The following is a 274,796-nucleotide window of genomic DNA, read 5'->3' as shown; positions in this document are numbered from 1 at the left end:
AAAATAATTTATCAATTTTTTCCGTTTCAGCCTTGTTTGTCAAAGCATGGAGTGGACTATCAATGAAGCAAATACTAGGAGAGAGTTACAGTGGTTTTAATTTAAGTGGAATACCAAAATTAAAAGAAATAAATAGTGCTTTCTGTGCCACAAATAATGGGTAGAGAATAATGGGATCGATCTTGGCGTGATCCTAAGCAAAAATAAAAAACAAACAAACAAAATATTGAAATATTAATTATAGCTCACTTTGGTCCGTGTAAACGACGTGTGAACTTCGCCTTCTGCTGCTGCTGGGCCTTGCCTTCGGCTTTGGCGCTGGTGCCTTCGTCCTAAGTGTTTAATTACATTATAATGCGATAGCAAATTTTGAAACACTGGCAAATATTTATTGACAAGTTTTGAAATGCTTTTTGTAATGAAAATTATTCAATGAATGAATGTACCTCTTGCGGTGGTGGTTCCGATGTTTTGTGGGACCTGGTCTGAAATTTGGATAATATGAATAACAATATAATAAAGAATTATTGCTTTTTTTTGCATCAGATGATCAGATATTAAAAGGCACCTGGTGGGAAAGATTGTCTTCAAAATGCAAAAGCATAAAATGTTCTTGAACATGTGAAAATTTTGAGTTCTAAGTTTTAATGGAAAAAAGGTCACTTATGATTGGATCGAGCAAAAGAATGCGAATATGTAGTGCAATTATAGACGGTTCCAAGATTCTGAACAAAACTGGCAAAACTATAAAGTAATTTTTGGATGGTAAAATGCTAACGCCTGCAAGACGATACATAATAAAGGTTATGCAACCTGTGCGTCAAGTATGTCACGCGAGTGGTGGGAAATTATATTTTAGTTAGATCCAAGACATCCAAGTGCGCGTATTGACGACCACAAATATGACGAAGTGACTCAAATTAAATAATTGCTAGAATATTTCTTAATCCGTACATGTGCGATTATTCTATCTGCTCTACTTTTGTTTCATAACGCTAAATTTACTTGAAAGAAAAAGTGTTTAATTCTTTGTCAGCAAAGAGTGTCGAATAGAGGTGACCAAATTGGAACGTTAATTAGAGATTTACAAGAAAATAACGCTCTTATTGTGAGTAATTTTAATTAAATTATAATTACTAGTGCACACCTGTGTATCAAATAAACACAAGCAAATTACAAAAAATTTTAAACAGAACAATTAAAACGATTTGCTTACAACTCGCGGGTGTTTAATGGCAGTTTTGTCGCAACGTTTAATCAGCTTGGATTTAATTTAAAGACTGCATGATTTCATTTTTGAAACTTTTTATTAAAACAAAGTCCGGTGTGAATCCCTCGGGGAAATTTTTTTTAATATTTCCAATAATTTTTGTGTGAACGTTGTTTTTTTGAACCAATGTAATTAAAAACAGGGATATCAATTCCGATGGTGTAATTTCAAGTATTTAAATTATTTCATTTTAAATATATATGAAATTCATACATTGATTAGAACAAATTATATAAAATATGACAAATGCATGCCAAAAAACGAGAAAGTGAAATTCAGTAATGAACACTGTACGTGTCAGAAGTGCACACCCGCAGCGAGCGCCCAACAAAGATAGCATCCTAAAGACTTCTTGTTAGTCGCACCATAATGTGAACCCCTCCCCCCCCCCTTCAAAGGAAAACTTATTTGCTTATTTTAAAATTAGGGTGTTTTATTTTTTGGTCAATGTGGACTTTTGAAATTTAAGGCGGACGTCGTCCAGACGATCTGATTCAATTAGCAAATTTCAGTAAGTTTGTACATATATGGCAATTCTTATAACCGAATGAATTCGGTGAACCTAGGCTAGTCATTCGGAGACGAACTTATTCCATCTGAGCAAATTGTACCATTCACTTTTCAACAACACAAACAAATAGTTCATATAATTCGAGAACATTTTCCTTAATCAAAGACTCATTTTTTGCACAGTTTCAATCACAGTAATATTTATACAATCAGATCTCTATTGTGTGGAATTAGGCCATCAGAATGGAATTATTGCTGACTTTCTCTTCTCAAAAAGAAAAACAAGTCACTTTCTCAATGATATAATTCAATAAAACAATTAATTAAATTTCATACTTTTTGAGACACCACTCAAATAGGCCACGCTATTTTTGCAGTCTGATTTTAATACTTAAAATATTAAACCACTTCTTATCATTATATTGTTTGTATTAATCTTTTCAAGAGGAATTTCAACAACTCAGGAACGCAATAATCGCAACATATCATTATTTAGAACTGTTAATAAGGATCTTAAAGGATCATCATTTTGATAACCAGAAGTTTTCTAAATTTAACTAAAACCCACCCTCTCACGGGGTTCATATTCACCATCCTGACGTAAAAAATGACGAGAAACAAGAATCAGAGATAAAAAACTTTTGCATCCCCTAAATATCCAATTTCTCATTTTGAGGTGTGGTTTACGTCAAAACCACCCTCTCATTAACAAGTTATGTGGCTTAAAATGTTCCTCTTTGACCTTTTTATCAGTTTTTGTTAAAACAAACATTTGCATCCTCATACTGGAATACTGAAATTAATTTTAAATACATTTAAATTGAAACTAATTATTGTATTGAGGTAGAACTTCATTACTGAGGGTTGGTTCGTGGTGAATTTAAAGAATTCGCTTTCCCTTGATAGTTTTGGTGATCACCGAGTTATTTATTGTTTTAGAAAAATACACATATTCTGCTTTACGTGTTTCGGCTGCTGGCTGCTGCTATAATTCATGAGCTGTGAAATTATTTTGAATAAAATTAAGTACTACACAAATTAATTATTTCATCAGTATAGTTATTTTTTGTAATCACTTTGTTATCCACTTTTTATGATAAAATAATTTTGAAGCTCATGAATTATGGTTGCAGCCGCACCATAAACATTAAAATTAAAGTTATATTATTTTTTTCTAACATTATGCAACTCGAAAAACACCATTCCGATTTAAATTCAAATTATTTATCCACCTTCACAATTTTTGCTCGAGGAAACAACAATCAAACCCGTTTCTCCTCAAAGATTTTTGAATTTTATATCAGGCCTCAACCCCAAATGATATTATTATAATAATATTAATTAATAATTTCCACATGATTTTTTTTCTCAAATTTTTGGGTAAGAATAATGAAAAAAAGAAATTATGATTTTCTTATTTAACGGAAAAATTAATTCCACCAATTTCAAACCACAACGCTCCATTATTTTTATAATTTTCAATGAAAATTCAAAATGAGAATTGCAACCCAATTTCTTCTTTTTTTTTATTCATTATTGAAATCAACGCACAAATCTTTTAGCCAAATTTCTACATTTTTTCTACGAAAAATCTGTTGCCTGGCCCCATTTATGATTCCTTTTTTTTTATTAATATTTAGCAATCTCTACAAGTCTACAGGAAGAAATTTGTTTTAAATATTTAAAGAACTGTAGAATGTACTCAAAGGTGAGATCGTCAATGGAATTTATGAATGATATAAATTTCTTCAGGTTAAGAGCGAATAATTTTGCCTTTGCGATAGATCAATAAACACAATTTGCAACTAATTTTATATGTACACACGTATAAAGTTTTTCTTGAACAGTTTCAGTAAAATCTTGTTGAAAAAAATATTAAATAATTATTTATTTTGGTTTTTTAACAGCCGATTTTTGAAAATAGATTAGTAAAAAGAAAAAATTAATGCACGAACGAGGCCGAATTAAAAAAAAGAATGCTATTTTAAGCAATAACAATAATTTACAGATTGATACAATAATTTCAGGTGTGGGGATGCAATAGATATTCCCTACAGAAACTGAAAGAAAGGTCAAACTGTAACATTTTGAGTCTGATTTTGGTTGCCGCAGAGGGTGGGTTCTTGACGAAACCACCATAAAAAGAATTTTTAAATAAGGAGCTGAAGAGGTGAGATGAAATCATTTTTTAGCTCGGATTCTTCTTTCTCTTTATTTATTTTTTTTTCTACGACAAACTTGTGAATGCAATTTCTATAAGTGGATGGGCTTCACTAAAAATTTGATTTAATTCAAGGGAGAAAATCTTTAAATTTTTATTATATTCAGTTAGAGGGATGCATTTGTTGTTCCCCAAGAAAAATGATAAAAGGGTCAAAGAGAAACATTTTGAGTCGTAGTTTTGGTGCCTGAGAGGGTGGGTTCTTGCCGAACCCCCTAAATAATAAAAAATTGGGAATTAGAGGTAAAAGGGGTAAGATACAATCGTTTTTTAATTCAGATTCCTCTATCTCATCATTTTTTAGGTCAGACAGTAGAATACGAACTCTCTGGAAGGGTGGGTTTTACTAAAATTTAGAAAACTTTCATTTTTAAAGCACAACGTGCAGGGTAAATTTTTTTTATTTAATTCCAATCTTGCTATGAAAATGTTTATTGCAACGGAAACTGATAAAAGGGTCATGAAGGAACATTTTATTTTAAGCCATAACTTGTTACTGCGAGGGTGGGTTTTTAAAGAAACCACCCCTCAAAATGAAACATTTTAAAATTAGGGGATGAAGGAGTGACATGCAAAAAATTTAAGCTCGGATTCATGTTTCCCGTTATTTTTTTACGACAAATTGTATCATATGAACCACATGAGAGGGTGGGTTTTAGTTAAATTTATAAAACATTGATTTTTCACGGACAAAGTGTCGGGTGAAAATCTTTTATTTTTTAATTTAATTCTGGTATGGGGATGCAAATGTTTTTTACATTGGAAACTGATAACAGGGTCAAAGAGGAACATTTTAAGCCACATAACTTGTTACTGAGAGGGTGGGTTTTGACGTAAACCACCCCTAATATGATAACTTGCTCTGCCCAGCATCGCATGGCTATAAAATTAAAAGTAGATTTTTCTCTTCGGAGTAAAATTGATTTTAGAAAACAAATCAGGCAGAAAGTTCGAGAGAAATAAATAAGCTGACCGCGGCTATTGTGAAGAGAGAAGGGTGCGAGCAGCAGCGGCGGGCGAGAGCCGCGAGATGCGTAAACAATTAAACGTAAATAAAAATGTAGCAGACACATTTCTGAATGCTGTTGCCAATTATACATATCAGAAGCGCAGCCAGTATTTCTAAAGAAAAATGATTATTTTATGCATGAGTGAGCAGCCGAACACGAAAGGTCCCCCTTGAGCTGGACGGCCGAGTGAAATTTAACTTGTTTTCCACCCCCTGCGCGCGCAAGAACACCTGAGAAAGGTGCCCGCGTCCTTTCTCACGGACTCATTTTTTCGAGTGGAAATTAGAAACTTTGCCCCAGAGAACTAATTGTCTTTGCATGTTTAATTTGAATCTTGTAATTAAAGGAGAAGTTTAATGAATGTAAATAATTTCGCGTGAAAATAACTGCTGGCTAATTTAGAGCAAAAAAAGGGAGAAAATTGAATTTAAACAGGGAAATTTAGCCAGCAGAAATCCGCCGAGCGGGCCTTTTGCTTGTGGGCCAGCAAGAACACGGCCGCGACACACACACACACACACACACACGGTGTGTGCCGGTGTGTCTCTTTCTATTGGCAGCCTGATAAAATGCTCACGCTCTTCTTGTAATTATTTAAAAAAGGGTGATTGGACTTTTAGAGCTAGAAAAATGGAATGAAGATTGCAATAATAAATGTGTTTATTTCAGATGCAAAAAAAAAATCGGCAATTCTCTCACGCAACCAAATGTTTTTTTATTCCCAACAAAGTTAAATTTAATTGAATTGTTCATAAGTTGTAAATTTCAAGAGCATTCGAATGAAATTAAAATTGGAAAGGAGAGTACGACGTAAAGTAAAGAATTCATAAGTGCAATGAATTAAATTGGTGGTGGTGCCGTTTTGTCCAACAATTTCTTTTTTCCAGATAAACGTTTTCAACAATCTGTATGTAAACAATGTGATGTAACAATTTGGACAAATAAACAACAATAATAATTTGAAAAAAATTTAATTTCACTGCACGCCGATCGTACACTTCTCGATTTCTCTTCTGCCGGCGCGCTGCCTAGAGACTTAAAACAGCCAACGCATTTCTTGGAAAGGAACAGAGTGGGGTGCTCGATTTTTGTATAAAAAGGCCCGCTCTTGCCATGAAAACTCACTCAGATCAACACTCTTTGAGTCTCCAGACCTGGACTGGTTAAGCGTGTGGGCAAGTTAAAGGAGCAGTTCTCGAGCCTTCTCGTGTTTGAAGGCTCGACCAACACTCCTCGAAATTAACTTGAAAATGTTAGGTGAAGCTACTCTCTCGTCTTTCTCTCTCGAAAGTTAGAGTTGCTTCTCAATCATTCCAGTTAGAATATTTCGCGTGAGAGAAATGCACAGAAAATATTACTCAAATTTTGAGTCTCCTGCTAACAGCAGAGCCGAGTGGCTATTTTGATTACGAGGCGCGGAGAAAGAGTCGGCTGCGGCGGCTCATCCATCTCATGATTTCTCAAAGTAGAATGACTCGTTGCCCTCAAAATTCAAGCTTGATATTACGGTTCGAGCTGTGTGATCTATGCTCGATGAGCCCCCCGTCGAAAGACAAAATGGGCAAGGTTAGCTGCCAACGACAGGACGCTTATTAGTGCGCGGCGCGAGGCCATAAATTGCGACTACCAAATAAATTTGTGTAATTTGCAGTAATCAAGAATAAACAAACTGTGTTAAATTAAAAAAAAATCTGCTACACGATTTGAGTTTCCACGTGCAATTTAATTAAAAGGGAAGTGAAAAGTAAAGGGAAGAGGCGCGTTGGGGGTTGAATCCGTCAATCAAAAATAATTGAAAAGCAACAGACCCGAATTTGAATAAGAAAAATTTTTGCAATGAGACAGTAAATTAATATATTAAATTAAGAGAAAAGTAAGAAAAGTTAGAAAATGGAAAAACCAAAGTCACGACGACCGAGCGGACGGCGCTCGGCAGAGCTGCGGGCCTAAACCGCTCGCCGCCACGACGACACGAGACTGGCGCGCAGGACGACGTCGACGACGACCTGCAGGTGGCAAGAACCGGGCACCCCTGTGCTGCCCAAACGCTCCCTGTCTTCGTAAACGTGTTGGGCCACCTCGAGTCGCAGGGTTGAACGGGAGGACCCTCGGCTCGGCGCACCAGACCTGCCCAGCTGTTAGTTAGGTCGCTTCTTTCCTCCGGACCAGCGAGGAAGGGGGTGATTTAATTGAGCCGCACTATTATTGATTTTTTTATTGAATAAAATTGAAGTCAAGAAACATACTAAATTTTAATTTTTTTTTTACATCTTTCAGAAATCTGAGGATTGGAAAATTTGATTGCTTGAGAGCTCAAGTGAAAGTGGAAAGCCCAAAGAGGAGCAAATTCAATACCTATTAGCACGCAGCGTCAGCACCGTTTCCTTTGAATTAGTTATTTTTGCACACTGTTCTATATTTTATTATTCCTCTTTTCGTGAACTTTGTAGCAGTTTTAAATTCAATTCCTCATTTAAGATCGACTGTTGTCTATAATTCTTATCGCACCAGTGACATCTTAAAAATGAACCATCAAAAATTATTTATCCTCCACAATTTTGAAGTAAATTTAAAACCTAGCTTATTATATTGTAAATTGCAACCAAATAGAAAAAGAACTGTTATTAAATACAACACTAAATTTATTATTTTGTAATCTGTGAATTAATTTTCTAGTCAATGCTTATTTAACTTTTATAAACAGTCAGAAAATGGTGAGAAAATTTTTAGATTATTATTATTATAAAACATGACGATCAAAATTTATTGAATCCAATAAATGCAAAGTAAAATAACATGCTTTGATCTTCTAGAGAGAATCACACGTGGCTCGCCGCTCGCCGTGGCTTCCAAAAATTTTTGATAATGAGTTGGATATTCCTAAATGGCACTCAGCGACTGGAAACACTCCACACAACGTCAGAGTGCCGCGGCAGTGTTAAAAGCCACGGTGAGACACAATTTTTGTTCTAACAAAGGCGCGGTTTTATACAATCATCCGTAAATTTGCACCCGCTAATCGCCACCTTTTGGACCTGTTATATGTAAATAAGTTAAAGTTTTGCTTTGCTATTTTATTTAGTGCTAATAGATTTTATTTTTTATTAATATTAATTTCTGACTATTTGTACAATCGTTACATCATATTTTTAAACTGATAGAATTCTCTAAAAATTTTAGTTCATAAAGTGTGATATTATGTTATTTGTTTTGTTAGTAAAAATGATCTTGAAATATTATTTGCTGCTTATTCATTGCATTGCAACCTGAATAATTTTGGCATCAATGACGTCACTGAATTATAACGTCATTTCAGCGTTTTTAAATGTTAACTAAGCACAGTTTTAAGTGCATCAAGGTAAGGTTAAGGAGGTCAGTAAGCGCAAATCAAGTGGTCTAACCATGTTGCTGTGAAGGAGCGCTTAAAGGGCTTTTAAAATACGCATCAATTACTTGTACTTTTAACTTTATTTGTTGCCTTCAAGCGCAATTGAAGCGTAGTTTCATCCTATCTCTTGCACGTACAATTGAAAAGTAGTTTAAAAGTATTTTACAACTATAATTTAAGGATAATAAATTTCCTGTGAGATTTCATTTTTAGTCTAAAAGTAATAAAGGGGGCTCACGCTTTACGTTTATTTAAATTATAATGGTTTACATATTGACATGAAACAAATTACAATTTCCCATGATAAATTTAATTTTTTATTTCTTATTAGGCACCTGATTTCATTGTTTAATTTTTAATTTCAAAATATAATTAATCGGTCCACTAAAATAGAAATTTTTTTTGGCCCAGTTTTTTAAAGGTAATCGAATTTAATAAAAAAAAAACTTTTGATCTTGATTTCTGATCAAGTGATCAGATTGAAAAAAGTTTCAATTTTCTTTATTTATTTCATTTTATTTTATTTATTTCGGTGCCCTTCAAAGAAATCAAAACATCTTTATTTACATTATCTGCGACAAAACGGAAGAAATCGAGTTTTTTGACTCACGGCTTCTATTTTTGAATGTAACAGCAATTTTTTCATGTGGCTGCACTTGCACTTTGGCCACTGAATTTTAAGTCTGCGCTCGTTTTCAACAGCACATTTTTTTTAAATCATCAACTTTGGATAGAATGCATCAAAAATCATCAGGAGGGACAAAAATATTCAGAAAATATCCCTAATATTAAAGTTTTAGGTTAATTTTGCTCGGAAACAAGCACGTGCAAAAAAACCAGCACGTTTTTGGACCTAATTTAACGTTTCTAAAAAATGTCTGGTTATCAAATGATCCATAAGGCCTTAACTATCTTTCTAGCGTTAATATTGCTCCAATGTGGCCGCAGCCGCACAAGTCGTCAGCACCTGACCCGGCGCTTTTGAGGCGTGCGCCAAACGTACGTGCAGAAACAAAGCATTTTTCATTTGCGGGTGACTTGATAAAATATGATAATCTGCTCGTTTATCCCTACCCCAGCTGCGTGTGTCGGCTTCGCTGTCTTCGTCGCGCCAGCGAATTATAATTTTCTCCGCTCTAATTTATATTTAACATTTTTCAAGCGACGAATTTAATTACGGAAACAATTAAAATTTAGTTTTTTAAAAGAATATTTTATATATACCATCGAAATAAATGCTTAAATTATTCCAGTGAAGTAAAATACTACAAAATAATGATGGACTTTCACTTCACCTTAATCAATATATTATTGAAAATTGCTGGTATACTGGAATTGTAATAGAAAAAAATGTGAGAGCGTAATTTGAGTCAGATCTTTAGAAACGGCTTCCTCCATCAGGTAGTCAACTTTTTGTCTGATACTCTGAGCTAAGGTTTCCACCTAATTCGCATTAAAAGCAGGTCTCGCTGATTTATGGTCAAATTTTTATTTCAAATTTTGGAGCTCCAGTCTTCTCAGACTCACGAGTAACCACCAATCCCAATTCGCCAGGTACAAATTTGACGTTTTTCAGTTGAAAAAAATTTATTTTGCTTTCCATTAATGAAAACGTCCGTGTCATTTCGTTCATCATCGAAGGAGAAATGATTATTTTAAAAACAACGACGGCTAGTCAGTCTAATAGCAGCCAAAAATTTCGTGCGAAATAAAATTATCCTACCTTGGCTGGAGTGGCATTTGAGGGCTGATACCTGTTGCAGTGCTTGGACGCTCTCCCTCCAGCGGAGCCCGCATCACGACTAGCGACGTCTTGGGCTCTCTGCTTTTGCTTCTTGCCATGCTGGAAATTAACAAGGCTTCGATTAGCAATTAAATCATGGCGTTTTGATTGGTTTACTTGATTGGAGAAAATAAGAAGTATTCACATTCGTCATTCCCTTTTTACGTGTGTAATTCAGTCCGATTATGCAGCAGAACTTATCAAATAAAATCTTATATAATTCCAAAACAATTAATTGCGAGAAAAATTTATAATACTATATTATTTCGAAAAGAGTGATTCTTAATTAATAATGTGAATTTGTGCGGTAGCCGGTATAAAAGGTATTTCATACAGTGCCGGACTGGCGCTAAAAATTTTACCAGGCCGCGATTACATAATGGGGGCGGGCCGGCCACGCCAACAAAACGGGCCAATTTTGCGCGCCGGCTTCGCCCTTTGTCGGGCCCCGGACTGCCGGCGATAATGGAACCGTTGGTGGCGCATTTCACGCTATTTTTAAACAAATTTAATTTTTATAAGCACGCAAAACAAAATATTAATCATCTGAAAATTGAAATATAATTAAATATTTGAGTAAAACTTAAAAACACAATCCGCTCTATAGCGAAGCGAAGTGGAAAAATATTAAGAACTGAATTAAGATTAATCTTTATATTTCTAGATTCAGCGATATATCACCATTTACCATGAATATTAATAGACGGCTAGACGCATAGTTTATTTAAATTACGGTTTTCAGTTTAAATTATAGATTCGTGAGTGGTTATTGCTTATTGCAATTAAATATTAAAACTAATTTAAAATCTTCGTGTATCAAGTGTATTTATTTTATCAACAGAAATATTTGGTTTGCATATTTTTTAAAGCAATCAACAAAATTATATATTAACATAAGAATTCGTATATTTCTGCCAAATATATTTTATAACTCGTGTGTCCGCAGCATAATATGTATTTGACGTGTAAGCGCAAAAATGCAGAGGCGGAATAGCCACGCAGAAAAATGTGTGGTTGAACTACATAGCTCGGTGTGTTGAGAATTGTCTACTAAAATGCAAAGAATCCGCCAAATCGCAGCGTCCGGCATTGGCAACAAATATGTATGCTTATTTTTGTAAAAAGAGTGAAAACTTCAGTCGAATCGCACAGCAGTGCACGACACAGCTGATGGGACACAATAAACCAACGATTTTAATGCACGCGGCTCATTCTAAGCGAGCTTCTTCTTAAATTTAAAAATTAATCAGTGCTTTTAAAATAAATATTATCACATTTTTTCGGCAAATAATTTTAATTGGAGAATAAACTTACCTCGGCATTTTCGTTCGTCTCTGCATGCTTTTCCATCGCACAAAATAACTAAAATCGATTAAAATTATAAAAGCTTGATAAAATCACGCACACATTAAAAACAGCAATGAGAAAGAAAATTTTGTGGTGATATGGACAAAGGTTTGGAGGCGATGCGGCGTCAATGCCAAGGCGCAAAGAGTCCCCAATTCATACCAACCTAGCTGCTGACTCTTGAATTTAGGAAAATACCAAATACATTTTTAGCAAAATCCTAAAAATATAAATTTTATTATGTTGGCTATAAACGAAAAAACTGCAAGGAAACAGGCATGAATGATAGGCTGAAAACAACATTGAGGATTCCCAGTATGTATTTTTTTTTTAATTCGTCATTATCAATCTTTCTTGCAAATGAGCAATTAATTCAGATTTTATACAAATTTTTATTATTATACTGATCAATAATATATTGTTTAAAGAATTCCAGATCTAAAAATTTAATTAAAAAATTTACTGATTAAGTAAATTGAATTTTAAATTACCTTTTTTTTATTTTAGTTGAATGAATATCAAATAAAAATTTAGATAAAAATAAATAATAGAGTTAATAATCAATAATCATATATTTGAAAAAAATAATCAATGTATTAAAAGAAGATATTATGTAAGCATCAAAATTAAAAAAAAATAGTTAATATAAAAAAAGTTATAAAAAAAAATTATTAAAAAAATTGGAAATAAATTCTATTATATTAATTAATAAAAAAATTTCATCTTGGAAATAAATAAAAAAGATGAAAATTTTGGGGTTCCTAATTCTTTATTAAATTCATACATTATACTCTGCCCTACAGTGAAGATATCAATATGAGATTCAATATACTTAATCGACTTCGTTTTTTTTTTTTTAGCAAGATGTACGTAAATTTTTTTCTCAAAAATATATGACATTAAATTATTATAATCTTATCTGAAAGTTTCTTGCAAATTGCGAAGAAGAGGAATCTTGAATGGTTTTGTACGATTTTACACATTATGGTGCTGGAGTGGGTTATCGCACAGCGCCATCTATCGCACAAATTAGGAAAAAACGGTGCTTTTGGGGGATATTTCGTACTGTATTTAGTCCGGTAAGCTCCTGACATCTTCTGTTCATTGATCAAACTCGATGGATGCCAATCTGCAATCAAGTCATCAAGTGCAATTGCAGAAATATCATGTCAAGACCTGTCAGCGGTTGCTGTTGTTAAGCTTCAAGTATGGGACACGAGTTTAAAATTAGGTTTTAAGAGCGTTATTCCTGATGAAATCATAAAATGGACACAACGTCGAGTAAGTATTAACCCTGAGATTCATCTATTTTTTTTCTCGAGATTTTTTGATTTCACTGAAAAATTCGATTTTGTGCGTTGTGCGCTGATAGCGGCTGCTACCTCCACGTGTTTTGCATTTTCGCACAACGTTAAGAAGCAGTAAATCACAGACGTTTCTTTATGATATCTAGTTATTAATCACTGCAATTATGAAAGTTCATAAAGGATGCTCGTAAAGGGGTAGTTCTTTGATAAATATTCAGGTGTTTTACAAAAAATATTAATTAAATAAAATTTTTCATGAACATGGGTTGTTAAAATTTATCGCCATTTATTTTATAATTATGCATTAAACTGCAAAAAATCATAAACTTTTATTCTTTAAAGATTTCAAAATAATTATTTATGTATTTTATTGAAAGGTTAGGTAATATTCTGGTTTAAAGACTTTTTTGAATACTAAAAGAAAGGTCAAATTTCTAAACGTAAAAATGATTTGCATAAATATTTATGTATATATACATATATGTGTTATTTTAACGTTATATAATATGCGTTAAAGTTATAAATTAATTTTAGATATTCCATGCAAAAGGCTTAGACGACAGTACAAGCCAAGAGGATTTAGAAGCTGCAATCGAAGCACTCCGCACCGGCGAGCGGAAATCACTACGAGACGCTGGTGAAGCATTTGGTGTGCCCTTTAGCACAATTAGAGACAAGTTAAATGGTATATTTAAAAAAATTAATGAAATTTATTTTTTGGCTGCTATGGTTAGTGTTTCTAAAACCTCCTATTTTTTTTAATCGCAGGATATACTCCATTAAGATGTCAAATTGGGCCTGAACCTATTTTAGAAAGAGTAGCAAGATAGGCCGGTAGCGGACTTCAATTGGAGAAGATCTTGCACGATTATTTAATAGATCAGGCAAGGAGGGGATTCGCCCTGAAGAAATACAACCTGATTGCCCTTGTACAGAAATTTCTTGAAACCGAGAGACTAGAAAATCCGTTTCACAATGGAATACCAGGGAAGTCTTGGTGGTACGGATTTCTGAAACGAAATCCTGATATCTCCGAGAAAGGTGCCGAGCACCACTCCCTTGCAAGGGCTGCAGTTACTGAACCTGCTATTAGAGGATGGTTCAGATTGGTTGAGGACTAGCTGACATCCAAGGGTCTCTTGCATCTCTTAAGAGATCCTCGAAGGGTTGTCAATGGTGACGAAACTCCAGTGACAATTTCTGAGATTTTAGGTTTTATTTTATTTAAGTAAAAATTTTATTTTTTATTATAAAGATTTGATTTAGGAAAATTTCTCGGCATCAGAGGCGAGTCCTTACAATACTTAGATTCTAATGAGAACGAAAAGGAAACATACTCTCTAATGGTAACCGCTTCAGCTGATGGAGCACCCCTGGTTCCATTTTTGATCTTCAAATACCAACGTATTCCAAGCAGAGTATGATTATTTTTGTAATATTTTTTTTTAGTAAAATGAAACTGAAAAGGCTTAAAATAATATATATTCAAAATGAAGATGGAATTCAAAGTTATTTATGTTTTCCAATGCTCGCATTAGGTACAAGATACGTGCCCGAATGGATGGTATTATGCTAAATCCGAGTCGGGATGGATGACTGGTGTGACAATGCTAGAGTACGGTAAAATTTTGCATCAAACGCTCGTTACCCTCGGAATTTTGGATGAAGAAGGAGATGAGCAGAAAGTTTTGCTATTTCTTGATGGATATACAGCACATCTTGATGTAGAATTTTCCAAATTCTGTGAGAACCATGGGATTGTTGTTATTTGCTTCCTGGCAAACGCAAAACTCATATTTTGCAACCTGTGGATGTTGGTATAAATGCACCGCTGAAACATCACTGGGCCAAGGAACTTGAAGAACACAAGTTGTCCGCTGGAGAGCTGATCAACAAACAAAACATTGGTCCCAAATTAGCATTAGTAACAAGGCATTCAGCAAAATCACAGAGACAACTGTTGTAAATTCATTCAGGTAATATATAATTTATAAATGACACAAAACATTTATTTTGAAAATTTCTCATAAAAGGCGCTGCGGATTATTTCCTTTCTCTGCTGATGCCGTTGATTAAAAGTTGATTTCCATCCACGTCCAGCAGTCGGCCAGCTCTAATGCCTATCTGCTACCTGACTCATCTCCTGATGGAAAGTCTGCTTGTGAGGTGGCTTTAAAAGCTATTGAATCATTGATTCCTGAGAATATTCTAAAACAAATGAAATCAACTTGGAAGGCTAATGGTTATATTGAGATGGAGATGACAGGCTCTTGTATGAAGTTTGGGAATATTTGAAAAAGAATGAGCTCGAAAATTGTCTTCAGGAAGGTATTAAAAATATTTCTATTAAATTTCATAGTTTTATTAAAAGAAAATATTTCTAGTGGCTGTTGAGGATAATCTATTCCATTCTGAGGAAAGTCTCCAACCCAAACACCAGAATGAAGGCAGACTTGAAAGAGAGCTCAGTAACGAGTATGGTGCAGAAGACAGTGAACACATTGAGTATGCAGAAATGTTGGTGAATTTATTGGAAGACAATGCTGAGGTTGAGAAAAATCAGAGCATCCGGTTCAAGGAAGACGCCTCTTTGGATTCTCAAGAGAATCATGGGCCAATTCAGCGCCCACTCTCGTCAATCGCTGCTGCTCACACTGCTCTCACTCGTCGCCCTATCTCTCGTAAGAATTTTTAGTTTTTAAAAAAAGATGATATAGCAGTCTAATTATTTAATCTTATTCTATTTTGTTTAGCCACTACCTCCAAATCAATCTGGGACAAGGAAGACGCCTCTTTGGATTCCCAAGACCAAGAGACTCGTGAGCCAATTCGGCGCCCATTCTCAGATGTCACCAATTTACAATCAATTAATTCAACTTTCTGAACAGGCAAGTTTTTGTATTACTTTTTGTTGTATTTGTTAGCGCCTCATATTATAAATTTACATCATTATAATTTTATTAGCTGATGTTGTACATCCCTTCAATAGGTCTGTCTCCTGAACATACTTGTCAAGAGCGCACAAATCGCTCCGCGCTCACGGCCTGAGCGCAGAGCGCGAGCGAAAAATTTTTGAGTGCATGAGCGCGAGCGCAGAGCGCAAATGGCGTGAGCGCGGCGCTCAATTGCGCTCAACGATTTATTATAAATTAACAAATTTTGATGTAAAATTTAAGACATTTTCACTAAAAATGTCTAAATTTAACAAAATTATTATTTTTTCTCAAAAAGCGTTTTTCAAACTAATTTATGTTTATTTTTCTACTCCCAAACAAAAAAATTATTAGGTATTATTCACCGTAAAAAAATAACAATGAGCGCGAGCGCAGAGCGTGAGCGCAAAATTTTGGCTTGAGCGCGAGCGCACTATTTTTGAAAACTTGAGCGTGAGCGCTGAGCGCAGAATCTAGTTGAGCGCGAGCGCAAAAAATAACTGAGCGCAGACAAGTATGCTCCTGAAAGTGTGATTTTTCTACAGCCTGGTAATCCGAAGACGGCAAAAAGACCAAATAAGCAAAGGAAAAATGTGTACGTAATTTCAAGTGAGGAGCACCGTCTGCTTAAACAGCCAAAACAGAGTGTCCCAAAGAATAAAATCGAAACTAATGTGACCTGCTGTATGGAAGAAGACACTAATTGTAAAATTTGCAGTGTTTCCATGGGAGAAGATTTGCTGATGTACAAAAGCGTCGTGTTTTGTGGGTCACCTGCGCAAAATGTTCTGTGTGGATGCATGAGAAGTGTATTCCAAAAGTACTTAAAATGAAGTTCCCACGCTTGGCAACTAGAATCATTTCAGACTTAAGTTTGGAGTTCTATTGTTGCTAAGCTTTAGTCTTGATTATGAATGATAGTATTTAATTTTTTTTTTTAATTTTTGGCTTCAAAATAAAATTGAAAGGAAAGTGTGATATTAAATTATTTTATTTAATCCATAATATTCATTTATTTGAAATAAAGAAAGGAAGTACAATTTTAAAAAAGAATCAGGCTAAATAAAAGAATTAAATCCGATATTATATAACAAAATTTCAAATTAGTATCTTCCAAATTTTAAAATAATATCTGCAGCTGGTATCGAGGGCAAAAGCCAAAAGCCACCTTCGCAGGCATGTTTTTTCTGCTCATCTAGGTTAATGAGAATAGAATTCTTAATAGAGATTTAATTGAAAAAAGGGGTGCCAACTTACTTGTTGTGCCATCTGGCCATGTGCGATTTTAGCTTGGCTTTTGTATACATTTTCATGTGGCACTCTGGGCAAACTAAAGGTTCCTGAAATTAATCAGTGCATAAATTCAGTTACCAAAATAAAGTCATTAAAGTCAATTTGCATACCATTTCTGTGTTTGGCCCAGCTTTTGACGCGCCAAACCTGATGACGGAGCGAACAGTGCTTCCAGTGCTCGGGGTGCTTGACGAGGCGGTGCTGGCGGTGCTCGGGGTGTTCAAAAATTGGCCACTCTGAAAAAGCTCGTTACAGCTGGCTGAGCTGGCAGAACTCAGCAGCTGCGAAGAGTTGCCCGTGGTGCTGTTCGAGGTAAAGCGCGAAGAACTCGAAAACAATGGCGCTGCCGGGGCAGCGCGTTGCGGATGCTGGCGAAGCTGCTGTCCTGCTCCGCTCATGCTGCCCTGATTACCAAGGCTGCCAAGGCTCGAATCATCTGAATGGATATTTTAAAAATTAGTTCAGTTTCAATAAAGAAAACTTTTATTTTTCTATTATCACTTAGCCCTTTGGCAAGTTTTCTCTTTTCATTTACAGGCGTGCTTCTTGTATTTTCAAAATAATAAATACAATTAGATTTGAAATCTCTCATAAAAATAACTCGGGTGTGTTAAAGCGGCAGTTTAGTTAGTAATTGGCTTTAAAAGCAGAAACTTGGAAAATTGAAACATAACTTGGAAGAAACAAGCCGATGAGCTTTTCAGTTTCTGCGCACTGTGTTTCTTCCAAGTGTTTTGGCACGCAGTTAATTATGAAGTTAATTAAGCCTTACTGTTATCCGGCTCAGAGCTTGTTGACGATTCGCCTGGTGACGACTGGGCCATGTGTTCAGACACCTATAGCAACAGAAAAGAAATAAACCATCTTAATAAAATAATCCTATGTATATAATATTGCAGACAATTAATTATAGCTTTAGTTAGACGGTAAATATTTAAATTATATATTTTCAAAAGCATAGAGTGATTTTTTTTCATCAACAATGTACATTTATAATGTATTATAAACATAAAAACTCGTATATTTCTGCACAAAAATTTATAACTCGTGTGTCCGCAGCATAATTTTGTATGTGAAAGCGCAAAAATGCAGAGGCAGAATGGTCTCGCAGGTAAATATGTGTGGTTAAAAAGAGTGAAAACGTGTTAGTCGAATTAGCACGACACAGCTGATGGGATTATACTAAACACAATAAACAAATGATTTTAATGCACGCGCGGCTCATTCTAAACAAGCTCCTTTAATTGTAGAAAAATCTTACCTCAGCAACTTTGTTCTCTGCACGCTTTTTCATCGCACACAAAAATAAAGTTTTAAATTAATAAGAAAATTAAGCTGCGTAATAGACGAAAATTGTGTTGATGAGGGGCAAAGGACTTGCAGACGCGGACAGAGCAGAAACCTTTGGGAGCGATAAGATTACGGATTAAATTTTTTTTATAAAATTGGTTTGCGGTAAAAAAAAAAAATGCTTTTAACAAAAAACTAATTTTCTGCTAGCTTGCTTCCTGTGAATTTCGTTTAATTAGCACTTATTTTAAGAACATTGTGCAGGTTTATTATTTCATGGTTTGCAAACCTGGTGGCGGTGGCGAGACCAAATTTGCTCATTCTCGACATGTTCATGCCGTCGTTGATAGTGCCGACCGCATTCTTACTTTTCAGAACAAGCGCACATTGTTAACATGATAGGCTGGGTATGAGTTGCGGAAAGCCGGTTTCAATGCGCGCTTCTATTATTTCTGGCTTCAGAGGCCGAGAGGCAGTGCCGAATTAATCAACGTCGGATGACTTTTGCGTGTTACTCTCGGCGTGAAACGTTTTGTTTCACATTCCAGTAAGAATTTCTAATAAAAACAAGCATTTTCTCATTCAATGCTGAGAAGAAAGGACTATTAATTTAAGCAATTACATTTCGCTCTCCAAAAGTCGATGACGGCGCGAATTCGTTACGAATGGGAAATCAAAAGTCATTTAAATGCAAATCACTAATTACTGTTGGCCTAATTCTAAATTTTTCCATGCTACTTGACTGGGGTGCTTTGTTTTCTTTTGAAGATAATGCAAATTCCAGGCTGACTGGCAGCAAAATGATTAAAACTTTTTATTTGACGGACACCGCAGCTTTTAGACCAGATGAGCCGTCGCTTGTAGCGCATATAATAGCCGCCGACTCCTTAAAGGAGTTTAATGTCAAATCACATGTGAATTTGAGCAAAAATTCATACCGACTATATTTTTTTAGGCAGCCTATTTTTTGGAAAGGCCGTCCGTGCGTGGGACTAAAATATGATAATTGGCCACAGAGGAAGCTGCATTAATTGTCTTTGTGACAAATGCAATTAAAATTTCCCGAAAAGGTTTGCCAAGCGCAAAATGCGTTTCTTTCTCAATTATCCATTCCCGTGTCGCTTGATAACAATATGTACAGCATCTCTCGCTCTGGCGTGTTGGAGGCTTTCTCGGAAGATCCACGTCCGTCTCCACTGTGAACGCGGCGGTGTTGGCTGCTCTCGTGCTAAAGACATTGAAGTTGTGTTAATAATTTCTTAAATTATTTATAATGAAAAATATCATAGCAAATGCAAATTAATTACATTTTCTCTATATCTTTGAATTTTTTTATACTTATTTTTAATTCAATTGTTTCTTTTGTAAAATTAGATGAAATTATTTGAAAAAAAAAAAAAATTATCGTCATTATGCGTTATTTTTAATGTGAAACATAATAAATAATAGAGTTTTTCTTCTGTTATCATTACTTTTTAGTGTTGTTCCGACATTTCACAATCAGAGTTCCCATAAAATAGTATAACTTACCTTTATTATAATTTTTCCATTTTCCGAAGTTTACAAATAGAGAAGAATATAAAATAATATAACTTAAATAGATACATTGATTTCTGAGAGGAAATCGTCGTGTTTGGGTTGGCAACAGTGTGGGCCAGGAAGGGAGAGGTGGCCAACCTGTTTGTGGTTCACGTCGGTCACGTGACGTCACCAACGCCTGCTCTTCTCATTTAATCACGAGGTAAACAAAGTTTCGTGTCTTCGACATTTGAAAGCATGGGCAAGAAGAAGAGTGTGGACGCCGGGAACGGCGACGTCAGCATGGCCGAGGAGGAAGTTCCGTACGCGGACAAGCTCAAGTTCGTCAACAAAATCGCCAAGCCGATGGCGGGCAAAAAGCTCAACAAGAAACTCCTGAAATTGGCCAAGAAAGGTTCGAAACAAGCCCACGTGGTTTGGCATGTTTTTCGTTTTGACAATTTTCTTTTTTGCCCCTGTAGCGTCCAAAGACAAGAAGAACAACATGGTGTTTGGACTGAAGGCCGTCCAAAGAGCCCTTCGCAAGGGTGAAAAAGGGTAAAAATAAAAAAAAATTAAATAAATAAAAAAAACAATGATTTTGACGACAATTTTTTTTTCTTGCAGAATTGTGATTTTGGCCGGCGACGTGAACCCGATCGACATCATGAGCCACATTCCGGGCGTGTGCGAGCAACTCGCCCTGCCCTACGTGTACATCCCTTCGAGGCAAGACCTGGGCCAGAGCATCGGCACCCTCAGGTCGATCCTCCTCATGCTCATCAAGCCCAGACCGGACTACCAGTGAGTGCAAAAATTGAGTGGGTCCGAAGGCGAGAGAATCGATTCTCGTAGCGCAAGGATTCTCGAGGAACGTTTCTGCCATTGAAAAACCACCACACTTGAGAATCCATACGCGAGATTCAATTATCGGGAATCGCATGTTCGGACCCACCCATTGTAATTTTCGGATGGCGTTTTTATCAAGATGACTTTGCAGGGAACTTTACAGCGAGTGTCAGGATTCGATCACGACGATGCCCGAACCCGTTTGGAGGGACGACCACTTGCAGACGGTGCTTGTCAAGCACGAGATCAAATCCGAGCCAGAGTTTTAAATTTTGTAAAATTATTCCCAATGAATATAATATTATTTCTCAACCAGGAAAATGCGTCGATTAATTAAAAAGACAATTTTATTGATTCTCTACGAGGTACACGATAAAACTTAACAAATGACTGGTTACAATTGTGATATATTCCATATAATAATAATAATAATTAGCATTTGAATGTTTTTATACAATAATCTGGATTTAATAGTAGGAGCAGAGATCTTGTTTGTACACGTACGATGACTAAATGGTGCCGGCTATTGGTGCAGAGGGAAGGGGTGGAAAAATAGCTCGTCATTTATCACATCGGGACCGTCTTTATTCGGCGCACACTCGGTGCACATTAATGTTGACTTCCAGAAAGTCCGAGCCCACTTTGGTCGCCGCCGCTTTGCACACGTCCTGGAAATGGACAAATTTTTTTAAAAAGTCGGGCCAAATAATAACAGATTCGGCAGGCGAGAGTCGTGGATTTCTTCAGTAAAATCGGCTGAATATTTGAGTTTTGGCACACAAAGTTAACTTTCCTGGAAAAATGCAACTGAAGCTTTATCTTAAAAATTGAATACCTCAGGTTCTTTTTGAGGTACAGAAATGCGGCTGGAACAAAAATTTTCCTTTTTACCTCCTCTTCAACCCTGAGAGGTCGAATGATTCAGTGGTGAAAATACAAAAAAAATCTAGCAAAATATGCCACCTTTGATTAGGCTAAATTTTTTCTAAGATTCTTCTTTCAAGGAGGAACAATAAATTAAGAATATCTCCTTTAGGTTTTTTATAAATAATCTTTGATGTAAAAAAAAAAAACAAATGAATGTTTCCATTTTGCTTCAGTTCAAAATTAAGAAAAACTGCAAATTGTTTGTTCTTTTCTCATAATATTTTTTTTAAATCCACGACCAGCGCTTTTTGGCTTGAAAGCAAGGTTCACTCACGTATTGCAGGGAGGTGAGAGGCACCCTGAAGCGGAAGTGCGCCGAGACGGAGCGCGAAACGTCGAGCGTGAAGTGCTGAGGGGACACGGTGGGGCCGGGCGCCTCGGCCTGCACGCCCGGACACGGCGCCGCCTCCACCAGAGGCTCGCACTCCTCCACCGGCTCCTGCAGCGACGCCGGAAGCCTGTAAAAAAATTGATTTGGAACAAAAATTTTTGCATTTTGTTAAATTGATCACGTGAAGGAGAGGGCGAGGTGCGCGTGCGGGAGGTGCGCGCTCAGGGGCACCACCAGACTTGTGTTGGCCGCCACCCCCTGCAGACACTTGTCCACCTCCGAGGAATCGTGGTCGCAGAACGACGGCCCCAGAGACACGTTCAAGTGGCGTCCGGACAACTGGATTCCAAGCACTCCCAGTTCTACAATTGCAATTCAATTAGATTTTTACCAAAAGTTGAATGGATTTATTTAAATTATTAATTTACTTAATTAGTTTCCATCAAGTTAAGTATTGACCCGGAGCAAATTCAATTAGAATGCTGATTTTTTTTATTTGCCAGACAGAGAAAGAAAAGCTGAAAATCATTGTCTCAGAATCTCAATTTGAAATTTTTGGAAATTTAAAACAATTTCTTGTAAAACCCTACGCCAAAAATTCATATTAATAAAACAAAATTTAATAATTATTCCGAATTATCAATATTCTTTTAACCAAAACAATGTCTTACTATTCCCAACTTGTCTTTCAAAAACCAAGAAGAAAACGTGTCTCAGTCAATGAGAACCAAAGTTATTGGACTATTTCAGGTTAATTCAAAAATTAAAATCTCTATACAAAAACTCAAATAGAGATTCTGTCAGAAACAATTGAAGGAAATGATTTTCGCCTTCTGGTGGCAAAGTTTGTTTCAAAGGTTGAAAATTAGTCATATTTAAATTTCACAAAGGAAAAAGTTCTGGATAGCTTCCAATTCAAATAAATTCAGAATAAAAAAAAAATGCACAAATTTATTTTGATTTTGATCAAACAATGATATTTAAACTTTTTTCATTGGAAATGATTGTCATAATTAAAATCCAGAATGATCTGAATAACTTTTGATCCAATTTAGGAGAAAATTGTCAAATTTTATATTTCATACCAGAGAAAGAGAGTCCGTTTGTGTCATGGCTTGTTTCTCTGCGCCTTCTGCGAACCAAAACTTCATTGCTCGAACTTCGGAGCCGCTGAAATGAGGATTTTATAAAACTTGTCTTCTTTTCATAAAATTCGATACCTCTTTGACGGGAGGAGGGCTGCTGGTGCCCTTGGAGTACTCAGAGTCGAGTTTGTTGCTGCCGGGGGTGACGTCAAACAGTGTCCGAACGTCGTCCAGGTTCTCGTTGGCGCCCCCGAGGCAACAATAGACCTGCAAGAATAACAATTTTTTACGTATTAAATAATCAAATCAATTATCTCGGAATTACTGACCGGACAGGTTTTGTCAAGGCAGTCGGGCGGTTCGCCGAGTGGTTGGTGGACGGCGTCGATTTCGGCGTCCACCACGTTCTTGGTGGTGGGGGTGGGCGTCGCCTTCGAGGTGAACCAAACCATTGTTGGCGCCGACGCCACGCTCGTCAGTCGGGTCGGCCTGCTCGTCGGCCGCCGCGTCGCAGACAAAATCTTTTGGCTGCAAAAATTTCAATCAAAATCTAATCTTTTCTTAGGTATGTTTGTACCTGTACGAGTGCCTGAAGAGGTCGACGTCGCTCCGCTTCTGGTACTCGAGGAAGTAGAGAGTCGCCATGGCAACCAGGCTTTTAGATTTAAAATTAGTTTAATTTCATTACACATTTAATTAAATGAAAACTCACCAAAAGGCCATAATAAACATTAGCAGCATTAGGGTCACCTGGATCAGCCTGTTGGAGCACCAAAGCGACTCGTCAGGCGCCCTTCTTCGTTTTTGCGTCACTAAGCAACCAATTTTAATTTAATTAACGTGCCAAAGCCATTGAAGAATGGAGAGAAAAATTAACAGATATTTTTAATATCAATTTATTCTACCAGAATGTAAATCAATTTCATTATTTGCATTTTTAATTAACAAATACACGAAATTTCAATTTATATAATGTTGATTTTTCACCGTTATTGTTCTCATAATTTCATAATGAATTTAAAGGGGATAAATTTTATTGAAATTTAAGATTATCATAAACCTTACAAAAAAAAAGGAAACATTATCTTCCCAAATCAGAATCAGTGTAATTGACAATTAAATACATACCAGATCCGGCGCTGCTGAGCGAGTCTACCCGTTTGGCGCGCATTTTCTCGAGCTGACCGATTCTGGACTCGAGGTTGTCGGTGACCTTGCAGAGTTCCTTGACGGCGCCGAGGTTCTCCATGAAGATGCGGTCCTTGTTGACAACGAGGAAGTCGTCGATGCGGCGCCCGCTCGGCAGCACCACGGCCCCCGCCGAGCTCACCGCCTCGGGCAACACGCGTTGCACCTGCGTTCAAATCGCCAAAGTCAAAATTAACTTCGGTTTGCAGACAAGACAGATAGAAAATGACCGGGGCCGCAAAGAAATGCAAACTTTATAAACTTAAAATAATTTTATATTTATTATTAATTTACACATGCATACAAGACAAATAAATCACAACATTTAAAATTATAATCAAATTTTAAATAATTTAAAGAAACGTTAAAAATTATGAGCAGAAAAACATCATTTTTTTAACCTTTCCGCTATTACAACTTTTTTCGCTTTGGATTTAGAAGAAAATGTTAAATGCAAAAATTGTGCAAAATTAAATTTTCTACAAGTTTTGTTTGAAACATTTCTCCCTAAAATGATTTCCAAAACAGCTAGAGCTAAACCACCAATACAAAAATGATAAAATATTGACATTTGATCAAGCAATTGAAATTTTTGGCGCCAAAAATTTACTGATTTAAGTAAACTTGGTCAGATTTTGAAAGCTAATAAAATTTCCTATCGAGTGGCGTTGGTCTCATTTTTGTACAAGTTGTAGAAAAATTACTACAAAAATTCAAAAACTCGCCACCTTTCCAAGGTATGTTTCCCCTACATAGGGGAAAATATAAAAGGGGGAGGGAGAAAAGTACGATACCTCCTGGGCGATGACGCCCGTGTCCGCGGGCTGTCCGTGGACGCCGGCGTGGGCGCAGTAGTCTTGGGCGTAGCGGAAGTTGACGAGGCGCAGGAGCTGGACGTTGCGCAGCTGTTGGCGCGTGTCCGTCTCCACGATGGCCTCCTTGGCGCGCACGTCGCTCGGCTGCACCAGGTGGCCGGTCAGCTTGAGGTTGCCGTGCACGACCAGGGCCTCGTCCGGCCGGTCCGTGTTGACGCCGACGCGGCCAGCGTGGAACACCGAGTCCGCCGTCTGGCCCTTTTGCCACCCCAGCTCAACGTCGCTCTCAAACTGGCCGGGGTTTGACGCCTTCACGTTCGAGAAAAACTTTCAATTCAGTTCCAACCATTTTTGTTTTCATTAAAAAAAAAAAAATAAATAAAAAAATCTTCAGTCCTTTGATAAACTTTGGAAAAGTCAAAATTGCACCATAATCAAATTGATCGCTTGAAAAGTTAGCCGGTTTTTTTTTATCTAACCTCATTAGTTATTATATCCTTTTCTGAGGTCACAGGGGTTGATGAGCTTCGGTAACTTGTAAAGAAACATTAAAAACCGTGAAAAATAGGAATGAATTTTAATAAGAACAGCGATAACTCAGTTTCTGCTTCAGTTACGACAAAATGTCTATTACAAAAAGTGATTCTCTTGACTTTTTTTTATCGAACAAGGTATTGTTCATCCAGATCAAGTTAATAAGGTAATTGACCCCCATAGACCTCAGACCTTTAAAAAGGGAGCAACAATAATATTTTTGAGCCAACTTTGAAAGAAATTTGATAATGATGTATTAATCTATGATTATTTGTTGATATACCATTTAATAAGGTCCTAGGTCACGGGGGTCAATGACCTTCAGTGACCTGACCTGGATGATCAATACATATTTCGATAGTTAAAGTCACGAGGCTAACTTTTTTGTCATTAGAAATTTCATTGTAACTCTAAAAGAAATTAAGTTATCACCGTTTGCGGAAAAGTAATTTTACAAGTTTTTAAACTTTCATTGATATTGGATACTTTCAGTGACCGCCTTAAAATAAACTTTGATATTGAAATTATCTTTAATATCTTTTAGTTTATGTTTTTCTGCTAATCCCCGTTGAAACAATGTTACAAAAACTGTAGAATTTTGACCTTCGAAAAGTTGTCACGCCCCCTTTAAGGTTCGATTCCAATCAGAATCACACCTGTGGGGGTGCGCAGGACCAGGTCAGAGGGATAGGGGAGAGACTCACCCTGACGATGATGCGTTCCGAGGCCTGCGCCACGATGGGGTAGTCGCAGTCGCCGGCGCAGTGGGCGTGCAGGCCGACCACCAGGTAGAAGTAGCGCTGGTCAGGGTTCGGCTTGCCCTTCTTGCGCATGTTGTTGGACGTGGTCTCGCTGAAGTGCAGCCGGCCCACCGTGACCTTGGTCAGCTGCTCGGGGTGCAGGTCAACCCTGGAGCAAACACTTGGCGCTTTATTATTTCTGCGTTTCAAATTTCAAAAGAGGGAAAAAGTCGTAAAATAAAATTAGGAAAAAAATTGGTGCTCACAGGACGGGGTGGAAGGGTTTCTTGCTGCGGTCGCTCTGGCTCTGCTCGACCTTGATGGTCTGCGTGGGCGACTCGACCTTGACCCCGTAGAAGTGCAGGTGGAAACTGGTGATCTTCTTGAGGCCCTCGGCCGTCTTCACAAAGTGCGCCTCCCCCTGCAGCTGCACGTGACACGTGATCTGAACAAAAAACAAAAAAATTCAATAAAAATCGATCAAACTGGCCAGGGCGGTTGCCTAGCAACCCCCGTTTATTTGATGTTCGCCAACCGACCTGAAAGTGGTTTTTCTTCTGGCACACGAACGCGTCGTCGGCGTTTGAGAAGTTGAAGCCTTTGTCCGCGTCCACCCTGTAGTGCGGAACAGGACTGCAAAAATTTATTCAAAAATCATAATTAAATTAATGTTTATTTCAAAAATCGATTTTCTGATTTAAAGTCAAATTGTTGATATTATTTCATTCTTTAAAGCCACAGATTCATAAAAACATCATAAAAATTAAACCCTGAACACTTTGCAACACAATTAGTTAGAAAAAAAGACAATTACAACAATTGGATACTTAAATTAAATTTAGTTTAATTTAATTTGAATAAAAAGGAGACTCACAGTTCTTTCAACTCGTGGTCGCAGAGGGTGTGCCAGGAGGTCTGCTGGAAGGGTTGGAACCTGATGCACTGGTAGGCGCCGTCCAGGTAGCTGGCGTCGCTGCTCGCCATGTCAAAACTGTAGTCGTCCTGCGAGTCGAGCACGGTTGCGGTCACGCCCGTGTGGTTCGAACTCGAGTCCGGTGACAACTCCGGGGAGCATTTGACTGAAAACGTTCAAAAACAAACATTTTAAATTCCTAATTTAACCTTAACTCTAGCGAATTTTACCAAATTACTAAGATTCATTTTTAAGAGCACTCATTTTTTGTGTGATCGAAGTGAACAAACTTTTATGGCCTACGTTGAAATAGGCAATTTAAAAATAAGTTATTAATATTCTGAATGATCGTAAAATTTTAAGCATAATAAATCTTGTAAAAACACGATGTTACATTTACGAATGAAGAAAAATGATCTTTTTGTCCTAAACACTTCTGGTTTTGTACGTTGGTGGCGCTGCGAACTTTGAAAAATCAGCGATCGCAGCGCCACCAACGACCAAAAGCTGAAGCTGTTTGGAGAAAAGAGACAAAAATATTTTCCCGATTTGGAAATACCACATTATACGTTTCCACGAAATATAATCTGAATTTGGGAAACATGCAAAAAGAAGATAAGGGTTGATTTATCAATTCTCGACAAAATAATTTTTTTTTCTTTTTAAATCTTACCTGGTTCCTGCTTGACCTGGACGTTGTTGGCGCCGTCGGACAACTTCCTCTTCTTGGCCTGCTGCGATGGCTGCAGGGTGGTGTAGACGGGGTTGCTGAGCTGCTGGGGTACCTGGACGAGGGGGCTGGCGGCCGGCAGGGGGGCGGCCGGCGGCGGGAACAGCGAGGCGGCCAACTTGTACGAGTCGTGGATCAGCATGTCGGGCAACGCCATCGCCGTCTTGTTTTGCTCTTTTCCGACAAATCACAAATCAGTACATGTGGAGGAAAAATGAGAATAAGAAAAAAGAAGGGAAACTCACGTGGCGAGTGCGCCCCTTGCTCTTGGGGCGAGTACGGCGGCTCCGAACCAGAGTCGGGAGGGCTCTCGGGCAAGTTGTGTCTGAAGAAATTCATTCAGTTTCCCAAATAAAATATTTACAACAAGCAGATTTTTAAAAGATTATAATTAATTTGGAAAAATTGCAAACTTTCATGGTTTTAAATTTTTCATAAAAATGAAAAAAATTGATAAATTATTCTTGTAAAAAAAGTTAAATTGAATAACAATAAGAAATAGCATTTTCCCAAAGGAATAAATGTGAAAATAAATTTAGTAGAAATTTAGAACTCACGGGTGTGGAACAAAGGGTGCGTCGTGGTGAGGTTTGTAGACCGGGGGCGGCGGAGGCGGCGGGGGCACCAGCATTCGAGGCGCCACCACTTTCTCGTTGTTGGCCAGCGTGTCGGCAAAGTAGCTGAGCAAAATTCGTTAAGAAAAAAACTTAATGTGAGGTTAAAAGGGAGTACTTGTTGGAGGGGTCATTGTCCCCGTTGATGAAGTCCTCCAGCTGGCTGAAGTCCAAGGCCTCGTTGTCGATGCCGCCCACAAAATCAGCGCGAGCTACGACAAATGAAAAAAAAATCAGCAAAAATTGTCGAAAATCAAATTTGAGTGAAAAACGCTCATTTCGTCCAGGAATCATAACATTTTTGCCCTATTTCTAAAATATTTACATGCCAGACCAAAATTATGATTTCTTTTTATATTTCCTTCTTTCTTAGGTAAAAAAAATTACCTTCCAAAGTTACCATATTTTTATTTTTTAAATAGTTTGAGCTAAAACCTCATTTTTCAACATTTCCGTATTAACAACTTCCGATGATTTGCAATTAGAAGAAAATGTTTAATTCAAAATGTATGCAAAATTAAAATATCTTTAAGTTTTGTTTGAAGCATTTTTATCCAAAATAATTTTCACAGAATCTACAGCTAAAAAACCATATAAAAATGAAAAATAAATTGACCTGTGATCAAACGATTGAACTTTTTGGCGCCAAAAATTGTCCGATTTAAGTGAATTGATCATGTTTTCAAAGCTAAATAAATTTCCTAACCATTAATTTTGATCTCAACATGAGACTCTCAATGTTTGTACAAGAAATAGAAAAATTACTACAAAAATTCTAAAGGTAATTTTAGAAAATGTGTATTTATTTTGAATATTAAAATTTGGAACTGGCATGACTTTTTTTCTTTCCTTGACTAATTTTTATCAGAAGAAAAAAACATCAAAAAGGAAAAGTTCGTCGTAATTTTGATTATAAAATTGATTTCCCCATTAAAAAAATCTAAAATTGCACAACAAACTTGAATTGATTTTGATTGCTCAGCAATTTAGTCGCCGTGTAGGTTTTGAAAGTCTCAAGAGAGAAATAAAATTAATGCGCGGGGGGCGATCGAGGTGGGCGCACGCACGAGTTGCCCCTGGAGACGAATTTGCGCACCACCCGCGGCGGCCGCGTGTCCGCGCGCAAAACAAACATGCAGCAGCGGGGGTTGCAGCTTGATAGGGGTGGTCACCCTCCATTGGTCAGCCAATGGACGCGCCCCGCACCCGCGGCCTTCCTTCCGATCGACCCGCGCCACAGCCCCCTCGGCTGACCTCCATCTTTGCTGGTCACCCCTGCCGTAATCGATTGACCCCTGCCCTGCCCTGCCCTGCCTGCATGGAAATTCTCACATCTTTTGCGCCGCAATTTGCAGCCATTTCTATCACACCAGCAGCCAACTTTTCTGCTTCGATACAATATTTCCTTTTGAATTGGAAAAGAACAAGTCAAGGACTTGCTAAAGCAGGAACAACAATTATTTTGAGAACAATTTTTAGTAAAAACTCAATTTTTTGTTTTAATGAATTTAAAGCTTCTATGTTTTTAAAAATCTTCTAATTGTTAAAAGTTTGTTGAATTCACTTATCAATTTTATATAATCAATCACATTTCTTTTTAGCTACATTTTCTTGCAGTTTATACCAATTTTGCAAAAAATTTAACTTGGAGATTTGAAAAAGGAAAAGGCGGAAAAGGATTATTAAAAAACTTCTGAAGTTTCGGTTCTTCTCTAGAAATGGAGAGTTTAACTTTAGCTCAAAACACATAAACACTTAAATTTTAGATTTTGTAAATAAAGTTTCTCATTCATTTGTTTTAAATCATATTATTTACTTTCAAAGAAAACTTACTTTGCTGGTGGATAATTTTTAGATTATATTAAATTACTTAAGTTAATGAATGCTTATTATTTTAAGAAACGTTCCTCACTATTATCTACTCAAATTATAATTTAGTGCTTGACAAAAAGGGAAAGATTTGCAAAATTTCAAAACCTTTTTACTACCGAAACTGGAAATATTAATTTTATTTTATTATGAATTTGAAAGTTTTTGCTAAAAATTTCATTTCCAAACCTGATCCCATAGCAACGGTTTTGATTGAATTTTTTTCCCAGTAAAACTCGTTGCAAAACAAGCATTATTAAGTTATTTCGCTTGATGCAAAAAATCGCAAGTGAATGTTGGGTAAACATTATAATATTTTGTTGTGAGATTAAAGATGGAGAGCGTGGATCGAATTGACAAAAGAATGGACCCGCGATCTGCAGCAATTCGGAAGGCAAAGTTCACAAAGTTCTGAGGAGGAAAGCAAGTGAAATTGCAGGCGAAAAAAGCTAGGGAGGAGGTGCATTAGCGTGGGAGAGAAAGCCCATCTCCGCGCGCGGTCTTTAATCGCCGCCGCTTTGTCACGCGCTATTTAGATCTGCCGATTCGATCCGTTTGTCCTCGGCGATCGCCCTCAATTCATTTCATCTATTCACAGCACAGACGAAACAAAACGCGCGGAATTAATACAAAAAACCGGGAGCTCACGATAAACGTTGCAAACAGAACAATTTAGATCGGATTTGGAACCTTCGAGAATCTTGAAAATCAAAAAAGAAACTTGAATTGTGGACTGAAACTTTTTAAAAATCAATTTGAATTAATCTGCGGATTAAACTTGTAAAATTATCCATTTTTTTACAAATTCATTTAAATTCTCATTTGTATTATTTTCTAAATTTTGATCCTTTTATTAAGAAATTCTGATCACCATTTTTATTTAAAATTAAAATTATTGTCAAATTCAACAAATAAAATTGAAACTGCAGACATTTTAGAAAAAGGAAAATTAAAAAGATTAACATTTTTACAAATTAATCTAAATTCATAAAAATATAATCCAATAACACTTTTGATTCTTTATATTGAAATTATTATTCAAAATAGGGGGTAAAGAAAAAGTATTGATTTTTATTTGTGTAAAGAAAGTAAAGAGAGCTCGTTTTTCGTTTGAAACAAAAAAAGTAAGAGCACTTTTGTGAGCAAAAGTGAGCGCGTTTGTGAACTCGATGAGACGCGAGACACTCGAATTTGCAGCGAATATAATAAGAAAGAAAAGAGGTGAAAAACGAGTGACACTGTTTTGCTTGATTTCACGCTGAAAAATCAATCCGCGCTCGCAGCTTGAGAGGGAAATGGGCCAGGGCATCGCAAAGAAGAGCGTTTTTAGCGTCAACGCGAAACGGAGCGTGGAGATTTCAACGACCGAATGCAAAAAGGAAAAAAGTCGGAAAGAAGGAAACATGCACTCTTTTAATTGGTTAATGTTAATTAAACTCAATTTGTTTTGGTGCAAAAATATGACCAAAAGTTTTATGCAAATTTTTTCAATTTCTACATTTTTATAAGTTTTGTTTTATCTTGAAGTTGAAACTTTTTAAATAAAATTCGGATTTGCGTCTTCCTGATCTCGGAAAACTTTACTTTTAGAGCAAAAATTTAAATATTTTCCCCCTTTAAGACCAGAAAGTTATTATTTTTAGATATATCAAATGCTTTTTAAATGCAAAAAAAAAGAATTTCATAATAAATTGGAAAGTTAAATACTCCAATTAATCATTCCCTTAAAAAACTAGATTAAAATCAATATTTCAAAGGAAAATTTCATTCAAGCATTATTTACCAATTTTAAAGAAACATTTGGATTTTGTAGTTTTTTTTGAAGGACATTTGATCCAGTAATTTTATTTCAATCGAGTGTTTTAAGCCGATTTTTACTTGAAATTAAAATTAATTTTAATTCGCTAGTTTGAAATTTCACTTTAGTCACTTTTTTGGTCTTTTAAAGAAATTCAATTGAAATATTTCTCTGCAGACCTGTTCGGGGGTTGCGAGGGTTGTGTTCGGGGGCGCGTCGCTGCTTGTCGTCGTCGGGGGCGGCGGGGGCGGCGGGCAGCTCGTCGAGGCTCCACACGTGGTACTCCATGGCGGTGCGCCTCGCGACTGATCCTTCGCCGGAGGCCGCGGGGGCGACGCCGCCGCCGCCGCCGCCGCCCCACCACCGCACTCGCCCCTCCCTTTATTATTTATTCCCTTTTTTTGGCTTGTTGAGCTTTCGACGCGCATTTGCATTTAAGTGCGGCTGCTCGTTGCTTATTATGCCCTAATTGTTCTTGTAGATTTCAGTCCCGAAATGACACACGCGAGGGCAATTTGCCATTTTCTTGCTTTTATATTAATTCATTTTTTTTTGCTCTTTTTCGCGCGCCGTCGGCAGCAAAGAGCGCGTTTTTCGGCTCGGCTGAATACAAAACAAAAGGAACAAAAATGCGCGCAGCCATCCAATCAATCAAATTCCTTTCCTCCGACGTCTTTAAATAAATGACACAGAAAATTCATCAAGATCAACATTTCTATTGAAATAAGAGAGGGAAGAAATTGGCCAGTTAATAATGAAGAACAAACTAAACTTGCTTAAAATTATTTTAATTGATTGAAAACTTTTGGAATTGCTTCTTCGAAATTTCTGTTTATATTCTTCGGGCTCTGTTTTCCGGGTTTTATTGAAGTTTTTGATCAATTATTAAAAACAAAAGATGAGTTTTATGACTCTTGAAAAATTAATTTCTGAATTAAGAGTAAAAAATATGTTGTTATGTATTTCATTCTTGAAAGCCAATATTTTCATTTACAGTTTCAGTAAAAAGCACGTAAAAATATCTCCAAAATTCTGTTCTTTCTTTTATCTTTTAAAATATTTCAAACTTCAATTGTAAATCTTCAATTCTTTTGGAAAATTCGTTGATGCAAAAAACCGTTTTCAAATACAGTTTCCATTATTAATCATACATTTTTTGGAGTTTTTGCAATCTTTGAATAGAACATTTAAAAATGAAACATTATTTTCAGTTCTGAAATTATTATTTTATAAATTTGCCTCAATTTACATTATTTTATTTGAATACTTGGAATATTTCTCCATCGAATCTATCAACATTCATTTCTTCCGTCAATTTTGTGGTAAAGATTATATTGTAGGAAATTCTCATAAGAATCATAATGTTAATTTTTTCAAAAATTAAATTCTTTCAGGTTCTTTATTGAATTCAATTATTCTGTTGCTCCCTCCTTGGAATTGAAATCATTTTCTAATCAATGCTATGTAATGAAGAAAAAAAATAGCAAAAAAAATCACTTATAGTTCATTGTTTTGAAATTATAAAAATTAGATTTTTTTTAACTATTTAAGTACATTTTCTTTAATAACATTTTTGAAAAGTTTTGTGTTGAAATTAATAACAAAGACCTTAAATTCAATTAACAAAAAAAATGATATTTTCCAGAACTATGTTTCTCACCCTGACAAAATGATTAAAATTTAAAAATAAATGCGTCCTCATTGCACATATTTCAACGGTGCAATGCAGGTGGCGGAGTAGTTTTTGAAACGCGCATTGCAGCTTTTTTCCTCCGCAGCCGGCCGACGAATAAAGAAGGGCAATAAAAATTCGGAAATTGCAGCCATGACGGTCAGCAAATCAGCGAGAGAAACACAACAAAAGTCGCGCGCCGCGGCCGATTATTCAAAACGCGCGCGGCGTGTTTACGACGCGTTTAAAGGAAGGAAAAAAAAACAAAAACTCGCTCAGTTGACTCGGCAATTTGGCCCCGCGGGTAATGGAGAAGCAAAGGGAGGCAAATTGGCCGGAGCACGCACCCTGCAGGTTCACGCACTCACACCTGCCCACCCTCGCCGCCGTTCCCAAACCAAAAAGAGAGGAAAAGTAAACGATGAAATTTTCCATTCCCTCGGGAGAAGAGAAAGACCAATTTATTCGGCTCGCACGCAAATAAAAATACTTCTTTGTACAAACTTTTGAATCTGAATAAAAGTTTAAGCAAACTTTCACAACTTTTTCAAATTAAGACAAAAATTTGAAGGCAAATTGCAAAACTAACTGATTCATTTATTAATTTAAAACAAAATGAAAAATAATAAATTTATATGGAAATGTATATTTGACATTTTGTGGGGAAAATTTACCATACCAATAATTTTGTATTTGTTTGGATTGAATTTCTCTTGAAATTTAAGTTTTATGCGTTTTCTAAAAACAATCACGCTAAATTTGAAGAAAGGCTAATTCTTAGAAATTGTTTAGTCTTTCTTTTGTTTCCTGCACTTTGTATTCGTTAATTTTGGAGCGGCTTCTCGAATGATCGGCGAAAAAGAAAGAAAAGAAAGTCGACGACTGCGATTTGACAGAAAAGGACGTCGCATCATTAAGCACAACATTATTATTTTCTTTCAAAAAGTGCCAAAGATAGGAATCTGACATTTAATTTCTGCACCCCTTCGATCGCATCACGCAAGAGCTAAAAGCATCCACCTTACTTAGAAAAAAACTAATTTATATCTTTCTTATACTTTTTGTCCTCGATTATTATATTTTTCGTGCTCTCTCATTAGAAATTCAAATTGGTTTTGTGCTGGCGAAACAAATTGGAGAGACCGTTGCAGGCCGCAGGTGCTGCGCGAGGGGGTGGGTCAGCTGGGGGCGGCCGGGGGCGGCCACGCGTGACATCGAGTGCGGCGCTAATTGTCTGGATAATGCAACGATCAAATCGCGCACAAACAACAAAAAGGTTAAACACGCGTGCTTATCTTAAACGACGTATCCGTGTTTGTTTTCTCGCTCCAATCTTTCGCAGATCGTTATCTTTGTTTTAATTGCGATTGTCAACAGGTCGAACAAAACATTTTTAATTCATGGTATAAAAGTGAAAGTTTGAGTAGTTTTTTTACTGTATTTCTTTCATCAATCAATCATTACGGAATTATGTAAATCTTTATAACTTTAATTGAATTTATTACACATTAGCAATTTAAATAAAATGTTTATTCCTCTAATTATTTATTTGCTGTTCAATTTTGAATACCTTAATTTTGAAACCCTTAATTATCTCCAGTCATACTGGAATTTTAAAAATATGCAGATTTTTCATTACTTGGATAATTTAAGAACCAAAATCATGAACTATTCTGATACTTATTAGTAGAAATCAATTAAACTTAAAGAGCTCAAAAATTAGCTTCATTTTCTCGGGAAAAAAAATATTGCAAAAACCCACATTCTTCAACCTTAAATATTTCAAAAATTTACGCCAATTTTCTGTTTACCATCTTTAAGAGTTTTTGTGGCGGATTTTGCTGCCCTGAGGTGGTTCCGTCCTCTTTAATCAAAAACTTTAATACCTGAACTTTTTGCAATTGTCATGATTGTTTCCGTATTAAATTAATTTATTTTTTGAATCAATCAAATGTATTTGAAAGATTGTTTCCGTGCAAAGACAAATTGCCGCGGCTGTCGGCGTGATGCTCATTAATAACAGAATTTGATTTTGACACCCTGGGAGAGAATCGAGACGAAATCGTTCCGAGGTGATGAATTAATTTCGCTCCGCGAGAGAAAGCTTTTCTTTTGCCTTTTAATTGGAGCAAAGAAGGGAAACAATGTTTTCCGGGTCGTGCATCGGTCGAAGGGAATAAAAAAAAAACACGTGTGAATAAATAAACAAGAACAAAATGCGTGACCCGCACTTGTCGATTGCAACGAGAAATAAAAGACGTGCACTTGCGCTGGGCGTTTTTCAACTGCGCTGAATCAAGATTTATAAATCGCGCAGCTTTGATTCCATCTCGTGCGATGTTTTAGGGCTGAACGGTAGTTTCGAATAATCGCTCGTAATTCAATTGAATATGCATCTCGTGATTTCCATATTTTACATTAAATTATTGTATTATATTGCTGCAGTTTCTATTAAGCACACGAGAATCTAAATCATTCCGGAACAACAAGAGAAAAGTCGACTCAAAAAACGCGATCATGTGAACAGAAATTGTGGAAAAGAATTTGTTAGAAATTTCAATAATATTTGCAAATGAAAAAAATGAATCTGCTAAAATTTTAATTAAAATCTGATATTTCTGCTTTGAAATTTTCCCAATTATATTTGGGCCAGCAAAGTAATTTCCATTGGCCTGAAAGTAAATTTTATTAAATTAATAAAAAATTGATTAATCAAAAATAATTTTTTAAACAAAAAAAGACCTAGTAAATGATGTAATTGAAAAGTTTCAAAAATTTTTAAGGCTAAAACTATCCTCTGGAGAAGATCTTTCAAACTATGTATCACACTCATGGTTCAGGTCATTTAAGGTCAAGGGTCGCACTGACCTCTGACCCAAGGTCACCTAAGGTCAATAATATGCACGACATTCAATTGGTCTGGTCAAGACGGACATGTTTTGTCATTACCAACATTTGTCTAAAACCAACGTTAATCAAGTTATCAACGATTTTATAAAATCCACGCTGGGGCAAAAATCCGCGTTTTTTAATCTTTGAATTTTTTGATAAATTTGAATAAAAATGATCATAATGTAATATTGACATATTTATGTTACGTAAAATTTCACGAGGAATCGAATTGGTAAGTTAAATTTGACTTTTAGTCTAATACACGTACTGAAATATGATTAAAGATTTTGATTTTGAAATGAATGAACTTGAACTTCAACCTTTGACCTTGATATTAATTTCCAATTGTAGAGATCGACGAGACAAATTCAGTCGCATCCAGATTTTTATTCTAGGACCAACGGGAGCCGAAATAATTAATTTTATTGAAGTTTTTTTTTTTAAATCTCCTGTAATGTTGAAAATTTTATAAATAGAAAAAATTCTGATGTTTTCTTTCAAATTTGAGCCTAGCAGAATTTACAAAAAAATTAAATAGAACGAAAAGATTGAACAAAATTATTGCAACAATAAAAATTTCAAAGAAATTCCCGATTGTCACATTTGCAGTGAAATTGACGCATTGTTGGCTGAAATTTTCAAATCGCCGCCGAGAACTTTGTCTGCAGATGGACATTTCTGAGGTAAGAAGTTATTATCCGCGGCCATTAGCGATTAATCAGCGTGTGTGGGTCGAGATTTTCTTTCCCACGGCCACCTTTTTTCCACTCTTGATACTTTCGCTCGCGCCTTGGTCGTGGCTGACGCGAGCCTCACGCTCGCCAAACAGATTCGAATTTGAAATTCCTTCTTGTGCGACGACAGCATTTCCATATGAATCGTGAATGAAACGGGCAAAAATGTTCCATGTCGGTTGGAATAAAAACGGAAATCGAAGTCGTCGGAAAAAACTACCCGAGTTATACATTTTTTTTTGTTCGTTAAATGCTTCCGTGATTTATTTTATTTCCCATATCGCCACAGCGCCATGGAGACGTTTTTTATCGTTTCCATCGCTTTATACATTCCATTTTTTCTGCCCTTGGTCGATATTCTTTTCCACCAACTCCATTTTTTTATGCTAAACAATGAATTTTAGCAAATTCAATCAAAATAAAGAAATAAAAATGTTGAAATTTTTAAAGGAAATTTGATTGATTTGTTCTTTTTTTACTATAAAAAATTCAAGAAGCGACCGTTATTGGGGTTGCTGCGTGTATAATTGAGTTTTTGAATTCCAACAGCGGCAATAATGGAGGGGGCGGTCGTTGGTGAACAAAACAATAATTTGCATGATGAGCGATTTCATTATTATTATTATGGGGACGCGCGCTGAGAAGTCGCATGTCGTTTTATTTACGGCCTGTCTCGAATCCGAATCGCGTGCCCAGATTAACAATTAAAAATTAAATGCGCGCCGGCAAAATAAATTTTACCAAAATGTATAATATGAATTCTTTCCCCCAACCCCTTCGCTCGGACGAAATTTCGTTAATTTTTTCTCGTCCCCCAGCTAAACAAAACTTGTCGCCATTAGTTACATGAAGAATGAATAACTTTTCGGTGTTAATTTTATTGTTATAATACAACCCATTTTCATGTTTATTGTGTTATCTGAAAAAACGCGACGAAAAATTTTGCTGAAAACTCAAAACAATTTAATTATTCTTCTAATCAAAGAATTTTCATGAAACTCCAGTCTCTTTGAAAGAAAATAATCTAATTATATCGAAAGAAAGAAAGCTAAATGTTTTTTTTTTTATTATATAAATTTAATGTTTTTCTTTTTAATAACACAAAATATTAAAATTCAATTTTTTTGTAATTTTTCATATCTAATGAACTGTAGAGTTAAATTTGATAAACCTTTTAGAAAGAAACAATCCTCAAGATAAACATTTTTTTGCACAAATTTGCTCCAATTTTTAATTAAAAAAAGCCTTGTTATTTCCAATGTTTCTTTTAACAAATATATTAGCTTAAAAATATAAAATTTTTCAGCTTATCTCTTTCATTAAATACAAATTGAAGATATATCGGTTCGAAATAAAATAAAAATTCCTATTTCAAACCATAAAGATTTTTCTCATTTGAACATAAAAAAACCGTTTTAAATTTGGGATCAATTTTTAAATGAATTTGTAGAAAGCTTGATTTGCCTTGAGAATGAATTGTTTGTAAGAAATCGTTGGGTTTTTGGGGCTAAAATGATGTTTATTTTTAGATTAATTAATTAAATGGCTTGTCGCGTGTTGAAATCTCCCTGATGAAAGGGGTGGCCTGCGCGCGCGAGTGAATGACACAATCATCCCCCTGCAGATATAATTAAATTGACCGCCCTTTTATATACGAAAACGCGCAACACACAAATTATCACACGAGTTTCTTGTTTTCGACAAATTAATCATCGTTGTTGACGAAAGTCGCGGAAAACAAAGCGGATTTTTCACAATGGAATTCGACAAAAGAACTAGAAAAGCTATTGTTGGGCTTTTTGAAAGGACTTTCGTTTCCATTAGGGAGACACGCAACAATGCGAGAGAAAGAGCCAAAATCGATCGCCAACAATCAATCTTTGACAAAGTTGAAAAGAAATTTTGTTGAGCGCCGCTTTAAGTTGGCATCTGGATATTGTATGCATTGTCAAGAGATATGGCCAGATCGGATAATTACGAGAGCAACTCACAAGGTCGCGCAGGCCTCACTTTTTAAACACTCAGTCGATTGCAAATGAATCTTTCTTCTTAGAAATTAAAAAATAGAAAAAAGTACTAAATTTAAATTTTCGTCCTTTGATATTTTAGATCAAAATTTTATTTTATTTAAATCAAAATTATTCATTAATGCTCTTCAACCTTTCCTTAGTCCCATAAATTACCCCTATTCTAATTTTATCAATTAAAATACTTAATTGTTTTTTCTTTAATTTCTTTTTTAAACTCCACAATTTTTACTGCTTCATCCTTCATGGCAGGCGGAACAAAATTGGCAAAATTGCACGCAGAACGAAATTATGTAATTAACTTTTTAGTATTTTGGACCTTTCGGGAAACAGTGCCTTCCCCCTCCACCGAAGCGTGCCCCTGAAGAAGGGTCGACCCCTGAAAACAACCCCAGCATTCAAATCTTTTCCGCATATCGCTTTCTTGTTTCGCCCTTTTTCCAGGAGGTTTGAGGACGATGAGCGAGAAAGGTTACCGCCGATCGTGCATGAGCACCGCGCACGCCTCTCGTTTCGGCCGCCCCCACCGCCCCCGGCGCCACCCCCGACACTCACCGATGGCCTCCTGCAGGGCGGCGTCGGCGCTCAGCTCCATTTCGGCATCTCTCGTCCGATCGTGTCGCGCGGCCGAATTCGATTTCGTTCTTTTAGGCAGGGTCCGCCTCCAATTAGCGGTTGCGCCGCTCGCCGCCAGAGGCGCCACCTCGGCGATCCTTCCGAAGGTCTCCATTCGAATTTTAAGCGCCAACCACGCGTGCCACTTGACCAAATCATGCAGAATTGTTTGCTGCATCCGATTAAAAACGTTTGAAACTTCCGAAATTTCATCAATTGATCTCAGTAAGAAAACTCTTCAGCAAAATACTTCAAAATATAATATAGTGAAAAATTCAGGAAATTACAGGGGCTGAATTATTCCACTTTCATTCTGTTTTTACTAAAAACATTTTAGCAAATAATTTTCATAAAACCAATTATTTTCAACAAAATGATTCATTTTCAAAAATATGATTAATCAATTATTGCTATTTATGATTATTTTTTTACCGTAAATATATTTTCCTTTTTAAACAATATAATTTAATATTATAAAAATGAATTTCTTTAATCAAAACAAAACTGAATGTTTGTCTTTATTGCATCAAAATTAAAAATCTGATGACTTTATATGGACCAAATTTGAATTATAATTGGCATTTGTCGCGCTATCTGATGAAGGAAATGTAAAAAAATATTCATTTATAAATTAAAAATTTGAACAATTGAATGCTGCTTCTTGCGTTGAAAATTTGAGACTTTCATGTTAAAAAAGTGCCTCGTATTTACTGAATCTTTTCAACATAATTTTGTTGCGACGCTCCTCTGAATTAACTACTTCTGAATAGTTCTCGCCTTATTCACCACGAATTTCTCCATATTTCACAAGAAAATATATAAAATATACAAATTTAGAGTTAATATTGAAGGCCGAAGCGTTTTATTCTTATATTTAGGTCTCTCTAGTCGCTGGCTATGCAAAGTCTCTGTTCAAATTTCACGGCGATGTTACCATGACTACTCTTGAGCCAAACACGGAGCGAACGCGCGGTGATCAATAGGGGGTGCGAATGTGGGATTACCAGTTTGCCAGGGACAACCCGATCTACTTCTCTCATCTTTTTGTCGCCTATTTGAAGGTTGGTTCACATTTTTCAAAAGGTACACTCGAGGCACTTTAAAAACGCAACAAAAAATTTCCTACAATATCATTGAAAATAGTTCAACTGCGAACATTTTTCTTACGAGATCAATATTTATTTATACCTATTGATTTTGTCAATTAGATTTTGGTAAAATTTTCATCAAATTTTGAGGAAAAACTTAATTTGGAAATTTCCCACAAGTATAAATTTGAACTTTCAATTCTTCCCTCACGTGTACTTAATTAAAACGAATGTTGGCGGAAATTTTACAGGGAATGGTGCTGTCCGAGGAAGAGGCTGGGGGCAGGGGGGTGCAGCGCGTCTTCCCGCGGCTGAAGACGCAGGAGGAGGAGGAGCGGTTGGCGTCGCAGCGGCTGGCGGTGCCGCCGCCGCTGCCGCGCATCCTCAAGGAGTTCACCAAGGCGGCCATCCGCACGCAGCCCTACGACCTGCTGCGCTGGGCCGCCGCCTACTTCGGCGCGCTGGCCGTCGGCCTCGAGCCGCCCGTCAAGGAGCGCCTCGAGTTCCCGCCGCTCGACGCCCCCGGCGGCCTCACCCCCGGCTACCTCAAGGTCGTCCACCGCCAGCAGGCCGGACGCCCCGACGTCCAGCGCCGAGACCTCGAGCGCCGCTGGCAGGGCCTCTGCCTCGGCGCCGACGCCCTGGACGCCGTCTGGGCCCTCGCCGCCCCCGACCCCCACCACAGGGAGGCCCCCTGGCTCCACGTCGTCGCCGCCGCCAGTGGAATCATCTCACAGGTGCAAACACTAATTCCAAATTTGAGAGATCATATTTCCAAAGGTTATTTTCACTGCTTTACCCTTCCGAGAGGTAAAAATTCACCTTTTTTTGTAAGGTTTGATTTTTTGTATTAATTTTTCTATTCCTTGCACAACATGAGACCAACGTCAATCGATAGGAAATTTGATTAGCTTTCAAATCTTGATCAAGTTTATTTAAATCAGACAATATTTGGCGCCCAAAAATTTTAATGTTTTAAGAAAGGTTGAAATTTCGTCCTTTTTTTAAGGTTTTTTCGCTCTAGCTCTTACGGAAATCATTTGAGAGAGAAATGTTTCAGACAAAATTTGTAGAAAATTTAATGTTCCACACTTTTTGTAATTAAAATTTTCTTCCAAATCCTAAGCAAGCAAAGATATAACAAAGGGAAAGCTAAAAAATGACGTTTTCTTATGTTCTGGCGCCAAAAATTATCCAATAATCTTTGAGAGGTTTTTAAAGCTAATTAAATTTCCTATTAATTGGACTTCATGTTTTGTGCAAGAATCAGAAAAATTACAACAAAAATAAAATTTCACCACCTTTCGAAGGTTTAAAGATTTATGGCCTTAGGTCTCAGAAAATGTATGGATGATGGAAAATTCAAAATTTTCTTAATTAATTTTTTCAACTTTTGCTTGCAGTCGCCGCTGCAGACGATGGTGCTGGTGTGCGAGACGCTGACCTCCGAGCCAGAGGGCGCGTCCGCCTGCATCCCGATGGCCACCTTCGAGCCGCTCTACCTGTTTGTGGCGCGCCTGCACCACCCGGAGCTGCCCGGCATCGGGTCTGCCCTCGGCGCAGAGGTGACCACGCCCCTTTTGGAGCACCTGAGGGCCGTGGCCGCCGAGCAGGGCGGAAACGTCACTCCGAGGAATCTGGCTCACTTCAACTGCCCCAAGCTTTATTGAATTACCAACACAAAAATAGATATATTTTGAGAGTCTGAGACCGACTTTGTTTAGATTATTTTTTGCTTCCTTCTTACCGACTTAATCAGATTTTCTGAGTTTGGTTTTTCTACACAGGGGAGGCGTTTTTACTCTGCACATATTTTATACACTTATCAGTTAGTTTGGCCTAAGTACAAAACAAAGGAGGTAGAAAAATAAAAAGAGACAACACGGGCTGCTGAGATCCAGGCACTGTGGGGCCTTGAGTAATTGACGTACTGTGTGTGTGTGTGTGTTGATTAATTGGTTGGTGTTTTCTAAGCGTCCTCCGGGGGCAGCGAACGCTCAAACAGCGCCAGCGCCCGGTGGATGAATTCGTACTGTTCTCCCGTCTGCACCATGCCGCCTCTGTAAGAAAATTTCAAAATTAATCCAAAATCTTTTCAATTTTCAAATTTCGTGAAATAAAAAGAGGCAAGTGATTCTGGATGAATTTGAAATCATCTTGAAAAACCATGTATTCTATTTCTTAAATACGGTGATTTTAATATTCATTCATCATTAAGAAAGATCGCTAAATTTTGAGCAAATTAAGATAAGAAAATTCCAAAACGTTACCTCAGAATCGCAAGAAAACAAATTGATTGATTCGCGCTTTTTCCGTCAATTTGGTCCAAAATCTGAAGTATTTTGACCAAATTGGGGAAAAAAACAATAAAGTTCTCTTATTTTTCTTCGCGTGAATTTTTCAAATCACGTTTTCTTCTGACGTGAGAGCGACATTTTTTGGAATATTCACAAGGTATCCTCAAAATTAGGCGATCTTTCTAGATACAAAGCAAAAGTTCACCGGAGTTAGTTTTTAAGAGTTGATATTCGCTTTTCCCGCCAAAATCTCTTATCATGACCGAGTTTGGTAAAATTTAACTAGTGAAAAATGACCTGTCCTGGCGCATGGAGCAGACAATGGCAAGGACGTCGACCGAGTGCTCGACGCGGAGTTGCTGCATGCCGAGGGCGACGGCGATGAAGCAGCCGGTGCGGCCGATGCCGGCGCTGCAGTGGACGACGACGGGGCCGCGGCCGCGCATGCGCACCTCCTCCACGTGCTCGGCCATGGCCACCAGCGGCGCCGCGTCCTCGGGCGCCTTGTGGTCGGGCCAGTCGGTGAACCAGAAGTGCGGCAGACGCAGACGCTGCGCGCCGCGACGCACCTCCAGCTGCGTCACCAGGAAGCCCCGTTGGTGCTCACACCCCAGCCACCGCACCTGCAGACAAAATAAATATACTCATTGTCAGTTTTCCCGCACACAATTTACACTGTTTGTGTGAAGAGAATAGAAAATTTTAATTTTCAATTGTATCTTGTAAAACGTTAATTTCCATTTTTTGTTAATTTGGTTCATTTTGAACCTTAGTTCGCATCCTTCACTTTGATGGAGATGATTTCAGATTTAAAGTGGATGTCAACACAATTAAGGTATTATTTGGTCGTTCATTCAGATTCTGACCAAAAAAGCATTTAATAATAGGTGGAATTAGGATTATAAGCCAAATTTATTGGCGAAAGCAGTAATTTTCTAATTAAATTGAAGATAATTATTAACTACGGTGGTATATAATGTAAATAATGGACCGTTAAAAAGTTGAGGCCACAAAAAGGAATGGATTGGTGACCAAAAAGGTCGAGGTCACTGCCAGATTAGCGCAGAAAATTACGAATTTATAATTTAAGCGATCTGATTGGCTGGAAAATTTTCCCCAATACTTAATTCCTATTAGATTTTTCTTTAAAATACTCTGTGTGACACGTTGTTAGAAAGGTCAGGTCATGAGGAATTGATTGGTGACCAAAGAAGTCAGGTTCACTGTGAGATTTCGGCAAAAACGGCGTTTTTATGAATGAAGCGATCTGATTGGCCAAAGATCACCCCCCACCACCAAATTCAAATTTGTTTTAAAACATCAAGTGTGACACATCGTTGGAAAGGTCAGCTCAGGAGGAATTGATTTGTGACCAAATCATATTTTTTTTAAATACCTGAATGTCACCAACGTCGATGCGGGGCTGGTGGTGGTCGGGGAGGTACCGCTCGCACTTGGGGCGGCCCTTTTCCCGCAGCTTGGTGATCATGACGAGGGCGGCGGCGGCCTCTTGCAGCACCATGGTCCAGAAGTCGTGCAGGGTGTGCGGCAGCGGGCCCTGCGTGGCGACGAAGGCGCGCGCCTCGCCCGCGTTGCCGCGCACGTAGTTGGCGTTGATGTAGGCGGCGAGGGGGTCCTGCTCGTGCAGCAGCCGCACGCGCGAGTGCTCGTTCGGCAGCACGCACCGGTACCGGTTCTTGGGGCCGCTCCCGCTCAGGCCCGGCCGCTCCGGGATGTTGGACGGGATCTCCCAGAACTGCGCGTGCAGCGCCCGGGCGTCGCCCAGGCACCCCCGAAGTCGCGCCCGGCTCAACCGACAAGACGCCGACGCCAAAAGTGCGCTGCAAAAAAAAAAAAATTAAAAAAAAATCAATTTCTAATAAATTTGTATTATTTTGCTATTTATCCATATTTTATGACTAAAATTGAATTGGAATTAAACTTAATTGTAAGAAACTTTTGAGATAGTAAATTTTCAATTCAAACATTCAAAAATCTCACTGACTTCATCAAATTATTTCATTTTCTTTGAATTTTATTATTGTTATTATTTTTTTTAAATTGTTATTTATAAACAAAAGTAAGGTTATTTGATAAATTTCTGTAATAAATTTGATGAATTTTGGCAGAATTAAAAAAAAAATAGCGCTAGATTGGATGTTGACCTTTGAGGAGGAGGGGCAGCAGCCTGGGCAGGGTGCAGGTCGATGGTGAGGCTGGCGCTGGAGCCCCTCCTCTCGAGGAGGCCGCGGGCCCTCGAGGGCCGCGGGGCGGGCGCCAGGGGCGAGTCGGGGCAAGAAGAGGGCCGCTCCCTAGAGGGCAGCATTTCGGGCGGCCACGCCAGCCGCCGCCTCGTCACCACGGCGCTGCCGGCCATGGCGGCCGCGGCCCACCCGACGACCTTCTGCGAGAATCAAAAAATTAATTCAAATTTTTGAAAGAAAAAAAAATTATACAAACCGCTGAATGGTGACGAGGGCGGGACGCGTCGGACAAAAGCAAACCGGAGCAAGAGTTTGGCCGAGGAGAAAAACGGTCCGCGCAACTCACATCTGCAAAAAAAGAAGAAAAAACAGACACGTTATCAAAATGATTGCGGCCGTCAAACTCCACCCTCCGCTTATCAAATTGCTTCTTATCAAAGCGAGCGAGGCACCTTTTGCTGCTTTTGCAAGCCCAAGCAAAATCTTTTTTCAGAGAAAAAAAAACACTTCATAAAAAAACTAAAATTTATAGTGTGAAACAAACTGGGGTTCAGCAGAAATGAATTAATTTGTCCACTTAGATTTTGTGATGATCCTCAAACCGAATGTGAAAAGAGGAAACGTGTCAAAACAAACAAACAAGCAATAAAATCAAGGAAATCCGCTCCAAAAACGAGTGAAAACAAAGGAAAACCGCGATCGAAGACGCGTTTGGCGACGGAAAGTCCGAAAGTGACGTTGGCGCCGAACGGACACTCACCATCTCCTCCTGACAGAGGCCCCAAATTTGGAAAATTTCGGCCGAAAGTCGAGCTCGGAAAAACCCATCTAGTGTTTTATTTTGTTTTGCTGCAAATTATACCGGTTTTCATAAATCACAAGGTACCGGTTTCATTTCTTATGCTTTTACACACGACGGTTTTAAATTGGAAAGATTTTCGGTTTATACCGTGAAACGTTCTTACCGGTTTTTACGTGAATTTTAAAGAAACCGGTTTATTAACCCAGTTTTCCAAAAGCGTTCGTTTTTGAATGGGAATGAGAACAATTTAAACCGCGATGACTCGCGGTTAACGGTTATTTTCAATTTAAAAAACCGTCTTGCAAAATTGATTGAAAGAGTTGAAGTTTCATTAAAATTAAATACTGAGTTCAAAAATTAGATTGTTAACAAGTTTGATTTAAATATTTACTTTTTTTAAATCTGCATGTGCTATTGATTTAAAAAAATAAGCCAAAAATGTATAAAAAAAATTTAAATTTATATAATTGCTATAAAGAAAACAATATATAACATTTATTGATATTTATAATGTAAATTTTTTTCTGAGATGCCAAATTTTTATTTCAAGTAAAATGTAAAATTTTTGTGAAAATTATTGGGAAATAAATTGATTCACGTCTGGAATGTGCGGATCTTGAATGAAATTGAAAATAAATCAGAGAGGTAAATTTGAATAAAATAGGGGTAGGTGAAATGCCCCCTGCGTGGGCCCCCTGAATTCCTCCCCAATTAAAATACGCACCCCGGAAAGCTGAATATTGTGCGTTTTCTTCAGCAGATCGAGGATTTAGGGCGCGCGGAGGCTGCCCCTAGAAAAGCAGGGTGGTGCGGAGTTTTATTGCAGGGTCGTGTGTTGGCGCCGCAGGGTCAGGGTGGAACACACGTACCTGAGGGTGCGAGATCTGGCGAGGGGCGAAGCGAGAGCTGAAGCGAGCGAGCGAGCGAGGGTGGCTGGGAACTTTTTGCTCGGCGGCGCGGGTCCTGCGCACTTTCATTCATCTTTTCCACCCCCGCCCCCTCCACCCCCCACACAATCGAACGGGGTGCAGTCCATTGAGGGGCGACCCCTCCCAGCGAAAGCGCCCGCGGCCACCCCTGCCAGTCCAAAATCCACCCGGCCAAATCTAGCAAAATGCAATTTTTATAAAAACTTTTATTTCATTTAAATTTAACATTAAAAATTAATTCTGCTTAAATACGTGCAAAAAATTAACATTTTTAGTGAGCAAAACTTTTTATTTTAATTTAATTTTCATAATTCTGAATCGCATGCTCAAAATAAGAAGATACATCGATGACATCGATCTCTTTCCAAATTTACAAACTGTTTTTCTAATTAAAACAATTCAATTATTTCTGTGTTGATAAAGATTCCAATTTTTTTTCTTTTAAATGAAGAAATACAAAATTAAGAATTAATTTATTTTAAAATAACAAATTGGTTTCTACTAGCTCATGGTGAGATTCAATGAGAATCAATCATTGCTAAGCAAAGGAGGATTATGTTTTTATTTTTATGTTTTTTTTAACTAAAAAATAAGTCTTAAACAAGACACGAGGAAACCGTATTTCTATGTAATAAAAATTTCCATTTCAATCAAATTATAGAACTTTTCAATAGAATTATAATTTAATTGTTTGCATTTGGTTTTATTCAGTTCCAATATCATCAAGCTTTGTTTTCGAATGGAATAAAAATTAGAAAAAAACAACCCTTATAATCTCTAGGGGTAGAAATACATGGGAATGTGGATTAGCAGCAGCTTTTTTGTGCACTTCATGTCGGAGGGGGTGGGGGAGCGACACGGGGTGGTTTTATGAATGTGCAGCCCTTTGCACCGCTCTGATGAATCGACTCGGGGGTGGGTGAGTCAGCGCGGCGGGGTTGCTTTCATTGATTGCGGCGAGGGCCGCGCCGCGACGGTGGTGCCACCTGCAGTGCGCGTTCGTTTTCCGCCCCTGCGCGCATCTAGCCCACCCTGGCCCTCGCGAGGTCCGCGCGCGCGACGGCAATTCGGCGCCCCGGCTGCAGGTGGCGGGGGTGGGGCGGCGCCACCACCGATAGCCTCGCGCCGGCGCCGCCAGGTGGACCCGCAGCGCCGCCAGCATCGATCTCTGCCCCAGGTTGCAGAAGTGCCAGGCGCCGAGCCGGTGGTAAGTGTCAATTTCGGGCCCGCACCCGGCCCAATTCCCCACTTCAGACGCCCTTTTTTCGGAGTTGAGTCCTTTTCATGTTCGGCCGAAATCGAAGCGAATCCAAATTCCGCCTCGCTCGCCTTCAGAAAACGGGTCCAGCGAGATCTTTGCAGATTTTTTCTCTTATCGATACACACGTTTTATTTTTTCAGAATTAATTCAATTCACGAAATCAAATAAACTCGGCCTTCTTTGCACTTATTATTGGCGCGGGTGAATCATTCAAAAATTATCTCCCACCGGAATTGGAGAAAACCTTGGTCTGGTGCAAATATATCGTTATTCAACTCCATCCGGCTTTTTAAAATAAAGCCAAAAAGTTGAAGAAATGAATTTCAAACTAAATTATGAGCAAGTTTTTGTACTTTTATGGAAACTTAATTTAAAGTTCTTGTTTAAAATTTTGAAAATTGCATTATTTTCGCTTTTAAATTTGTAATTAATTATTAAATTATGGTTCATTTCAACTCTTTCATGCCAATATTGAAATTATATTAATTTTATTATAACAAAAAAAAAATGACTTGGTAGAATTGAAATTAAATTCTTTTGGATTTTCAATTATAATGTAGGATCTTTTCTTTTAAAAAAGGTAAAACAAAATTAATATTTATTTACTTTGAAATTAGAATAAAATATAAAAATTTAACATTTATTTTATAACTAAATAATAATTCGATATTAAGAGTTTTTGGTAATTTCGAACATAAAAATAACGCTTCTTAAAAGTTAAATAATTTCACGGATTGAAAACAGTTTTGGAGAGAAATTGAGATTTAAATTTCCAACATTTAAATTAAAAACTGGAAAACAACACACATAATAATAACAATTAAAATTTTAAATTGAAAAGAAACCAAAGATCACTGCAAAGTGCGCGAGTTTTTATTTGGTCCAGAGAGTTAGTTGGTCGCTTCTTAACAAGACAATGACGCATTTCCTCTGCTCTGTGCGCGGAGACAAAAATTAAACTCGGCCGCCGCGGTTCGGAAAAAGACTCTCTTGTGTCGAGAGACGCTCATGAGATGTGCTCGATTTTGCTTTCATCTTTGCAAGCAAGGTGAGTCGCAAGCGCTTGACATTGACCAAACAATTGTTTCCCCTGAACGCGAATAGGAGGTTTTTTTTCAGCCCACGTACGTAATAATAAAATGCAAAATGTCATCACTCGCGCGGCTGGAGAACTTTCTGCACTCGGCGTAATTAAAAAATGAGCACCAAGGATGTTAATCTCGATTCCAAGCAAAGGCGTTTTATGATGGATGACGGCAGAGGTGATTATTGCTGCGCGGGTTCGCAGCATCAGGCCGGTCGGTCGACGCATGACTTTATTAATCGCAAAGATCACCTTCACCATTAAATTACTCCCCGTTTCTTGACTCCCCTTAGCGTATGCAAAAAAATCCAAGGTCAAATTTTCCGCTAAGAAGTTAAAATTAGTCATGAAAATTCACCTTTCATTCGTTATCCAGTGGCGCTTATTTAAAAAAATGCATGATTAAAAATGACATTTTTTTAATGATTGTGAGGTTAAAAAAAAAATAAAAAAATCAATTAATCTTTGTTCTAATTTCCACAGAAACTAAAATTTCCAAAATTGCCCTCTTAATATTTTTTACCAATATCGATTCTAAATTAATCAAGCTAAATTTTCCTCAATGGCTCAAAAAATCCTAGGGTTTTCATTTTCAAAATTTGAGTCAGAGACAAAATTTATTGCCAAAAGTATGACCTTGAACGTGTTCCAACACGTTTGGTCAGTATCGAAGAGGGCAGGTAAAAATGGAGCTCAGGAGGATTCTTGTGAGATTATTATTTTGCATAGCAACATGACGAAAGAGAAATATTTGAAAAGAAAAAAATGCTCACCTACTAAAATATTCTAATTTAATTTAGATCAAAAGAAAAATAACCTTTCATTATCACCGCACACCGATTTTAAATTAAGGGCTACAGTTTGTTTTCCTACACGTCCAAAAAATCTAAGACTTATTATTTTGAAAATTTGATTTCAATTCAAAATTTAGCTGCAAGCGACCTTGAACGTGTTCTTACAAGTTATTTGGCCACTGTTGAAGAGTTTTCGGGCGTCACAAAATTGGACTAGACAAGTTGTTTCCAAATTTATATCGCCAAGTCACCAACAGGAAACTTAAAAAGTAGATATTTTAATTATTCGAAGAAAAAAATTGCAATTTTGAATATAATTTTGAGAATATTTTGAATATCATAGGGGGGTGACCTATAAATAGGTCGTCATCATTGGAAAAATATCATCCCATGTTGTATTTCAATATCTTTTCACGCGTCCCTTTATATAAAGTTCATTTAAGAAAAAAAAGTAATAAAAATATACAATTAACTAAATTTTTCATTGTTGAGTTTCTTGAAAAGCATGAAATTTATGGAAATAATTAAATAAAAATAATTCCAATATACATATATTAAGAAATGAATGAAAAAAACGCGTGCGTTTGTTTTGGTGCGCGTCGGATTTGTTTTGAGCCGAGCTGCTGGGAAATGCAAAAGCGTTGAGGAAATAATGAAGCGCGCGCGACTTTCACCTCAATTGTAAATTTCCCTGCTCACAGAAAAAATTTAGATCCGCATCGTGTTTACTTTTGCGATACTTCAGCTATACTTTTGCTATTCACTTGCTTTACTTTTTAAAAACTGTATACCTGTTTAACACGGGCCTTATGAGGGAGGGTTTTTATACCTGCTCGTCAAACTATTGTGTTTTGTAAAGAAAGGAGGGGGAGGGATGCAAACGCATGTATTTTAGAGCGCGGCCGGCAAGGGTCGCGCAGCAGGCGAGCTGTCAAAAGTAAACCTAGAGTATTGCAAATGTATGCGTGCGGGACCGAAAAATAAGCGTTTTAGACCGCGAGACGTGATGAATACTAAAAGTATACTAGAAGTATCGCAATTGTAAACACGATGGGTACCTAACCGATTTCTGTGAGTGGCTTATACACATATATTGTCGTCAATTAGTAGCCGCGACTCGGATCCAGTTCTTACCTCACGCCACCTCTCTTGCATAACATATTCTCGCGGGCTGCAGAGTCGCCGTAATAAAATTGTGTGTGTACCAAATACACAGAAGAAGTAAAAGCTGCTGCTGTGCGCGCCAAACTGCGCACGCACTTTTCGCTCAAAACCCGCGTCTTTTGTTTCAAAATGAAAAACATTTAAAATTATTTAATCTGTAATATTGGATTAAAATTATATTTAATTGTATTTACTATAAATTTTCTAAAATGATTCTTTTCTCAAAATTGTCCGGTCGAAGATTAGAAAAAAATTTCACCAAATTACATTTTCATATTCTTCAAACATCAAAATCTGATCTGATGAGAAAAGGTTCAGCTCCTCATTAATTAAACTAAGATTAAATTATAATTATTGAGTCCAACTAACTGATTGAAATTTACCGAATTCGGTAACATAAATTTGTGAATTTCTTCAGCTCTTGATCTTCAAAGTGGCACCTTTTGAAATTTTTATTTATTTAAGGTCGCCTTTGCAGTTTTTGCCACCAAAATAATTGAACTTTCTTCGCGCCAAGGTTGTGAGAGAGAGGGTTATTAATTAATGTGTGTGACCAAAAAATCCTCATTTTTTTCGCAAATGTTCTGAATTTCGGAGACTCGTCGTGTTGAGAGGTCGCGGGGCTGGACGCGCCGACGAGAATCGAATCCTTTCCTGCTTGAGCAAGAATAAGAAAAGTAGTTTTCTCTTTATATTGGCAATCGATGATATAAATACCGACCTTGACACGCTCTTGATTTGCTGGGCCAAAAACCTGCAAAATCTTTGAAAATTGAAGCTTTTTTCCACATTGTCAAGAAAATTCGCAGCACATCCTGCTTTTTTTCTCGAGTCCCATCTTTAATCATTTTAATTAACGTGTCTTTGAAAATATTGGCAACTCACGAGCAATGATGGTGCCGTTTTAAATTCAAAGTCATACTTTCTTTTGAAGTCTCCAAAGCTGCAGCAGCGATCGATAGATTTCTGTCCAAGACAAAGGACATTTTATAAGGATGTAATTTCATGAACGTCATTCAAATTAAAGAGAATAATAAAAAAAAAATCCTTACAAAAATGTACGTCATTCAAAATGAATAAAAAATTAATTTGCCATTTTTTTTCAGTTAGTATGGGATTTTTATTTAAGGATTTAATTATATGTGAACGCCAGAAAAAGTGAGTTAAGGAGGAAAAGATACGTCATAGCTGAAAAAATGCAGAGTGCCTAATTGGAATAGCAAAGGTGCGCATATGTTGATGACTCTCAATTCTTTTCTTGATAAAAGAATTCGCTATTTTATGGTCGCCAAACTTATACAACCTTGAAAATTATCCAAACCAATCAGGTTTTTGAAATTTCAATGATAAAATGAATCAGTTGAAAGTGGAAAACTTTTCACACACAAATAATATCGGCCAAGGGGAGCAGCAAATCTCGCTTTTGATTCTAGAAGATTGAAAATTTTCTCTGATTTAAATATAATTATTCTGAAAATCAGTGCAAACAATTTGCAGGAATTTTTTCCACCGAACATACTCCGAGTTAATACAAGCGAGGGACTTAATTGAAAGGAGCAAAAAGACGTGACGGAGCAAAAAGGTGGCAAAAAGGAGGAGCCAAGTTTGCAGGCGCACCACGTTTTGGTTGCGGGCCTGAGAATCGAATAAGGCAGAAGCTGTTTGCACTTGGGCTTGACGAGTTCGAAACTGCGGCCCTTCGCTCTCCCCTTATCCAAACCATCGCCAAAAGGTACATATAACTCATTATTTTGCCCTCTGTTTCATTTCAATGTTTATTAAGATTGGAGTAGGCTTTCTTGGTAGGGTTTCTAAAGCTTTTAAAGTTAGACAATTTTTAGGATTCAGTCACTTTTTGTAAGCTCAATTTTACCAGATTTTAACAAATACTTGATCATTTGAAATAAATTTTATTTTTAACATGATTTTTTATAAATAACCATTCAAAGATCCTTATTCATATCCTTCATGATTCCAGAAGTAAATTAAATTGATTGATATAATAATTGAAACAATTTAAATAACCTTTAAATAAATATAAAGATAAAAACTGTATTTCAAACAGAAAGCAATTATAAAACGCTTTGCAAAAACTGTTATATAAATTTTTTCAAATTCTTCGTGGTTTCCCTTCTTATTAATCTTGTTAAAATATTTTTTTTACCTCTAGAAGTCTAGAATTGTTTTAATTAAATTTTAGCAAATGCACTCTATGTAATTAATATGGCACTAAAAAGAAGGCCAAGAAGGGGAAATACTTATTTTTTCCAACTCCAAATTACAAAATTCAGAGACTATATAAAATTTGAAACATTAAAATTATCACATCGACGTTAGAAAGAAGAGTTAAATTAAATTTGTTTCTTATTCTAAATTAAAAATATAATAGAAGGATAAATTAAATATTTAATAAACCACTTTTAATCTTTTTGATTGATTTCATTAATTGATTAAAATTGAAATTAAATCATAAATTTGCTAAACAACTTATCTATTGGACCAGCCAAATTATTACGTTAGGTTGAGATTCGGCGGCACGCGCGCCGCTATTGATTGAGCGCGCACATGTTATAGCATCTTGCAGATTTATTGACTAATCTCTGTTGTGTGTATAAATAAGGAGGGCCATTAACTTTGGAAAACGAGCGGAAAGAAAGTTCTCTTCTCGGAAGTCATTTTTCGCGTATTCGATTGCGGAATTTCGTCTCAAGGAAATTCATAAACCAAAGAAAAATTCACGATCTCATTGAGTTGTTCAATGGTTCTTCTTTTCAAACCTAAATTAAGAAAAAAAAAAAAATAAGAAAATCAGTTCAATCAGGCGATAGGAGAATTGCAAAAACTCCTAAAATTGGCCGCCTTTTGATTCTTTCAACGCCAGTATATTTTTTATTTTGAATTCAAGGTGATTGAATAAAAGATTTCATTATTGAATTACAGAACTCATGGCAAACAATTACCAAACTTTTGCTTGAACCTAAAAAAATTAGCCATTTGTTATTCTCACTTTGCACCTTTGGCGATCGGCACACATTTTTCAATTATAATTCTTTGCGACCGCAATGAGCGCATTTTTTCCTCTTGCTCTCGGTAATGAACGAGTAATGTAGGCACGAGTACGAGATTGACTTTCGGTCTCGCTTGTCCTCAAAACCTCGTGTCCCACAATTCACAGATGGGGAAATTATTGCTCCGACTGAAAATTCAAAATATAATAAACACGAAAAGGCGAAATTTAGAAGAAAAATATATCATCTCGGAGTAATTTTATCCAAAATAATTGTTCAAATTTTTTCTTAAAATTATACTAAACTGAATGAATTGAAAAGTGAGCGATTATTTTGTTTGGTCAACGACGACCTTGGCGTGCGTGCGAGAAAATTGGAGGAGAGGGGTTGGGGGCGGGTGCAGCGTCCGCGGTCCACGTCATTATAGCGGTGTAGGCAAAAGGTCCGCGCCGCTCCCTCCACCTGCCGAAGCCGCCGAAGCCGCCGCCGCCGCCGCCGATGTAGGTTACTGAGTACGGTATTCCTGTGAGACTCTGGGTCAATAGTGAGTGAGCCGCGCCAGGCCAAGCATCTCTCCGAGACCGACCCTAGCTCCGTGCGTGCGTCCGACACCACCTCAACCCACCCAATCTGTGAGCCTCGAATTTCGTTTTTCACGTCCACCGCAATTCAAAAATTTATATCCGAACAGGGGAGGGGGTAATTTTAATTGTTGACAAGCCCGGAAGCTGCGTTTGCATTTTCTCGAAACATCTGCAAACAAGAAATTTCTCTTGCTTGCGCAATTCCCGCAATAATAATAATGATTTTATTGAAATTTCTTTCACGGATTGGAAAATAATAAAAGTGCAAAAGTGCATTAACCTGTCGTCGTCACGCTCGATCGTCTGCAACAATGGGCTGCACTACTTTTTTCGGTGCGCACCGTTCGCTCGTCTACGGACAAATGCTTTTTAAACTAAAAAAAAAATGGTGCTCAGAACTTGTTCCAATCACTTTTGTTTGTCTCATTTTGAACTATTATGAAATTCATCATTCTTCAAACTGAATGAAACACAGATCTGCGCTTTTTAAATATAATATTTTTGTTCAAAAGCTACTAAAAGAACAGGTTTAATTGATATTTTTCCATCAAGTGGTGCTCAAAAACTAATTTGCCTTCTATTCTCAAACTTTAAGAGACTTAGAATGAAGAAAAAAAAGTTCTATTATTTCGTCTAATTTTGATTTCGAGCGTTTTTTCTTTCAATTTTATTTTATTTTTTGTGAGTGCGTAACGCCATATCAAGTCAAGGATGTTAATCTGTGGCAAAAGTGGCGAAATACGGTTTCGCAGGAGGTGCGCCTGCGAATATATTTCATTCACTTTCAAATTACTTCACCCGCCGACGTGTGTTAAGCCTTGGCATTGTCGCACCCTAGGACATTTTCTATAACGCGCAGTCCATCCTCTCTGCACTGCTTAATTTTTTCTTTTCGGCGTGGCGAAATAATCCAGCGCCGCCGGCCACGCAAACCAGTCTGACCTCACGTGACCTGCGACGCCAAGCAAGGCCGAAAAAATGTGACATTTTGAATTAATCCGTGTTTTTCTTAATTACTGAGTGAGATTTTTCTATGCATCCGAGGAGTGCAGTGGAAAGAAGGTCTCGTGCATGAAAACAAGGTCAGCATCCGATTGTTTGCATACCGGGTGGGATTGCAATGAGATCTCTCATGACTCACTTTCCTCAGGGGAATTCCCTACTTTTTGATGGAAAATTTATTGAAATTTTGAAAAATAGTGCAACAATATCTTTAACGAGGAGAAATTAAAAAAAACTACATTTTTTCATTAAATTCATTGCAAATTTTTTATATCGACTGATCTATTTATTTGTTTTCAATCTTAATTGCGGCGATTTAAACGTAATTTGGTGAATTTTATTCATTTTAGGTCAAGAAATACATTGTTTTTGAAACTTTTGTTAAGAAACAATGTTAAATTCAAAAAATTCAGTTCTTCGAATGACTTAAATTTCTCCTTGGATGAACTGACATGAACAAATTTTAATTTTGAGAACAATTCCATATTTTATGGCAAAAGCTTTTTCTTAAAACATAACAATTGATTTGCTCCGTTCTATTGTTAAAAATGTAAAAAAAATTTCATTTTCTTGCAATTTTCTAGACACTGTTAGATTTCAGTCGCTCGATCGATTCTAAAAATGGAAGGAAATCTAAACATTTTCAATTAATTTCACTAGTTATTTTGCGTTAAACTTTATAAATTTCATAATTAAAAACTGTTTATTTTGTGATTATTTTTTTTGGTTTAAAATCAAATGAAGGTTAATTTGTCTAAAAATTTGATTGATCAAAAGAAGTCAAATCAGACGTTTATGTTGGCCGCAGAAGTCGGTCACTTTTAGGCGCATTTTTTTTCGGCTCATATTCTTTCCTTATTTTCTTTGGCGGAAGCGCAGAGTAATAGGTACGTGCACGGCATGGAAATGACACGTGTGTGTGTCCTGTTATTGTTGGGAAGGTCATTGCCAGGCTGCACGCGTTTGATTTATATTGAAATCGCGCGCGAATTATATTGAGTTGGGGCCAAGCGCGGCCGCGGAGAAGTGACGCAAATTTTGCTCGGAGCGTTTTTCGCGAAAGCTTTTATTAGCAAAGGCGGCGCGGTTACCTCACTCGCTGCTCTTTCTTTCACTCTCCAGAAAAAAATAAGCCCACGTTGCAGTTTTTATTTAAAGTTGGGACACGCGCGAAATTCGTCGCGGACAAAGGGCCGAAATGAAATTTCCCACAAGCGCGCGGGAAAATACAAACAGCAATTTGTGGAGCGGTACAAAAACAAGGAAGCGATTGAGCAAATGAGAATTATTATTACATACACACATGCAGCTCTCTCGCCGCGGCTGGCTCGATCGCTGGCCAGCGCGCAGCTTTCTAACCAAGAGCAGCAGATGCACTAAAACAATCTCGCGCGCGCATTTGCAAGAGAGAAATGTGCCGTTTCAAAACGCAATTCATTATTTATATTCGTTCTCTGCAATAAAACCCAAAGCGGAAAGCAAAAGGGCTTCCCTGCGCCGCAATGAATAAATCTCTAAAGACGAGCCAGCGCCTCATTATCTTACGAAGGTCGCCAGAGGTCACCAGGTTCCGGAGCGCGTTGAACCGAAAAACAAAAACACTTCCTTAAAGAGTGAAACCGGTAAAATTTTTCATTCTTGAATTTGAAAAAAAAGGCCAAATTTCGTGCCCAACGTTGAAATCGCGATTGAAAAATTTGCACTGTTCAGCTTTTTATTCAGGTATCGCGTTTTCACGCCAAAATCCTTCGTGGCTTGTGAAAAATAGGTTAATTTTTTTAGCTTAATTAAATGACAAATGGGTGATCTCAGGCAATAATTTTTTAAAACATTATTATTCATTTTAATGAGTTTTTAGGTAATTTTAGGTGATAATAAAAAAATTAATAAATAATCACAAAATTGGTGATCTTAGGTGATTTTGATTGATTCTAAATTATCAATTTTTACATAAAAATTTTATATTTTGTCATTTTAGTACATTTTAGTTAATTTCCAACAAATTTACGAGGTGATCACCTATATTTTTCTCATTTTACTCCAGAATATTTCCTTTTTTAACCTAATTTAGCATTTTTTTTTAATCAATCTGAGGTTCATATTCTTGTTTGGCGGGAAAAGGTGAAGCTCCGATGAACCCCTGATTTGAAATTTGGTATTTTTCCACATTGAAAATGATAAACATTACCAATGCCCCTCTTTAATACACTTCTGGTGCCTTCTTGTTTCACGCAATAGACGCGCGCGCCACTTTCTAAATTCAATTTGATCATTGTTAGACGGTTTTGAAAGGCCCCTGGAAAGGAGCTAATCAAAAGAACAAAGTGCGTGAGAGGCCGACTCGAGGACATATTTTTACATTTAATTCAGCCAATTTTTTGTGAGTATATCTTAAGCGATTTTAAAGAATCAATCGAGAAAATTAATTTTCATGCTTATAATTTGATATCTGATACGTTCATATATATAATAACTCCTTTTTTTAATATTCTGTACTCGAAGGGCTATTTGATATGTAATGTTTCACTTGAAAAGTGCAACAGCAAATAATTCCGCAAGAAAGCGCGTCGTAATGCAAAGTGGGGCGGAAAGCGATCAGCAAAAATGTGGTCAGCACAAAATAAATTAAAAATTGTTGTGTGTTGCAGGAGGCGAGTGAGCGTGTGTTGGGCGTGAGAGAGCCTCTTAGGAAAGGATAATCGCCATGGCGACATCCGGAGGCTGCAGCCAGATCGCCGGTTTCTACAAGGGCCGCTGCGTCCTCATCACCGGCGCCACCGGCTTCATGGGAAAGGTAGCAAAATTTCATCAAAATTAAAATCTCTTTTCTTATCGGATCGATGATTAATTTTGAATTTGCAGGTGCTGGTGGAGAAGCTGCTGCGCTCCTGTCCCGAGATCAAGAGTCTGTACCTGCTGATGAGGCCGAAGCGCGGCCACGACGTGCGCGCCCGCCTCGCCGAACTCCTCAACGCTCAGGTTATAATAATTTTCGCGCGACCATTTAATTGCCTATGCGCGAAGTGAAAGTCCTTCAAACTTGGCCAGCCGTTTGCCAATAATCAGAAGAAAAAAAATTCTTCTCTCCATTATTAATACAAATACAGCTCGCGAGCGCGTTCACTTTTTGCGTCTCGTAATAATTGGCAAACAAAATTTGACAATTGCCGCGGTTTCTCCTCTTCTTGTCCAAATATTGGCCGCTTCTCTTGAACAGGATTTGCCTGAATAATTACTTTTCAGAGGCTCTTTCAATCGCTCAAGGTCGCAAATGACGTCCACTTTGAGGAGTTGGCAAGAAACAAACGCTCGGTTGTTGAAATTTCAGCACGAAAAATTTGCACAACTAACAACATGCGAAAACATGAGAATTTCTTTCGGAGGCAACGACCTCTACAAATCCGCATTCCTTATGATCATAAATAGTCCAGGAAATAAATTTTCATCGTCTTTTGCAGGGCAATTAGCCACATTTTCTTAGATTTGCCAAGGTTTACCCCTACCAACCTTTCTACAGGTTAAAAATAGTACCTTTGAAAGGTGGCGTATGTGTTATTTTTTGTAGTAATTTTTCTATTTCTTGTACAAAAATATGAGACCAACGCCATTCGATAGGAAAATTAATTTGCTTTCAAAATATTATCAATTTTACTTAAATCAAAAAATTTTTGGCGCCTAAATTTTCAATTGTTTGCACAAAGGTCAATATTTTGTCATTTTTTTTTTATTAGCTTTTTAGTTCCAGCTCGTCTGGAAATCATTTGAGAGGAAAATGTTTCATACAAAACTTGTAGAAAATTTAACTGTGCACACTTTTTGTATTTAACATTTTCTTCTAAAATCTAAAGCGAGAAAATTTATGATAAAGGAAAGGTTGAAAAATGAGATTTTCTCCTCAAAACTCAACATTTAGCAATAATGAGAAGTAAAAATTACTACAATTGTTTATAAACTTAAAGAAAATATTGCTCAGTAAAGGCAGATTAAAACTCTTTGCCAGTAAGTTTATTCACAATTATGATTTAGATTTTTCCAAACAGTAAATTGAATTTTATTGTATTTAATGAAATGATTGCAAGAATATATATTTTTATGAAAAAATTTTGCTTCTTTAAAACTCGGTGAACTTTTCCAAAGATAAAATTTGATCACATAATATTGTAATTTGTACAAATTTTGCAGATTTTCGACGGTCTGCGGAAGGAGCAGCCCGATGCGCTGTCGAAGCTGATCGTGGTGGCCGGCGACATCACGCAGCCCGAGCTGGGCATCTCGGCGGCCGACCAGCGGCTGCTGACGGAGAACGTGTCGGTCGTTTTCCACTCGGCGGCCACGGTCAAGTTCGACGAGGCGCTCAAGTTGTCGGTCGCGATGAACATCCTGGGCACGAAGCGGCTCGTCGAGTTGTGCCACAAAATGGGCAAGCTGGAGGCGCTGGTGCACGTGAGCACCGCCTACTGCAACTGCGACCGTGACGAGGTGCAGGAGCAGGTCTACGACCCCCCCGCCGACCCCGACAAGATCATCCAGTGCGTCGAGTGGATGGACGAGGACCTCATCAACGCCATCACGCCCAAGTAAAAATTTTTTACACTTTAAACTAATTAATTAAAGAGGAAATTCAGTAATATTTTTCATTCTTAAATATGAAAGAAGGCCAAATTTCGTGATCAAAGGCCACATTGAATTTAAAAATTCGCAGCCTTCACCGTCTTAATCAGGTGGATTAAATTTTCGCACCAAAATCATTTGAATCTCTATGTTCCTGTTCAGAATTAGAATATTTTCAGTTTTTTCACACATTATTACAATTCAGGGCTGAAAAATGATGAGACCGAAATCAACCCCGGACCTATTTAAAATCTGAGAGGTGCAAATTTAAAACACTTTCCACATAAATTTATCTACATTTCTCCACTTTAACATTCAAGAGTGATTAAAACTGATGGATTTTAATAAAAAAGTTAAATTTTCAATTCAAATTTAGGCAACCCCCTTGCCAATCACGTCGAGCGAGTTGCCTAACTTTTCAATTTTTAATTAATTATTCAATCTTTTTGTTAGGCTGATCGGGAACCGGCCGAACACGTACACGTTCACGAAGGCGCTGGCCGAGCACGTGTTGGTGCGGGAGAGCGGCAACCTGCCGGTGGCCATCGTGCGGCCGTCGATCGTGACGGCCGCGTGGAAGGACCCGATTTCGGGCTGGGTGGACAACCTGAACGGCCCCACGGGCATGATCGCGGGCGCCGGCAAGGGCGTGTTGCGCACCATCCTGTGCTACCGCGACCTCGTCGCCGACCTCGTCCCCGTCGACATCTGCATCAACCTCATGATTTCCGTCGCCTGGAACACCGCCGTCCACCGCCCCAGGGACATGCTCGTCTACAACTGCACCTCAGGTGAGAATTAAAAAAAAACTCTCAAGAAAACAGCGAAATCAACGTGGAAAAACATATGATAGCCGAAATGTTGAAAAGTTTTCTACTCAATATTCATTTTAATAGTAGCAGAAGATAAAAGATGCGGGCTTGAAAGGATCAAAATCATCTGAGGTCTTAGGTGTTCTCCTCAGGATGAATCTTGCAAATTTACAGAAATTTCCTCTTTTATGGATAAGATAAACATTTCACAGAAAACCTCATTTTGCAACCATTCCGCATTCCGCTTTTATAACTTTTGTCTCTTTGGATTTAGAAGAAAATGTTAAATATAAAAAGTGTGCAAAATTAAATTTTCTTCATATTTTGTGATGAAAATTTTCTCTTAATTGATTTCCAAAAGAGCTACAGCTAAAAAACAAAACAAAAATGACAAACTTTAGACCTTTGATGAAACAATTTTGGCACCCAAAATTTTGTCAATTAAGTTAACTAGGCGAGTATTTGAAACCTTACTAAATTTCTTATCGATTATCGTTGGTCCCATGTTTGTACAACGAATAAAAAATTACTAACGTAAGAAAAAAATACGCCACCTTTCAAAGGTTTTAATGTTTTGCTCTTTTTTAAACCTTTTTTTTACCTTTCTGTTTTCAGGCTCTCTGAATCCGATCAAGTGGCACCAGGTGGAGAAGTACGGCTACCACTACCTGATCGAGCACCCTTTCAGCGACGTGATTTGGTACCCGAACGGATCCTTCAAGTCGAACCGCTTCGTCAACAACCTTTCCGTGCTGGCCTTCCACATGGCGCCCGCCCTTGTGCTCGACACCATCGCCAGGATCTCTGGCAAAAAGCCCATGTGAGTTTTAATGAGGACCTGACGCCTCAGTGAAAAAAGTAAAATTGATATTTTGATGTTAATTAAATATTGATTTTATTTGGCCAACTTAATTATGGTTGTTAGGCAAATTTTTTATAAACCTTAATTGGCCCAATTTTGAAAAAAAAAGGAGAATTCCCATGAGAAACAATTTTAATTTTCAAAAAATAGTTATTCTTCCATTCTCTCTTTGGAAAGCAAGGAAAAATATCTGATTGATCATTAATTTTAATTAATTTGTGCCTTTGAATGATTTTCTTTTTTGCCATAGCATGATGCGGGTGCAGCAGAAGCTGTCGAGGGCCGTGGCGTGCCTCGAGTTCTTCACGACGCACGAGTGGCGCTTCACCAACCACAACGTGACGCAGCTGGCGGGCCAGCTGTGTCCCCTCGACCAGCAGACCTTCAACTTCGACATCAAGGGCGTCAACTGGGCCCAGTACATGGAGAACTACGTGCTCGGCACCCGCCGCTTCATCCTCAAGGAAGACCCCAGCAACTTCCCGGCCGCCCACAAACACTTGAGAAAGTAAGGAAAATAATGAATGTGTTAATTAAAAAACGAACATTATCCCGAGTTAAATTTGGGTGCTGAAAATTAAATTGGGCCTGTATTTTGATTTGAACAAAAAGGTCTTGCCTTGGATTAAAAAAAGGGCAAAAGCAAAAAATATGCAGAATTAACTTTTCTACAATTTTTGTATAAAACATTTTCTTGTGAAATAATCACCCTAAACTAAATTTTAATTAATTATTCCAAATAATGAATGTATTTGTTTTTATCGAAACAGGGTCTGAACAATTTCTTACTAATTCTATTTCGCAGGCCATATTTTTTTTCTTTCCAAAATCTTTTTAAGAAAACGTGTTCATGCCAATCAGAAGCAAAATTATGCCCGTTTCAAGTTGAAATATTAAAATTCCACAAAATTCTAATTGAAGTTCTGGCGGAAGCATTTGGGGGAAACAATTCTCTGATAAATTTCAATGCGACTGAGGTAAAATTTGTTCTGGATAAAACTTATTTAAGCACACTTTTGTGATTCAAATCTGAAATCTTTTTTGTTTGAAGAAGTTGACACTCGAGGAGATGATCATGGAAATGAAGATTCGGGCTTTTCCTCGTTGCAAAAAATTGTTTTTATTCAAAAACAAACGGCTCTACCAGTTTCGGTCACGGTCTGCGACCCTATTTCTAAACTGGTAGAGCCGTTTGTTTTTGAATAAAATCAATTTTTTGCAACGAGGAAAAGCCCGAATCTTCATTTCCTGAAATCTTTTGTTCTAACAGAATATTAAAGTAAAAATTGTGTGTTTTGTGTGTTTAGAATGTGGTGGGTGCACCAGCTGACGCAGGTGCTGACCCTGGCTGTGGTTTGGCGCGTGGTGTTGCTGCGGTCGTCGACGGCGCGCCGCCTCTGGTTCTCGCTGATGAGTCTGCTGATGCGGCTGGTGCGCGCCACCCCCCTCGCGCGCCTCGCCCCCTGACGCGAACACTGAACGCGCGCGTGTGTGGTGCAGTTTCCCAATGACTCGATAGTTTCCGAGCGGAAAAGAAGAATAAACTTTGTGCAAATCAACGCCGCCGCCAAGAAAGAAAGAAAGAAAGATTTCTCCGAGAAAAGAATGTGTGTCTCTCAAATTGTGACGGCGCGCGCAGAGAATTTTGTTAAGGGTTGTTTGTTACGCATCCTCTCTCTCCTTTTGTAAAATGTATCATTATTAAAGTAACCCCACATATATGATTAACAATTAATAGAGTCCTTTGTTTATTTTATATAATAAAACGTTTTGTTTTTCGTGAGATCGTGATTAATTTCGGTCACAGCGCTTCGTACGACTCTTCGTTCGGACTGGGACCGGCGGTGCCGTTCAAAAACTCTTCCAACTCGTCGCGCTCCTTCCTTTTCTTCTTTTTCTCTTTGCTCTTCTTCTTCTCGCCCTTTTCCTTCTAAAACAAACAAAATCATAGTTAATAATGAATCAAGCATTTCTATGTCAATTTTACACCAATCAAAATTTTTGAGGTCTCAAAATTGGCGAAATTTGTCATTTGTTAAATAATTTTACCTTGTCTTTGCTTTTCTTGGTCTTTTCCATTTTGGCCGGGACGATTTCGGGCGGTTCGTCCGCCTCTTCCCGCCCCTCCGGACTGCCCCTCCTGTTTTTGCCCGGAATCAACCAGTCCTCCTTCATGTCCAGCTTGAGTTCACTGACCGTCTGCGCGTCCGCAGGCAATTCTTCCGTGCTGCTGTCAGGGCCGTTGCCGAAACTCTCCTCCTCAACGTCGTCCTGGAATCCGGCCACCAGGGGGTTGCCACCCCCCACCTCGGCCTCACTGAAATTCACAATTTGCTATTATAAAAATTTATCAACTTTTTTGATACAAAATTATTCCATTTTGGAAGCATAAACGATTAAAATTAAAAAAATAACCAAACAAAGATATTACTTTTATCCCTTAAACTTTTTACATAATTTTTTTTGTTTTTTACCTGTCGGAGTCGTCGGGGGGCTTTGCAGCGGCTGTGTTCGGATTCGAGTCGAGTTCGTCGAGGAAGCCCTGGTCGAGGACGGCGCCGTCCGGCACAAATTCCTCCACGCTCGGCACCGCCCCTCCACTCTCAACCTTGGGGAGGGGGGCGAGCGAGGGAGGTTTCTTCAGGGGCGGCATCACAGCCTCCGGGATGGGTTGCGTGTTTTGCGGCTGCGGAATCAGGCCGACGACGCCCGTCGCCTCCGCTTTCTGCCGCCGCTGCTCATTCAATTTTTCGCTGAACCTGCAAAATAGCAAATTGAACAAGTAAAAAAGTGACTCAAATAAACTCAAAGTAGATCTAATTTTAATCAAAGTTTCAGAGCGCAAATAGGAAAAAATAAATAAATACCTTCGCAATAAATTTTTGAATCTACGGAAAAGTGAAATTAGAATAAAAAGTCCAGAAAAAAATTAACGGTTTTTTCTTCAGACTGAAATTAGGGATCAGCCGATTGGCCGAGTGTAAATTTATTTATTTAGATTTTTTTGTACAATGCCCGTAAATCTGAAAAGGCTTCAAATGAGACTAAAATTAATCAAATTAATTAATTTAACAATTATGCAAAGTAATTCTAAAAATTTCAGTTTTTTTTTTTAAAAAGAGCTCTTTTTGAAATTTCCATGCAAATAATGGGAAAAAAAATTACCTGTCGTAGCTGTTGTCGACGCTGGTTTCCTGGTACAAGTCGAGTTCGTGCAGGGTGAGTTGCGTCTCGCGGTCGTTGGTGCTGAGCTGCTGCAGCAGACTCTCCTTCTGCAGCTGCAGGAAGGGGATGTTGAGGAACTTGTGGAGGTAGCGCAGGCCGAAGCCGTTGCGCATCGAGGCCTCGGCGCACCTCACGGGCGCCGGCCGCTGCTGCGCCTCCGCGAAACCCGCCACCACCTCCGAGGACACGCTGCGGTGGTGCTGCATGTCGCACCTGCAAGCAAAGGTCAGCCACAGCGGTCGGGCAAAGGTCAACCTCGGACCTGTTGTTGAGGATGAGCACCGGGATGTGGGCGGGCACCTTGGGCAGTTCCCGCTCGATGTAGTCAAAGGTCCAGCCCTTGGTCATGTCCAGCACGAAGATGACCCCGTTCGTCCCCTTGTACACGTCCACGAACTCGGCGTCCAGGGCCACCTCGGGCGCCGCCGCGCTGTCCTCGCACGACAGCTTCAGCCCCTCGGGCGGCGGCCGCTTCTTGCCCTTGTCCACCACGTCCCACACTTCCACCTTCAAATTATTTAGTTTTAATTTTTTTTTTTTAGAGAAAATCTTTCAAGTCAAAGCACAGGTTGTGGATTTATTTAAAAAAAAAAATCAGGAAAATTACAGTCAATCATAATTAAATTTAAAAAGCAATCAAAACTCACTATTTTTAACTTTGCCAATTTTTATAAAAAAAATCATTCTGAATTTTTTAAATGATTTTCCTACATGTGAGGACAATCTAAGAAAAAATTTTCAGCCCAATCGAAGGTGGCGAATTTTTGTTGCAATTTTATTTGAGACCTCTATAAAATGACCTCTCAGGACTGAAGAAGAGGTAAAAAGTAATTCTTTAGTTCCAACTGCATTTCTGTATCTCAAAATAGAACCCGAGAGTTTTTAATTTGAGTCGGAAAAGTTTTAGACTTTTCCAATTTCCAAACCAAAATCAATCAGATTAAGTGTAATTTTCCCCTGATCTGTTTCAAAGATTCCATGTTGCCAACGAACCTTAATTTTCTTTGTCTTGGAAAGTGTGTGTCTTTGATAAGTGGATATTATGAATTATAAATAATACCTTGACCACGTCGTCGGTGGCTTTGTAGCTCCACTGAATGTCGGCGACGGCGATTTCTTCGCTCGCCTCGTAATCCTCTTTAAAAGCTTTTCCTTGCAGTCGAAGCCACAGACAAGTTTTGCCCACACCCCTGTCCCCTCTTATCACGATTTTCACTGCGAAAAAATATAATAATAAAATATAAATCTCATCTAAATAAATCAATTTAAAAAAAAGTACTGTTATACTGGACGCCTTTGGAGAATTTCTTCTGCAGCGAGGAGGCCATCGGGGTCACCCCTGCCGTGACCGGCACCTCGCCTTTGGCGCCACCGCTCGTGGTCAGTCTCTTCAGGGCCGAGAACATCGTGCAGGTCGCTGACCCTGCAGCTAGCTGATCTCCTAAATAATCAAAACAAACACTTACAAATGAATCAAAAGAGCGCCGTCGGATGTGAGCAACGAAAAAGGGTTAATTTGTAAATTAAACAAACCGAATTAAGTTCGTCTAGGGTGTGAAGGAAACCTCAGACCTTTGAGGCGCCCATGCGAGTCTCTTCTGGGAAAGTTGACGTTGACGTAATCACGAGACCAAAACTGGAGCACATCTGGAGGTGTGGGTAGGCCACCAGCAACACTAGCACCTCTGCCGAGCTAAATCGGCAACATCGAGGGCCTGAATAATATTCTTTAATTTAGTGTTTTTGTTTCGTTTATTTCAGCATTTCACTGCAGATACTCATTGACAATAATCACAATTGCATAAAAATCAACATAGTCGTTTCGCTAACTTGAATAGCGAGTTTTTTCTTTGAAAACATTTAAAATTTCTGGCTTTTCGAAAACCTATCAATTTTATAATTGACGCTTTACACCATTTTCAGATTTCTCTTCTGCTTCTCCATTTCTTCGACCAGCGACACTCGGTGCACGACGTTTTTGTCCAGCCTGTCCGGGTCTTCGCCCATGGCCAAATTGACTTTGTCGTCCCACCACCAGATCAGTCTGCATTTGATGCTCGTTCTTCAGCGAAAATTAATAAACAATTTGAACAGAAAAATTGATCAAATCAACTCACTCGAAGTCAGTGCATGCTTCAAGAGGAAGCTCGTAGGTCGACTGTCCGTTGGAAACGTTGAACAAGTACTTTCGTCTCAAGGACTTGCTGAAGGCCACGGTCCACGGTTCTGCTCAGTAAAAATCTCAATAAAATTAAATTATTAAAATCAAAATCAATTGTCTTGACCTTTAACAACCTTGACGAAAAGCAGTCCTCCTACCATGAAGAACTGTTCCTCGCCTTCGTCCAGCATGAAGCACATTTTCCGGTCCCCACTCAGCTGCTTGATCTTCTTCGTCGTCAGTCTGCAGAATTTAATTAATTATTTTGATCACTTTTTCAATGATTGAATTTTACTTGACGAAGAGAGAGTCGAGGTCGTCGAGGTGGAAGGGCTCCTTGACGCACACCCTGGTCAGGTCGGTCCTGGACGGCCTGTCGACGGCCTTGGCAAACACCCTGCACCAGTCCAGCCGCTGCTCAAAGGGCAGCTGGTCAACCCTTTTGCCGCCGAGAACGAACGCGTCCATCACGTGCAGCACCTTGATGCTCATCTGGGCGCGCGCCTCGCCCCGCAGCTCCGACACCAGCTCGCCGAACACCAACGTTTCCGCCGGCAGCTCCATCTTGACGTTCTCCACGTCCACCTTGCTCCACCTGCTTTTGTCCAGCAGGTACACGTGGCCCCTCCCAACACCTGACAAGCAACAACAAACATGAATTTTCTGAATTTTCAAAGTTGACGAATTTTGGTCATTACATTCCTGAGCAGGATTGTTTTCATCTCATAATAGGCAGAGGAGTTTTAAAAGTTATCAAAAAATGGCTTTTTGACTTACTTAAATTTGATTTAATTTGAAATTTCACCTGATACTTTTTTAAGAAAACAACTTTTTAAATTTGAAAAAAATTTAACTTATCTAAAATGATTGCTAGAAACACAATCGAAATTAAAATTTACCAAATCTTTAAACAATTTCAAGTAATTAAGAGTTAAAATCTATGGAAATAGTTACAGAAATTGAAATTGTTTCAACTTCGGGACCTTTATTCTTCATTTGAGTTTAAATTACAATAAAAATAAATCATTTTGATCTCACTTAAGAAGAGGGTGCACTTTTTGTTCATCCGCCCCGAGTTGATGGCGTAGCAACGCCACTCGAGCATTTTGACATTCTTCTCCAGAATCTGCGGGTTCAGTTCTGGGCAAATCTGGCGCCACTCGAGGCCGAGCTTGGCGAAAACGTCCTCGGGCCTCATCGTGCGAGGCGCCGTCCTCGTTTTTTCCGGCACCTGCGAATCAAGACTTTGATCAAATCCGGCTCAATAGGGGAACTTTGCGATTCGCACATTCCACAGTTGCAGACACTCCTTCTTCATCTCGAGCTGTCTCGGCTCGTACAGGGTTGTGTTTTGGCAAAAAGCTTTGATTTTGGCCAAGGACACGGCTTGGCGCTGCCCAAGCTCGTTGTTGGACTCTTTCAGGTACTCGATGAACTGCTCGTCGGCTCGCAGCACGTCCTCCGGCACCAGCGAAAGGACGGTCCGGCCACTTCCTTTCAGACTCTGCATCTTCTCGTTGGCTGTCCACATCAACTGCTCCACTTCCGAGACATCATGCAGGCGCCACCTTGGACGAAATTCAAAATAAATAATTGGATTTACACATAATTTATAGATCTTTCCTAAATTGTTCATTCACTAATTTATGTTAAATTTGAAATTAGCACTTCTTATTTTATTTAGACACACAGGGTCAACCGATTTAGAAAATAATAGGCTATTATTGTGTGGAAAATAGTTTAAAAATTCTTAACATTGCCTATTTTACAGGAACTTTTTGTTGATGATTAGGAAAATTGAAAATATCTCAGCTCCTGTAAAAGATACGTTAAAATCCCAATGAGATCTTGAGGTTTCATTGGTTTCAGTTCTGCGAGTTTAATGGTTAAAAATGGCGTACTTGCAAACAAGATATCTTTCGGAATTTGCAGGTCTGCTGGTGTTTGGTTTCATGATGCTGATTTGGTGAAAGGCGCGTCGCATGAGCCACAACAAGCCGGCGCTGAAAGGGGTGAAGACGTCAAACAACTTGACCACAAAGTGGCCCCCAGGGCGGACGATGTTGAGGGCCACCAGGCACTGGCACAGGTACAGCTGGTGAGACAGGATTTCCTGGATGTTCTCCTGGCCTTCGACGGAAAAACCCTGAATTTCATTTTCGGATGAGAAATTTCAACAAAATGTTCAGTTTTTCACTAACCCCGTCGGCCATCATGAAGTGGACGCCGTGGCCCTCGGTGTTGGCCAGGACGTGTCTCTTGAAGTGGGCGATGTTGTGCGGTTTGAAGACGTCGCCGTCCTCGTCCTCCCCGTAGCAAGGCTCGAAGGTCTCGGTGCTGGCCGCGTAAAAGTCCTCCAGCTTGAAGTCGTTGCCTCCCCTCAGGGTGAAGCCGAACCCCTTGGCCAACCAACCCTTGCGCCACAGAACGTACTCGGTGAAGCCTCCGGGGCCGGCGCACACGTCCGCAAAGTACAGCAACTCGCCCTCCCCAACCACGGGACGGTCCTGAAATTTTTAAAAGCACGCTTTGTTATTTATTTTACTCTGAAAGTGGATGTGAACTTGCAAATAAATTCGACAAGGTTTTTAAGTTTTAAACTACGTCTAGAGATTTTAATATTTAAATACAATAAAATAATTTGGGGAAAAAATTGAGATAACTCAGCATCTGTTTCAGTTTCAGCAAAATTCCGGGCACCAAATTGCCCGCCTTGATGTTTTCTTTCAAAAACGTGTCATACTTAATGAAGAAAAAAACCTGTAAAGGTCAAAGGTCACCGGGGCTTTTTCTATTTTTATAATAAAAAAACGAACAACGTCCCAAATTTCATTATTAACCAATTTTACATAAAATTGTTTGTCTCAGAATTTCAAATAAAGTGCCGAATAATTATTAAATTTGAGGTCAAAGCTCACGAGGTCACCAAAAGTGACCTTGACCTGCGAGCTACGGTTTTGCATCTCACAGAAAAATTGTAGAGGGCAACGATACGAATCCAAAAGTATTATAAAATATCTTTGAACGACCACAGCAAGCTGAGATACGGACGTTTTAAATTGTTCAAAATACAAATTTGAATGACACGTAAAACCCGTAATTTCCGAAATAACTATATATTTTTGGAAACCTCTTGGTATGATTTATAACATCCTAGATTTGCATTTTGATTTTAAAATTGCCGCTCATTTCTGGTAAAAATAAAAATGTAGCCTGCTTTTATTTTGGGAAAGAGTGAGTCGTCTTCAATTAAGAGGTACCTGCATGTTTTTGGGCTGTGTGAACATGAAGTCGGCCATGGCGTCCAGGTTGGCCATCTTGAGGGCCGCCCTGTTCTGGAAGAACATCTTGCCGATGGTCTCGAAAGGGTTGCACCGTCCTCGGGCCTTGCGGAGCTCCAGGTCGTCGAGCTGGTCGAAGACGGACTTGGAATTCAGCACCGACCGCAACACCTGCAATTTGTCCCAATTTTCTTTATTTTGGTTTTCAGTTGAACTACGAAATGTCGACCTCGGGGTCGCAGAACTTGTCCTCGTCGTCGATGTTGAGCTTCTCCTTGCCCTCGGTGATCCAGCGCGCCCAGTCGAGAGGTCGAGGACCTTCGTAGGGGGCCAGCCACGTGACCTGCTCCTTGGCCTCGACGACCTCCGAGTCCCAGTCGAAGTCGACCTCGCCGGTGAACTCGAAGCCGGACACCTTGAGGCCGAGACCCCTGCGGCCGCGCTGCGTGCTCAGGGCGACGGGGTCTTTGATGCCCTGGCCCTCGCGGCCCAGACCCTCGCCCTCCTTGAAGCCCATCATGGCCATCATGCGTTTGGCGGTCGACGACGCCTCCGCCGGACGCTTCGCCGCCGGTTTCTCCTCCTCATCCTGGCCCTCTGCAACCGTCAAATTAATTAATTACCAAAGCGAAAATTCATGTCTCATACCGAAGGACCGCTTCCTGCTTCCGTCCATCGAGCTTTGGATTCTAATTCTACCGTTTTCCTCAAGATTTCCTCATTTCATCTGCAAGCGGTGGACACGATCGATTCACACAATTAAATTAAAGTCCACGTTCGATTCAATTAACGAGCGGTAAAGTCAACAAGGGTAAAGTCTTTGTTGATTTTTGGTCGGCATTCGGCAAAATTACGAGGGGGCGGGGCTGCTGGAGAAACGAGCTTCGGCTTTTTCATGCATTCAAAAAACGCGCGCGAAAACCACGTTGATATCAACAAAGAGCGCTTTACTTATCCATGTTTCCTTCCATCGGTAAGACGGGGACAATTCACGACACTATGTCAAACGTTTTGCAATAATTACGCAATAGAGAAGAAAATTGCCGAATTTGAAGATATCATGAAGATTTGTGAGGAAAATTTATGGACTTTGCAGTTGCGTTCTCAAGGGAGAATAATTAAACAAAATTGATTTTCATGCAACTCATTCACATGAAATTCAATCAATTTTTTGTTCCAATTTAGGCTCGTTCAAGACGCATGTGAGTTTGTTACAAGCAATAAACCACGATTTTCCTAATTCCATTTTTTTTTAACGATAAAAACCGTCTCAATGACTTTTTTTAGTTTTTTCATCCTTTTTGATCTCTCATCGCATAGATATGAATATATCAGCCTGACCCCTGACCAAAAATATAAAATAAATTTATTTATTAACAAATTAATATTCCGAACACTGCTTTGATTACATTTTGTTATTGGAGCAAAATTCCCAAAATTATTTGAAGAATTGAACAAAACAATTTATGCTCATATTAAAAAATTTACGCACTTTTTTTAATTAATTGAACCTGAAATTTCAGTTTAAATTATATAAATTGGTTCTGGAAAACTAGATCTGTTTTATCTTAGAAAAAATTTGATTAATTTTTTCGGAAATTTTCGGCATTTCAATTCTTTTTGGCCTCTTAAAGTTTGCTTTAAATCATTTTTACGTTAGATTTTAGTCATAAATCACTGTTCAGAACATATATTTAAAAAAAAAAAAACACACAAACATAATTTATATTCACATAAACCGTGTAAATTGTGATTTTTTTATTTAATTTATTGACGCGGCTATTTCAACTTACTTAACATCTGGTGTAGTTCATTTTTAAGGCTTTTTAATTAGTTATTTTATTTTAATATGCAATTGCATATCTGGTAAAGTCAGTTTTAAGGAAATCGTGCGCCTGAGATTATGAATCTGAGACCTCAGACGAACAAAAAATTTATCACAAGATCTATTTGGGTGTGTCAGATATAGAGAGCAGCGATTGGGAGCAATTAAGGTTCATTTTTTGCTGAAGGGGTGAGGATTGTGGGGAAATTTTGCTTTTTGGGATTAAGTTTGAGTAAATTAATTCATTATTAAGATTATATTTACGGGCATAGAAATAACATAAAATTTGTTGAAGTAAAAGATTTTATTCTTATGAACACTTCATGCTTTATAATATAAATGGCCTTTTTATTTTTATTGAACATTTAAAGTTCTTTTTTCATGCAAGAATTAAAGGTCGCTGTGGTTGCTCGATACAGGTTTGGGGATTTTTGGCGGCGAAGCCAAGACGACGGACGCTGCAGAAGTGATTTCATTCGTAAACGGCAACAAGTCCACCCATCTTGAAGTGGTTGTTAAAAATGCGGTCAAAATTGCGCGTAGATAAAATCGTCCTTCGCGCTCAATATACAAAAAGTCTGACCAAACCCCTGAAACGAAATGAACAATCAATTGAAATTCACTACTTATTGTTAAATTTTGCGGTCGATTTTTGCACTTTTATTTCCTTAGCTCTACAAAGTTTTAAACTTCCATCTCCGCTATCACATTATTAGTCAAATTTTTGCCTAAATGCTGCATTTTCATTAAAAAATTTTCCTCAGCTAATAATATTGTTTTCTACTTAAAAACAAAATTACTGTAATTAATTCAGACCAATCAAATATTTAGCAGAGTCATTGAGAATTTAAAATATTTCCCACAAGTTCAATTTCACTTACGGCCTGATGTGCAGATCGAATTCCTGTACACGTCGCATTCTCTTTTTTCAATCTTTTCCTTTCGGTAACACCTTTGTTCGGGTACAAAATCTACTTCTCTTAAATTCTAGAAATTCAGGAAAAATTCTAAATTAATATAACAAGGTGCAAAGAAAACGTTGTTTTGTTTTATTAATTTCAGAATGCAAAATGAATAACTGTAAATTTTGTTGTGGAAAATTGAAGTATACAAAAAAAATAATTAAGAAAGTTGTGCCTTTTAAAATTCAATCATACGTACATTCCAATGAGTTAAATCGTTAAAAATTTCGTGTTCGTCGTTTCTGTTGTCTCGGTTCCACAAACACACAGGCTGCAAATTTGGCGTCAAATCCAACTTTTCAATTCGCCAAACTAAAATCTCGTGGGAAAAAAATCTGCCGTGCTTCAATTTTAACTCCTTGACGTCCAAAACCTAAAACAATTGCGTGTTTCATTTAATGTTTTGTGATGAATTTGATATTTTTCATCAGCCTTCACTTTTTAAAATTTAAAAATTGTGCCGTATTCTGGATTACACAATTTATTATTCAAAATTATTACCATTTTCAACTGAAAATATAAGACAACAGAGGTACTTTTATTTTAAAATTATTTAAATTTGTAAATGATAATTTGGTAAAATTAAATTATTATTTTTATACAAATTGCCGAAGAACGAATATTTTGACCTTAAAATTTTTACACCTGCCTCGGGAGAAAAAAATTAAAAAATAATTTGAAGGGATTTGGAAAAAATGGGAAAAGGCTGCAAAATAATTCAAAAATTACCTTTTTATTCTCCAATAAACCAAGATTATTGTGGCATCGTTTTAAGCCTTCACATCTGCCGGCATAAATTTTAATCTTTTCCTTTTCCTCTGTGTATAAAAAGCGCCAATAATCTGATCGAGGGATAATAAAAATAATAATGTTAGTTTTTGAAAACACGAGTAAAATAAAAAATAATTATGAAATCAATGCTTACGAGAGATGATTGTTTCATCTGATAAAAGAACGCCAGACCATACTTGAAGGTCGTCACCTGTTCCGAGGGAAACTGCCCACGGAGCGATTTCCTTTCCGTTCCAGCGGCCGCAATCCTTGAAATTCTGGACGGCTTAAAAAATCGATCGTAATATAAAATCTTTTTTCTCGGAATCAAATTTTTGAATTATTGCTTGAGCAACAAATCGAAAGATGTTAATTTTTTTAACTGCAAAAATTTAAATTCTAAAAAGGAGAATCGTTTTGAAATTTGCGTTTATTTCTCAACTTTTCTGGCATTTAAATTTGAAAATTGCTTTCGAGAAATTTGCAATTTATATTCCAGCTAATCTAAGATTGCAGAACAATAGCAAATTTCATTTGTCTAAAACTCAGAGTCTCAAACAAAACAGTTGTAAAAGCATTTAATTTAATATAAAAAAGTTAATTAAACGTCAATTGAAATTTGTATACCTGGAGCTTCAAAAATTGATAGTTTTTTTCCGTAATTCCAGCAGTCGGTGAAGTTAATTTCCTGTGAAAATTGAAAATGAATTTTATTTCTCGTGAAAAATAATTAAATTTCATCTTATCGAAAATTTAAGTAAAAAAGTTTCAGTTCTTAAAAAAGTTTCTTGTTTAATTATGTTTTTCAATCTTGACAAACTGATTTTCATAAATTCAATTTTAAAAACTAAGCTTCCGCATGATGACAATTTTACTTAATGAATCGAAAATAATTTTTGCCGCCGTTGCTAAAAACTCTCACCTCTTCACCTTCCTCTTCAGTCTGGGCAGAAGCAGAAAAAGTGCAGACGACGAAAAAACAAATCCAACTTCTGATCTCCATTTTCAACATTTTGCTAATTTTCCAAGATTGTAATTTACAAAAAGCATTAAGAGTTGGATAAGAAATTGAAAGTAGTAAACAGATGAAAAAATTTTATGATTTAGAAATTTCCTGAGTTGAAAAACTTTTTGACTCGCGTGAATAAATAAAAATTTCAATTAAAAGTGCAAGCAATTTAAAGCTATCCTTAAAATTAGACAATACACGAAACACCGAGAGCAAAATTATATGTATAATTCAATTCGTATTTTATTTAAAGATTGTAACGTTGGAGTCCAGGATTAACTGCCAAGTTCGATAATAAAATTTAGTTTGAAAATTAGAGGGTTGGAATTTCCCCAGAATGATAAAAAAAAAACTTACTTTTGTTGGAGCTTCAGTCGTGTCAATTGTCATGAGTGAGAAGCAAAGATCGAAAGGCCAAAGACTTTTCCAACGCCCTTGCTTTTATATTTGAGTTAATTGATAAGAACTCTCGCGCCATCCATGGTCAGAATCACGACGAAATGAATTTATTTGGTCCATCAATTATTTGCCTTTATTTTGATTGCTTACGAATTTTAATTAGGATCTTCTCAAAGTTTCATGGCTTCAGTTTTTCTCAAAGGGAACCAAATTATTATTTCTGGAGAACAAAATGAGTGAGTGAAGAATTCTGATTTAAAAAAATGAAATTCTTTTTCCTTGCTTGATTGTCTCTCTGCGAACCAAATTTAGTCCTTATGAGTAAAATTTTAGATTGAAATTTGGAAAATTAATCAAGTTGATTGTTAGAAATTTGAACACTAAAAATTCTTTTTTCTCATTCAACTGAAAATATTCTACTCTTGTGCGTCGCTCAATTTCGGCGCAGATTAAATTATCCGTCGGCCAAGTGGTCAAAACCTTTGGACATCCTAATATTTGCCCGGCTTTAACAAGCCTTCACGAGATTTCCTAAGACCTTTCAACTGTGTTTCTTGGTATCAAATTTGTACACAAAATAGTGTCCCCGCACAAAACCAGTTGTTTTCCACTCATTGTCGATTCTTGCCTTGAACTTTGTTTTCATTTTGATCAAAATTTAATTATTTCAACTCTTTGTCCTCGCCTCAAAGCACATTTGTTAAAAAATAAATTATATATTTTCAATTTATTCGCGAGCAAAGCAAAAATATCTTTTAATTTTCGAGATAAAAACGACAAGTTAATCGTCAATAAGTCTTATTTTTTCAGTTGAACACGCAAATTGTGGCTCGCCTCGTTAAGATTTCTAGCGAGAAGATGATCAGAAAATCGCTTTAATTGTCATTAAAAGTGTAAAACTTCTTACAGTGTCGAATTAAAATCCTAAAAGATTCTAAGCAATTATTTATTTTGAACATCTTCCAGTTTCCACCAAAGTTTTTACTTCGGATTCTTTTAATACCCACAACTGCCAATTATACACACCTCTGTTGATTTCTGTAAAGCTATATTTTCTTAGTTCATTTTTTTTATACAAAATATAACAGTTCGGTAGCGATTTCCATGAAGATTTCATCGACAGAACTAATGTATTATCATGTTTGCATAAAAAAAGTATCGGCGTGCAAAAGCATAGTTTTAGCTCGTGACGATACGAATTTGTCGTTCAATCGAATAACTTTCATCTCCATTCTATGTGCCGATATTGCGAAATTGCAGTTTCCCATATTGATATTATGTCAATTCATTAGGCCGCCATAATTTTTTAGGAGACAAAGTGATTGAGAGTCAAGAAGGGAGCAGAGTCAATTCCCTTAATGCCTATATTGACCTGCACAGTCTTTAACAAGATAAAAGACAACAACACTGCACAATCTTCAGAGGCCACGAATTGCGAGCAAATTTACTAGAATTGACTGATTTGTGTGAAAAGGTAAAGAAAACTGTTAACATTTTCCTTTTGAACGTCAATTAAAAAAAAAATCAAATTGAAGTAATTAAACTATCGATGTGAAAACATAAAATCTTCGTTTTGAGATACTTAGTGGTCTTCGTTAAATTGTTTTAATAAAATAAGATATTTATTTTGCTTTGTATGTCTTGAAAAAATATTGAGGAAATCAAAATTTCTGCAAATTTTGGGTCAACATAAATGCATTCGAATATGCATCATTTAACATAAAATTCAAATTAAATTTCAAACTTCAAAACCTGCCCCGCAATCAAGAGAGCTGAAATGCTTGCAAAATTTGAATTTTACAGAATAGAGGCTTCAAGTTCGCGGGTCCGATTTAGGATCTAAAATCTGATCCAGCATTTTTCAACACTTTTTTTTTTAACTTTTCATGACTTGATTTGTGAAGAAAAACAATAATAATAATAATAATTTGATTTGCAGATAATTTTTGTCTGCCATGGAAACGAGGGTGGTCGAGGACACGAACGACTACCTGCGAAAAAACAAGTTCCTGCTCGAGTTCCGCGAATTTTTTATCGCGATGAAGTGTTTGGGGTGGTTGCCGTGGGGCTCCACGATCCGCAGGGTCGACGGCCAGCCCAGACTGGTGGCGCCGACCTGGGCCAAGATCTACTGCCTCAGCTCGCTTTCCTTCGTCTCGGTCACCAACGCCATGCTCATGGTCCAGGCCGCCAAAGTAGGCCAAAATTTTATTGATTTTTATATTAATCGTGGCTTTAAAAAAAATCAATAACACGCACAACTTCATAGGTGGGTCCGAATACAAGAGAAATGATTCTCGAAACGATTCTTGAAAAACGATTCTCGATATGTGATTCTCGCGCAAGGGTTCTCCAGAAACGTTTCTGCGTTTAAAATTCAACCAAAGAATCGTTCCTTGAGAATCCTTGCGCGAGAATCGCTTCTTGAGAATCGTTTCTCGAGAATCTTTTCTCTGTTCTTCGGACCCACCCTTAATAATTTACCGCCTAATCGTAATTTTGCATTAATTGTTTGAGTATGCAATCTGCCGCACATGCATGTTCACGTAGTTGCATAACTCCTAATCTGCAAACAGTTTTCTTGGAAAATTAAAAGAAAAAAATGAGCAAATTTGTGATTTGTGTATGTGTTAGGCGGTGCTGAAGATGCCGGAGCACGTGCAGTTTTTCGGATTCCTGTACGTGGCCACGTCGACCTTCACCAACTTCATCCCGCTGCTGACCTTTTCGCAAAGGGGCCCGCGCCGGTGGTTCATGTTCGAGATGTACGAAATGCAGGTATATCATTTCTCAAAATTTTTTATTTACGAAACGTTGAGTTTCAAAAAAGAAAGAGCTGGAGCGGTGCTCGTTGACGGGCGGACTGGAGCGCATCAATTTCCGCGGGCACAACCGACTCGCCCTGGCCTACTGCTTGCTCGCGTCCGTGACCTTCCTGTTGGTGCGAGGGGTGGTCGGCGTGCCCGACCTGTGGAGGGCCCTGGGCAGCTTCAACGAAGGAATCGTCATCTACTGGCTCGTCTTCTCGGCACTGTTCATGAAAAAACTCTCGTCGGTCATTCTGGACGAGTACACCGTGAGATCTTTTCTGTTTATAAAGTTTTAAATTTGGTAAAAATTCCCTTTATTATGAACCACTCTTGACATAATAATTGGCAGTTTGGTTGCTTTTGTTGCGTGGAAAAACAATTAAGGAGGATTTTGAAAAATGGTCAAATTGCTATTTTACAAATGTTGGCATTTTTTAAAGTTAATTTAGAAAATTGAAAATAACTCAGCTCCTGTCAAAGATATGCTTCCTTAAGTGACCGAAGTTCAAGGTCACCTTTCGGAACCTGAATATTTAATTAATCTGCCAAAGTAAATTTTTTAAATTTTAAATTAGCCAAAAGTTGCCAAATTTACGTACACATATTAAAAAATGAGGTAAAATCACATCTTTTCCTTTTAGAGATATTCAGAGTCAAAAGGGCAAGAAACGTGTTTTTTTTTTAACCCCCTTTTTATGGGGAAATAACTTTCAACCGCATTATCTATTATCATATGTTTGCTTTCGCTTGACCCGGCCGTGCTAAGCGAGAGTGGATCAAAATAAAATATAAAATTTCGTGGCAGCTTCTGCTGGAGCTCGGAGAAAGTGGCAAAGGGACCGAACACCTGATCCAGGGCGTGCTGACGTACCGGAAACTGTGGCTGCAACTTCTGGCCAAGGTTCGGTTCGCGGGCAACGTCATTTCCATGTGCGTCGGCACTTCGCTGATCGTCAACTTCGGCCGCGCCATTTTCGCCTTCTTCTACATCCTGCGCACGCCCAACCCGCAAATGCTCTCGGCCACGGTGCCCATGTTCCTGATTTCGGCCAGCGTCGTCACCGTTTTGTGCCAATTCAGCCACGGCGTCAAGCAAAAGGTGTTTGATTGCATTTTTTAAAGCATTTAATCAGTTGAACGCAGAAACATTTTCAGATATTTGACGACGTCATGAAGGCGATCGAGGTGACGAAAATGATGAGAATCCCGAAAGCAGAAAAAATTGCCGTAATTAAGCAAATTTCGACACTTGCGTAATTCAATAAAATATTGGTTCTTTGAATGATTGAATAACCTTTCAATCTTAAGACGAAAAATAAAAATTGGTTGAATCAGGCGAGGAAAGAATTGCAAAAATTACAAGAATTGGTTTTTCGGATTTGCCTCTATTTTGCAAATCACATTGATCGCCTGAACCAATTTGTGATTTTTCTAGCATTTTTTTTTTTTATTTTATTGTTAGAATTCAAAAGCTGCTTAAAAGAATCAAATATGATTGAATTACAGAACTGGAATTGGTTAATTTTTTTAAGCTTTTGTTATATTTGCAGACAATCCGATACTTTTCCAGGATTTCGAAGATTTCCCCACCAATCACATTTAATTTTTATCTCGATTGCGACCGCAAATTACTTTCGATGGTTAAAAAATTTATAAAAATTCTCGTGTTTTCAAAAATATTAAACTGATTCCTACACAGATGATCGTCGCCGTCATTGCCAACTCGATAATCTTGGTGCAGATGAATGTCAGCAGTGAAGCTATTGAAACTGAAGATTTCAAGCTCGTCGGAAAACTTTTGAGCGCCCATCTCGACTCCTGGTTTTACCAATTAATACCAAAAATGTTTACAAAGTAATAAAAGTTGTCGAAATACGCGGCGAATATTTATTATCATCGTTGATACTTTTTAGGTACAGAAAAAGTAGACGTTTTATTCGACCACCTACGTTTTTGCAATACATTTACACAAATATATATATATTTATTTATTTTTTCATAAGTCGTAGTTTATTAAATTAGGCAATATCGACTGTGTATGTGGCCAACACGGAATCGCATAATCAATCAGCTGCCAATCATACTTAAATAAATTAGATAAATACCAGGAAACAGCCATTAAAAGTTGCTAGAAAAATAACAAATCACTCAAAAGTTCCGTTGTAAGTAAAATTTTGACATTTCATGCCCTCGTTGAAAATAAAATTTAAAGTCCTGCCGAAATTACAAAAATAAAGGTGTGCGGAGGGATGGAATGCAGACGTTTTGAATGAACGCTAGATGAAAAAAAAATGCTGCATTTGGATTAGTCTTCGTCGTCGTCGATGGTGACGAGGCGGCCCTGCACGGTGGAGGTGTGGTGGTACCTCGACCGGCTGGCGAAGTCTTCGTTTTCGTCGTTCTGCTGCGCCGCCTCCACCTCCATGCCAGGGTGCTTCGGAGGCACCACGATCTGCTCATACTCCTGCCCTGGCCGCCTGCGAAAAAATTATTAATTTGTTTAATTTTATTTACAGTCTTTCCTAAAAAAAGAATTTTTGGAATCCATTTGATCAATTTGAGTTAAAAAATTAACTAAGGAAATTCCACTTTTCTTTACTTTTAAGTATTAATTTACAATTTTCATTTAATTTTTTTTATTAGACGCACCCGAGGGCTCGCATGAGGCAGTTGCGCAGCCACGGCAGCAGCCGGAATTCGGCCGCGATGCCGGGGTTGACGGCGGGGTTTGCGTGGCCCACGTAGGTCCACACCACAAAGACCACGCCCACCGAGGCCAATGCGTAGCCCCAGTGCACCAGCAGCATCACCGTCAGCTTGATCAGGGCCTGCAAAAACATAAAAAAATACATTCAAATTTGCAGTCACAATTGCTAATAGAGTTTAAAAAATTCTTAAAAAACAGAGAAGTCAAAATTTTGGTAAACAATTCTTTTTAAAATTTTCGAATAAATTGATCAATGTAACTTCTGAAATGACATTAAAATTTTCACCCCAATGAGAGAGATCCAGCGGTTGCAGAATCCCGAGTACCAGTTGTTAAGTTTCGACCTGATCGGAACCGGCGCCGCAGGTTTGCTCTGGCTCGGGGTCGGCGGATCCTCGGGAGTGGAGACCGACATGCTGACGTTGCTCATCTCACTCATTTGTCTCTGCAAAAGCACCAAAAAGAATAAATAAAACGGAGGTGGAAAAGTAAAAGTACCGCAATCTTTTTATGTCGAAGTCTTTCGGGGAAAAGCTGGTCCAAATCTCCGCTGTCGTCGAATTTGTCGGGCGAATTCTCGTCGGCCTCGGTGGCGCCGTAGCCGGAGCGGCTGCTCGTCAGGAACTCCTGGGCCCTTTGGTGGAATTTTTTTTTTTTTTTGGGGTGAGTAAGAACAAGGGTTTGAAACTACAGGGAGTACCTAAATCTATCCTCGCGCCTAAGCTGGATCTCGTGGGTTTGTGCAAGGGCGAAGTAGGAGTAGTCGATGGCGGCGTAGGTCAGGAGGAAGGGCATGGTCACGATCGGCGCCAGGGTGTTGATCTGGCCCACCAGGATGAAGCTCAGCGTCGTCACCGCCACCACGGCCATCGAGTACAGCGGCACTTTGTTCGGGCCGCGCTAAAGGTCACACAAAAGGTCAAAAACTTTTGTAATTTGAAAAGGAAAAATTCATTCAACTTTTCTCCTGCTCGGTTTACAACAAAATCCCGGGTACCATAATATTCCTGACGCTGTCCCCTTCCCATTTATGTGCCACACGTTTCGAAAAAAATCCAAAAGGTCACATGTCACCGGGGTCAATGACTTTTTTCAACCAGGTAAGTAAGTGTGATACATAGACGGATAGAGGAGTCTAAGGGGGTCAGTTTTTGTCATTACACGTTTTGTCCTATCTCTAGCAGGAGAAAAGTTTAAAGTTGTTTTTGCATAAAAAAACTCCGAAAACCACGTTTTTTACCGTTTAACCCTGAATATCTCGAAAACGAAAAAAACAAGTCCCGCCATTTTTTAATATGTTGTTGGCAACTTAATTAGGCAACTTATGGCTATTTTGAAATCAATAATATTTTACTTCTCTCGTTCTTTGATATTGACTTTAAAACTGGAGGTCAGAAAAAGTGACCTTGAACTTTGACCTTGGTTACCACGCAGAGTTGTAGGGCGTCTAATTTCCTGTAAGTTTGATACAGAAACATTTGCGTTATCTCAAACAGGAACTGATTGTGAGATATTTTTTATTGTTAAAAATTCCGATATTTATAATCGGCATCTTAGAGCCCCTGAAAAATAGGCGAATTTTGAGAATGTTTTCAAAATCCTTCTAAACTCTGGACCATGAAACGAAATGATGGGCCAAATTTCATTCAATTTGGTTGACCCTTGCCAAGAGTGTGTCAAATTAAAACAAATAACACCATTAAAAATTCTATTTAGTCAATTTCTCCTAAGTTGGAAGCTTGAAATTTGATATTGCCTGCAATCTGAGAATCTAAACTCACCCCTCTGCCCAGAATGGCGATCCCGGGAATGACGTTTTCGTTGGCGATCGACTGCAGAACCCTGGGCGTGCCGTACATGGCGGCCAGGCAGCTCGACATTGACGACACATACAGACCCGCCAACAGCATCACACCTGAATTAAAAATAATATAATTATTTTGTTGAATTTAATTTGGTTTCGTCTCACTGATTGCGGAGACTTTGGCGGCGATCATGAAGTCGGTGAGGAGGACGTCTCGGCGACAAGTGGCGCCCAAAACGAACACAAACATCAGGTAGAGGAAAGTGCTGCGAAAATTTGAAATTAAAAAAAGGAACGTCTTATCAAGGCTTGGGAAACAAACCTGGTTCCGATGGCCGAGAGGGTTCCGTTGGGGATGTCGGTGGAGGGGTGGCGCAGGTCGCCGCTCATGTTGATGCCCGCCATCACCCCCGTCACGGTGGGGAAGAAAACGCCAAACACGGTGAACCAGCTCGAGCCCTATTTCAACCAAAATTGTTTGAAATTTTAAAAATAAAAATTGAAATTAAATTGAAAATGATCTTAATTTTAATTTGGAAGCAGGTTATAAATCCCTGCAAAATTTAAAATAGAATTTCTATCAAATTTTTAATAATTAGCTTTGGAAATTTTCGTTCTTATTACAAATTATTTGAAAAAATAAATTAATTGCCAAATAACTTAAATTTGGTGAAAATTTCTCTGCTAACGATTGGAGTGACCTCTGACCTCGGTGTAGGCGGAGAAGGTGTTGTTGGCGAGGTTTCCGGTGAGCCAGCCGTCGAAGCCGACCGAGGGCTCGGTGTGCACAAACGAGCCGACGGCGAAGTCGAGGCCGGCCATCAGCAGGATGAGCAGCAGCAGGAACTGCAGCTTGACCACCCACTTGACCCCGGCCACGTTGATGACCCCGAGCGCCAGCACGGCGGCGCCGGCGAACCCGCGCTCGGCCCACGGCGAGTCGAATCCGGCCAGCCGAGCCATAGACTCGCCGAAACCGGTCACGTACAGCGCGCAACCCACCGCCTGCAACAAAACACATGGAAATTTTAGACACAAATTCAATTGAAACGGAATTTCCTTTACTTTTTAGAACGAGAAAAAAGCCTTTCAAAATGTAATTAGAAAAAAATCGCAATGTAATAGTTTTAATCACTTGACTTTTTACAAAATAATAAATTATTAAAAATTGTAAAAGTGGCCAACAATTGACTAGATTTCCTAAGAAACATGGAAAAAATATAATCTCGCATAATTTCTGATCATCAAAATGATCTGAATGATTTTTACGATTTTTCTGGCCTGACAACCTGGCATGGTTTCATCCTCGTTAATATTTAATTGGTGAAATCGATTGAATTATTTTTGAAAAATGTGACCTGTCCGAAGCAGTAGAGGATTCCGATGGCGCCGCCGAGTCTAGAGCCGAGGACGTGGGCCAGGAGGAAATAAACTCCGCCGCTCTCGACGCGGCACCGCTCGCAGATGCCGACGGCCGAGAGGACGGACACGAGCACGATGGCCACGGTGACGATGACAATAAGGATGGCCTGGACAATGCCCGCCTCGGCCACCATCCAGCCTGAGCGCAGGAACACGATGACGCCGAAGATGTTGATCAGACACGAGGTGAAGACGCCGTCCCACGTGCCGAACAGCACCGGCTGCGAAATGAAGAACTGCGACTTCCACCATGGCTGGTTGCTCTGCAAAATTATCACAACTTCAAATTATTACGAATATATGGAAAATATATACGGGATGAAAAAATTCAATATAATTGATTCAAAATATTTTCTAGCTGATTGAATAATCCTCAGTGTTTTTACAACAACAAGTTTTGCTGCTCTTCGAACGAATTATGTATTGCAAATAATTGAAACCCATCAACCGCGCAATGCCATTGTCAAGGAAAGAAAGCGCGTTTTTATGCAAGACGATTCTTGTGTCGTGACGTGCGAGAGATAAGCGTGGCGAGAGGGGTATGTACCTCTTCCTGGGCGAAGAGTTCGTCGGACGGTCTGTGTCCCGAGTAGGCGCCGTACCAGTCGCCGTCGTCCGAGCTGCGCACCGACGAGCCGCGGCCGTCGGTCGACGTCGGGCTGCGCGGGTTGCGGCTCTCCAGACCGAAGCGGTCCCAGTCCACGTCCTTGCGGTTCCTCGACATCTCTGAGATCAATCGCTCATCGTGCCACACGCAATCGGATCTGCTCGAGTCAGAGATAAGATTAACAACATGTACAAATTTCAGCGAGATAACGAAGAAAATTCAACGCAACCAACCCTGCCTCGAGCCTTGAAAACGGGAGGGGGTTCGGACGTTCGAAGGGGCTTCTTTCGCAGTCTGAATTCACTCTAATTTTCTAAATATTGGCAAAAACAAGAGCCAACAAGTTAGATTCTTGTGTTGAAGTGTCAAGAAGTCTGAATGAATGCAAATGAACTCCACCCCCTTTTGGCACTCGCACGGATGCGCCTGTGCGCCGCCATCTGTGGTGGAAATCAGAACCTTTTTAAGCTAGAAAGGCGCAGACACGCCCCCCTCAAAATACATGGGAAAGATACGGACTTGGATACGGAAAGATAGGACGCGACCGCAGCGCCTCTGGTGGAAATTCTTTTGAAGCTCGTTTCCGCCCTATCATTTTCAACTTCTTGCTAAAGTCTTCTCTCTCCAGCTGATCGAAGAATGTTTTGCCAAGTTTTCGTTCCCTGGGTTCTTTTCGACGTTGCCTCTGATTTATAACAATTAAAATCTCCACCCTTTCGTTTCGCACCCTCGGACAACCCAATCGCGTCTGCCAATGGACAACAGGTGTGATTTTGGCTTTCAGTCGAAGCGTTTTGTGATTTTGGTTCTTCTTTGGCAGATTTCCTTCGCAAGGGTCGCGGCCCCACGGGCCCCACGGTGCCAGTGCCGAGCCCTTCACCTTCGGCGCGCAGCCCTTGGCTCAGGGTTGGACCCCTCCGATGATGAACTTGGGGGTGCCTTCGGTGTCCGCGAGTGTGGCTGCCCCCGTTCGCCTGATGCACCAGCAACCCCCCGCCGCCCAGCACCCCCCGAGCAAGGACCGAAACTACCTGGCCCAGCAGCAGAAGTTGAGGGCCATGGCCTCCTCCTCCAAGGTCAGTCACATACCAAAATCTCTGCAAAGTAGAACTTTTTTATAACTCGGACAATTTCAGAAGAAACCAGTGAGCGCGGATTCGTTGATCGACGATTTGCTGCAGAAAAAGGAAACTTTCACCATCAAGCCTCAGGTTTCCTCAGCACAGGCTGCGAAACTCGCTGAAAAGCAAAGTCCCGTCCAACTCCAGGTAAAATTACGATGATTAATTATGTCTGCACGTTTTTTTCAAGTCTTGAAAAAATTTAAATTTTATTTCTTAACATCTTTTCTAAATGCACTAATTTAATTTAAATGTTTTGCTCATTTTCTTCTTTTTTTGTTACTTCCGTGTGTGTGCACTGAATGTGTAGGTAGACAAATTGATGCAGCAAGTCCCCAAGGAAATCCACGTTCCCCCCGAGATGAGCTCCGAGGTGAGATGAAACCAAAACTCGAGAATTTCCAAAGAAAAAAGTCTAAATGAACTTTTTCCCCTCAGGGCATGGCTGGCTTTGGCAGTCCTCCCTCCTCGAGTCTGCCCCTGTGGCTGCAGCCCGAAGCCGCCGACCTGCTGCCCGCCGTGTACCGCCAGGTGTGGGACCTGAGCAAGTCCTCGGACCTGATGGTGGACACGGGCAGGATCTTCGCGGTGCTGGTGACGAGCGGCCTGCCCAGGGACTCGCTCGGCTACATCTGGAATTTGGCCAACACCAGAATCCCGGGCGTGCTCGACCGCCACGAGCTGAACGTGGCCCTGGCGCTGGTCGCCCTGGCGCAGACCGGCTGGCGCGACTTTGGCTCCACCGCCGTCCTCGCCCTCGTCCAGCAACCGCCCATCCCTCTTTTGCAACTCGAAGCGTTCAACAAACCGCAGCCGGCCGTCCAGCCAGCGCCGCAACCTCCACTTCAAGACATTTTCACGAGTAATTCATTCAAAATCGTCAATTGCTCTATTCCATGTTAAAGACCCTCGATATATAAATTTTAGTAGCAATTAATTAATTTTCCATATTAAGGATGAACATCAGTAATTTTGTTTTATTCCCGAATGAGAAACAAGACCAAATTTTATGACCAACTTTGAAGCCACAATTGAAAAAAAGGCAACCTGAAAAATCTGAGATAGCCCAAAGATTTGCCATGTCAATTTACATTTAATTGGAAATTTTCAATGTTTTTGAATAAGCTGATATAAAAATACCATTGATTTTAAAATAGCGTTTTAAAATGATCTATCCTGGTTAATCAAAAATTTGAAAATGAGGCTTTTTATTACATTTGAATCAAGTTGAATAGATTTGATATTAATCCATTCAAAATTGATGAATTTGATAAAGAATCCCTTTATTGTGCGAATTTTTTAATCGCGTTTTCAACGCTGGTCATGAAGTTTCACCTAATTTAAAAATGAGGGTTAAAAACATTTACTGGTGTTAACTTTAAAAATTGATTTTTGTGTTATTTTTTTTTTTTTGCAGCTGCGAAGGTGGCTGCAGTGAAGCAGGACGTCGTGCCGACCATCTCGCAGCAAGTGTCCTCGGCAGTGCTGCTGGACGACGACTTCTCCGACTTCCAGGCCGCGCCTCCCCCCTCCGTGCTGGCCGACCCGAGTCCCGTGCACAAGCCGCGCTCGGCGCTCTCTCCTCGGGACAGTCCGGTCGGCTTCAACTCGTTCGAGTCGCCGCCCACCTCGCCCGCCTTCTGCGCCCCCAAGGGCAAGGGCAGCCGCGAGGTGGGCAGCAGGTTGGCCAACTATTCCTTCACGGCCACCTCGAGTTCGTCGGGCTCGCGCAAGAGCGAGACGGACAACGAGGAGGACGTCTTCAAGGCCGACGACCTCTTCCCCAAGTGCGTCCTCAAGGACAAGCAACCTGACGACGCGCCGCCCTTCCTCAAGGACACGGCCATCAGGTCTGAGCCGGACGAGAGCAAATTCGAACCTTTCCAAGCGGCACCACACAACAAAAAGGTGCAAAAGTTTTAATCTTATTTCGATGTAAATTTAAAATTATTTATGATGGTTTGCAGGAGGACGACAAGTACAGCGCCCTTCGAGATCTGGACTTTGGCGGCCTCTCTCTGGACCCCCCTGCACCTCCGGCAGCATCTCAAGAGGACTTTGGCGACTTCCTCTCCGCGGACGTGTCCTTGGCGCCACCTCCGAACCAGTCCGCGGCGCCAAATCTTGCAGATTTTGGATTTTCTCCTGAGCAGAATTCGGCCAAGGACTGGAACGCGTCGTTCGAAGCTTTCACCGAAAAGTCTTCGGTCATCGACGAGGAGTTCTGGCGCTCGGACCCTGTGCTTGACCCTTCCGCCGAGGAGGACGACTTTGGGGACTTTGTGGGGCCTTCGAGCTCCCTCCCTCCGACTCCTAAGATGAAGGACATTCCTGCCGACGCGCAGTCCGTGGCCAGTCTCGAGCTGGGAGGCTTCGACTCGCTGTCCTTCGGAGGCGCCGGCCCCTCCTCCTCGCCTGCCCTGCTCGACCTCAAAATCGCACCTGACCTCTCCTGGGAATCTCAGCCAAACGCCCAACAGGTACATCAAGAACTGATTTATTTATTTTGTTTTCACCCACTTTTGACTTGCATCAAAAGATTCTCATAATTGCTTACTTTACAGGGGCTCAAATTTGGGCATTATTTATAAAGGAGATTTTGAAAATTGAAAATATTTCGTTTTCTGTTAGAGATACGCTAACAAGTATGGCAACAAAGTTGTTGGAATTGAGACGACCCACAACTTTGCTACAGTGTCCAAGGTCGCAGGTCAAAGTTCAAGGTCACTTTTGCCAACATTAAGTTCAAAATTTTCTGCTGAAGTATCTAGTACATAAATGTTTCGAAATAGCCAAAAGTTGCGTATGTTCATAGGGAAAAACATTTATTTAAAAAACTTGTGATATTGTCTTTCAAAGTTTTAAAGATATTCAGGGTCGAAGGTTTTTTTTTTTGCATAAATTTACTTTTAACGTCAATAAGTATTTTCGTGTTAGAGAATCACACGAAATGATCACCTTGCCAAGCACTTTAAAATCATGTATCACACATGGTGACCGGGTCACAAAAGGTCATTGACCTTGTTGACCTGTGACATTCTCAATTTTTTTAATAAGTGAGACACAAATTTAGAAAGAGGATATCAGCAATCAGCAGAAAAATTTTGGTAACCGGAATTTTGTGTTAGCTCCAACACGGTAAACGTTATTTAGGATTAAAAGTCATAAACGCTAAAAAAAGTTATGTCTTTTTACCTTTGACCCTGAATAACTTAAAAACGGACAGAAATATTGTCAGTAATTTTTAAAATGTTCTTCTGGATATTTTGAAACTTCAAATATTTATTTAATGGATACTTCAGAATTAAATTTAAAAATTCATGTTGGCAAAAGTGACCTTGAACTTTGACCTGCGACCTTGGGCACTGTAGCAAAGTTGTAGGTCCTCTCATTTCGAACAACTTTTGCCATAATAAATTTAAGCTTATCTAAGGAGTTGAGATATTATCGATTTTCAAAATCTACTTTTAAAAAGTCGGAATTTTATTTTTTTTCCTAAATTTTCAAATTCATGCCAAATTTTATCCAAATCAGTTGACCCTTTACTAAAGTGGTGTTTTATTTTAATTTTTCACAATAATTGAAATGATTGGATTCAGGACGAGGGAGCAGAGTGGAAGCAGTGTCTGCACAGCTGCACCAGTTTGCTGCAGGCCGCGGCGCAGATTTTCCTGGCCATCGACGACCCGAGCGTGGTCGAAGAGGTCGTGACCTCCAAACAAGGCGAGGACTACCTGGCCAGTAAGCAAATCCGATTCCACGTCTTTCCAAACTAAATTATGTTTTTGATTCAGATTTGCTGGAAGTTTACTGCGTCACTCAGCGAATCAACGCCGCCTCCCGAAAACTGCTGCCCTCGTCCAGGCACGCCCTGGAGCCGCTCCTGGGCGAGGTGGACGCCGTCTGGAACACCCTGAGACCTTTCCTGGAACAAAGCTCGCTCGAAGTAAGCATCGTGTTCCACTATTAGAGAATTAATTGTGTTCAGCCGAGAAATGTTCGTTTCAGTACAAATTTGATTCGCAGTGTGCCAAATGTAATTGTTGTGATGAATTTTATGAGAAGACGTGCGGAAACTGCAGTTCTAAATACAACCTGGGTCAATAATTTTTCCAACCCATAAATTCAAAAAGTTCTTAATTATAAATATATTTTTTTTCTCAAAAAACTGTCTAGTGTTTTATTTTTTTTTTTTACTGGAGGTACAAAATTCTAAACAATTTTTCCAGACCAATTTAGCGACTCCTGAAGACTGCTATATTTCCATCTGCAGTTTTTGCGCGTCTTCATAAGAAATTCATCTTATTTCTTAGTTAATTAAATAATTCAGTATTTTTGACCCTGTACTTTTCCTCTTTTGCGTTTCTTTGTACTTTTGCACTGAGCGAGTGACAAATTGTGCAAGGTAAGGCCACATAATTTGGATTCATCCTGCCTTTAGTTGCCATTTTATTATCTGATTTATTAGAGAATTTGGTCGGTTTGAGGTCAAAGTGCTTTTAGTGCCAACTTTTTTTCCAATTGTTATTTTATGTTTTTCTAAACTAATGAAAATTTTCAATTTTCAGGTGAAGGACCCGCACTGGAACTTTGCGAGCGAAAAGACGAACGGCTGCTCGCTGTGCCTCGCGCAGGTGGAGGTCGGAGGGGTCGGGTCGCTGGCTCTGGTCAGGTCAGGCGCCAACAGCTACCACGCAGCGTGCGCCAACCTGTGGCTCAACTGCATCAACGCACAACTTCCTGCCATTTCAGTACCCTAGTCTTTGCACTTTTTAACCTTGGATCGCACAGCTTTGTACACAAAACGATGTTCAATTTTACTGAAGAAACTTCGAGACTCTCTAGAAATGTAATGCATTCCAATTATTGTTATAGTTGTTGAGTAAATAAATCTTTGTTATTATGAAATTGTTCAATTTATTGCACTTTCTTTCATCACAGGCTTTCCACCTTCTCAATCACCTCCAAAGTCCGGACGGCGACCTGAAAATTTAATTTATTTACAAATTGAATCGGAATTTCTAAAGATTTTACTTCTTTAGTTTTGAGATCCTTTTCCTCCTTGGCGATTTTGGCCACCTTTTGCTTCACATTGGCGTCCCAGAACTCGAACAGACCAGTGCCGAATTTGGCGCTCAGGTACTGCATCAGGGTCAGGGTGTTGAGTCTGAGCATGGCGTTGGGGTTGTCCAGGAACTTGCCAGGGTCGATCGGCTTCTTGCCTGAGATTTTCTTTTAATTAAAAACATTTTAAACATTTGAAATTGTCCAAACCTCTGGCTTTTGTGGCCGAGTTGCCGACGAGGGCCTCGAGGACCAGCACGGCCTGCGAGGGCAGCGCCCTGAGGACGTGGTTGAAGATGGCCAGGGTGTCGGCCACGATTTTGGGCCTGCGCTTGCTGAGGGTGAGCAGGTGTCTGGTGAGGAGGGCGAAGGAGGGGCCGCGGCTCCTGACGGCGTTGCACCACTGGCACAGGAAGATCTCGACCTTTGGGTAGGGCTGCCGGTGCACCAGGTGGCTCAGCAGCAGCACCACGTGCTCCACCGCCTGCAACCTTTCAGGGCCCAGCCGCTTCGACTTGACCAGCTCGAAGGCGTGCAGGTCCGAGTTTTTCTCGGCCAGCAAACTCCACAGCCCTTGGACGAGCTGGTCGACCACGTTGGACTCGGCCAGGGCCTCGAGCAGGGTGCTGACCTGAGAGACAGAAATTTAATTGAAATGTTACTTATAAGATTGATAATTTAAAAATTACTTTCCAATTTGGGCAATTAAAATGCCTAGCTTAGTCCAGGCTTAATTTATCCAACAGCTTAATTTAATGATGATTTAAATTAACCCGGGCCAGGGTAAGTTAGGTCTCAGAGTTGCCCTCGATGATCAAAAGAAATATCCTTAGGGCCAGGCTAATTTAACCAGGCACTCAATTTGGCTGGTGGGCTAAATTAGTCCGAGTGAGTTTAAGTTAGCCTAACCTGGCCCGGTCTAAGTTTGCCTGACTCAGGCTAATTTAACCCAACATTGAAGTTGGCTGATGAGTTAATTTAGTCTGGGCTATGCTAAGTTAGCCTGACCCAGGATGGGCTGATTTAACTCACTTTTCAATTAGGCTGGTTTGTTAAGTTAAGCCGAGGCTAGATTAAGTTAGCCTGGGTAAAGTTAAGCATTTGCTTCGTTAAATACTGATTTCTGTTCTGTTACCTTTGGCTTGAGGTCGGCGCAAACAAGGGGCAGCATGAGCAGACACGCCACCGAGTCGAGCACCCTGGCAGAGGCCGTGCGGCGCAGCAGGGGCGCCGTGGCCACCCTGACCAGCGGCGGCCGCAGCAGACAGGACAGGTCGCCGCCGATGACCTCCTCCATGCTGCGCTGCAGATAGTCCTGCCACTCAAAGTTCTGCACCTCGTCCTCCTCCTCCCCTTCCCCCTTCCTATCCTTGCTGCTGGCCGAGGGTGGGGGTTCCTCAGGGGTGGGCGTGGCGCTCCGAACCTCTTCCTCCTCCTCCTCGTCCTTTTCATCCAAGGACAGTTTCTGCTTCAGCTGCTCCTCCAGTTTGCTCACCAGTCTGTACAAAAAGATATGTTTTGAAATTTGAATTTTGGGGGAAAATATCAAAATTTCTGGTTTACGAATTTAAATAGATTAATTCAACTAATTTGTAGTTATTTCATATTTTTTTTAAGTAATAATCTTTTGAATTTTACATTCAATAAATTATTACTTTGCATTTCTGGGGTGTTTGTCGAGTAAAATTTGGCGTTGGGTTTCCTTGACTTTCTGCTGCGAGTTGGAGAGAGGCTCCGTCAGAGGTGGCAACGAAGCAGCTGCAATAAAAATTCCAATAAATAATCTGCTAATAGGTTTTTTTGCTGAAATATAAAACCTAAGTCTTGTTGGATGACAACGTTGCCTTTTAAAAAGGGGTGGTGCAGAAGATCCGGCCAGGTGAGTCTGTCATTCGGGTCTTTTTGCAAGAGGCCCTGAAATATTTTAAAGATTCTTGTTTATCTCAACCAATTTGAATTTTTTCCAACCTGGAGAAAAGCGACACACTCTTGAGAGACGTACTCGGGAAAGCGGATTTGCTCGTTGTGGATGAGTCGAACTAGGTGAAGAACAGAGGAGCTCTTGAAGGGTGGAATTCCCACCAGAAGCTCATAAACTATGCACCCCAGCGACCTACACATTTAAAGAAATTTAATTTTAAAATCCTAAACAAAAATAAAAAGAATTGTCTTAATTCATTTAAAAATAAATTTTAGTCAATCTTAAATCAAAATATTTAAATAAAATTTTGAAATAAAAAGATTGAAATAAAATTAGATATATAATAAAAAAAAATGAATAAATATTCTATATTATTAAGTTTTAAATGAAAATCAATTTTAAATATTTAAATAAACAAACAAAATGTCAAATTAAACTTGGTCTCATAAAATTATAATAATAATAAAAAAAAAATACAAAATTGAAAGGCATGAATTGTTTTGAATTGACCATAGGTCAGCGTTGTGGTCGTAGGGACTCTCCTTGATGAGTTCGGGCGCCATGTAGAGGGGCGTGCCCTTGATGGAGGTCAGCAGCATGGTGCCCTTGCCCATGTGCCTGGCAAAGCCAAAGTCGCACAGCTTGGCCGTGTTGGCGGCGTCGAGCAGGACGTTCTGCGGCTTCAGGTCTCGGTGCAGCACCCTGTTGGAGTGCAGGTAGAAAAGGGCCGACACCAGGTCGCACGTGATCTTGCGCACCCTGTCCTCGGGCAGGTAACCCTCCTTGCCCAGAATCGCGTACAGCTGCTTGTCCGCAAACTCGGAAACGACCACGATCTGAAATTTCCTTTTCATTAGCAAAAGAGTAAAAATTTTCTTCATTTGTTTACGTCGTGCTCGGTTTCGAAGGAGTCGAGCATCTGGATGATGTTGGGGTGGTTCAGGTGACGCTGCACTTCGCATTCCTGCCGAAAACTGTCCAACTCTTTCAACGACCGTCCGATCTGAATAAAAGTTTGTCAAAAATTAGTAAAGTTTGTTTTAATTGAAGTTTTATTTCCTTTACTTCAAGATTTTTGTTTTCCTTTCTAATTGATAAATCATGTACCTTTGGAATGACTTTGAAGGCGACGACCTCCTGCGTGTCCCGACGCTTGGCCTTGTACACTCGGCCAAAAGAACCTTCGCCGGCGATGCTCAGCACCTCGTACTTCTCCATTTTTGCTTCGACTTCTTCAGCAAAACATGGTTTAAGGACGAGATTATCTCAAAATCGAGACGTTTCAACTTTAAAAGTTGCAAATTAAATTTAAAATAATGATGTTTTGAAAGGCGCCTGTTGATTTACATGTTTGTTTGTTGGTATGAGTTGTTGTAAAATCGACCGGTGGCGGCAGCACCTCTGCGACTTTTTCAGCGCCAAACGAAAAATCGACACTCATTTGTTTTATAATTTACTCTTAAATTTCCGTAAATTTCTGTTTTTGTTTCGTTTTAAATTTTTTTTTTAAAAAATCATCTTTCTTCGAAGATGATTTAGTGGAAATTTGGAAGAAAAAAATATTAAATAAAAATTTTCGGGCAATTTTTTTTGTTAATCTGAATAAATTGTGAAACTATTATAAATTTATGTTTTTGGTTTTTAAACTTTTTAAATAAAATCGGAATCTGAATTGTATGCTAAAAATTGGAAAGACAATAATGAAAAAAAATATTATATTATTTTTTATTTATTAAATTGTTTTTATTTAATTTTGTTAGAAATTGGAGCGTTCAATATTAATTTGAAAATATGATATTTATTTAATGGTTAGTTTGAAGAATTCAAGTTGTTCGAATTTTTTTATCTTTTTCTCTCTGAGTAGTGAATTTGACGCGCAGACCTTGAGAATAATTGCAAATCATTTCATTCATTGTCATGCGCGAAGAGATTTCGTTTCTTTGGTCTCCGTGGACTCGCAGCAACCAAAAAATGATGAGGTTGGGCGTGTTGACGAAGAGGCCCACCCTTCGCAAGGGTCGATTCGCCCTGACTTCAGCTAGCCACGATGTGCGACCTTACGAAGAAATTCCCGGACCAAAACCCATTCCCGTGTTGGGAAACAAATTCCGATTCCGATTCTTCCTAGGATTCCGACAGTATAATTTTATGTTCAATCATTTTTTGTTTCATTTTTTAATAAGCAAGCGGAAACAACCTCTAATTTTTAAATCTCACAGAAGGTGAATGAAAAGAAACTAAATTTAAATTTTAAATAGAAATATTTATCAATTTTAGCAATTTTTTTTAATTTTCTGACCTCTTTTTATAAATAAAATATCATACAAACTTTGGATGATGCGCTAATTTTTTATTAATACAGTTTTTTTACAATGTTTACAATTTTTTTTCAATAGAAATTGAGGATTGAAGTTTTTGATTGAAAGCGCGACTTATTACTTATTAATTTTTTGAAGGCATCAAATACTATTTAGTTTTTTCAATATAATTTTCGCATTGATATTAACTCTCAAGACATAAAAAGTCTTTCAAATTGTCACTATTTATTGCTTCCCTTATCAAAAAATTACCGCTCCTAAGATTAATTATGTCACGCAGAGGAATTATCTTTTTGCTGCTTATCTGCGGGGCAAAACTAAAATAAGCCTTTTTATCAAACATTATCCTGAAATGTTCAATGATAATTGAGAAATTTCAATAAAAACTGTGGATTTGAGAAGAAAAAATAATATTTTCTTGCAGAGAAATACGAGTTTGGGGATTTGTTGAAAATGTTCGCGCAAATCCGCGACGAATTCGGGCCGACCGCGAGATTTTCAGGGCTTGAGCCGAGCCGAACAAGGACCTGGTTTTCGTTTTCGATCCGAGGGACGTCGAGACGGTTTTCAGGAGCGACTCGGCCGCGCCCTTCCGACCTGCCGTCAAGTGCTTCGAGTACTACCGACAACACACGCGCAAGGACTTCTTCAAAGGGGTCGGCGGCATTTTCGTCGAGTAAAAGAAAGAAAAATAAAAATAAAATAACAAAAAAAATGATTAAAATGATTTGGCAGCCAGGGGGAGGCGTGACGAGAGGCGCGCCACTTTGTCAACCCCATCTTCATGCAGCCAAAAGTCGTGGAAATGTACGCGCCCAAAATCGACCAGGTGGCCGAGGACTTTGTCAAAAAGTACCAAATTTTTTTTCAATATTAAATTTCGAGACGATTAATTGTTTTTTCCAGGCTGGATCGCTGCGAATGAAAAGAGCAAAATGCCCGAAGACTTTTAAAGTGTTTGTGATATCGTTCTTTTTTTTCGATAGTGTGGGTTTACCGCGGCGGCCGTGTCTCTTTTGATGTCGGGCGTTTTAGCAGACATCTGCTAGTTGTAAACCCTTTCTTCTCTTTTTTCTCAAATTTAAAAATTTTTGTACAGACCGAGAAGAATAAAAATAATAATAATAATGACTTAAAAAATGAGTTGCACAAGTGGGCCTTGGAATGTAAATAATTTTTTTTAAATATATGTAAAAAAAAAGGAAAGTCCGAATAATTTTGGTGATGATCTAAAAACAAAAATATAAATCGTATGGAAAATTTAGAAATTATTAATTGTTTTTTTTATATGGGAAATTTCTAAATTTTCTCCCAAAAAATGACACTAATGTCATCAAGCCAATTCATCCCAATAAATTTGGATCATTTTTCAGCAAACATATTTCTCAGTGTAGTACAATTTTTTTAATTGAATAATAAATTTCACCCAACCAAGTTCATATATCATTCCGATGAAGTTAGTTTGGGCTTCTTAATTTCTTAAAGGGGAATGCATTTCAGTCAACATTTTTCTCAGTGCAAGCCTAATTGCTTTGACTTTGGATTCAGCAATCGCGGTGATCGCGTTGGACGCGCGGCTCGGGTGCCTGGGCGAGGAACTTGGCGCCGACTCGGAGCCGCAGAAAATGATCGACGCCGTGCACGCGCTGCTCACCACGATCAACCTCGAAATCGGCTCCGAGGCCTTCCTTTGGCGAATCTGCCCCACACCCTCGTGGAAAAAATTCGTCAGAGTCATGGACTTCATCATGCAGTAATTATTAACCATATTTATTTCTTTAAACTCATAAATATTTGAGCTCAAATTATTATTTTTTTTTCACAATAATTATAATTATATGATCGTGAATATCGAGAAACAAAATCTAAATATTAATTTAAGATTTCCATTTATGAAAACAATTCAATGTGAAACATAAAATATTTGATGCCCACGTGATAAGCGCGCGTTGAGATATTCGCTCGGGACGTGGCTTAAATTTCTCTCCTTGAGATGAATTTGCATAATTAATTAATCGCAATTAATTGCTCTGAATCAACGCGCGCTAAAATCACAAAATGACAATAAAATCGACTTTTTCAAATAATTTGTCCTCTTTCTGGACTACATTTAATTAATTTTGAGCTCAATCGCAATTAACACAGCTTGAAAGTGGTTTTAATTAATGAAAACGTGTAAATTAACTCATTTATATCTGCGATTTACACAATTAAAAGTAAAAAATTAAAAATACTCAAGAATATCAGGCTCCCTTGATAGACGGCGGATGCTGCGAAGGTCAAAGTTTATCAACGATGCCCCCTGCCAACTGACGAAACCCGCACAATCTGCCGATTTTCCTCAACAACCCGGCAGCAACTTTTATTAACGATAATTTGATTAAAAAAATTTTGCCTTTTGCACGCACAAATTTTGATGTAATTGAAAATTATGGTAACTCAAAAAGACTTGATTTTTTTAATTAATCAGCTCGCGGCCCATCTCGGCGCGGACCTCTCTTGAGGCCCCGCGTTTTAGCAAATTGTGTTGCCGTTTCTTCACATTTTGAAATTTTCTTCTAATTTGACTGTTTTGTGAAGAATAAACAACAACAATAATAATAATAATTAAGCCGCAAAAGCGACAGAAATATAAAAAAGGGGCAAATTTTAAATTGAAAATGTTTAATTAAGGCAGCAAAGGAACTGTTGAGCTTCTCAGCACGTTTTAATCTCATTTGATACTTGATAGGCAAAGGCAAAAAAAATATTAAGAAATATTTCATTTTTACATGCGTGCATTTTTATGCAAAAAAGAATTTTACGGAAGTAAAATCGGTCGTTGATTTTAAGATATTTTATTTCTGGTCTTAAAATGATAAAAATGTTAATTTAGCTTACAATTAGCAGCAAATAAATTGCCTCGCTCGATTTCGGCGCGATCTGAAATATGAGCTTCTAATCTGAGCCGCCGGATGCTGTTGTGAGGGTTTATCAATCTAAAGCTGGAAAGTCCCGCAATCTCTGCCGATTTTCCTCCACAACCGCCCCTCAAATCAAAATCTTGGAGCTAAAGAAATATTTTAACTAGAGCACTTTCATTTAATAATAATTTTTGATCACTGAAACCTAGTCAATTGAATATTTTGTTATTTTATTTTAAACATTTCAGTTTGAAAGACAAATTTTGCAATTGATAAAATTTATGATTTTAAATTTTAATTCAATTTAGCGAATCAAGCGTCCAAGTTGGTTTAATTATGGTCCACAATTTTTCTTTCCACATCTTTTTTGTCCAGTCTTGCGTTTTTTCTTTAATTATAATAAAATTAAACAGTAATTTTCAAACTATTGGCAAATCTATAAAAGCAAAATATACAAGGCCAAGAAAAATTTTTCTACATTGTTTAATCAATTTGCTAAATTTTATTCAGAAATTTGTCTCGAAAGAACTGAATTTGCCTTGCAGAAAAAACAATTCGTGTCTTACAACTATGAAATAAGTGAAAATTTTCCTGGCTCGTTTTGAAAATTTCCTCAATTTCAAGTAAAATGGCATTAAGAAAATTTTCCCTTAATTGACAATTAGTCTAAATGATTCTTTCTTGAAGCTCAAATTTTTTCAAGGAATTATAATTATCCTTATTTCCTGGAATTATTTCAACAAGATAGATCAATTTTTGATTAGAAAAATGCCAGGAAAATAAATAATTTCACAGATCCTGGATGAAAATGGAAGAATCGTTTTCGTTTTTGAATAAAACTAATTTTATTCAACGAGGACATTCCCGCTTTGCCCTTTGGTGTCCACTTTATTTGTTCTCCAAAATTTTGTGCACAAATTTAGAACTTTTTAAAAATTCAATAAAAATTCATAAGAAATTAATTCGTGGATTAAAAAAGGGGGAATTCATAATTCAAGTGATGCTGAAGGGAATTAACTATTTCGGCGCGACCACGTGATTCAAACCAAGAGAGTTTTTATCAATTGGCCCAAACAAAAGCAAGTGGCTTGGAAAGGCTCTCGGCATTCGCTCTTCGCTTCTCAATCGCGATCATCGACACGGCTCGAGTTCCAAGTAAGTTTTCTGTCCCTTCTGGGGAATTTCAAATCCTGTAATGTGCATATTTTAATACAATATATTCTCATTTTAAATGCCGCGATATTTCTGGAATTATTTTATTCAAAACATTTATTCATGATCTTGGTTCTCTGGCGAAGTTTTTCAATGTTCGAGAGAAAACCTGGACCCCTTTTGGCCCTTTTGACCTGTGTCCTCGGCACGTTAGTGAAGTTGGCGATATCGCCAACAGTTTTTGGCATTTTTTTAAAAGTGGAGAAGTTGGCGATATCGCCAACTTTTTTTATCTTAAAAAAGGGTTATAAAAGAATGCTGATTGCGTTCTAGGGGATGCATTTGGCTAGTATAAGTAACCCGTTATGCATTAGATCTCTAGAAGTACATAAAATATGGATTTTTCGCGATTTACACCCTCACGGCCGGGTTCAGCCGCTTTCTAACCCACCCCAAATTACACCCTTGACACCCTTACATAAAAAAACCACCCTTACATCGCGGCTGAACCCGGCCTTCTAATTTAATTATACACCCGAAGGTATTTTTATGGTGCCGACCACAGTGAAAAATCGGTTTTTCGCGATTTACACCCCCACGGCCGGCTTCAGCCGCTTTCTAACCCACCCCATTCGACACCCTTGATACCCTTACATAAAAAATCAACCCTTACATCGCGGCTGAACCCGGCCTTCTAATTTAATTATTCACCCGAAGGTATTTTTATGGTGCCGACTACAGTGAAAAATCGGTTTTTCTCGATTTACACCCCCACGGCTGGGTTCAGCCGCTTTCTAACCCACCCCGTTCGACACCCCTGACACCCTTACATAAAAAATCAACCCTTACATCGCGGCTGAACCCGGCCTTCTAATTTAATTATTCACCCGAAGGTATTTTTATGGTGCCGAAGTTACCTGAATATCAGTTTTTCGCGATTTACACCCCCACGGCCGGGTTCAGCCGCTTTCTAACTCACCCCGTTTGACACCCCTGACACCCTTACATAAAAAAACAACCCTTACATCGCGGCTGAACCCGGCCTTCTAATTTAATTATACACCCGAAGGTATTTTTATGGTGCCGACCACAGTGAAAAATCGGTTTTTCGCGATTTACACCCCCACGGCCGGGTTCAGCCGCTTTCTAACCCACCCCGTTCGACACCCCTGACACCCTTACATGAAAAAACAACCCTTACATCGCGGCTGAACCCGGCCTTCTAATTTAATTATTCAGCGGAAGGTATTTTTAAGGTGCCGATGACACCTGAATATCGTTTTTTTATTTTTAAAAAAATTATAGAATTAAATATTTAATTAACAATTAATTATTGATATTAAAAAAATTTCCACAAATCGTTGGCCGCTTCAAAGTGATTATCCAACTTTGAATTTTGATTGACTTGAAAATTTCCAAACTTCCCATAAAATAATTTAAAATAGAAAATTTTGAAGAAGACTGTGTCTTATAAAATTGCGAAAAGTAACAAGAATTTTATTTTTCAACTTTACGGGGTTGACTATGTGCATTATCTTTCCGGCCTGTCATTTTCATTGCTAGATTTTATTCTTAATAATAATTCAATTGAAATGAAGATTTAAAGAAAATTTCTAATAATTAAAAATATGCATTACATCTTTTCTTTACATTATTCAATTCTGTAGCAATAGTTCCGAGCAACAACAGTGCTACGACGAAAGTGATTCCAGAGTGTGTTTGCTATGCGGTCAGTAAAGGCACCCAGTACCACCTGGCCGAGTGCAAAAATCGCGTCCTTAGTATTAGTGACGACTATTCGAAAAAGAAGTGAAAGACTTTAACTTTATTTTGTCGTGCACCACATTGAAAATTGCTTCGTAAACTTCTCTAAGTTAAGTTGAAGTTGTACTCAAATGAGCTTCAAAATAAAAGAATATATTTTATTCAATTTAATTTTTAATTCTTAATCGACGTATTAATACAGGTTGGCATCACCCAGAGCAACCCATACCTGTGTGCTAATTATTTTTTTTCATAAACTTCTAAGTAAAATTATCAATTTGTAGCAGTCTGGTCTGGTTTGAATTTTCTATTTTCCAATTTTTTTAATTTTACTTTTTAGTGAAGATTGAGATTTTCTTGATGGTTTCATCTGAAATATTTTGATAAGCATGCTACTGAATAAGGATTTTTTTAACTTTACCCAATTTTACCCAAGTATATGGCTTTCCTGCCCCGGACTTGTTTTAAATTTTTTCATAATAAATTTTATTTTTTGATTAAAATACTAAATTTACTAATTTCTAAATTTATATCAAGAAAATGAAATTCTCAAAAGATATTTGAAGTGGAATATGTAATAGTAATCAATTTAAAGAACCAACAATACAAATTAAATGAATTGAAAAAAAGGGCTAAATTAATAAATCAAAATTCTGGAAAATGTGTGTGACGTAATAATTGTATTTCTTAAAAAAAAATTCAAGGGGTGTAATTTTATTTCGTTATCCAGGAAATCAAAACAAGAAAACAATTTTTATTTCAAACAGCTGATATGCCAGATGAGAAAAACACAGCGGAACAAGGCCGTGGGGGTGTAAATCGCGAAAAACCGATTTTTCAGTAGTCGGCACAGTAAAAATACCTTCGGATGCATAATTAAATTAGAAGGCCGGGTTCAGCCACGATGTAAGGGTAGTTTTTTTATGTAAGGGTGTCAAGGGTATCGAACGGGGTGAGTTAGAAAGCGGCTGAACCCGGCCGTGGGGGTGTAAATCGCGAAAAACTGATATTCAGGTGTCTTCGGCACCATAAAAATACCTTCGGGTGAATAATTAAATTAGAAGGCCGGGTTCAGCCGCGATGTAAGGGTTGTTTTTTTATGTAAGGGTGTCAGGGGTGTCGAACGGGGTGAGTTAGAAAGCGGCTGAACCCGGCCGTGGGGGTGTAAATCGAGAAAAACCGATTTTTCACTGTAGTCGGCACCATAAAAATACCTTCGGGTGAATAATTAAATTAGAAGGCCGGGTTCAGCCGCGATGTAAGGGTTGATTTTTTATGTAAGGGTATCAAGGGTGTCGAATGGGGTGGGTTAGAAAGCGGCTGAACCCGGCCGTGGGGGTGTAAATCGCGAAAAACCGATTTTTCACTGTGGTCGGCACCATAAAAATACCTTCGGGTGTATAATTAAATTAGAAGGCCGGGTTCAGCCGCGATGTAAGGGTTGATTTTTTATGTAAGGGTGTCAGGGGTGTCGAATGGGGTGGGTTAGAAAGCGGCTGAACCCGGCCGTGGGGGTGTAAATCGCGAAAAACCGATTTTTCACTGTGGTCGGCACCATAAAAATACCTTCGGGTGTATAATTAAATTAGAAGGCCGGGTTCAGCCGCGATGTAAGGGTTGATTTTTTATGTAAGGGTGTCAGGGGTGTCGAATGGGGTGGGTTAGAAAGCGGCTGAACCCGGCCGTGGGGGTGTAAATCGCGAAAAACCGATTTTTCACTGTGGTCGGCACCATAAAAATACCTTCGGGTGTATAATTAAATTAGAAGGCCGGGTTGAGCCGCGATGTAAGGGTTGATTTTTTATGTAAGGGTATCAAGGGTGTCGAATGGGGTGGGTTAGAAAGCGGCTGAACCCGGCCGTGGGGGTGTAAATCGCGAAAAACCGATTTTTCACTGTGGTCGGCACCATAAAAATACCTTCGGGTGTATAATTAAATTAGAAGGCCGGGTTCAGCCGCGATGTAAGGGTTGATTTTTTATGTAAGGGTGTCAGGGGTGTCGAATGGGGTGGGTTAGAAAGCGGCTGAACCCGGCCGTGGGGGTGTAAATCGCGAAAAACCGATTTTTCACTGTGGTCGGCACCATAAAAATACCTTCGGGTGTATAATTAAATTAGAAGGCCGGGTTCAGCCGCGATGTAAGGGTTGATTTTTTATGTAAGGGTGTCAGGGGTGTCGAATGGGGTGGGTTAGAAAGCGGCTGAACCCGGCCGTGGGGGTGTAAATCGCGAAAAACCGATTTTTCACTGTGGTCGGCACCATAAAAATACCTTCGGGTGTATAATTAAATTAGAAGGCCGGGTTGAGCCGCGATGTAAGGGTTGATTTTTTATGTAAGGGTATCAAGGGTGTCGAATGGGGTGGGTTAGAAAGCGGCTGAACCCGGCCGTGGGGGTGTAAATCGCGAAAAACCGATTTTTCACTGTGGTCGGCACCATAAAAATACCTTCGGGTGTATAATTAAATTAGAAGGCCGGGTTCAGCCGCGATGTAAGGGTTGATTTTTTATGTAAGGGTGTCAGGGGTGTCGAATGGGGTGGGTTAGAAAGCGGCTGAACCCGGCCGTGGGGGTGTAAATCGCGAAAAACCGATTTTTCACTGTGGTCGGCACCATAAAAATACCTTCGGGTGTATAATTAAATTAGAAGGCCGGGTTCAGCCACGATGTAAGGGTAGTTTTTTTATGTAAGGGTGTCAAGGGTATCGAACGGGGTGAGTTAGAAAGCGGCTGAACCCGGCCGTGGGGGTGTAAATCGCGAAAAACTGATATTCAGGTGTCTTCGGCACCATAAAAATACCTTCGGGTGAATAATTAAATTAGAAGGCCGGGTTCAGCCGCGATGTAAGGGTTGTTTTTTTATGTAAGGGTGTCAGGGGTGTCGAACGGGGTGAGTTAGAAAGCGGCTGAACCCGGCCGTGGGGGTGTAAATCGAGAAAAACCGATTTTTCACTGTAGTCGGCACCATAAAAATACCTTCGGGTGAATAATTAAATTAGAAGGCCGGGTTCAGCCGCGATGTAAGGGTTGATTTTTTATGTAAGGGTATCAAGGGTGTCGAATGGGGTGGGTTAGAAAGCGGCTGAAGCCGGCCGTGGGGGTGTAAATCGCGAAAAACCGATTTTTCACTGTGGTCGGCACCATAAAAATACCTTCGGGTGTATAATTAAATTAGAAGGCCGGGTTCAGCCGCGATGTAAGGGTGGTTTTTTTATGTAAGGGTGTCAAGGGTGTAATTTGGGGTGGGTTAGATAGCGGCTGAACCCGGCCGTGGGGGTGTAAATCGCGAAAAACCGATTTTTCACTGTGGTCGGCACCATAAAAATACCTTCGGGTGTATAATTAAATTAGAAGGCCGGGTTCAGCCGCGATGTAAGGGTTGATTTTTTATGTAAGGGTATCAAGGGTGTCGAATGGGGTGGGTTAGAAAGCGGCTGAACCCGGCCGTGGGGGTGTAAATCGCGAAAAACCGATTTTTCACTGTGGTCGGCACCATAAAAATACCTTCGGGTGTATAATTAAATTAGAAGGCCGGGTTCAGCCGCGATGTAAGGGTTGATTTTTTATGTAAGGGTGTCAGGGGTGTCGAATGGGGTGGGTTAGAAAGCGGCTGAACCCGGCCGTGGGGGTGTAAATCGCGAAAAACCGATTTTTCACTGTGGTCGGCACCATAAAAATACCTTCGGGTGTATAATTAAATTAGAAGGCCGGGTTCAGCCGCGATGTAAGGGTTGATTTTTTATGTAAGGGTGTCAGGGATGTCGAACGGGGTGAGTTAGAAAGCGGCTGAACCCGGCCGTGGGGGTGTAAATCGCGAAAAACTGATATTCAGGTAACTTCGGCACCATAAAAATACCTTCGGGTGTATAATTAAATTAGAAGGCCGGGTTCAGCCGCGATGTAAGGGTTGATTTTTTATGTAAGGGTATCAAGGGTGTCGAATGGGGTGGGTTAGAAAGCGGCTGAACCCGGCCGTGGGGGTGTAAATCGCGAAAAACCGATTTTTCACTGTGGTCGGCACCATAAAAATACCTTCGGGTGTATAATTAAATTAGAAGGCCGGGTTCAGCCGCGATGTAAGGGTGGTTTTTTTATGTAAGGGTGTCAAGGGTGTAATTTGGGGTGGGTTAGATAGCGGCTGAACCCGGCCGTGGGGGTGTAAATCGCGAAAAACCGATTTTTCACTGTGGTCGGCACCATAAAAATACCTTCGGGTGTATAATTAAATTAGAAGGCCGGGTTCAGCCGCGATGTAAGGGTTGATTTTTTATGTAAGGGTGTCAGGGGTGTCGAATGGGGTGGGTTAGAAAGCGGCTGAACCCGGCCGTGGGGGTGTAAATCGCGAAAAACCGATTTTTCACTGTGGTCGGCACCATAAAAATACCTTCGGGTGTATAATTAAATTAGAAGGCCGGGTTCAGCCGCGATGTAAGGGTTGATTTTTTATGTAAGGGTGTCAGGGGTGTCGAACGGGGTGAGTTAGAAAGCGGCTGAACCCGGCCGTGGGGGTGTAAATCGCGAAAAACTGATATTCAGGTAACTTCGGCACCATAAAAATACATTTGGGTGAATAATTAAATTAGAAGGCCGGGTTCAGCCGCGATGTATGGGTTGATTTTTTATGTAAGGGTGTCAGGGGTGTCGAACGGGGTGAGTTAGAAAGCGGCTGAACCCGGCCGTGGGGGTGTAAATCGAGAAAAACCGATTTTTCACTGTAGTCGGCACCATAAAAATACCTTCGGGTGAATAATTAAATTAGAAGGCCGGGTTCAGCCGCGATGTAAGGGTTGATTTTTTATGTAAGGGTATCAAGGGTGTCGAATGGGGTGGGTTAGAAAGCGGCTGAAGCCGGCCGTGGGGGTGTAAATCGCGAAAAACCGATTTTTCACTGTGGTCGGCACCATAAAAATACCTTCGGGTGTATAATTAAATTAGAAGGCCGGGTTCAGCCGCGATGTAAGGGTGGTTTTTTTATGTAAGGGTGTCAAGGGTGTAATTTGGGGTGGGTTAGATAGCGGCTGAACCCGGCCGTGAGGGTGTAAATCGCGAAAAATCCATATTTTATGTACTTCTAGAGATCTAATGCATAACGGGTTACTTATACTAGCCAAATGCATCCCCTAGAACGCAATCAGCATTCTTTTATAACCCTTTTTTAAGATAAAAAAAGTTGGCGATATCGCCAACTTCTCCACTTTTAAAAAAATGCCAAAAACTGTTGGCGATATCGCCAACTTCACTAACGTGTCCTCGGCTTTTCCAGCCAATTTGTATTTTTTTCCAATAGGCAGACAAAACAAAAGTCAACGAGCTTTTAAAATTCCAATGCGACTTTTTAGATTAATTAAACACAACATTTGGTAGCTTCAAATAGTTGTCAGTGTTTGCGAATCCTGCAATTGCGTGACTTCGCGATCCAGGCCAGTTTTCTTGCTCTGCTGACCTCATTTTACGGGTATTTTATTCCAAACAATTTATTTAATTAAATTTTAACTGGCGAGAGTTTGAAACAAAAAAACGGTGTTTGGCAGATTTTAATGGAATAAAATTTTTGCTTTGGAAATAGGATATCAATACGTGTGAGTGATCATTTCCACTTTGCCTAATTAACAGAGACGCAAAGTAGCAAATGATCAAAAAGAGTTTTTATTATGAGATTTTCACATGGTTTTGCTGGAACTGCGAGAATGAATGGAATACCAAAATATTGAGTTTAAATTAGGAAATTCAATTTTAAATGGCTCACAAAAAATAAAAACTCAATTGAAACTTAAACGCAACTTTAGGTGGAATTCAGAAGATCAAAATTTGGTAAAGATCGATTTAACTTTTTACCAACTTGAATTTCAGGACTTGCAAGAGTTATTTGTGCAAATTCTTCCAAAATTTTATTTCCATTTCCAAAAAGAAACGATGGTAAAATTTGAGTGCTGAAATTCGACTAAATTAAAAGTTTGTGTAAAATGTTTCTTCTTTTGCTTGATATTATTCACTTTAGGAATCATTTCTTTAGCTGTGAGAGTAAAAAAGTTTGTCAACTCGGGAAAATATCGCAAAATCTGCAGATTTTCATTATCGTTGTTTCGTGAAAAAAATTACTAGCTCTAATTTTCATCTGCATGTTTTTGAAAAATTCATTGCTGGCAAAGTAAAAATTGGTTAGTTAAACATTGCAGGCAAAATTCGCAAAAGCCAAGGTTGAAAATGGAGATCGGAAGTTGGATTTGGATTTTCGCCCTCTGCACTTTTTCCGCTTTTGCCCAGACTTGGGACGTGGAAACGAGGCAGGTGAGAGTTTGGCTAAAACGCAAAATTCATTTTCTTGAATTCAATTAATTTCGAGCGACCAAATCTGTTTGAAGTTAAAATCGGAGTTAAAATAAAACTATGAGAAAATCAACTTTAAAATTTGCCAACATTTTGTAACATGTCCTGACAACGTATTAACAAGTTTTCAACTTTTCGATATTGAAACTATTTGAAGGCAAAATTATGTCCAACGGTTTGAATTGAAATAAAATATTATAATCAATTTCTTAACCTTAACGACTTTAATTTTGGCAAGTTACGGTTAATCTGTTAGAAGAAATAGAATTATGATTAATTAAAGTAAAATAAAAAATTAAAATAACTTTTATTTTTCACAGGAAATTAACTTGACTGACTGCTGGAATTATGGAAAAAATCGATCAATTTTTGAGGCTCCAGGTATGAAAGTTTCAATTCAACATCATTAATTTTTTTAAATCAAGGTAAATGCTTTCAAAACCTTCAAATAATATCAGGCTCAAAATTTATTATTGAATCTCCGGATGTGGAGCATAAATTTTTGAGTTCACTCAACTTGCAATTTTCAATTTTTTTAAGTCCCCATTATTTCTGTTGGAAAAAGGACGGAAAATTCGGTTTTAAACGCAACTTTAAAAACGATCACACATTTTTCAATTTCTTTTTATTCGAAAATAATTAAGACCAAATATTCTGTACAAGATTTTCCAGAAAATTTTTTTTATAAGCCTTTGACTAGGTAAAAATTCAAAATTCCAACTGGATAATCTCAAAATTTTGATTTTAAAGAAAAACTTGAGAGTGATCTCTGAGAATAAATTTTTTTCATTAATCATCTTTTATAATATCGAGTCGACATTTTACTCTTTGTAAAAATTCGCATGTAAATAATTGTGTATAAAACTGGATCGCTCGGCTTTCAAGTCTTGCTTTCCAGTCACAAAAGCACCGGCCGAAATCTCCGCTTCAAGTTGGCTGGACTTGTTACTTCTTTCCGATAATTATACTTCATTCAAAAATAAAAATTATCAATAATTGCTTTTCAGGCGTTCAAAATTTCAATGACTGCGGCCGATGGAACCAAAGTGGAATCGCTCCGTGGATTGTTTGGCTCAGCACGGGTGGTTTTTTGAATTATGGAGTTCTTGTATCAGACGAAACAATCATCTCTTGTAAGTATTGATTGGAGAATTATTGTTTTGCAAGTTTTCAAAAATTAATTAAATTAATGATTTTTGATTCCTCAATAGACGGTTTGCTCCCTTTATACGACGCGCATAAAGAAGGGAAAGAAATTCAAATTTATGGAGGCAAATGTGAAGACGAAAATGATAAACAAAAATGCTTCCAGAAAAGAGGTTTATTGCAGAATAAAAAGGTGAATTTCCTTTTTTTCCACCTTTTCACAAACTTTTTCAAATTTTAATTTTATTTTTAATTTCCCAAAAGACGATTTTCTACTCAAGATAAAAATAATTCAATGTTTCTCAATCTGGTTGCCATGAATTTAAGTGATTTAAAAATTATATTTCCTGAAATTTACGTTAGCTAAAAATGTATATTCAATGGCACAATTTTTAAATTTAAAAACGGGATAATAATAAAACATAAAGGATACTTTTGAATACTCAAAATTTATACGCGATGGTTTCAGGTTTTGAACGTAAAGAAGGTGGAATTGAAGCACGGCAGATTTTATTACTATATGATCTTAGTTTGGCAAATTGAAAAATTGGATTTTACACCGAATTTGCAGCCTGCCTGTTTGTGGAATTGGGACAACACGAACGACGAACTCGAAAATTTTTATGGTTACGATCAATGGCATGTACGTATGATTAACATTTTTGCCTTTTACAATTTTAGAGGGCGCGATTAGATAATTTTTTTGCAGCTTCACTTCTATTCAGATTTTTGCATCGACGTTAGTTTTTTTATGAACAAAATTGAATTTTGAAATTGTAGAAAAAAATTTACGGGTTGTGCAATTTTTTTCACTAGATTTGAATAAATGGTGGAAAAATGATGTCAATAAATTTGACTGGAAAAAATCCGTCAAAATAATTCCATAAATTTGCCGCGATGATGGGAGTTTTTACGAATTCCGTCTTGTTTTCTTTGATATTTTTGAAAGAGAAACGTTTTTTTTTATCATTTATTTCTATTTATGGAGAAATTAACATTTATTGGAAAAACGATTCTAGAGCGAGATTTCAACATTTTCAAGATTCGAAAATAGCTATGAATTCATCTACACATGCAATTGTTTCATTAACTAGCAAAATTTTCAACGTAATTAAAAATTCAAAGAAAACTCATCTCATAAATAGCCAAAGCTGAATAATTGGAAATATTTTTTAATTTTCAACAGACCGAAAAATTGTTTTTCCATTTCGTCCCATGGAAATTCTGCACACGTATTCATGATACACGGCCTGGTTGCTTTACCGGAACCTTGTTTCACATGCAGGGGTAGGGGGTGGTCCATTGTTCCACGCATGTCGTGACACTCGGCCACTGAGCGCCACGACAGAGAGATTTCTGCTTTCTTTCTCTCTGCCGTATTCCCTTAGACTCGGGGTCGCGGTAATTAATAAAAGCACGGGTGGTTACTTTTAAATGTAGGATTAAATCTATTGTAATTTAAACTGGCAAGTACAACTTGGCGATCGGAATAAACTGCGAGGCGCAATTAAAGTTAACTGGGATACAAATAATGGACACAGCAATACCCCCCAATTATGAAGCGCGCGGCGCACACACGGGTGTCTTTGCCGGCCGGTGGCTCGCGAGCGTCTCCTCCTTCTCTTGCGGGCGGGTTGCTGCTGCTGCGTGCTGTCGTTCAGGGTGCCACCTTCAGGGCGCGAAAAGTAATTGCTCTGTGAGGGAACCCAAAAGGCGGCAATGGCACATTTAAAATTTAAACCTTTATTCAAAGGTTGTGGACAGTAGTTCCACAACAACGCAACACTTTGAAGGCGCGCGCGAATATCCAAAAGCGCAGTTCTGTTCACGAATTTTCCAATTATTAATTTTTTCGTTCCTCAATTTATAATTATAAAAGATCGTTTTCTTTCCACAATTAAAATTAATTCAAATTTTGTTCCAATCGTTAGGATAAAATGAGAAAAGTAGATTTCCTACCGGAGCAAACGTGTTATGGTGAGAAAAAGATTGAAAAATGGATCTGCGACCTCTACGGGAATACAATCTGCACATCAAGAGGCGGTAAGTAAAATTGAACCCGCGGAATATGTTATAAATTGTCGCCACAAAATTTGTGATTGGTTGACGATTTGCGACTTTTCGTTTCTTCTGCCTCTGCTCTTCAAAATTAATTTTGAGAGAATTAAGGTTTGAGCGCAGAAATTAAATTCGGTCTCGCAATCTACGATTTGCGTTCAAATTTTGCAAAACATATTTTGAAGAAAACACCGACCAAAAATAAGTTCGCCTGGAGCGCCTTTTCCTTTCAATCGTCAAGCCCTAGAACGACCTCAGCCACGCTAATTGAGACGGAAAATTTACAGGTTTTTTTAATAAAATATTTTTTTAGTAGAAAATAAAGAATCCAGCCAACTTTCTGCGGAGGTATAGGCTGGTGCTCAAATGTGACTCCAAAGCAAGGCAAAGCCAAAAGCATTTCAGTGCTTGCGATTGTTCTTCTTTTTATGGTTTTGGTTCCCTTTGGTTCTCTTTTGATTTCGAGCGTTTTAGCGACCTTTGATAGTTGTGATGCCCTTTCTGCTCATTTTTAAAGATTCTTATTTTTTTTTAATTACTTTAGAAGAATAAACAATATACATAAAATTCCGTTTACAAAATTTCAAAGGCATATTGGAAATTTTTTTAATTAAAATGTTTAATATTTTGTCAAGAAAGGCGGCAAATGTGGATAATTTGATTGAGGGGGATAGAAATTATATTTTGAGAGCTTTAAAAATAAAGAATTTCAAAAAACGAACCCAAAATTGGGGGACGTACGTGCTCCATTTTTTAGCAGCTCCCAACTGTTTGCTTATTTTGTTTCAGACGATTGGTCACGATATTTATTTATTGAGCGCGAAAAACGATTTTATCTACGCGCATTGGTGGCCATCCATTCTGAGTCCACTTTAACATGGTTCGATTTGTTGCCGTTTTTGAATGAAATCACTTCAGCGTCCGTCGATTTGGCTTCAATGCCAAAAATCCCCAAAGCAAAATCCAAAAAAGGTTTTAATTTAATTTCCATTTTGATTATTGCAAATTTCAAGGTTTCCAGATTTTGGCCCAAACCAGAGTTTTGCAAACTGCGGACGACGATCGGGCGAAAGGCGCAGAAAAAGAGAAGCCGGAAAGGCGCTTGCGTTGGTCACAAATGGCAAGAACGCGGTCAGAGGTCAACACCCTTGGCACGCGAGTCTTTCCAGAAAAATGCAAACAGGACGTAATGCAGATTCTTGCGGCGCGACCCTCATTTCAAAAAAGGTCCTCGTCACAGGTCAGAATTGTATTATTTTTAGAAAAATCGCTCTTTTCTCATAACTGAACTTGACAAATTTCTAAAATCTAAACACGATTTTTAGCGGCGCATTGTCTCTTTGACGACGATGGAAGTTCTTTGAATGCGAGACACGTGGACGTGGCCCTAGGAATGCACAACCGATCGAATTTGCAAGAAAATCGACAGAAGTTTACGGTAAAAAATAAAAATCAGAATTTCTGACTGAATCAATCTAAAACTTAAAAACTGCTCAGAGAGTTTTTTACTGGAAATTAGCCTCGATAAAAAGTTTTTCTCACAGAACTGACAATTATTTTTTTCTGACGGGAAAGAATTGATATGCGTTTTTTTTTTAATTAAATAAAAAATTCCTTTTATGTGCATTTTAATTTATTGCATAGTTTAAAATATTTTGGTGATGCTGAGCATTGATTAAAATCAAATTTTCCTTTTATTTCTCAATTTCTAGGTCGACTCTCTTTTAACAACGAGAAATTCATTAGTTTTGTTTCTTCAATTAAATTCATGAAAAAGACAAAGTTGAAAATGGGAAAAAATGAATCACAAAGCTGAGATGAGGTCTTCTTAAACTCTAAACGCACCACAAGAAACACACTATCGATTAAAACTCACGCAAGGATTAATTAATTATTGCAAATTGTTTGTTTAGGCTGCAAGTCTGGTGATTCATCCTGGCTACGACCACAGCAAGGTTGATTTCAAGGATGACATTGCCCTGGTCATCTTGGCAGAAGAGGTCAATTTCAATGATTTTGTGCGGCCCATTTGCCTCTGGAACGACGACTACGATTTGAACAAAATCGCCAACAAATCCGTCACGGTAAGTTTTTTTTTTTAATTTAAATTTTGCATTAAATTATGAAAAAATTAAAAAGGTGGTCGGCTGGGGCTTCACTGTGGACCATGAACAGCCACAAATTCTGCAAAAGGGGATTCTGAAAATCGTTTCGTACCAGGATTGCTATGAAAGCAACAATATGAAGAAAAAGTTTTTTTCCAAATACATGCGACCGACGGAGAACTTTTGCGCCGGAATTCCTCAAACGCGTGTGAATATAATTTCATTAGGGGGAAAAAAAGTAAAAAATTTGTTAATTTAGAGACAAGTGCTTGCAAAGGGGACAGTGGCGGAGGATTGACTTTCTACGATCGTGATGACACCGAACGCCACTTTTTGCGCGGCGTAGTCAGCATGGGTTCTGTCAAGAAATTGCCCTACGGTTTCGTCACGTGCAACCCCAAGTTCTTCGCCCTCTACACCGACGTCACCAATTACATGGACTGGATCGTCCAAAACGCCCCTGACATTAATATTTAGATTTTTTTTAATACAAATGACATTTTTGCAGTTAGTAATTTCATTGCCGGGAAATATTTCTTTTTAAACGAATTATTAAATTTTGGTCCAAATTGAGTTAAAAAAATGAAAAAAATCACCCCAAATGTTTGATGCGAACATACTATGTAAAAGGATTTTCATTAATCATCATTAAATTACTGTATTTTTTGTAAATCAATCATCAGTGTATACTGAGAAATTTCCTTGTTTTCTTTTTCTAGCTGTAAGAAATTCATTAATAAAAATTAAGAAAAATCTACTTCCAGAATAACATTCTTTGCAAAATTGTGAGAAATAATTACATGAAATATTTTCAGTTGCGGTTCTGGCGAGATCAAGCTGTTGTTGGGGTGGAGAGCACGCCATTTTTAAAGGTTAAAAACTGTATATAATTGTTAAATTATTAGAGACGAATGCTTGCATTGGGGACAGCGGCGGAGGATTGACTTTCTACGACCGTGATGACACCGAACGCCACTTTTTGCGCGGCGTCGTCAGTGCCAGTCCAGGAAAGAGGATAACTCCGAATTTCCGATCGTGCGACCCCGCCCACTACGCCCTCTACACCGACGTCACCAATTACATGGATTGGATCGTCCAAAACTCCCCCGACATAAATCCTTAGTTTTGTTAAATATTTTAGTCAACAATAATTATTAAAAAAGCAGCTATTGTAAATAAAATATTTATTCCTTAATCAAAAAAATTGTATGTTTAAAAAAAAAATTCACTGTCATAAACTATAGTTGAGAGGAATCGTATAAAAATTATAATTTGCTAACAATGAAAGAGACCAACGTGTGGGAGTTGTCGGGCCTGAAGGAGGGCGACATCATGGAGGACGCGCCGAGGTCGCGCAACGTGGTCAGCGACCCGGAAACCCTGTGGAAAGACGCCACCATCCCCTACATCCTCGAGCCCATGTTCAGTGAGTTGCGAACGAGACCTGCAGGGTAGGCAGCCTGCTCGACGCGTCCGTCCAGCGGCGCAGTATCCACTCGAATCAAGGCTGTTTTTATTGTTTAAAATTACTCTCGTCACGGAAATAAGATTCGTATTTAAATCTTTTTGCCAACTTTTTTCATCATTGTAAAAAAATTTACATAAATTTAATTGGAATGAAATTGAGAGAAAAAAAAGAAAATAAACCGGGATGATTTTTTTAAATCTATAGAAAAGGATATTTGAAAACAAAAAAACTTTTGGTACTATTTCATCTTAAACTCGGAGGAACAAATAAATTTCATTAAAATTAGGAGCCAAGAGTGTCTGTTTAAAAAAACTGACTTTAAAAACTCTAAATCAAAAGGCATCTTGAAAATAATTTTCTACCGGATTCTGAGACAAAAATTTTATTCTTCAAACGTTGGATGCTCTGGAAATGAAGTTTCAACCAATTTATTTTGAATTTAAGAAAAAGAAGAGTTTTGAAATGACGAGCAAGTGTTTTTCGGTTTCAGACGACGCGGAGAGGAAGACGATCCGCGAGGGGATGGACATGATCGAGAAGGGGTCGTGCTTCAAGTTCCGGCCGTTCCAGATCGGCGACCTGGACTTTGTGTACGTGCAGGGCGGGCCGACCGGGTGCTGGTCGTACGTGGGGCGGCAGGGCGGCGGCCAGGTCGTCAACCTGCAGAGGAGCGGCTGCGTCCACAAGGGCGTCGTCGCCCACGAGCTGCTCCACGCCTCCGGCTTCTTCCACCAGCAGAGCGCCGCCGACAGCGACGACTTCGTCTTCGTCAACTTCACCAACATCCAAGCAGGTCAATTTGTCTTCTAAAAAGCAACATTTTTGCAAGAAAAAACAACGGTATATATCTAGTATATTCCAGACTATAATTTTTGGGTTGGCACTACTGCATATATACTGGCTGGTTGCTACCGGTTTTTACCGGTTTATTTGGGCGGTTTTTCTTATCACTATTGGTTGATAGTGGGCGTTTTTCCTACAGCTGATTGTCTTCCACCCTACACTTTTATTGTCGAGTTACAGTGCGTTTTTGTGTTTTTTTCTCCTCCTGCTCCTGCTGACGTCCCCTTTCCGTCCATGCGTCACACACACGGAAAAAATTCAAAAAAGGTCACAGGTCAGCTGGGGTCAATGACCCTTTGTGACCTGGTCACCATGTGTGATATATCGTTTGAAAGAACAAGTCAAGGCAATCATTTTTTGTCATCATACATTTGTTCCTAACTCTAACAGGAACATTTTTATCGAGGTTAATATTGATATTTTCACACTAAGAATGATCAGAAAACCACGTATTTTGCCGTTTGATCCGAAATTTCTCAAAAACTGAAAATTTTAAGATCACCAATTTTCGACATGTTCTTTATTACTAGCAAGAGCAGCTTTTGGCTAGTTTGGAATCAAAAAAACTTATTGTCTTGATACTTTGGTAACAATTTTAATAATTCAGCTAAAAATAGTGACCTTCAGAGTTGACCTTTGACCTTGGTTATTTTTGCAAAGTTGAAGAACGTTTAATTTCCTACAATTTTGCTTTCATAAACTTTCGCGCTATGTTTAACGGGAGATGAGATATTTTCGATTTTGGAAAACACCTTTTTTTGAAAGTCTGCCTTCAACCCCTGTAAAATAGGCAATTTTGAGAATTTTCAAAAATTCTTTTGCTAAATTCCGTCCAATTCGGTTGACCATAGCCAAAAGTTTTGCCGTATGAAAAAAAGTGCTCATTTTTTTTAAGTGGCATGAAAGTGAAAATAAAAGTTTTGGTTTTGAGGTCGCGAGAGCAACTTTGACAAGTACAACGAGTCGATCGTGTCCGACTTTGGCGTCGGCTACGACTACAACAGCGTCATGCACTACAGCCGCAAGGCCTTCTCCAAGAACGGCGAGGACACGCTGGTGCCGCTTGTGAGTTCTCGCTTTTCCAAAAGAAAAACCCTGAATAAAAAAATTCCCACTTGAAATCAGATCAAAATTGATTTTTCATTACTTTGAATTCGCAGCAAGACGGCGCCGAGATCGGCAACCGACACTTTGTCACCGACAAGGACATGGCCAAGCTCAAGGCCAAGTACGGCTGCGGCGAGCAGGGCGGCCAAGGGGCCACCGAGGCCCCCAACTCGTACGGCAACATGATGCTCGAGGCCGGCAACCAACTTCTCGCCCTCCTCGTCCCGCCCGCATAAATTTCTTGTATTTTAATCAAATCGGTGTCACGTTAATTGTTCTTCGGTAGATTTAGAATTTTTGTAAAATATATCCAAGCAATGTCACATTTCATAGTTTTAATATTTGTCCATCTTTTAGGACATTTAATTTTAATTCGATAAAATTTTAACAATGGAAAGTTTGCAGATTTTTTAATAAACTGGAGTTTGAAACACGAAAAACAATCTCTTGAAATAATTCCTACGCTGAAATGATTTTTATCTTAATTCTTTTCACATTACGCAAGTTTAATTTTGAATGGAAACTTTGGTCAGCCGAACCGAAATCGATTCACACTCCAGGAGGAGTTTTTCAGGGTGAAATCTCGACAATTATCTGCTTTCCAGGAAGTTCAATAACACGCCTCTTTATTGCTAATACGCTTCGTTGCTCAGTTTTCGTCAAAGTCATAATCGGAAGAATTTAATAAAGTTCACCTGTTGCCTTTGAGGTATGCAACCGGCAGCACAGGTTTGGCATTTTATTAAAAAAGAGATAAAAAGAGGCGTTTCATACAAATTTGCAGGAAATAAAAATAATTCTCAATGAGAAAAATTTCAACTTCATTCTTCATAAACTTGGTATATTTCGGACTTGGATTGGTTTCTTTTCATGCGATTTCAGGGCAAGAAATAAAATTATTAATGCTAAAATTTTAAATTGATTTTGCAGATCTGGGACCGGAGACCAGATGTTTAATTTCGTGATTCACACACGCATCTGTGCGAGTTTTTTGTTTTGATTGCAGGATTTGCACGTGTGTTGGCCAAATAACGTGTGAAAAAAATTCATTCGCTCCCAGCAGCGATCTGCACCAGCAAACGGACGCAACAGAAAGTGTCAAGTTCATGTCAGAATGAGAAAACCAAAACTCTTGAGTTGTTTTTCTGAAACTCTAATATTCTGCCCAATTAATTTTGGAATTAAACCGGTCATTTTATAATTCCGTTTAAACAAAAAACTCTCTAAAATGTATATTCAGCTATTTATTTTTTAATTTAATTTTGGTGATTGATTTTATGCAAAATTGTTTCATTCAAAATGTATTGTACGAATTGGGACAAAATTCATTTGTTGCTTGAAAGAAATTAAATTACGAGTATATGAAGGAAAAATATACCAGTTTGGCTCTCGCTTAGCAACAGATAAATTGCGTCTGCTTTGATTTCGGCGCGATCAATCTGAGACGGCGGATGCTGCGAAGGTCAAAGTTTATCACCGATGCCCCCTGCCAACTGACGAAACCCGCACAATCTGCCGATTTTCCTCAACAACCGCCAAAACATTTAATATAAAAAATATTAATTTTAATCTTTTCCTTAAAAAATTTGGTCTTTTAATTGCAGCATAAAATTTGATATAATGAAAATTTTGTGGAACTTCTTAACGTTGACAAAGGTTGAATTTGTTTTTTTATTAAGCCAGCAAAAGCGGAAGCAAAATTAAAATAAAAAAGCAGAAGAGGAATTGTCAAGCTTCTTCACAGCACGTTTTAATTTCATTTGTTATGTTTCAGCAAAATGAAAACTTTTTCTCAAATATTTATTTTTAAATGCGTGCATTTTTTTGCACATAACAATTGAACAAAAGTCGTTGTTTAGAGATATTTCATTTATTTAATATGAAAATAACTCGACTTTACTTTTTGCTTTACAACAAATAAATTTTTGCCTCGGTCGCTCGATTTCCGATGCTGTGAGGGTTTATCAATTCCGATTCCTTCCAACTGGAAAGTCCCGCAATCTACACAAATTTTCCTCAACATCCGCCCCTCAACTCAAAATCTTGGAGCTAAAGAATAATTTTCACAAGAGCATTTTAATTTAATAATAATTTTTGATCACTAAAACCTTATCAATTGAATATTTTGCTATCTTAAACATTTCAATTTGAAAGACAAATTTTACAATTGATTTTTCAATATGGTTGACTTGATAAAATTTATGATTTTAAATTTTAATTCAATTTAGCGAATCAAGCGTCCAAGTTGTTTTAATCATGGTCCAAAATTTTTCTTTCCACGTCTTCTTGTCATATTGTTGTTTATTCTACTCAAGTCATACATGAAAAAAAAATTGATTTGGAAAAAGTGAGCAGAAAGGGTATCACAACTAGCAGAGGTCTGCTAAAACGCCCGACATCAAAAAGAGATCGGCCACCGCGTGAACCCACAGTCTTGCGTTCTTTTTTTTTAATATAATAAAAATAAACAGTAATTTTCAAACTATTGGCAAATCTATAAAAGCAAAATATACAAGGCCAAGAAGAATTTTTCCACGTTGTTAAATTAATATAAAAAAGAAATCAATTTCCTAAATTTTATTCAGAAATTTGATTCAAAAGAACTGAATTTGTTTCATAGAAAAAAACGGCAAAAACTATTCGTGTCTTACAATGAAATACACAATTATGAAAGAAGTGAAAAATCTTCCTGGAAACTGCTCCTTTTGAAATTTTAATCCTCGACTTCAAGTAAAATGTCGTTAAGAAAATTTTCCCTTAAGATGAATTTCATACGAGGACGCGCTAAAACTGCCGATCGAAATACAACATGGGTCGATAATTTTTTCAATGATAACCACCTGTCCATAGGTCACCCCCATGTGGTTAAAAAAAAATCCCAAAAATTTTTTCGAATTTTTAGAATTTTTTTATTCAAAAAACTCAAAATTTGAGTTTTTAATTTTTCTATGAGAGATAAAAACTTCTAAACAATTTTTCTAGACTAATTTTGCAACGCCCGACAACTTTTCAATGCTGACCAAACGTGTACAAACACGTTTAAGGTCACTTTCAGACAAATTTTGACTTTGACTGAAATTTTCAAAATGAACGCACCCTTGGATTTTTTTGCAGGTATAGGAAAAAATGTAGCCCATCTAATTTTGAATCGATATGGTGATTTTCAAAAATATATTATTATTAGTTTTTCTTTAATTAAAAAGTGAATAAATAAAAATATTATATTTTGGGTTTCCTGGTGAGGAGTGAAATTTCGGAAGTTACTTCGATCGTCTGATTAATTCTCGCGCTAAAAATTAACTTAAAAACTGCTTAAAAACTGAACTTATCTAGACGTATTTTTAGTTTTCCAACAATTTTTCAATAGTGACCAAACGTGTACCTACACGTTCAAGGTCACTTTTAGACAAATTTTGACTTTGACTTAAATTTTCAAAATGAAAGCCCTCTTCGATTTATTCGGTGGTAAAGGAAAAATTGTAGCCCATCTAATTTTAAATCGGTATGGTAATTTTCAAATGTATATTATTTCTTGTTAAAATTATTTTAAAATTAAAGTAAACCAACTCCGACCATGAGCGTATTTTCAGCGCTTGAAACGCACAAAATCTAATGTTTTTATTTGTTCGCCTTTTAATTAAAGTAAAACTAAAAATAACATATTTTTGAAAATCACCATATCAATTCAAAATTAGTAGGGCTACATTTTTCCCTTCACCTGCAAAAAAATCCAAGGAGGCGTTCATTTTGAAAATTTCAGTCAAAGTCAAAATTTGTCTGAAAGTGACCTTAAACGTGTTTGTACACGTTTGGTCAGCATTGAAAAGTTGTTGGGCGTTGCAAAATTAGTCTAGAAAAGTTGTTTAGAAGTTTTTATCTCTCATAGAAAAATTAAAAACTCACATTTTGAGTTTTTTGAAAAAAAAATTCTAAAAATTCGAAAAAATTTTTGGGATTTTTTTTTAACCACGTGGGGGTGACCTATGGACAGGTGGTTATCATTGAAAAAATTATCGACCCATGTTGTATTTCGATCGGCAGTTTTAGCGCGTCCTCGTATGAAATTCATCTTAATTGACTTTAAGTCTCAATGATTTTTTTTCTTCGAATTCAAATTTTTCAAGTAATTACCCTAATTTCATGGAATTATTTCAACAAGATCAATTTTGGACGTGGTTATAATGCCCAGTGACCGCCTCTATTTTTGTGCCTCTATATTATTAATAATGTGTTATCGCGCGTATCAATAGTCCGAAAGTGAGCATAGTCCGGCCACTCAAAGTGCATCCTTCCATATTTGCTGTACACATATTGGTGCCTATTTGCATTATTATGAGAGAAAGGCTAAAGCGGCTCGCGACCGATCGAGGACTCTCGCTCGAGTTGCTCGAGAACAATAAAAGTTTACTTTACTTTTCAAGTGCCTTGTTTCCCTTCCAAAATCATTACAACGTACAACAATCCCCCCCCCCCCCCCGTGCAAGAATCTAGTGAGGCAGCAGCAATTTCAGTGATTAATTTTTTTCCAAAAGTGATAATTAGCTAACGGCCGACCTCTTTTGAGACCCCGCGTTTTAGCAGCTTGTTTGCCAGAGTTGTTGCCGTTTCTTCACATTTCGTAATTTTCCTTTCCATGACTTGATTTGTGAAGAATAAACAATAATGACAATAAGAAGAAAAATGCTAGTGAAATAAATCATTTCACAGATCCTGAATGAAAATGAAAAGAACCATTTTTTGTTTTTGAATAAAAATAATTTTGTTCAACGAGGACAGGCCCCGTTTTATCTTTCCTCTCCACTCGGTTTGTTCTTCAAAATTCTGTGCACAAATTTTTGGTTCCCCTGAAAACGAAATCAATTCTAACCTTTTAAAACTCAATAAAAATTAATAAGAAAAATAGGGAATTCATAATTCAGCTGAAGAGAATTAATTTATTTCGGCGCGACCACGTGATTCAAACCAAGAGAGTTTTTATCAATTGGCTCAAACAAAAGCAAGTGGCTTGGGAGGGCACTCGGCATTCGCTCTTCGCTTCTCAATCGCGATCATCGCCACGGCTCGTCCATCACAAAACCATTCTCAAGTAAGATTTTTGTCCAATCCTTATTGCAAATTGAAATTTTACTTTTCCGTATTTTAATTTTGGCAATTATTCCAGCTTCAAATTTTATTCAAAATAGTAAAATGCAGATCTAAACTATTTGATATCTACAAATAGTTGTTAGTGTCTTGAGCCGTGGAATTGCGCGAAATCGCGATAAATTATCTCGCTCTGTTTGCCCTATTTTTCCAAGTTTTAATCGAGTATTTTTATTTTTTGTGACTCGAAAAGTCATTTAAAATTAATTTCTTGATTTTAGAAGTCAAAATTTTTGGATGTATTCCATTCTTTAAAGCCACAGTTTTAGTGAAACCAACGTAAAAATCTATTAATAAAAACACCATTTGATAATTCCTCACTTTGCGTCTCTGTTTTCTAGGCAAAGTGAAATTAATAACTCACGTTCTGATAATCCTATTTCCAAAGCAAAAATTGTCTTCATATCTTTTCCGATGGTAAAATTTCAGAGCTCATGAAATTCGAGAAGGATTAAATTAAAAGTTGGTGTGAAATGTTTATATTTTTGCTTAAAATTATTCACTTTAGGGAACATTTCTTAAAAGCTGTGAGAGTAAAAAAGTTTGTCAACTCGGGAAAATATCGCAAAATCTGCAGATTTTCAGTATCGTTGTTTGGCGAAAAAAAATTACTCTCTAATTTTCGTCTGAAGGTTTTTGCAAATTTCATTCCTGGCAAGGTAAAAATTGGTTAGTTAAACATTGCAGGCAAAATTCGCAAAAGCCAAGGTTGAAAATGGAGATCGGAAGTTGGATTTGGATTTTCGCCCTCTGCACTTTTTCCGCTTTTGCCCAGACTTGGGACGTGGAAACGAGGCAGGTGAGAGTTTGGCTAAAACGCAAAATTCATTTCCTTGTATTCAATTAATTTCGAGCGACTGGATCAGTTTGAAGTTAAAATTGGAGTTTAAATACAATTATGAAAAAATCAACTTTAAAATTTGTCAACATTTTGTAACATGTCCTGACAACGTAATAACAAGTTTTCTACTTTTCAATATTGAAACTATTTGAAGGCAAAATTATTTTCAACGGTTTGAATTGAAATAAAATATTATTTCAATTTCTCAACCTTTACGACTTTAATTTTGGCAAATTTCGGTAAATCTGTTAGAAGAAATAGAATTTTGATTAATAAAAGTAAAATTAAAAATTAAAATTACTTTCATTTTTCACAGAAAATTAACTCGATCGCCTGCTGGAATTATGGAAAAAATCGATCTATTATTGAAGCTCCAGGTTAGAAAGTTTCAATTCAATATCATTATTTTTTTTTTAAATCAAAAATGCTTTCACAACCTTTAAATAATATCAGGCTCAAAATTTATTATTGCATCTCCGGATCTGGAACATAAATTTTTGAGTTCACTCAACTTGCAATTTTCAATTTTCTAAAGTCCCCATTATTAATGTCGGAAAAAGGACGGAAAATTCGGTTTTAAACGCAACTTTAAAAACGATCACACATTTTTCAATTTCTTTTTATTCGAAAATAATTTAAGGCATCAAATATTCTGAATATTCTGTAAAAGGTTTTCCAGAAAAGTTTTTTTTATAAGCCTTTGACTAGGTTAAAACTCAAAATTCCAACTGGATAATCTCAAAATTTTGATTTTAGAGAAAAACAAAGTCTCTGGGAATAAAATTTTTTCACTAATCATCGTCAATATTCAATCAATTTAATTAAGGACTCCTTATTGCAATGCTAAGAGTACCAAGGAGGTTTTTTTTGATCGCACATATGCCCAATGTTATTTTTTTGCCCCATGAACCCTCAAATTTTTTTCTGCTAATCTGTTTAGGGTCATTCGCTTATCATTTTGTGAAATTTTGAGCAAAAAATTTCGGCCAGTTTTTTTTTAATCACCAAAAACAAAAATTTCCATAAGACGCAATGTAAAAATTCAAAAAATCATATTTCAAGAATAATCGGCGCTACCCCCCATTTTTCTTTGTGCAATCAACTCTACTGATAGGTAGGAATCTATAAAAAAATCTGGGTCCAAAAATTTCGGGCCGATTTGCCGCAAACAGGAGTTGTAGATGTCAATAATAAGCAGGCCTTAAAACAATCTGTTGAATTTCATATTAAAATATGGTTTTTGTCACTTTTTTAATATCGAGTTGAAATTTAACTCTTTGTAAAAATTCGCATGTAAAACAATGCGTATAGAACTGGATTGCTCGGCTTTCAAGTCTTGCTTTCCAGTCACATAAGCACCGGCCGAAATCTCCGCTTCAAGTTGGCTGGACTTGTTACTTCTTTTCGATAATTATACTTCTTTCAAAAAAAAAATTCTCAATAATTGGTTTTCAGGCGTTCAAAATTTCAATGACTGCGGCCGATGGAACCAAAGTCGAGGAAACCCTCCGTGGGATTGGGATGTTTTCCTCAGAACGAAAGATGGCGATTGGGATTATGGAGTTTTGTTATCAGACAAAACAATCATCTTTTGTAAGTATTGATTAGAGAATCGTTGTTTTGCAAGTTTTCAAAAATTAACACCAAAAGATTTTTGATTCCTCAATTAGTCGATTGGTACTCTTTATACAGAGCGCATAAAGAAGGGAAAGAAATCAAAATTTATGCCGGCAAATGTGAAGACAAAAATGATGAACAGAAATGCTTTGGGAAAAGAGGTTTATTGCAGAATAAAAAGGTATATATCCTTTTTTCGCCGCCTTTTTTTCCACAAACTTGTAAATTTTAGTTTTTCGATTTTCCATAAGACGATTTTCTGCTCTAGATGAAATTTATTCAATGTTGGTGATTTGAATTTAAAATTCGGCTTTTCCTCGATTGGTTGTTGTGAGTTTTTATTGTTTCAAAAAACAATATCCTGCTCTACATGTTTCGGCTGCGGGCTGCAGCCATAATTCATGAGCTGTGAAAAACAGTTTGACAGCTGTTTTTCACAGCTCATGAATTATGGCTGCAGCCCGCAGCCGAAACATGTAGAGCAGGATTTTGTTTTTATGAAACAATAAAAACTTACAAAAACCCCCCTGTCAACATGGTCGGTGTATTCCTACACGGTGTAGCGCTACCCCTCTTTTACACGCGTGTAGAAGACGTTTAAAAGAGGTATAGCTCTAGCGCGCTAGGCCTGCACGCATAATATGCGGTTTTTACACCTTAAAGATATGCGTATAATATTCGTACAGTAAATACGTGCTCTAAATATTTCATTCAAATCAAATTAAAATGCTTATTTCTTTTAATTAAACTGTTTTATGTAACCGGGTAGCACAAATAATGAAACCAAAAATAATTTTTTAGTCCTTTTTAAAATTGATTGTTTTAAATTTCAATTCAGCAGGTCAAAAAATTTCAACCACATTAATCAATCACAAATATTAGTTTTCTCAATAATTATAATAATACCTCTATAAATGTTAATAGTAGTTAAGATACTTTTGGAGAGAAATTCCTGTTTTAGATCTTGTTTTAGCTATATTTGGATTTTTTAAGACATTTCCTAGACTTAAAATTATAAGCAATCTTAATTTATTGTTTTTAAAATTTTAATTCAAGTGAAAACTGGTTTAAATATTTAACCTAAAACAAAACGGCATGTATGCAATTTCGTATACATTGCTGCATTTAGGTTGCATACTTTTAGGGTGCTTTGAGACATCATAAAATACACCCTCCTGTAAAAATATCAGTTAGGTTTCCAGGGGGTGCTGCTATCGTTTAAATATTTTTAGGTTAGTTACACAGATGGCAGTTTTTAGTTTAGGAAATAATGTGGCCCAACCGTGCCCAACAACAAGAGAAAAATCTGCTGCTCCTTTTGTTGCGAGGGGGTTCATTGAAGCGCATGTATGTGTAGGGGGAGGAAAAAGGTTATTGTGCTAGAGAGAAATCTCCAAGTGACAAACAACTTGGCTCGCGCATTTCAAGATTTTCAAGTGTGCCACCGCCAGCTACTAGAAATAAAAACACAAAGCATTTAATTATAAATTAAATTGTATGTCTGTATGAATTTTGAAAAATTTTCTCAGCTGAAGATATTTATAAAATAATTTACAAACTTTGGCAAAAAAAAGTATGTAAATATTTTTAGCAAAATATCGTTAATTTTTCGCGTTCTTTGTAAAAATCCTGCACCTATTAAATTTAATGAGTTTTTATTGGATCTCAAACGGGGCGGCAGAAAAGGACTCGGTTCCGAAGCCAGCAGTGCTGGGAGGTTTCCGAGCTCGGAGCGGCTCGGTCAGGCTCGCTGCTGTACAATTCAGCTGCGTTTGCGCTCTTCTTTCGTTTCGGAACTTAGACAAATCTTCCTTTTCGTGGCGGGAATTAGCTTCCAGACCAAAAAATAATAAATACGTGCGAAGGAAAAATTTATTTTTTTTTTTTTTAGGATAGAAATGTTTATTCCAGATCCAAATACGTTTTGTTATAGCTACATAAAAATTGCATGAAAAATTATAGAATTTTTCTCCGTAATTTAAATATTTCAACTTTGTATTTTGTGATTTAAAAATGTCTTACAAAATTTAAATAATTAAAAAAAATATCTAATGAAATAATGCGATTTCAGAAAGAACTGCACGTTGAAAAAACAGGGATCAAAATATTTAATATATTGTTGAAGTTTAAAAAATTGATAAATTTACAGTCATTAAAATGTTTAATTATAAACATTTGTAATTTAAAAATTTAGTATTTGTATTTTTAAGAACTAAATACTCATCCTACAAAAAATATGCCGAGGAAGAAATCAAAAGCATTAACAAAAAGTCTTAAATAAAGCAAAAATCAAGTCATTATTCCCATTAGCAACATTTCTACGAAAAAATGAAATCCATTATCAAAACGAAGCCTTCAATCTCTCTGCACACTAGCAGCAAGGTATGAGGCGTCTTCAGGAGACACGCAAAACACGCACTCTGCAGAGTTTTTTGTTGCTTCGGTTTAATTATCTCGGTTAATATTGCAATGAGAAATTAGATGTATGAAAATTTTATCAGAAAATGAGTCTGTGCACAATTATCCTCGATAAAATTTTGTGCTTCTGTAAATTGAAAGGAGATGTGGCACATTTTGTAATATATTTGTGAATTAAATGCATTAAATAACTGAAAAAATTCTTGAAATTTGAAGGCCTGCTTCCTCAACTAATGGGCAAAAAGTTCTGAATCGCTCATGGCGCCAGTGTTAATAGAAACTGAGATAACAAATTTAAAAGGTGGAAAAACGTGATGATTCTTTTAAATTATCGAGTGAAACTGCAATGCTCCCAACAATCGGACAGACTTCATTTCAACATATTTTAGCTAGAAATTTTGTGGGCCATTGCAAGAAAGTATTTTGGAATGGAAATTTGACCTGGGTCACACCTGTGCCCTGATGACCCCAAAAACAGAATTATTTAAATTTAGCATCTTTGGAAGCGCCTTCTTTCAAGGATTCCAGCGGCGTCGACAAAATTAAATTCCGATTTCTAGAAGTAAAGTTATTGAATTTAAACGATTTAGATTTTTTAAGTGGCGCAGACTGTTTTTACTGTTATGCTGCGAGACAGGCGCGCGCGAGAGAGAGCACAATGTGTCTCCCTCCATTGACAGGGTATTATTATTATTATTGTACATACATTTCACAGGTGCTTTTCATTCTCTTTCTCTCAAGCTGCTCTTGAACTATTTTTTATATTGGTCAATATGCATAATTTGATTAAAAATCATGGTTTTTCCCTCACCGCCTATTTAAAAATTTCCATAATTTAAAAGTCACATTTTTCGGTCTCAAAAAAAAAACATACTCGCGCCGTATTGACAGCGCTACTCATTTAGCTTATTAGAGCCGCGATTTAGTAAATGACTCCGCACTTAGGGCGATTGATTTCCTTTCTTCTTCCCCTCAAATTTTAAAATTTATGAAAGGGCTGGAACTATATTATGAAAATGATTTCAGATTTAGGATCGGCAAAAAATTGGAGCTCAACAAACTTTGATTGACATTTGTAGCATGATCTGCTCATATTATTACTGTCGTTTATATCATAAAATAAGTTTCAATTTTTATTAAATTTTGAAATGAATTTCTCTCTATTAATTTTTTATTCTCCTTATTTCTTAATTTTTTTAATTTAATTCAACCCTCGCACGGGTATTTATTAAAAAAAAATTGCTAATCCTTCTAAGGACTTATTGTTGCTTATTTAATTTAGTAACGGCACCACGCCTAAGCAAAGGAATTTAATAAATTTTAGTAAAATAATATAACGAAGAAAATAAAAATTAATAATGAATGATAATAATTATTTAAAAAATTCTTAAAAATTATTTTACTATAATCTGATTGCTAGAACAGAATTCAAAATTTCTTATAAAAACAAATTGTTTTTGCCGATTCCATTCCTGAAATCATTTTTCAAAAATTCCAGTCCATTCATAATTTCAAATTTTATTCGAAAAGCAGGGGAAGTCAAGCGTTCGAGGAGCAAAATAATTTTTTACTCATTCGCGGCGCTAATAGTGCCAAATGAGCAGCACGGTCAGGCGCCAGCCAGAACCGGTCAGCAGCGCGTTGAGACCCACTGACTAAAATAAAGGTGCCAGGTGTGTACATATATGTAAAGTGTAATGCAAAGTGTAATGTATTGTGCAAAAGGTTTAGACATTGACTTTAAATGGTACAAATAAAATAAGCACAGTTTTGTTTTTAGCACTTTACTCCCAAAGAATTTAAAATAAAAATAGAAAAAATAAATCAATTTAATAAATAAAGTAAAAAAAAATGAATAATATAGAAACAGCGAGCGAGCAAGCAGGCGACCAAACTCTCGTGAAATATGTTCTTGTTTGTTTCGCAGAAAAAGCATCAGTCGTTGAAAAATACCCTTTGAAATCTCTCCCTCCTCGCTCGCAGGCCGATCGTTTGCTCCGCTTGCTCACGGCCACCGTGTCCTACAATGGGGATGTAAAATTTTGGAGTTGCTGTATGACAGAGGGGGTGGAAAAGGTTCTTCCTGGCAGTTGCCAAGTGGTCAACTATAGCAAAAACACACAGAGCAGCGCATCACGCAGCAGCCGCAGCACAAACAAACCAACAACACACTTGTGAGGACGTTCAAGAAAATCACTGCGTGTTTTTCGAGCTCATCAAATGGAATTTTAATCTCAAAGGTAATTGATACTTTTCTTTCTACAAATATATCTGCCTTTATTTACTTTATTGAAATCTCAAGATTCAGATATAGCCTTTACAGACTCGTTTCTGTATGTTAAATAATTATGTTTTCTCTTTATTATGTAATTTAATTCAAATTCGATGCATTCAATTTTGCTTATGATTAAATTTCAGTTTTAGGCTTTAAGTTTTACTGTTTATTTTTGAGGCGAAACTGTTGAGTTTTGAATTATTATTGAATATTTTCAAAATTAATTAAAAAAAAATATTTTTGAATAAAGCATCGCGCGTAGCTTTCAATAGTAAATTATTTATTTTTGATTTGTTAACTTTTTTCATATTTAAATTTTTGCATCAAATCAATATATTTTCCAATATTCACAAAATCTAATTCCAAAAAGTAACCAATTCGGCACTTAATTAGCTAATAACAATTTTATTCTTGAATTTATTAAAAATGTGCCTCGTTCAACTCCGGCACACCAGCGCATCCCCTCGATGGCGGAGATTCCTTAAACTTTTTCAAGCATCCTACCTACCCTATGCTCCGCCCTCGCAGTATTGCCTACCCTGACTTCTAACTTGCTGCTGCTCTATTTTTGAGCGTCGGCAAAAACAGTGCGGCAAATAGCTTTAGAATTTACGAGTATAATTAAAAGAGAAAAAGAAAAGTAGACTAAAACAGTTGTAATATGAATATAACTTTTATATTATGTTATTTGAAAAAAATATAAGGAATAAATTATCTGACAAAAATGGCCTTCAACTAATCTTTTAAAATGTTTTCAGATCAAGAAATATGGACGATTAGCTGCGTAAGCGTTACCATTATTCTCGTCAGAGCTAAATGGACACCCAATATATCTGAGGTAAAAGAATATTAAAAATGTCAATAAACACATTAGCAATATAAATAACTATTAATTGTGGATTGCGGTTTAGTAAATCTAATTTCTGTTAATTTAGTGCAAAGAAAATGTTGAAATTTAAAAAATAAAAATAAAGTTATTTGTGAATTTGATATGAGTAAATTTAAAAGTGATGAATGGAGAGAGAAAAAGGGAATTTCTTAATTAATTACTTTTAACTATACTCAAATTAAATGAAAGCTCCGCAATGAAACACGGATTAAAAAAAATAATAATATATTGATAATATTCAAATTTTGCACTCTTTAATAAGATTTCTTTCATTGTAGAGAAGCAGCAAGATTACAATGGTGATGCCACTGAAATAGACATACTTGCCAACAGCCAGTCAGCGCCGAAGCAGAGCAGAAAAATGAAGACGGGGCAATAAGAAGAGATACAAATCTGAAAACTCTATAACGAAGACAATTTTGAAAATTATTGTATTGACTTCCATAATTTAAGTGATGTTCAATCAGATATTATTTGAACCTCCAAAGTGAGCACGCTATTCAAGAAAAAATTGTCATGATCTGGCCTAGCTGTCGCTTTTTTTAATGACGCTTGAGCTTCTTTTGAACTAATTTTAATATTTTTAATTTTCCCTTCAAAAAAGAGAGGAAGGAATGATATACCATTCATTAAATGTGTGCTGTTGGTTTTGTCTAATTTACGAACTCATTTTTTGGGGGGCTTAAATTAAATAGTGTATTCCATTATTATGCAGTCTTCCACTTAGTTATTTGTAGGTAATGTAATACTTAAAACAAAATCTTTTAATACAAAAATGTTGTATTTAGTACTGCTTTAGTTACTAAAAATAAAAATAGTATCGTACCTGATTTAGTGGGGATAATTTAAGAAATCTCTGTACTTTTTTGCATGGAGTTAATAAGAAATCTTATGCTAAAAATATCTCAAATTTATGTTGCAAAAATTTTAATTTACCATCTAACTCTTTAATTTGTTCTTCGATGTATTTTGTTCTTTAATGGTATGGATTATGGAACTGTTTATGTTAAATTACTTTCTGTGTTAATACTTGGAAATTTTTGTGATATATGGAATTTACGTGAGAGCTATTGAAATAAAACGAATATTGCTAGAAATTTGACTTTCAATGATAATTACGAAAATACCTGCTGAAATAATTAATAGAAATATAAAAAGAACGCGAAAATATAAAGAGGTATAAAAGCCGCATAAAAAGCGTTTAGCGTACACGGTGTAGGCCTATGCGCATATTACACGTATATTAGGCGGACATTTTAGACGTTTAATATACGTCTATACACCATCTAGGCTATACCAGAATTATACGTATAATATACGTATAATATGCCGAAAATACACGACTCTTGCGCACAGGGCCTCGAGGAAAAGCTGAACTTTAAATTCAAATCACCATGAATCAACCCTCGATCGTGAACTTCTACTTCAAAATTAATTCAATGTTCCTCAATCTGATCTGAGCGTGTAAATTTAATTTAAACCTATTTGGCCATTAATTACGTGATTTATAAATCTTATTTCCTGATATTAACGTTAGCTATAAATGTGTATTCAATGGCACAATTTTTAAATTTAAAAACGGAATAAAAATATAGCATAAAAGACTCTTTGCAAAATTCAAAATCAATACGCGATGGTTTTAGATTTTGAACATAAAGATGGTGGAATTGAAGTACGGCAGATTTTATTCCGAGATGATCTTCGTTTGCCAAATTGAAAAATTGGAATTGACATCGAATTTGCAGCCTGCTTGTTTATGGAATTGGGGCAACACGAACGACGAACACGAAAATTATTATGCTTCCTATTTGCATGTTGTACGTATGTTTGACTTTTGCCTTTTCCATTTTTTGAGGGCGCGATTAGAGAATTTTTTTGCAGCTTTATTTCTATTCAGACTTTTGCATCGACGTTAGTTTTTTTATGAACAAAATTGAATTTTGAAATTGTAGAAAAAAATGTACGGGTTGCGCTATTTTTTTTTTTTAACTAGATTTGAATAAATGGTGGAAAAATGATGTCAATAAATTTGACTGGAAAAGATCCATCAAAATAATTCCATAAATTTGCCGTGATGATGGAAGTTTTTGCGAAATCTGCCTTGTTTTCTTTGATATTTTTGAAAGAGAAACGTTTTTTTTTATCATTTATTTCTATTTATGGAGAAATTAACATTTATTGGAAAAACGATTCTAGAGCGAGATTTCAACATTTTCAAGATTCGAAAATAGCTATGAATTCATCTACACATGCAATTGTTTCATTCACTAGCAAAATTTTCAACGTAATTACAAATTCAAAGAAAAACTCATCTCATAAATAGCCAAAGCTGAATAATTGGAAATATTTTTTAATTTTCAACAGACCGAAAAATTGTTTTTCCATTTCGTCCCATGGAAATTCTGCACACGTATTTATGAACATGGCCTGTTGTTGTACCGGAACCTTGTTTCACAGGGGTAGGGGGTGGTCCATTGTTCCACGCGTCACTTTGATGGCGCGCGCGAATTTTCAAAACCGACGACAGCAGGATCGATTGTTCTATTCACGAATTTCCAATTATTAATTTTTTCTAGTTACTTGATTTTTAATTATAAAACATCGTTTTATTTCCACAATTTTGTCTCCATCGGCAGAATAGAATAAGAAAATCATATTTCCTGCCGGAGCAAAGGTGTTATGGTGAGGAAAGGATTGAAAAAAGGGAATGCGACCTCTACGGGAATTCAATCTGCACATCAAGAAACGGTTAGTAAAATTGAATCTGTGGAATATGTTATAAATTCTCAATGACGCCACAAAAGTTTTGATTGGTTAGTGACTGGCGTCGTTTCATTTTGTCTGCCTCTGCGCTTCACAATTAATTTTGAGAGAATTTAGGTTTGAGCGCTGAAAATTTTGGTCGCGACCTCAGCCACCTGCCCTCGAGCAATCTCCCCACGCTAATTGAGACGGAAAATTTAAAGGTTTTTTTTTTTAAATAAAATAATTGTTTTAGTAGAAAATAAAGAATCCAGCCAACTTCCTGCGGAATTATAGGCTGGTGCGCATATGTGACTGCAATGCAAGGCAAAGCCAAAAGCATTTCAGTGCTTGCGATTGTTCTTCTTTTTATGGTTTTGGTTCCCTTTGGTTCTCTTTTGATTTCGGGCGTTTTAGCGACCTTTGATAGTTGTGATGCCCTTTCTGCTCATTTTTAAAGATTCTTTTTTTATTTTAATTACTTTAGAAGCATTTTGAAGAATAAACGATATACATAAAATTCCGTTTGCAAAATTTCAAAGGCATATTGTTGGAAATTTATTATTAAAATGTTTAATATTTTGTCAAGAAAGGCGGCAAATGTGGGTAATTTGATTGAGAGGATAGAAATTATATTTTGAGAGCTTTAAAATAAAGAATTTAAAAAAACGTACCCAAAATTTGGAAAAGTGCTCCATTTTTTAGCAGCTTCCAACTGTTTGCTTATTTTGTTTCAGATTGGTCACCACATTTATTTATTGAGCGTGAAAAACGATTTTATCTACGTGCATTGAGGGCCGCCCCTTCGCGTGGAACTACAGCATGGGTGGACTTGTTGCCGTTCTTGAATGAAATCACTTCAGCGTCCGTCGATTTGGCTTCGATGCCAAAAATACCCAAAACAAAATCCAAAATAGGTTTCAATTTAATTTCCATTTTGATTATTGCAAATTTCAAGGTTTCCAGATTTTGGCCCAAACCAGAGTTTTGCAAACTGCGGACGACGATCGGGCGAACGTCGCCGAAAAAGAGAAGCCGGAAAGGCCCTTCCGTTGGTCACAAATGGCGAGAACGCGGTCAGGGGTGACCATCCTTGGCACGCGAGTGTGTCCATTAAAACGGAAACAGGGCGTAAGGCAGATTCTTGCGGCGCGACACTCATTTCCAAAAAAGTCCTCGTCACCGGTCAGAATTTTATTATTTTTAGAAAAATTGCTTTTTTCTCATAACTGAACTTGACAAATTTCTAAAATCAAAACACGATTTTAGCGGCGCATTGTCTCTTTGACGACGATGGAAGTTCTTTGAATGCGAGACACGTGGACGTGACCCTAGGAATGCACAACCGATCGAATTTGCAAGAAAATCGACAGAAGTTGACGGTAAAAAATAAAAATCAGAATTGCCGACTGAATCAATCTAAAACTTAAAAACTGCTCAGAGAGTTTTTTTACGGGAAATTAGAGAACTGTCAATTATTTTTTTCTGATGGGAAAGAATTGAAATGCGTTTGTTTTTTAATTAAATAAAAAATTCCTTTGGTGTGCATTTTAATTTATTGCATAGTTTAAAATATTTTGGATGATGCTGAGCATTGATTAAAATCAAATTTTCCTTTTATTTCTCAATTTCTAGGTCGACTCTCTTTTAACAACGAGAAATTCATTAGTTTTGTTTCTTCAATTAAATTCATGAAAAAGACAAAGTTGAAAATGGGAAAAAATGAATCACAAAGCTGACGACGAGGTCTTCTTAAACTCTAAACGCACCACAAGAAACACACTATCGATTAAAACTCACGCAAAGATTGATTAATTATTGCAAATTGTTTGTTTAGGCTGCAAGTCTGGTGATTCATCCTGGCTACGACCACAGCAAGGTTGATTTCAAGGATGACATTGCCCTGGTCATCTTGGCAGAAGAGGTCAATTTCAATGATTTTGTGCGGCCCATTTGCCTCTGGAACGACGACTACGATTTGAACAAAATCGCCAACAAATCCGTCACGGTGTTTTTTTTTTTTTTGTAATTTAAAATTTGCATTAAATTATGAAATAATTAAAAAGTTGGTCGGCTGGGGCTTCACTGTGGACCATGAACAGCCACAAATTCTGCAAAAGGGGATTCTGAAAATCGTTTCGTACCAGAATTGCTATGAAAGCAACAATATGAAGAAAAGGTTTTTTTCCTTATACATGCGACCGACGGAAAACTTCTGTGCAGGAATTCCTCAAACCGGTGAGCTTTTGGCTTCATTAAAGGGAAAAAATGGTAAAAAATTGTTGATTTAGAGACGAATGCTTGCGTCGGAGACAGCGGCGGAGGATTGACCTTTTACGATCGTGATGACACCGAACGCCACTTTTTGCGCGGCGTAGTCAGCATGGGTTCTGTCAAGGAATTGCCCGACGGTTTCGTCACGTGCAACCCCAAGTTCTACGCCCTCTACACCGACGTCACCAACTACATGGACTGGATCGTCCGAAACTCCCCCGACATAAATGTTTAGATTTTTTTTAAAATACAAATGTCATTATGCAGTTAGTAATTTGATTGCTGGGAAATATTTCTTTTTAAACGAGTTATTAAATTTTGGTCCAAATTGAGTTAATGTTTGATGCGAAAAATGCGAAAATGTAAAAGGATTTTCATTAATTATCAATGAATTACATTTTTTGTAAATCAGTCATCAGTGTATAATGAAAAATTTCCTTGTTTTCTTTTTCAAGCTGTAAGAAATTCAATAATAAAAATTAAGAAAAATCTACTTCCAGAATAACATTCTTGCAAAATTGTGAGAAATAATTACATTAAATATTTTCATTTTCCATCCATACGTGTATGAAATTGTAATAGGAAAACACATGCTGGGTTAAGTGGGGGGTAAAGTGTTGCAGTCAGAAATAAGGGATGCAGCCCCACCTAGGCCTAGTTGACATTAACACATTTTTGTGCATCAGCTTTATTTCTTTTGGAAATACTGTCTTGGGGGTCGAGTTAAATTTAGGGAACCAGAGCTTTTTGTAAAATAAGAGCTACTGATCAGGATTACGGTCGACTTTGAATTACTTTGAGGTGTTTCGGCGATCGCTGTTGCTTTGGGCCCAAACTCAAAGTGAGACGGGCCCCCGAAAGGACACTCTGGAGGGAAACAATTCACCTGGCCCTGTTCCGATTTGATTTGGTAATATTAATTTAAGGCTTCACTCGTCAAAATTCTCTCTCTCCAAAAATGAGCAAAATTGTTCCGCGCGATTTATATTTCTTCATCTGTTATTTAAAGTCCATAGCTTACTGAAATATATAATTTTTAGTTACAATAGCCTGAATATTGTGTCATTTGTATTTTTGATCTTGGTTTTAAAATCGTTTCCAATTAATTTAATTAATAAATATTTACATTTCATTTTAACCGCAAGAAATATCTTTTTATGCTCAACACACTTCTGAAAAGAACCCACATCCTCTCACGCCTGCTTGTTTCACCAGTTTAAAACTCGATAAATTAAATAAAAATAATAATTTTCAATAGTCTAAGCAATTGATAATAATTCATAATAAGAAAAAAGTAATTACAACATAAAATTATAACTAGAAGTTTATAAAATATAATATAAAATTAAATTCAGCTCGTTTGACAACATTCTCACCAAATAATTGAAGATGAACGCGAGTTGGGCTTAATTTCGAATAGTTTTTTGGTGGAGGCATAAATATTTTGTATTTTAGAATTGAAAATTATTAAATTTAATGACGAGTTATATTTTTATATTTCATTTAAAATTGACATAATCCGACGGAGAGGTGAGAAAATATAATGAGAACTACTAATATTAAGTAAAATAATTCCCACATTTGCATAATTTTTTTGTTCCATTCATTTTTTTTTTTAATTCAGTTGTTCAGTTCAACACATAATTTTTTTTTTTAACTTATGTACATCATTATAAAAAATGTACAACATTTTTGATTGTATTTGGTTTAAAAAATTTAAAAAAAAAGAAAGAAAATGATTTAGCAAATATAACTTGGAAATAAAAATCAAGAACTAGAGTGTCGACAAGGAAAGTGATCAAAGTATATAAGTATTTTGCTACCCAGCACGGTTGAGGCTGCGCGGTTCTGGCGAGATCAAGCTGTTGTTGGGGTGGAGAGCGCGCCATTTTTAAAGGTTTAAAATAGTAAATAATTGTTAAATTATTAGAGACGCATTGGGGACAGTGGCGGAGGATTGACTTTCTACGACCGTGATGACACCGAACGCCACTTTTTGCGCGGCGTCGTCAGTTCCAGTCCGGGAAGCATATTGAAAAACCATGGTAGATGGTATGAATTTGCATAATTAATTAAGCGCAATGCTCTGAATCAACGCACGCTAAAATCACAAACTGACAATAAAAACGACATTTTCAAATAATTTGTCCTCTTTCTGGACTAAATTTAATTAAATTTGAGCTTAATCGCAATTAATACCGCTTGAAAGTGCTTTTAATTAATGAAAACGTGTAAATTAACTCATTCTTCACTGCGATTTTGACAATTAAAAGTAAAAAATTAAAAATATTCAAGAATTTTCGGCTCCCGTGAAAAAGGTAAACTTACGATCTTTGATTCCTAAGGAAATTAGCGCGCGTTGAGATATTCGCTCGGGACGTGGCTTAAATTTCTCTCCTTGAGATGAATTTGCATAATTAATTAAGCGCAATGCTCTGAACCAACGCGCGCTAAAATCACAAACTGACCAAAAAATCGACTATTTCAAATAATTTGTCCTCTTTCAGGACTAAATTTCATTAATTTTTGGCTCAATCGCAGTAATTGCTGCTTGAAATTGCTGTTTAATAAAAAAAAATTATTGCAACTCTAAATAGTGTTTTGAGAAAAACGTGCAAGGAAAAAAATCTAAATTTGAATATTGTAAATTTAAAAAAAAAAACGTTTTTTTTTTTTGCAGGACGGCGCACAAGTACGTGCAGCAGGCGATGGAGCGGTCCAAGGGTGGGTCCGAGGGTGGATAGCCGAGGGGGTGCCTCACAATGTCCTAAAGACAATGTCCTAACAGAAAATGTCCTACAGAAAATGTCCTAATGAAAATGCCCTAAAATTAAGAATTGAAAATGTCCTAACAGAAAATATCCTAACGCCTGAAAATTATGACAAGTCATGTGTCATGTGCAAAAAAATTTAATTTCATCCTTTCAAGTAATTTTGCTTCAAAATTTATCCTCATTTAAAATATTTGACGCTTCATACGACTAGGGTCTTTATTGGAAAATAAACTTTTGAATTAATTTCAGTAATTTTAGGCTTTTGTAATGACGTCAAATATATTTTTTTAAATATTTTTGTTTTTTTTTCAACGGGTAGTTTCTTCTAGACAATAGTTTCGAAGAATTTCGTAAAAATCTTCAGGCGATTGTATTTTTGTTTCCTACGAAAAAGTTTACTTAAAAATATCATTCAAATTTTTTTTCAAGAAAAAAAATATGAAAATTTCTAATTGAAAATGTTCGTTAAATTTATTTTCAATGTACGTTGTAGTAATAATATTGTTATTAACAATAATTTGTATTTGTGGAAAATAATATGATTGTTTCAAAATTTTATATTTTGAATTATTTGATCAACTATATCGTAAGAAATGTGACATAGAAGCTTGACAATTAGCATCATTCTTTCTGCTTAAGTGAATTCATTTGATAAGGAAAGAAGTTCTTGTTAGTCCCTGTTGAAAAAACTAAATTTTTTATAATAACTCAACCACTTTTCAGAAGTTTAGGACATTTTCTTGAAATTCAATTAGGACAAATTTTTTAGGACAATGTGCGACCATAGCTTTTAGGACATTTTCTTTAGGACATTATGATGGTACCCGAGCCGAGCGCCCTGGAGAGGATGCTTGGGCGCGACCCGAACCCTACACGGGCCGTTGTCATGGCCCTGGACATGCTCGCCGCCGGCATCGACACGGTTTTGATCAGTTTTTTCGTTCAATATTTTAATTACTACTTTGGAAATAAAATTCCAGACGTCGCACTCGCTGACGAACGTGTTGCTGCACGTGGCCGAGAACGGCGACAAACAGGAAAAACTGTTCCGCGAGTTGGAGAAAATCATGCCGGACCCTTTGACGCCCCTCACCAGCCAAATGCTCGCTGAGATGAAGTACCTCAGGGCGTGCATCAAGGAGAGCATGAGGTGTTCGCTTTACTTTCGTTCTGTCTTTGTTGACCTCTTAAAATTAGTTGAATTCAAAAATTGAAAGAAAAAATAAATAAAAAAGATTTTTTCAAAGGAAAAACTGAAAATAATCTAAATATTTCATTTCTTGTGAGTACTTTGTAAGGAATAAATAATAATTATTGATAATCATAATAATAAAATGGGTAATAATAAAAACCAACTGAATATTTTCTAAAGCTTTTGTATCTGTTAAATAAATCGAGATAAATTGAACGCAGGTTGGCGCCAGTTTTCTCTGGAATTTTGAGGAGGACGACGAGCGAGATGGTGGCGATGGTGCTTTCGAATCACCGCGTGCCCGCAGGAGTACTTCTTGTTAATTTATTGAAAAATTTCATAAAATCAATTTGAATTATCAGGTGGACGTGGTGATGGGGAACGGCGTCACGTCGCGGTCGGACGAGCACTTTGCCGAGGCGGGGAAGTTTTTGCCCGAGCGGTGGATCAGGGGCGGCGAGTTGGAGGAAAAACCCTTTCGTGTCGCTGCCCTTCGGCCACGGCCCGCGCAAGTGCATCGGCATGCGATTCGCCCTCCTCGAAATCGACGCCCTCCTCGCCAAGGCACTGTCAAAAAATCTTAAAATTTTACTTAAAAGTAAATTTGCTTTTGTTCAGATGATGCGCAGGTTCCGGTGGGAGTTCAAGTACGGCCCCGTCAAGTACAAGTCCAGCCTCATCTACGTGCCTCAAGTTCACCGTCCGCCACCGTTGACGTCTCACGCGAATATTTTTTTTAGTTTTATATCTCAGTGTGTCCATGTCAGAGTAAATTTGCAATACAGAAAAAAATGTAAAACCTTTATTGGCAGAGATTTTGATTGCTGAAATTGATATCTTACTTTTGGAGAAGAATCAGTTAATTTACACAATTACACTTTAAAACACAAAAACAAGAGTTTATTGTAATATTCTTAATACCTAAACTATACTAAATAAATACTTCTTTTAATCACAGGGCGGCGTGGGCTTCACATTTGAATTATTGTTTTATTTAAGAGACTGAGATTGCAATCAAGTTTTTCACTCTAAATTCAGCTGAGAGAAAATAACACTCTTGTAGGCGCGCGGCCGCAAAATTTTGATAGCGCAATAAAAACTGTTGAATCGCTATATTTCTTCTTCAAGCCTTGCGTGACTTCGGTCCTGTTAAATTATTGAGCACCATGAAAACCGCTTATAGACGTTAATTTTATTTAATTTCAAACCATCAACCAGCAACAAGAGTACCCGTCTCTTCTTACCGCAAAAAATAATTCTTAATTACAAATCTCGGCCTGCCAACTCGAGAAATGCAATAAAACTTGCGGTTTTGTGCTACTGTTAAAATTTTGATCACCGTGAAAATCAGTCCCTCAATTAAAGTACCATTTTATGGTTTTGCCAACTTTGGCAAAAAGACCAAATTGCTATTAATTTCGGAATGCAATAATGTAGTTTTACATTAATATATAGTTTTAACAAGAAATTCTTTCTAGTAATTCTTGTTTCAAAATTAATCGTTTATTCCGTGTATATTAATTTTCTCACGAAAGTAACAATTTCACTAATTGTATTTATATAAACTTCGACATCATTACTATGAAGTAAAATTTAGTATTTTTAATTAATTCTGCTGATGAGGAAATGCCACTTTCACAAAATAATTTGTATCGCTTGATGTCGGCGAGACCACGCGTTTAATTCAAATCTGAATACTGCGGGAGAGTCAAGGCCGGTTTATCATTTTCATCAATGCCAAGCGGAATTAAAGTCTCGCAATCTCTGCTGATTTTCCTTTACAATATTAGACCATCAGATAAATTTCAAAATAATTATAAATTTGAATTAAAACCAAATTTAATAAGACGATATATTTTTATCCTGAAAACAAGGATTTTTTTAAAGATTTTGAATCTCCTCTAATTATTTAAATTGTATTTACCTGGCCTGGAAACAACGTTGACGAAGCAGCAAACTCATTCCCCAAAAAAGATATTAAGCAAATCTTTGGGAATATTTTCATTAAAATTATACATGAGAATTGATTTTGTAAATTATCAAAAGGGTCAGTTCACAATTCAAGCAAAAAATTTATTTCTTCGTGACCATGGGTAGCGCGAATTTCTTATCAATTGATGGCCGACATAAAAGAAAGTTTAGTGGGTTGAGAAGGTCATGACAACATTCGCTCTTCGATCACTTCTCACTTGTGACTTAATTGAGCTCCTGCAAAATCATTCTCAAGTAAGTTTTTTCATTCCCTTCTCGAATTCATTCGAATAATTTAAAATCTCTTCTTTTGCCTAATTTCACAGCATTAATTTTATCAAAGTGTCTAAAAAGATTTTTATTTTGGTTGTCTGGTGATTTTTGATATCCGAGGATAATTGAGACACCTCAATATTCTTCTAGCCGATTTTATCAGTTTTATCCCATAGATTAGTTAAACATCATCATTATTAAATATCCTCTCCGGCTTTTTTTATTTGGCGACGTGAACAATGCATAAATTATCACAGGAAAATTTTCTATGCTTAAATTGCAAATAACCTTGTAATTTATTTTTGTACATTTCATTCGTGGGAAGGTTAAAAGTTTGCTTGATTAATTTTGTAGAAAAAATCGCAAAAGCCAAGGTTGAAAATGGAGATTGGAACTTCTTGGATTTGGATTTTCGTCATCTGCGCTTTTTCGCTTGCCCCTGCCCAGACTCGGCCAGCAGGGTATGATGAGGTGATAATTCAGCAAAGACACACAATTAATTTTTTTTTTTAAATTAAAATAAATCTCAATTTGAGATTAAATCGATTTGTCAAGATTTGATTGAAAACAAGAATGTGATTTTCTGATTAAATCAACACTAAAATAAGATAATTACTTTTTGATTGAAATTGAAATAAAATATGATAAATTCTTGTCAGTTCAAACTTAATCATTCGCAATTCAAAATTTGAATTTTACATCTAAGAAAAATAAATTAAAAAAATATATTCCCATTTTCACAGGAAATTAACTTCATTGACTGTTGGAATTACGGCAAAAATCTATCAATTTTTGAAGAGCCAGGTACGAAAATTGCAATTTATTGTTTTATCGCCTATAATTTTTTCAAGTTCGTGAATAGAATTAAAAATAAAACAACGGAAATCTCAGAATTGTCCAAAAATCATTATTAATGATTTTACAATACTTCATTTTCTTCTTTGCTTTAAAATTCGTCAGGCGTTTTTAGGCGCAAAAAATTAGCTGAGGAAACATTTTCAGGAAATGTTCTGGCAAATAGAGCGATGATTTGAATCTTTGTGAATAAACAGAATTTTTTTTTATAAAAATCACGATTAATTCATTCTCAATAATCGACTTCAAGCTGTTCAGAATTTCCACGACTGCGGCCGCTGGAACCAAAGTGGAATCGCCCCTTGGCTTGTCTACCTCACAACGGATGGTTTTTTTGAACGTGGTGTTCTTTTATCGGACCAAACAGTAATTCGTAAGCATTATTACTTCATGTTTTAAAAATATGGTGTTAAAAAATATTATAAATTTTCCATTCCACAATCAGATGGAAATGAGAGGATCTTGACCGTGCATAAAGAAGGGAAAGAAATTAAAATCTACGCGGGCAAATGTGGAGACGAAAATGATGAACAAAAATGCTACAAAGGACGAGGCTTATTGCAAAACAAAAAGGTTAATCGCCTTTTATTTTTCACTTTACATTTTATATTTATAGTTCCGCCGAGATGCTTGTGCTCCAAACTAATGTAAATTTCAACAGAGCAATGAATGCCAATTCGAATTATAAATTAATATACTGTGTGAAGAAGTTTATCACAACGTGCGCGGAATTAACACATGGTTTAAGGTTTTGAAGTTGAAGAAGGTGGACTTGAAGCACGGCAGATTTCTTTCCGCGCCGATCTTTGTTTCCCAAATTGAAAAGGTGGATTTGACGCCCGCGAGTGTGCAGCCCGTGTGTTTGTGGAACCGAGACAACCGAAATGACCAACACGAAATTTTTTTTTCATCCGACCATAGGAATGTACGTAACTCTGGAATTCTCTCGCAATGAATAATTGAAAATTTTTAACATCTCACTTATTTTATTTTTAAAAAGTTAATTTTTTAAGGAAAATTCGTAGTTATAAAAAATGTGAAATAGTTTAATAATTTAAATAATGGTGCAATTTTGGCCTTTTTAAACAGATGAAACGTGCCGAGAAATATATAATTAATTTATATTGAAATCTTGCATTTCAAAATTTTTTTTAAACTTTTTAAAAAGTTTGCTTTTTTTTAAAGTGGATATCAACAACGACCAAATTTTTTTAAAAGTTTTGGATTGGATGCATCAAAGCTCATCAATAGGGACTTCAATATTTTTTTAAATATCCCTAATTTTAAAATTTACAGTCGTCAGAAAAGGTCTCGATTATCGTATTTCAGTCATTCGAAGACAATTTTTTAATTATCAACATTTTGCCAATGGCTCAACCAAGTTTTTTGAAAATCTAGCGTTTGACGTAAAAATACATGGCGCATCTTTTGACAATCTCAGATCTTTGTTCTGGTTGCATATTTTGAAGGGGCAAAAAAATTTAATTTTTGACCTTTTGCCAGGGTCAATGACCTTTGAATTACAAACTTTGTTACCACTGACAAAAGATACCTTGGTTCATTAGCTTCAACCTCCCTTCAAGAAAAGTAAAAAATCTTCACCCGTATTAATTTGACAGCAGTTTTAGTAAACCTTTAAGTATCTCCGGCGGCCATATTGAAATTTGACAAATATGAAATTTTTTATTACTTGGGTATTTTTGTAACCAAAATACGAACTATCATGAAATTTATATGTAGAAATCAATAAATTCCAAGCGCTTAAAAATTAGCGTATCTTTCTCGGAAACGAGTAAAATGCAAAAAACCACGTTTTTTGACCTTCAATTAAACTTTTCTCAAAAATTTACGCGGTGACCCTCAATTTTCTTGTGCCAAATCTGTAGCCCGGTTATTAAGCAACATGATGGTGGTTCACACACTTTTGGCAAAGCTATTTTCATGTACTTCAATTACAGTTAAACGATTTTTGCGAAAATTTCACATAAGCGAGCCATGTTAACTTCAAATGCGATTTTCTCTAAAATTTATGGGGTGACCCCCAATTTTCTTGTTATCAAAATGATCCATAAGGTCCATACTAACAGTTCTAAATAAAGATTTTGCGATCCTAAGCTGTTGATATCCACTTTAAATCAAGGTCTTCCGCCTGGAGGACTGAAAATTGCCATGACGATTATTTGTCAACGACGCAAAATCTTGTAAAATATACAAAATAAATAGGGTTTGGCCGCTTTGAAATGACATTGTGCGCCGAGAACTTTATTTCATGAACGAAATCATTACAAATTTCTCTGTATTTTAAAACGTTATTTTCAATTTCTTTGATTTGTGGTCTGAATCAGACGTTATTTTTTATTTCGGGTTAATTAGTTTAATTTTGATTCCTTTTAAAAGACTGGAATAAATTCTACACTGAAAAAATATGAAAAATTACACACGTATTTATAGATTGTAAATTTCAAGTCATTTAAATATTTGATTTCATTCTCCATTCTATTAGCAAACATTAAGAGTAATAAAAAGTTGCACAAAATATACCAATTTTCCAATCTGCTTCATAAATTAATTTTTTTAAATCCACGATTTATAAGACAAAGTTTAAATTTGTGAATTAAAATGTTTGTTCGATTAATAGGAAGAGCTGAGAAAAGTAGATTTCCTACCTGAGCAAAGATGTTACCTTCATGAAGAGATCGAGAAATGGAGATGTGACCTTTACAGTAATTCAATCTGCACATCAGGTTCATGTAAGTCAAGTGAAACCTCTGGACATGCAAATCCCTCTTTTTGAAAATTATATTTTGAATTAGAGACCGCATAAATTCTGTTCAGCACAAATTTAATTGGAATTATGGTAAGGAATTGTAAAAAAATGTAAACAGTTCGTTGCAGATTCAAGAAAGTTGAATATTTTGGTAAAAAATGTTGCCTGATTTGTTTGACGGAAACAAATGATAAAATTACATCTCCAGAGATTTAAAAGTGCAAAAAATGAACCGAAAATTTGTGAAGTGCCAAATTTTCAATTGCTTTTTAATTTGTTTCAGCCGATTTAGAATATTTGGTAATTGAGAGGTCTAGTCAATTTTATCTACGCGCTCTTCTGGTCGAATCTACAAATACCACTTGTGCGTGGCTGGACTTGTTGCCGTGGACAAATGGAATCACTTGGGCATCCGTCGATTTGGCCGGGATGCCCAAAATCCCCAAACCGAAAACTAAGAAAGGTTTTTTTTTGCCTGATTTCCGGTATTATTGCATAATTTCCAAGTTTCCAGACTTTGGTCCGGACCAGAGTTTTGCTGATTGTGGACGCCGACCGGGCCGAGTGAAAAGAGAAGCCGACGAGCCGCTTCCGTTGATCACCATTGGCGTGGATGCGGTCAGAGGTCAACACCCTTGGCACGGCAGCCTCACCATTCACACGGAAACAGGACCTTTGGAAGAATCTTGCGGCGCGACCCTCATTTCCAAAAAGGTCCTCGTCACAGGTCGGTGTCTTTAATATTTCAAGAGGGGAAAAAGAATTATTCGGTCCCTGGAGAAATTCGTAAAATATATATTTCTTCTAGCGGCGCATTGTCTTTTCTGGAAGGCGAAAAAATTGGAGGGCAGATACGTGGACGTGACGCTCGGAATGTACAACCGATCGAATGAGAAAGAGACTCGGCGACAGACGTTGACGGTAAAATTTAAAATAATTAATTTGAGACATAAAAATAATTGCTGCGATCACTGCGTCTATTTGGGGATAATTGGAGATTACTTTTATTTCATTCATCAATTTGAAAGATTGCCCAAAAGAATTACAGCAGTGGTCAAATCGGTTCAATTGTCTTAAAATCTAGAATACAAAAAGCATATTCTGTTAATTCACTATTTACTTTATTTATATTGCCATTTTTATTTCAAAATGAAGCCTATTTTTTACTTAAACATTAAAATCTTGCCAAGATTTTGCTTTGAAAAATTCAACCAGAGTTAAAAATAATTTGTTTAGGCTTCGAGTCTGTTGGTTCACCCTGGCTTCGATGACAGCAGGGGTGACCTGAAAGATGACATCGGCTTGATCATTTTGAACGGCGAGGTCACCTTAACAAATTTCGTGCGGCCCATTTGCCTGTGGAACGACGACTACGATTTGAACAAAATCGCCAACAAAATTTTCACGGTGAGCTCCGAATCCATCATTTTTTTACTAGAGTTTTTATTGAAATAGATATTAATTGCAAAAGGTGGTCGGCTGGGGTCTGACGTACCAACACACACAGCCCGATGTCCTTCAAAAGGCCGACATTACCGTCGTTTCATACCAACAGTGCTTCGACAGCAACAAGCGCTTCTTTTCCCGCAACATGCGTCCGAGGGAAAACTTCTGCGCCGGAATTCCTCAAAACGGTGACATTTTATTTCAATTTCATGGGAAAAGGAATATAAAAAAAAAATTGTTTTTATAGAGATAAACGCGTGCTCGGGCGATAGCGGCGGAGGATTGACCTTTTACGACCGTGAGGTCAGCAGACGGCACGTTTTGCGCGGCGTCGTCAGCATGGGTTTGATGAGGAAATTGAGCGAGGATTTCCGAACCTGCAACCCCAAGTTCTACGCCCTCTACACCGACGTCACCAATTACATGGATTGGATCGTCGAAAACACCCCCGACATAAATCCTTAGATTTTTATATAAAACGGAAAATTCTAGTAATCATGCCGTGCGGCATTTTTTTTCTAGAGAATCACCACATCAAATGAAATTATTTAATAAATTGTGGAGGTTTATTGCATAAGTTAAATACACAAGTTTGTGCGCGTTTGTTTTGAATTTCACAAGAGGGAGCCTTCCTCGGAGGCGTGCAGCATTTCGCTGAAGAGACTCGTGGGTCTCGAGAGCAGCTCGGTGGGCGACGCGTCCTCGACCACTTTGCCGCCGGACAGGACGACCACCCTGTCGCACTTGAGCAGCGTCACCAGCCGGTGCTAGGCAAGTCAACATGATAAGCAACATTAACTTTGATAAATATAAATTTCAATTCATAAATAAAAATGAGAACTTTACTGCGGTTGTTCTTTGCAAATAAATACAAACGATCTTCTTAGTTTACTATAAGTTTCTTTGAAAAATCATCACAATATCATGCAAGTTACATAGAAAATTTTAATTTTGTTCGACTCTTTTTAAATTTCACATAATATTCTAAAAGCTGCGAGTTTTACATTGAGGATAAATTTCAAATTTCTATTTCCACATTTTTAAGTTCGGATTTGTTTCAGTATTTTCTAGCAAGGTGGAACTTTTTAGATTTTCTATCCAAATCTATGAAGCCTCCCTGAACAATTGTGGATATTCCAAGCAAATTGAAGTTAAAAAGAAATTTAAAGAATAAAAAGCTATGAACAAAATTCAATTTTCTTTTTTCTGTGTGACGAATGGGAACTATGGGAATTATTATTGTAATTTTTATAGCAAATTTACCGCGATTGTGATGACGGTGCGTGTGTTGAAGGCGTGGGCGGCGGCGACGAGGAGGCGCTGCTCCGTGGCCGCGTCCAGCGAACTGGTCGCCTCGTCCAGCACCAGACAACTGGCGCCGTGCAGAACGGCCCGCGCCAGGCAGAACAGTTGCCGCTGCCCCGCGCTGAAGTTCTCGCCGCCCTCTTTCACTTCGCCGTCTGAATCCATAACAAAATTTACAAATTTCAGAGAGTGAAATAAACTTCAAAAATCATTTCCAGGGACAATTTTTTAAACCCTCCAATTTAAAGCGGATTTCAATAGCACTGAATTTGGCGATTCTGAGCTTTTGAAATCATCTTTAATCTAAAATTTAATAAGAATCGTTTAATTTTTGATATTTTTTATCAAATAATGAAGTCAAAACAATCAACGGTAAAATTAATTGGAATTTATATTAAAAACTGACCCAATCCGCCGGGGAGGTTTGAGGCGACGGTTTTCATTTGGGCGACGTCGAGCGCGTCCCAGAGCTGCGCGTCGGAAAAGTCGGCCCTGGGGTCGAGGTTGTCCCTGAGCGAGCCGCCAAACATGATGGCGTCCTGCGGGATGGCCGAGAGGCGCGACCTCAGGGTGCTCAGGGGCACGTCCTTGAGCACGTCCAGCCCGTCGATCAGCAGCCGCCCCTCGAACGCCTCCACCATCCCGAACAGGGACATGGCCAGCGACGACTTGCCGCTCCCGGTCCGTCCGCAGATCCCGAGCTTCAAATTTTTACATAAATTTAATTTGACCAAAAGCCTTTGATCAATTCCAAGGGGACAAATATTGATTTTATTAACATTAAGGAGAAATTTTCATAAAATTTTTGCATCAATTTTTTTTAGGAACATATTAATTTAATTAAATTTTCTTCGGCAAGTTCAACAGTGGAAAAAATTGAAGATTTCTCATAAAAAAGGATTTTTTTTCCCTTTTTAAACTATGTATGTATTTCACTAGTTTTGAGAAGTATTCTGAAGAGAAATTTATACCTTTTGTCCGGCAGGAATGTCCAAGTCGAGTTTTGCAAGGACCGGTTCTCTAGAAACGTCGTACCTGAGGGAGACGCCCTGGAACTTGATGTGGCCCTCGTGCGGCCACTGCTTGGGCACGCTGGCCTCTGAAAAGAATCGCCCCAATTGTAGGCCTAGTCCAGCGGACAAAAATTCATGCCAGTTTAAAATGTCCACCGTCTTTTACATTGAGACACAGTTTATTTTTATTACCTTAGGTTTTCCCCTGCCTCTTCTCTTTTTAGGTAAAAACGTACCTTTGAAAAAGGTGGTGTAATTTTTAATTTATTTATTTTTCCTATTCCTTGTACAAACGTGAGACAAACGCCAATCAATAGGAACTTTAATTAGCTTTCAAAAACTTACCAAGTTTATTTAAATCAGGCAATTTTTGGCGTTGATTCTAACAATATAAGAACATAGATCAAAATTGTGATATTTTTATTGTTTTTTCAGCTCTAGCTCTTGTGTAAATCATTTTAGAGAAAAATGGTTCATACAAAACTTGTAGACAATTTAATTTTGCACAAGTATTGTATTAACTATTTTCTTCTAAATCCAAAGCGACATGAGTTATTACAGCGGAAATCTTAAAAAATTAGGGTTTTTTCAACATTGAGCAGAAAATCTCATTTTTCATAATTATCGCTTTGATAACGTTTTTCACTTTGGATTTGGATCAAAATGTTAAATAAATAAAGTGTACAAAATTGAATTCTCGACAAGTTTTGTTTGAAACATTTTTCTCTAAAATGTTTTCCAGAAAAGCTACATCTCAAAAACCAACACAAAAATCACACAAAAAATTGAACTTTGTTCAAAGATATAATCTTATTTAATTTAATTGGGTACTGAAAGCTAATTAAATTTCCAATCAATTGACTTTTGTCTCATGTTTGTACAAGAAATGGAAAAATTACAACAAAAAATAAAAAAAACGCCACCTTTCAAAGGTACTTTTTTTACCTACAGCAGGGGAAAATCTCAGAAAATGTTCTCAGATCAGACTGGTGTGAATTTTGATTTTTTTTTTCAGGGCTAAATCATGCCAAAATCTTTTGGCGAGCCCTTTTGAAATGATTTTTAATTTAATTTTTTTATTAAAATACCCAAGTGATCCTTGTAGTCCTCCTGGGGCAGGCGGGCGTACTGGTCGAGCCGCTCCACGGCCGTCATGTACATTTCCATGTCGGCCAGAAACTTGACCACCCAGTTGAGGTAGATGGGCACCAGCAGGGTGTAGTTGACGGCCAGGCCAACCAGCGCCGGCGTGACCACGTGCGGCAGCAAATGGGCCGACAGCAGCGCCGTCAGCACGGCCGCGAACACGATCACCCCTCCCAGGTAGTCCTACTCAAGAGGTCAAAGGTCAAATTTCAAAAAAGGGCATTATTTGAGCCTCACGAGAGCGACGCCGAGCCAGCGGTTGCTCGAGTTGAGGATGAGGAACGCGTTTCGGTGCGTGTCCATCTTGTGGTTGAGCATGCTGGTGAACCTGGCCTGCTGGCCGAACGCCCTGATCGTCTGCAGCCCGCCCAGGGTCTCGGCGAAGTGCGAGAAAATGGGCGAACGGGTCATGCTGTCCAGCCGCTGCAGTTCTCTACATTTGCACAAAACCCTCGTCAAAATTGTTTTACTATTTTTGAAAAGAATGGAAATTTCCCTACAAAAACAGTCCATACCAATTTGAGCGTAATTTTGAAAAAAAAAATAAATCAATAAAAAAAAAGGTCAGCGCGAATTTTTTAGAAACGTTTTAAGGATGAAAAACGCGTTTTTTTTTCAAAAAAAAAATTAAGCTACTTTTTGAGCACTTTAAATTTATTGATTTCTGCAAACAAACGCCAAAATAGTATGCATTTTAGTTCTCATAAAACCCAATTATCGGTTATCGGAATAATTTCATATTTTGTGAAATTCCAATATGGCCGCCGAGATAAAAAAGGATTTACTAAAACTGATGTCAAATTAATTTGGATGAAGATTTTTTAATTTTCTCGGCGGGAGGTTGGAGCTAATGAACCGAGGTATCGTTTCTCAGAGGTGACCAAGTTTCTAGGTCAAAGGTCATTGACCCTGGCAAAAGGTCAAAATTTATTGTTTTCTGCCCCTTTACAATAGGCAACCTGACGAAAAATCTGAGATAGCCAAAAGATGCGCCATGTCATTTTGCATCGGAGAACCAATTTTCATCTTAATTGAGGAAGCAGTTTTAAAAATATCATCGATTTAAAAAATAGTGTCTGAACGACTGAAAAAAGTCCGTTCCGAGCAGTTAAAAAATTAGTCAATTTTCATCATAAATGAGTCAAATTTTAAGAATCTTTTATAAAATTGCATTCAAAATTGTAAAAATATTGATAGGGTTTTTGATCCACTTAAAAATGGTCTCAAATTTTCAGTACCTTGCCGAGGTTCGGTAGAACTTCTGGACCCAGTAGTAGACGGCGCAGATGGGGACAGCGAGGAAGATGAACCACGGGCTGACGGCCACGTTGACCAGAATCGCAGACAGGCACAGCAGCAGGAATTGAATCAGTCTTTGGATCGCGATGGCGATTTTCTGAAGAAAAAACAAATTAATTTTTGACTTGAATTTTTGAAGAATTCGGCTCGCCTTGTCCACGATGGCCATGTCCATGGCGAACCTGTTGATGAGGTGGCCGACGGGCGTGGCCTCGAAGAACTTCATGGGCGAGCGCATGACGCTGTGCAGGGCGCGCTGGTGCACCACCCTGCGCGCCCTGGCGCCGGCCACCTGGCCCAGGGCGTTGCTCCCCACCGACAGCACGATCGACAACACGCTCAGCCCTGCGTACACCGCCATGTACTCTTTCATCTGAAAATCAAGAGACTTTTCATGGAAATATGCAAAAAAAAATTATAAAAAAAAATTGTGGCTGATTTTATTAAAAATAAAAAAAATTGGAAAAAAGGTAAAAAATTTGAAGTAATTTATAAAAAACCATAAATTCAGTTGCAAATTTACCCTATAAAAGATTAATTAGTAAATTATATCTTGAATAGGTTTTGAAAAATTGTAATGCAAAGTTAATTTGCAAAAAATTATAACCTTTTCTTAATGCTAAAGAGCATCATTTTAAATTTGTATAGAAAAATCTCTTTAATAATTCATCAATTTTTTAATATCCTATTTTAAAAGAGCAATAATATACTTGGGATATTTTTTTAAAAATCTTCAAATTTAGATAGAGTACCTTGCAATTATTGGAGTAAACCTGACTTGATTTTGAGCTTTCCATTGTAAAAAAAACTGTCAAATTAAAAATTACTTGTGACGAGTCGAGCTGCTTATTTTTCTGGTCAGTCGAGTTTGTCCACTCGCTGAGCCAATAGTCGGTGAGGACGCGGCAGACCTGCCAGGCGACCGCCGAGACCAAATACGAGCAGCCCAGGGTTGTACCTGAAGCCCGCAGGTAGCTCAGGTACACCCTGCGAGCCACCTTTCCGTACTCCCGCTCCTCCTCCAGGGTCACCTCGTCCTCCTCGTTCTCCACGCTTTCGCCTCCTGCCATTTTTTCATTAATTTCGCCTTCAATTAAGATACAAATTTTTACCAATGTCGTCGTCGTCGTTGAAGTCGTCGCTGAAGGCCGAGGTGGAGGAGGCGAGTCTGCGCACCACCGGCTTTCCACCCACCTCGGACGCAGAAACCGAAGACCTGCCAGTGAAATTCTTTTACTTTTTTACATCAAAACAAATTAATTCGGAAATAATTATTCCTTGCACATTAAAAAAGGATTTTTTGAAACGTAAAATAAAACAATATGTACTCAAGGCCTTTGATTTAGAAAAAAAATTTTGTACCTGAATGAAGAGGTTGAGGAAATGAGGCGTCTGAAGACGTTTTTCTCTTTCGCCGCCGCCACAGGTCCATTGATGGCGTCGTTTGAAACCGACGCAGCCACGGTTCTGCAATAATTTCTCATTATTATTTTAAAATTATGCATTTTATTTTATTTAGACAAATTCCTTGCCCGGGGCAGACCGATTTTGACAATACTTGGCCGATTGGTTGCTTTAATATGTAGACAAATAATTAAGATTTGAAAAAAAATACCAAAATTGCCTATTTTACAGGGGCTCAAATTTCGGAATTTTTTAGAAGGTGATTTGGAAAGTCGAAAATATCTCAGCTCCTGATAAAAAATAGCGTATTTGTCTTAATTACCGAAATTTTCAGGAATGAGACGCCCTACAACTTTGCAACAGTGACTGAAGTCTTCGGTCAAAGGTCAAGGTCACCTTTTTGAACCTGAATATTTAATTAATCCCCAGGAAGGAATTTTTTTCAATTTGAAAATAGCCAAAAGCTGCCTTGTTTAGTTCTTCACAACATATTAAAAAATGAAAAGAAAATGTTTTTAATTTTTGAGATATTCATAGACGAAAGGTATAAAAAAACGTAGTTTCTCGAGCGCTTTTTACGACCGCAATTTATTCTATTAAATTTATACCTCTGAGACGCATTGGTGAAGATTCTCTTGAAAAAGCTGCCCTGCCGATTGACCCCTCCTGCACCGTCAAAGTTCTTCAGCCTGAGAAGCGAAAAATCAGATTTTTTTTTTTTTTTTTTTTTTTTTAATTGTCAAACTTGATCGAGGCCGAGGGCTGCATGGTGGGCGAGGACATTTGGCGCTGCAGCTGCGGCAAACTGCCGCGGCTCTTCCGGCTGCTGCGTTTCCGGCTGCCGCCCTGCAGAGACACCGTCCGGAAAATGGCCCTTTTCACTGCCGATATTAAAAAAAAGTTCAAAATTTCATGTTAATGCCAAAAAATGGAGTGGCCAACCTGAAAAGCCCCTTCCCAGTCGGCTGGACGCGTCGGCAGTTGGTGGCGCCGACCTGGCCGCCGAAAAGTCGTCAACGAACTCGTCGCCGCACTCATCAATGGGCAGCGGAAAGTCGTGCGAAAGGTGGCGCCGCGATAATGAGTTGGTGAACGTCCTTCGTCGGAAGGGCACAAACACCGACGACGGCTGAGAAGGTCAATTTAAGTGTTAATTAAATATTTTATATTTTGATCATAATTTTGTCTAGGGTTAACCGGTTTCAATGAAATTTTGTAATTAGTTGTTCTGAAGGCGAAGGAGCATAATATTTATAAAGAATTTTTGAGAAACTTTTATTAAAATTGCCCATTTTACAGAAGCTAAAAGGTGTTTTGGAATATCTAAAATATCTCAGCTCCTATTGCAGGTAGCGCAATAGTTTATTGAGCAAATTTTTAGGGAATTAGATTCTCTAAAACTTGGCTATAGTGACCTAGGTCAAAGGTCAAATCTGAAGGGCACTTTTTTGTAGCAAAATTCTTTAAGTTGCTATCAAAGTACCAAAGAAATGATTTTTTTAGATTCCAAAACAGCCGAAAGGTGCTACAGTTAGTAATGAAAAACATACTAAAAATTTGTGATCATTAAATTTACAAATCTAGAGATATTCAGGATCAAAGGGCACAAAATTGAGGTTTTCGTATCATTTTTGCGATAAAATTACTTTCAACCTCGATAACTTTTTTCCTGTTAGAGTTAGGATCAAATGCACAATGACAAAAAATGATCGCCTTGGCTTATTCTTTCAGACCATGTATCACACATGGATTTTAGGTCACAAAAGTTCATTGGCCCCTGGTGACCTTTCGTGACCTTTGAAAAATTGGTTGATATGTGTGGCACATGGATGGAAAGAGGACGATCGCAAGAACATTATTCTGCTTGAAATTATTTTGTGGCATAAAATTTGAGTGAATTTATTTGACGATTTCGCATTTAGAAACTTGGAAATTAACAGCAACCCGAAAAACAGGTAATATTTTGATAATTTTTCAAAATATACCCTTCCAAATTTTTTGTCGACTCAACCAACCTGCCAAATTCCATTCAAATCGGCAAAAACTTGCCAAAAGTGAGGCCATTTAAAAAAAAACTAGGAAAAGTTTAGATAAAGATTTTGATGCCCTTTGAGCCTTTTATAAAAAATTTTCGAAAAGGATTTTTGTCTCTCTCACCACGGGTGGCTCCTCTGCAGATTGCCAGGTGGCGTCGGGGGTGCCGACCTTTTGGCGGAGCTGCGAGCCGATGCGCGACACGAGACGCACCAACTGCCAGCGCTCGCGGGCCGTGCGACCCCGCGCCGCCTTTTGGTGCTCGTCCTGCCGCGACATCGCCGTCCGCCACTCGCTCACCAACTCGGGGTCCATCCGCTCGATCTCGTTCAGCGACCCCTAAAATCACAATCAGCGCGTTTTTTTACTTTCAAAATTAACAAAACTATCATTGATATTTTTTTTGAACTTTGCCTGTGATTTGATTTTACACAAAAAATAAAACTTTTTTTTCAAATTTGGATCTAATATAAAAAAAAAAATAATGGGAAAAACGGTTATTTGAGTTTGTTTTGAATCGGCAAATGAAGGTTTCATATTTATGTTTTTTGCTTCTTGGAGAATATTTTTAAAATGTATTTTTATTAAAAATTTTTTAATAAAATTTACTTATTAATTTTTATTATTTTCAATATTTTATAAAAAGCACGTTGTATGACCAAAAAAGTTACTCAAGTTTTTACAGTTTACAAATATAAATTTTTTTGAATCAAAATTATTAGAACACAATTATTTGTTGATTATTATTTTCAATTTGATGAAACCAAATAATTTTGATTTTCATAAATTTGGAATTTTGTTTTGAATTAAATTTTGATTATTTTTTTGACCTGAATCCTGAGGGCGCCGTGGGGGTGCATGACGACGATGTGGTCGGCGAGGTGGAGGAGCTGGAGGCGGTGCGTGACGAGGAGGACGGTGCGGCCCTGGCGGCGCAGCAGGAGGCGGCGCATGCCCGCCTCCACCACGTGCTGGCCGACGTGGGCGTCGAGGGCGGACAGGGGGTCGTCGAGCAGCACGAGGGAGGCGCGCGAGTAGAGGGCGCGCGCCACCGCCACCCTCTGCCGCTGCCCCCCGGACAGGCTGATGCCCTTTTCGCCGATCGGCGTCAGGTCGCCCGCCGGCAGGATCGCCACGTCCGGCTCCAGCGCGCACGCCGCCAACACCTTCGAGTACCTGAAAAATCATCAAAACATTATTTTCCTTCACGTTAGTCTCGATTTTATTCATTTTTAGCAAAACGGACGAATCTGCTTTGGTCTTTTCTTCACAAATGAAACATTTTTTGTTTTGATAATTAGGAGAGACTTCTGCTAAAAAGATTAATTTTGATGACAATTTTTCTTCACATTTCATCATTGTTTTGTAGATTTCATTTCCAAAGAGACGGAGAAAGAAAATTTTTGAAATTTAAAAATGTTTCTTATGAGAATTTTGTAAAATAATTTTTATCTCGAAAATGGTCTGATTAAAACTGATAATAATTTCCCTAAATCACGTTTAAATCCCCAGAATTAAGACAAAAAATAAAATCAATAGGTCAGTTGACCTAAAAATTTGTTCTAATGGAGTTTAGTAAAATTGTTTTCAGTTAAAGAAATATTATTTTTATTGTGCGATTTATTTTTTTAATGAAAAAAACATAAAAACACCGAGTGATATTAAGGCATTTAGAAACAAAAGATTTGTAATTGTTCTGCACTAAAAGGAAATAATATTATGAAGTGACTTTGAGGGGAAATAACTCAATATACGGGGCTTAAGGTGATTCTTCTACGGGGTTTTGGCCAAAACTAGAAATGCTGCAATGGATTTGAAATGGCTCAGATTATAAGATTTGAACTATTGTGTGTTAATTTTTCAAGTAGAAATGATTAATTTTCGCCCCATCGCTTCTTTACAGGGGACCAAAGTAATGTCCGAAGGTCGAAAACGGGTAAAAATCCACGTTTTTCTACCTTCTCATACTCGTAACTTTCCATTTTGCAAAGTGAACTATATTTTTCTATATAGCATTCAATTCGCAAGATGTTAAAGTATCCAAAAAATGCAAAAAAAATCATACGTCTCTTCTGTCATTTTATCACCCCCTGAGAAATCAAATTTTTTAATTTTATTGGCCCATTTATAAATGCTATTTCTCCGAGGGTGATAAAATGACAGAAGAGTTATAATTTTTTTGCTTTTTTTGGATACTTTAACATCTTGCGAATCGAAAGCTATCTAGAAAAATATAGTTCACTTTGCAAAATGGAAAGTTACGAGCATAAGAAGGTAGAAAAACGTGGATTTTTACCCGTTTTCGACCTTCGGACATAACTTTGGCCCCCTGTAAAGAAGCGATGGGGCGAAAATAAATCATTTCTATACTTGAAACATTAACACACAATAGTTCAAATCTTATAATCTGAATCATTTGAAATCCAGTGCAGCATTTCTAGTTTTGGCCAAAACCCCGTAGAAGAATCACCTTAAAAGACCTAGCACCGTCTCGGGCCTCCTCCGAGCTAAATGGGCAATGGACAACGCCTCGGAACGCCTAGCATGGTTTTTGGCAGCAGAGAATGCCTCGGAACGCCGATGTGGGATTTGGGCACTCAAAGTTACTTCATTTCATCTTGCATATTTCCTTTAGCGTTTTTTGTAAGAGATTAATTAATTACTTACCTTCTGGCGTTGAATTGAGACCCGAAGAGAATGTTGTCCCTCAGGGTGGCGTTCAGCAGCCAGGGTTTCTGCGCCGCGTAAGCCACGTCGCATTTGCTGGAAAAACAAATTGAAAACAAACTGGTAAAAATACACACCAACTTATAAAAAACTTATTAATTCAAATTAGAATTCAAAAAGAAATACAGCAAAAGGATTTATTTTCATTTCAACTTCAGAAAGATTTGATTGATATTATTTCCAACAAAATGCTGCTTTTTTATACTCTATTCTAGGTTTTTACTTTTAAAATATTCAGTTAAAATAAATTAGCAAAATAATTTCTTTTCGGAAACCATTTTTTTTTAATGCCAATACTTCTTTATAATTTCTCTCCTAGTATTTTATCAAATGCGAAAACTTGCATTTCTTTACTCCAATTAAATAATGGAACAAAGCCCAAGTCATATTTTTCTTCAAGGAATATCAGTTTCAAATAAAACGGTCGCTTTTTCAGGGATTATGTTTGTAAGAGAAGAAAGATTGATATCACGTGTGCCAGGTGACGGCGCCGTCGACGGTGTGCATTTCTGCGAGGAGGGCGCTGAGCAGGGAGGTCTTGCCGCTGCCGACGGGCCCCACGACCAGGGTGAAGGTGCCCCTGCGCAGCTCGATCTTGTCCGCGACGAGCAGCGACGGCGCCGCGTCCGAGTGCCACGCGAAGGCGCTGCCCGCGGCCACGCTGACCAGCACCTCGGCGCCGCCGGCGCCGCCGGCCCTTGGCGCCGGCCACCCGCAAACCGCCTCTGCGTCCTCCTCGTCCTCGTCGATGTTGTCCAAGCCGGCCGGACCAAACACGCTATCGCTACTATCACAAAGTCCGCTCGCAGCCGCACCCACTCCGGCCTGAAATAAACACACGAGAAAATTTATTTCATTTGCGCGAAAAGTTTCAGCGAATTATTAAGTTCTAGTGAAAAAAGTGATTATTGAACTCTGAAATGTGACATAAACAAGGAAGAAATATTATTTTTTCAAAATTTAGAAATTCAATATTAAATTGTTGAAAGAAACAGGAATTTCACCTTTTTCAGGCAAAGGAATAAAATTTTCAGCTAATCATATTGAATGCTTTTGAGGGAAATCAGATTTTTTACAAAATTACAAATTTCTGTGCTTCTATTTTGAAATTTTTTTCACTTGCAGTCGTAACTTCTTATGCCTGACAACTTTGCTGTCAACAACATTTGCGTAAGGCAAAGGTCATGGTCACTAAATAGCAAGTTTCACTTTTGCACGCAATTTTCGCAAAAAAGCACCCCTCAGATTTTTTCACAGCTTAGGATAAAATGTAGCCCCAAGTGTGTAGAACAAAATACCTGATTCTCAGAATGATAAATTTTTCAGTTGAATTTATATTAAAAATTGAACATTAAAAAAAGAGTGAAAAATCGATTTTCCGCAATATAAATTAATTTTCAGGCAGCGATAAATCAGTTTCTGTAAAAGATACGACAAAATGTGTAATGTCAAAAAGAGTTTGTCTTAATTTTCTGCATCCAACCATGTATCGTTCATGCAGGTCAGGTCACCTAAGGTCATTGACCTCGGTGACCTTCAAAAACGATTTTGCAAATGTCTTGTGCAGACAATAATATAAAAAAAGAATCTATACATAGAATGATTTCCATAAGGATTCAACAATTGTTAAATTTCAAATTTGAAGCACATGTCACAAAAGGTCATTGACCCTGTGTAGAAGGTCATCTTTTAAATTTTGAATGTGGGCGTGTCACTGACCTCGGCGGTTTGAGCGTCGAAAACACGACTAGAGATCTCGGCAGGCTCAGGCTCAGGGTCGTCCTTCTTCTTTTTGTCCTGGGAAATCTCGGGCAGGGCGAGGAAGTGGCGCAGCCTGTTGGTGCTGACGACGGCGCCGATGACGATGGGCACCGTCACCGGGAAGATGAAGAGCGGCACCGTCAGCTGGTTGAAGAGGGCCAGGGCGGAGAAGACGTCGGCCGCCGTCAGGGGCGTCTCCTCCAGCGCCAGGTATGCCACGAACGTCACCAGCGTCACCATCGCAGAAGACGCGTGCGTCAGAAACACTGAAAATTATTTTAAAAAAAAGAGATCAAATCTAAATCTTTTAAAGCATGCCAAAGTTTAAATCCGAAAGTTGGAAATTTGTAAATATCTACATTTTTAATTCTTCTTAAGCAATGAACTTTGGATTTTGGCTCAAATTTTACGAATATTACATTTTCTGATACGATTTTAAGTGAATTTTAAAAATTTTGACCTTTTGAACCAAAACGGAGATGAGAAGCAAAATGAAATAATCAAATCAACTATTTTGTTTCACTTTAAAATAAAAATTTTGAAATTATTTTTGCGCTTACTCATGACGCCCCAGTAGAGCGAGTCGTTGTCGAGGAGGCGCAGCTCGGTGGCGCGGACGCCGAGGATGCGTTTGCAGAACTCGTGTTCCCAGCTGTACAGCTTGATCAACTTGATGCCCTGGATGGTTTCGTTCATCTTCTTGAGCCGCTCGTCGCTCGCCTCCTGCAAAAACAAACTCGAGTCAATTGGGAGAGCGGAAAAGAAAATGGAAAAGAGCGTTTTTACCGAGATGTGCTTGCTGTTGGCTGACATCCTCTTGCCGACCAACAACTGCAGCGGCGTCATCACCACGATGCACAGCGCGGCGCTGATCACGGCGCTCCAACCCAACTTGCCGTGCAGCAGCCACATGATCACCGCGATCTGACCAAAATAAAATTAATTCAATACGAAAGATCAAAAATCATTCAAATCTGATCAAAGGTGAAGATTTAAAAAGAAAAATTGTAATATTTTCAGAATTCCAGGCCTTTTCCTAACCATTAAGACCAGTTGTTGGATTTTGATGAAACTTGGCATGGTGGTGAATCATCCTAAGATATAAATTTAGTTGAAATCCAAGCATTGCCTATTTTACAGGAGCTCTAAGTGGCGATTTGCGGCAAAGATAGTGTTTTCTTTTAACTCAATTATCTCTAGCAATTTAAAAAAACTTGACGCCGTTTGAAAGCCAATAAAGTGTACTTCAATTCAGCCATAAGAGTCAAGGTCATTAAAATTTTTAGGAAATTTTAAAAACGCCACAAGATATTGAAGGACAAAAAATATTTTGATTTTATCCACAGGAAAATGGAAATGAAGCGATCTTGTTTTTATTCAAAAAACAATTTTCTGCAACAAGGAAAAGCCCGATCGCTTCATTTCCATGATCATCTCCTTGAGAGTGTCAACTTCTTCACACAGGAAAAATATTCCAAATACATCGGTGTACAAATTTGGGTAACACATATTCTCTTCGTTTTTGAGATATCTACAGGGGAAGTTAAAAAAATGTTGTGTTTTGTCCTTTTTAAGGTTGGAAAATTTGTAACAATTCAAATTTTGCAATACAATTTACCAAATAAATTTCAGAAATTTAGGATCCATCATATAAAATTCCATTTTTCAGAATTTACTGAAATCTGTTCAGTAGAAGCCAAGATAATTGAGATTAAAGGAAACAAAAAATTTGAAAAATCCCCACTTTTTGCCTCTATAAAATAATGTTTGGAATTTCAGGCTGACTTTATACCTTAGATTGACCAAGACAAGTTTCATAAATGAACGTATTATTTTTTTTTTAAATTTGAACCAAAAAAAGTGAAAATGTCTATAAAAATAGATTTATTGTTATCAATATTTTCTTTTCACTTTCAGATGTGAGCATTTTGCACTTATTAAACGTTAAAAGACATTTTTTCCTACATATAAAATTTAACTCTGGACCACAAAATTAGGAGACGTTTTCGTTTTAATTGCATGCAATAAAAGTGTCCGCGGAATTCCATTGATGGATTTTTGTTACCTTCAGAGGAATGGCCCAGACGTAATGACCGATCCACACGCACGACATGACGTTGTACGCGTCTTCAGACATGAGGTTGGTCACGGCGGCGGGGTCGGCGAGGGCCGCGGCGGCCGCCGAGCCTTCGGCCGCCTCCTTGAAGCTCCACGGCGCGAGGCGCAGAGACTTGGCGTAAACCAGCGCCTGCGGCCAATCACAAATTAATTAAATCTGCTCAGCTTTGATTAAAGGACCTGAGGGAAATTTAATTTTGTATAATTATATCATTTAAGCATAAATTCTTGAATCAAATTTTTGTGTTGAGCGTTTCCAAGTGAATTTAAAGGGCGATTGGACGAATTTGGATTAGGCAGAACCTGTGTATGATTTTTATACATGTTTGAGAGGGTGCCCAGGGGTGTCCACGCACAAATTTTCAGACCTCTAAAAAGGGGCGTTACCCAAAATTTCGGGACGTGAAAAATGGGCAAAAATTATTTTAGATTTGCTATAACTTTGGAACGGATAAAGTTATATTGACGTTCTTGACTGATCCTGACGTAACTTTTTACGCTGAACAACTTTGCTGTTGATACCAAAGTTGTAGTGTTAAGGGAAATGTCACTTTTAGGTGACCTCTGACCAAAATGTCAAATTTTGACAGGGAACGCCCCCTTCGATTTTTTTTCAGGTATAGGAAAAAATGTAGCCCGTGAAATTTTACATCACATATGTCAAAATTAGAACAAGGTTATTTTTAGTTTTCGAGTAATTAATCGTTAAATAAGAAAAAACGAGTCCGAGGAGGTCGAAAATTTTGAGGTAAATTAAAGAATTAACAGAAACATAACTAAATCAAGTCAGCAATGTTCCATTGTATCAGAAATATTCAATTAAGGCAAAAGCAACATACAGGACACGATTTTTGAAAGTTTCCTTCGATTTTTGAAATAACCTCAAAATTTTCGACCCTCCTCGGACTCGTTTTTTCTTATTTAACGATTAATTACTCGAAAACTAAAAATAACCTTGTTCTAATTTTGACATATGTGATGTAAAATTTCACGGGCTACATTTTTTCCTATAACTAAAAAAAAATCGAAGGGGGCGTTCCCTGTCAAAATTTGACATTTTGGTCAGAGGTCACCTAAAAGTGACATTTCCCTTAACACTACAACTTTGGTGTCAACAGCAAAGTTGTTCAGCGTAAAAAGTTACATCAGGATCAGTCAAGAACGTCAATATAACTTTATCCGTTTCAAAGTTATAGCAAATTCAAAAATAATTTTTGCCCATTTTTTACGTCCCGAAATTTTGGGTAACGCCCCTTTTTAGAGGTCTGAAAATTTGTGTGTGGACACCCCTTGGCACCCTCTCAAACATGTATAAAAATCATACACAGGTTCTGCTTAGTCCAAAATCGTCCAATCGCCCTTTAAATTCACTCGGAAACGCTCCGTTACATTTTTTTCATAATTATATTCCATGAAGATTTAAATTGCGGAATAATTACGATTTTAACAATTTTTTAAATTGTTATTTAAATTTCTTGTGAATTGATTAATGAAAAATGTCTTTGAAGAAAAGAACGTTTGCAAATCGATTTGAAATTTGCGGGTTGAATGGAACAATACCTGGAGCGCGGCCTTGAGGTGAATGCCCTCGACGTTGACGAGGTGCGTGGACGCCTGCGAAAAGGTGCCCTGGGCCAGCGACGCCACCAGCACGACGAAACCCATCACGTAGCCGTTGGCAAACAACTCGGCCAACGTCAAATACTGTCGACAAAATACAATATTTGCAATCTCACAAATTTTCCTTATTTTTCAAGAGAAAGACACAAAATAAGTTCGTACATTTCAAAGTTCCCCCCGTTGAAGAATAGACCTTTTTCATTAAGGCAACAATGGGATTCGCAGGCACAAAAACAGCACTTTTTGGAGGTGTCAAAACGCGACGTTCCGTGCTTCCCGACGTCTTTCTCAGGTCAGTGGTCACCAAATCGCAAAAATCTGGGCATTTTCGGCATCCTCATGAAACGAGCTTTCCGCCGGTGTGCCGTTTTTCGCTCCGAACAGTCGCGTTCTTTTCAAAGCTCGGAGATACGACCAAGAATTTTTTTCAAAATTTGACCGTTTTTAAACGCAAATTTATCCCAGAAATCTAAATTGACACGCAATAAAATGCACACCGTTGTAAAGCTCGTTTCTTCTAGATTCAGAATCCTGAAGCGCGCACCATTCCTTTGAGTTTGCCCTATCTCTTTTTGTCCGAGAAGCACCCCTCCTCCGGCCCTTTTTGCGTCAATTTTGATTGTTGGTTGCGACTCGGTTGAACCCTGACCCGGGCCAAGTCAGGTCAAAAATATATTATGAAAAATTAATGAAAATCAATAAAAAATTGGAAAATAAAAGTTAAAGAGTTGCTTGAAATAACTATTTCAATGCCATAATTTATTTCACACGGACGCCCGAGATATAAAAGGGTTTGTGAGGAGTGCTCCCATTTCAATTGTGATTTTTTTAGAAAGAAAAACTTAATACAAAAGTTGTAGCTAAAGACATGTTCTTTCTTTTTGCAATAGTATATGTGACTGTAAAAAATTTTTATAATTAAGTAAAAATTGAAGAAAATAAAATTTTAACTTTTTAGACACGAAGAAAATTTTTAAGATTTTTTTGAAGATAGCCAATCGATTCAGCATGTCTTCATTAGTCTATGGCTAAATTTTCGTGAATAAATTCGCAACACTTACAAAGTTATTGCAAAATGATTGCCAGCACCTCTTTCATTTAAAAACAGAGACACGACCCTTTTGAATATTTTTGCAATAACTTTGTCAGTGTTGCGAATTTATTTACGAACATTTGGTCATAGACTAATGAAGACATGCTGAATCGATTGGCTATCTTCAAAAAAATCTTAAAAATTTTCTTCGTGTCTAAAAAGTTAAATTTTTATTTCCTTCAATTTTTACTCAATTATAAAATTTTTTTACAGACACATATACTATTGCAAAAAGAAAGAACATGTCTTTAGCTACAACTTTTGTATTAAGTTTTTCTTTCTAAAAAAATCACAATTGAAATGGGAGGGGGGCCCATAATATGTCCGAAATAATTGTGTCCGAATCCGGAAAAATAAAGTGTCCGAAAATAATGTGTCCGAAATATTTTTGTCCGAATTTTTTCAAAATTTTCTCCGAAAATACTTCATCCGAATTTTTTTTCTCCGAAAAATGGTTCATCCGAAATGAAACTGTCCGAAATTGAGTAGTATGGTAATGTATAGTATTCTTATTTATTTAATTCACAGCCCGTTAAAAATAACGTTTGTCACAGAGTTCCAGATTCAGTCGAGGTTCAAGGGTCTCTAGTCCGAGTCAGAGTCGTGCTGGTTGTCCTGACGCCGCTTTGACCTCTGATGTTGGACTGGGTTTTGTTAAAATTAAAAAAATGTTTAAGTTATATATAAATAAATAGATATAAATTCCTGTCTTTCTGCAACCCTCAAAGGATCGTACATTCTGTATGAAATCCTCTCCAGGAAAAGCCTGATGCTAATGCTCCCGTCAGCAAGTCTGTTTGTTTGTTCCTTGATGAATCTGTCTTGGTGAAAGTATTTAAGTTTTCTTGTCCTTGCAGGCAACGTTTAATGATTCCAAATCAGAGAGTGCTTTCATTGTCAATGCCTTCAGTGCCGCAATGTATGGCCAAATTCCTGGATGGGCAGTCTTCACAATCCCTATTAGCTTTTTGTGGAAAGACTCTAAGCTGTTATTAGTCCTATGCTTGTGGTTGTGTCTAATCGATAGCACTGCGGTTCACCATCATCAACCTTTTTGCCTCTCGCTGTACATGAAGGATATTTGGAGCACTACAGGTACTTTGTTGTCGACTTCGGGGTTTTCACTGATCTGTTGATATGCAGCAGGAATACATTGTGAAGAAGAACTTCCTTTTTATGTTTTTGGACATTTTGTATTTACAGTCTCACTCACCTCAAACCAACACAAAACAAACCCATAACCAACCCATAACCAGCGGCTGGCCAGGGAGCAGGTGGGAGTGCGCGGAAAGGAGTGCGCATGTTTCTGGTGCTTTTAAGGGAGACTAACTACAGTATTACTTCGGAGAAAGTTTTTTCGGAAAAATTAAGATTCGGAGGAAAGATATTCGGACAAATTATGGTTCGGATAAAAGTTTTTCGGACATATTATATTTTTAACTTCGGATCAAATTTTCGGATGAAAGTTTTCGGACAAATTCCAGAAAAAACTTTCGGACACAATTATTTCGGACACATTAAGGCCCCTCAATGGGAGCACTCCTCACAAACCCTTTTATATCTCAGGCGTCCGTGTGAAATAAATTATGGCATTGAAATAGTTATTTCAAGCAACTCTTTAACTTTTATTTTCCAATTTTTTATTGATTTTCATTAATTTTTCATAATATATTTTTGACCTGACGTGGCCCGGGTCAGGGTTCAACCGAGTCGCAATCAACAATCAAAATTGACGCAAAAAGGGCCGGAGGAGGGGTGCTTCTCGGACAAAAAGAGATAGGGCAAACTCAAAGGAATGGTGCGCGCTTCAGGATTCTGAATCTAGAAGAAACGAGCTTTACAACGGTGTGCATTTTATTGCGTGTCAATTTAGAATTCTGGGATAAATTTGCGTTTGAAAACGGTCAAATTTTGAAAAAATTCTTGGTCGTATCTCCGAGCTTTGAAAAGAACGCGACTGTTCGGAGCGAAAAACGGCACACCGGCGGAAAGCTCGTTTCATGAGGATGCCGAAAATGCCCAGATTTTTGCGATTTGGTGACCACTGACCTGAGAAAGACGTCGGGAAGCACGGAACGTCGCGTTTTGACACCTCCAAAAAGTGCTGTTTTTGTGCCTGCGAATCCCATTGTTGCCTTAATGAAAAAGGTCTATTAAAAGTATCGAATTATTATACAAAAAAAATTTGTTATTATTGTTGTTTATTTGTCCACATTGTTACAAATACATTGTTTACATTCAATTTTTGAAAAACAATTATTTAAGAAAAAGAGATTGTTGGACAAAAAGGCATCACCACTAGCAAAAATTTTGCTAAAACTTCCGAGATCAAAAAGACCCCATCCGCCGCAGTGAGCCTCGGTTGACTAAGTTTTTGTTCTTATCACTTATCACAAATTCTGCACAAATTTGTTACATTTATCTATAAAAACTTTTGATTTCTAATTTTACATCAAATTAAAATACAAAAATAAATAGCAAAATGATTAGAATTATTGACACGAACACGTTTCTGGTCAGAATTGGAAGTGCAAACACGCAGGGAAGCTTATTTGATATTGATTCAAAGATGAGTCACAAATTTCTCGTTTCGCTGAACATTTACTCGCCTGTGTTTGCGGCGTGCGTTTGTCCGCGGTCTGGACGAAGGCGACGATGACGGAAATCCCGAGAGGTCCGGCCAGGCCGACCAGGTCGCCCAGCAACTTGAAGACGCCGCCGAGCGCGAACTTGGCCCAGCAGAAGCGCGCGTAGCATCGCCACAGACTCCCGTTTTGCTCCTGAAAATAATTAAATCAATGCGATATGGTTTTGCAATTTGTGAGTGGCGCGCAAACAGGTTCCGATTTGTTCGTTGGAGAGAAGAATCGTGACTCGCCAAACGGGTCAGCTAATCGACGCACAAACACTCTCCATGCAAAAGGTGCAGAGAGAGAGAGTTTTCTCTAACGCGTGATTTATCAAAGCATCTACAGTGCGCGAGAGATCGAGATGATTGACGGGCCATTATTTGAAATGGTCAGGTCAATAAAGGAGTGCCCTTTTGTTTTAAGTGCATTTCGACAGTGCGTGCCCAATTTTTTTTTAATCTTCAGTTTCGGATAAAAGAGTCGCCGTTATTTGTCCGAAGTTTTTTCGTCAGAAAACAGCATTTTGCATTTGTCAGAAAACCTGTTTTTCAAATATCAGAAATTCAAAAGTAAGAAATGCAAAAGTTAGAAATTTTTTTATATTCATTTTTATATTTCAAATGTCTTTTTTTCTGACAAATAAGGGTTTCCCGGAAAAAATCCAATAAAGGTCATATTATAAAATAACCGCAATTTTGATCACAACTGATTGATTAATGTTGTCATCTGAAGTTTTTTTAAACTAGATAGAATTGCTTGATTATCTCGAAAATAGGAAATTATAACATATATAACATATAAGTCTAGATTTTTTTTCCAATTTAACGATTGAAAAAGCTAGGTACCCCCACTACATTTCCACCCCTATTTCCTATTTTGCATATTCCGTTACAATATATGGTGCTATTTACAATTAGAACTACCGATAACAACACTTAACATAAATCAATCCTGGGTCTCTAGGCATAAACGTATAAGTAAATAGCAAAAAACACAAAAACTACCGCTAAAACACCGCATTTCAGGCCCTTTTTGAGCTCAGGCCGGCCTGTTTAACACAAAACTTCAGTAAAACGCCGCGTTTATGCATCTTTTAATCGTTCGGATCCTGCGAAAGTCAATCCTGGGACTCTTGGCATCTATAGACGTATTTTTAATCAATGACTAAATACTCAAAAACCACCGCTCAAACGCCGCGTTTCAGGCCCTTTTTGAGCTCAGGCCGGCCTGTTGAACACAAAACTTCAGTAAAACGCCGCGTTTTGCTGTTTTTTCAGGTTGCGGAATGAAAATCTATCCTGGGACTCTTGCCCAAGCCCATTGCCTACTCTCAATGTTTGAACGGGGTTTTCTCACAATTTCAAGCGTTGGACCTCAAATTTTCTGGTTTTCAAATTTAATTATAAAAAAAAAATCACGATTCACAGCTGTTGAGATCCTCTTGCAATTGGCAAAATGTAAAATTGTGTAAAATGGCTTCAAATGGCTGCATTTAAATATTATGTTTTTGGTACCTGATTTTGCTGATTGTAGATGAGGTTGAATTTGCTGAAGGAGGCTTCGGTGCTTTCCTCCTTGGGCAGTTTGCCCAGGTCGGAGAGCTCGAGCGGCTTTTCGGCGCCCTTGCACAGCAGCGGCGTCAACCACCAGAACGTGGCCTGCGACGCCAAACTGGCCGTCGAGTGGCCGTACACGTGCTCCCCCTCCTCCCCCTCCTTGGCCTCCACAGCCGCCCGCTTGTACTCGGCCGACCGCAATCGCTGCAGAAGAAAAAAAATCATTTTAAACCAGGCAAACTTAATTAGTTGTTAATTTTTTCTCATCACGGTGAATATTTCTGATAAACAAGATAAAATTAAGACTGATTATTAACTGAAGAAGAATTTACTGATCCAAAAAAGTGATAAAATAAAAAATTATCTTTATTTTTTATAATTTTAATAAATTCTCAAATTGACTGTTGAAATAAATTTTTTTCTTTCTAAAAATAGCGGCAAATTGCAAAAAAGTTTCTCAACTTTACACATAGAGAGATGATGAATATGCGCATCGTAAATCTTGCAAATGTGTTTGAAACGTGTGTGTTTATAACACACTGCGGCTGTGACCGCGCGCGAGAAAATAAATATCGCGGCGGTCGCTCCGAGAGTCTCCAAAACGTTTCAATTTTTTCAAGTCAAATATGAAGATCATGCAAAATCCAATCGACTCTCACTTTTCGTTAGCTGCTCTCCTTGCCAAAATGCTAATTACAAATCTTAAATTGATATTTTTTGACAAAATAAAATTGAAAATAAAAAATTTGCTAATTTTCATAAACAGAAAACCAACTGGAATATGTTTGAAAGCATATTTTTTGGTAATAAAAAGGCAGCTTTTTTATTTTAACTGAGGAAAAAGTTTACAGAGAGGATCAATGTAATTTTATTTTATTCATTTTACCAAGTTCATTGGAATGATATAATTTAAAGAAATTTTTATCAAATTTGACCAAGTCAATTGTTAGAAAATAATTTTAGAACATTCACTTAAGAAACAATTTTAATTAAAAAAAAATTCAGTTCTCCTGATTAATTAATTTTTTTTCTGAAATTAAATCTGCACACAAATAATGAGCTAATTTAAACATTATTTAAATATTAATCTGGCCGTTTTTTAGCCCCTCCTTAATTCCTTTACGACGATTGATGCGGTTTTGCAGAGGAAACGTTGCAAAGTTTTGGGACACAGACAGAGAGTTTTGTTCTGCAGCTGCGGTTATGTCACCGCGCTCGGCGGTCGCGCGAAATGAATTGTGGCTCATTGATAGCATCACGACGAGAAGCGTGGTTAATTCTAAGTCAAGAGTAGAGAGACCATTTGGCATTTTTCCTGTTGAGTCACGCCTCACAAAAAGAGACGAAAATTCAAGTTTTTTTTATTTTCATTTAAACACCAGTCAACATTTAGTTTGAATCAATTTGAAGCGAGGAATGACAAAACAAGCGCACAGGCCTCTGATGGGTGTTTATTAACGAGAGGGGGTCCTGCCGAACCCCGGAAGCCCAAAACGCTGCACGTCCGCTTCAATAACAAGTGCCGAGACGGCCGTAAAATTTGCTTTAATGCGATTGAAACGAAATAGCGCCGCGGCCAAAAATGTCAACACCGACTTTTAAGTGGCAATTAAAACACGTCCTACGTGGAAACTTACTTAATTACGAAATTAATTCACTCACAATAATGTCTCCATAGTAATAAAAATACATGAAATTTTGTTTAAGCTTTCCCAAGAAAGTTTTGATTTATAATTAATTATAAATGCTAATATAAAAAATTATTTAAAAAATTAATTTACATAGAAACTATTTCTATAGATGTTAGCATTGGTTTTTATTTTTCATTTCCAAGGAGAAATTTTTAAAAAACTGGATTTTTTTTTAATTGCATCTCATGAGAATTTTCTAAATAAATTTTACTGTCAACATTGACGTGGCCAAAATTGATAAAAATTTCACCAAATCACCCCAATTAAGACAAAAAAATTAAGTTCCTCGACAATGAGATGCAAATATATATAAAAAAATTATATACAAGTATACTCTGAATTAAATAATATGTACTTGAAATTATAATAAAATTTAATGTTTAATTTATAGTTGAAAAATATTATTATTAAATATCATCAATTATAATATATTTCAACAAAAAACATTTTATAAAGAAATTAATAAATTACCCTTCAACCCGTAACTAAGGGATGCAATTTTCTTCCTCATTCAATGGAAATTTCCATAGCAAAATCACTCGAATTGCTTCCTTTGATTTATTTTTAATTTAGAACTTGCCTGGTTGAGGACGAGGGTGGTTTCGAGGGCGGCGAGGGTGCAAAAGACGAGGGTGGCGAGGGATGCTGTGGCGGCGCGCACGTGGCGGATCGCGGACAACCCCTGCTCGGACAGCAGCCCGTGCAGCTGGACGCCCCTGGCCGCCGCGTTGCCCAACCACACGCACAACACCAGCACTGCGAAATTCAAAATTAAACCAGGAAAACGTATAAAAAAAATTAGAAAATTTATTCAATGTGGAGAGTTAATTAAGAAGTGGGTTTATGGCGAGTGCATAAAAGTGTCACTTTGGCGTTCGGCTGGCGCTCGATCCTCTCGGAATAAGTGAAAGTGATTTTGACCGGTGGAATTTTGCATAGGCAGGTGTCAATGAGACGCAAATAAAGAAATCAGGTTTTCCTGGGAGTTTTTTTTTTAATTCTAAATTTCAACATTACAAAAATTCTTTAAAATTCATTCTCAAATAATCAACATTTCTACTAAATCACAAATCCAAATTTTATGAAACTTTTCCTTAATTTGCAAAGAGACAACTCTGCCTTTAACAAAATTCACAGATTTTACTGTAAATTGTTTTGCAATAATGAAATTTATACCATAAAAATTAACAACTTAAAATGAAGATTGTAAATTTGATGTTGGAAATGTGGAAATTATTAGATAGTGAATGTGGAACGAAACGAACTAAATTATGAATTGAGAAACGTAATTCTTGATTATATTTCTTTGTTGCTTTTTTTCATTCAACCAAATTTCTGATTATCTGAAAAGACAAACCTCTGGTTTTAGAGTTGCAGGTTGGGACGCAGAACGTGGCGGCGGAAAAAAGGGCGAGCGTGGCGAGGGGAGAGCCGACCAGGGCCAGGTTCGCGGCCCAAGAAGGGTGCGGACCGAAGGCCAGGACGATCGCCTCGCTCGCCTCCACCACCCCCACCAGCACCCCCGTCAACACGGCGCCGCTTCGGCAACACTCGCACGCCAAAACCAGCCGCGACTTCGACCATCTGCGGACGAAACAAGAAAATTATTGATTCAAAAAATGTTAAAAAGAGGCATTTCCATGATTATCCATCAAGAGGAATTCGATTCAGGAAACCCATAATCTTGAGATTTTAAAATTGAATTTTGTGCCCAAATTTGGATTTCTCCGATATTTTGGAATTTGGAAAAAAATTTAACTTGTGTTGCAACGACGAATGCTAGAGTGATAAAAATTTCTTCTCTGCACTCAATTTTTCAGGCCTAACAACTTTTCTCCTGACACTAAAGCTCGGTCAAAGTTCAAGGTCACTTATAACTTATAATTATAAGCGATATTTGATCATTTTTAGTGAAAAAGTCCAATTTTGAGGATGATTTTCCCTTCTGAATTTTTGCAGGTGGAGGAAAAAAATGTAGCATAAAAATAACATTTAATGTTTAGAAGGGTTAAATTTTCAGTTTTCTCAACATTCAAAAAATATGAATGCTCAATTTTTACCCTTTATTGAGAAAATTTTGAAATAACAACCATATTATTTCTCAAATATTAAATTACGAAAAAAATTTGCTCCCTCACGCGTAAAATATATGCCTTTATAACCTGTTTTTTTTTTCTTTAAACTTCTGATTTCATGGAAATGCCCAAAATAAATTAAAAATCTTCTTCCAGGAAATTGAGTAAAAACGGTGACACATGGACATGGTTTTCAAGGTGAACAACTAGATTGAACTGCTGGAGTTTCTGTTGTTATTCCTCAAGCATTAGAGCACGTGAGCGGCAATAAACATGTGTCTTTTTATAGAGTGTAATTTATATGCTGTGAGAAAAAGCGGCAACGCATCAAAGAATATGACATTTCATTTGTAATAAATATGTTTTTTTGCTGTCATAATAAAAAAAAACTTCTTGAGCAAATAAAATAGATTTTTTCTTTTTTAAATAACAATTATTTTGATATTCTTGTGTACCTGGAAGGTTTGTCGGGGCGGCAGACTTTGGATGCGGCCGCGACGAGCAAAGTGGAGAGCAAGGCGAGCAGCGTGTGGAGGCAGCAGTCGAGAGACCAAGTGAAGGGCATGTCGTCGACCTCATCCCGGCCCCAGATGCACACTGGCTCAGTCCACTCGGCCGACTGCCAGCATCTCTCCTTCTCCCGTCCGCACAGCAACTCGCAGCGCCCTCTTTCAACAGCTCCATTCAAATTCAAATCTTTTCTCTCTCTTTAATTCAATCAAAATTCGCAAATAATGAAGCACAACAATTTTTTATTGACATAAAAAACAAAATGCAATTGTATTATTTTTACATCAAAAAAGGATAAGTCTGTCAAATAAAATGGTCCTCTCGTTGAGATTTGTAAAAACCAAATTAAATTTTTAGTTTTACTTCTTCTTCGGATCCTTGAGTCCTGCCCCGGCGTTGAACTTGAAGAAAATAATGTCGCCATCCTCGACGGTGTAGTTGCGGCCCTGCTGCCTGTACTTGCCTGCAGCCTGGGATTAAAAAAAAAATAGTGAAATAATAATTTTTAAGAATTGGAAGTGGCAAACCTTGCAGTTGGCCTCGGTGCCCTCCTCCTTGAAGTCGTTGTAGTGCATCACCTCGGCCATGATGAAGCCCTTTTCAAAGTCCGTGTGAATCCGACCTGCAGCCTGCGGCGCTTTTGCTCCTTTCTAAATTGCAATTATTCATTTTAAAATAAGAAGGAAAGTGGAAAATTGAAAGACTGACCTGAACGGTCCAAGCCTTGACCTCATCCGGCCCAGCCGTGAAGAAGTAAATGAGCTGCAGAGACTTGTAACCTTGCACAATAATCTTGTCCAAGGCACTAATTCAAAATATTTTTTTTATTAAATTATTTGTTTTTCAGTAATTTTTTTTTTTAAATATTGGTTTTTCAGCTAACATAAGGTTTTCAACAGAGCAGGACTAAATTTCGGTCCCGTGAACTCCTGTTCCCCGAAAATTGTCATTTTTGGAAAATCCGGGCTCAAGATTTACTACCAAAATAAATTTGTAAATTTTCAGGTCTAAATTGTCTATAATAGCAATTTAGATAGAAAAATGAAATAATGCTGAGTAAAATTATGATCCCGGGAAATCCCATCCCTAAATTTTTCCCCAGCAGAGTATTAAGTCTGTTGAACCAGGACATCCCGAGCATTCCCTAACTTCCCATCCTGATAAATGCTCTAATTTTAACTAATTTAAGTTAAAATTGAAATATTTTAGGCAGACCTAGTGGTGCCCTGTTCCTTGAGGTAGGCCTCCTTGGCAGCATCGTCCATGTCGAAGATCTTGGACTCGAAAATCCCCGAGAAGGGGATGATGATGGCGCCCGGGTCGTTCTTGTCCACCCACTCCTTGATTTTGGCCAACCTGACAAGAGGAAAAAGTTAATTGTGCTTAATTATGAAAAAAAAAAGGTTTTTTCCCTTACCACTTGTTCTTTTTACGAATGTAGTCCTTTTCCGAAAGGTTCACCAGGTAAATGACCGGCTTGGACGTCAGGAAAAGGTACTTGTTCAACACTTCAATCTGAATCAAAACTTTTAATCAATTTAAAGCAATTGGAGGAATAATTTTTACATCATTGGCATTCCAATCTCCAAAGCGGATGTGCTTCTTTTCGTCCACCAACAATTGCTTCACTTTGCACAAAACGTCCTGGACAATTTTTATTTTTAAAATTCTAGTAAATCACTTTTTTTATCAGAATTTTACATATTCAGGCTTCATCTTCTTGTCCGAGCCTCGTAAGACGGTTCGCTCGAACTTTTCAATCGTCTGCAGCATGACCTCCTCATCTTTGAGGCGCAGCTCCTCCGCAATGACCCCGAGGTCGTTGACCGGGTTGACCTCACCCTCAACGTGGGTCACATCATCATCGTCGAAAGCTCCTTTTTATAAAATTAAATTTTAATTATAATATATTTTTATCAAAATTTAGAAACCGACTGCAGAGGTGGAAAATGGCGTCGCAGGCCTTGATGTGAGAGAGGAAGGCGTTGCCGAGTCCTTGGCCTTCGGACGCGCCCTTGACCAGGCCAGCAATGTCCACCACGTTGAGGAAGGCGGGCACTTTGCTGGCCGGTTTGTGGTGCTCGCACAGGAAGTCGAAGCGCTCGTCCGGCACCGGGACGCGGCTGCGAATTCCAAATTTCAGAATATTATTTCAAATTTGAAGACTTTTATTAATAAATTTGGCACCTTTCGTTGGGGTCGATGGTGCAGAAGGGGAAGTTTTCGGCGGCCGCCTGCGACTTGGTCAGCACGTTGAAGAAGGTCGACTTGCCGACGTTGGGGATGCCGACGATGCCCACCTTCAGGTTGGTGCCCACCCGCCCGATCAGCGGCTTCTTCTCTTCCTCCTGCTTCTTCGGCGGCATCTCTTGCTTTTTTTCTTTCTTTCTGCTCACAAAAACAATAACTTTAGTTCCAAATAATATATGTACAATTATGAGGAAAAGTTTGTTAGCTAAATTTCTCAATAAAACGTGAGTCTGGTCGGCGACACCCTCTGGAAGGCTTCGGCCGATGCAAATCCCTCGAGTTTTGCGTTCTCAACGCAGAAAAGGTAGAAAAAGGTATCATACCTGTTTTGAAAGAAGAAGTGTTTACAAGTCGGCCATATGAGACGAGCCGGTCCGACTCCGATTTGCTTCCACACGTGGACACGGCCCCCTGCATGGAACTCCTCCGCAGAGCCTCCTTGCTTTTGCTCACCTTGAATAAAAGGCGGGAAAATAAAGAAAGGAGCAGAAACATAACATAATTATTTTTCATTGTTTATTCCTTCAAACCGAATTAATTAAATTCAATATTATTGTAGAAATTTTGATTTCCCAGAAGAAATTGAAAAATTAAAAAAGGCGGGAAAATGAAGAGCTGGAATACAGAAATAAATTATTTTTTATTCATAATGCAATTGATTTTGGGGAATTTATGAAAAAAAGCTCTCTCCTTCATTTAGAATTTTATACTTTTAGTGCAGATATTGGCAGCAGGAAGGGAATGTAAAATTAAAAAATCAATTAAATTAATTTTTATTCAAATTTATTTAAAATTTATGCGCGCATAAGAAAAATGTCTAACATCTTTAAAAGGTAGGAACCGATAGGAACTTTTATCTGATATCAAATATTATTGTTTTTAATCTTCTTGTAATATCTTAGGAACATTTCTTGAGGAAATTTTAATTCACCACAAATTAAAATATGAATTATATATTTTGGAGAAATTAAAAATATAATTTATAAATTAAAATTACTTTGTAGAAATGCAGTGGAGAATTTGCAAAAAAAAAATACTTTGTTAAGTAATTTAAAATAAAATACGCTATTGGCCGTTTAACTTCTCATCCTAGGTGCGGTGCAGAAGGAGCCCCAGGATTTTCACCAGGAGATTGTTGGTTGTGAAGGGACCTTCCGACTCTTCCTGGCACAAAAGACACTTTGCCTGTTTCCGGCCAGCGAGCCACTTTTTCAAGCAGAACTGCAGAATTAAAGAATTTTTTTTTTATCACATTCTATTGGTTTTCTTCAATTGTAATTGAAAGACAGAAAAATTGATTCAAATAATGAAGGAAAAATTTAACTTACCAAGCATTTGTTGTGACCACATTTCAGTGTGGCTGGATTGACGCAGACCTCTTGGCAAATGACGCACCTAAATTGTTCAGCCACAGCCTTGATGAACTCCTAAAACAATTTATTTTTTATTTTATTTTTTACAAAATTTTATTCCAAATTTCTTACAGGGTAGCCAAGTTTCTGGGCCTCCTCCAAGGCCTTCCAGTTTCTTTCATTCAGACCATCTTGAGCAATCAGTTGCTGGACCCTTCTTTGCAGAACATAAGGTGTGATGAATTTCTCCTTCGTTTGCACCACCTCAGTTCGACGGACTTTTGCTGGGGTCCCCTCTGGCTGCCCCTTTTGAAGCCAGACAATTAATTCAAATTAATAATAAAAATTTATTCTTATACTTCCAGAAATCCAACACTCATGCTCCTCATGTAAGCCATTCCTGAGGACGTCCAAGGTGGGGGCTCGTTGTCGTCCCTGACCAACTCAAACTCCCAAGTCTTGTCCCTCCTCTTGCAGTACCGGAGGACTTTGTAAATTCCGTCGTAACTGGAAATAAATTAATGAGATTAAAATTAACATTTTGTATTCTTATCTTACCGGAATCCGTACGCAGGAGTGAATCTTGTGGGCAAGGTGTGGCTTCGGATGACCCTGACCGGGGCTCCCAGGCGCCAACTTTTGGAAGTGGCACCGACCTCGGCAAAACAAGATCGAGCCAAGGCCCTGGAAATTTAGATTTTTTTTACTAAAAACTGAATTTTTTCTGAATTTTTATACAAATTGTTGCCAGAAACTCCTGAAAAAGTGAAGCGATGTCCTTTGTCGTCCAAGCGACCTTTGTGACTTGAGGTCAACAAAATGCTCTGAGCACCAACTTTGGCAGAGCCACAAATGCTCAAATCTGGTGAGCAGTGCACTCCTAGGTTCACAAGCTGAAACATTGAATTTAAAAAAAAAAAAACAAAATTAATTAAATTCAAATTATTCTAATTTATATGTAAAATTAGCCCTATTTACCTGAGCTTTTGTTGCCAACAGCCTTCCTGAGGGAACTCCAGCAATTTTTCCAATGTGTCCTTCGGGCACCACACAAACCGATCCTTCCTCAGACGGACCTCTTTTCCTCAGCAGTTTTTGCACTTCTTCCTGCTTTTCCTGTTTGATCGTCTTGGCTTCAACATTGACGCACTTTGGACAGAACCTTTTTAAAAATTGCTAATCATTTTAAAAACAAACAACTATTACTGAATTGATTTACCACTCGTTTTCAGGGATTTTCTTCAATGGGGGAGTCAAGCAATGTGTGTGGTACGAATTGTCACATTCGTCGCACATCAGTTGACTTTGCTCCTCTCCTTTGTCTCCGCAAACGACACAGCAGCAATGCTTGCACTTTCTTGCTGGGCTGCCTTTGCAGAATCTGCATGCTGAGTACACAAAAATTAAAATTCATCGAAAAAATCGTCAATTTTTAATTACGTTCCAGCAAGGAGCGGCCACTTGCCAATTTGCTCCACTCGTCTCTGGTCACCAACCTCGGGAATTGGACAGTTCTGTGTTTGTAAATGAGCGTCTGGTCAACGAAGTGCTCCTCTTTGGCATGGACTGTGCAGGAAACTGAGACCGAGGACGGATGGGAGAACTTTTTGGCTCGACCAACACTTGTGATTTCGACCTCGTACCTGGAAATGATCAAAATTATATTATATGAAAAAAATAGTTTATTTTCTTCACCATCCTTCCTCCTTGCCAGGTGGAGCCACAAAAGCCAGAACCTTCATGCCAGCCTTCAATTGTTCAGATCGAAACTCGGCTGAGCCGCAAGGGAGCAAATTCCTCAGCTTCAAAAGCAGTTCCTCATTTTTCCTTTGAAGACAAGAATATATAAATTAAATTTTAACAGATTATTAATTATATATGTACTTTTGGCATAGGATTCTGTAAGTAAATTCATCGTCCCCATTCAATTCAGCATCATTGCATCTGAAAATTGAGGAAACTTCTCCCTCCTCCCACTGGCCTGTGTCCTCATCTTGGAAGTATAGGTTGTCTCCAGGCTAGAACGGGACATTCAGAATTCAAGATTTAAGGACTAAAACATATACAAATATGCCTCTGAAGAAAAAATTGATAGATTATAATTACCTTTTTATATTCAAATATTAAAAATTATAATTTAAATATTTTTCAGTCAAAATATTGATCAAAACAATTGATAATGGTGAAATTTTTAAAACTTTTCCGAAAACATTAATTTTAACATCTCACTTGGAAATATTTGCTGATCTGATCATTTAGCAGCGCCTCTTCTTCATTCTGATCAATCTTCTTCTTGACCTCTGAAGAGGTTTTCTCAGCAGCAATTCCATCCCTTCTTTGCTTGATGCGAATATTCACGACACATTGATCAGCCAAACTATATCCATGCAAAGGCAACTCCTTCAAAAGCTGCAAATATTTTACTGTTTTCAAATACTTCTGTCGTGATAAATAATTTTACCTTTTTTCCTCCGTAGAAGAGTTCAATTGCAGAGGATTTGCACTCAAAAAATGCGCTCGCTGCTTTGAGCAAATCATTCACCTGCGAGTTTTCAGGCACGTTGACCGAAGCCTCTGGCAGAGTGCGGCTGAAGTCTCGCAGTTTCAGCAGCATTTTTTTTTAGATTTAAATCAAAATTCAAAATAAATTCCCCAAAAACACGGATCCATCAGAGAGACACGAACCGTCACGAATGCGCACTCGTCTTGTACAACGAGAAAAATTAAAAACCAGGCACAATACATATATCATTCATTCCTCTGGCATCCTTCTCCCCCCCTCCTCCTCCGAGCACCAATTTTTGCACGTTCAACTGAGACTTCGCCGCCGCAAGAACTGGATTTCCACCACTCCACTGTTTTGTTTTTATTTGGCAGCGGATCTGCTCAGGTTGCGAGCCACCTGTTGACGGAATGCAAAAGTTAGGGTCTTTGAGAAGCGGTCATAAAGGTTTTGAGTTGAGACATATGTATTATGTTATGTTTGAACATAACATATCAGCCAATCAGAATCGAGCTTTCTTATGTTATGTTTTTACTGTTTTGGGCTATAATTTATTTTATTTGGTACCTTTCACGAATGCGGCTCTTATGAAATAATGTAGTACAAAAGTAAAGAATTCATGTTTTTGTACGCAGATCAAGAATGTTTTACATTGACGGCAGCAAAGTAAAAATAAATTAACTTAATTATGAATGCATATCACCATGAATATATTAACATAATAATACATATCTTTTTACTATATAATACATATCTGCAGAAAATGGTGTTTTAAAAACTTAAATATGAATTTATTTATGGTAAGAATTATGACAGAATAATGACATACAAAAAAATTTTTATATAAATTAAGTTAAAGTCGGGCCAGTGGTCATAAATAATATTGCAAAATTATGAAGGATCAGTAATTTGAATTAGCTTTGTAATATTCTCAAAAAATAATTGACCCATTTGAAATGTTTAATTAACAAAATTACTGACATATATTTGCCTCAGAGGCCGTCAAATTAATTTGCAAAAATGACATTGAAAGATAAATATTTTTATCAAATTTATAAAAATAATTGTGCCAAAACGTATTCAGCGTGTATATGATGGCTTTTCACTGGATAAATCCACATAAGACTCGAGAATACAAATCTGTGCAAATAAATCTTTCTTATTTATTCGAGTTGCATAGATGAACTCCAAAGAAAAACAGGCACACTTTTAAAGAATTTATTTGGCTACTTCAATTTATTTAATTTCTTAGTCAACTCATATTGTGTTAAATTAAAATTATGGTCCGCACAATACATATGGTGAGACAATGATCGAGGGTGCTCGCTCGCCATTCACAATTAGGCGGGGGTGGGCAAGCATTTGACCGACCCTCCTCCCCCACCACAGGGGAAAACCACCCCTGAAAACCCTGTGGCGGAGTCTCACTGTAAGATTAGAACAATATTTCCTGATATCGATACAAATGATAATACATAATTATACACATTCAAGTCTTTTAACAGATTTCTTAGTCAGATAATACATATCTTAAAATTATTAATTGTTGTTTTGTACAACCAAAACTTTCATTAATACAATTCAGCCGTACAAATATAACGGCGTCAACAAATATTAAGTGATTTGCAAAATTAATGCTTAATTTTCAGGCAAGGTACAAAAGCTGCATGTTCGATATGGACTTGCCTCAAAATTTAAATTCAACAGTTATAAAATAATTTAGCATTACAAAATAGCATTGTTTCTCTGGATCGCTAATCTGCACGAACAGGATTTAAATTATATAGAACTTAAATCAAAACGGGCTGCTGATGCGAGTTTTCTGCTGGGGCCGACTGCGTGCATTAACCTGCACACAATTTAACAGGAATAAACCAATTAGATTCTCTTAGGGACTACTATTTGAATCCCTTTTTGGTTTCAAATTTTACAATTTCGAGCAGATCAATAAATCCAAAATATATTATTTCCTTTTTGTGATTAAAAATAGGTGTCAGGTGAAGTCACCTGAATCTGGCGACAGGTGTCGTTGATGCTGCTCCTAGGGTCTACTCAACAAGGGTCTACTGTTGCAACTCAAGGGCGCTCGATCTTCTCGTCCACACACCACAGCAGCTTACAGATTTCCATCTCCTGGATCGTTGTGAACTTTGCCGAGAACGCTGACGTGCATTGATCCTTTTTGAGAATGCAATTCATTAGAGTTAATATCATATTATTTCTTCACTCGAGCTACAATAACCCTTTGTAGGGTGCCCCTGCTTTAGAGATGGTTCAGCACGTATTGATTTTGCCTTGACGGATTCTTGACGAAAAAGCACCCGTCTTCTTGTCTTGGCACTGAAAGTCGAGTGAATAATGATTATACTTGCAATAAATATATAAGATACGATATCAAACAAAATACTAATTAAAATCTACATGATCATGATCGTAATTAATTTTGAAGGGACCAATTACAAATATAGAGATGAAAACACATAATACTGTTTTCTGTTGATCGAATATGAAATGAGTCAAACTCACTTTAATTTGCACCTGGCTCTCCAGGAACACAGACGAATTCAAAATTTGAAGGCCTGCGTGCTTCATTTAACCTGTTGGCTGGTAAAAATTGAGATTGATGATCACAGCAAACTTCCAAAGGGTGCGTCTTCGAATTTCTGGAAGTTTAAAAAACCAAACAGACAACCAAGAAATTCATACTCAAGTGAGAAAGGCCATAATAGAATAAAAAAAGATTGTGTGTGTTTGGTCGAGAACGTCCCGAACGGCAGCGCCCTTTGCGGTCGGACGTTGCCACTCGAGGCGCCCTGTCCCGAGAATCCACAAAAGGCGCACTGAACAAGGTTCAACACGCCTCCCTGGCAGGGCAGCACCAGGGGTGGATTTTAGTTGAGTGAAAGGAAGAGAATAGAGATATAAGGTGGGGAAAAAATCTGGGAAAGACACAACCTGGCGTTTTTTGCAGGCTTTCATTTGGCTGTTTTAGATCAACTCGCCTAACGACTTCCCTCTCCTGCCTCACTTCTTGCCAACTTTGGCGATCTATAATAATAATTTTTTTTGTTAGATACGCACCTCGGAAAAATCTTATTAACTGCTTACCTTATTTCACAAAAAGTTTGATTTCAATCGATTCATATTTGAAGTCGGAGATTTATTGGCCTTCTGCGCAGCCACCTATAGTGCCGCTTTTCCTTCAAAGACTCCCGTCAGTCTGCACAATTTTCAAGGCCTTTCTGCAACGGGCCCCATGGGATGGATGTCTTACAATTTCTAAAACTTAAAAAAAAAAAAAAAGCAAACAGAAATTCTGTTTTTAACAGGCCAACAGTATAAAAGAAGATTGTGTGTTTGGTCGAGAACGTCCCGAACGGCAGCGCCCTTTGCGGTCGGACGTTTTGCCACTCGAGGCGCCCTGTCCCGAGAATCCACAAAGGCGCACTGAACAAGGTTCAGCACACCTCCCTAGCAGAGCAGAACCAGGGGAGGATTTGTTTTATAAGTGAAAGGACGAAGAGAGAGAAACAAGAAAAATAAAAAAAAAAATAAAAAATATGGAATGGTACAACTTGACGCTTCTGTTGTCTCTTCAAGGCTGTTTTTGATCAACTCGCTATACATTGACTTTTTTCTTCCTGCCTCACTTCTTGAAGAACTCATCAAACTGTAATAAAAATTATGGCATGAAATAATAACTTCATTCTATTGAACATTTCACTGATTACCTTATTCACAGAAAGTTTGATTTCAATCAATTCATATTTGACGTCGGAGATTTGTTGGCCTTCTGCGCAGCCACCAATAGTGCCGCTTTTCCTTCACAGACTCCCGACAGACTGCACACTCTGCAAGGCCTTAATTTCTGTCATGGGCCCCATGGGATGTCTTTCAATTTCTAAAACTTAAAAAAAAAAGCAAAAAAGCAAGCAGAGAAATAAATTTTTTTTTAAAGGCCAACAGTATAAAAATGAGATTGTGTGTGTTTGGTCGAGAACGTCCCGAACGGCAGCGCCCTTTGCGGTCGGACGTTGCCACTCGAGGCGCCCTGTCACGAGAATCCACAAAGGCGCACTGAACAAGGTTCAACACGCCTCCCTAGCAGGGCAGCACCAGGGGTGGATTAGTTTTGAGAGAAAGCAAGAGAATATGAGATATAAGTTGGGGAAAAAATCTGGGAAAGACAACCTGGCGTTTTTTGCAGTCTTTTCATTTGGCTGTTTTAGATCAACTCGCCAAACGACTTCCTTCTCCTGCCTCACTTCTTGCCAACTTCGTTGATCTATTTTAAAATAATAGCTTTCGATAAGCACCTCACATTAATCTTATTAACTGATATTACCTTATTCACAAATAGTTTGATTTTGCTCCTCTCAAACGATTCATTTTTGAAATCGGAGATTTGTTGGCCTTCTGCACAGCCACCAATAGAGTGCCGCTTTTCCTTCACAGACTCCTGACAGACTGCACACTCTGCAAGGCCTTAATTTCTGTCATGGATGTCTTTCAATTTCTAAAACTTACAAAAAAAAAAAAAAAAAAAAAAAAAACAGAGAAATTCTGTTTTTAACAGGCCAACAGTACAAAAAGAAGATTGTGTGTGTTCGGTCGAGAACGTCCCGAACGGCAGCGCCCTTTGCGGTCGTTGCCACTCAAGGCGCCCTGTCACGAGAATCCACAAAGGCATTGCACACTGAACAAGGTTCAACACGCCTCCCTAGCAGGGCAGCACCAGGGGTGGATTTGTTTAGAGAGACAGCAGGAGAGAGAGAAACAAGAATGGTATAATAAAAAAAATGACAACAACTTGACAATTCTTTTGTCTCATGGATTCTGTTTCAGCACAACTTGATTGCCAGTGACATTGTTCTTCCTGCCTCACTTCTTGCCATCGATCTAGAATAACAAATCACAGCCTTTGATAAGCACCTAAATTTAATTAACATATATCACTGACTACCTCTTATTCACAATAAGTTTGCTCTTCCCCCATTCGATTCATATTTTGCCAACGGCCCTGCTTCCTTCAGGCCACCTTTGGCTGGACACGGTGATTTCGAGGGCGCCTTCAACCCTTCCAAGAACTTCCTGGCAGTAGCAAACCGACCACCAGCACCTCTTTTAAGATTTTTCTCTGCAAAACTTCAAATTTAAGGGGATATAATAAATGAATAAGGAATAAAATTAAAGACAAACCTTCCAAAATATTTCTCTCGCTGGCTTCTCCGTCCTCTCGAATCTGAAGATCATTTGCAGAGCTAGTTCTTCTTCCTTGGAGATATTCTTGGCTGCATTTTGCGCCGCTTTTCCTTCAGGATAGCACCGCAGAGATACACAACTAGAAATTAAACTTAAATCAATAAAGAAGTCGAGTTTTAACCTTTCATTTTAATAAATACCTCTCAGGTCAATCAATGGAATGCCAGCCAGCTGAAGATGTCCTCAGTCAAGTGTCCTCATATTTGTGTGTTGACAACAGAAAAACTCAGAGGATATTCATGAAACGTACCAAGAAACAATATATTAGAAAATGATTCAAATTGCAATTAAAATTATTAGCCAACTTCCTGATTACCGTAATTAAAAAAAAAAACTCGCGATTTCAACATGATTCTGGAGACCTGTTTAAAAGCGCAGATGTTCACAGAATCTTAAATTAGTGGTTGGGGATCGATCAAGTTAGAAATTTATGACAGAGGGCAAAAACACTGACATTAAGTGATAAGCGCGTCATACAAACAAATGATTGGTGTAGGCAGCTTTGATTTCAATTTGTGGCGAACCGGAATTTTGAATGGGTGAAAATGAAGAAAAAATCGTCTGGTTTTCGCATGTCGGATACCAGAAGCGGACAATATTGTCGGTCGTGCAGTTTTAAAGTTGATTCAGTAAAAGACTTTTCCAAAGCCTAATTAAGCGTTTCAAATTTAATTGTGTTTTGCATGGTGCGAATTCTTAAAATTTAATCAAAATGTAATTATTGCCTTGTTTTAAAACCAGATAAACGGAGACGCATGAGATTTTTTTATATGCAATAAAGCAACTTGGTTGCTAAAAAGCGCGAGATTCTACACCCATATAAGTTGAAAACTTCCCAAAATCCAGTTCCAATTGCGCGTGTCCATCATGTATGGTAGACGGAACCGGAACCTTCGGAAGTTCCAACCCTCCATCCCTTCCTCCCGAGGTTCCGAGGGAGAACCCGTGGGTCGACCTGCCACCGGTGCGACAGGCCAAAGCCGAGGAGCCTCGGAATCCACTTGCAAGAGCCACCCGAAGGTCGATCAGCTTGCAAGCCATCGGAGAATATTGATCTCCGGTCACAGCATCCGCAGGTCAACCAGGTCGCGTGTGCCAAGAGACAGGCCTGGGGCCAGATGGCGAGGCGACACAACAACAAGATTAAACTTGGGATGCTGAGTAATTTAAACGCGCCGCGATGAGGAAACCGATTTAAATTTTTTCAGTTTCCTCAAATTGTTGGAAAGATCAATTAATTTAAATGAGATTTAAAAGGCAATAAATATATGACGTTTTAATTTGATAATTTAAATTCGTATAACGCAGTTGGAATTTCTTTACTGCTCTTTCTTCCACGCAGCCTGCTTTCATCCTAAAAAGTGCGTTTAGATTCAAATTTTAATGTTTTCAGAAGTCAAGGTTGATGCAGATTTTTATAAAACCAAATCAAAGTGAAAAACGCGCGCGTTGTTAGCTTAGAGGGTCAAATTGGATGGATCACTTGAGCCGGAAATCATCAACATCAAGTGGTGGCCCATCCTCGGACCTTAAAAGTTAACAATTATCCCCCCACCAGCCCCCGCCTCGTCAACAGAGCCGGATTGGAGAAGCCATATTTTAGCCGGAAATCATCAACATAACCTTTGGCCTGTCCAGGCCCTATTGTTGACAAGTATGCCCTATCGACGCGCTGCAAACTTCCAAGTCAAATCGGAAAGACGAGCTTAGCCGGACATCATCAACATAAGCTATGGGCCTATCCTGAGACCCTGAAAAAGTTTGCAGTTAAACTAATCTTTGCATTTACATAGCCAAACAGAATTAAAACGCATCACAATGATCTTGACTCAAGAAAACATAAAAACCGAGCCGAATCACACTTCGAGAATTACACGGCAGGCTGCCCAGAAGAAAAGGCGCCTCAAGAAAAAGGTGAAATGCAAGAGAGAAGTTTTTTGCATTAATATAAAAAGGCGCGAGATTCTACACCCTTTTTTAAGTCAAAACTTCCCAAAATCCAGTTCCAATTGCGCGTGTCCATCATGTATGGTAGACGGAACCGGAACCTTCGGAAGTTCCAACCCTCCATCCCTTCCTCCCGAGGTTCCGAGGGAGAACCCGTGGGTCGACCTGCCACCGGTGCGACAGGCCAAAGCCGAGGAGCCTCGGAATCCACTTGCAAGAGCCACCCGAAGGTCGATCAGCTTGCAAGCCATCGGAGAATGTTGACCTCCGGTCACGGCATCCGCAGGTCAACCAGGTCACGTGTGCCAAGAGACAGGCCTGGGGCCAGATGGCGAGGCGACACGACGACAAAATTAACCTTGGGATGCTGAGTGATTTAAACGCGCCGCGATGAGAAAAATTAAATTAATTGATCTTTTTTTAAATTAATTAAAAGGCAATAATGATATTTTGATGCAATTGAATTTAAGTCTCTCAGCCTCAATGCTATAAAAATACATATATAAAATTAATGTTTCTTCCATTTGTCGTTTAATGAATGACAATCAACATTTTCATTGTCGTAGAAAATGCACATTTCAACAAGGATGAGATCGTCTTTTAATTTCCTCGATTTCAGTGAGAAACGCAAGGAATTTCTAATTAAAATTCGTTTCGAAACGAACAGATTCGCAAAACGCAGAAATAAAATTTTGTTATTCTCCGGTCATGCTCGAGACCTTCAAAAATCAAAAGTTTCGTGTCAGTGTTGCTGATAAATTCGCTGTCTCATAATTTACGGTAAAACACAGAATATTAATCAGCAAAAATCTCGCCTTATCGAATTGAGTGAATTAAAAAAATTAAAAATTGATTTCTTTTTAATCGTCCAATTAAACGGTGATGTGGAAGGGGTAAAAACACCCGCACGTGGAAATTAGAAAATTATCACATAGAAGATGTTGCTCAAAAATTATTAACTAAAATTTACGCCGCACCATTGCACAGAGGGGACAGGCTGAAGATGTCCTGTTCGGAGGCACTTGACTGACCTCCGGACGTGTCCAGACGAGAAAAATCTCCCAGAGCGTCGTTCTTGTTTGGCAAAAATGCGGACGGAAATTCCGTCTTTCACGGGGGCTCCTGAAAAAAAATGAGTCAGCACAGAGTTTTAATTCAATCGAAATTGTTCACATGTGAGCGACGCCGCAGAATTTGAATTAAATCGTCAATTAATTTAATCATAACAAGAGTCCCGGATTAAACACAAAAATATTGCTTAAATTTTCACATTAAAAACAGGATTTGAATACACAAAGTTGCGATGAGACAAAAATTGATTCAATTTTCTGCCTCGTGGCGACTCGAATGCGGTTCGAAAAAGATCACGATTTTTTCGGCGTTTCGTGCGCGATTGATTCAGATGGCCGAATGGCTGTCAAAACCAAGACTTTTCTCACCTGTGAAACGATGACGTCGTTGCGTTGCTGGCCGAAAAGGACTGCCGACGATATTAGGCTCGGAAAAGCCTCCACGTGAACACGCAGTCGGGATTCTCGTCGGCACGACGACGCTCGCGGAAGCCACAAGATGGCCAGCATTTCTTTGCGAGAGCCAAATGCGGGCAGAAAACGCTGCAGATTTCTGTCTTTTCTGCGCTCCGACTTGTCTGGACTTGTCCAAAGTTCAAAGGAGTGTGAAAGCACTGAAAGCGGCGCTGTCGGTGCAGCGGAGGGAGGAGGGGAGACTCTTTTTACCCCTCCGCTCGATTTGCGCTCCCCCAAGCGGCCTTTGTTTGTTTGGGCGCCTTTTTAAATTAAAAAAATCACTCTGTACGTTAAATAATTAATATAAATTAGCAGAAAATTTTATGTTAAGTAAAAAATTTGTATTCAAAAGTATGTAAACCGTGAAATTAAATATTTTCTCTGGATTTTAAAAATTCATTTCAAAATGTAGTTCAATTATACGACACCTTCTGTAGATTCGTACAGACAAAAACCACACAATAATTAATAATAATAATTAATAATAAAAAATAAATCTATCAATAAAAAAATTCTTAAAAATATTAAAAAACCACACACGGATGCATATTATAAAATTATAATCTAGCTTCACTACCAATAGAATTAAAAAAATCACAGCCGCCGCTTCTAAAAAATGTAATCATATAATTTAATTATTTTAAAACTTAACAATACACACTATATGGAATCAAAAAAATCAAAATACAATCTTGCCAAAAGAAATCTTACAATAAAATAAATCATGCTGAAAAAAAGCAACCAATGTTGATAATTATGTTGAGAGGAAAAATCTAAAAAAATGAAACTAAATAAAAAAAATCAATAAATCCACACATTCATAGACACACACATTGTAAAATCTAGTTAAACTGAGATTGAATTAAAAAAAAAACACATATACTCACCCACCCCCTTTAAAAAAATGTAAACATTATAACAAAACAAAACTAACACATTTCTGACATTTTTTATAACCATTATTGATACTTTCCATCTATAATTGGCAAATTCGGCAACATTAATTTAAAAAAAGCATAATAATTTATAATAAGACTTTTTGCATGAAACAAAATCTTAATATAATTTTCATAATTTTAAAAGTCACGTAATAAAATGATGAAAAAAAACCGATTGTATAAATTCCAAGATTTCCATGAATTTAAATTTAACATAGTCTTAGGTTAGGAACGAAATCTGGTATCCTATTTTTAATTTTGTAAAAATTTGAAATTTTATAAATATATTGGACACAAATCACAAATAAAAAACAATATATCAAAAATTCCTCTCTATTATGAAGAAGCTTCAATTTTTGAAAATTAAAGATGAATGTTAAAAATTTTGCTAAAATAAAAATGATCTTCAATATTTCCAATTAATAAATAAATTTTTATACAATTATTTTCCTGTCCCGTAAACGCCTTTAAAATTTGTGGTACTGCCGTGCCGAGCAGGTTGCCTACCCCAGCCCATTGACTTTTTTCTCACATTTTTCGGTCATGCGCAGAAGAAGGCGTAGTATTTTGAAACGAAAAATGTAAACAGTCGGAAGAGCCGTGCAATTTCTGCGTACTGGGGTAGTTTTGAAACAATTCGTAAGACTTTTCCTGCCGATTTCCTTCTTAAAATAATTTAATTTCCAATTATGTAGGTGCGAAAAATGTGATTCGCCTGAGAGAATAAGAAGCCCATTCGCCAATTGGACTTTGAAATTGATTTGTATCTTTTCTGGAGGAGGCGCGATGCAGTTCGTGACGTCCCTGTTCATCTTCCTGGTGCCGACCCTGTCGCTCATCTTCCTGCAGTACCTGCCGCAAATCCTGTCCAGACTCCTCTACAATTCCTCCTCGAGTCCTGCTGCGGCGAGGAAATCCTCGTCCACCTTGGACCTGCTGAGGTCTTCCTCGACGGTGTCGCCCTCGTCGGTGTGGTGTTGCGAGTGCAACCGCGGCCAAAGGTGCTGCGACTTCCGCAACCTCTACTTCTTCCCTCAGGAGCGAACCTTCGGCTTCGTCCTGACCGACGCGTCCGCCGTCCACGGCCTGACCTCCGCCGAGGACATGCAGCGGCTCCTGGTCGGCTCCGTCGTCAACCACACCCAGTTCTTCCTGCCCCTGGTCGTCTTCACTGACCTCGACCCTGTCCTCAAAACCGTCAAGTATACTTTTTAAATCATAAACTTTTTACTGAGATTGAACGATTAATTTAATTGCAGGACCATTTTGAGGGAGAAGCTGTTTCTGCTCAAAAGGTTCAAGCCGGACAACGTGATGCACGCCGTGCACGACGACCTTCTGCCCTTGTTCTCCAGGTTCGAAACCCTCTGCAGCAGAGACGTGGAAACTTGCTCAAAAACTATCCTCCTCACTCTCCTTGATAATAACCTTCAAGGCAAGTTTGAATCAAAATTTTTCAGTTTTTTTTTTAATTAAAATTATTTCCCAAAAATTTTTATTAAAGCGGTACATTCATTTAATTCAAGTTCACATTGAACGTACTTTAAATTAAATAATTTTAATTGATTTTAGTAAGTGTTAAAATTCCTGAAAGGTACGAATCGTTAGCAAGGTCATATTTCAGGCGCTTAATTAATTTGAGAATACATATAGTTTTTCTCCGCTTCTAATGTAGCAATAGAAAAATTTCTGGTACCATAATGTTCCTCTTGATACGCTCTTTCCAACCATGTGTCACACTAATTGCGAATTGTATTGTTATAAGGTCAAAGGTCGCCAGGGTCAATGACCTTTTGTGACCCGGTCAGTATGTGCGACACATGGTCTGAAAGAGCAAGTCAAGGGGATCAAGTTTTGTCATTATACATTTTGTCTTCAAGTGAGCAGGTAAAATGTTACAGAGGCTCAAAGTTATTTTTTATCCTTTAGAGCTCAGAAAACCATGTTTTTTGCGTTTATTATTTTTTAATAAAAAAAGTTTGATACTTAAAAACTACTTCTTTGAGAATGTATTTTATGGACAATTTAACGCTCTACAAAATGGATATTTCAGAATTTTAAAACGGATGATGGAAAAATGTAAATTTGAGGTCAAAGGTCACGAGGTCACCGGAAGTGACCTTGAACCTACGCTGACCTACGCTTTTGCACCAAACAGAAAAGTTGTAGAAGGCAACAAGCCAAATTCAACCATACCTACATTTTTGTCCTACGACCAAGCCAAAATACAGCCGTTAGAACATTTCCAAAATCAAATTTTGAAATTAGGGGGTCAAATTATATATTTTTCAAAACCTTTTGGTATGACAAAGATTGTATGACCCTTGCCAACGCATTAAATGAATTTCCGTTGATAAATACATCAAATTTTACTTGTACATTTCTATTTTTTCAGATGTGAACAGTGCCTGGTACAGTTTGCTGTCTGCACAACGAATTTTTAAATTGTCCGAGTTGAAGGAGCCAGTTTTGATCTCGGAAGTCTACACCGGACTGCCCGGAAGCACCGTCGTTTTCCAGTACGGCTTCGGCCAGCCCCAGGGTGCTGTTTCTCAGGCCGGAAATTCGGTCGGAATTTACCAGCGTTTTTCCCAATTTGTGAAAAACCGGCTCAAGATTAAACATGAGCAGGTAATTTAAAAAAAATCAAATTTATTTTGTTTATTAAAGTTTTGTCTGTTTTTAGCAAGAACCGGACACTTTCAAAGTAGTTCTGATCTCTCGGAAGGAGACGAGGAAAATTCTCAATGAAGAGGAGGTGTCCAACTTTGTGATCAGTTCTTTCCAAAACACGTTCGGCTTCAGCACCAACATCGATCTGCAGCTTTTCGACCCCAGTGGGGAGTCGGTCCACGAGATGGTTGATACTTTTGGCAAGGCCGACTTCATCATCGGCATGCACGGGGCGGCCACTTTTCTGGCCGGGGTCTTCAGCAGGCCAAATGCAAGCATCGTCGAAATGTTCCCTTTCGGAATCAACCCCACAGCAGTGTCTCCCCTGCAGGCACTCTCGGAAATCAAAGGAGCGGTAAGAATTCCAACTTTTAAACAATTTTGATGATGATTTTGTCGATTTCAGTGGTTCAGTTACGTCTCGTGGGAAAACAAAGATCTGAGAGCGTCGGTGCCACCTTCGGAGGAAGCGCCCAGGCTGCTCGGAGGTCTCGCACATTTGTCCGAGGAGGAAAGAAAATTTGCTAAAAAGTTGATTCCGGTCCCCGCCGTCTACTGTTGCCACAACGCCACGTATCTGTACAGGATGTTTCAAGTAAGTTTAAACCAAAATTTAAAATCAATTCAATTTTCAAACTTTTTTTCTCCCCAAGTATCGATAAATTTCTTTCTTTCTAATTTTTCATTTCCAAACAGGACACCATAGTCGGACCGAGTGTCCAGTACTCGATATTGAAAGCAATAGAGTTTCTGCGGAGAGGACGAGCCGAGAGTTGGACGCACACGTTTTTGGTTCCGAGCGGCGTCCGGGACTTGGTGTGCCTGAGTGAGGCCGAGGGCACCAAAATGTTCTGGAAAGCGCCTCTCAACGTTCATTCAATGCGGCGCAAAGAGTTTCTGAAGTTTGAAATATCGGCGCGGTCGGTGGTCGGCGACCTGTACGAAGTGACCGAGACCAAACTGTTCTCCGAGTTCGAGGACCAGGTCATCAGAGAGGCGTGGGTGCGCGCCTGCACCCTCGACACTTGCGGCAAAGACGCCTACGTCCTTTGCAAGTGAAAGAAAAAAAACTATCAACCGTCAAGAAGGATCTCCATCTGTTATAATCGTTTTTGCACAAATTTCTTAATAAATATTTATTGCACACAATCGCTGTTATATAAAGAATCGCGAGAGCATTTTTTAATATAAAAATTACAAGGGGGATCGATGCAGGATCAGGAACTTCTAACGCCCCCTTGCTTGAGCTCACAACACGCCTCCAGAGTTGTCTTTTGAAAGCCCCCGGAGACCGGCCTGTCAAAAACAAAACACCTGAAAAATATGTAAGTAACTGAGATTGATTGAAATAGAATCTTCCAATTAATTTCTCGGAGTTTCAACCGTAATATATTAAAAGATTCAAGAGCCGGCGTGCCCTTATTTGCTCTGCTTGTCTCTCTTGTATGCTTTCCTTATCACATTTATATTTTTTATTTTGTTCGAATCTTAACAGTTTTCATTTGACCTTTTCCAGTTGCTCTCTGCAGAATGGCTCATTCCAAGGTGCCCAAAGTCAAGCTCTACAATGGAGTGGAAATGCCCATCTTCGGACTGGGCACTTGGAAGGTACTTAATAAAAAAAACTGATTTTGTTCACTGAAATTTGTCTTATTTACTTTTCAGTCGAAGCCTGGCGAGGTGACCCAAGCGGTGAAGGACGCAATCGACGTTGGCTATCGGCACATCGACTGCGCCCACGTGTACGGAAACGAGCAGGAAGTCGGACAGGGCATCGGCCAGAAGATCAAGGAGGGCGTCTGCACCAGGGAGGAGCTCTTCATCACCAGCAAGGTATCAAAATTCCGAATCTTTTGTGATGTGATCGGTACAAGATTTGAAATTTCAGCTGTGGAACACCTTCCATAGGCCGGACCTTGTGCTTCCGGCGTGCAAACAGACCCTAAAGGACCTGGGCCTGGAATACCTGGACCTGTACCTGATCCACTGGCCTGTCGGCTACAAGGTGATGGCAAGAATATGTATATATAAAAATGATCATTCATTTATTTTGTTAAAATTTGTTACTGGAGTTAAACAGTTTTGTTGTTTAAGCATGAAAGAATCTGTAAAAAAAAAATAGAAGTTTATTTTATCTGATTTTATTAATTTAATTATTCAATTAAATTACTATTTTATTCAATCTGATCAATTTTAGGAGGGAGAGAGCAAGTTCCCTGCTGACGCCGATGGAAACACCTTGTTCAGCGAGGTCGATTACGTCGACACCTGGCCCGAGATGGAGAAACTGGTCGAGTCCGGTTTGGTCAAGTCCATCGGCATCTCCAACTTCAACAGTGAGCAGATTGAACGCGTTTTGAAAGTGGCCAAAATCAAACCTGCCGTGCTCCAGGTACAAAGAAATTCAATTCGAATCAATTATTTTCAATTAATTTGAATTTTAGTTAAAAGTACTGAATCTAACTTTCACTTTTAAACTCATTTTAGTCTTAATTCATTACTTTTAACTTATATTTAAATTAAATGATTTTTTAATAAATTAAATTTTTTTTTAAATTTTTTTAAAACATATTCTCAGGTTGAATGCCACCCTTACTTGAACCAAAAGAAGCTGATGGCCTTTTGCAAGGAGCGCAAAATCGCCATCACCGCGTACTCGCCTCTGGGCTCGCCCGACCGTCCTTGGGCCAAACCCGAAGACCCGCAACTCCTCGATGACAAAAAGCTCAAGGAAATCGCCGAGCGCCTCAAACGCAGTCCGGCTCAGATTCTCATTCGCTACCAAGTATGAAATTTCACAATTTTTAAATTAAAATTCTAATTTAAATTCATTTCTAGATCGAGAGAGGAAACATTGTCATTCCAAAGTCAGTGACGAAATCCAGAATTGCCGAAAACTTTGATGTTTTCGATTTTGAACTGTCCAAGGAGGACGTCGAGCATCTGGACACTTTCGATTGCAACGGCCGCATCTGCCCCATCTTGCCGTAAGTCCAAATTTATTAAGTATTTATTCTTTAAACTCCTAATTTGAATTAAAAGGGCCAAGAATCACACCCACTACCCATTCAACATTGAATACTAGAACTTCACTCTGCAGGTGATTTCAAATCATTTGTTCAGTCGGAAAAGTTTATTTAACCTTTTAAATCAAAATAAACATATATATATTTTTTCTGTTTAAAATACACAACTTGGAAGTTTCAAACTAGAACAGTTGTTGATCCAAAATTTTTGTCCTCGTGGGAAATTAATGCCTCCGTCGAAGGGCTCATCGAGCGAGTCTTTTTCTTGCGATACTTTTCAGTCTCCTTGTTGACGAGTTTTTCCTCCAAATACTCTCTCTCCTTGACGTCCCACGGCAAGTCCGGAATTGCAGCGGCAATCAGGCCGGAGATTCCAAACACCAAGTGCTATATTAATGAGGATTAAAATTATTATTGGAGAGGAAATTCTTTTCAGTCGTGCAAATAGAATTGCTTAAAAATAGCTTTTAACATCCTGGGAGGATTCATTTTTTTGCTAATTGCCAATTTTTTTTTAACTGAATTTGGATATGAAATGATAATTCTCAAGTAAATGGAACGGAACCTCATTTTCAAATTGTTAAATTTTGAATCAGTTACAATTAAATCTACTAAATTCAACTCAAATATGATGCAAATTTTCTAATTTTTAACGCTTCGGATCAGACTATTTTCATGCATTCAAATAAAATGTACGTGATATTTTTAAAAAAACATCATTTAAAAAAAAAATTAAAATTTGTGTTCTGATGCAAAATGATATGACGCATCTTTTGCCTATTTTCAAGGGGCACAAAACTTACAATTTTGACCTTTGTCGTAAAAACTTTTGATTAAGAAAAGATTCCTTCTTGGTGCATTAGCTCCAACCTCCCACCCAGAACTGAGGTTTAAACTATAGATTTGTTTAAAATTACCTCGAAAATGACAATAAATGCCAATCGCGCCGCCAAAACGTGCCAATGCTCCATGGTCACTTCATATTCATTCGGATCCGACGGCGGGTACCTAAATCCGTTGTAAACGCACTCGGTCAATCCTGGTGGGCGCTCGACCGCCGCATCGTAATTGTCAATCAAAAATACTGGAAAAATTAATTTATTAAAGACGAACATTGCTAAATTTTTTCATCCCAGAATGTGAAAGAAGACCAAATTTCATGATTTAAATTGAATTCTAAAAAAAAAATTGTACCCCCAAGCTTCACACTAGGGGTTGATCGGATTTTCACCTCTTCCCGCCAAACGAATTTGAGCCTCCTGATTAAAAAATACGCAAATAAAGAAAAAAAGGTCCCATCGAGGTTTAAATGCTTTTAGCACAAATTTTGATTTCATTTTCATATTTTACTTGAAAGAGTGTATTGAACGTATCCTTCCAGTCCATTGTTGGATTTGGTCCACCAGTAAACGAGGCGCGGGATGAATTCCGACGTAAAAGCGATCACGATGGCCTGCGTGTTTATTATTTTTAATTAAATGGAGAATTTTATTTGATATTTTGACTTGCATTTGTGACGACCGCGATGTAAGTGAGCGTTTGCAAAATGGTGAACCACGCGCCCAGCGAGGCCGTCCTCTTCGGCACCGGTCTTTGGAATTTGCACAGAATCTTGTACGCGTCCAGTCTGATTTCCAAAAAGTTGTTCAGAAGGGCGAACATCGGCGCCAGCGGGAAGGAGGCGACGAAAAGGGTTGTGAATCCGAATTGCAAAACTATAAAAAGATAATTTCAGTTCATGTGAAGAAAAATCAAATTTTTTCAATACTCATTTCCATGAACTCTTCGAATAGGGACATTGAGTGGTCCTGTGGCGCCTCCAAAGTGTAGTCGCGTTCCCACTGCGGGCTTTTCTGGAACAAAACCTTCTTTTCGTCCGACGCGAGCCATTTTCGGATGTATCTGTTCCGTAATTACTATTATTTTGAGTTTAGTAGAAGAAAATTGTTAGTACGGAACGGCGATTTCCATGAAGTTGTTGAAAAACTGCTTGCCCACCATGATGACGATGAGCTGAATGAAAAGCTCGGAAATGCAACCGGCAGGGTCGCACGTGTCGGCGCCGATTCCGAGGAAACTGTTCCACATGTTATCGTCTCCGGGATAAGTGTAAAATTTCCCCTGATTAAAAATTAATTACATTATTTTTGCAAATAATTTGAAAATAAACCTTGAAAAAGGCGATGTAGAAAAGGGAAGAGTAGCAATTGACGAACTCGAAAACGAAAATTTTAAAAGTGAAACTCTCCTCGTAATCGGACTGCGTTCTCGGACACTCGAGATCGGTGAGAAATTTCGCAATGCGTTTGTAAACCTGCACAAAATAAGTTAATTTCAAATTACTTTTCTTTGATTAAAACCTCACGATAGTCAAAATCATGATGACGATCAAGTTAATAAGGGCCGCGGTCATCGAGGTCAGGATTTGCGTGTTTTGTTTGAGGAAATCGTCGCCGCTGTCGTAAAAAGCCGCGACGATCGCCAATTCGTAGACGATCACTCCGATGATGGCGCTCACAACGACGGCAAGCTGAATAGAAAACGAGTTAAATGCCAACAAAATTGATTTGTTTCGCACCATGAAAGCAACTCCGGAAATCGTCGTGAAAACGCGCACAACTTTGTTCCAAAAGGGAATGTACGGTTCGGGCTGGCCCGTGAACTTGTTTGGCCGAGTCGTTTGCACCGAGGCCGCGAACTCGGGTCTCGTTTCCATGTCCATCTGTGCGTCCGTCAGGCCCCACTTCTGCACCAACCGCGCCTGCTTCCGTTTCCACAGCTCCAGAAACATGGTGGCTTAAGAAATATATAAATCATTATTTATCTTTAAATAATGATTTCAAAGGTTGAAAAATATTGCTGCTGCTATCGTTTTTCGCCGCCAAAATTGTCTTATAATTAAAAGTCAAGTGGTCAAATTTGGGCGAATTAATTTATTCCGATGGCGATTGGCGATATTTGCCAATCTTTACAACTGCGGCCGCAGCGCTACCAGTCGCCGTTTGCATTAAATTAGAGATGAAACTAATTCTTACCAAAATTTTTTCTAATTCTTCAAATTTGAATAGAATACAATTAAAATTACTCAATTTGTTTCAATATGTGATAATTTGATAAGTAAAATGCCTCAATTTCTAATTTTTAACACATTATTTTCAAAATCAATTTAATATTCAATGATGTTTTTTAAACGGATTGTTCAAAATAATTGCAAATTTGTACTCCGGTACAAAATGACAAGGAAGATCTTTTGGCTATCTTGGATTTTTTGTCAGGTTGCCTATTTTCAAGGGACATAAAACTTTATATTTTGACCTTTTGCCGGGGTCCATGACCTTTGACCTAGAAACATGGCCAACATTAAGAAAAGGTACCTTGCTTCATCAGCTCCAACCTCCCGCCGAGAAAATTAAAAAATCTTTACTCAAATTAATTTGGAAACAGTTTTAGTGAACCCTTATTTATCTCCGGCGGCCATATTGGAATATGAAAAATTTGGCAAATTTTCATTATCTTTGTAGTTTAAGAACCAAATTTTATGAAAATCGTGATTTTTTTCTGATTTTACAGTTCAATTGTCTCATAAATTGGCTTGATTTTCTCGGAAATGAAAAATAAATCCGGTTTTTCAACCTTAAATTTGAATTTTTTTCCTTAACTTTATGCGGTGAACCCTAATTTTCTGGTGCCATATTGATAGCAGAGTATCACGGAAATTTTTGATTGGGTTTTCGCCAAAATTGGTTTTTTCTTGCAATCAAATAATTATATTGAAATTTTTGCAATTTTTCTGTATAAAGTTAATCAATAATTTACAGGTTGACCCTTGATTTTTTTGGTGTCAAAACGATCCTTTTGATCTAAAATACTAATTTTTGTAGAGGATATTGTTGCCCTGAGGTGGTTCCATGTTCTTTAAAGCGATTTTGGCTGCGACAGCGTAGAAATCTGATTGTTTTCTCGCGATTGAAATTAAATTGGACGATTTCCTTCTGATAAAACTGAGAGACGATCTTGAATTGTTTGCATACCCCAGAATGACATGAACGTGGCGAAGAGGACGGTGGACGTGTTGTCGAACACGTGGTTGAGTCGCGCGTACAAACACGAATCGGCCAAGAGCTGATAGGAGCAGGCGCCGTTCAGACAATCGGGGCACAGGTATTGGCCGCCCACTCCCGTCTTGTTGCACATTTCGAAGCTGAGAAATTCAACCAAAATTATCTCGAGAAATAATTCGTATATGTTAATCAGAATCCTTAAGTTAATCAATCATCCTCATTATGTGTACCTTGGCGTGTTGATCTGTTGGTTGTCCATGGTGGCGAGACCGTAAATGAAGCAAATGAGACCCACTATCGACGCCGGGATCAGCATTTTGGTGTAGAAGCCGAGCCAAGCGAAGTAAAGGGCAACTTCATCCCCGAAATAGTCGCGGATTTTATCCAAAGGCTGCACCTTGTACCAGACCTTCAACCGGGCCCACTCTCGGAACAACTCCTGCGAGATATTTCAAGAAAATACAAATTTGAAGAGTTTTTAATGTTAAATACGGATCTGTCATTTGTGCCGGAGGTCGCGTTCAAAAGGTAGGGGCCGTCGTGAAGGGGGTACGCCGCCGTGTAGCAATCCCGGTTGATCAGACGTCGGATTCCGATCTGGACGTGAAATTCTTGTTCTAAAATAAGGTTGATTGTTGTAAAAAAAATAGGCGCACCTCTTCTTCTTTGTCGCCGTAGGGCGTTCTTCGCAGCAAGTCCCACACAATGTCGGCCCTTTCCGCCGGCGAGAACAATTTATCCTCGTCGCCGAACCTTTTTTCCAAATTAATTTTCAATTTTCATTAAATTTATTCACTTTACAATTCCACGAATTCCTCTCTGAAAGTGACTCTCAGGGTCTGCGGAGTTCCATCCGAGTTCAAGTGCGGCTTCATGAAATTCGGCGTTTTCTTCGTCTTTGCCCGAAATTTCAGATTTTTCGGCAACTTGACTTGCTTCTTCAGTCCTAGCAAATCTGCGTGTTTGATCAGCACGTCGGCCGGAGCGTGGATTTTGACAAAAACCACGTCGTCCTCTTTCGCAATGTCCTAATAGAAATTTGTTTTTGGATCATGAATAATAAAAAATTTCATCAGACCTTTCCGGACTCGTGCTGCAAAACCAAGCCGGAGTTTTTCAGATTTTGCTCGAAAACGTCCCTCGCCTTGATCTTATCATTCTGCACCGACTTAGCTTGGTACACCAGGACCAAATCAGTTTGCAAATCCGTTTCCATCTCGATTGGAAAAGGGCGATTGTGAAAATGCGGAGCTGCAAATTTCGGTCTTACTTGATCTGCAAAGTCCTCCTTGGTCGTTGGAAACGGCTCGTTCATTTCCTTCTCTTCAAATCACACTAAAACCTTTACTGCTTTTGCGCTGCCGCTGATTACTTTGGTCGATATATGCGTCAAGATAAGAGAGCGGATCCGGTTGATGTGAATTTGAATTTCGCTATCTTATCGGCGCGTTTTGACAAGCGCTTTGCTTTCACGCGTGGACCCACAGCTGCGGCATCGAAATGACCTCACCTTGTAGACGAGACACGAGATGAGCCAATGCAACATTTCAAGTGATAGAACGTGTCAAAACATCGAAATTTGAGAAATATGTAAATTTTTCATTAATTCACGGGTTAAAAAAAAAATCTTAATTTTAGAGTATTTTTCTATTGCCAAATCCAAAGCCATTTTGTTTTTAAAAGCAGTATGAATTTTTTTAAATTTTGAATGCTTATAAAATTCAACAGAAAACCAATAATCTAAGCCATGTCAGGGGCGTTTCTGGCAATCCAGTCCATGTAATTGGCGACGTAGTAATAAGGTTTGCACGTACGCAAGGACTCTTTTAATATCTTAAGTGTCTAGACAGAATCCTTGCTGAGGACGCCGCGCAAAAAGTGGCGTTCACGGTCAAAAAAGGTCAATCCTCCCCCACTGTCTCCAGAACACGCCCTCGTTCCTGCGAATTAACAATTTATTTGGATTTTTAAATGAAAAAAAATCACGGTTTCGAGGAATTCGGGCGCAAATTCAATTTGGAAAACGTAAATTCGGTCGGAATAAAAACTCCGCAATTCCACCTTCTTTACGTCCAAAACCTGAAACCACCGCTTTTTAATTTCGCACTATTTTTAGGAGAAACCTTTTTTTTTATAATTTGCCCTCATTTTTTTAATTTAAAATCAATGCCATCGGTTACAGCAAATATTACTTTAAATCACGTGAATTTATGGCAACAGGGTAGTTTTTAAATTAAATTTATGCGGACAAGAAAAGTTTTTCTCTTATGGAAACAAATTCTGTCCTTTTCAGTCAAATTTAGAAAGAAGATTTCATTTTGTTTCCTTTTGTAAATCGCAATCCAGAAATTGTTATTGAGCTCCATCACCCATTAAACTAAACAAGGAATACTTCTGGTTTAAAGAAATCAAGTTCCACAACCGGCAGCAGTGGCGTGTCGCGCAAGTTGCCTACTCTTGATTATCTCGCGTTTAAAAAAACTTTAATTTTCAAGTTCGTCTGCATCGGGTCTAGATTTTTATCAATTCGATTCAACAAAATCTTCTGTCTGCACCATTCTTGCCTCTCATTTACTCCAATCGCTTTGAAGAATATTTGCTTGGATTATATTATTTGCAAATGAAGCGCTTTCCACCCCAACAACAGCTTGATCTCGCCAGATCCGCAGCCTCAGTTGTGCTGGGCAGAAAAATATTTATGTTTTGATCACTCTATCGTCGGCACTTTAGCTGTTGATTTTTTTTAAATTGATTCTTCTAAATCATTGTCCTATTTTTTTTTTTTTTAAAGCAAACTTTATTGAAAATGTACATTATTTAAAAAAAAAAATTTCTTTATTTCACATAAAATTAAAAATTGAATGGAACAAAAAAATTGAGGGAAAGGTTAGAATTATTTTACTTAATATTTGTTCTCATAATATGTATCTTTCCATCGAATTCTATAACTTTTAAATAAGATATAAATTCTTGTACATATATAAATATATTTTCCACTCCGGAAATTCCATTCAAAATTTAAAAACTTGCGTTTGTGTTCAAATATGAAGTTTACGAGGCAATTGTGGGTGAAGAATATTACTTAGGAGGTGGATTTTTATTTTCATTATTATTAATGATTTCCTTACAATTAGAAAGAGCGAACGTGGAAATGTCGGAAATTTCTCAGTGTAGTATTTTTTACAATGTTAACCGATTTACTCTTGTAATGAATTGAAAATTTAATCGAAATGAATGAAAAGCTTTTAAAAAGTGTTTTCGCATCAAACGTAAGCGGCGATTTTTCACAAAAATTTTCGCACCAAAACTAATAATTTGTTATAACAAAAAATATTGTTTGAAATTTTTAACTTTGTAATGACATTTCTATTTAAGAAATAATCTGAACATTTATGTCGGGGGTGTTTTCGACGATCCAATCCATGTAATTGGTGACGTCGGTGTAGAGGGCGTAGTGGGCGGGGTCGCACGATCGGAAATTCGGAGTTATTCTCTTTCCCGGACTGGCACTGACGACGCCGCGCAAAAAGTGGCGTTTGGTGTCATCACGGTCGTAGAAAGTCAATCCTCCGCCACTGTCCCCTTTGCAAGCACTTGTCTCTAAATTAACAAATTTTTTACTTTTTTTCCCCCCCAAAGGAAATTATATTCTCACGCGCTTGAGGAATTCCGGCGCAAAAGTTCTCCGTCGGTCGCATGTATTTGGAAAAGAACTTGCTCTTGCTCTCGAAACAATCCTCATAAGAAACGACTTTCAGTTTCGCCTTTTGAAGGATTTCAGGCTGTTCGTGGTCCAAAGTGAAGCCCCAGCCGACCACCTTTCCAAATGTTTTCAAAATTTAATGCAAATTAAAAAAAAAAACTTACCATGACAGATTTGTTTGCGATTTTGTTCAAATCGTAGTCGTCGTTCCAGAGGCAAATGGGCCGCACAAAATCATTGAAATTGACCTCTTCTGCCAAGATGACCAGGGCAATGTCATCCTTGAAATCAACCTTGCTGTGGTTGTAGCCAGGATGAATCACCAGACTTGCAGCCTAAACAAAGAATTTGCAATAATTAATTAATCTTTGTGTGAGTTTTAATCGATAGTGCAGTGTTTCTTGTGGTGCGTTGAGAGTTTAAGAAGACCTCGTCGTCAGCTTTGTGAGGAATTCTGTGCTTAGCTTTGTGATTCATTTCCCATTTTCAACTTTGTCTTTTTCATGAATTTAATAGAATAAACAAAAATAATGAATTTCTCGTTGTTAAAAGAGAGTCGACCTAGAAATTGAGAAATAAAAGGAAAATTTGATTTTAATCGATGCTCAGCATCATCCAAAATATTTTATAAGGATTCAACAATTCACCTTGGATTTACCTAATTCTCCACGTCAATTTTAACCTATGCAATAAATTAAAATGCACACCAAAGGAATTTTTTAATTAATTAATAAACAAACGCATTTTAAGTCTTTCCCATCAGAGAAAAATAATTGACAGTTCTCTAATTTCCCGTAAAAAACTCTCTGAGCAGTTTTTAAGTTTTAGATTGATTCAGTCAGAAATTCTGATTTTTATTTTTTACCGTAAACTTCTGTCGATTCTCTTGCAAATTCGATCGATTGTGCATTCCGAGGGTCACGTCCACGTGTCTCGCATTCAAAGAACTTCCATCGACGTCAAAGAGACAATGCGCCGCTAAAATCGTGTTTTGATTTTAGAAATTCGTCAAGTTCAGTTATGAAAAAAGAGCGATTTTTCTAAAAATAATACAATTCTGACCTGTGACGAGGACTTTTTTGGAAATTAGTGTCGCGCCGCAAGAATCTGCCACACGCTCTGTTTCCGTTTCCCTGGAAAGACTCGCGTGCCAAGGGTGTTGACCTCTGACCGTGTTCTCGCCATTTGTGACCAACGCAAGCGCCTTTTCGGCTTCTCTTTTTCGGCGACGTTCGCCCGATCGTCGTCCGCAGTTTGCAAAACTCTGGTTTGATCCAAAATCTGGAAACCTTGAAATTTGCAAATAATCAAAATGGAAATTATATTAAAACCTTTTTTGGATTTTGCTTTGGGGATTTTTGGCATCGAAGCCAAATCGACGGACGCTGAGGTGATTTCATTCAAAAACGGCAACAAATCCAGCCATGTTGTAGCGGACCCAGAATCGGCGGCCCTCATTGCGCGTAGATAAAATCGTTTTTCTCGCTCAATAAATAAATATTTTGATAAATCTGAAACAAAATAAGCAATCAATTGGAAACTGCTAAAAAATGGAGCACTTTCCCAAATTTTGGGTTCGTTTTTTGAAATTCTTTATTTGTAAAGCTCTCAAAATATAATTTCTAACCCCTCAATCAAATTACCCACATTTGCCGCCTTTCTTGACAAAATATTAAACATTTTAATAAAAAAAATTTCCAACAACATGCATTTGAAATTTTGCAAACGGAATTTTATGTAGTCATTTAATTGTTTGTTCTTCTAAAGTATTATTATGTAATTAAAAATAAAAAATAAGAAACTTTAAAAATGAGCAGAAAGGGCATCAAAACTATCAAACGCCCGAAATCAAAAGAGACGCGGCCGCCGCGCTGAACCAAAACCATAAAAAGAAGAACAATCGAGAGCACTGAAATGCATTTGGCTTTGCCTTGCTTTGGAGTCACATTTGAGCACCAGCCTATAACTCCGCAGGAAGTTGGCTGGACTCTTCATTTTCTACTAAAACAAATACAAATGTATTTTATATAAAAAAAACATGTAAATTTTCCTCTCAATTAGCGTGGGGAGATTGCTCGAGGGCAGGTGGCTGAGGTCGTTCTAGGGCTTGACGATTGAAAGGAAAAGGCGCTCCAGGTGAACTTTTTTTTGGTCGGTGTTTTCTTCAAAACATGTTTCACAAAATACGAACGGAAATCGTGGATTGCGCGACCGAATTTTTTTGCGCTCAAACCTAAATCCTCTCAAAATTAATTGTGAAGCGCAGAGGCAGACAAAATGAAACGACGCAAATCGTCAAACAATCACAAATTTTGTGGCGTCATTGCGAATTTATAACATATTTCGCGGGCTCGATTTCACAAAAAAAAAACAGACATGATTATTGAAACAAAAAATTATGCAGTAAATCCTTAACACCAAAAAAATATCAAAATCTGACCTTCCCCTACCCCAACCTTATCCACATCCTTTCTTAATCTTTTCTCCCTTTTTAAGTTTTCAGCTTTGTTTGTCATCATCGCGTGGACCAAAATTAAGGATGTGCCAGCATAAAATGATGATTTTTTAAATACCCGAAAATATAAATAATAAAAATTAATTGGGTGGTGACTTCTGTACCACCAATAAAAAGCACAGGCCGACAAGACTTTGTCTTGGCCTGACCCAAAAGAAAAAAAAAAAACATACCAAATGATGTGCAGATTGCATTCCCGTAGAGGTCGCATTCCCTTTTTTCAATCCTTTCTTCACCATAACACCTTTGCTCCGGCAGGAAATCTAATTTTCTTCTTCCTTGCTGCCGATGGAGACAAAATTGTGGAAATAAAACGATGTTTTATAATTAAAAATCGAGGAACTAGAAAAAATAATTAATTGTAAAATTCGTGAATAGAACAATCCGTCCTGCTGTCGTCGCTTTTGAATATTCGCGCGCGCCTTCAAAGTGTCACCTGGAACAATGGACCACCCCCTACCCCTGTGAAACAAGATTCCGGTACAACAACAGGCCGTGTATCATGAATACGTGTGCAAAATTTCCGTGGGACGAAATGGAAAAACAATTTTTCACTCTTTTGCATTTATTTCAACCATTTGGGAAAATTAAAAAAACATTTCAAATTATTCAGCTATTTAGGCGATGAGTTTTTCTTTCAATTTGTAATTACGTTGAAAATTTTGCTATTAGTTGAAGAAACAATTGCATGTGTAGATGAATTCATAGCTATTTTCGCATCTTGAAAATGTTGAAATCTCGCTCTAGAATCGTTTTTCCAATAAATGTTAATTTCTCCAAAAATAGAAATAAATGATAAAAAAAACCGTTCCACTTTCAAAAATATCAAAGAAAACGAGGCAGATTTCGCAAAAACTCGCATCATCACGGCAAATTTATGGAATTATATTGACGGATTATTTCCAGTCAAATTTATTGTCATCATTTTTCCACCATTTATTCAAATCTAGTTAAAAAAAAAATTGCACAACCCGTTCAATATTTTCTGGAATATCAAAATTCAATTTTGTAATATAAGAAACTAACGTCGTTGCAAAAATCTCAATAGAAATAAAGCTGCAAAATAATTAGCTACTCGCGCCCTCTAAAAGTGTAAAAGGCAAAAGTTTAACATACTTCATAATCGGAAGCATAATAATTTTCGAGTTCGTCGTTCGTGTTGTCCCAATTCCATAAACAGGCAGGCTGCAAATTCGGTGTCAAATCCAATTTTTCAATTTGCCAAACAAAGAACATCTCGGAATAAAATCTGCCGTGCTTCAATTCCAGCTTCTTTATGTTCAAAACCTGAAACCATCGCGTATAAATTTTGAGCATTCAAAAGTATCCTTTATGTTTTATTATTATCCCGTTTTTAAATTTAAAAATTGTGCCATTGAATACACATTTGTAGCTAACGTAAATTTCAGGAAATATAATTTTTAAATCACTTAAATTCATGGCAACATAGGTTTAAATTAAATTTACACGTTCAGATCAGATTGAGGAACTTTGAATTAATTTTGAATTAGAATTTCACGATCGAGGGTTGATTCATGGGGATTTGAATTTAAAGTTCAGCTTTTCCTCGATGGGTTTTTGTGAGTTTTTATTGTTTCAGAAAAACAATATCCTGCTCTACATGTTTCGGCTGCGGGCTGCAGCCACAATTATGAGCTGTCAAACTGTTTTTCACAAACAACTCACAAAAACCAATCGAGGAAAAGCCGAATTTTAAATTCAAATCACCAACATTGAATTAATTTCATCTTGAGCAGAAAATCGTCTTTTGGAAAATCGAAAAAACTAAAATTTACAAGTTTGTGAAAAAAAGGCGGCGAAAAAAGGAAATATACCTTTTTATTCTGCGATAAACCTCTTTTCCCGAAGCAATTCTGTTCATCATTTTCGTCTTCACATTTGCCGGCATAAATTTTGATTTCTTTCCCTTCTTTATGCGCGTCGTGTAAATAGTACCCATAGTCTAATTGAGGAATCAAAAATCATTTGGTGTTAATTTTTGAAAACTTGCAAAACAATAATTCTCCAATCAATACTTACCAGAGATGATTGTTTTGTCTGATACAAGAGAACTCCATAACCCAAGAAGACACCACCCGTTCTGAGGAAAACAATCCACGGAGGGATTCCCCTTTGGTTCCATCGACCGCAGTCATTGAAATTTTGAACGCCTGAAAATCAATTATTGAGAATTTTTATTTTTGAATGAAGTAGAATTATCGAAAAGAAGTAACAAGTCCAGCCAATTTGAAGCGGAGTTTTCGGCCGGTGCTTATGTGACTGGAAAGCAAGACTTGAAAGCCGAACAATCCAGTTCTATACGCATTTTTTTACATGCGAATTTTTTATTGACGAGTAAAATGTCAACTCGATATTATAAAAGTGACAAAAACCATGTTTTAATATGAAATTCAACAGATTAATTTAATTATATTCAAGACGATTAATGAAAAATTTTATTCCCAGAGACTTTGTTTTTCTCTAAAATCAAAATTTTGAGATTATTCAGTTGGAATTTTGAATTTTTACCTAGTCAAAGGCTTATAAAAAAAAACTTTTCTGGAAAACCTTGTACAGAATATTTGATGCCTTAATTATTTTTGAATAAAAAGAAATTGAAAAATGTGTGATCGTTTTTAAAGTTGCGTTAAAAACCGAATTTTCTGTTCTTTTTCTAACATTAATAATGGGGACTTTAGAAAATTGAAAATTGCAAGTTGAGTGAACTTAAAAATTTATGCTCCACATCTGGAGATGCAATAATAAATTTTGAGCCTGATATTATTTGAAGGTTGTGAAACTTGATTTAAAAAAAATAATAATATTGACTTGAAACTTTCATACCTGGAGATTCAAAAATTGATCGATTTTTTCCATAATTCCAGCAGTCGGTCGAGTTAATTTTCTGTGAAAAATGAAAGTAATTTTAATTTTTTATTTTACTTCAATTGATCATAATTCTATTTCTTCTAACAGATTAACCGTAATTTGCCAAAATTAAAGTTGAGAAATTGAAATAATATTTTAATTCAATTCATACCGTTGGACATAATTTTGCCTTCAAATAGTTTCAATATCGAAAAGTAGAAAACTTTTTATTACATTGTCAGGACATGTTATAAAATTTATACCAAATTTTAAGTTGATTTTCTGTCACAATTTTATTTAAACTCCGATTTTAACTTCAAACAGATCCAGTCAATAAAAATTAATTGGATTCAAGGAAATTATTGATGCGTTTTTGCTAAACTCTCACCTCTATTTTTTCCTCTTCAGTCTGGGCAGAAGCTGAAAAAGTGCAGACGGCGAAAATCCAAATCCAAGTTTCAATTTCCATTTTCAAATTTGGCTTTTGCGAATTTTGCCTGCAAAATTCATTTAACAAATTTAGTTTCAAGTTGTGTTTACAAATGTATCACCGGGCATTATCTCTGCCCAAATACATCATCCATACATTCAATACTATAAATTGCATTGATAACAAGAGAGAGAAAAATACATCAAAAATACATAGACGGAACAAATTTACATCTTTCCAGGCATGAATTTTTCAAATACATTTAAAGGTACATTAAAGAGCAATTTTTTTGTGAAAAAAAATCGCCAAACGAAGATGAAAATCTGCAGATTTTGCGATAATTCCCGAGTTGACAAACTTTTTGACTCTCGCAGCTTCAATTTACTTCTCTCAAATTTTTTCAACGTTTTTTCATTCCCACTTCATACGCCCCATTTTATTTTTGCTGCAAACTTCTCTTTTTCAAAAAAATAAATCAATTTTAATTTCATATTTTCTCTCTTTATTTATCGAAAAACTAACAAATTTTAAACTTTTGAACGTGTCAATATGTGGTAATTGAAGCTCATAACAAATACTCCGGCCTTTGAACCAACATTATCTCTCAGGAAATTTGCACCACATCCAGAATTTTCCTTCTTAATTAAAATTAACCAAACAAATAACTGTAAAAATTGATACTTCTTGTGCCACTGATGCGTCGGTCGAGCTGTTGCTGAGCGCGAGAAAGCTTTGGCGAAACTGAAGCTGTGCAGGTTTGTTTCTAGCCAAAACTGGTACCGACCTTCGGATTAATGAGATGGCCCCAGGGCAAAAATTACTGGGGTCAACCAGCATATGCAGATCTCTTAACATTTTTACCATGAGAGAGAAACATCGTGGGAGATCAAGTGATTTTTATTTCGACTCTCCACTTGTGGGAAAAAATTGAATTTATAAATTTTCAATCTCGATTTCTCAAGTAAAATTTGAAAATTTGATAAAACTGAGATGGACTAACAAGAGTTACAATAAAAATCAGCAATAATTATTTACCATTTTTACTTGAAAAAAAGGAAAAATAATAACAAAAGAATTCAAACTATGTTTGGAATATTTACCAGAAAAAGTTTTGTCCTTGTGGTAAGAAATTAATACAAATTTAACGGTAAGCTGCGATTTTATACTCGAAAAATTATTAATTTATGTTAATTTTCTCCCCTTAAAGTGTCTCAAAATGATCATTACAATTGTTAATCAGGAGCTGCAGATGCTCGAAATGAAAATTTAGAATTTTTGCTGTCAACCGTATATATTTGGAAGCAGCATTCAATAAACTTGATTTTCAGCCGCTACCATTTTTGTAATTCATTAAAGTTGAGAATTTTTCTGCAGGGAATTTTATGCAGCCAAGAGATTTTAGAAAAAAGCTTTGAATTAAATTTAAAGTTTTGATCAACTAAAATCAGATCAATTTTGCTGGTCCAAGTGAATCTGGAAATTCTTCTATCGCCCGACGACTTCACTGCTGAAAATAAAATCTTTATTTTCAATTCATCGTTTTCATCATTTTTGATGACGGGCCTGATTAGTGAGAAAAACTTGATTATTTTGATAGATTATTTTCCCGAACAAAAAACGGTAAAAACAATTTCAGGCAGCAAAATGCCGATTTTGAATTAAAGATGAGAATAAAGTCGATCAGCATTGATTAGATCAGTATTGCTTAGATTTTGGATCTGCTGCATCGGAAATCTGAAATAAATTAATTAATTTTCAGCAAAAATCAAGAATCAGTTTTTACCGTACACATGTTAATTTTGTTTGAAATGAACAACTACTTTGACAATGAGAGCTAATTTTAGTCACCATTTGTCAATTTTAAATTTTGTGAACTGCGAAATCAGATTTTATTTAAACGTCGTCGAATAAGTGCTTCTCAAAATTTATCCCACTTAACGAGAATATTTCCATATTTTGTTTCATTTGTTCTGAAAATGGGCAGATTGTGTATCCAATTTGAATAACACGTGATCCTGCCGAAATCAAAACGACGCAATTTATTTGTTGATAAGCAAAATCAAAACCAAAATACTTTCCTATGATTAGAAAAATATCTTTAAAGCAGCGACTGTGTTTACTGGTTAAATTGTCATTAAAAGAAGTCCTATTTGTTAGTGTAAAAGTAAATTTTTTGCTGTAGGGAGAGAAGTTGAGGGAAAGAAGAATCGTTTTTTATTTGAGACTTTTCCTGTCGAAATGGAAAAAAATAAATAAATAAAATGAGAAACAAAACTTGTGGCCAAAACGCGCAGTAAATAAATTTAAATTAGTTCAAAGTTTCCTTTTAAAAGATCGCCAAGAATAATTATCAAGAAATAAAAATTAAACATCCATCTTATTCATGGTGATTTGAATTTTTTTTTTTTTTTTTATTATTATTTATTTATTATTTCATTACAAGTCCAGCCAATTTCCGAAGAAATTATCGGCTGGTGCTTTAAAATCGGCTTTTCCTCGATGGGTTTTTGTGAGTTGTTTATTGTTTCAGAAAAAACAATAAACAACTCACAAAAACCCATCGAGGAAAAGCCGATTTTAAATTCAAATCACCGTGAATCAACCCTCGATCGTGAAATTCTACCACAAAATCCATCTTATTCCTTGTTCACACCTGCAGCTGTAAAATGTATTTTTTGTATTTTCTATTTTCTTCATTTATTTTTCAAAATGCACACCGATTAAATCAAACAAGGAATCATTTTAGTTTAAAAAAATCAAGTTTCTCAACCGGCAGAGTGGCGTGTCGCGCAAGTTGCCTACTCGTGATTTTCCCAGTCAACCTCGCTCGCATATACAAACTTTTTTTCAAGTTCGTCTGCATCAAGTCTTGAATTTCCCATAAATTATCAATTTGATTCAACAAAAACACTTTTCTGCCCCATTCTTGCTCTTCATTTAATTCCAATCGCTTTGTTTGAAGAAATTTGCTTGGATTACGTGTTTAGCAAATGGAGTGGATTTTCTGCGAAATAGGGATTTAATTAAAAAAAGACGTGCTTTCCACCCCAAAAACAACTTGATCTCGGCACATCCGCAGCCTCAACCGTGCTGGGCAGCAAAATATTTATATTTTGATCACTTTTCTTTGTCGACATTCTAGCTGTTGGTTTGTTTTTATGTTTCTTTTACAGTTATTGCTGCTATATGAACGTGAAAGTGTTTTACAAAGCAAAGTCTATGGAAAATACATAATAATATAAAATTAATCATTTAAACAATTATTTTTTTAATCAACAAAAACTTCTTACCTTTTCGCTAAATTTGTCCAATTTTAAAAATAAGATTTAAAATAAAACTCCTCATTTAGTTTGATATAATACAATTTTTTCTTAATATTTAATGGTTCCTTTCACGAAAAAACTTTCAAAATTTAAAAACTTGCATTCGTCGCCAAATGTTTGCTAGGCATTGGTGGGTGAAAAATATTATTCTTAATTGACGGACGCTGAAGTGATTTGATTGAAGAACGGCAACAAGTCCACCCATGTTGAGGTGCTATTTGTAGAATTGGCTTCAATTGCGCGTAGATAAAATCGTTGATCTCGCTCAATAAGCAAATAATGTGAGAAAGCTGAAACAAAATGAACAATCAGTTGGAAACCATTAAAAAATTGAGCATTAAAAAGCTTTAAAAATATAATTTCTGTCTCAATAAAATGATTTTTAGCCTTTCTTGGCAAAATATTTAACGTTTTCACAATCAATTTTCCAACCATATGCCTTAATTTGAATGATATTTTGCAAACGGAATTTTATATTTCTTCAAAATCTTGGATTGCGCGACCAAAATTTTCTACGCTCAAAATTAATTGTGAATCAGAGACAGAAGAAATGAAAAGATGCAAGTCAGTAACGAATTCAAAATATTGTGGCGTGTCATAAAATTTATTCAGCATGCTCAATTTTACTTACCATTTCTTGAAGTGCAGATTGAATTCCCGTAGAGGTCGCATTCAAATTTGTAAATCTTTTCCTCTTTGTAACACTTTTGCTCTGTTAGGAAGTCTAATTTTTTCTGTTCACTCTGCCGATGGGGAAAAAATTGAATTAATTTTAATTGCGGCAAGAAGAGTTTTGTAAATCGAGGAATGAGACAAAAAATTAATTTTATCTACAAATGAAAATTCATGGCACTTTTGTGTAGTTTTTTTAGGCTTAAATAACTGTCCATTGAATGGAGATTTAAAAAATAAAGTATTGCAAAGTAAATATGGATTTTGTTTGTTCCACAGGGGGTGCTGGGGTGGCCCATTGTTCCAGGCGCATTCTCAAAAGCAACAAAGCAGGGCTTTTTTTGTTCCAAACTCATTTTAAATGGAATAATAAGATGTGGAAGTTTCTTTGTCTCGCCACCTTTGAATTTTCAAGTAATTTTTAAAAGATCCAAAAAGTTCATGAACTTCAAATCTTAAAAATTTCATTTCCCAACACCAGTTTTTATTTTACGAAACGAACATTCACATCGTAATTAATATTTAAAATATATTGCTTACTTTGAACATTATGTTGTTAAAATTAAGTTCAGATATTCGATAGAAACAATATTTGCCTCTTCCTCATTGACAACCTTTATTTTTGTATGGACTTTCAAGTTTGAAGACTGATATTTTTATCTAACAGGAAACAAAGCTGGTTTTTTATATTTAAAAAAATCGATCGCCTCTCTAAATTTACGTTTAATTTTAATATTTTACTTACTGCTAATTAATTTCTTTTATTTCTCATCCTATCAAAGCTGATCAACCCTTTCGTAGGTTGCAATTACAGAACTTTTGCTATTTTTCGGATCAAGCCGAGTTTTATGGGCAGCGCAAATTCGTCTTTGCTAAATCTGTTCACGTCTCGCTAAACTTGTCAGCCGCAATGTAAAAATTAAAATGATCAATTTATTTGCAAAGCCTTGAAAATTACCATAATATCTTGTGGTGCGCAGGCGCTGAAATTTCCTTTCGCTTTTAATTTCATATAAAAATTACTGTTGAAAACAATTTTACCCTCGGTTTTCATCGCTTTGAATCAATTCCGAATGTCGCCTGGAACAATGGTCCTCCCCCTACCCCTGTGAAACAAGGTTTAGGGAGAAAAACAGGCCGCGTATACCATGGGAAATTGGGAAGAAATGGAAAAATTGTTTCACCGCTGTTACATTTGAAGAGAAGTTAAATAAATATTTCGAATTATTCAGCTTTGGCGGTTTATGCGACGAGTTTTTCTTTAAATTTGTATTTGTGTGAATATTTTGCCAGTTTAAGGAAAAATTCTGAACCAAAAATAAAGTGTGGAGGAAGAATTTCTAATTATTTAAAAATAATTCCATCTTTTTGAGGAATGTAGAAATTTCTGGCAAAATTCGTTTATTCAATAAATGTCGATTTTCTCCAATGAAACAGAAAGACTATCACAGAAAATAACAATGATAAAAATGAAAAATATATTAAATAAAAGGAGCCTAAATTGGCAAAAACTCCCATTTACACACGGCATATTCAAAGAATTATTTTACTACTTTCACGGATTTCTCCCAGTCAAGTTTATTGCCATCATTTTTAAATCATCATGTAAAAAAATCCGGCAAAACCTTTCAAATTTTTGTTTAGAAGTTTAAAAACTCAATTTTGTTGCGCACAATTGACGTCATCGCAAAAAAACTTCTAATTGTAAGAAACTAGGCTGCAAAAATTCAATTATTTGCGCTTTCAAGAATTGGAGAAGTCAAAGGTTAATCATACGTACATGCCAATCAGAGACAACATAAAAAGTCTCGTGTTCGTCGTTCGTGTTGTCCCAATTCCATAAACACGCAGGCTGCAAATTCGGCCTCAAATCCACTTTGTCGATTCGCAAAACGTTGATCGTCTTGGAGTAAAATCCGCCGTGCTTCAATTCCACCTTCTTCACGTGCAAAACCTGAAACCATCGCGTGGTGTTAATTAAGAATATCCATTCTGTTTTATTAGAAATCCTTTTTTTTTAAATTAAAATTTGTGCCATTGAATACAAAATTAAAATGCAATATTAAAATCACGTAAATTAATGGCAACAGTTTTCAATTAAATTTATGCATAAATATCAAGAAACGTTGAATAATTTTTAACTCGAGCAGATAAATCGTCTTGTGGAAAATTGGGAACGTAAAATTTTATAAATCGCTTCAGGTGAAAAAATTACTAAATAATATTTGAATGAAATTGGAAAAAAAGGAAAAAGCAGCACAAAAATCACCAAAGAAAATTCACCTTTTTGTTCTGCAATAAACCTCTTTGAAAGAAGCATTTTTGTGCATCATCTTCGTCTTCACATTCGCCGGCATAAATTTGAATTCCCTTCCCCTCTTTTTGCGCGGTGATAAACTCATCAGGCCATCCATCTGATTTTGTGGAATAAAAATTAGTTGAATGTGCAAAAGAATAATTTTTTCTGATCAATACATTCCGAGATGATTGTTTTGTCTGATACAAGAACTCCATAATCCCATTCGCCATCATAAGTTCGGAGGTAAACAATCCACGGAGGGTTTCCACTTTTGTTCCAGCGGCCGCAGTCGTTGAAATTCTGAACGCCTTGAAACAAATTTGAGAATTAAGTAATCAAATGTTCTTGATCATGAGGAGAAAAATTTAAAAAAAAAAAAATCTTCACTCAAAATTTGAAAATTATACGGGATGGAATTTTGGAATTTTACTGAGCCAAATCCAAAAGCTTAAAAAATAGCTATCCTGGAAATTATTTCTACAGCATATTTGACACCTTAATTTTGAAACGGAAAATAAATTAAAACTACTAAAAATTTGTCGTTTTTGAATAAGCGTTTATTTCCAAATTTTCCTCGTTTTACTAAAATTAATAATGGACTTTATAAAATCTAAAATTGCAAGAATAAAATTTAAAATTCATCTTCCTGATAAGGAGAAGCAAATACAAATTTTTTTCGCCCTCAAAAATGCTGAGCCTTGTATTCAACAGGCTATAAAGGCATTAATATTAAAAAAAAAATTAATATGGAACGGAATTTTAACTTTTCATACCTGAAGCTTCAAAAATTGATCGATTTCTTCGGTGATTCCAGCAGTCGGTCAAGTTTATTCTCTGTGAAAGTTGAAAGTAATTTGCATTTTTACTTTTTATCGAACATATTTCTATTTCATACAAAAGATTACTGTAATTTTTGTGAAATATAAAAGTCTGAAATGTTGAGATGTATTTAAATAGGTAATTAATATTTTATGTCAAGCTGTAGCAAACAATTTTGCCTTCCAATGGTATTCCTGTCAATAAAAGAAATTATTTTTATGTTACCAAAAATGTTGACAACACTTTCTCGTTCACTTTAACTCAAATTTTAAGATACTAAACTGATCCGCCACCATTATGCGTCAATCGATCAAAATAATTGAATTCAGGGCAATTAATTTTCTCACCTCATCCCACCCCTGAGGCCGCGTCTGGGCAGAAGAAAAATAAGTGCAGACGGCGAAAAACCAAATCCAGCTTCCGATCTCCATTTTCAACCTTGGCTTTTGTGATTTTGCCTGCAATTTTTATTTCAGCAATTTTTATTGCAACCAAAGTACAAATATTTTACAAGCGTCTTTAAGGAGCGTCTTCTGCGAAATTTAATATTCAGATCAATTTAGTGTGAAATTTCACAGCCAGCATTACAAATTGCAGAGAAAATTATGGCGAAGAGAAATTAGGGGCTTGTTCGACCTTCTTTGGCCACATTTGACTCCAAAGTACAACAATCGGCAACAATCAAACAATGCACAGAATTTACGATATCATAAGCTTCTCCTTAATATAAGTGCAAATTTTTTTCAATCCTGATTCCCACCATTTCATTCTTGTCTGCGAACTTCGCTTTTTTACCGTATTTTCAAAAAAGATTCAATTTACAATTTTTTTTTCAAATTATAAAAATAAAAATATTTCCATTGAATTCATCAAATTTTGAAATAATAATATAATGTTTCATTTTCTCAAACAAAATGATTATTAATAGAAATATAATTTTGGGAAAAGATGCAAAATTAACTCTTGCAAAGTCTTGATAATTAAGTTTGGTAAAATAAGTAAACTGGATCTTATTTAAAATTGAAATAATTGGGATTTTTAGTTTTGAATTTCACCTATATTATTATTTAAATATTTAATTTCCAAATGTTTGAAGCTAAAAAAGCAGGTATTTGGCAGAAATAAATGGAACTGCGGCGGAAAAATTTTGCTTTTTAAATAGGATATTTTCGTTTTGCCTAATCTAAATTACAAGTAGCAAATGTTCAAAGAGTGTGTTTATTTAATCTGAAAAATCGTCTGAAAATTAGACAAAAGTAACAAATTGTCTGCGAAAGGCGAGGGCACATGTCTGGGTGTCCAAATTTTCTTTATGATATTTAAAAACTTAGCCAGAAAAACCAAGGCATTAAATGAATATTTTAATTTCAATTGTTTTGAGTAAAATTAATAGCTGGAAAAATTGCCGCATTTTGAATAAGGAAAAATTTAATTTCAATTTAAAATTAGGATTGCTATGAACATAATTCCCTTGGGACAAAAAACTTACTTGAGAGTGATTTTGTGGGACGAGCCGTGGCGATGATCGCGAGTGAGAAGCGAAGATCAAATGCCGAGAGCCTTCCCAAGCCACTTTGCTTTTGTTCGAGCCAATTGATAACAATTCTCTTGGTTTGAATCACGTGATAAATTAATTCGCTTCATACGTGCTGGGAAGAAGTTTGAAAATTCCATTTTTTGATTCTAAAATTTGCCGCTTTTCCTTTTTCTATTTTCCCTCGTTTTTTTTTTTGCTCAGTGAAATTAAAAATAAATTCAAGTATTTTCAGTATTAAAAAGTTACCAAAACTTTTAATTATAACAAAATTTGAAGGTGCAAAAGACGAAATTTTCGGAGGAGAGATTTCATTTAATTTTTAACAACATAAGTTGCTTCTTGTTTTGGAGAGAAATTGGCAGATTGTGCGACTTTTGCCTTTGATAATCTTTGACCTTCGCAGCATCCGCCGTCTCAAATTGATTGTGCCAAAATCAAAGCGAAACAATTTTTATAGTTACCAAGCGAAAGCAAAGCTGAAATAAAACAAGAAAAATTCATGGAAACAACGACTAAGTTGTTGATAAATTTTCACCATGAAAATAAATTATGGGGGGGTAGAAGTTCCCTAAGTGGAAGTTGCCGAAAGTGGAAGTTGCCTAGTAAAATGGAGGCAAAAGGTGGGGCCAGGGTAGCATGGGGAGGAAATGGGCAGCATCGACACATAATTTGACAGTAGCTGAAGCCAATGAGTGAATGGAAATCCACACATGTGTAAATGTAGGTCGAAATTGCGAATTTTTGCATTGAAATAAAAAATCGCATGTACATTGAGTGTGCCAGTGGAACCTCCCGAAAGTAGAAGTTCCCGAGAAAGCTACTCAATTTCCAATTTCGGGAGTTTCTACTTTTGGAGGTATATTTTTTATATTTTCTGAGTTTTTTAAAATTTCATTGAGTGGAAGTTCCCGAGTGGAAACTCCCTAAAAGTGGCTTCAAGTATTGTCCGAACTGGAAGGCAGGTGGCGCTGTTGAATCTGCGTGAAGGCATCTCTTTGCCGTGGAAAAAAATTTATATATTGACTTCGAAATAAGAACAACTTAAATTTATTTGTTTTTGAATATGAAAATGCAAAGGAAAAATAATAATATTATTTTCTAAAAAAAAAAATTATTTATATTTTTTGTTTTAAAATTACTTCGTACTAAAGAGAGTATGCGACGATATTTCAAATTTAATTATTACATTTCAGAGCATTAAACACTTTTCTTATTTGTTGCCTCTGTTTGCGATTGCTCGGAGCAGAAAAAGTCTACTGTTCTACGACACCAACGGCAAATAAAAATAAGTACTTTATTCATGTCTGATGGACGAAAAGTATAATAATTAATTAATTTTCTTTCTTTGGGAGATCAAATTTCTGTTTCAAATCAGGTATCCAATTAATTTCTGAAAAATATCTACAATGAGCATTAATTACAAAATATTTTTGACAGAACCTAATATGGCAAGAGACAATTTTCCTTGTAAGGTTATAATGCCTTTATTAACCGGATTCAAACTATTATTACTCTTATTATTATAATTAAGAATTCTTGATTAGAGAAAAATCAAATAAAAATTAACAAACTGTTTTTTCTAAAAATTAAACATTGATTTCAAAAAAATTGAAGCATCGTCAAAAGGTGCATGGCGCTTAGTTAGAGGTTTGTAGAGCTACGTGTATTCACTAAAATGGGTAATAGGAGAAGCATAATTATTTTTATAATATAAAATAAAATTATTTTAATGACTTTCAATCTTTTAAATTAACTTGATGTTTTATATCAAAAATTATATTTCGGTCAGATACGGAACTAATAATGATGTAAGTTAAAGGAGAGGCAGCAAAAGGAAATAATAATCTTTTTCGTCTCTCCTCGGTCTGTGGAATCAGCTGATAGCGGTAAAAATCCATTTCAGTTTTCAATTGTTCTAAGCACAGCAAAATATAAGACATGCATCAATTAATTCTAAACAAATATCTTTACTTTGCCTGTTTTTCTCAAAATTTTTTATATTAAAAGTGTCATTAAAATTCGAAAATATGGATTTTTGAGAAATTTTAGAAAAAATATTATTTTTCTGCGGTAAACGTCTTGTTCGTAAAATTCTGACCAGCGGTTTTCTTAATAACACGCTCAATAGTTTTCCATTTTTGACACATTTGTTTCTCACTTCAAATTTAATATTAAAAAACAAAAAGAGTTATAAATTGCTTTGCAACGGGTTTTTGTGCGTAAATATGTGCTAAATTTCAGTGATTTTTTAAAAACTATTATAAACAAAAGAAAGTGCAATATTCAGTTATATGCTAATTTTTTAAAGTTTTTCACTTTATCTTTCGCTCGCGTTGGAATATTTTTTAAAATTTTTAGACATAGATGCGGCAAAAATGATAAAATGCATAAAATTTGGAAGATGAGAAATGAGCAATTAATACATACTATTTGACCCGCCCCGTTTTAACGGCGCGAAAAACCAGCCGTAAGCTTGCTGCAGAGCAAAGCAGAACTTTATTTAGATTACTTGTAAGCGTGATTTCAAATATCTATAGCTTTGCTTATAATTAAAATATAAGGTTCATTTTTGAAAAAGGGGTTCAATATTTATTTTAGCATTAAATTTGGTATCAAGAATTTTTTCGTGACAGCAACTGGAGTTCAGATAATTAAATATAATACTCTAAATATTAACAAATATTTATAAAAATCGCAAAACTTCAAGATTTTCGCCATGGAACACATTATATTATATTTTCATTTAATAAAAAATGAAAAATAATTAGTGCCTTTTTGAAACAAAAAATTGGCTTTACATTAGCAATGAAATTGCCGATTTATGAAATTCTTGGATTTGTTTACTTTCCATTCCATGCAGTCATGAGCACACAGCAAAAAAAACTCAGAAAAGGCTGAAGTATTTTTATTGGTGTTTCCACTATTTTTAATTTGATTTAGAATTAAGATTATTAGATTAATAGAAATTGATTATGAGCAATTGATTTAACTTAAAGTTTTGTTTTTATTGAAATCAAAATTATGAAATGCAGCCAATAATTTAGAATAATTAAAAAATTTCATAATAATTTATCATCATACATGATTTTATTTCAAACTCATTTGAGATTTGGAGATTAAGAAAAATAATTCTGCTCAGTGAGACAAGCAATGCAAGTGCATTTTTAGAAAACTCAAATGCAAAAAAGCCTTATTTTTTGTTTGACAAAATCAGATAATTTCATCTCAGCTGATGAGAGACGAGGCCGAATAGAGAAGTAATGTTTTCTCCATTCATTCGCAGGCCCAGAGCTGCCAAAGTGTATTTTTCTCTCGCACAACCTGCAAAAATTGCCACTTTTGCCAGCAAGTGCACCTTTTTCGAATACTATTTGATAAACAGAGGTGTTGCTGCCTTCACGCAGATTCAACAGCGCCACCTGCCTTCCAGTTCGGACAATACTTGAAGCCACTATTAGGGAGTTTCCACTCGGGAACTTCCACTCAATGAAATTGTAAAAAGCTCAGAAAATATAAAAAATATACCTCCAAAAGTAGAAACTCCCAAAAGTGGAAATTGAGTAGCTTTCTCGGGAACTTCTACTTTCGGGAGGTTCCACTGGCACACTCAATGTACATGCGATTTTTTATTTCAATGCAAAAATTCGCAATTTCGACCTACATTTACACATGTGTGGATTTCCATTCACTCATTGGCTTCAGCTACTGTCAAATTATGTGTCGATGTTGCCCATTTCCTCCCCATGCTACCCTGGCCCCACCTTTTGCCTCCATTTTACTAGGCAACTTCCACTTTCGGCAACTTCCACTTAGGGAACTTCCTACCACTCATAAATTATTGAGCAAAAGGTAAATTTTTTGCTGCAGCAAAAGAAATTAAATCGTTGTTCTGGGGAAAGAAGAATGGGTTTTTTTATGTAAGATTTTCTCTGTCGAAACATCAAAATGAAATGACAAAGATAATTTTCTGCCCGAAAGGAAAATGGACGTAAATCAGTTCAACAGTTTCCTTTTCACAGATTGACCCAAAAATATCGATAAAAAATTTCCATCTCAAATTCCTCTTTCATTGGCTTAATTTTGTTTGTTTGCCCCATTCTTGCTCTTCATTTTAATTCCAATCGCTTTTGTATGGAAAATATTTGTTTGAATAATGCGCGTTTTAAAAATAGAGTTGCTGATATGAGAAAAAGAGATTTGTAATTTATTGAAATGAACGCCGTAGGCGTGCCACAAATTAACTCTAACAATATAACCTCCCAATTCACTTGGCTTTACAGTTTGCTGCTTCACGCAGACTCATTTTCTTTTTTACACAATCTATTATATGATACTGTGAACAAACTCCACCACAAAATTTACAGATACAATTTTCCAATGCTTCACAGTGATATGTGTACTGTTTGAACAAAACAAAAAGTGAAAACCATGACACGCGTATCTGGTGAAAACATGTCTATCCTTAAATTGCGCCGCCTTCCAGTTTTCTTTAATCATCGTCTCCGTACCATAAAATTCATCACAAATATTCAATTTCTTCAGCAATTGTTCATAACAAAAAGTTTCAAATGCATTGTTCACTGGAAGGTCAAATTTTTCTTTTAAATCAGAAATAAATAAATCGGTATCAACAAGCTCATACACAAAGCGAGATCTCGTGTATTTTGACATACCTAGTACTTTTTTCAAGTACCTACTCTTTACACATTCCAGTTTCACAAAATCTTCCTTTTTTAAATACTTCCAAATCGCTTCAATACCATACGAGGCCATAGGAGCAAATTTCAGCTCAAATAATTTCAATGCTGTGTCAATCGAAAGCATCCGCAATTCTTTTACACTATACATTGAGAGTAACGCCGCTCTCACTCGCTTTTCGATATGCTTTTTAAAAGTCACCCCTGAGGGCTGAAAAATTACTCCTAAATAAGTAAACTCATTAACAAATTCAATTTCCTCATTTTGAAACAACAAAGAATCGCCTTTCTTTAACCTCCCTTTTCCTCCATTTCTAAACTTCATAATTTTGCATTTTCCGACATTTAATTCAAGGCCGCGCTCCATGAGGTACATTTTTAAATCTGCCAGGAGTGATTTTAAATCTACTAAATTAATACACGTAAAAACAATATCATCTGCATAAAAAATTGCTTTTATGTTTGGATACTTTTTAACCAGCTTTTGGATATCTGCAATAGAAATATTGAAAAATAGCGGGGAGGTGCAGCCACCTTGCCTCACTCCATTCGACTGAGTTAATAAATTAGATTCTGAAACGCCATCCACAATTTTTAAATAATTCGGATCTAATGCTTTTGCTAAGAAGGATAGTTCAACATATGATAATTTATTACAATCAACTAATTTCTTAAAAATGCACTCTCTATTTACTGAATCAAAAGCTTTCCTTAAATCTAAAAACAAGGCATACAAAGATGATTTCTGCTCGTAAACTTTTAAATTAATATCCTCTAACAAGGCATGAATAGCTTGACCCGTCGATTTGCCTTTTACAAATCCGTATTGGTTCTCTGGAATATATTCAATCAAGTTCGAATGAAGTCTATTGTGTAGTACTCTATCTAAAAGATTATAAAACACTGGACTTAAACTAATCCCTCTATAATTATTCAAAAGAAAAAGAGATTTATAAAAAAATTTAAAAAAATAACGAGCTTTCCACCCCAACAACAACTTGATCTCGCCAGATCCGCAGCCTCAGCCGTGCTGGGCAGCAAAATACTTATATATTTTGATCACTTTCCTTGTCGACACTCGAGCTGTTGTTTTGTTTATATTTCTTTTCAAATTATTACTGCTATATCAGTGTGGGTGTTTTTTGAAAAGCAAAGTATAAAGAAAATATGTTATTTCCAAAAAAATTAATTTATCATTTCAACAATGATTTTTTTTAATTATCAAAATTTTTTACCTTTCCATTTAAATTTGGTCAATTTTATTATTTTTTTTTTTTTAATGAGATTTAAAATAAAACTTCTTATTTCATTTGATACAGTCCAGTTTTTTTTTTTTTTTAAATAAATGTGTCTTCCCGAAATATCATTCAAAATTTAAAACTTGCATTCGTCTTCAAATGTTTGCTAGGCGGGCGAAAAATATTATTCTGGAGGTGGATTTCTTAATTTTATCATAGCATTTTTAACAATTAGAAAAATAAAACGTGGAAATTGCTCACAGTGGCATAAAATTTTGCCCAATTTGCAAATGTATTAATTTAATTTAAAGCCTTAACATAGTGTTTTCGCATCAAAGGTGGTGATTATTTTTTCATAAAAACAACAATTTTTTCGACCAAAATATAATAGTTGGTTGAAGGAAATATTATTCAGGAATGAAATTATTATCAAATTTATTCATAATTTGGCATTTGTATTTAACAAATATTCTAATTACTAATGTCGGGGGAGTTTTGGACGATCCAATCCATGTTATTGGTGACGTCGGTGAAGAGAGCGTAGTGGTCGGTGTCGCACGATTCGATTGAACCATAATTCTTCCCTGGACTGGAACTGACGACGCCGCGCAAAAAGTGGCGTTTGGTGTCATCACGGTCGTAGAATGTCAATCCTCCGCCGCTGTCCCCAATGCAAGCACTCGTCTCTAATAATTTAACAATTATTTACTATTTTTCCCTTTAATAATGAACTGAAAAGCTCACCGTTTTGAGGAATTCCTGCACACAAGTTTTCCGTCGGACGCAAGTAGATAGAAACGAACTTGCTATTGCTCTCGAAACAATCCTGGTACGAAACGACTTCGAGATCGGCCTTTTGAAGGATGTCCGGCTTCGAGTGGTCGTACGTCGAACCCCAGCCAACCACCTTTTTTCCAATTTATATTTTAATTATTAAAATTGAAAAGAACTTGAAGCTCACCGTGCCAAGTTTTTTGGTGATTTTGTTCAAATCGTAGTCGTCGTTCCAGAGACAAATGGGCCGCACGAAATTTGTTAAAGTGACCTCGCCGTCCAAAATGATCAAGCCGATGTCATCTTTGTAGTCCTTCTTGTTGTGATCGTAGCCGGGGTGCACCAACAGCCTCATGGAAGCCTAAACAAGTTTTTTGAAATAATTTATGAATCTTTGAACTGGCCTGATTTCCCAGCGCATAAACTTGGCCAGATTCTAATCAAGAGAAATATTCAGCAAAGTAAGTAAAGTACAGAAAAGTTATAGAAAAATAGCAGTAAAAGAATGTTCTAAATATCATTGAAATCGGAGAAATAACAGAGTTTGATTTGAATTTAATTATCTGTAATTTTGTACTAATGATGATGAAATCTGAATATACTACAAGTAAACACCCTAATTCTCTTCACATAAACGCGGAGTACTCAGAAAACATGTCACCATCCATACTCAAAGATCCTCTCCGGTCATTTGAATTGCTCTCTATTCTGAAAGATTGTTAAATTTTGAGTATATCTTGTGAAAAAACTATGTGAAAATTCAAAAACGTCGCGTCGCAATCAAAAGAAAACCTAAATTCGAGTGATTCGCGTGAAAAACAAGTGAGAATTGAGTTGCCAATCAGATTCATCAGTTTTGTACAAAAACTGCAGGATTTGGTCAAATTGGCGCTGCGATCGCTGATTTTGCCACTAATGCCCCACGGCGCTGTGCAGAAAACTTGGCAAAATCAGCGATCGCAGCGCCAATGTGACCAATTCCTGCAGTTTTTGGACCAAACTGATGGATCTGATTGGCTACTCAATTCTCACTTGTTTTTCACGCGAATCACTCGAATTTAGGTTTTCTTTTGATTGAGACGCAAGGGTTTTGAATTTTCACATAGTTTTTCACAAGATATACTCGAAATTTAACAATCTTTCAGAATAAAGAGCAATACAAATGATCGGGGAGGATCTTTAAGAAATATTATTGCCTGCCATTTTGCTATTTATTTTTATGAAGACGAGTTTTGCAATTATTGGAGTCAAATGCAGTTAAAATTTGATTTTGCATCTTATATTTTAATTATTTGCTACGCACGGTTCCAAGTTAATAAATACCTTGAATTTCTGCCGCAAATTTTCTTCCGAATTCGATCGATTGTGCATTCCGAGGTTCACGTCCACGTCTTTCGCTTCCAATTTTCTTCCCCGCCCATCGAAAAGACAATGCGCCGCTAAAATTCATGTTTCACTTTGAAAATTTTCCGAACAAATTAAGTTCAATAAAACAATAAAGTCATGCAATTCATAAACCGGACCTGTGACGAGGACTTTTTTTGAAATGAGCGTCGCTCCGCAAATATCTGCCTCACGCCCTGTTTCCGTTTCCCTGGAGAGACTCGCGTGCCAAGGGTGTTGACCTCTGACCGCGTTCTCGCCATTTGTGACCAATGGAAGCGCCTTTCCGCTTTCTCTTTTTCGGCGACGTTCGCCCGATCGTCGTCCGCAGTTTGCAAAACTCTGGTTTGGGCCAAAATCTGGAAACCTTGAAATTTGCAATAATCAAAATGGAAATTATATTAAAACCTTTTTTGGATTTTGCTTTGGGGATTTTTGGCATTGAAGCCAAATCGACGGACGCTGAAGTGATTTCATTCAAAAACGGCAACAAATCGAACCATGTTAAAGTGGACTCAGAATGGATGGCCACCAATGCGCGTAGATAAAATCGTTTTTCTCGCTCAATAAATAAATATCGTGCATCATCTGAAACAAAATAAGCAAACAGTTGGAAGCTGCACAAAAATGGAGCACTTTTCCAAATTTTGGGTTCGTTTTTTGAAATTCTTTATTTTTAAAGCTCTCAAAATATAATTTCTATCCTCTCAATCAAATTACCCACATTTGCCGCCTTTCTTAACAAAATATCAAACATTTTAATAATAAAATTTCCAACAATATGCCTTTGAAATTTTGCAAACGGAATTTTATGTATATCGTTTATTATTCTAAAGTAATTAAAAAAAAAAGTATCCTTAAAAATGAGCAGAAAGGGCATCACAACTATCAAACGCCCGAAATCAAAAGAAACGCGGCCGCTGCGCTGAACCAAAACCATAAAAAGAAGAACAATCGCAAGCACTGAAATGCTTTTGGCTTTGCCTTGCTTTGGAGTCACATTTGAGCACCAGCCTATAACTCCGCAGGAAGTTGGCTGGACTCTTCATTTTCTACTAAAACAAATACAAATGTATTTTATATAAAAAAAACATGTAAATTTTCCTCTCAATTAGCGTGGGGAGATTGCTCGAGGGCAGGTGGCTGAGGTCGTTCTAGGGCTTGACGATTGAAAGGAAAAGGCGCTCCAGGCCAACTTATTTTTGGTCGGTGTTTTCTTCAAAATATGTTTTGCAAAATACGAACGGAAATCGTGGATTGCGCGACCGAATTTTTTGCGCTCAAACCTAAATTCTCTCAAAATTAATTGTGAAGCGCAGAGGCAGAAGAAACGAAAAGTCGCAAATCGTCAACCAATCATAAATTTTGTGGCGACAATTTATAACATATTCCGCGGGTTCAATTTTACTTACCGCCTCTTGATGTGCAGATTGTATTCCCGTAGAGGTCGCAGATCCATTTTTCAATCTTTTTCTCACCATAACACGTTTGCACCGGTAGGAAATCTACTTTTCTCATTTTATCCTAACGATTGGAACAAAATTTGAATTAATTTTAATTGTGGAAAGAAAACGATCTTTTATAATTATAAATCGAGGAACGAAAAAATTAATAATTGGAAAATTCGTGAACAGAACTGCGCTTTTGGATATTCGCGCGCGCCTTCAAAGTGTCGAGGGGAACAATGGACCACCCCCTACCCCTGTGAAACAAGGTTCCAGGCCGTGTATCATGAATATGTGTGCAAAATTTCCGTGGGAAGAAATTGAAAACAACTTTTCGGTCTGTTGAAAATTAAAAAATTATTCTAATTATTCAGCTTTGGCTATTTATGAGATGAGTTTTTCTTTGAATTTGTAATTACGTTAAAAATTTTTTTAGTGAATGAAACAATTGCATGTGTAGATGAATTCATAGCTATTTTCGCATCTTGAAAATGTTGAAATCTCGCTCTAGAATCGTTTTTCCAATAAATGTTAATTTCTTCAAAAATAGAAATAAATGATAAAAAAAACGTTTCTCTTTCAAAAATATCAAAGAAAACGAGACGGAATTCGTAAAAACTTCCATCATCACGGCAAATTTATGGAATTATTTTGACGGAACTTTTCCAGTCAAATTTATTGACATCATTTTTCCACCATTTATTCAAATCTAGTTAAAAAAAAATAGCACAACCCGTAAATTTTTTTCTACAATTTCAAAATTCAATTTTGTTCATAAAAAAATTAACGTCGATGCAAAAAATCTGAACAGAAGTAAAGCTGCAAAAAAATTATCTAATCGCGCCCTCTAAAATTGTAAAAGGCAAAAAAGTTAATCATACGTACATCCCAACGATCGTAAGTATAAAAATGTTCGTGTTGGTCATTCCTGTTGTCCCAATTCCACAAACAGGCAGGCTGCAAACTCGGTGTCAAATCCACTTTGTCAATTCGCAAAACGAAGATCATCTCGGAATAAAATCTGCCGTGCTTCAATTCCACCTCCTTTATGTTCAAAACCTGAAACCATCGCGTATAAATTTTGAGCATTCAAAAGTATCCTTTATGTTTTATTATTATCCCGTTTTTAAATTTAAAAATTGTGCCATTGAATACAAATTTGTAGCTAACGTAAATTTCAGGAAATATAATTTTTAAATCACTTAAATTCATGGCAAGGTTTAAATTAAATTTACACGTTCAGATCAGATTGAGGAACTTTGAATTAATTTTGAATTAGAATTTCACGATCGAGGGTTGATTCATGGGGATTTGAATTTAAAGTTCAGCTTTTCCTCGATGGGTTTTTGTGAGTTTTTATTGTTTCAGAAAAACAATATCCTGCTCTACATGTTTCGGCTGCGGGCTGCAGCCACAATTATGAGCTGTCAAACTGTTTTTCACAAACAACTCACAAAAACCAATCGAGGAAAAGCCGAATTTTAAATTCAAATCACCAACATTGAATTAATTTCATCTTGAGCAGAAAATCGTCTTTTGGAAAATCGAAAAAACTAAAATTTACAAGTTTGTGAAAAAAAGGCGGCGAAAAAAGGAAATATACCTTTTTATTCTGCGATAAACCTCTTTTCCCGAAGCAATTCTGTTCATCATTTTCGTCTTCACATTTGCCGGCATAAATTTTGATTTCTTTCCCTTCTTTATGCGCGTCGTGTAAATAGTACCCATAGTCTAATTGAGGAATCAAAAATCATTTGGTGTTAATTTTTGAAAACTTGCAAAACAATCATTCTCTAATCAATACTTACAAGAGAATCGAGAGATGACTGTTTTGTCTGATACAAGAACTCCATAACCCAAGAAGACACCACCCGTTCTGAGGAAAACAATCCACGGAGCGATTCCACTTTGGTTCCATCGACCGCAGTCATTGAAATTTTGAACGCCTGAAAATCAATTATTGAGAATTTTTATTTTTGAATGAAGTATAATTATCGGAAAGAAGTAACAAGTCCAGCCAACTTGAAGCGGAGTTTTCGGCCGGTGCTTATGTGACTGGAAAGCAAGACTTGAAAGCCGAACAATCCAGTTCTATACGCATTTTTTTACATGCGAATTTTTTAAAGAGTTAAATTTCAACTCGATATTATAAAAGTGACAAAAACCATAAATATGAAATTAAGATTATTTTAATTAAATTGATTGAATATTGACGATGATTAGTGAAAAAATTTTATTCTCAGAGACTTTGTTTTTCTCTAAAATCAAAATTTTGAGATTATCCAGTTGGAATTTAGAGTTTTTACCGAGTCAAAGGCTTATAAAAGCACTTTTCTGGAAAACCTTGTACAGAATATTTGATGCCTTAATTATTTTCGAATAAAAAGAAATTGAAAAATGTGTGATCGTTTTTAAAGTTGCGTTTAAAACCGAATTTTCCGTCCTTTTTCCAACAGAAATAATGGGGACTTAAAAAAATTGAAAATTGCAAGTTGAGTGAACTCAAAAATTTATGTTCCAGATCCGGAGATTCAATAATAAATTTTGAGCCTGATATTATTTGAAGGATGTGAAACTTGATTTAAAAATTATATTGAATTGAAACTTTCATACCTGGAGCCTCAAAAATTGATCGATTTTTTCCATAATTCCAGCAGTCGGCGAAGTTAATTTCCTGTGAATATTGAAAGTAATTTTAATTTTTTATTTTACATTTATTAATCAAAATTCTATTTCTTCTAACAGATTTACCGTAATTTGCCAAAAATAAAGTCGTAAAGGTTAAGAAATTGATATATAATATTTTATTTCAATTTTTTTTTAAATAAAGTATATTTATTTGAAAGAAGAAACAAATCCAGCCAACTTGAAGTGGAGTTATCAGTCAGTGCTTATGTGACTGGAAAGCAAGACTTGACAGCCAAGCAATTCAGTTCTATACACATTGTTTTACTTGCGAATTTTTGCAAAGAGTAAAATGTCAACTAAATATTATAAAAGTGACAAAAACCATTTTTTAATATGAAATTTAACAGAATTTTTTGAATCAAGATTTTTGAGATTTGGTGGTAAAGCATTCCACAGTCTGGGGAAAGAAAATTCAAATGTGCGATCAAATATTTGTTTCACTAGGCGGCATAACAAGAGGATCCAAGTGGGACATTCTTGTTTCATATTGATGCATTCATCGTTGGACACAAATTTACTTTTGAATTGTTTAACAATTGAAAAGTTGAAAAAATGTTAGGTTACATGTCAGGACATGTTACCCAATGCTGAAAATTTTTGAATTGATTTTCTCATATTTAATTTTTTTTTAACTCCAATTTAAACTTCCGCAAACAGATCCAGTCAATAAAAATTAATTGAATTCAAGGAAATGAATTTTGCGTTTTAGCCAAACTCTCACCTCCCATTTTTCATACGAAGTCTGAGCAGAAGCTGAAAAAGTGCAGACGGCGAAAATCCAAATCCAACTTCCGATCTCCATTTTCAACCTTGGCTTTTGCGAATTTTGCCTGCAATGTTTAACTAACCAATTTTTACCTTGCCAGAAATGAATTTTTCAAAAACCTTTATATGAAAATTAGAGAGTAATTTTTTTCGCCAAACGATAATGAAAATCTGCAGATTTTGCGATATTTTCCCAAATGGACAAACTTTTCGACTATCACAGCTAAAGAAATTGTCCCTAAAGTGAAAAATTTAAGCAAAAGTAGAAAAATTTTACACCAACTTTTAATTTAGTCGAAATTCAGCACTCAAATTTTACCATCGTTTCTTTTAATAAAAAATGATTAAATTTAGAAATGGAAATAAAATTTTGGGAGAATTTGCACAAATAACTCTTGCAAGTCCTGAAATTCAAGTCGGTAAAAAGTTCAATCAATCTATACCAAATTTTGATCTTCTGAATTCCACCTAAAGTTGCGTTTAAGGACTCCTTATTGCAATGCTAAGAGTATCAAGGAGGTTTTTTTTGATCGCACATATGCCCAATGTTATTTTTTTGCCCCATGAACCCTCAAATTTTTTTCTGCTTATCTGTTTAAGGCCATTCGCTTATCATTTTGTGAAATTTTGAGCAAAAAATTTCGGGCAGTTTTTTTTTAATCACCAAAAACAAAAATTTCCATAAGACGCAATGTAAAAATTCAAAAAATCATATTTCAAGAATAATCGGCGCTACCCCCCATTTTTCTTTGTGCAATCAACTCTACTGATAGGTAGGAATCTATAAAAAAATCTGGGTCCAAAAATTTCGGGCCGATTTGCCGCAAACAGGAGTTGTAGATGTCAATAAGCAGGCCTTAAGTTTTAATTGAGTTTTTATTTTTCGTGAGCCATTTAAAATTGAATTTCCTAATTAAAACTCAACATTTTGGTATTCCATTTATTCTCGCAGTTCCAGCAAAACCATGTGAAAATCTCTTAATAAAAACTCTTTTTGATCATTTGCTACTTTGCGTCTCTGTTAATTAGGCAAAGTGGAAATGATCACTCACACGTATTGATATCCTATTTCCAAAGCAAAAATTTTCCTCCAATTTTGTTCCATCAAAATCTGCCAAACACCCTTTTTTGTTTCAAACTCTCGCCAGTTAAAATTTAATTAGATAAATTGTTTGGAATAAAATACCCGTAAAATGAGGGCAAGCAGAGCAAGAAAACTGGCCTGGATCGCGATGTCACGCAATTGCAGGATTCGCAAACACTAACAACTATTTGAAGCTATCAAATGTTGTGTTTAATTAATCTAAAAAGTCGCATTGGAATTTTAAAAGCTCGTTGACTTTTGTTTTGTCTGCCTATTGGAAAAAAATACAAATTGGCTGCAAAAGGCGAGGACACAGGTCAAAAGGGCCAAAAGGGGTCCAGGTTTTCTCTCGAACATTGAAAAACTTCGCCAGAGAACCAAGATCATGAATAAATGTTTTGAATAAAATAATTCCAGAAATATCGCGGCATTTAAAATGAGAATATATTATATTAAAATATGCACATGACAGGATTTCAAATTCCCCAGAGTGGGACAGAAAACTTACTTGGAACTCGAGCCGTGTCGATGATCGCGATTGAGAAGCGAAGAGCGAATGCCGAGAGCCCTCCCGAGCCACTTGCTTTTGTTTCAGCCAATTGATAAAAACTCTCTTGGTTTGAATCACGTGGTCGCGCCGAAATAGTTAATTCCCTTCAGCATCACTTGAATTATGAATTCCCCCTTTTTTAATCCACGAATTAATTGCTTATGAATTTTTATTGAATTTTTAAAAAGTTCTAAATTTGTGCACAAAATTTTGGAGAGCAAATAAAGTGGACACCAAAGGGCAAAGCGGGAATGTCCTCGTTGAATAAAATTAGTTTTATTCAAACCCGAAAAATGATTCTTCCATTTTCATTCAGGATTTGTGAAATGATTTATTTTCCTGGTATTTTTCTAATCTAAATTGATCTATCTTGCTGAAAAAATAAAAATTCCATAGGAAAAAAGGATAATTATAATTCCTTGAAAAAATTTGAGCTTCAAGAAAGAATCATTGAGACTAATTGTCAATTAAGGGAAAATTTTCTTAATGCCATTTTACTTGAAATTGAGGAAATTTTCAAAACGAGCCAGGAAAATTTTCACTTATTTCATAGTTGTAAGACACGAATTGTTTTTTCTGCAAGGCAAATTCAGTTCTTTCGAGACAAATTTCTGAATAAAATTTAGCAAATTGATTTAACAATGTAGAAAAATTCTTCTTGGCCTTGTATATTTTGCTCTTATAGATTTGCCAATAGTTTGAAAATTACTATTTAATTTTATTATATTTAAAGAAAAAACGCAAGACTGGACAAAAAGATGTGGAAAGAAAAATTGTGGACCATAATTAAACCAACTTGGACGCTTGATTCGCTAAATTGAATTAAAATTTAAAATCATAAATTTTATCAATTGCAAAATTTGTCTTTCAAACTGAAATGTTTAAAATAAAATAACAAAATATTCAATTGACTAGGTTTCAGTGATCAAAAATTATTATTAAATGAAAGTGCTTTAGATAAAATATTTCTTTAGCTCCAAGATTTTGATTTGAGGGGCGGTTGTGGAGGAAAATCGGCAGAGATTGCGGGACTTTCCAGTTTTAGATTGATAAACCCTCACAACAGCATCCGGCGTCTCAGATTAGAAGCTCATATTTCAGATCGCGCCGAAATCGAGCGAGGCAATTTATTTGCTGCTAATTTTAAGCTAAATTAACATTTTTATCATTTTAAGACCAGAAATAAAATATCTTAAAATCAACGACCGATTTTACTTCCGTAAAATTCTTTTTTGCATAAAAATGCACGCATTTAAAAATGAAATATTTCTTAATATTTTTTTTGCCTTTGCCTATCAAGTATCAAATGAGATTAAAACGTGCTGAGAAGCTCAGCAGTTCCTTTGCTGCCTTAATTAAACATTTTCAATTTAAAATTTGCCCCTTTTTTATTTATGTCGCTTTTGCGGCTTAATTATTATTATTATTGTTGTTGTTCATTCTTCACAAAACAGTCAAATGAGAAAAAAATTTCAAAATGTGAAGAAACGGCAACACAGGTTGCTAAAACGCGGGGCCTCAAGAGAGGTCCGCGCCGAGATGGGCCGCGAGCTGATTATTAAAAAATTCAAGTCTTTTTGAGTTACCATAATTTTCAATTAGATCAAAATTTGTGCGTGCAAGAGGCAAATATTTTTTAATCAAATTATTATTAATAAAAGTTGCTGCCGGTTGAAGAGGAAAATCGGCAGATTGTGCGAGTTTCGTCTTAGTTGGCAGGGGGCGTCACTGATAAACTTTGACCTTCGCAGCATCCGCCGTCTCAGATTGATCGCGCCGAAATCAAAGCAGACGCAATTTATCTGTTGCTAAGCGAGAGCAAAACTGGTGTATTTTTCCTTCACATACTCGAAATTTAATTTCTTTCAAGCAACAAATGAATTTTGTCTCAATTCGTACAATACATTTTGAATGAAACAATTTCACATAAAATCAATCACCAAAATTTAAATTAAAAAATAAATAGCTGAATATATATTTTAGAGAGTTTTTTGTTTAAACGGAATTATATAAATGGCCGGTTTAATTCCAAAATTAATTGGGCAGAATATTAGAGTTTCAGAAAAACAACTCAAGAGTTTTGGTTTTCTCATTCTGACATGAACTTGACACTTTCTGTTGCGTCCGTTTGCTGGTGCAGATCGCTGCTGGGAGCGAATGAATTTTTTTCACACGTTATTTGGCCAACACACGTGCAAATCCTGCAATCAAAACAAAAAACTCGCACAGATGCGTGTGTGAATCACGAAATTAAACATCTGGTCTCCGGTCCCAGATCTGCAAAATCAATTTAACTTTTTAGCATTAATAATTTTATTTCTTGCCCTGAAATCGCATGAAAAGAAACCAATCCAAGTCCGAAATATACCAAGTTTATGAAGAATGAAGTACGCAGAAATTTTTCGCTGTGAGAAATATTTTTATTTCCTGCAAATTTGTATGAAACGCTTATTTTTATGTCTCATTTTTTAATACAACGCGTAACCTGTGCTGCCGGTTGCATACCTCAAAGGCAACAGGTGAACTTTATTAATTAAATTCTTCCGATTATGACTTTGACGAAAACTGAGCACCGACGCGTATTAGCAATAAAGAGGCGTGTTATTGAACTTCCTGGAAAGCAGATAATTGTCGAGATTTCACCCTGAAAAACTCCTCCGGGAGCGTGAATCGATTTCGGTTCGGCTGACCAAAGTTTCCATTCAAAATTAAACTTGCATAATGTGAAAAGAATTAAGATAAAAATCACTTCAGCGTAGGAATTATTACGATATTTTTTGAAAAAAAATTGTTTTACGTGTTTCAAACTCCAGTTTATTATAAAATCTGCATACTTTCCATTGTTAAACTTTTATCGAGTTATAAGTAAATATCCTAAAAGATGGACAAATATTAAAACTATGAAATGTGACATTGCTTGGATATATTTTACAAAAATTCTAAATCTACCGAAGAACAATTAACGTGACACCGATTTGATTAAAATACAAGAAATTTATGCGGGCGGGACGAGGAGGGCGAGAAGTTGGTTGCCGGCCTTGAGCATCATGTTGCCGTACGAGTTGGGGGCCTCGGTGGCCCCTTGGCCGCCCTGCTCGCCGCAGCCGTACTTGGCCTTGAGCTTGGCCATGTCCTTGTCGGTGACAAAGTGTCGGTTGCCGATCTCGGCGCCGTCTTGCTGCGAATTCAAAGTAATGAAAAATCAATTTTGATCTGATTTTTGTATTCAGGGTTTTTCTTTTGGAAAAGCGAGAACTCACAAGCGGCACCAGCGTGTCCTCGCCGTTCTTGGAGAAGGCCTTGCGGCTGTAGTGCATGACGCTGTTGTAGTCGTAGCCGACGCCAAAGTCGGACACGATCGACTCGTTGTACTTGTCAAAGTTGCTCTCGCGACCTCAAAACCAAAATCACTTATTTTCATTTTCATGCCACTTACAAAAATTTGGTACTTTTCTCAAACGGCAAAACTTTTGGCTACAATCGATTTTAACGGAATTTAGCAGAAGAATTTGTGAAAATACTCAAAATTGCCCAATTTTCAGGGATTAGCTTTCAAAAAAAGGTTTTTCTAAAAATCGAAAATATCTCATCTCCTGTTAATCATAGCGCGAAAGTTTATACAAGCAAAATTGTAGGAAATGAAACGTTCTTCAACTTTGCAATGGTAACCAAGGTCAAAGGTCAACTCTGAAGGTCACTATTTTTTAGCTGAAATATTAAAATTGTTACCAAAGTATCAAGACAATAAATTTTTTTGATTCCAAACTAGCAAAAAGTTGGTGGATTGAATTTAAATTCGGCTTTTCCTCGATGGGTTTTTGTGAGTTTTTATTGTTTAAGAAAAACAATATCCTGCTCTACATGTTTCGGCTGCGGGCTGCAGCCATAATTCATGAGCTGTGAAAAACATTTTGACAAAAATTAGTACAAAATTAAATATTTTTTCAAAAATTATTTTTCTTTCAAATTGACAAATTTTTCTTGAAAAATTATTTAAATTTACATTTCTTCACAAACAATAATTTTTAACAAAAATTTGACATATACTTCAAAATATTTTTCAAAAACCAAATAAGTTTTTATAATAATTTTGGTCAGAATATTTAAGCACAAGCAAAAACACTTTGAAAAAACTTTTAATGCGTGTAAAACCGAAAATGCCACAGTCGGAAAAAGAAGTAGTGTACAAAATTAATTGTAAAACGTGTGATAGAGCATATATTGGTCAGACAAAAAGAACTTTGAAAACACGAGTGCGCGAACATATGCGAGCGTTAACAAAACCGCAAGACGAAGATGCACCGAATCACAACAAACTGGCGATGCACGCGCAAAAAACAAATCATGACATCGACTTTGAGGGCGCCAGCATTATTCACCGCGAGAAAAATTACAAAAAGAGAGTGGCGGCAGAATCAATGGCCATGGTGGCGATCGGCAATACAATCAGCCAGCCGAGTTTGACGGTTGAAAAAATCTGGTATAAGCCCATCAAGGCGGCCAAAAATTATTTCAAAGAAAAAAGCAAGTGTTCGTGGCCGGCGCCGCCAAGAGGGAGAAGAAAATCAGCCGCGGCAACAGCCCTCCGCTCGCCAGGAGAAAACAGGAGAAAGAAAAAGAGTGCCGCCGCGCCTATTGCAAGTGCACAAAAGAGCAATAAACCCATCCGCACCCACAGGTATCAGCTTAGGCCGCGCACAAAATAAAGAAATATGCAGACAGCAGTGGCGACGAGTGAATACAATGCAATCCCAAAACATATCTTTTACCCGAAAAACCAACCGAAAAATAATTTAGTCTTCTCTCGACCACCGCCGAGAAAGGTACGCTCGAAACACACGCTTAAATATTCTGACCAAAATTATTATAAAAACTTATTTGGTTTTTGAAAAATATTTTGAAGTATATGTCAAATTTTTGTTAAAAATTATTGTTTGTGAAGAAATGTAAATTTAAATAATTTTTCAAGAAAAATTTGTCAATTTGAAAGAAAAATAATTTTTGAAAAAATATTTAATTTTGTACTAATTTTTGTCAAAATGTTTTTCACAGCTCATGAATTATGGCTGCAGCCCGCAGCCGAAACATGTAGAGCAGGATATTGTTTTTCTTAAACAATAAAAACTCACAAAAACCCATCGAGGAAAAGCCGAATTTAAATTCAATCCACCATGAATCAACCCTCGATCGTGAACTTCTACTACAAAATAGCAAAAAGTTGCTCTAGCTAGTAATAAAGAACATGTCGAAAATTGGTGATCTCAAAATTTTCAGTTTTTGAGAAATTTCGGATCAAAGGGCAAAATAAGTGGTTTTCTGATCCTTTTTAGTGTGAAAAAATCAATATTAACCTCGATAAAAATGTTCCTGTTAGAGTTAGGAACAAATGCATGATGACAAAAAATGATTGCCTTCACTTGTTCTTTCAAACTATGTATCACACATGGTGACCAGGTCACAAAGGGTCATTGACCCCTGATGACCTGTGACCTTTTTTAAAACATTTTCTTCGTGTGTGACGCATGGATGGAAAGGGGACGGCAGCAGGAACATTTTGATGCCTAGATAAAATTAATTTCTCCAAATACTAAGAATAGTATTTTTTTTCTCAAATTTTTCCTCATTTTGAATAATAAATTTAATAGTTTTTGAATAAATTACAAAAAAAATTAAATCAATACTTCACAAAATTTGAGTGCCTTAAAATCAAATTTGCAAACCTCTCTCCAAAATCGAAAAATGAAAAAAAATCACTCTTTTTTTGTTTTGAAATAAGTTTTTTTACCTTCTTTTTTCCATAAAATGAAATGTTGTTGTTTTTTCTTGCAAAAATGTTGCTTTTTTTGGGACCAATTTACCTGGTTGGATGTTGGTGAAGTTGATGAAGATGAAGTCGTCGCGGTCGGCGGCGCTCTGCTGGTGGAAGAAGCCGGAGGCGTGGAGCAGCTCGTGGGCGACGACGCCCTTGTGGACGCAGCCGCTCCTCTGCAGGTTGACGACCTGGCCGCCGCCCTGCCGCCCCACGTACGACCAGCACCCGGTCGGCCCGCCCTGCACGTACACAAAGTCCAGGTCGCCGATCTGGAACGGCCGGAACTTGAAGCACGACCCCTGCTCGATCATGTCCATCCCCTCGCGGATCGTCTTCCTCTCCGCGTCGTCTGAAACCGAAAAACGCTTGCTCGTCATTTCAAAACTCTTCTTTTTCTTAAATTCAAAATAAATTGGTTGAAACTTCATTTCCAGAGCATCCAACGTTTGAAGAATAAAATTTTTGTCTCAGAGTCTGGTAGAAAATTATTTTCAAGATGCCTTTTGATTTAGAGTTTTTAAGGTCAGTTTTTTTTTAAACAGACGCTCTTGGCTCCTAATTTTAATGGAATTTATTTGTTCCTCCGAGTTTAAGATGAAATAGTACCAAAAGATTTTTTGTTTTCAAATATCCTTTTCTACAGATTTAAAAAAATCATCCCGGTTTATTTTCTTTTTTTCTCTCAATTTCATTCCAATTAAATTTATGTAATTTCATCAAACCAATGAAAAAATTGGCAAAAAGATTTAAATACGAATCTTATTTCCGTGACGAGAGTAATTTTAAACAATAAAAACAGCTTTGATTCGAGTGGATACTGCGCCGCTGGACGGACGCGTCGAGCAGGCTGCCTACCCTGCAGGTCTCGTTCGCAACTCACTGAACATGGGCTCGAGGATGTAGGGGATGGTGGCGTCTTTCCAAAGGGTTTCCGGGTCGCTGACCACGTTGCGCGACCTCGGCGCGTCCTCCATGATGTCGCCCTCCTTCAGGCCCGACAACTCCCACACGTTGGTCGCGTCGTTCGGATTCCACGTCGACACGATCCCGGCTGCCAAAAATAAAATATATAATCAAAAGTTGAGAGACACAAAAACGGAATTGTTGATTTTTATTTAATTGTAGGTGAAGATATGCTTGAATTTGGTCAAATAGGTGAAATGTGTTAGATTCTAGAACTTCAATTTCAACTTAAAACTTGAAAATTGCATTCATGATTGAAGGAATCTGAAATCTTGGATAAGATTTTAGCGAAAAAAAATTTGGCCTGGGATGAAACGCAACCAAACAAATCAGAAACAATGAAATATTTGCTGACAATTTTGGCAAATATTTATAGAAAAGTATTCCAGAGACATAAAAATGCAAGATTTCAACAACAAAATCTTTAATTTTACTTTTGTTTTAAAAATTTAATAAGAATTCTAAAATGAAATAAATTTAAAAATCGAATTCTGTTTTTCCTCTCTTAATCAGAAATTTAAATGTTCCGACTTTTGAATGATTTAGTTGCTTAAAATATCAGGGTCTTTAATTGCACATTGAAAAAAATTTTTGGATAAAACGGAGATCAGTAAACAAAGAGAGCCGAAATTGATATACCGATGAGGTTGGCCTTGTAGTCGGGCGAAAAGTAGCCAGGGTGCAGAACGGGCGGCAGCGCCGGGAAGTCCTCGGCAGGGTCGTTCAGGTCGGCGGAAGGACGCGCCAGGGTCAAAACTGCACCGCCCGCCAGGGTCAGAAGGGCCAACAGGACGGCGGCCATCGCTGCCAGCAAGAAAATAAATAATGAGTTGCAAAGTGGCCGCGCCGCTTTTATATGCGTCCGAGGGCCAAAAATGCAAATCAACCCTTTATCAATTCGTCGCAACAGGAAGAGGAGGGCCTTCCAGTTTAAAATTAAGTTGCTAATTTATTTTAATCATTTTCTTTGCTAATACTTTGTTTGACGTTTGATTTAAAAAGGGAAAATCACCTGAACTCAAATTTAAAAAAAAGATCCAGGAATGAAAACTAATTTCATTGCCAACCGAAAAAAATTTGAAATTTTTATTCAATTAAATGGTTTTCATGCACTATTTTTGTTAAATATTTAAAGTATTTAAACAATTGCAAATAGCAAGTTCGACTCAATTTTTATTTTTAAGAATTAAATTTATGGATTTAAACAGCTATTTTCATCGGCTGAATCCTAAAATATCTAAAAAAAATATATTAAAATGTTCGTTTTGATGGACAAAATTAAATGAAATATCCATTAATTGTTCTAGAATTTGAATACATACCGACGAGGTGGGTCGTATATTGGTGGCGGCCGCGGTCGGACTGAAGGCAATAAATGCCCTTTTGCGGCGATAAAAAGGAAAAAGTGCGAGGAAGATAATGCGTGAGGCGCGGCAGGTGCGAATTATGCAACTGTTGGTGCGCGGCCGACGCGAGGGAAGCATAAAAAATGGGGCACACCGATAAAATTCCAACACATTCCTGTCAACAATATTGCATTTTAACTTCAGAAAAACATTTAATTTCATCAATCATTAATTTTTAATATCTTTCTTGAGATTGAATTTTAATGTTAAATAAAATTTTTTAATTCTTTTCATTTTGAAATAGTTTGTCGATCGGCTTGGATTTATTTCCAAAGGCCGAGAAAGTGTCACTGCTTCTTTTACTATTATTACGCGCTTGATTAAACTAATCTCGCGGCGAGTTTGAATTGCAAAAAATCAAAGCGCAGCGATAAATAAAAGTGGCGAAGCAGGTCACGGTGCGTCGAGAGAGCGATTGCAGCAGCGTCGCGCGCCTTTGAATTTCGGTGCGATATGAAAATAAAGTTGATGTGTTTTGCGATGATTAGAGGTGGTCGTCGGCCTGGCTATCAATCGGAATGCAAATATTTACTCGCGCCGACGCGACTGGTTATTGAACCTCCCCGAAGCTCAAAGGAAAAAAAAAGAAAGTTCAATAAGCGCGGCGGAGCCCCGCGGGGGCACCGAGTGACCCAATCTGTTTGCCTATCCTTTCTATTCAAACACAAATCTATCACCAAATCGGTATTTTGTTGTTGTTCCAATTTAAATTAAATTAATAACCATAATTTTTCTCTTTTATTTTATTAAAAATATAAAATTTCATGCTGAATTTTACAATAAAATTTTACATTTAATAAAAAATATCTTTAATTAAGCAACAGGAATAATAATTTTGATCAATCAAATCCAGAATTATGAAAATTGCATTTTGTTTCAGTTTCTTCTACAAAGTTGATTGGTTCTTGAGTTTTCTATTCAGTGCTGCACCCAAACGCACGTCTTGCTAACTATTTTACTTAAAAATTTCAAGAAAAATTTCTAACATATTTAATTGTTTCGATTTTTTTCATGCAAAACCGTTTTTAAAGAATTAAATTTAAGAAAATGGAATTAATTCTGGGTGAATTTTGAATAAAATGCTGGTAATTTGAGCAAAAAATCGGCGCCCGTGTGGAAATGAAGAGAGAGCTTGCGAGGGCGAAAAAGGTTTGATTTTTGGCGGCGGCGGAGCGGCCCGTCCTTGTGACGTCACAAAGGTGAATGACCGGCGCGCAGGTGGGCAAGGCGAGCTTGGTTACCCTAGAAAGCGGCTGCTTTTCGTCACTCCTATGCACTCCCAATTCCCACTTCGTCCGCGCCTCAATTCACTTGTTCGTCCGTTCGCAGAGACAATTTTTTTTTTTAAATTTCCGGTCCATTCAAAATCTCTCCCGAATCAGGACGAAATTCTGGGCAAAACAGTGAAATTTGATTTTTCACATTCATTGGGAATTTCGAGCTAAATTAATGAAACACTTAAAAGGGAAATCAAATTTAGGCACAAAAATGTATCAAAGCTCATTTCGTTGTGAATAAAAATTAATTAGAATGTCGGCCGACAAAATCTGTAAAAAATTGAACTCTTTTCGTCCAGAAATATGATTATCAAGGCATAAATTTTTGAACAAGAAATATTGAATGCAAATAATTATGTATTTTTTTTGCACTCTGTTCATTTGGGCTTCAATTATAATTTTATGTACATCAAATTCATCTAGAAAGGGTTCTCTTGAAGCAATTATTTAAAGGTTATGATTGAGTTCTATAGAGTTCACATCATTATTTTTGTCCTCAGACCTGATAAGGACAAAATATGAAGAAGATTATTAATTTTATTAAAATATTTTTAAATGTTGTGCTACAATTATGTAAATTAAAAGTTGCAAGAATATGAAAGGTGAAACTATTTCTTAGTTTTTGAATAAAATTTTAATTGTAAATTCAAATCTCAATTCCACTATAAAGTTTAAACAAGCTTTTTTTTTAAATTCAACTCACTCACAAGACTCAGATGTTATTGCATTGGCATTATTTTTTTTGTTTTCTTTTTTCCTGAAAAAATCATCAAAGCCGAAGAAATTAGAGCCAAATCGGATGTTTCTTGTTCCTTGTACCGTGCAGAGGCGAAAAAGCGCGGCTGAAAACCCGCCAATTCCTCTCGCGTCACGGGCAGCAAAAATTATTTGCTCTCTTTGCCAACTTTACAAAAAATAAAATTGCCGTAAAATTTGCACTTTTTCTAGTCTTAACAGCCAATCTTCCATTTATTTTTATGTTTCTAAAGCAATAAAATATAATTAAGACATTTTATATAAAAACAATCATGATTTTGTACGTATTAATTTGAAATTTTGTTTGGTTGGTACGAGCTGATTTTCTTCCGGTTCTCACATGTTCAGTCAAATCCGGTGTTTTGCTCGGTGTTGATCGTTGATCAGTGATTTCGGACAAAAATGTGACTTTTATCCTCAAGAAAGTGGTACTTGCGGGCCGTGACCTTTCGTAGCGACCTGCGGAGGTCAGGAAGGAACGTTCCAAGATCTGAGCTGCAAACGGTCCCGGTGTCGACCGGAAAAGTCGCCACGAGGTATGCACATGCATCTTGAGACTGCGATTTTTGTTTGGACAAGGGACCTGCTCAGACCTGCTGCTCTAGAATTTCGTTCAGTTGTCCTGTCGGGAAGGTCAAAGGGCGGCAGGCGTGAGTGGAAGGTCGGCCAGGCCAGCAACAGGCGTGAATTTCGACTGAAAAAAATCTCGCTCTCCGAAATCAATTTGTTCATTTTATGTCCTCCGAATGAGAACTGGAGGCTTTTCATTTTGGATTTGAATGGGTGGGTCCGAATATCAGAGAAACGATTCTAAAACGATTCTGCAGAAACGTTTCTCGAGAAAAGATTCTCGCGCAAGGATTCTCCGCAGGATCGTTTCTACCTTTAAAATTCAACTAAAGAATCGATCCTTGAGAATCTTTGCGCGGGAATCTTTTCTTGAGAATCGTTTCTCAAGAATCGTTTCTAGAATCGTTTCTCTGATATTCGGACCCACCCAATGAATTTTCAAAACATAAGGCTGATTTTGTTTTGCTTTCCAGAGGTGAAGAATCGTGGAGGAGACAAAGGGTTTAAGGGTTGAGATGGTGCATCCAAGTGTCTCCGCCTAATCACCCGACCTTCTCGGATTCCTCTCGCCTGATCTCAGCACCCTGCTGTGTCCATTCAACTGGCGTGTCAAGCCTTGATGCCTTAAAATTCAATCTCCAAGGGTAAAAATTATGAAAATTAGATTTACTGCAAAGTAAAACGTTTCAATTTTTAATCTAATGCAACAAATGTTGCTACTCGTCTCTTTTGCATTTGCATCCACTAAATTTTGTTTACATCAATTCAATATTGTTGTATTAATTTGAAATGATTTCACAGCTCGTTGGTGCTGAAGAGGACGCAGAGGTCGAAATCAAATGGACCTTTTCAAAAACAGCCACCAATCAAATGAATCAACCAGGTCGCAGGACATCCTGGTCAAGGCCAGCCAGCGCAGACCTTCCGAAAGGTTAGTGATTTTCCTTTTGACAACGTTTTCAGCACTTAATGGGCTGCCTTTTTATGAAAATCTCATGAATTTTACTGCGTCGGTCAGTATTTTCAGATTATTCCGAATTGATTTTGTCACATTTTATGTTTCGAATAAATGCAAGCGTTATTGCAATTATGCACTCCAGAAAGTAACTTAATAGCCAAAATTTAAAAATTTGGGGTCCATATAATGGCCTAAAATTGATTGTCAGAATTGTTTGTAATTTGATAGAAAACGAATCGTTAAAAAATGCAAAGTCAATAATTATATTATTTTTCGATCTTAATGAAAACGCTGGAATTTCTGAGTTTTTAATTGAAAACTTAAAACCCAACACAAATTATGATTAGAGGAGGTTGGAATTATGAAAATGAAATAATTTCCTAACGCTATAGCGCTTATATTTTCATTATCAACAGGTGAAAATAAGAAGAAATTAAACTTAAATTCTTCATGTTGGGTTCTTTATTTCTCTCCAGCTTTCTGGAAAGTTAAATTAAGTGAAAATTGATGGAAATGCTAAAATATTTCTGGGAAATTTGAGTTTAATACTGTTGATTGCTTAGACCAACGCCTTTTTAAACAAGTATTTGAAGCAAACCTGCAAATTCTATATTAATGACTTGAAACTTTATTATGTTTTATTTTAATTACACAAAAATTACCATGACATTGTTTAAAATATAATTTTCCGCGCTGAAAAATATTCAATTTTTTGTAAGAAAAAATTGCAACGATCGAAAGCTAATGTTGCACGAAACTTTGCCAATTTGAACTGCAGTGGCGAATAAGAAAGAAAGGTGTTAATGGACTCTAGGCGCGCGTCTATTATTAAATTGTATACTTTTTAATTACGCTCTCGGTGCGCGCGCGAGAGAAAGCGCTGCTGCACTATTCGTCTCTCTCTCTCTCTCTCTCGTGGAAAGCAGAAGAAGAAAAGCCGAGTTTGCGGCGCCGACCTTGTGGTTCGTCGACCTGTAATTGGGTTCAAGTGGAGGAGATCAAAGTGGGTCCTCAGGTGATTTCAAGCAGTACTTTTGCACCAGCGTGAAAAGAAAATGCAAATCATTATCTAAATTTACAGAAAATGGTGTAAAAAGCAGTTTCCAAATTTTTATTTTTTCGTGTTGCAGGATTTTTTTTTTTTTTTTTTTTTGCTGCGGTTGGGACGAGAAATTCCGAGGGGCGTGTTTGTCCTTTTTTTGTTGCTAGGGAGGAGAGAATGCTTCACCGTTGCAGGGGATGGAAATTTCTCCCTCTGAGGGGGATGAACCGTTATGTGAGCCGCGGCAACCCCCCTCGCATTTCTTTTCCCAGAAGCGAGACGCGGATTCCGAGAATGCAATTCCGGCAGCTGCGCCCGACCAGATTGGATTTCTTAACAGGGAGAGAAGGAAACAAAAATAAAAACTCCAGTTGTTGCGCGGGGAAAATTTATGGAAAAGCAAATTCCTTTCTGTCTTTTGCAAAAAAAAATTGTCGATTTCAGTTCCAAGGAGACAATTCAAGTCATTGGAAGAGCTGAATTTTTTTTTTTTTTAATTAAGAGATTTTTTTCTCTCAAAATTGACCCAATTAAAATAGATTTTACCAACATAACGTTCAATTAAGATGAAAATTAAAATCAAAATGCCAGTGAACATCAAAAAAGTTACTCAGTTTTCATAAATTAGTCAATTCTTGGCCTCAAATCTTTTGAAAAGAAACAGAAATTTTGAGTACTTGGCAAAGAGAAAAAGTGCAGTTTGAGGTTAATTTTGAATCAAAACTCGTGGAGAGAAATCTGTGCTACACGTGGAGCAGCCACACGTGTGTTTTTTTTTATTTTTCTGGACCGCGTTATTAAATCTTTCAAAACGCGGCCGCTGCTGCAGCGTGACTTACTCGCTCGCGCGGCGACAAAACCAATTAAATGGTCCGAAAATCATCCAATTAAATCTGCAGCGAAATGAAGCAAGAATTCGTTGCTCAACAAAGAAAGAAAAAAAGAATCAATTGGAAACGACCTTTTGAATATAAATATATAAATGTGGACCGCGGCGAGCGAGCGATCGAGGGTCCTTCGGAGCAGCCAGAGCATCTTTTTCTCAGCTGGTGGAATACATGATATGGGTCAGCATGTCACTTGCACGACAGGTCGACGACCGCCCGAACAACAGCCTTTCAATCGCTCAATTTGTTAAAATAAAAACAAGTTTTTCCTTTAATTATTCAGAAATCTCCAAATTCGGATATTTCAATTGAAATCTTTTATTGTTAATTTTTGCGTTTAAATTCATTTTTATAAGGAAATAAAACTGATATTTAAATTTTCCAGTAACTTTTTAATAATTTTTTGAAAGAACTGATTCAACTTGGAATAAATTTAAATTTCTAAACTTTTAAGAAATTTTTACTCTGCCTCATTCCAAAACTTTGAATTTTAATTGAGAAATTAGCAATTTGAATCTAAATTATTCAAATTAATTTTTGCCATTTCATATCATAATCCGTTTTGATATTAATTAAATTTTCTCCTGGAATTTCCCCTTATTTCCGTCACATTTGTTGTTTTCACCCCCAGAGCGCTTTTGTATTTGTTGCTATGCGCGGCGCGCGGCCGTTGATATGTTTTCTTTCTTGGGTCAGCGTCCTTTGCTTTGATTTCTCCTGCTGCACGCGGTTGGCAAAATATAAATATAATCGTCTCCCTGCGCCTGTGTCGCGCGCGCATCAAACTTTGAAGTCTCGCTCGCTCCTCACCTTTCTCCCGCGAGCCAAACACATTGCAATTATTGTGGAATCAATGACCCCTGAATATCAATATCAATTGGCAAATCTCTCGCGTTTTGCTCTAGGAAGTAGTGCTTTTTTCTGCCGGCCACCAATAAAAAAATAAATCAAAAAAATCAAACACCAGACGTACTTTTTATACCTTCGGGAGAATCAAATTAATGCTTATTGCTAAAAATATATTAGTAAAAAAAACTTGTCATTTCGAATGAATAGAAATAAAACTATTATAAAATTTAATTGTTATTGCTTTTTAGTAAATGTTATTTTGAAACATTTCATTTCCATCGTTTTGCTTCATTTTGATAAAAAAAACTGGATTATTTTCACAGCCATTCATCTTCGTAAGCAAATAAAAGATTGATTTTTTGAAGAAATAAAGAAATTTATTCATTTTTTAGCTCTAGCGGAAATCATTTAAGAAAGAAATGTTTCAACCGAAACTTTTAGAAAATTTAATTTTGGGCATAAATATGTTTAAAATTTTGTCCTTAATCCGAACTATCCAAAGTGAAATAAGTTGTTAAAGTGGAAATTTTGAAAAAGGAGGTTTTCTGCTTCAACAATTGCCTAGATGTTTTTCTATTTCTTTTATAAACATGAGACCAACGCCAATCGATAGGAAATTTAATAAGCTTTAAAAACTTTACCAATTTCACTTAATTGGGGCAATTTTTGGCGCCAAAAATTTTCATTCTTTGAACAAAGGTTTGTTATTTTTTATTAGTTTTTTAGCTGTAGCTTTTCTCGAGAGAAATGTTTGAAACGAGAGTTGAAGAAAATTTAATTTTGCACACCTTTTGAATGTAACATTTTCTTCTAAATTCCAAGCAAAAAATAATTATAAAAACGGAAAGCTTGAAAAATGAGTTCTTCTCTTTTTGGACCATAAAAAAAATTGATTTAAAAATATCAACTTTCTCAAAATGAACTCTAAATCTTTTGTAAATATCAATTCTGTTATTTTAAAAACTTTTTCGTCTTTGCAAATTAACAATTTTTTTTATTGTTTGTTAACTTTTTTTGTTTTAAAAATAAACAAAAGTTACAGTTTAAAATGAAATATTTTGCTTAATTGGTATGAAGAGTTTTTACTGTGAAATTGAATATTTATTTACGTTTTATCGAAGACAAATCGTGCAACAATGTAAAAATCCTTGATCTCAATTGCTTTTGCACTTAATTATATAAATCTGCTTGTTCGCGGCGATCGAGTGAGATCATCTTCCATTTAACATGTACGAGCCTAGCTTTTTTCCACACAGCCGCATTTTCCACCTCCTAACGATTTGCATAACCTCTTCTGTATGTCATTTCATTGCTTACGCCAGCAGCTTTATTTATTTTTTTCTTCCTCCGACCGAGACTTGAGAGAGGAAACCTGCGGCCTGTATAAAGAAAAGCAGCAGGACGAATTGGAGGAGAGAAAAAGAGAGAGAGAGAGAGAGAGAGAGAGAGAACTTATATTATATATTGTAACCTAGATTACGTGACATACAACCTGGTCTATTGCACTCCTCGTCCCGCAGCTTTAAATTATGACAAAGGATTATTTTAATGTGAATAGATCAACCTCAGGCCAGCAAAATCTCGCATGAAAATTAATTGTTTAGGACATAAATATATCATTTTGATGACCAGAAAATTAGGGGTTTTTAAAGGAAATATTATTGGAATTTAACGGTTCGTTTCTTGTAAATATTCCACAAAAATAATTTAATTGCATTTTAAGTCTATGAAAAGAATTTTGGCAAAGATGTATGACCCACTAAAATGTTCCTTGGCAACCCTTCTACAGATTTGGCACCAGAAAATTAGGGGTTTGAAAGAAAAGGTAATTTGAAGGATGAAAAAACGTTTTTCTAGTTTCCGAGAAAAATTTAGCTAATGTTTGATTTAATCGATTTCTGCAAACAATATCATAATTAGTTAGGATTTTTGCTTGAATAATATTCAAATAATGTAAATTTTTAATATTTTTTTCTCCAAATTCCAATATGGCCGCTGGAGATAAATTCGGATTTACGAAAAGTGATTTCAAATTAATTTTGGTGCAGATTTTTTTAATTTTCTCGGTGCGAGATTCGAGCTGACGAACCAAAGCATCTTTTCTTAACTGGCACCAATGTTCTAGGTCAAAGGTCATTGACCCTGGCAAAAGGTCAAAATATGAAGTTTTTACACTTTGAAAATAGGCAACCTGACAAGAAATCCAAAAGATGCGCCTTGGAATTTGGTTTCGGAATGAATTTTTTATTTTTTATTTTTTACAAGTATAATTTTGAAAATATTATTGATTTTAAAATAATCTGTTCTGATGATTGATAAATTTAGAAATTTGGGGTCTTTTTTCATCACATCGAGTTGGTTTTATTGTATTTGAACAAAATTTTGCAGGAAGATTTCATATTTTATTACAATGAAGGAAAATTTTTATCAAAATTGATGAATATTTCTTTCATAATTGAAACGCGCCGAGCGAGTTGCAAAAACAAATTGGCGCGAAACGTGATGACGAGAGTTCGTTAGCATGAACGGTTGAACGACCGGCGAGGAAAATAATACAAAATTAGCGGCGGCGGCAGCGAGTACGGTGCTGGCCGCGCGAGCACTACTTTCACTTTTTGCAAATTATGAAACCGCTGCGCCGAGCTCTTCCATACAATTCGAACGTGCGGCCACAAAATTCCCACCTTCGTCAAGGCCGGAAAGTACAACAAAAAAATCATGAATTCCGAGCGAGGCACAAAAACTTTGAATTGCGCAGGGGTGGAATTGGATATTATAGTTGCGGGCCGCGCTAGAAAACGCAATGTGTGTCACATTTGTGAGGAGGGGGCCGCGGCTCTACTAACACATTTATTCTTGTACAACGGGGTGAAAAGCTGTGGGTGCGCTCGCACGTCGGCCGTTGAACTCTCTCGCTCGATTCGCGCACGACTCGAAAGCCAGTTCGTGCCAATCTCAAATTCGTTTCTTTGAATTTTTTTAGTAATTTTTCTATTTCTTCCACACACGTGAAATTAACACCAATCGATAGGAAATTTAATTAGCTTTAAAAATCTCTACAATTAACTTCATTCGGACCGTTTTTGGCGCCAAAAATTTCCATTGTTTGAACAAAGGTCTATTTTTTTTGCATTACTTTTATTTTAAATCTTATCTCTTCTGGAAATCATTTGAGACAAAAATGTTTTCGAACGAAACTTGTAGGAAATTTAACTGAGCACATTTTATGTCTGTGAAATTCTCTTCTAAATCCGAAGCGAAAAATGTAATAAAAGTGGAAATGTTAAAAAATGAGGTTTTTTGCTTGAAAAATTGCCTACATGTTTCTCTATTAATTCTTCTATTTCTTGTATAAACATAAAACCAACGCCAATCGATAGGAATTTTAATAGGCTTTAAAAAAATTACCAATCTTACTTACTTGAGAAAATGTTTGGCGCCAAAAATTCAATTATTTCATCAAAGATCAATTTTTTTTCAAGATTTTTTATTACTTTTTAAATCTTTCCTCTTCTGGAAATCATTTCAGAGAAAAATGTTTCAAACAAAATATGTCGAAAATTTAATTTAATACATTTTATGTATTTAAAATTTTGTTCCTAATCCAAATCGAAAAAAGGTTATTAAAGTGGAAATGTTAAAAAATGAGGTTTTCTGCTTAAACAATTGCCGAGATGTTTTTCTTATAATTTTTCTATTTCTCGTACAAACATGAGACCAACGCCAATCGATAGAAAATTTAATTAGCTTTAAAAAAATAATTAATTATACTTAATTGAGACACTTTTATGCGTCAAAATTTAAATTCTTTCAACAAATGTCATTTTTTTTTATGCTTTTTTATACTTTTAGAAGTCTAGCTTTTCTGGAAATCGTTTGACAGAGAAATGTTTGATACAAAACTTGTAGAAAATTTAATTTCCCACATTTAGTTCTGAATGTAAAGCGAAAAAAAAAACGTTTGAAAAATGAGGAATGCTGCTCAAAATCGTCTTAAAAGGATGAATCGCACCAAATTATTTACTTTTCTCACAATTCTCTGCAGCTGTGGATCCAGAAAAATCTTGTCTTACTAAATCGTCGCAGCTGCACAGGGACAAAGACCGCACCTGAGTTCGTCTTAATCCAGGATTAAAAAACGTGAAAAAGTAGCCGGACGGCCGAGTCAACGCACTGCTCGGCCTCTCATTGCATTTCACGCTGCACTCGCGGGGGGTGCGTTTTTGTGCGTGAGTTGGGTCGACGACCTGCCACAAGGAAAGAAATTTCCACCCTCGGCACGCAGCGAACAACGAAAACGCACCTGCGAGCGGAAAAGGATCGAGAGAGAGAGAGAAAAAAAGAATAGAATTGGTTTTTGTCCCCGAAAAAAGGAGGCACAAAAGGGTGAATGTAACGGGGGTTGCCTTTTTCATCTCGCGGTCGACGATTTTTTCATCGTCAAAAGAAGTAAAATAAGAGTTGGAATTTCATTTCTAATAAATTTTATACTTCGAGAGGAAAAAGGTCCGCTGCGTTTCTTTCTCGATCCGAGTTCGTTGACCTGCAAGAAGTGTTTCTTTCTTACTTCATTGCAGGGTGCAACACAGAAATAAATTCTTTCTTTCTCTCCGTCGACGCAGGGCGTTTCCGTTAAATTCTGTATCACGTTAATTTATGCATAGGTTTGTTGAATTGAAAGGTGGCGCCAGGTCGAAGCGCCGGCCCCGTTTAATGAAAGATAAGAAGGAAAAACGAGATTTGCAAGATCTGCTTTTATGTGAAGATCTAAAAATAAACGAAATTATTTATTATTTTGACTGGGCCAGGGAGATAAATTTGCATAACAATTAAACCTCTTGACATTGTTGCTGCCCCAAAAAGATAAGGATTTCTATTAAATATTTAGCATTTCTCAGTGAGATGAAAAATTTTTACCTCAACAAAGGGGCGTTACCCAAAATTTTAAGGCCTGAAAAATGACTCGAGATTTTTTATATTTTCCATAAATTTAGAACGGTTCAAGTTAGAACAAAAATATGAACTGTTCCTGGCGTAACTTTTACCCTGATCAACTTTGCTGTCGACACAAAAGTCGTAGGCTTAAGGGAAAGGTCACATTTCGCCAATTTTCTAACTAAAGTCAAATTTTAGCAATGATAGCATCCATGGATGTTTTGTCGGTATAGGAAAAAATGCATAGAAATTTAATGTCAGCCCTGCAATTTCCAGATTGTTTATTTACTCTTTTTTTTTTGAAATAATGAAGTTAAAATAAGGAAAAACGTGCTTTTTCAGGCTTAATTTAATATAATAATTAAGAATGAATTATAATGTTATGCTTTTCTTTGATTGATTTTTCAAATTTATTTCGTCAACATTGAATTTTTCAATTAGAAATGAAGCAACAAAAAATATTATGCTTTGCATGGTATTTGTGGCGCGCGAGGTCGACGAACCCAAAATAAACACACAATATTTCGAGTGCAGCTTGACAACTTTCTCTTTGATTTATATATTTCTTCTTCTTCTTCAATTTTGCTCCAATAATTTGTCCAGAAAAAACCCAGACCCGGAGACTTTTTGAAACTTTTCTTTCGTTCGCAGCTGCGAGGCAAAAAAAAAATGCACCTGCAAATCGCCGGCTTTTCGGAAATCGCGCGCACGTGCAGCACTTTGTTGACCCACCAAAGAATAAACAGACGCACACGTGTTTCTTCATCAAATCCGTGCAGGCAGCTGCGGAAAATCCGATTTTCTTCGTCTTAAAGTAAAGTATAGAGTTTTGAAAGAGTTTGAGAGGAATAAGAATACTTTTCACCTTCTCTCTGATTTTATATTTGTAGTTTTTCTCATTTAATTATTATTTTTATTTTAACTGCGTTTAATGAATTTTAAATAAAATAATGACTAAAATTATTTCATAGTTTTGCGATTAAAAAAAGGAATTTAAAATTGATTCAATTTATTAAACGCTTCAAATTTGCGATTTAATTTTGTTTCCATTTGAAGTTCCATTGAAATTCAGTTATTAAATTGAACAATTTCTATATTTTTTGTGTCAAGTTTATGTATAATTATTTTTGAGGCTGCACTCTGGCTGCGAGATAAATTCGTCTCTGAATTCCGGAGCACCGATTTAGATAGGCTGGGAATTCTGGAAACAAAAACAATTAACCTGAGAGATCAGTGCACCCTGGCCAGGCCTTGACGGGGAAATTTTACGAAAGTTCTAGGGCCGGTCGCTCACCTGCCGCCGCCGCCGTCGTCGTCGTCGCCGCGTCAGACAAAGTGCACTTTATTCGACACTGATCGAATTATCGCATCCTGCTGCACTCTTCTTCTTATTTTTCTTAAGAAATACTTTCTCTCTAAAACGCCGGGCAAGGGGTGCATGAACTTTCCTATACAAGTGGAAATTTCCAGCTCTCGTAATCACGCGTGACAATCGAATTTTTTACTCATTCTTTCTCAAGCACGTCTCTAAATCAGGAAGATTGGAAACCGAGAAAATTCGCCGGAATTCTGAAGCAATCAATTTGTTTCGAGTGTCCAATCAAAGTTTTCCTCCCGCAGGTAGAAAAGTGATGTGTTTTAATTTTTAATTTTACTAATTCTTGTACAAATATGAAACTAATACCAATCGATAGAAAATTTGATTAGCTTTAAAAGCATCATTAATTTCAGTTAATTGAGACCATTTTTGGCGCCAAAATTTCAATTTTCTGAACATAGATAAATTTTTTGTTATTATTAATGATTTCTTTTATGGCTCTTGTGGAAAAATCTTTAGAGAAAAATAATTCAAACAAAACTTGTAGATAGTTTAATTTTGCACATCTTATATTCACAACTTTTTCTTCTAAATCCAAAACGAGAAAAGTTATAAAAGCGAAAATGTTGAAAAATGAGGAATTTGGCTTAAAAAATTTGCCTATAGATGTTAATTTTTCTATTTCTTGCACAAACGTGATAGTAACACGAATCGATAGTATATTTAATTAGGCTTGAAAATCTCTATGCAATTAATTGAATTCAGACCATTTTTGGCGCCAAAATTTTGAATAGTTAGAGTAAAGGTAAAATTTTGTTACGCATTTTTTATAACTTTCTTGAATCTAGCTCTTGTGGAAATCATTTGAGGGAAAAATGTTTCAAACAAAACTTGTAGAAAATTCAATTTTGCACACTTTTTTAATTTAACTTTTTCTTTTAAAACCAAAACGGAAAGCGTTATAAATGCGGAAAGGTTGAAAAATGAGGTTTTCCAGCAAAAAAGTTCGCTTTAAAATTGAATCATCAAAAGATTTAGAAAAAACGGTTCAAATTTTATACGCGGAATTAAAAATTTTTAATGAATTATTTCTTAATGGTTTGGTTCCTTTTATATTTATTATTTCATAGAACAATCCAGAGCAAAAGTGCCAAGTAAATTTCTAATGCGTGAGGATGATTTGAATTTGTGAATGAGATGCGCAGATGAGGCGAAATGAGACACGCACGCGGGAAGTGTCTCGTGTCGCGTTTCGCGAACGAGTCGAATTTTCTCATTTGCGTGCACGTGCAAAAAAAATATGCACTCGGCGGCCGACGACCTCTGCCGATCCAATTTTTTGCGAAAAGCGCCGAGCCGGCGAAATCAACCTGAAACTTCCTGTGAAGAAAAATAAGAAGCCGCGCGGGAAAATAATAAGAGAGCGAAAAACAAAGTCAAGGTTTCGCCGATTCGTCAAATATAATTTTACTATACGTTTGTTTTGCTCAAAGTCCAACGAAATGTTTCTTCCTGCCTCACAATAAAGAAGAGCTTCATAAGAAAACCTAATTTCAGTTCTTAAAAAGTTTTTAAATTAAAATGTTAAAAAATTGACTCAAATTTGAATTTAATAATCTGGATAAACTTTTTCAACTTATTTTTTCAATAACAAAATCTCATTCAATAATAATGGATCATCTGCTAATTGTCAGTTCAAAGGTAAATGCCAAATTATTTTAATAAACAAAAATCACCTTTTGAAAACAACACAATAATCTTTTCTTGGAAAAATTCACAATTTTTAGCTGTAACTTCCTCTCATTATAACGTTTTTTGTTTCAAAATTTGCATCTCATTTGAAACAAATCACAAATTTTAAGAAAAGATTTTAAAATACTTCATAAATATGAAAGAAAATTAAAAATAAAATGAAAAGAGCGCCTAATTTTTAAAATTTAAAAAATAAACTAAAATACTATTAAATTTTTCACAAAGATGCAAATTAAAACTTATAAATTGAAATTAAAATATAATTTAAGGACATTTGAAATAAGTTGTTTCAGCTCTGAAGAATTTTGGGGCAATAAAAACAAAAATCAAAATGAAATTCAACAATTTTCATATTCGAGTAAAACAATATTGGTCAAATCGATGGTTTTGAATGCGTTCGTTGTTGCGTGGCGCCGGGACAAGTTGGAAGTTCGTTGCCCCACAAAATGCTTGGGTAACATTACTCGGGTCATGGAACTCGTCGCCTTGCATGCTTTCCTCGCCAGAGATCCAGAAAGAAATTTACCCGAATTGAAATTTTCGAACGAGTTTAAATTTATTTTAAAACCCGGAAAATATTCAAATTTATAACATTTGAACGGAAGAAATAAAATAAATTTGTCACCCTGGCGCTGCTCAAGCGCAGTTATGCTATTCGTGGCTCGTCTAGCGGCGCTGCGGTCGGTCGTCGACCTCTCGGCCATCCACTTTCACTCGCCGCGCCGCCTGCCTGACACACTGCCCGCCCAACGCACTAAAACCTTAGCAATTCCTCCGAAAAACCTGGAATTTTTTTCCGCAAAATTTCCACTCTTAATTATTGAAAAGCATATTTATTGTTTGATCGATTTTTGTATAGGTCGGAGGGAGTATTTGACGCACCGTTACGTCGTGCAAAGCTGACTTTACAGTTGCTGCGATAGGAGATTTTGCAATTCTCTTCTTTATTGTTGAAAAAAGCGCGGCAATTTGAATAAGGTTGTTGAGCTCCGTGCGCTGCACAGCAAATCTAGGTGACACGACGAGATTCTGGAACGCGCGCCGAGAGATCATTCTTCATCCTAGGCCGCCTTTCTTTCACTCTGAATGAATCCGCACGTCATTTACCTTCGATAAGTTAATTTCCTCTGGTCCGTTTGAAAATTAGCCTGTAAATGTAAAATGGTCAAATTTTGGGTTAAAATGACAAATAGCTACTGAAAATTCTCCTTAAAACCAATTTGAAATCTATTACAATTTCCATTAATGTATAAAAACGAAATTTTTATAGCTTTACTTTTATTTTAAACACAGAGAGAGGAATTTCAGTTTGGTATAGAATGAGTTTCTGCCAAACTTGTAAAAAGTTTGTTATCTTTAAATTGAAAAAAATTGGCTCATTAAATTAGAATTTGCAAAAACATGTTCAGAATTTTTCAACTTTTAAATATAATGATAAGCAAAATTTCCTTATATAAAAAAGGAACATATGTAAATTTTGGGTTTTTTGCATTTACTTATTGATTATAAGCAATTTTTTCTAATGATTATGAACTTCCCATTTTTAGCAGAGACCTAAAAGATTTAAGTTACTTCAAATTAATTTTAATGATAATTATTCTCTTCATTACCATTCCCTTGTATAGATCTCAATTTCAAAAGATATCAATAGTAAAAATAATTAAATTGGCCGAACTGAAATTTTCAAAATTAGAACATTCTTGTGTGAAATTACATTTTTTTTTTTTTTTTTACAAAATTCAATAAAATCAATATGATTTTCATGTTGAAATGCTAAATTTGAGCTAAAGAAAATTGTTATTACTAGGAAGAATGAAATTGATATTATATTTTAACAAAATTTATGATGTTTTAAGGTTTTTGTTGATAATTTTCATATAAAACAACAAGCAGAAGATATGGAAATGTCATCAATCGGATAAATTATCTATTATAAATATTTGTTATTGTTTTGCGTTGCGCATTACGTAAATTGACAAAAAGTGCGCAGCGCAAGAGCCTTGACTGCGTTTTCCTCGCCGCCTAGAAAATAAGAAAACAAAGCAAAATAATAGCGGCGCCGAGAGATATAAACAGAAAAATGTACAAATTAATTACAGCAGCAGCCATGAACCTTTGTTCTCGATCTCTTATTATTAAGACGTTGCAAAATTATACAATTCTCCAAGAGTTTTTTTTTGTTTTAGTAATTCTTAATTTAGATTAAAATATACTTTTTGCGAATCTCGGCGCGACGAGTTTCTGCAAATGCCTTCGAGATGGCGACAGCATTAGAATTTCCAACTCGCCTCACAATGCGCGGTGCGGTCGCTCTCAATAGAAATCTTATTTTAATTATTTCCTGCAAATTTTGTAAATTTTTGTTTCATTGAAAATCATTGAAAATTATTCTGATTTCTAGAATCCATTTCCAGTAAAATAAAAGAAGTTTAATGAACAAATATACCAGTTTCGTGACAATTATAAAAGTTTTTCATGTTTAATTATCTGTTAAAATTGTTAATTGACGTTTTTAAAAAGATTTCAATGGGTTGAGCACTAAATTTGTTCTATGTTATTTGCAAAATGAAACAGTTTATTTATGTACTTCTTTAATAAAAAAAAATTATAATCAAACAATTAAAATGAACATGTAATTTAAAAAGTTCATCGATTATTTGTTCAATTGCTTCATTAAATCGCTGAAAACAATTTATTTGAAGAAAAAAGGAATTATTGGACAGAACGGCATCGTTATTAGCAAGAATTTTGCTAAAAAGACCCTGTAAGCCTTGGTTGACCAAATTTGGCCTCAAAAAATTTTTTTTTTAATTTCTATTGGTATTTAAAAACAAATTTAATTTTAACAGAAATATATAAAATATTATTCAACACAAAAATATTGAAAATGAAATAATTATTATGCATAAATTTCTTGTAATTAATTAAATATCATATAATTTTTATATTTTACACTTCAATAACAAAATAAAATACACGATTAGAAAGGAAATTTTACCGACACATGAAATTTAGATGTAAAAAGCTTGCCCAGACCCGGGATTGAACCGGGGACCTTTAGATCTTCAGTCTAACGCTCTCCCAACTGAGCTATCTAGGCACATGTCAGACGAGGAGGCCGCCTTGCTATATAAAGCGGGTGACGTGGAGGCCAAAATGCAACGGACTGAATAAATTTGCTTCTCGAACGAAATATTTATTTATGAGGCGATCCGAGGAGGAAAATTTGAGGTGGCGCTGCAGGTTTGCGGCGAGGAGAAAACACGCCCCATTCGGCGGTCGACATGTGGCTGTTGGTGGTGTTGGTGCTGGCGTTGTTGGCCTGGTGGGTCTTGAAGGGGGTCGCGAGGGGGGGCCCGCCGGGGCCGTGGGGGCTGCCGCTGCTGGGCCACCTGCCCTTGCTCGACCCCGAGCGCCCCCACGAGAGCCTGGCGCGACTGTCGCGCCGCCACGGGCCCGTGTTCGCCCTCAACCTGGGCAGGGTGCGCACCGTCGTCCTGGCCGACGCCGCCCTCATCCGACGCGCCCTCAACGCGGACGCGTGCGCCGGCAGGGCCCCCCTCTACCTCACGCACGGCATCATGCACGGCTACGGTATTAGCAAAATTTTAATTACTAAAAACTTTTTAAAATCTTCTTCTTTAATTCGCTTTTTTCCCTCAAATGCTGTCGCTAGGAATACATTTTTTTTTCAGGTCACACACGTCTGTCCTTTGGCTCGACTTTGAATTTTATATATTTCTTGTTCGTCTCTTTCAATAAATTTACATCGCAAGCGTCACGATGCAAATCCCTGATTGACATTCAAATCAAATCAAAAAGGACTGAATCGATATTAGAAAGAAACTGATTGGAATTTAATACAATTTTAATAACTTTGCTGTTAAAATTTTGAAATATTTAAATAAAAGAAATACTAAAAGTTGTCAAAGAACAGATTCTTGACCTGAAATCAAATGAAAATTTTCTTTAATTTGATAAATTTTTGCGTGGAAAAAACTTAGAAAAGTCTCAAACTTTCCTGGAAACCCAATTTTCAGCTTAAAAATTGAATATCTCGGCTTCTATTTGAGATTCAGAAATGCGGCTATAACCAAAATTCTTCTCCACCTGCTCTTCAATCTTGCGAGGTCAAATGATTCACAGGTCAAAGGTCAAGGTCACTTTCTTGAGGTCACAGGCACAAAAAAATCTAGCAAAAATAATTATGCCACCTTCGATTGGGCTGAAAATTTTTTCTAAAATCGTCCTTACGTGTAGGAAGGCCATATATTAAATATTCAGAATTCCTTTTTTTATTATAAAAAATTTGTAAAGGTACAAAAACGTGAAATTTTCACATTTCGCCAATGATTGAACACGTATTTTGATAAACAACTCATTATGACTTTGGTAAATTTACAATTTTTTTTTTTTAAATTAATTTAAAGATTTTAAAAAATCAGACAAAATAGAGCACTTTGATTTAGATTATATTAATATTTCATTCATTTGAGAATGAAATTTACTGTTTTTAATCAAAAATTTGAAAAATTTGAAAGTTCAGTAAATAAATCTCATCACCCTTTAAAATAACTAGCAGAAATTTATTGTCTGTTTGAACCAACTTCATAATTTTAATTTCTTGGAAAAGCAGCAAATTTAAATTAAATGAAAGACAAATTTTACATAATTCTTTAACATAAATTTCTCTTTGAGCAAAAGAGTTGTGCAATAAAATTACGTCACTGAATTATCTTTATTAGACTGTTGCAATTTTTTTTTTCATTATTCTCCGTCGGAGTTTCTTCACGCAAATGGAAAAAGTTATACAAAGTTGAATCCGCCTTGTTGAATTTTCTTCTGTGTCGAGAGGGACGGCAAAAAGTGGCGGGCCTTTGTCGGATTAATAATCGCGCGCGTTGCACTTGGAAGGTCTTTTTATAAATGCACGTTGCATCATCCGCGCAGACACATTTGACGTTTTATTAATTATCCGCGCGCCGTATTCAGCCGTAAATAATGGCCGCGCTGTCACGCCGAGCGCAAATTCTCTTTCGTATAATAATTTTATTCATTCCGTCGCCGATTTGAATAAAAATTACTTCAACGAGCGAAGCGAATTTAAAATTGCGAATTGTTTCAATTGAAGACTTTCCTTTTTTATTTGTAAAAAAAAAGGTTAACGAATGGCCCTGGCTGGGTTTGTTTTGATTTCCGTTTTTGGAAAAGGCCACGCCCGAGCCGATTGGGCGCGCGAAAATCCTTGAGGGGTGATTGGCCTGAGACCGCGCAGGGCCTTGAGATATTTATCCGGCGCCACACTTGAAAACCTGCAGCAGCCCAGAGATGCACAAACAAACACACGCCATTCTCAACCGCAAACATTAATTAATTAATTAATTAAAAGAAAATAGGACGAAATTCCGAGAGGCAAATGCATCGACTTTTTAAATTGAAGAAAAATTTGCTAACAAATATGTTAAAATTATTTTAATTTAAACTGCCTGAATAATTTGAATCTACATCAAATTTTTATATTTTACCCAAATTTGACTAAATTAGTGCATTTTTATGTAATTTTTTAAAAGATTATTAAATTTAAATATTAAAATTACTAAAAAAAATCGTACTCAAGGGGATTTTGTTTTGAAGTTAACTTATTTAAGCTTGAAATTAGGACAAAGTAAACTTCAATCCACTTTCATTATAAATGGGGTGGATTTTTGTTGTTGAAAACAATTCAAATTGATTTATATATTTTCAATCCTTTTCTCGAGACATAATTGCATTGCGAGCGGCGACGATCCTAGACCAACAACCTCGAAGGAGAGCAAGGACGTGCGCGTTTGCAGAGAAAAAGCTTTAGGTGGATACAAATGATATAAGCAAGAGAGACGGATGTGCATCTGCTGCGGTGCATGACAAAGGAAAGAAGGTCGTGATGGAACTAACCTCGCCTCCGTGCAGACCGATTGAGAAAGGGCGCCGTACTTACTTAACACTTAGCACTCCTGCACCTTGCCCAATGCGTCTGGCCTTGCAAAAAATTTTAAAAAAAAACGCACTCAATTCATAAAACCAAATTCAATCAAAAAATCAGCAAAATTACCGGACTTAATTTGACTATAAAAAAAATTTGATAAAATAATTAATTATTTATATAGAATTCGGAATTCATTTCCATTTGAAAAGAGTTTGATTCAAAACAAGAAATTTTTTATTGAAATTTTTGAAGATAATTGAATAAAATTATAAATTAAAAGCTTGATGAGACGCGATCATCAACCCATCAAGTGCTCACTGAAAACAAGTTCTCTCTGGAAAAATCTGTGTGAAATGAAAAGCGTCGCGCGTGTGTCTGTCGCCTTGCCCTATTTACAGAACTAATTTATACCTTTTTTTCACTTAAGTAAATTTCCCACGTCTCGATGCACTTATCATAAAGGGCAGAGAAAAATTACGCCTTTGCAAAGGGCGTTTGAAGATCGCACGTCAAAATTCGCCGACCATTTATTTGATTGATCTCTCGGCGAAATTTTTTCCCTTCGTTGTTAATCTCGAAATAATTGCCTCCGACAAGGATGCTTTATTTAATTAAACGAATTACGAATGTTAATTTTTTGCTGGCCCGAGTTGTTGCCCTCGCGTTTTGACCCGCAATTGGGCGGGCGAGGGCATTGACTGGCGGCCTTGAGACGCCGCTGGACCGTGGCCTTGCGCCAACGGTCACTCCTCGCGATCCGCCAAAAACCCACCATTCAAATCTCTCCCAACGTTTTCGTTAATTGGGTCACCTTCCATTTCAATTTGAACGATATTTTCCGTCACAAACCCAAATTAATTGATTAAAAACTGCTTGATTAATTAATTTTGATGGCAATTTGTCTCTATTTTGGTTTTTTTATGTCAATTCCAAGGGGATTTTATGAGAAATTTTAATTAATTTTGAAAATTAATATAATTTATTTGCAATTTCTGTTATTTATGCCAAATAAAGTGAATTAAAAATTCATTACATCAAGTGATCAAGTTGCCAAAAACGATTTCAACCGATTTTGATAATTCTAGGATTTAACATTGAGCGAAAATTTGAAGCAAATCACATTTTCACACATTCCTGCTTTCCTAATTCTTTTTTTATTAGATTTTGAAGAAAATGGTTCAAACATGGAATGTGCAAAATTAATTTTGCTACAACTTTTGTTTGCAACATTTTCTTGTAAAATAATTACCTTGAGCAGAAAATCCATTTTAGCAAACCTTAGAACGAATTTTTTATTATTATTGTGAAATATTGATATCTTATTTTGTACCAAAACAAGGTCTGAAAGATTTCTCATTATTAGTGGAACACATTTTTTTCTTTCTTTCCGCAAAACCATGAAGAAAATGTGTCCAAGTCAATTAGAACCAAATCTTATGGCCTTTTTAGAAATAATTCTGAAATTGAATCAATACCAAAATTTAGTTTCAAGATGACATTTTTAAAATGTGTTCCTTTCCTATAGAAAGAGAACATTTAAAATTTAAATTTCACAATAATTATGCCATAAAAGTTGTTATTTATCTAATTTTTTCTGCTGCTTGCCCTTCAGGTCGTAGCATTGAACAAAAATTTAAAGAAAACTACATTTTCAATCATTCCTTCTCCTTTATTGCTGTTGCTATTGGATTTGGAAGAAAATAGTAAATTCATAAAATGTGCAGAAAATGATTTCCCACAACTCTTGTTTGAAAAATTTTCTTGTAAAACAATTATCCTGGCCGGAAAATCCATGTTAGTAAAACTTTTGAACAAATGTTTCATATTATTCCGAATTATGAATATATTTTGGTCACAAAACAGGGTCTGAACAATTTCTTACTATTTCTATCTTTAGACAATACTTTTGTCTTACCAGAACCACAAAACTACGTGTCAGAGTCAATAAGAACCAAAGTTATGGCTTTTTAAAGTTATTTTACAAGTAAAAAGTTTGTAAAAATTAAAATCAAGATTCTGACATTATGACTTTTACCGATTAAAATTTCAGCTCTGATGAAAATTTATCTTGTAATTATTTAAAATTCAATTGAAATGCTTTTGTTTTCAAACCATAAGATTCACAATCTTGCAAATCGTCTCCTTTTCTCCTTTTTTTTTCATAACAATAAGAAATTTTATAGCCAATACGTGATTGTGAAAAGGGCAAGTTGTGCGCGAATGCATAATTGAGAGTTCCTTGTAAAACTTTTGACGCGTCATTATTTGCAGCGCGAAATTTCGCAACTTTTCGCAAGTTTTTTTTCTCACGCTTGCTTTTGCGTTCCCTTTTGTCTGCCGATTGGAAGAATGATGATGATTTGCAAACGTGTTTCGAGCATGCAAATTCCAAGGCCGCACACGGGAGCGAGATGGAAAATAAAAGTGCGCGGGAGGAGGGGTCTTGGCCTTCCATAGTGTCGTTGCACCGCGGCACCCCGCGAGGCCGCCCGAAAATCGCACAATTCGTTCGCCCAGACGAGGTCCAAAATAAATCTCGTCCGTCTTTGCCGAGAAAAACGAGAGTCTGCGGTAGACAAAAATAATAATTTATAGAGCGTCGTCGCAAACAACCAGTTTTTGCGTTTGAAACAAAACGTCCCCATTGTTATCGCGCGCCAAATTTATTTCTTGTCCTCCCGGCAAGTATTTATTTCGGCGCTTATTGGGGGCAGTGGAACCTCAGACGATCGCTTCGATGCCAACAAGAAAACAGAAACTTTCGCTTTTCAAAGCGTTTTTTTTTAGTTGGAATTTTGCAGAGAATTTTAAAACTAATTGTTTAAAAAATTAAATTCAAAATTTAATAAGAAAATACTCAGATGAGCTTTTAAAATGATCAAATGGTGATTTTAGAAATTAATTAAATCACTTATTAGGAGGAAAACGAATTATTCCACCTTACTCCAGTCAAATTAGATAAAAATGGTGGCAGCACTGGAAAAATTAATTAAAAGATGAATTTTATACTGGCCTAGATGCCCTTATTGATTCTGGCCCAGCCTCTATTGGAATTTATCCAATAATTGGAATAAAATTTGTCCTAAACTTTTACTAAAATAGATTTTCCGGCTGGGTAAATGGTTTTACAAAAAAATGTTTCAAACAAAAGTTGTGGGAAATTTAATTTTGCGCATTTTATGTCTTTGCAACTTTCTTCTAAATCCAAAAGGAAACGCTCTAGAAAAGCAGGAATGTTGGAAAATGTGGTTCACTTCAAATTTTTTTCTTAAAGGCAAGCAGCAGAAATAATATTTTGGGACTGTTTTGCCATTTGATTGTGATAATGAAATTGTAAATGTTCATATTTTTTTTTAAAAAAAAGAACACATTTTAGTTTGAAGATTACAAAAAAAAATCACGTTTATTTGTCCTTTGGTCGGACAAAGGGTCGTTGGTTCGATGCCGTCTCTGGCTGACTGAGAGGTGCAAAAATTTTGCAACAAGAAGGTGTGCCTTGTTGACTGGCGCTGCACCTGCGATGCCATAAGAAATTAACCCAAGGACAATCCTGCGATTAATTGACATATTCACTCGCGCGCAGCCTCACCTTGAATGGATCATTGAAATTGCACAACCCTGCAAATATAGTCGCCGCTTCCTTGTGCTCTCGCCACTTGAAACGAACACATTCATTTGGTCGACACACATTTTACTTCTATACTTTCGTTTGATTCAAATATTTTAAAAACTATTTAACTTCGGCTACAACTTCAGCAAACGAATCAATTTTTGTTTAAAAAAAGTTGTTTTAAACATAATCAAATCTTTATAAAATTGAGAAAATCTTTTAATAACAAGTTTTTATTGTGGAATAATTGTTTTCAAAGTGCGTCGAGTAAAAGATGAATTTTTTTCTTTACTTTTAAATGCGATTCAGGAATGAATGGCGAATTTCTAAAAAGTCAAATTAACATTTTCCGGTTAACAAAGGATTTGTAATTTAATTTATTGAATTGAAATTAATTTGATTCGCACTGACTTGACGAATATTAGGAAAGAAGGAATTGCGCGTCGCTTTTCAGGGCCGCGCGCGTCCTTTTTCGGCCAAGGTTGATGACCGACCGATTTCATTGTTGCATTTTATTTGTTTGGTTCTCGGGCGGCGGACGAAGCAAAGTGCGTAAATTGGTGGTAAAATCGTGGCGAGCGCCGCCGGCCGACTAGTAAATTGAATGGGACCTGACCTTCCGTAAACGTGAAAACGCGTCACGGACCGTGAAGCATCAATCAAGCGCAATTATACGCCTCGGCGCGGCCAACCACCTGAGCGATTCGCCCTGAATACCAAATCCACAAAATGGCCAGGAAGCAAAATTATGATGTAAGGTGGGAGAATTCATTCCAGTCTGAAATTTTCACCTAATTTGAGACGCGTTTTCTGAGACTTCCTTCGATTTCCCCCGTCCCAGGTGAAATAGTACCTTTGAAAGGTGGCGTATTTTTGAATTTTTTTTTTGTAGTAATTTTTCTATTCCTTGTAGAAACATGAAACCGACGGCAATCGATAGGAAATTTAATAAGCTCTCAAAAACTTATTTTAAGTTTGCTAATAATATTTTGCGCCGATAATTCAAATTGTTTAAACAAAGTTCAATTTTTTTACCATTTTTATTGTTTTTTTTTTAACTCTAACTATTCTGGAAATCATTTTAGAAAAAAATGTCTTGTACAAAACTTGTAGAATATTTAATTTTGCACACTTTTTGTTTTTAAAATTTTCTTCTGGATGTAAAGCGAAAAAAGTTATATAAGCGGAAAGGTTCAAAAATGATGTTCTAGCCGCATGGGAGAAAATCGAACATTTCTTACTTTTGACGCTTTGAATTAAGAAGAAAATGTTAATTACAACAAGAGTGCAAAATTAAATTTTCCACAAGTTTTGTATGAAACATTTCTCTCTCTCTCAGATGATTTCCAGAAGAGCTAGATTTAAGAAAGTAATAAGAAAATGACAAAAAAAATGACCTTTATTCTAAAAATTGAAATTTTTGGCGCCAAAAATTGTCCAATTCGAGATAAGTTGGTAAAATTAATCCAAAAATTACAAAATACACCACTTTTCAAACGTACTTTTTTTTTACCTTGACGGCGAAAAATCTCATAAAATGTGTAAAAATTTCAGACTGGCATTGATTGAAACTTTTCTCAGGTTGTTTAAAATATAATTACAATTCATTTCGCACGCGATTCATTCATTCGTTCGATTTCCGCCGTTCGAGGAAGTGGCGAATCCGAGAATCGTCCGTGTTGGAATCACGCGTCGAGTTTGAATAATTTATTGTTGGCGGCGGCGGCGGGCAGACCAAACTTGATAGATCAAGGCCAGCGGGTTTTGAATTGGTCCAACGGGTTGCATACCCGCGCAGGCACTCACTCGGTCGGCCGCCAAATAATTTCCCTTTCTTTCTTTCTTTTGCTGCCGGTTGGCGCGGAATTTTCACGAAGGTTGTTGATCTGCGCCTCCGATTCTGCACTCAGGGACACAAAAACACGCAGCGGCGTTTGCGGATTAATTCCTCGCTTGGCCCGCGGCCTGGCGCCGCCTCGACTTGCATAATTAAGACGATTGAACTAAATCGGGGCAGAAAAATCCTCCCCGAAAAGCAGAAATTTGGGTCAAATTTGGCTCGCTCATGTGAAATTTCTCTAAGAATTGTTTAACTGAATTTGATTTGGTGAAAATGAATACAGATTGTCAAGTATTTTTCCACCCCGGGCTGCTTGAAAATTTAGGAGTTTGAGAAAAGTTTAAATTTTTCTTGCATTTTTCCCATTTTGGAGAAAATGAAGCTAATAAAGCTTTTTGCTTTGATTGTGCTCTGCTAAAAAAAATCGGCATGAAAGTTTGTATTTTAGTTCTTATAATACACAATTATCGAAATAAAATCATATTTCGTCGAATTCCAATATGGCTGCCGGAGTTAAAAAAGGGTTTACAAAAATTGCTGTCAAATTAATACGGGTGAAGATTTTTTAATTTTCTCGGTGGGAGATTTGAGCTGATGACCCAAGGCATCTTTTCTCAGTGGGTACCAAGTTTCCAGGACAAAGGTCACTGACCCTGGCAAAGGTCAAAAGATAAAGTTTTGTGCCCCTTGAAAATAGGCAACCTGACCAAAAATCGGAGATAGCCAAAAGATGCGCCCTGTCATTTTGAACATATTATTGAATTTAAATTCAAATAGTATTTGAATGACTGAAAATAATCTGATCTGAAAAGAAAAAAATTGGAATATTTTCATCATATTCATTTCAGGCACTTTGAGATTATTCTTGAATTCCGTTTAAAATTGAGGAATGCGTATAAATTTTGGTTGCTAGAATTAAAAAGTAAAATGCATAAAAAACTTCTTTCACATTTTTCTTTCTTACATGATTCTGCGACGCGCGATCATTCTAGAAGGTTTATGAACCGCGCGGGTTAATCTTTATCTTCACCCGCGCGCGCGCCAATAAAAGAGCTGCATAATGAGGCGCGCTTAATGCAACTGGTCGCGTCCGTCATGTCCTTGAACTGAAGTGCGTGACTTCATTTTTTTTCGTGTGCTCAGGTCTGATCTGCGCGGAGGGCGTGCGGTGGAAGGAGCACCGCCGCTTCACCACGGCCGCGCTCAAGAGCATGGGCATGGTCAAATTCGGCGGCAACCGCGACGCCCTGGCCGCCAGGGTCTTCCAGGGCGCGCAACGTCTCGTCGACGAAATCGGGCGGGCGCCGCCGGCGCCGATGGACGCGGCGCCGCTGCTCAACCACTGCCTCGGCTCGCTCGTCTACGCGCTCGTCTTCGGCAAACAGTTTGAGCGCGACGACCCCACCTGGCTGTGGCTGCAGCACCTGCAGGAGGAGGGCACCAGGATGATCGGCGTCGCGGGCCCCCTCAACTTCCTCCCCTGGCTCAGGTCATTATCATCGAGAAAACTGAAATAAATCAAAGGATGAATTAATTTAATTTTATATTAAATCATTTAATCCGTGTACAGAATTTTTGAGAATTTTTATCTTCACTTTACAAAAAAAGGTTAATTTTTAATCAAAACATTTCACAATTATAGAATTTAAAAAAAAAATCAATCAAAATTTTACCAATTGAACGGTCAGATCAAACCTGGGCTTTGAGCTCTGAAACTGTTTGACGTCAACTATCAACTCGCCCTGATTTAACCTTTTGACCCTGAAGGTTTGTGCCCAAGTTGAGGAGGACGATCACGTTCCTGTTGGAGGGCAAAAACAAGTCGCACGAGTTGTACCGCAAGTTGCTGCAGCAGCACGTGGACTCGGGTCTGCAAGACGGTGACTCGCACCTGGCAGGGCGCTACCTGAAGGAGGTGGCCCTGAGGGTGCGGGCGGGCGACCTGGGCACCTTCACCGAGCCGCAGATGCTGCACTCGCTGGCCGACGTTTTCGGCGCCGGCTTCGACACCACCAACGCCACCCTCAAGTGGTTCCTCCTCTTCATGGCCCTGCACCCTGACGTGCAGCAAAGGGTCAAGTCCGAGTTGGATGCGGCCGTGTTCTCCAGACCTGAAGGTGCGCCAAAAAAATCGCAAAAACTGGATTTTGGTCCAATTTATTTTGTCCCGGTCTTTAAAATCAGCATACCCTGACCCTACTTCTCCTAAATCCCATCCCATCTCCTACAGGATGGGAAAATCAGTAATAACAGTGTACCCTGTCCCTGTTTCCCCTCAAATCCTGACTCATTTCCACCAGCATACCCTGTTTCACTTCCCCTCCTCAGCTCAAAATCATTATTGAACCTGGAATGGATTTGCTCCCAATCGATTTGAAATGCGGTTTATTTTGAAAGGCGAGCGCAACCTGAGAATGAGCGACCTGCCGTGCTGCCCTTACACCGAGGCCGCCATCGCCGAGACGCAGCGGCTGCGGTCGGTGGTGCCCACTGGAATTCCGCACGGCGCCACTCAGGTGCGCTTCTAACCGCGTCCCACTTTTGTGTAACGATTTATCGATTTCGAATCGCAGGACGTGGAGATCGGCGGCTTCCGAATCGCGGCCGGCACCATGATCATGCCCCTGCAGTGGGCCGTGCACACCGACCCCAAGCTCTGGGGCAGCGACGTGGACTCCTTCAACCCTGACAGGTTCCTCACCCCAGAGGGGAGGGTCTCCAAACCTGACTACTTCATGCCCTTCCAATCAGGTGAGATTTTTCAAATAACCCAAATGCCGCTGGTTTTGTGAAAACGAAAAATTTTCAATCCAGGGGTTCACCGTTTTCCCGCCAAAGGAATTTGAACCTTTAAGAAGGTCAATCCTGAATTCAAAACCACCAGAGTTTAAAAACAGCCTAATTATCAAAGGCTTTGCAGAGGTTCAAATGATTTTGGCGGGAAAACGCAATACCTGGTTTGAATCCTTCAGAGTGCGAATTTTCCAATCGCGATTTCCACTTTGGTCATGAAATTTGACCTTCTATACGATTCAGGAATAAAAAAATTCACCTTTTGTCCCACTTTAAGTATCAAAACTTTCAAAGCAATTGTTTTTTTCTGTTTATCCAGGGAAGCGAGTGTGCCTGGGCGAAGAGCTGGCGCGCATGATGGTGTTCGCGTTCGCCGCGAGCGTCGTCTTCAACTTCAGGGTGTCGTTCGGCGGCGGTCAGGACGCGGCCGCGGTGCTGCAGGGCGATTGCGGCATCACGCTCAATCCCAAGGCGCACAACTTGCTTTTCGAGCCACACCTCCTTTGATTTATACACAAATCGAAAATTCATGCAGGTGTCAAAACAGGCGCCGCTCTCAAAAAAACACAAAACAAACTTGTCGAAAAGCGGTTCCAGGCGGTTTCATTTGTGCGTTCAAAACTGCAATTCAAATCGATTCGTGAATTTTACTTTGTACAATCTCGAACTTGAGGATTTTATTTTGGGCAATTGCGCGTCGGTCTGGCGATTTGGTCTAAGTGAAGAAACGGCGGCGCAGAAAGAGTCGCTCAATAATCAGTGGCCTTCACATTTTATTCGAGCCCAGGCGACAATCTCGTCGCTCGTTTGCCTCTCTCGTCGCGCATTTTTTTTCATTATAATTTTTCTGCGTGCATTTGCTTCGTCACTCCAAATCAAACTCAAATCTTTCGCAATTGCAATACAATGAAAAGAAATATTAATAAAATTTTAGACCATTTGAGATTAATTTCCTACAACTGCATAGATCAAAAAATGACACATAGATAGGTTGGTAATTTTTCCAATGAGGTTACAAAATGTGCAAATTTTTTTCCGAGAAATTAAAAAATCGAGTTTTTTATTTTTCTGTTCAAGATAAAAACTTCCAAATAACTATTTTTGGCTTATTTTCCTACGCCCGACAACTTTTCATTTGTGAACAAACGTGTACGAACACGTTCAAGGTCACTTTCAGCTAAATTTTGACTGAAAGTAAAATTTTTGAAATGAATTCTCGATTAATTTGAGGTATGGGAAAAATGTAGCCCGTCTTATTTATAATCGATTTGGTAAATATGAAAAGTGAAATATTTTCATTTTATTTTATAAGAAAATTAGAACAAAATATTAATCTTTGATGCCAACATTCAAATCAGCATTATTTTCATTTATTCAATGTTGTTAATTTGTGAGTGTGTGTATTTTTTTAGTAATTTTTTTTTAATTTTTAGTGCAGAGTTGTGTCGTGCTTGCGTTGTTAAGTGTATTCCAGTTGCCCTTTTAAATTTTCAAAATAAATTTTAACTTGGATTCAGAAACTGAGCGAGAAAACGAATTAAAATGTCCAAATTTCCAAACTTTTAATTGAAAATTTTAATTATTTTTAAAACAGATTAAAATTTCCAATTTAAAGTTGAAATTTGGACATTTTATTTCGTTTTCCAAGCATTGGTTTTCTCGCTCAGTTTCTGAATCCACGGCAAAATTTCATTTACTCAAGTTTAATTTAAATAAAACCCCCACTTTTGGTTTTAAACATGTAGATTCCAAATAAAATGGGCGATATTTTTTCCTATACTTACAAAAAAAAAATCAAAGGAAATGATCATTTCGAAAATTGGACTTTCAGTCCAAACAGAGCTGAAAGTGACCTTGAACGTGTTCCTACACGTTTGATCACCATAGAATAGTTTGCCGAGCGTTGCAAAATTATAAGTCTTATGAAGTTGTTTTCAAATTTGTAACTTAAATAGAAAAATTTAAATAAAAGAAGACTCGATATATAGGGTTTCAGAAAAAAAATTACAAAAATCCTTTGAAATTCTTGTAACTTAATCAGTATAAAATTATTTTTCTTTATATGCAGATTGCATATGAATTGATAAATTTCATGTTTTTCTTGCAACCAAAACTAAATTAATTGTTAAAATTTTCTTTCGAGGCGAATCCAAGTGTTGAGAAGGCGCTCAAGTGCATGTATTTTTTCTCTCTCCCGAGCCTTGTGTGTTGTTTGCTGTATGGTTGCGTGTGTCATATTAAATGTCATCTGTGAGTACCTGCACGTCAGGTTGAAAGGGACTTTCACTGGAAAAGCGTCGCCGCCGAGTGTGTGACAACACCACTCGATTAATCCTGCACGCTGCGGTATTTACGATTTGTATATATATTTGCAAACCTTAGCAAGTGGAAAATTAAATAAATATAATATTGTTCAAAGCGTTGATTTTTAATTCTAATCCCAAATAAATATTTAGTTAAGCTTTCTCTGGAAAATTTCAGTCGAGTATGAGCCGAGAGATGGAATTCAAGGGTGCGGCGTCTCATTTTATTTTTATTTCATTTTTTTTTTTTACACGATTCAGCCTTGATCGAGAGTTGAACCTGGGCCTCTTCTCGCGCGTCGTGTCGCAATAATGAGAATAATAAACAAGCAGCGCGCCGAGTGGGACGACCTGCTTGCGCCATTGCTCATTAATATTGTTGCGAGTTACATAAAAGAGAGGTTTTTCAAATGCAGTAAAAATGTCATTTTCAATTCGTCTTCGGCTCTTTCGCCGGCTCTTTTATTTTTCATATATACTTAGGCACTTAGGATTTATTACAAAACACTTTTGCGGTTTCTTACACTATTTACATATAATAAATGACACACAAAATTTGAAAAAATAAAAATGGCGGTTCTCCAAATCCAATGGCATTTTATCGTCGGAGAAAAGAGGATTTTTCACGCGGAATGTTGTAAAAAGAGAAAAAAAAATAATCGTACAATAAATTAAAAATACACACAGGTATGTGGGAAAAAAATTTGTACTAAAAAATGTCCACCAAGCCCGGGCGCGAGCGAATTGGAAAACTGGCTGATTGTGTGCGTTCGACATGGACTAGCAAGTGTGTGTGTGCGTGGAGGGGGGGGGGGGGAGTGAAAAACCAAGCGACTTTTCCTTGCCAATAAATTGCCACCTTTTCGGATTCGAATATTGTTTTGAGATTCGCGCATGCGGTCTTGGCGGTAACTGACGCGGAACATTTACATAAATTACTAAATTATTACACAAGTTTTCATTTACAATTGTATATATATATATATATATAAATCACATGCAAAAAAAAGTATGTCACCATGAGATGATAGGTGGGATCGCTGAAAAATGACGCAATTTTTTTTTTTTTAAAGGACGAACACCGATTTGAATTCATTTGGAAAAAAAAACTGTATGAACGCGTTTGTGACTAGTCAAAAGTTAGCTTGCGCGTTTCTTCGCCCGAGAAATTGTGAAATAATGGAAAATGGGTTCGTCTCGCTTTTTGGTCGAATTAATTAATTATTCAATAAAAGTACTTTTGGCGACAACTAAACTTACGATAGGATTTCGTGGAGTGCGTGTTATTTACATGAAAATGTTTGAACACTGACAGGAAGTAAAATAATATAATTACACAGCCAACACACTTGACGAATAAAACACAATAACGTGGAATGTTGGCCTTGCAAAATATATATGTGAGAGAAATCCGATGGGGCTGCTGAATATGGCACTTTTTTCTTTCTTTTTTTTTTAAATCGTACATGGAACTTGTTGAGCAACAATTAATGCATAATAAATATTTACACACGCGCGCGCGCGCGGAGGTATAAAAAGAAGGGCGATGGATGTACAAAAATATATAAAATACGATGAGTTGAGGAACTTTCAGCGCTAATAAGGAATGTTGCTTCGAGAATCGTGAGTCTCACTTACTGGCTCCCAGCACTGCGAAGTTTGCCGCTCGGACTCGGCACTAGGTCAAACTCGGCCGCCCTCCGGAGCAAACAGACCTGAGAACAAATCGGAAGGAAAACAAATTAGAAAAAAAATTCGATTTTTTTTTTAAATTTCCAACTCACTTTGTAGCTGTCGGGCGTGACGGTGATGCCGGTGTTGCCCTTGAGGCTGGGCAGGGTCTCGCCGTCGGGTAACCTGAGGTCAAAGGTGTGCACTAGAGAGGCGAAGAAGAGGAAGAGCTCCATGCGGGCCAGCACGTCGCCCAGGCACATGCGCCGACCTGAAGCAAAAATTACCAAAAATTGAGAAATTAAATTTTATTTTCAAAAAATTCCGGAACTGACCGACTCCGAAGGGCATGAAGAACTCAGGCTTGGTGACCTTGCCCTCGGCGTTGAGGAAGCGCGTGGGCCGGAACTGCTCGGGCTTGTCCCACAGGGTGGGGTCCATGTGGACGGCGTGCAGCAGCGGGATGACCTGCGTGTCCTTGGGGATGAAGTAGCCGTCGAGGAAGACGTCCCTGCGAAGGTCACGCAAAGGTTAAATCCATTTTTAATTAATTTTTTTTCTCGAAAAAACTCACTTGGTGGCGGCGTGGGTGGTGCCGAGGGGCACGATCGAGGAGCGGCGCAGCACCTCGAGGATGACGCACTCGGTGTAGGGGAGGTAGGGGAGGTCGTCCAGGTTGGGCAGCCGCTTGCGCCCCACCACCTGGTCCAGCTCCTCCTGCATGCTCTTGACCACCTCAGGGTGGTGCAGCATGAAGACCACGGCCCACTGCAGCGTCGTCTTGATCGTCTCCATGCCGGCCGAGTAAAGGTCGCCGATGATCTGCTGCATTTGCCGATCTGCAAAAAAAAATTTAAAAATTATTTTAATTTTCAATGAAAAAATTGATCATCATTTTGAATTTATTTCATGCACGGGCAGAGCGCAAAGTTTGTTTGAACAAAATTACATATTTTTTTGCCATTTTTATTTGTTTTTATACCTCTTGCTATTCAGGAAATCATTTTAGGGAAAAATGTTTCATACAAAACTTGTTGAATATTTAATTTTGCACACTTTTTGTATATAAAATTTTCTTCTGAATTTAAAGCGATGAAAGTTATATGAGCGGAAAGGTTGAAAAATGATGTTCTCTTCTCACGGGAGAAAATCGCATATTTTTAAACCTTCTCGCTTTGATAACTTTTGCCGCTTTGAATTTAGATGAAAATGTTAAATGCATAAAGTGTGCAAAATTAAATTTTCTACAAGTCTTGTATTCAACATTTCTCTCTCAAACGATTTCCAGAAGAGCTACAGCCAAAAAAACCAATAACAAATGACAAAAAATTGACCTATGTTCAGACAATCGAAATTTTTGGCGCCAAAAATTAAATAATATAAGCAAACTTCTGGTTATTGAAATAAAAAATTTGTTAAAAATTGGAATTTCTGAATCGCTTACCGTGGTTTTTGCCTTCGAAGAGCTTCCCGTCGCGGCCCTCGGCCTTGGCCTTTTGGATCTCCATGAGGTACGTGTCGACCAGGTCGCGCATGTTCTCAGGGTCGAAGGACTCGCGGTGTCCGTCCACCGTTTCCTGGAAGAACTCGCCCATCTCGTCGCGGTTCTAATTTGAAAAAAAAAAATTAAAAATTTGCCCGAATTTTTTCCCTTTTCAATTGCGTACCTGGACAAGTTTCTGGCAGGCCTTGTTCATGCCGGGCAGCAGACGCAGGATGGGCACGAAGTTGATGGCGGCGGCCGAACTGAAGAGCTTGAAGCCCTCCTCGATGAGGTGCGTGTAGCGTTTGAAGCGCGAGTCCTCCTGCTTGAAGCGCACGCTCATGATCACCGAGCAGATGACGTTTGAGATGGACATGGAGAGAGGCTCGTTCAGGTCGGTCGGCGCCGAATCCGTCTTGGCCAGGGTGCGCAGAAAACTCTCCACCTCGGCCTGCACAAATTCGAATAAAATTTATTTACATTCGTCATGAATAATTTTAAGATTTTAAAGCTGAAGATTTTGCAATTCTTTTATCGCCCAACGGAATAAATTTCGATTTTTCTATGGATTTATCGTAAGCTAGGAACAATTTGTAACTAAATTTGATTGAGAAAAAGGAATGATTTTGATTCACTCACCATGATGCGGGTCTGCATTTGCTCTTTGCCGGAGCCGAAGAGTTTCATGCCGAAGTGGCGGAGGCGCTCGTGCAGGAAGCGGCGCTGGTCCTTCCACATTTTGCCGTCGGTGTTGACGATTCCTGCGCGGGCAAAAGAAAGAAAAACGTCAGCGTCAGCCTACGGGGTATGCAACTGTTTGGACGGAGATGCTCGCCGGCGCAGCATCCGGAGATTCGAACGCGCGCGCGGAAGTGAACGTAAAAGGCCGATTTTAAATCGAAACCAGGAAAATTGTGTTAATTTTTGTGAGCAAAAATCGGGACTGACCGTAGCCGCCGACGAGGTCGCTGAAGCCCGAGTGGGGCCGCCCGGTGAACTCGTCGCGCTTGAAGGCCTCGCGGATGGTGCGGTGGTCGCTGAGGACGACGACGAGCTGGTTGCCGAGGCGCGCCGAGAAGATGGAGCCGAAGCGCTCGACCAGTTGGTGGAAGTGGAGGTGCGGCGCGCCCTTGAGGAAGGGCAGGTAGCCGAGCACGGGGACGCCCCACGGGCCGGGCGGCAGCCGGCGCAGCTCGCACAGGAACTGGGCGGCGCGCGCCACCGCGAGCGCGGCCGCGAACACCAGCAGGGTGCACCACGCGTCCTCGGGCCGCAGCCAGCCGCGCGCCCACTCGAACACCAACCCGCTCACCAGCATCGCTCGACGCACACAACCGACCGACGGACGGACGGACGGACACTGTTCGACAATCTCCAGCAAGCTCGGCTCGGCTCTAGTGGGGGCTCCGCCGCGCCTAGTGGGAGAAACAAACTGGGACACGAAGAATTATAATCTCTCGTTCGTTCGTCACCGCGCGCGCCGCCGAGGAGCTGCTCTGACTGATGCGTGCGTGTTGCGCGGGATGCAAAGGTGCATTAAAGCTCCCCACCTTGCGGCCGTCGGTTTTATAGCGCCGCGTCAGCTGGCCCGCCGGCCGCGCTCGGCCCCGGCACCGCACACACGCCAGGGTGGGTGGAAAGGTGGGGGAGGAGGAGCCGCCGCCGCCGCCGCCGCGCATCGCCAGACTCCTCTGCCGCCGCAGCCGCATCCGCAGGGGTGGGGGCACCGCCCGTGCTGGTGGGGGACACCCTGCCCCCCAAATCAGGGTCGCTAATTTTCCGCCCGAAATTTTGATCAATTAATAAAGTTGCGATTCAGGGCAAAATTTTATTGTAA

At 37.3% G+C, this 274,796-nt stretch overlaps 30 protein-coding genes, 1 long non-coding RNA gene and 1 other non-coding gene across 58 annotated transcripts in view; 14 read left to right on the top strand and 18 right to left on the bottom strand.

The window, feature by feature from the left end:
- The window catches only part of LOC132203917 (uncharacterized), a 16,296-nt gene extending 4,641 nt beyond the window's left edge, over positions 1–11,655 (bottom strand). For both annotated transcript variants that reach the window (XM_059632084.1, XM_059632085.1), the window contains exons 1-4: positions 11,497–11,655; positions 10,123–10,242; positions 447–485; positions 250–332 (exon numbers count right to left, since the gene is read on the bottom strand). In XM_059632084.1, the coding sequence (XP_059488067.1) occupies positions 250–332; positions 447–485; positions 10,123–10,242; positions 11,497–11,532 (278 nt within the window). In that variant the 5' untranslated portion in view covers positions 11,533–11,655. The remainder of the gene's footprint in view (positions 1–249; positions 333–446; positions 486–10,122; positions 10,243–11,496) is intronic.
- Positions 11,656–12,565: 910 nt separating this feature from the next.
- On the top strand, positions 12,566–15,912 carry LOC132203909 (uncharacterized). The gene is made up of 8 exons (XR_009442477.1): positions 12,566–12,810; positions 13,371–13,521; positions 13,605–14,048; positions 14,103–14,254; positions 14,375–14,812; positions 14,870–15,164; positions 15,221–15,517; positions 15,590–15,912. It is a non-coding gene; the product is annotated as an uncharacterized LOC132203909 (long non-coding RNA).
- LOC132203908 (uncharacterized) lies at positions 14,262–18,474 on the bottom strand. Of its 2 annotated transcripts, none has more exons than XM_059632072.1 (5): positions 18,324–18,474; positions 17,835–17,898; positions 17,173–17,498; positions 17,027–17,109; positions 14,262–14,721 (listed from the first exon to the last, which is right to left on the bottom strand). In XM_059632072.1, exons 1-5 carry the CDS (start codon positions 18,354–18,356, stop codon positions 14,676–14,678), a joined length of 552 nt encoding a protein of 183 aa, XP_059488055.1. In that variant the 5' UTR covers positions 18,357–18,474; the 3' UTR covers positions 14,262–14,675. The 2 variants fall into 2 exon arrangements, with proteins under 2 accessions (XP_059488055.1, XP_059488056.1); XM_059632073.1 differs by lacking the exon at positions 14,262–14,721 and adding an exon at positions 16,743–16,964.
- Positions 18,475–20,046: 1,572 nt separating this feature from the next.
- On the top strand, positions 20,047–21,040 carry LOC132203986 (H/ACA ribonucleoprotein complex subunit 2-like protein). Its single transcript, XM_059632178.1, has 4 exons — positions 20,047–20,285; positions 20,353–20,428; positions 20,498–20,674; positions 20,871–21,040. The coding sequence occupies exons 1-4, from the start codon at positions 20,129–20,131 to the stop codon at positions 20,986–20,988; spliced, it is 528 nt and encodes a 175-aa protein (XP_059488161.1). The 5' UTR covers positions 20,047–20,128; the 3' UTR covers positions 20,989–21,040.
- An 8-nt stretch (positions 21,041–21,048) lies between these two features.
- On the bottom strand, positions 21,049–40,263 carry LOC132203984 (myelin regulatory factor). Of its 6 annotated transcripts, none has more exons than XM_059632171.1 (19): positions 40,144–40,263; positions 28,715–28,808; positions 28,540–28,662; positions 28,228–28,307; positions 27,926–28,156; positions 27,214–27,418; positions 26,879–26,972; positions 26,606–26,784; positions 26,304–26,538; positions 25,045–25,392; positions 24,191–24,416; positions 23,775–23,874; positions 23,640–23,717; positions 23,392–23,590; positions 23,198–23,329; positions 23,063–23,147; positions 22,159–22,339; positions 21,921–22,104; positions 21,049–21,387 (listed from the first exon to the last, which is right to left on the bottom strand). In XM_059632171.1, the coding sequence occupies exons 1-19, from the start codon at positions 40,181–40,183 to the stop codon at positions 21,304–21,306; spliced, it is 2,898 nt and encodes a 965-aa protein (XP_059488154.1). In that variant the 5' UTR covers positions 40,184–40,263; the 3' UTR covers positions 21,049–21,303. The 6 variants fall into 6 exon arrangements, with proteins under 6 accessions (XP_059488154.1, XP_059488156.1, XP_059488155.1 ...); XM_059632173.1 differs by having other exon boundaries at positions 25,045–25,374; XM_059632172.1 differs by having other exon boundaries at positions 26,304–26,520.
- A 902-nt stretch (positions 40,264–41,165) lies between these two features.
- LOC132203879 (ropporin-1-like protein) lies at positions 41,166–42,961 on the top strand. Of its 2 annotated transcripts, none has more exons than XM_059632030.1 (3): positions 41,166–41,264; positions 41,543–42,028; positions 42,695–42,961. In XM_059632030.1, exons 1-3 carry the CDS (start codon positions 41,196–41,198, stop codon positions 42,959–42,961), a joined length of 822 nt encoding a protein of 273 aa, XP_059488013.1. In that variant the 5' UTR covers positions 41,166–41,195. The 2 variants fall into 2 exon arrangements, with proteins under 2 accessions (XP_059488013.1, XP_059488014.1); XM_059632031.1 differs by having other exon boundaries at positions 41,219–41,286.
- A 99-nt stretch (positions 42,962–43,060) lies between these two features.
- On the bottom strand, positions 43,061–47,534 carry LOC132203878 (receptor-type tyrosine-protein phosphatase R-like). Its single transcript, XM_059632029.1, has 6 exons — positions 47,464–47,534; positions 46,049–46,140; positions 45,754–45,992; positions 44,985–45,429; positions 43,886–44,211; positions 43,061–43,351 (listed from the first exon to the last, which is right to left on the bottom strand). The coding sequence occupies exons 3-6, from the start codon at positions 45,963–45,965 to the stop codon at positions 43,261–43,263; spliced, it is 1,074 nt and encodes a 357-aa protein (XP_059488012.1). The 5' UTR covers positions 45,966–45,992; positions 46,049–46,140; positions 47,464–47,534; the 3' UTR covers positions 43,061–43,260.
- Positions 47,535–48,591: 1,057 nt separating this feature from the next.
- Positions 48,592–64,488, top strand: LOC132203828 (putative fatty acyl-CoA reductase CG5065). 5 transcript variants are annotated; one of them, XM_059631943.1, is made up of 8 exons: positions 48,592–48,730; positions 59,069–59,214; positions 59,283–59,399; positions 60,603–60,997; positions 61,485–61,822; positions 62,459–62,663; positions 62,956–63,213; positions 64,013–64,488. In XM_059631943.1, exons 2-8 carry the CDS (start codon positions 59,125–59,127, stop codon positions 64,170–64,172), a joined length of 1,563 nt encoding a protein of 520 aa, XP_059487926.1. In that variant the 5' UTR covers positions 48,592–48,730; positions 59,069–59,124; the 3' UTR covers positions 64,173–64,488. The 5 variants fall into 5 exon arrangements, with proteins under 5 accessions (XP_059487926.1, XP_059487925.1, XP_059487924.1 ...); XM_059631942.1 differs by lacking the exon at positions 48,592–48,730 and adding an exon at positions 49,702–49,832; XM_059631941.1 differs by lacking the exon at positions 48,592–48,730 and adding an exon at positions 53,399–53,558.
- On the bottom strand, positions 64,425–67,618 carry LOC132203829 (rab-like protein 6). Of its 3 annotated transcripts, none has more exons than XM_059631947.1 (8): positions 67,464–67,618; positions 67,210–67,371; positions 66,991–67,145; positions 66,193–66,437; positions 65,871–66,143; positions 65,180–65,464; positions 64,755–65,022; positions 64,425–64,632 (listed from the first exon to the last, which is right to left on the bottom strand). In XM_059631947.1, exons 2-8 carry the CDS (start codon positions 67,334–67,336, stop codon positions 64,507–64,509), a joined length of 1,479 nt encoding a protein of 492 aa, XP_059487930.1. In that variant the 5' UTR covers positions 67,337–67,371; positions 67,464–67,618; the 3' UTR covers positions 64,425–64,506. The 3 variants fall into 3 exon arrangements, with proteins under 3 accessions (XP_059487930.1, XP_059487928.1, XP_059487929.1); XM_059631945.1 differs by having other exon boundaries at positions 64,425–64,635; positions 67,464–67,617; XM_059631946.1 differs by having other exon boundaries at positions 64,425–64,635; positions 67,210–67,391; positions 67,464–67,588.
- A 58-nt stretch (positions 67,619–67,676) lies between these two features.
- On the bottom strand, positions 67,677–72,231 carry LOC132203827 (cap-specific mRNA (nucleoside-2'-O-)-methyltransferase 1). Its single transcript, XM_059631938.1, has 11 exons — positions 72,021–72,231; positions 71,602–71,969; positions 71,352–71,543; positions 70,293–70,598; positions 69,993–70,237; positions 69,380–69,659; positions 69,130–69,322; positions 68,387–68,726; positions 68,216–68,334; positions 68,048–68,156; positions 67,677–67,992 (listed from the first exon to the last, which is right to left on the bottom strand). The coding sequence occupies exons 1-11, from the start codon at positions 72,046–72,048 to the stop codon at positions 67,839–67,841; spliced, it is 2,334 nt and encodes a 777-aa protein (XP_059487921.1). The 5' UTR covers positions 72,049–72,231; the 3' UTR covers positions 67,677–67,838.
- A 6,062-nt stretch (positions 72,232–78,293) lies between these two features.
- LOC132204070 (uncharacterized) lies at positions 78,294–81,023 on the top strand. Its single transcript, XM_059632317.1, has 7 exons — positions 78,294–78,533; positions 78,973–79,116; positions 79,169–79,414; positions 79,954–80,247; positions 80,304–80,375; positions 80,699–80,788; positions 80,848–81,023. Exons 1-7 carry the CDS (start codon positions 78,294–78,296, stop codon positions 81,004–81,006), a joined length of 1,245 nt encoding a protein of 414 aa, XP_059488300.1. The 3' UTR covers positions 81,007–81,023.
- A 58-nt stretch (positions 81,024–81,081) lies between these two features.
- Positions 81,082–86,111, bottom strand: LOC132203851 (solute carrier family 12 member 8). The gene is made up of 12 exons (XM_059631997.1): positions 85,922–86,111; positions 85,629–85,845; positions 85,018–85,344; positions 84,368–84,664; positions 83,982–84,118; positions 83,825–83,925; positions 83,637–83,770; positions 82,556–82,755; positions 82,354–82,489; positions 82,142–82,300; positions 81,798–81,976; positions 81,082–81,625 (listed from the first exon to the last, which is right to left on the bottom strand). The coding sequence occupies exons 2-12, from the start codon at positions 85,803–85,805 to the stop codon at positions 81,454–81,456; spliced, it is 2,019 nt and encodes a 672-aa protein (XP_059487980.1). The 5' UTR covers positions 85,806–85,845; positions 85,922–86,111; the 3' UTR covers positions 81,082–81,453.
- A 91-nt stretch (positions 86,112–86,202) lies between these two features.
- On the top strand, positions 86,203–91,719 carry LOC132203850 (synergin gamma-like). Of its 2 annotated transcripts, XM_059631995.1 has the most exons (10): positions 86,206–86,453; positions 86,509–86,764; positions 86,825–86,956; positions 87,120–87,182; positions 87,248–87,671; positions 88,227–88,717; positions 88,777–89,289; positions 90,409–90,550; positions 90,604–90,755; positions 91,378–91,719. In XM_059631995.1, exons 1-10 carry the CDS (start codon positions 86,443–86,445, stop codon positions 91,567–91,569), a joined length of 2,376 nt encoding a protein of 791 aa, XP_059487978.1. In that variant the 5' UTR covers positions 86,206–86,442; the 3' UTR covers positions 91,570–91,719. The 2 variants fall into 2 exon arrangements, with proteins under 2 accessions (XP_059487979.1, XP_059487978.1); XM_059631996.1 differs by lacking the exon at positions 87,120–87,182 and having other exon boundaries at positions 86,203–86,453.
- LOC132203852 (serine/threonine-protein kinase 36) lies at positions 91,637–95,180 on the bottom strand. Its single transcript, XM_059631998.1, has 10 exons — positions 94,902–95,180; positions 94,684–94,797; positions 94,305–94,630; positions 93,842–93,986; positions 93,691–93,787; positions 93,529–93,631; positions 93,009–93,372; positions 92,084–92,504; positions 91,844–92,031; positions 91,637–91,792 (listed from the first exon to the last, which is right to left on the bottom strand). The coding sequence occupies exons 1-10, from the start codon at positions 95,010–95,012 to the stop codon at positions 91,745–91,747; spliced, it is 1,917 nt and encodes a 638-aa protein (XP_059487981.1). The 5' UTR covers positions 95,013–95,180; the 3' UTR covers positions 91,637–91,744.
- Positions 95,181–97,238: 2,058 nt separating this feature from the next.
- Positions 97,239–114,661, top strand: LOC132204103 (uncharacterized). Its single transcript, XM_059632366.1, has 14 exons — positions 97,239–97,278; positions 97,661–97,865; positions 108,106–108,217; positions 108,577–108,637; positions 109,264–109,389; positions 109,468–109,595; positions 109,872–110,045; positions 111,334–111,445; positions 112,250–112,432; positions 112,482–112,700; positions 112,786–112,898; positions 113,374–113,544; positions 113,600–113,771; positions 113,825–114,661. The coding sequence occupies exons 2-14, from the start codon at positions 97,738–97,740 to the stop codon at positions 114,040–114,042; spliced, it is 1,917 nt and encodes a 638-aa protein (XP_059488349.1). The 5' UTR covers positions 97,239–97,278; positions 97,661–97,737; the 3' UTR covers positions 114,043–114,661.
- An 84-nt stretch (positions 114,662–114,745) lies between these two features.
- LOC132204105 (zinc metalloproteinase nas-14-like) lies at positions 114,746–117,417 on the top strand. The gene is made up of 4 exons (XM_059632368.1): positions 114,746–114,991; positions 115,524–115,826; positions 116,808–116,941; positions 117,037–117,417. The coding sequence occupies exons 1-4, from the start codon at positions 114,847–114,849 to the stop codon at positions 117,217–117,219; spliced, it is 765 nt and encodes a 254-aa protein (XP_059488351.1). The 5' UTR covers positions 114,746–114,846; the 3' UTR covers positions 117,220–117,417.
- A 4,545-nt stretch (positions 117,418–121,962) lies between these two features.
- Positions 121,963–135,674, top strand: LOC132204104 (serine protease persephone-like). The gene is made up of 13 exons (XM_059632367.1): positions 121,963–122,069; positions 122,813–122,924; positions 123,283–123,343; positions 124,422–124,559; positions 124,637–124,764; positions 131,809–131,982; positions 132,802–132,913; positions 133,645–133,824; positions 133,874–134,092; positions 134,177–134,289; positions 134,745–134,915; positions 134,974–135,145; positions 135,199–135,674. Exons 2-13 carry the CDS (start codon positions 122,841–122,843, stop codon positions 135,414–135,416), a joined length of 1,770 nt encoding a protein of 589 aa, XP_059488350.1. The 5' UTR covers positions 121,963–122,069; positions 122,813–122,840; the 3' UTR covers positions 135,417–135,674.
- Positions 135,675–135,828: 154 nt separating this feature from the next.
- On the top strand, positions 135,829–140,785 carry LOC132204106 (cytochrome P450 12b1, mitochondrial-like). Its single transcript, XM_059632369.1, has 5 exons — positions 135,829–138,877; positions 138,936–139,105; positions 139,369–139,456; positions 139,510–139,711; positions 139,766–140,785. The coding sequence occupies exons 1-5, from the start codon at positions 138,770–138,772 to the stop codon at positions 139,885–139,887; spliced, it is 690 nt and encodes a 229-aa protein (XP_059488352.1). The 5' UTR covers positions 135,829–138,769; the 3' UTR covers positions 139,888–140,785.
- Positions 140,786–140,989: 204 nt separating this feature from the next.
- LOC132204067 (uncharacterized) lies at positions 140,990–147,226 on the top strand. 4 transcript variants are annotated; one of them, XM_059632312.1, is made up of 13 exons: positions 140,990–141,373; positions 141,746–141,852; positions 142,135–142,195; positions 142,505–142,619; positions 142,692–142,819; positions 142,995–143,171; positions 144,885–144,996; positions 145,297–145,476; positions 145,528–145,740; positions 145,822–145,934; positions 146,250–146,420; positions 146,485–146,647; positions 146,707–147,226. In XM_059632312.1, exons 1-13 carry the CDS (start codon positions 141,305–141,307, stop codon positions 146,922–146,924), a joined length of 1,827 nt encoding a protein of 608 aa, XP_059488295.1. In that variant the 5' UTR covers positions 140,990–141,304; the 3' UTR covers positions 146,925–147,226. The 4 variants fall into 4 exon arrangements, with proteins under 4 accessions (XP_059488295.1, XP_059488293.1, XP_059488296.1 ...); XM_059632310.1 differs by having other exon boundaries at positions 141,255–141,373; positions 141,746–141,862; positions 142,497–142,619; XM_059632314.1 differs by having other exon boundaries at positions 141,351–141,373; positions 141,746–141,862.
- LOC132204064 (ATP-binding cassette sub-family C member Sur) lies at positions 147,016–172,624 on the bottom strand. The gene is made up of 28 exons (XM_059632304.1): positions 172,387–172,624; positions 171,214–171,440; positions 170,437–170,612; positions 168,124–168,369; positions 166,589–166,759; positions 162,827–162,970; positions 161,214–161,396; positions 159,935–160,072; positions 159,709–159,871; positions 159,107–159,414; positions 157,860–158,212; positions 157,328–157,423; positions 155,491–155,836; positions 154,784–154,999; positions 153,569–153,755; positions 153,372–153,507; positions 153,235–153,315; positions 152,585–152,689; positions 152,335–152,438; positions 152,050–152,285; positions 151,374–151,595; positions 151,162–151,319; positions 150,161–150,356; positions 149,866–150,106; positions 148,736–148,863; positions 148,171–148,465; positions 147,723–147,919; positions 147,016–147,226 (listed from the first exon to the last, which is right to left on the bottom strand). The coding sequence occupies exons 1-28, from the start codon at positions 172,494–172,496 to the stop codon at positions 147,074–147,076; spliced, it is 5,316 nt and encodes a 1,771-aa protein (XP_059488287.1). The 5' UTR covers positions 172,497–172,624; the 3' UTR covers positions 147,016–147,073.
- Positions 172,625–172,663: 39 nt separating this feature from the next.
- On the bottom strand, positions 172,664–175,118 carry LOC132204068 (obg-like ATPase 1). The gene is made up of 10 exons (XM_059632315.1): positions 175,015–175,118; positions 174,629–174,829; positions 174,377–174,564; positions 174,143–174,318; positions 174,008–174,085; positions 173,859–173,956; positions 173,657–173,797; positions 173,150–173,246; positions 172,969–173,091; positions 172,664–172,911 (listed from the first exon to the last, which is right to left on the bottom strand). The coding sequence occupies exons 2-10, from the start codon at positions 174,805–174,807 to the stop codon at positions 172,801–172,803; spliced, it is 1,191 nt and encodes a 396-aa protein (XP_059488298.1). The 5' UTR covers positions 174,808–174,829; positions 175,015–175,118; the 3' UTR covers positions 172,664–172,800.
- Positions 175,042–187,478, bottom strand: LOC132204065 (E3 ubiquitin-protein ligase UHRF1-like). Of its 6 annotated transcripts, none has more exons than XM_059632306.1 (25): positions 187,195–187,477; positions 183,949–186,877; positions 183,746–183,887; positions 183,510–183,691; positions 183,357–183,445; positions 182,892–183,022; positions 182,278–182,831; positions 181,655–182,216; positions 181,073–181,594; positions 180,783–180,886; positions 180,554–180,724; positions 178,505–178,945; positions 178,273–178,452; positions 177,928–178,061; positions 177,739–177,870; positions 177,484–177,686; positions 177,263–177,431; positions 177,022–177,205; positions 176,782–176,936; positions 176,602–176,727; positions 176,403–176,550; positions 176,176–176,349; positions 176,020–176,118; positions 175,756–175,912; positions 175,042–175,144 (listed from the first exon to the last, which is right to left on the bottom strand). In XM_059632306.1, exons 12-24 carry the CDS (start codon positions 178,655–178,657, stop codon positions 175,781–175,783), a joined length of 1,989 nt encoding a protein of 662 aa, XP_059488289.1. In that variant the 5' UTR covers positions 178,658–178,945; positions 180,554–180,724; positions 180,783–180,886; positions 181,073–181,594; positions 181,655–182,216; positions 182,278–182,831; positions 182,892–183,022; positions 183,357–183,445; positions 183,510–183,691; positions 183,746–183,887; positions 183,949–186,877; positions 187,195–187,477; the 3' UTR covers positions 175,042–175,144; positions 175,756–175,780. The 6 variants fall into 6 exon arrangements, 5 of the variants coding, with proteins under 5 accessions (XP_059488289.1, XP_059488292.1, XP_059488291.1 ...); XM_059632309.1 differs by lacking the exon at positions 175,042–175,144 and having other exon boundaries at positions 175,584–175,912; positions 181,655–181,831; positions 182,119–182,216; positions 187,195–187,478; XM_059632308.1 differs by lacking the exon at positions 175,042–175,144 and having other exon boundaries at positions 175,584–175,912; positions 182,278–182,453; positions 182,738–182,831; positions 187,195–187,478.
- Positions 187,479–188,772: 1,294 nt separating this feature from the next.
- LOC132203885 (protein O-linked-mannose beta-1,4-N-acetylglucosaminyltransferase 2-like) lies at positions 188,773–192,076 on the top strand. The gene is made up of 7 exons (XM_059632037.1): positions 188,773–188,858; positions 188,915–189,421; positions 189,479–189,654; positions 190,615–190,850; positions 190,906–191,247; positions 191,299–191,487; positions 191,589–192,076. Exons 2-7 carry the CDS (start codon positions 189,006–189,008, stop codon positions 191,949–191,951), a joined length of 1,722 nt encoding a protein of 573 aa, XP_059488020.1. The 5' UTR covers positions 188,773–188,858; positions 188,915–189,005; the 3' UTR covers positions 191,952–192,076.
- Position 192,077: 1 nt separating this feature from the next.
- Positions 192,078–194,103, top strand: LOC132203886 (aldo-keto reductase family 1 member B1-like). Its single transcript, XM_059632038.1, has 8 exons — positions 192,078–192,217; positions 192,409–192,500; positions 192,558–192,725; positions 192,781–192,897; positions 193,090–193,284; positions 193,471–193,677; positions 193,731–193,879; positions 193,935–194,103. The coding sequence occupies exons 2-8, from the start codon at positions 192,423–192,425 to the stop codon at positions 193,975–193,977; spliced, it is 957 nt and encodes a 318-aa protein (XP_059488021.1). The 5' UTR covers positions 192,078–192,217; positions 192,409–192,422; the 3' UTR covers positions 193,978–194,103.
- LOC132203883 (anoctamin-3-like) lies at positions 193,995–199,358 on the bottom strand. 2 transcript variants are annotated; one of them, XM_059632036.1, is made up of 16 exons: positions 199,250–199,358; positions 199,058–199,195; positions 198,781–199,007; positions 198,636–198,732; positions 198,472–198,576; positions 198,210–198,418; positions 197,950–198,119; positions 196,497–196,714; positions 196,284–196,448; positions 196,089–196,232; positions 195,873–196,039; positions 195,687–195,820; positions 195,428–195,633; positions 195,269–195,371; positions 194,836–195,002; positions 193,995–194,305 (listed from the first exon to the last, which is right to left on the bottom strand). In XM_059632036.1, the coding sequence occupies exons 1-16, from the start codon at positions 199,292–199,294 to the stop codon at positions 194,096–194,098; spliced, it is 2,505 nt and encodes an 834-aa protein (XP_059488019.1). In that variant the 5' UTR covers positions 199,295–199,358; the 3' UTR covers positions 193,995–194,095. The 2 variants fall into 2 exon arrangements, with proteins under 2 accessions (XP_059488019.1, XP_059488018.1); XM_059632035.1 differs by having other exon boundaries at positions 199,058–199,324.
- A 1,490-nt stretch (positions 199,359–200,848) lies between these two features.
- Positions 200,849–208,463, bottom strand: LOC132204026 (enteropeptidase-like). 2 transcript variants are annotated; one of them, XM_059632242.1, is made up of 13 exons: positions 208,177–208,240; positions 207,454–207,562; positions 207,042–207,102; positions 206,238–206,368; positions 206,033–206,160; positions 205,314–205,484; positions 204,371–204,479; positions 203,014–203,193; positions 202,745–202,963; positions 202,548–202,660; positions 201,847–202,017; positions 201,635–201,797; positions 200,849–201,579 (listed from the first exon to the last, which is right to left on the bottom strand). In XM_059632242.1, exons 4-13 carry the CDS (start codon positions 206,338–206,340, stop codon positions 201,350–201,352), a joined length of 1,587 nt encoding a protein of 528 aa, XP_059488225.1. In that variant the 5' UTR covers positions 206,341–206,368; positions 207,042–207,102; positions 207,454–207,562; positions 208,177–208,240; the 3' UTR covers positions 200,849–201,349. The 2 variants fall into 2 exon arrangements, with proteins under 2 accessions (XP_059488225.1, XP_059488224.1); XM_059632241.1 differs by having other exon boundaries at positions 207,454–208,463.
- A 2,334-nt stretch (positions 208,464–210,797) lies between these two features.
- Positions 210,798–216,206, bottom strand: LOC132203945 (uncharacterized). Its single transcript, XM_059632116.1, has 8 exons — positions 216,098–216,206; positions 214,956–215,066; positions 214,563–214,623; positions 213,966–214,097; positions 213,774–213,904; positions 213,271–213,444; positions 211,450–211,561; positions 210,798–211,108 (listed from the first exon to the last, which is right to left on the bottom strand). Exons 2-8 carry the CDS (start codon positions 215,037–215,039, stop codon positions 210,969–210,971), a joined length of 834 nt encoding a protein of 277 aa, XP_059488099.1. The 5' UTR covers positions 215,040–215,066; positions 216,098–216,206; the 3' UTR covers positions 210,798–210,968.
- Positions 216,207–222,180: 5,974 nt separating this feature from the next.
- On the bottom strand, positions 222,181–230,802 carry LOC132203944 (uncharacterized). Its single transcript, XM_059632115.1, has 13 exons — positions 230,728–230,802; positions 229,092–229,200; positions 228,296–228,356; positions 227,491–227,628; positions 227,286–227,413; positions 226,568–226,741; positions 225,650–225,761; positions 224,646–224,825; positions 224,378–224,596; positions 224,178–224,293; positions 223,042–223,215; positions 222,825–222,987; positions 222,181–222,766 (listed from the first exon to the last, which is right to left on the bottom strand). The coding sequence occupies exons 2-13, from the start codon at positions 229,170–229,172 to the stop codon at positions 222,552–222,554; spliced, it is 1,761 nt and encodes a 586-aa protein (XP_059488098.1). The 5' UTR covers positions 229,173–229,200; positions 230,728–230,802; the 3' UTR covers positions 222,181–222,551.
- Positions 230,803–233,569: 2,767 nt separating this feature from the next.
- On the bottom strand, positions 233,570–238,979 carry LOC132204117 (zinc metalloproteinase nas-14-like). Its single transcript, XM_059632396.1, has 6 exons — positions 238,867–238,979; positions 238,184–238,348; positions 237,462–237,632; positions 236,628–236,930; positions 234,030–234,163; positions 233,570–233,947 (listed from the first exon to the last, which is right to left on the bottom strand). The coding sequence occupies exons 2-6, from the start codon at positions 238,344–238,346 to the stop codon at positions 233,765–233,767; spliced, it is 954 nt and encodes a 317-aa protein (XP_059488379.1). The 5' UTR covers positions 238,347–238,348; positions 238,867–238,979; the 3' UTR covers positions 233,570–233,764.
- Positions 238,980–241,334: 2,355 nt separating this feature from the next.
- LOC132204112 (cytochrome P450 306a1) lies at positions 241,335–269,911 on the top strand. 2 transcript variants are annotated; one of them, XM_059632386.1, is made up of 8 exons: positions 241,335–241,519; positions 242,027–242,197; positions 242,355–242,484; positions 265,853–266,198; positions 266,477–266,826; positions 267,107–267,225; positions 267,283–267,460; positions 267,822–269,911. In XM_059632386.1, exons 3-8 carry the CDS (start codon positions 242,424–242,426, stop codon positions 268,007–268,009), a joined length of 1,242 nt encoding a protein of 413 aa, XP_059488369.1. In that variant the 5' UTR covers positions 241,335–241,519; positions 242,027–242,197; positions 242,355–242,423; the 3' UTR covers positions 268,010–269,911. The 2 variants fall into 2 exon arrangements, with proteins under 2 accessions (XP_059488369.1, XP_059488368.1); XM_059632385.1 differs by lacking the exons at positions 241,335–241,519; positions 242,027–242,197; positions 242,355–242,484 and adding an exon at positions 256,538–256,888.
- On the bottom strand, positions 256,322–256,394 carry Trnaf-gaa (transfer RNA phenylalanine (anticodon GAA)). Its single transcript has one exon. It is a non-coding gene; the product is annotated as a tRNA-Phe (tRNA).
- Positions 269,912–270,239: 328 nt separating the features above from the next.
- On the bottom strand, positions 270,240–274,504 carry LOC132203976 (cytochrome P450 18a1). Its single transcript, XM_059632157.1, has 8 exons — positions 273,908–274,504; positions 273,599–273,720; positions 273,144–273,410; positions 272,921–273,083; positions 272,051–272,315; positions 271,812–271,987; positions 271,590–271,747; positions 270,240–271,520 (listed from the first exon to the last, which is right to left on the bottom strand). Exons 1-8 carry the CDS (start codon positions 274,275–274,277, stop codon positions 271,440–271,442), a joined length of 1,602 nt encoding a protein of 533 aa, XP_059488140.1. The 5' UTR covers positions 274,278–274,504; the 3' UTR covers positions 270,240–271,439.
- Between the last annotated feature and the right edge of the window lie 292 nt (positions 274,505–274,796).

Source organism: Neocloeon triangulifer, unplaced genomic scaffold, assembly GCF_031216515.1.
Source record: "Neocloeon triangulifer isolate White Clay Creek 2 clone unplaced genomic scaffold, ASM3121651v1 ptg000020l, whole genome shotgun sequence".
Taxonomy (NCBI): Eukaryota; Metazoa; Arthropoda; class Insecta; order Ephemeroptera; family Baetidae; genus Neocloeon; species Neocloeon triangulifer.
Note: the sequence above shows the minus strand (reverse complement) of the source record. Positions and strands in the feature narration are given on the sequence as shown.

Bases quoted from the DNA above. Each gene is read 5' to 3' on its own strand.
- LOC132203908 (XM_059632072.1), bottom strand. From the start codon at position 18,356: ATGAAAAAGCGTGCAGAGAACAAAGTTGCTGAG. The intron at 17,499-17,834 runs GTAAGGCTTAAT...ATATCCATTCAG, and splicing joins AAGCTCTGAGCCGGATAACA to ATGATTCGAGCCTTGGCAGC. The intron at 14,722-17,026 runs GTAAGTTGGCAC...TTTGTTGATCAG, and splicing joins ATGGCCAGATGGCACAACAA to CTCTCCAGCGGACAACTTGT.
- LOC132203986 (XM_059632178.1), top strand. From the start codon at position 20,129: ATGGGCAAGAAGAAGAGTGTGGACGCCGGGAACGGCGACGTCAGCATG. The intron at 20,286-20,352 runs GTTCGAAACAAG...TTGCCCCTGTAG, and splicing joins CCTGAAATTGGCCAAGAAAG to CGTCCAAAGACAAGAAGAAC. The intron at 20,675-20,870 runs GTGAGTGCAAAA...ATGACTTTGCAG, and splicing joins AAGCCCAGACCGGACTACCA to GGAACTTTACAGCGAGTGTC.
- LOC132203984 (XM_059632171.1), bottom strand. From the start codon at position 40,183: ATGGAGCTGAGCGCCGACGCCGCCCTGCAGGAGGCCATCG. The intron at 28,809-40,143 runs GTGAGTGTCGGG...CATTTGTCGTAG, and splicing joins CGCCCTGCAGGAGGCCATCG to CTCGCGCTGATTTTGTGGGC. The intron at 23,591-23,639 runs GTACAAACATAC...AAATTTTTGCAG, and splicing joins CTCTTCAGGCACTCGTACAG to CCAAAAGATTTTGTCTGCGA.
- LOC132203879 (XM_059632030.1), top strand. From the start codon at position 41,196: ATGTGGGATTACCAGTTTGCCAGGGACAACCCGATCTACTTCTCTCAT. The intron at 41,265-41,542 runs GTTGGTTCACAT...GAAATTTTACAG, and splicing joins TTTTTGTCGCCTATTTGAAG to GGAATGGTGCTGTCCGAGGA. The intron at 42,029-42,694 runs GTGCAAACACTA...TTTTGCTTGCAG, and splicing joins CCAGTGGAATCATCTCACAG to TCGCCGCTGCAGACGATGGT.
- LOC132203878 (XM_059632029.1), bottom strand. From the start codon at position 45,965: ATGGCCGGCAGCGCCGTGGTGACGAGGCGGCGGCTGGCGTGGCCGCCC. The intron at 45,430-45,753 runs GTCAACATCCAA...TTTTTTTTGCAG, and splicing joins GCTGCCCCTCCTCCTCAAAG to CGCACTTTTGGCGTCGGCGT. The intron at 43,352-43,885 runs GTCATTTTTCAC...ATTTTCTTACAG, and splicing joins TGCTCCATGCGCCAGGACAG to AGGCGGCATGGTGCAGACGG.
- LOC132203828 (XM_059631943.1), top strand. From the start codon at position 59,125: ATGGCGACATCCGGAGGCTGCAGCCAGATCGCCGGTTTCTACAAGGGC. The intron at 59,215-59,282 runs GTAGCAAAATTT...TTGAATTTGCAG, and splicing joins CCACCGGCTTCATGGGAAAG to GTGCTGGTGGAGAAGCTGCT. The intron at 59,400-60,602 runs GTTATAATAATT...CAAATTTTGCAG, and splicing joins CCGAACTCCTCAACGCTCAG to ATTTTCGACGGTCTGCGGAA.
- LOC132203829 (XM_059631945.1), bottom strand. From the start codon at position 67,336: ATGTTCTCGGCCCTGAAGAGACTGACCACGAGCGGTGGCGCCAAAGGC. The intron at 67,146-67,209 runs GTACTTTTTTTT...ATTTTTTCGCAG, and splicing joins CAAAGGCGTCCAGTATAACA to TGAAAATCGTGATAAGAGGG. The intron at 64,636-64,754 runs GTAAAATTATTT...TGTTTGTTTTAG, and splicing joins CCAAGAAAAGCAAAGACAAG to AAGGAAAAGGGCGAGAAGAA.
- LOC132203827 (XM_059631938.1), bottom strand. From the start codon at position 72,048: ATGGACGGAAGCAGGAAGCGGTCCTTCG. The intron at 69,323-69,379 runs GTGCGAATCGCA...CTTGATTCGCAG, and splicing joins AGTGTCTGCAACTGTGGAAT to GTGCCGGAAAAAACGAGGAC. The intron at 68,335-68,386 runs GTAAAATTCAAT...TAAATTCTGCAG, and splicing joins CTCGACTCTCTCTTCGTCAA to ACTGACGACGAAGAAGATCA.
- LOC132204070 (XM_059632317.1), top strand. From the start codon at position 78,294: ATGGAAACGAGGGTGGTCGAGGACACGAACGACTACCTGCGAAAAAAC. The intron at 78,534-78,972 runs GTAGGCCAAAAT...TGTATGTGTTAG, and splicing joins TCATGGTCCAGGCCGCCAAA to GCGGTGCTGAAGATGCCGGA. The intron at 80,789-80,847 runs GTTAAAAAATTT...ATTCCTACACAG, and splicing joins ACCGCAAATTACTTTCGATG to ATGATCGTCGCCGTCATTGC.
- LOC132203851 (XM_059631997.1), bottom strand. From the start codon at position 85,805: ATGTCGAGGAACCGCAAGGACGTGGACTGGGACCGCTTCGGTCTGGAG. The intron at 84,665-85,017 runs GTCACATTTTTC...GTTTTGTTGCAG, and splicing joins TCCTCTACTGCTTCGGACAG to GCGGTGGGTTGCGCGCTGTA. The intron at 82,490-82,555 runs GTACTCCCTGTA...ATTCCACCAAAG, and splicing joins AGGCGCGAGGATAGATTTAG to GGCCCAGGAGTTCCTGACGA.
- LOC132203850 (XM_059631995.1), top strand. The intron at 86,765-86,824 runs GTCAGTCACATA...GGACAATTTCAG, and splicing joins CCATGGCCTCCTCCTCCAAG to AAGAAACCAGTGAGCGCGGA. The intron at 88,718-88,776 runs GTGCAAAAGTTT...GATGGTTTGCAG, and splicing joins CGGCACCACACAACAAAAAG to GAGGACGACAAGTACAGCGC.
- LOC132203852 (XM_059631998.1), bottom strand. From the start codon at position 95,012: ATGGAGAAGTACGAGGTGCTGAGCATCGCCGGCGAAGGTTCTTTTGGC. The intron at 93,987-94,304 runs GTCAATTCAAAA...TTAAATGTGTAG, and splicing joins GACCACAACGCTGACCTATG to GTCGCTGGGGTGCATAGTTT. The intron at 91,793-91,843 runs GTAAAATCTTTA...TTAAATTTTCAG, and splicing joins AGGATCTCAAAACTAAAGAA to GTCGCCGTCCGGACTTTGGA.
- LOC132204103 (XM_059632366.1), top strand. From the start codon at position 97,738: ATGATCGACGCCGTGCACGCGCTGCTCACCACGATCAACCTCGAAATC. The intron at 108,218-108,576 runs GTGAGAGTTTGG...TATTTTTCACAG, and splicing joins GGGACGTGGAAACGAGGCAG to GAAATTAACTTGACTGACTG. The intron at 108,638-109,263 runs GTATGAAAGTTT...ATTGCTTTTCAG, and splicing joins ATCAATTTTTGAGGCTCCAG to GCGTTCAAAATTTCAATGAC.
- LOC132204105 (XM_059632368.1), top strand. From the start codon at position 114,847: ATGAAAGAGACCAACGTGTGGGAGTTGTCGGGCCTGAAGGAGGGCGAC. The intron at 114,992-115,523 runs GTGAGTTGCGAA...TTTCGGTTTCAG, and splicing joins CATCCTCGAGCCCATGTTCA to ACGACGCGGAGAGGAAGACG. The intron at 116,942-117,036 runs GTGAGTTCTCGC...TTGAATTCGCAG, and splicing joins AGGACACGCTGGTGCCGCTT to CAAGACGGCGCCGAGATCGG.
- LOC132204104 (XM_059632367.1), top strand. From the start codon at position 122,841: ATGGAGATCGGAAGTTGGATTTGGATTTTCGCCCTCTGCACTTTTTCC. The intron at 124,765-131,808 runs GTATATATCCTT...CGATGGTTTTAG, and splicing joins GTTTATTGCAGAATAAAAAG to ATTTTGAACATAAAGATGGT. The intron at 134,290-134,744 runs GTAAAAAATAAA...TTGTTTGTTTAG, and splicing joins AAAATCGACAGAAGTTGACG to GCTGCAAGTCTGGTGATTCA.
- LOC132204106 (XM_059632369.1), top strand. From the start codon at position 138,770: ATGATGGTACCCGAGCCGAGCGCCCTGGAGAGGATGCTTGGGCGCGAC. The intron at 139,106-139,368 runs GTGTTCGCTTTA...AATTGAACGCAG, and splicing joins TGCATCAAGGAGAGCATGAG to GTTGGCGCCAGTTTTCTCTG. The intron at 139,457-139,509 runs GTACTTCTTGTT...TTGAATTATCAG, and splicing joins ATCACCGCGTGCCCGCAGGA to GTGGACGTGGTGATGGGGAA.
- LOC132204067 (XM_059632310.1), top strand. From the start codon at position 141,305: ATGACAACATTCGCTCTTCGATCACTTCTCACTTGTGACTTAATTGAG. The intron at 141,374-141,745 runs GTAAGTTTTTTC...TTAATTTTGTAG, and splicing joins TCCTGCAAAATCATTCTCAA to AAAAAATCGCAAAAGCCAAG. The intron at 145,477-145,527 runs GTTTTTTTTTGC...CCAAGTTTCCAG, and splicing joins CAAACCGAAAACTAAGAAAG to ACTTTGGTCCGGACCAGAGT.
- LOC132204064 (XM_059632304.1), bottom strand. From the start codon at position 172,496: ATGCCCTTCACTTGGTCTCTCGACTGCTGCCTCCACACGCTGCTCGCC. The intron at 160,073-161,213 runs GTAACAAAAATC...TATTTTGGTCAG, and splicing joins TCTGGGCCATTCCTCTGAAG to ATCGCGGTGATCATGTGGCT. The intron at 153,316-153,371 runs GTTTGACAATTA...TTCGCTTCTCAG, and splicing joins CAGCCCTCGGCCTCGATCAA to GCTGAAGAACTTTGACGGTG.
- LOC132204068 (XM_059632315.1), bottom strand. From the start codon at position 174,807: ATGCCGCCGAAGAAGCAGGAGGAAGAGAAGAAGCCGCTGATCGGGCGG. The intron at 174,565-174,628 runs GTGCCAAATTTA...TGGAATTCGCAG, and splicing joins ACCATCGACCCCAACGAAAG to CCGCGTCCCGGTGCCGGACG. The intron at 173,798-173,858 runs GTAAGGGAAAAA...TCCTCTTGTCAG, and splicing joins ATTCGTAAAAAGAACAAGTG to GTTGGCCAAAATCAAGGAGT.
- LOC132204065 (XM_059632307.1), bottom strand. From the start codon at position 178,657: ATGCTGCTGAAACTGCGAGACTTCAGCCGCACTCTGCCAGAGGCTTCG. The intron at 176,937-177,021 runs GTAAATAGGGCT...TCAATGTTTCAG, and splicing joins TGTTGGCAACAAAAGCTCAG to CTTGTGAACCTAGGAGTGCA. The intron at 175,913-176,019 runs GTAAGTTAAATT...TTAATTCTGCAG, and splicing joins GTGGTCACAACAAATGCTTG to TTCTGCTTGAAAAAGTGGCT.
- LOC132203885 (XM_059632037.1), top strand. From the start codon at position 189,006: ATGCAGTTCGTGACGTCCCTGTTCATCTTCCTGGTGCCGACCCTGTCG. The intron at 190,851-190,905 runs GTAATTTAAAAA...GTCTGTTTTTAG, and splicing joins TCAAGATTAAACATGAGCAG to CAAGAACCGGACACTTTCAA. The intron at 191,488-191,588 runs GTAAGTTTAAAC...ATTTCCAAACAG, and splicing joins ATCTGTACAGGATGTTTCAA to GACACCATAGTCGGACCGAG.
- LOC132203886 (XM_059632038.1), top strand. From the start codon at position 192,423: ATGGCTCATTCCAAGGTGCCCAAAGTCAAGCTCTACAATGGAGTGGAA. The intron at 192,898-193,089 runs GTGATGGCAAGA...GATCAATTTTAG, and splicing joins ACTGGCCTGTCGGCTACAAG to GAGGGAGAGAGCAAGTTCCC. The intron at 193,285-193,470 runs GTACAAAGAAAT...ACATATTCTCAG, and splicing joins TCAAACCTGCCGTGCTCCAG to GTTGAATGCCACCCTTACTT.
- LOC132203883 (XM_059632035.1), bottom strand. From the start codon at position 199,294: ATGAACGAGCCGTTTCCAACGACCAAGGAGGACTTTGCAGATCAAGTA. The intron at 198,419-198,471 runs GTATTTAACATT...AATATCTCGCAG, and splicing joins CCGGCACAAATGACAGATCC to GAGTTGTTCCGAGAGTGGGC. The intron at 195,634-195,686 runs GTATTGAAAAAA...ATCTTTTTATAG, and splicing joins CGAAGAGTTCATGGAAATGA to TTTTGCAATTCGGATTCACA.
- LOC132204026 (XM_059632241.1), bottom strand. From the start codon at position 206,340: ATGGAACCAAAGGGGAATCCCTCCGTGGATTGTTTTCCTCAGAACGGG. The intron at 202,964-203,013 runs GTTTTAATATAA...CAAGGTTTCCAG, and splicing joins CAAAGCAAAATCCAAAAAAG to ATTTTGGATCAAACCAGAGT. The intron at 202,018-202,547 runs GTAAAAAATAAA...TTCTTTGTTTAG, and splicing joins AGAATCGACAGAAGTTTACG to GCTGCAAGTCTGGTGATTCA.
- LOC132203945 (XM_059632116.1), bottom strand. From the start codon at position 215,039: ATGGAGATCGGAAGCTGGATTTGGTTTTTCGCCGTCTGCACTTATTTT. The intron at 214,098-214,562 runs GTATGAAAAGTT...ATTTGTTTCAAG, and splicing joins ATCAATTTTTGAAGCTTCAG to GCGTTCAGAATTTCAACGAC. The intron at 211,562-213,270 runs GTACGTATGATT...CCCCATCGGCAG, and splicing joins ATGTTGTCTCTGATTGGCAT to AGTGAACAGAAAAAATTAGA.
- LOC132203944 (XM_059632115.1), bottom strand. From the start codon at position 229,172: ATGGAGATCGGAAGTTGGATTTGGATTTTCGCCGTCTGCACTTTTTCA. The intron at 228,357-229,091 runs GTGAGAGTTTGG...CAATATTCACAG, and splicing joins CTTCGTATGAAAAATGGGAG to GAAATTAACTTCGCCGACTG. The intron at 224,597-224,645 runs GTTTTAATATAA...CAAGGTTTCCAG, and splicing joins CAAAGCAAAATCCAAAAAAG to ATTTTGGCCCAAACCAGAGT.
- LOC132204117 (XM_059632396.1), bottom strand. From the start codon at position 238,346: ATGGCCGCCGTCCTGTTGGCCCTTCTGACCCTGGCGGGCGGTGCAGTT. The intron at 236,931-237,461 runs GTGAGTTGCGAA...TTTCGGTTTCAG, and splicing joins CATCCTCGAGCCCATGTTCA to ACGACGCGGAGAGGAAGACG. The intron at 233,948-234,029 runs GTGAGTTCTCGC...TTGAATTCGCAG, and splicing joins AGGACACGCTGGTGCCGCTT to CAAGACGGCGCCGAGATCGG.
- LOC132204112 (XM_059632385.1), top strand. From the start codon at position 256,579: ATGTGGCTGTTGGTGGTGTTGGTGCTGGCGTTGTTGGCCTGGTGGGTC. The intron at 266,827-267,106 runs GTGCGCCAAAAA...TTATTTTGAAAG, and splicing joins CGTGTTCTCCAGACCTGAAG to GCGAGCGCAACCTGAGAATG. The intron at 267,461-267,821 runs GTGAGATTTTTC...CTGTTTATCCAG, and splicing joins CTTCATGCCCTTCCAATCAG to GGAAGCGAGTGTGCCTGGGC.
- LOC132203976 (XM_059632157.1), bottom strand. From the start codon at position 274,277: ATGCTGGTGAGCGGGTTGGTGTTCGAGTGGGCGCGCGGCTGGCTGCGG. The intron at 273,721-273,907 runs GTCAGTCCCGAT...TTGCCCGCGCAG, and splicing joins CGACCTCGTCGGCGGCTACG to GAATCGTCAACACCGACGGC. The intron at 272,316-272,920 runs GTAAGCGATTCA...TTTTTTTTGCAG, and splicing joins CTTCGAAGGCAAAAACCACG to ATCGGCAAATGCAGCAGATC.